At 40.8% G+C, this 258,462-nt stretch overlaps 1 protein-coding gene across 1 annotated transcript; it reads left to right on the top strand.

Annotated features, from left to right (window-relative positions):
* Positions 1-22,149: 22,149 nt before the first annotated feature.
* PHEX (phosphate regulating endopeptidase X-linked) lies at positions 22,150-194,371 on the top strand. The gene is made up of 22 exons (XM_087829324.1): positions 22,150-22,273; positions 27,573-27,641; positions 35,764-35,925; positions 59,478-59,564; positions 60,873-61,099; positions 68,318-68,386; positions 71,232-71,348; positions 74,332-74,415; positions 75,890-76,035; positions 83,824-83,917; positions 86,264-86,392; positions 104,979-105,080; positions 143,826-143,903; positions 152,365-152,468; positions 159,308-159,366; positions 175,012-175,066; positions 181,346-181,413; positions 183,615-183,745; positions 186,663-186,728; positions 187,410-187,514; positions 190,670-190,746; positions 193,032-194,371. The coding sequence occupies exons 1-22, from the start codon at positions 22,150-22,152 to the stop codon at positions 193,132-193,134; spliced, it is 2,256 nt and encodes a 751-aa protein (XP_087685450.1). The 3' UTR covers positions 193,135-194,371.
* The last annotated feature ends 64,091 nt before the right edge of the window (positions 194,372-258,462 follow it).

Raw genomic sequence — 258,462 nt, 5'->3', positions numbered from 1 at the left:
CACCCTGATGTCAGAACCTCAAATCAGTACTGGCAGATCAGTTCTCTTTGGCCAGGACCATTTAAAATCTCAATTACTTGGTGTAGTCATTCCACCGATTTCTGCTTTACTCATTATTTCAAAAATGAGAAATAGATCATGGGCAAAAAATAGTCCAGTGCTTTTGAAAAGCAATTTGAGTACTCTTGGATGTGATTTCCCTGGAAAATCAGATGATAAATGTGACTGGACAGGTGGGCTCATCTCCTGAACTGGGGTCCTGGAGACACCCTGGCCAGCTCATTAATGCAGATGGTGTCCCCGGACAGACCCAACGACGGAGTCATTTCAGTGAGTGAGTCCTTTATGGTGAAGCATTAGGGACCAGGCCCCTCTGCAGCTTTGCACAGGAATGTAACCGAATAAGTGAGTCAAGGGCTCTCCCAGGTACAGGAAGCTGAACAAGCCTGGTCTGTTTTGACAGAAACCCTCCAATATCTGCAGAGAGGTAGCCTAGAGATGAAAGCCCAGGATTGTTTGTCTAAGGCTTTGCGTGTGTAGTAGGCACTTAGGAGTTAAAGTGCACTGTAAAAGGCAATTCTGAGAATTATATTTTCCAAGTGGAACGTGGAGGAAACAGGCTGCTGTGAAAAAATTACACACTGTTGGGCATGTTCAAGAAAAGAAATAGTCTCTGACGATAAAGGGGAGACATGCCTGCATCTTTATGCATCAAGGAGCAAGAATGTCCCCCCTGTGCTGGTGAAGGGGTCCTCTTCACCAGGGTTTACGTCTTTTAGGTTCCTTCTTGATGCCCCTAAGGGCTCAAGAGTAGCAGAAACTCGGGTGTACAATGTGCAGACCAGAAAACCAAAAGCATAGGATCTCTAGGCATTTTGGTGTCGGCCATTTCTTTCCTGTTTGCGCCCCACTGTCAACTACATCACTCTTGGGTGTGTCCACCCTTGGTGATGCCCCACCCATTGGACAGATGCCTGCACACGACCTCCAGTTTGGTCCCCGCCAGCCTACAGAGGCCTGTGGCTTGGGTTCCCGTACCAGCCCACGCAGGTCAGACAGCAAGGCCGCTGATCCTGGCTGCTTGTGCTCAGTTTGAGCCTGACCCTTGGATCTAACTGGGTATATCCAGGATGGTTTGTGCAATAAAATATTTAAGCATAGTAATGAATTGTAAACCTTTGAAAAAAATTGTGAGTCATGAGGGTATATGAAAAACAAATATACAAATAAATGGGGGACACAAAATTGATAAGATGCTTACCATAGAATGCTGGTTACCAACTAGCCAAGGGGAAGGGAGTGCTGGATTTGAAGAAATAGCATTTTGTTGTCACAGTGAAGACTGAACCAGGCAAGAATCACCCACTGGTGAAAAATCTTGAGAATTTTGACAAGGAGAATATTGATGTGGTTTTAAGTCTCCCACAGATTGCTTATGAGTTGTGTATCTGTTACTTATTGCTGCTCAAACAAGTTTACTGCAAACAGTTCCTTAAAATCACGCATTCTCTTACAGTTCAGGAGGTCAGAAGTCTGAAATGAGTCTGACAGGGCTCAAATCACGGTGTCTCTGGGGCTGGTTCCTTCTAGAGGCTCTAGGGAGAATTCGTTTCCTGCCTCTTCTAGCTTCTAGAGCCTGCGGCGTTCTTTGCTCTTGCCTTCAGCCTCAGAGCCAGCAGCATGGCATCTTCAGATCTCTGCCTCCGCTGTCACGTTGCCCTCTCTCTGAGCCCTCCGCGTCCCTACTGTAAGGCCCCCTGGAGATTCCGCTGGGCCCACCTGGTGACCCACGCTACAGCTGCAAAGTCCCTTTTGTGATATAAGGTAACAGGGCTCTGGGATTACAGTGCCGTGTGGCCATCCTCTGCGGGCCGTTACCCAGCCCGGGCCCCACTGGAAGAAGCAAACTTAGCGCGGAGACATGGTGCAGCCGTGCCTCCAGGGCTCCCTCCAGGGCTCCCTCCAGGGCTCCCTCCAGGGCTCCCTCCAGGGCTCCCTCCAGGGCTCCCTCCAGGGCTCGGGGCGTCCGCGCCGCCTGTGCAGTCGGGTGAGAATGCGACACCCGGACGTGATGGGGAGGGGACATTAGGCACCAAGTGGAAGACGCTCTAGTAAGAAAAGGCCTGTAAGGGTGCTGGGGAGTCCCGGCAACGAAATGCAATACCTGACCCTACCCTGGACCCTGCATTGGAGGGACAGTGCTGTAAAAGGCATCGTCATATAGACTGACAAATTGGGACAGGAACAGGAGTTTAGATACAAGTATTAATATTAAATATACTGAGATTTTTATTGCAACTTTTTTTAGTTTGAAATTATTTCCAAGGAAAACATTAAGAAAAATAAGGGAAGTTAGCTAGTGTCACTCCAATAAATTCAGTAAGAAAGAAAAAAAGAAAAAGGGAGGGACGCTCTTGGCATAGTTGTTCTGTCTGTCCAAGGCACATGGCAGCAAGGTTTTGTTCTGTTTTATAATCCTCACCTGAGGATATTTTTTCCATTGCTTTTTAGAGAGAGGAAGGGGGGGGAGAGAGAGAGAGAGAGACACATTGATTGGTTGCCTCCCGCTCACGTGCGGACCAGGGCTGGGGATGGAGCCTGCAACTGAGGTCCGTGCCCTTGGCTGGAATCAAACCCGGGACCCTTCAGTCCTCAGGCTGGTGCTCTAACCACTGAGCAAACCGGCCAGGACGACAGCAAGTTTTTGGACACAGAATCAAAAAACCTAACAGGCGCCCTGGCCTGTTTGGCTCGGTGGTTAGAGCGTCGGCCTGAGGACTGAAGGGTCCCGGGTTTGATTCTGGGCCTGGTCAGGGTGCGTGCAGGAGGAACCACCCGATGCCTCTCTCACATCGATGTTTCTCTCTCTCCCCCCCTTCCTCCCTCTTTGAAAAACAATGGAAAAAATACCCTCAAGTGAGGATTAAAAAAAATTAAAAAACAACCAACTTAATAGTATGAAGGTTCAAGGGACACATGTAGCACCCAAATAAGCACACACTGCTCTTAAGACCTGGCACGGGAGACAGTAAAATGTGATGTTCGCGAGGCAGCGGGAGTTCTGGTGGCGAAGTCATGTCTTGGAGGCTGACAGTCTGCTCCACAAAGAAAAAACCGCTCCCGCCGGGGCTCCCGCAGATCATGGAGGCTGGGGGCCTGCCCGAGATGTCTGCTGCGGTACAAATAAAGGGAGATGCCACCAAGGGTAAGAGGGTGGCTCTCTGTCCACACTCGGGGCCTTCTTTGGGCCCTGCTGGCTTAGAGACAGAAGGCCTCGGGCAAAGATCTTGCTTTCAAGACCCCACTGGCTCTTTGCTGGTGGGCATTCGTTCCTGAGCTGCTGAGACACCGCAGGGCATGAGGGCCTTATCTTTGTCATGTTGTATGTGGCGGAGGAGGGACAGAGTGAGACAGGGTCGGAAGCCCCCCCCTTTTTAAGGCAAAGAGCCCTGTATTGTAATATTTTTAATTTGAAAATGGGATTATATTAAAAAGCTGTTCAATTAGTTTTATGAGAAAACTGGCTGAGGACTTTAAAAGGTTCAGCTGGCCCGGCCGGCGTGGCTCAGCAGTTGAGCATCGACCTAGGATCCAGGAGATCGGGGTTCGATTCCCGGTCAGGGCACATGCCCAGGTTGCGGGCTCCATCCCCAATGTGCAGGAGGCAGCTGATCAGTGATGACTTTCTCATCATTGATGTTTCTATCTCTCTCCCTCTCCCTTCCTCTCTCTGAAATCAATAAAGATATATTTTAAAAATAAATAAATAAAATAAAAGGTTCAGCTGGAGCAGTAGTTGCCCAGCTATTTAGAAATAGAAATAATAAAAATAGGGCAGTTCTTCTCAGTGTGTATAGGGATGGATCACCTGAGGACCTTCTTAAACTAGTCTGATTCAGTTGGTCTGGGGCAGGGCCCAGGAGTCTGCATTTCTGACTGTCAAATAGCTGGCCTTGATGCTGCCAGTCTGTGGACCAGGCCTTGGGTAGTACCGAGCTAGAGAGCTGGTGAGGGGGAGATCAGATGGGTTGCATTGCAAAAAATGCACAAAGCTCTTGCATGAACCACTGCTGAATTGAAATGTTTGAAATATCAACTTATTGTTACAAGTGGCCTCCAAAGCAATAGATATTGCCCTAGTAATTGCTCAATTGAGTTCATGCCTGATTTCCAAGGGTTTAACATGTTCTCATAGATTTTGTTTAAAAGGCAATTGGATAAACCGTTAATCTGGGGCTCGATTTTTAGCCTTCCCCAAAGGCATTTATACCCCCCGCGTATGAATAATGACAAAACTGGTGATGGATGGAAGCCAATTAGTGGAGACATAAAGCAACGAGCAGTGCAGACATTTTCAAGTCCTCCCTGAATTCTGAAAGGTTATGCAGACCCTGTTCAGTGTGCAGATGTCGCCCTGACAGTAAGGCTCTAAACACAAGGACAAGGGATTATGCTTTCCATTCAGCTACACATGCAGCTCACTGAAGCCTGGATTGTGCTTTGATTTCACGGGTTTAGGTAAGTTTGTTTATTTCTGTGGAGAGTAAAACCAGAACGAATTTGCAATTTGTGCTTGGGTCTTTTTCAGATTTGTTCAAAATACAAAAAATAGTCCGGGGAAGGATTAGAGGTTACATGATTCAGTTTTGACATTGTGCTAGAACAGCTTTTAGTAGCACTTATTGGCCACTTTTGCCACAGCCTCTGTAGAGGGCCATAGAAGACAATGAGATACATTTAGGGCAATTGATAGAGGAAAGAACATGTGGGCAGCCTCTTCAGTAAACAAACAGACAAACAAAAGCAGCATGAAACACCAGCCCAAAGCAACGGGGTACTATTAAGGCTGCTGGAAACAGAAGCATGAAAGGAGTAAATGTAGACCTACTAAGGCAAAGGCTATAAGTAAGCACATATTTTAGTTCAGGGATGGCAGGGATGGAGGTGATTTACTACAAGTACTTTGTAAAATAGCAAACATTTAGAAGACCGCAAGACCTAGTATTTATCCCTGCTACAGCTATGAAGAAAGGTAAACTTAGATTTTCTGTTAGCCAAAAGGCCATCAGGTCCTTCCAGTCTTATTTCTCCCTTACCAGAAAGACATCTGGGATAGTGTTATGGTTAAATTGTGTGTGTCCCTGCCCAGAATGTGTCCCTAACCCCCAGTACCCATGAATGTGACTTTATTTGGAAATAGGGTCTTTGCAGATGAGCAAATTCAGGAGAGGTCATTAGGAAGGGCCTTTATCCAATATGACTGGTGTCCTTATAAAAGGGGAAATTTGGACCAAGAAAAACATGAGTACAGAGGGGGAGCGCCACCCTACAAGCCAAGGAATACCTGAGGAAAGGGGCCTGGAACAGATTTCTCAGCCCTCAGAAGGAGCCAACCCTGCTGACACCTTGATTTCAGACCTCTGTCCTCCAGAACTGGGAGACCATTCATTTCTGTTGTTTAAAGCCATCCAGTTTGTGGTACTTTGTTATAGCAGCCCCAGGAAACTAATACACATGGTCTTTGAAATAGGCAGCAGATAGAGGAGGGTGTATCTGTTAGCCGTTACTGCAATAATGCTGCATAACAGGCAAACCTGAAATTTCAATAGCTTAGATCAGCAAGTGCTCATTTCTCTCTCACCCATGTATGGGTTGGCTGGGCTCTGCTGGACTCTGCCCTGAGCTGTGTGTGGGGTCTAAGTCTGCTTCACATGTCCCAGCCTCCTTGGATCAGTGGCTTCCTGAGACATGTTATGGTGACAGACCAGAGTGCAGGAGGGCAAGCACAGTGATGCACGCACATTTTCAGCCTCTGTGCCACGCCTGTCACGGTCCCATCAGCCAAAGCACAGTGCATAGCCAAGCCTGAGGCCGAGAGGCAAGGAAGTGTGCTCTGTCACTGAGGCCACAGCCAGGATGTGAATGACAGGCCAGTGAAGAATTGGGAACAGTAATTCAATCTAACACATTTAACTTGAGACCTTAATGTAAGATTCAAGGGGTGCTTAATACGCTCTGTTCAGAATTCATGGTGTTTAAGGAAAGAGGAAGATGTCTTACTGAGAGATAGCAGCACAATTTGTCTACCTTGACTGTGACAAATGTGGGAAGACAGAATCTTAGAGCCCTGTGGCACACTTTTAAGTGAAGCAGTCAACAGATGGCCTCTTATTAGCAGAGAGATGGTGAAATCCTTGAAGGAAGTAACCAAAAGCATTAACAGGTACTTGTAAGTACAATGGTGCAGTGAATTTCCTGGACATCCTACGCTGGTATGAGATGCCAAAGCTTGTGGCTTCATGGAAGGAACACTGTTCTGGAAACTTGGGAAAGGTGCCTTTTGGTGAACATATTCTCTTGGTGATGAGGGACCCTGAAGCATGAGACTGAATCAGAAGTCAAGAGTCACAAGATGACATCGTTTCTTCTTTCTCTGCTTCTAGTAGTAGGATCAAGGTTGGCTTGAGAAGCCATCCTCAATCTCCAGGCATGAGAGTCCGCAGTGCTTCGCACGTACTTAGCTACTCATGCAGGGCAAACAGTGCCAACTCCTGCATGTCACTTAGTCAGTGGATGCAGGATGTAAAAGCGGCTTTGAACATAGACTCTGAGCTCAGACCACTGGCTGGCTCTGGGACCTTAGCCCTCTCATGTGCTTCTGTAGAACAGGAGTCGTAATGGCACCTCTGTCTTGGTCCTGTGGGGCTGCTATAAGGGAACACCAGAGGGAAGTGGCTTGCAAACGACAGACATTTATTTCTCAAAGATCTGGAGGCCGGAAGTCCCAGATCAATGTGCTGTGTGTCTGGTGAGAGCCATCTTCCTGCTTCATAAATGGTTTCTCTCTGTCCACATGGCGGAAAGGTCAAGGGGCCCTCTGTGGTCCCTTCCATAAGGGCCCTCATTCTGTTCATGAGGGCCGCAGTACACCCTCTTAGCCACCTCCCAAGGGCCCCACCTCCTGATACCATCACATTCGGGGGTAGAATTTCATAATGTGAACGTGCAAGGACACAAGCATTCAATCTGTAGCACCCCCGCCACTGGATCGTGAGCATGAAAGAAAAGAAGCCAGGCCTAGATTTGTGTCTGGCACAGAGTAGGTGCTCTAGCTTTAGCTTTTATTATTTACCAGCAAGTATCCGGTTTCAAAATTGAGTTATGCAAAATCAGAATTTATACCAGTGCAGCCAAACTGTCTAGTATTTTGAGCCACTGCTGCCTTTAAAAGAAATCAAGTGGTGAGATCTTAAAGAATACAGTGGTGCCTCGGTTTTCGAGCGTGATCCATTCCTGAGCCCATTCGAGCTCTGAAACGTTCGGAAACCGAGGGATCCGCAGCCCACAGCTGGGCCTCAGGGCCTCGCCCTCAGCGGGAGCCCGGGGCATGTTCGACTCCCGAGGCGGGTTCGAAAACCGGAGCATTGCCCTCCGGGTTACAGCACTTGTGACCCGAAATGTTCATCCACAGAGACGTTCGAGAACCGAGGCGCCACTACTTAGTGCCATGCCCTCTTCAGTCCTTACACTCAAAAAGAGCAGTGATACAGAATTGGTTTTATGTAAGTTTTAAAATCCTACTATAATTCTCACAAATGCTCATTTTTCAGGTTCTCCACATGTCTTCAAAGTAACTGGCTGTATTAAATGATAACACATTTGTGTGTTAAAATTGGTTCAAGTTAGATGTTTGTGTTACATAAGCTCTTAGAGAGTAGGGACCGTTCCCTATTGAGCTTTGCATCCTCGGAATTTACCAGGCACAGAGTTATTAATAATGAGAGAATGGAAATATAAATGGTCAGAGGCATACTGTGCAATAGAAAACATCAAAGAGATAACATCTGGCAGTTTGGGTATGGAAGACCCAGGAATGTACAGAGGACTTGGGTCGGTCAACATGACAGACAGTGAGAATAATGACTACTTTATGTTTTAACTCAGCACTGAGAAAGAAAGCAACCTCCAAAAAATGATGGCCAGCTTCTCTTTCATGGAACGAATGCATTTAACCGGCCGAAACCCACAGGCCTTCAGAATTTAGAAGACTAATGTCAACATCTTCACGGAAGAATTAGAATGCGCCAGTGCTGCTAGAGAAAAGCCATGGAGAGGCTGGAAAATGTTCACGTCACTGTGGGTTTTTGTCATGCACCAAGGAGCTCCTTCAAAAATACCTCCTTGAAAACATCACTGCATGTGAAGGGCTCGTAAACCAAAGCGATCAGAAGTTAGAAGGGCACTTGGCAAAGCTGATCAGAGGGGACCCTAACTGTCCTTTTTCTTATCTGCTGCCCTCCACTACTTGGCTCCTGGCCTTACATTTTCAATTTCTTCACCAATGGCACCTCCTTGTAGACTCATTAAAAACGAAAATCCCCAGCTCTTCCAGTACCTTCCCACATGTTTACTTCTCTAGGCTTCAGCTTTAATAGGTGTTGCCAAATTGCTTCGCAGAGTGGTGTACCAGTTTATACACTGAGGATCAGGGCATGAGAACTGAAGTTGCCCCATTGCCAATACTTTTATAACAAATTGGCATTGTTAGACTTTAAAATTTTTGCCTCTCTGGAGGTTTAAATTTTCATTCACTTGATTACTAATGATGTTGGGCACATTTTTGTAAGTTACTTGGCCAGCCAGTGTTCCTGTTTGGAAAAATGCCTGTCTTCTGTCCAATGGCTATTGAGCTTTTATTTTCTAATTGATCTATTGTGTTTATATCTTCAGGATAATAATCCTGTGTCGCTTATTTGTTACAAGTATCTACTCCCAGTCTGCCTTTGTAAAATCTTTTTCAGAAGCATTTTGTTTTCATTACACTTTATAACCATCAGGAGACTAGCTTTGGCTGTGCTTTGTCTTTTCATTTATTAATGGTATTTTTGGAAACACATGAGTTTTTAATTTTAATATAGTCAGATTTGTCAGTCCCTTTCCTGTATGGTTTGTATTTATTGTGTCTCACTTTAGAAACCTTTTCCTAACCTAATTTTCTCTTAAATTAATATTTTTCAGTATTTTAACCTTTTGCTTTTCATAGTTAGGTCTTTCATTTATCTGGCATTCTCTTTCACCCTCCCCCCCCCTTTTTTTAGTAGGATGTGAGGAAGGATTTTTTTTTAATTTTGTTTTTCATTTTTGTTTTTGGTATGCTGAGTTGTAAGGGATTTTTTTTTTTCCATTGTGATCACCACTTGTCCCAATACCCTTGATTAAATTGTCCATACATTCCCCGATGATTAGAAATGCATTTGTTGTCCTACATTAAGTTATTCATTTATTCATGGGCCTGTTTCTGGGTCCAACAGCTTTTTTGCACTTGGAGAAGGTGATAGTTCATGGGGCTGTGCCAAAAATGTACTTTCAAAAAGCTATACAGATGGCTACAGCATGCCAATGGAGTATATTTCATCTTATAATATTACAAAAAGGAAAAAAGATGTTGATCACAGTCTAGATGAAAATTTTCCCTGATAGCTCACTACATAATTTATTTTTAAACATTATATTTAAACATTTGAATTAACAGCGATGTTATGTGGGATCAGTTATCAAAGGCTAAATAACTGCATTATAGCAAATTGTTGAAGATGCTGTGAATCAAACATTTTATCATAGGTGGTCGTTACACCTAAGATTGCTAAACTTGTGGACAGAGCATGTCAGCATGTGAAATTCCACCCCCAAAAAGTTGTTTCTTGGAAACTATTCAAATGTTAGTATACATGTTAAGCCTGGGCCCCATGTACTACCTTAAAAAAGAAACATTACTGGTTTTAAAATTTTTTTAATTGAGGTAACACTGGTTAATAACATCATAGAGTTTTCAGTTACATAACATTGATATTTGATATCTGTAAACCCTATAGCATGCTTGCTACCAAAAATCTAGTTTCCATCTGTCTCTATACATTTGATCTCCTTCACCCATTTTGCCTTCCCTCCCTCATACCCTTTTCCCTCTGGTAACCACCAATCTATTGTATGTACCTATGAGTTTGTTTTTGTTTTGTTTGCTCATTTGTTTCTTTTTTATGTATTCCACATATGAGTGAAATCATTCAGTTTTTGTTCTTTTCTGACTTATTTCACTTAGCATGATATCCTCAAGGCCCATCCATGTTGTCACAAATGGCAGCATTTCATCTTTCTTATGGCTGAGTAGTGTCCATTGTGTCCATGTCCCACATCTTCTTTACCCAGTCATCTGTTGAGGGACACTCAAGCTGTTTCTCCATCTTGACTATTGTAAATAATGCTGCAATGAACATGGGGGCACATATCTTTTTTGGAATTCGTGTTTTCATATTCTTCAGCTAAGTAGCCAGAATCGGAATTTCTGGATCATATGGTAGTTCTATTATTAATTTTTTGAAGAACTTCCACACTGTTTTCCATAGTGGCTGCACCAATTTACAATTCCACCAGCAGTGTACAAGGGTTTCCTTTTCTCCAAATTCTCTCCAGCACTTGTTATTTCTTGTCTTTTTAATAATAGCCATTCTAACAAGTGTGAGGTGATGTCTCACTGCGGTTTTGTTTTGCATCTCCCTAATAATTAGTGATGTTCAACATCTTTTCATGTGCCTGTTGGCCATCCATGTATCTTCCTCAGGAAAATCTCTATGCAGATCCTCTGCCCATTTTTAATAAGGTTTGTTTTTGGTTTTTGTTGTTGTCGGGTTTTAAGAATTCTTTAAATATTTTGGGTGTTAATCCTTTATTAGGCATATCATTTGCAAATACCTTCTCCCATTTGGTTGGTTGCCTTTATGCTTTGTTGATGATTTCTTTTGCAGTAGGTACAAAAGCTTTTTAGTTTGGTGTAGTCACGTTTGCTTATTTGATTCTGATATTCTTTATGCCAGAGTAACTCCATACCATGTAGTTCATGAAGGCATCAAGGTTATCATTTGCTTATTCGATAACATTATGGACATTACCTATGTGTCAGGCCCTAGCAAGGGGACCGAGTGTACCCAGATGTCTGAAGGCCCTCAAAAAGATGCCCCAATCTACTAGTGGAGACTAATTCATAGACATAGAATAGTGGGCTGGTTGCTCATGATCCTGCATGGTGTGCCCCCTGGACACTTGAAACAGTGCAAGTAAAAATCTGGCCAGAAAAAGGAGGGAGGGAGTGCTCGGAAGCACTCGAACAGAAGCTCTGATGGTTGGGTAGACGATGCAGTGAAGGAATAACTGTATATTTCCCAGGTTTCTTCTTTTTCTTCTTTTATTCATCATTTCAGATAGAAATGTTTAAGGGAAACAGCAGGGAAGGGCTGCCAGGAACATAGCAATTTGGTTTACCAAGATCATTATATTTAGTACTTTAATGTCTAGCTTTTGAGGTGGGGGTGAGGGGTGTTGAATTCAAGAAAAAGTAAACAGTTGTTCTTAATTACACCATACGATGGGACTTGTGTACTAGCTTCGAACAAAAATAATCCAGCTTTTTCGCCATTACAGGAATGTCAGTGATTAAACAGAATTGATCATCTGAATGGATGTGATTGGGAGTTATTACAGTTAAATAAGGCCTAGCCTTTGAAATGAGCAGCAAACTCCAAGTGGAATTCATGGCTAATAACATCATGAGGCAGTCTATTGTGTAATGTAGTATGTATCACCTACCTTTCTGTTTATATTATGTATTACATTTTTTAAATTCATATATCACCTGATGATTAAACAAATGAGCTTGCATAGATTACTTCAAGAACACTTTCTTGAGGTATTTTTCCTTTTGCTTTAGCTGTTAAGGCTCTCAGTTGCAGTAAGTAGCTCATCCCCAACATCCAAGATCTATATTTCTCTGCTTAAAAAATATTCTTGTAGTTTAAATCTATTTGGGCAGGTTTGATGCAAAAGGATTGAAATTGTAAGCTGTGTGATAAGAGCTCCAGTTTGGCCCTTGGCCCTGGGCAGAAGGGGCCCTGCCTTGAGCCCTGGTTTCAGAGGGTTTCACCCTGACCCTCCTCTGGCTCTGCCCCTCCCCGCGGGGTGAGGGGTCTGCAGTGCCAAGTGGATGTGCCTGCTTCCCTTTCTAGAATAGTTTGTGCATTCCCGAGACCTGAAATTTCCTGCCCCCTTCCGGGGCCGTGGGGGTCTCTTTCTCAGTTTGTTATGCGGTCATCCTGATGGAAGACTGCTCAAGCTCCAGGGGCTGGGAAATGGTAAAGGCGCTGCTGCTGGGGGGGGGGGGGTGAGCAGAGAGAAGGGAGCGGGCTGAGGGTCCTGTGCTGGCATGTTTTTGCATGGGACGTCACAGAGCCCGGGATTCTGAACTGGAACCTGGCCCTCCAGGTGGGAATGAGGCATATTTCCAAGGTAGGAGGGTAGAATGCATCTGATTCCTTTGTAGCCTGATTTACATCTTTAAATGCTATGTGGATGGACGTCCATATGTACTCCAGTCTCAGACCTCATCACGCAGGAGTAGGCCTGAGGAACTATATTATATTTTTAAAAAAATATATGGACTGTGAGTACTTATTAAGCTATGTTTGGAGGAATAATGGCAAATATTATAGTGTGTCAAACAAGCTCTTTTTAGAGTAAAAAAAACTGTCAAAAGCATTATGAAACTGAAAGTATCCAGTTGAAATTTGAAAATCTTACAGTAAACAAGAATCGTTGCCTATTCCTTAAGGAGGTTTCAGTGTATGAGAGAAGGTGGCCACCTGGCTGCTTGCTTAGTGTCCAGAGCCGAGGCTCCCGGAGCTCCCTGAGCAACCTTCTCAGCCAGTAAGATGGCCTGTGGGTACGGGGTGGGTGGCGTGTCCGGTGGACCCTCGCGTTCATCCTGAGGTGAAGGCTGGTGTCTGAGGCCTTGCCATTTCATCAGGGCAGCCAGTCCTGATTTTTCTCTCTCATTTGGGGATGGCTGGGACGATGGAAGAAGCCAAAAAAAAAATCTTAATTCCCTTCCTCCATTTGTAGAAGATGCCTGACTTAATGTCCATCCAATCCTTTTATTTTTCTTTTCCACTGAGTACTGTATTGGCAGAAAGTTCTGGAGAATGGAGATGTGTCTTCAGTTGATAAAAACCAGGCTCGGTGTACCCAGAGAGCACTTGACATTAAGGAATCCACTGGTGAGTTGCTATGGCAGGCGAGGTGCAAACAAGACTCCTCGGCCACTGTCCTGAAAGAAATTATTTCCCTCTTGTCCTTGATCATGTCCAGTAACGTCAGAGAAAGGTCTTATCAATCCTCTGTCTCTACTCCTTTCTCTTCATTCTGGCTGCAAAATCATATCCGGAGCCTACCCTTTTCAGGCCCACTTCTGTCACCCCACTGGGACCCCGGTTGCAGCCATCCTACAACGTTAAGTGCCTTCTCTGTCGTGTCCCACGGGTGTAAAGTCCACATCATGATGCCAGCCCTCAAGTGGCTCAAGACAGGAGGACACACACAGGTGTATGTTCATACCTGAGTGTTTTCACTCCCAATAGGAGCCCAACCAACTAGGACTGGGGGAGGACCACGGTCTGCAGTAAAGAGCAAGAGAAGGGACCAAAGAGGAGGGGATATTGTTGTGGTTTTAATTTGCATTTTCTTAATGAAGTTGAGCCCCTTTTCATAGGATTATTGGTCACTTGGATAACCTTGTTTTTAGAAAATGTTTTTATTGATTTCAGAGAGGAAGGGAGAGGGAGAGAGAGAGAGAAACATTAATGATGAGAGTCATTGATCGGCTGCCTCCCGCACACCCCCTGCTGGGGATCGAGCCCACAACCAGACCTGTGCCCTGACCGGGAATCGAACTGAGATCTCCAGGTTCATGGGTCAACACTCAACCACTGAGCCACACCAGCCAGGCAGTTTGTGCATCTTTGTTGGAGAAGAGTTGGAGTTGGTGTGACTTTAAGAGAATGGATGAGTGAAGTACCGGGGGACCACTCTGGAAAGTACATGATCTTCTAAGCACTTTGCTGTACATCTGAAACTAATACAGAGTAATAGTGAATGTAAATTGTAATTGAAGAGTAAGAAAGCCCATTTGGGTACAGGAAGAGCTAAAAGACAGAAGGAAAAGATAATGTATGAGGAAGGGAGCTGGGCTGATGTTCTGCAGGTAAACAAATGTAGGTTACTGCTAATTCTTAAAATATTAAAAGAATTCTTTGCCTCTTGGATAGTATCTGCTGCCCTGAGCCCTCAATGCCTTCCACTGCATTGGCCCTCCCCTCCCCTGCGCCCCTCCCTCCTTTCTCCTTCTCCTCCCCTTCTCTCCCCCCTCCCCTCCCCTCCCCTCCTTTCTCCTTCCCATCCCTTACCTTTCCGCTCCTTCCTTTTTCCTTCCTTCCTCCCTTCCTCCCTTCCTTCCTTCCTTCCTTCCTTCCTTCCTTCCTTCCTTCCTTCCTTCCTTCCTTCCTTCCTTCCTTCCTTCCTTCCTTCCTTCCTTCCTTCCTTCCTCCCTCCCTCCCTCCCTCCCTCCCTCCCTCCCTCCCTCCCTCCTCCAGCAAATGTGCACCGAATACTTCCCATAGGCAAAGAGCCCTGAGTAAGAATTAAAACCAACCACAGGCCTCCCCCGTGGGCCTGTCCGTGCGTGATGAGAGGAAATATTAAGCAGCCAGCCATCACCGTGCCTGCCATTTCTTCAGGCACCGTTTTAAGCACTTCATCTTATGATAACTGTAAAGTAGACACCATGGTTATCTTTGTCAGATGACAAAATCGAGGCAGCGAGAGATCAGGCAGGTTCTCCCCGTCGCATAGAAGTAAGCAGGAGCGAGCGCTAGGGATCCAGCCCAGGGACTTCGGTCCGGAGCCCGGGCGCTTACCCGCTGTCGCCACCGCGCCGCAGTGCCTGGCACCGTGGGAACACGCATCCACGGGGAACGTTGCCACCTGGAGGGACAGAGGGGGCGGGAGCTGTGAGTGTTCAGGCAGGAAAGCAGAGGCCACTCTAGATAGTCGGAGGAGAGGGTGCTTAATGCAGGGAACCGGTTGCAAAGGTACTGGAAGGGCAGGAGGAGGAAAGGGGGTGGCCACCCAGAGGTCAGCCCTTCAGGCTGGAGCCACAAAAAGGGGCAAGGCTGAGCCTGAGTCCTGGGCACACTCATCCCGGCTGCTGGGCAGGGGCCTGAGGTCACTGGCAGCCGTAGGCCTCTGCTGCTGTCGCCTCTGGCTCTGCTCCTGGAGGAGCCCGCGCTTGCCGGCCAGAGCTCCGGATAAAACCGGGAGCGGCAAAGGAAAACCGAAGGGGCGGACGCCGCCCGCGGACGGGACTGACGAGCCCCGCTGGCCAGGGAGCCGTTTGCCGATGCGACGTTGATGTGCTAGAAGGTCCGAGGGGGGCCGAGAGCAAAAGCGTATCCTATACGCTCAGCATTGCAAAAGGAGATGCGCATACAAGGAAGAAAAACGTATTTTGTTGAATCTGTGATGGAACTGATCGTAAGATGTACCACAATACTATGTACCATTGAGAGAGAAACATGCCGTCAAATTACATCACGCCACCGGTTGTTAACTTTTAGAGATGCTAAAGCTTGAAAAAATGTCCTTAAAATTGACGCAATATCGCCCTAGCCAGTTTGGCTCAGTGGTTGGAGCACCGGCTAGCAGACTGAAGGGTCCTGGGTTCGATTCAGGTCAAGGGCATGTACTTTGGTTGCGGGCTCAATCTCCAGCCCCGATCTGGGTGTGCAGGAGGCAACCAATCGATGTGTCTCTCTCACATCGATATTTCTCTCTCTCTCCCCCTTCTACTCTCTGAAAAGCAATGGAAAAAATAACCTTGGGTGAGGGGAAAAAAAATTGATGTGATATGGTAAATGCCTGCCCTCAACGTACCTGTAATTTAATGAGACAAATTTCTATAGAGGTTATCAGAATAGAATCTAAGTGGCACCAAAACTACTCCTAGTCCCTTGGTCAGTACCGTTCCATACTGGTTATCAAATATTTAGAATGTCATCCCCACTTTCATTCCATAAGTTTAATGTTTAGTTTTGTTAGTTCTTCAGTTCACCTTGCTACATCATAAAAAGATTCAATGGTTTCTTGAATCCATTGGTGCTCAAAATGTGGGCCTTAGACCAGCAGCATTGGCATCATGTGGGAGCTTGTTTGAAATGCAAACTTCAGGCCATCCTAGGTCTACTGAATCAGACCCCAGAGGAAGAGCCCAGCAATCTGTGTTTTACCCAGCTGCCCAGGAGATTCTGGTGCCTGACCACTCGAAGTTGAGAATCACTTCTCTATATGCCTCTTGCTTTCAGAAACATCTGAGTAAGCTACCCTTGAACAAATGGCTGTAATTAATCAAAGGCATAAACTTCTATAGGTTAGTAGTCTAACGGAGGGGTTAGGGCGGGTCTGATCAGTTTGAGGATATAGCAGGTAAGCACTAGTTGGGCAAATAGATATAACATTTTAAAAAGTCTATGCGGTGGAATGCTTTGGAAAAAGTCTTATAGGTTTTGAAACTGTATTAATCATGTTTTATATTTTCTCTATTTTGTGATTTATTATTATTTTTTGACATTTTGGGGCCTTGTGGACCCAGGGAGGGACTGCCCTTCCCAAGGTTGGCTAATTCCAAGAGATAGTGAATGACTTGAAATGCTTTTGAAATGCAAACCAAGCAATCCCAAATCGATACTCCCACCCACCTGCTTTTATCAAGCTCCTGCAGGCCAGGCCACTGTCCTTCTGCCCTAAACCACCCCAGGGCCAGGTACTAGACACAACTAGATTCCACTTCTATAGACCAGAGCCTGTTGAAATCATTCAAGCTATCCAATCCCGAACCTGCTCAGCTGCTTACTCTGCCTCACCCATTTCTCCCCTTGGAAAACTCAATACAGGCTGGCCTGCCCCTTCCTCTTGAAAACTGTGAGTAATAAACTCTTCCGTCAAAGACTGTCTCTGTAGTTGATTAAAACAAATCCCAGGTACATTTCAAAACAGGAGTCAGATAGATTTGAGTTCCAACTGGGCTCTGTCATTTACCCATCATGTGACCTTGGGAATATTTCTTATCCTCTGCCTGCTTCAGTGCCCTTGTCTGTGAAACATGGCAAAAGATTCCTATGTCATTGGACTGCTTGCTATAAGGATTGATAATACACATAAAGTAAGTGCATGCTGAAGAAATAGCTGTGTGGCCAAGGAGATGAGAATATCAAGGAATACAATCCCCCTTTAGGCTCAGAAATGAACAAGTACAATACATGGAACAATAGCCTTTCAAATTTATACATTCTTCCTAATGTTCAAATCAGGAGATATTTTGTGTATTGCTATTTTTGTTCCACAACTGAAAACCTGTTTTTGCCATATTAAATGATGGCTGCTGTTCCTGTTAAGGAAATGAAACCTGGTAATTAGTCTTTTCAACAAGAAAATTAGAGGAAGCATAGTTTATCGCTTTTCCCTGGCTCAAGTGTCATTTTGACACGCTACACCTACCTTCACTAATTACCTGAGGTAGATAGGCAAATTTATCAAGTAACATGGCAGAGAGAAAAAAGGTTGGAATTGGAAACCCCTCAGGCCTTAAGACAAATACCTGCTATGTGACCTTGGGCAAATCACTTAACAGCTCCGAACTTTAGTTTCCTCATCTGTAAAGGGAGATAGAACACTTAGCTAAGAAAGATGTTTAAAAAGATCAGATATAAAGTGAGTAATGAGTCTCATTAGTGGAAGGCTGGGGACTTCAAGCCTCCCTAGTCTGAAGGACCTGCCAACAAATAACAGAGCCCCGCGATAGCCCCCAGCTCTGAGTTTTCAGCATTTAGCTTTCCTCTCCCTCTTCTCTCTTCCCTCCCCCCTTCCTCCTTCCAGAGGATGGATGAATACATTTTTCAGGATTTGAATCATTTCCTTCTTTCTCACTGAAATTGTGGCCCACATGGGATTTTACTGCCTGAAAGAGAAGATCCCGCACATGCAAATGATGACCAGATGCACTCTTCTCTAGCATAAAGACTCAGCTTCAGTTGTCATCTCTGCCACTGAAGTTGCACTGAGGGTGCAGGATTCAGTTAGCTCTGAATAAATCATCTTACCTGTGAGTCTTACAGGAAGAGACACAAATGGCCAGGCAACTCCCATCTCAGGGTGGGGCTTGACCTATATGCAAGCTGCCCATTCTGGCAGATCCTCCTTCTGGAAGTCTTCCCAACAAATCAGCCGCCCAGGGATTTCTATTTCTCTGGGTATTTACTGGCTTTTGGTGTTCTGTAACTAAGTTGCTAAGGGTTTTGCATGTTCTCATGACTGAGCCCGGTTTACCAGTCCAGAATCTCCGGCATGGCTTCTTCAGCTTCTTCGGCAGGGCCTTGCACAGGGCCAGGAAACAGAAATATTAAAAAACTTCTATTGATTCATTGATTGACTCCAGTTAAGGCTCCAGATAGTACTGGAGGTTCTTAATTGAAATAGTTGGGAGGGTGCAGGCCAGACTGTTAGCAGACTTACATGCATAGTGACTTCAGTTAACTAATTTTCATAGCTCTTGAGGAATTATAAAATTTTTTGACAATCCTCCCATTTTTTATCCCAGGATAATGACTTTTCACCCCAAAACACACTAAATAATATGTAGTTTCAATATTGTAGTTTCAGACAAAGACACATCGACCAACTTCCCAGACACAACAGCTCGTTTTATTATTTTTAAAAAATTTATCTTTATTGTTGAAAGTATTACAGATGTGCCCTGTTTTCCCCCCACTGACCCACTCCTCCCCACTCCTGCCCCCTCCCCAGGCCTTCCCCACACTATTGTCTGCATCCATGAGTTATGCACATATGAATGGAAGTTCTTTGGTTAACCTCTTCCTTCACCTCCCTCCTTCCCCGGCCTCCTTCTGAGATACCCCAGTCTGTTGCAGCAGACTGTTGCTTTCATGTCTCTGGATCTACTTTGTTTATTTTGTTCATTAGATTCCACATATAAGTGAGATCAGTCTTTCTCTGACTGGCTTATTTCACTCAGCACAATACTCTCCGGTCCCTTCAGGCTGGCTCAGAGGGCTTGTTTTTAGAAAACATTGAATGGAATGATTTCCAGAAGCAGGTCAAGTGTGAATGAGTTTTTTGTTTTAATTATGTGCGCCATGTAGGTGAGATGAAGAGGCAGCATCTTCTACTACTTTTTAGTCCAGGGGGTCAGTAAACCTTTCTGTAAATGGCCAGAGAGTAACTGTTCTAAGCTTCGCAGGCCATAACGTATGTGTTGCAAAACGACTCAACTCTGACCTTGTAACATCAAAGCAATAATAAACAATATGCAAACAAATGGCTGTGACTTTGTTTCAATATAACTTTATTTACAGGAACAAGCAGTGGGCCAGCTTTGGCCCAGGTGCCCTAATACGCCAACCTTTGCTTTCATCTTTTGTGAGCCCTCATTATTTCTCTGTGTTTTGGACTTCTTTATTTTGCTCTAAGGGGACATTTTCCCCTGTGCTACAACTTTATTTTTAAGTGCAGTCTGAGTGCAAGATAATCATTATCTCCCAAAAGGTTGAAAATTAATGTGGAAAATGGCATAGAATGAAAAATGCACTTTATAATCAATGACTCACCAATACCCTTTCCTCTACCAATTCCCACCATCCTGAGTCTTCCTTTACTCCTTTGGTGAGAAACATAAACCATTATATTACATTATACAAACAAACTACTTATTTTCAATATCTTGAAAGCTATTATTTACTCTTAAGAGGTGTTTTCATCATTCAATTAATACATTTTTCTGTCAGCATTGGCATATCTTAGTTTGGGATGGAATGCATCATAATTTTTCTATTATGATTATTGAAAGTAATTTTTGGTTCTATGGTTTTTCACTTAGCAGTTGAATATTTGGGAATGAATTCATGCTGCTAAGTGATGGGTAGGTGTACTTCAGGGTAAGCCCCAGTTGCCCTCACCTGTGGAGAAATTTCCAGTCTAAGGAGGGTAAAGGCTACTGCAGCTAGCATCCCATGGCCACCATTGCATGTCAGTTTGGACCCAAAATGCGTGAGGAGGTTTGGCGAGTGTGTATGGCAGTGATCTTCCTCACTGTCTTGCCATTTTCTGGTTTTCCTATGCCACCTGAGGCTGGTCCTTGGGTCTCAGTGTTCTCATTTGCAAACCATAGATAGCTATACCTTTGTTATCAAGTATATGAGTTTGCCCTGAGGTTACAAGGATATGAAAGTGCTATGCCCATGTGAAGTATCATTATCATTTGAGCATTTAGAAGGAATTAGAAGGCTGAAAACCCCCCACCCACGAGCATCTGAGGTTTCTGAAGCTATATTTTAAGAGCAAGTAGCTAAGGCTAACTTGGATGATTTTCATTGCTCTTACTTCTCCCTTCATTGTTCCGGGCAAGGAACTGTAGATGTTGGAGCTGCAGCACTGAACTTGATGGATATGATTCTTGACCTCATGGAGCTCACAATCTAAGAAGTACTATGAAGTCAAGTCCAAAAACTCTTGGGAGAATCCCAACCTAGGAGCCAAAGGCTGGCTAGGATGTGTTAGAAAATAACTAAAACAAAACATCAATAGCCAATGAGCACACATAGCTACAGCATACTATGATGTCATAATTTGGACAAGGCTTATGCTCTTCTGACTTTGTGGCAACATGAAGTGAACAGAAAGTAAGGTAGGATGTGTCATGAAATAAGTCTAAAACCTTGGGAGAATCCCATGAAAGGCCTGACCAGGATCGGCCAGATAAGACCATGAACGCGGGGCCATGCTACACTGGGCTCACCAGTGTCTGCTGAGCTCTGGTGTGACCTCCAGGCCCACAGGCACAAGTTTTGTATGAGAAAGAAAAGTGCTCCACTGGCTTCTAAATGTCGCTGAACGTTCCACCCCTAATGCCACTGTCCTATGACCTCCAATAAAACAAGAGCAGGTAAATAATAGTTGTGTTGTGAATTAATGATATCTATATACAGGGGTGGGGAAAAAGAGGTTAATAATAAATAATATGCTAATTAATAAAAAAGAAATAATAATACAAGAACAAATTCTGTGTTTCTTATACTCACAACTGTAAACATACTTTTGGTGGCCCCTGTAATCAGATCATAAAATGCAGATCATTTCAATAGCATTGGAATACTGGTTGCCCTTTCCCATGAAGAAAGCAGATTTTCATAACTTAAAACGTTAGCATAATCAAAGAAATCAAAGACTCAGTCGTTAATCAGTCTTTTCAGTGAAACCAAATGCCTTTGAATTCATCCTGGGGAATCTGCCGAAATGGGTGCTTCATGTAAACAAAAAACATAGTAACCACCCGGCCAACAGAGGCACTCCGATTGTGGGGCTAGAGGAAAAATACACGGGGACACTTTTCATCAAAGCACGCAGGGAAGGAAACACACCCTTTTACCACAATATGCTTAATTTGAAAACTTACCTGTCGTTTGTACAATTCTTAGCACTACAGAGAGGATGTGCTTTTTCTTCCCCCTTAAAGAAAATGTTCCGGTCCAAACCGTCAGCCCCTGTAGGTTGTCTTAATTACTACTTTGCACTGCACTGGACTATGACTCTGATTTTTGGCACATGCTGTCATACACAAAGTTCCCAAAATAAAATGCTCCAGGATATCCCAGGAACCTTAGAAGGCTTTAAAAAGGGACTTGCTCACTGAAAGAAGAGCTTTGATGAAGGCGATTCAGGCGGGCAGAATGCTTGTCGTCAGAAGAGGTCCGTGACCCGTCCGGCCCTGAAGCGGGGCCGGCGGCGCCCGGCCACCTCGCCGGCACGGGCAGGGGCCGTTGGACGGGAACCCAGTTTTGATAAAGACAATTGTTTTCTTCCTCCCCAAGTGACTATACATTTAAATAGCTAAAACATCTGTTCAGCAACACAGTAAAGCATGTCCACCCGGAGCGCCTGAGCGGAGAGCCTGCCAAGCAGCCGGCCGAGAGGGCCCTCGCTGGGGAGCCGGCGAGCGAGGCGCCCACGGCCGAGGCAGCCGAGGTCCGGGTGTCCTGCCTTTCGCCCGGGGGCGGCCGGGGCCACTCCTCATCGCGCTGTCGGAAGCTGCCGTCGGTGGGCGAGCAGGGGGACTTTGGATGCCAACACCTAACAGCCTCCTGGGAGCAGCCACCGAGCCTCAGCAGCGACCGTGCCCGCGCGGCCCGCGCGGCCCTCGCCATGGAAGCAGAGGCGGCGCGCGGCGCGGGGCCCGGGCCCGGGAGGCTGGCCCGCAGGGGCACCCGCCTCGCCCTGGCCGTGTTCGTCGGTGGCACCCTGGCGCTGGGCACCACCCTCTTTCTAGGTGAGCGGGGGTTTCCCGGGGCGGGGGGCGCGGCCTTGGTGCCGCTGGCCTCGCGGGCCGAGGAAGCCTTTTCTCCAGGCGGCGACACGCGCCGCGGCCTGTGCTCGGCGCAGCCGGGACCGGAAGTGGGTGTGACGTGGCTGCGGGCGGCCGCGGGGCCGGTGGCGGCGGGCGAGCGAGCGAAAGGAGTGTTTCTGCACCCACAGGCGGACGCTTGCGTTCATTTTGTGAGGAAAGAAACCATGCGGGAATTGCTTCCATTGATTCCTGTCAGTGTTTGCCCGAATGAATCGTCAGGTTTAACTCACAAAATACAAATGAGTTTTTATACATGCGCCTTCAGTGGCATTCAGTTCCTTTCCATGCCAGTGACTCTGGTGGGATACAATTTTAAGTCCGCCTCTCCATTCGATTTAAAAATTAATATGAAGGAAAACAGAAGTTTTCTTTAAAGATTTGAATGGGACTCGATTATTTTAATAACTCTTGGTGAGAATAAAGTACCCAGGGAGAATATGTGGAGATAATAACATATTCTAATAAAAAAAGAATGAAAAACCTTGGAAAGATTGTAGGCATTTTATTTTAATTTTTTATGTTCTATTTTTCTAGGCATTTTAAACCCTTGGCTTTTCGCATACCTTTTTCTCAGGCAGCCCAGGCTACTTCGTTAGCTTGGAAGCTGTGTAGCACCAGGCCTGTGCTCAGGAGATTCTAGGTGCAGTTTGAAATGCAGCACGCCTGGAAACATTCCTTGGCACACACAGGATGCAGGAGGCCATGTTTATCTTGGCAGGGGAAAACCAGTAATTAAACTTTAAAAGAGTTAGGGTTGTGTGGTTGAAAACTCTGCTAAAATGAGCAAACCATCTTTCCATGTTTTCTGTGGCTGGAAATTTAGGGAATTAGGTGGGTTTATTGCTTTCTGGTACAGTTAAACCTCCTACTCCTGCAACCAAATTTGTGGCTCTCAAAAACTGCTATGAGATTTCTTGGCACTTGGGTTTTCAGGCAAGTGTCCTATCCTGAAATTCAAAACCGGAGGAAAAATGATATGAGCATGCCAAGGGACTACATACCGTGTGGGGGGTGACCACAAAGCTAGACTATTTGTGTTTTGAAAACACTCCCAACTTAAAAATCCAAATGATGATTGTTTATGTAAAAATATGTATTCTTTCGAATGATGTTACTGCCCCTTGAAACTTTTCTGAAATTCCATTGTTATGATTACATTCTGGGGCTGTAGCATATTATTTAGAATATTCGTGATGGCAGCAAATCTTTGTTCATTGAGAGAACATGACTTTTTAAGATCAGCTCTAAAGTTTTCAGAGCACGGTAAAGTTCACCAAGCCAGGCAATGCTATTATGGGTAAGGAGGTCTGTATATAATATATGAAAAAAATTATGTTCCAGTGTGCCCAATAACCTGGTTCTCACCGGGAGTCTTTAAGGGGAACTTTAAAGATGTTTGAGAGTAAGGCTGTGGCCATTCTACGCCTTCGCTACTCAAAGTGTGGTCCCAGGACCCGCAGCATCAGCATCACTTGCAGGTCTGGCCTCCCCCACCCTGGAACTACTGATTCAGAATCTGCATTTTCACAAATTAAAGTTTGAGAAGCATTGCTTCAGGTGACCACATCCATTTGGATGTATACCTATGAAGGCATTTGCTTTAAAATATATTTACATTTTCAAATTAAAACTTAAATGGTATTTTTGTCAAATGTTTCTGCACTATTTCAGACACTTTCTGTTCCCCCCACCCTTTCACTACCTAGTTCCCCAGGCTCTGTCCTGTCCCCTCCCCACTTCCACCCTGTACGAAGCAAAGTCCTTGTCTAAAAATGTCCTGGGACTTGCCAGGCAATGCTCTTTGTGACAATATTCTGGTTAAGGTCGTCTCTTCTTCAAGGTGCTTCCAGGTTGAATTTGTGGTATATTCTTCTGCATGTTCAAGTTCAGTTGCATGTCTGCAATTTCTAGCATGTCTTCTTACCTCTTTGTATTTTAGACTCTGGAGTAATCTCTTTTCTAAACCTTAGTTCTTCTACAGTAAGAGGGATTGCCACTGACTTTGGGGTGGTCCCAGAGAACTTAGAGCACTGGGATTTAAGATGTCAGGTATAATGTATGCCTATAACCAGTTTATTTTAAAGTGTCCTTTCTGCTCCTGCCCCTTCCCCTACCCCTCCTCCCCACAATCTATTTCTCAAATGCAATGATTGGCAAACTTTTCTTTGTAAAAGGCCAGGTAGTAAATTTTTTCAGCTTTCTGGGCCATACTGTCTCTGCTGCAGATGCTTGCTTCTGTTGTAGCACAAAACCAGACCTCTACAATAGGTATACAAACGGGCATGGCTGTGTTCTAGTACAATTTGATTTCTGGACATTGAAATTGGAAGTTAGATCATTTTTGTATGTTACAAAATATTCTATTTTTAAATGATTTTTCCAATCATTAAAAAAATGTAAAAACCATTCTTGGCTCATGGGCTGTACAGAAGCAGGCAGTGGAATGGACTGCGCTGGGTCCGCGGGCCTTAGTTTGCTGACCCTCACTATGGTCATTCTCATGTTCTCCATCTGCGGATGACTCCATTGCACTCAGGTCATTTCTGCTGGTTATAGAGAAATCTAAAATGAGAAACCAAACTGCTCTTTACATTTTTAATAAGCTCCTAATCAGTAAAAACTAACATTTTTAATTTTTACATGAAAAATACTTCTTTGTGGTCTCGATTTCATTCACATACACCTTCACATTATCTGATTTAAACCTTTTTTTTTTTTTTTTTTTTTAACTCATCATCAGATAAATATATTTGACTATAGTTTTGCTTCCTTAGAGGTTTTGGGTCAAGAATTATTTTCCATGAAAGGAATAAATCTTTAATTAAAAAAAATTAATTATTTTTAACAGATGTCCCCCTTTCCCCCCATTGATCCCTTCCACCCTGCATCCACACCACCCCCAGGCCTTCCCCATACCAATGTCTGTGTCCATAGGTTATGCATATAAGCATATAAATTCTTCCATTAACCCCCCCCCCCGCCTTCCCTCTGAGATCCCTCAGTCTGTTCCCTCAGTCTGTACACTGACATATGCTATTAGTTTCAGGTGTACAACATAATGATTTGTTATTTGTATATACTCTAAAATGTTCACAATAAGTCTATTGTGATCCATCATCACACATAATTACGTAGTTTTTTCTTATGATGGGAACTCTTAAGATCTGTTCTCTTATCAACTTTCACATATGTAATACAGTATTATTAAATATAGTCACCATGCTGTACATTATATTCCCATGAGCCATTTATTTTATAACTGGGTGTTTATACCTTGAAAGTAATATCTTTAAATCAAATATTTCATTATTTTTTTTCTAAAATGAAACAAGGCTAGTATCAAGAAAGTATTGTCCAGAAGCATAAAATTATTATTTACAATAAATTTTATTTTTCCATTATAAAATATAACATACGCTCATTAAAGAACATTTGGAAAACATATGGAAGTAGACTGAAGGGAAAATTTCCCCTGTGGTTCCACCACCCAGGCACTGCACAGATATATTTTTACTTAACTTTTTTTTTTTCTTTTTTTTCTTTTTAAAGAAATCAAAACATGCCTTTATGCTACAATACTTCATTTCTTAAAAACAGGCCTGAGCCCGGCTGGCTTGCCTCAGCGGTTGAGCATCGACCTATGAACCAGGAGGTCATGGTTCGATTCCCGGTCAGGGCACAGGCCCAGGTTGCGGGCTTGCTCAGTGACTCTCATCATTGATGTTTCTCTCTCTCTCCCTCTTCCTTCCTCTCTCTGAAATCAATAAAGACATATTTAAAACAACAAACAGGCCTGAGATGTCCCAGAGGCAGTTTCCTGAATCTGTAAGGTAACAGGTGAAAAGGCCATTTGGAAGATGGCAGCAGAGTTCAGAACAAAGGAAAAGCCGGCTGCTCTCAGGCCTTGCCACCCCCACCTCCCACAGCCGCGTCCCCAAATGATGCCTTATTTCTGCCCACAGAGGACGGCGGTAGTGAGTTCCCCGCAATGTCATCGGCTACCAAAAATGTGTTTGCAATCCAAACTCACACCTGCTGGCCTCAGGTGCTCCCTGGGGCTTCCAAGCCGGGCGGCCTTGGGTCCTGCAGAGACTCACTCAGGCAACACCGGCGGGGGTGGGGTTCAGCTGTTGGTGAAGAGCCGCTTCATCCTGCCGGGTTCGCTCTGCTTTGTTCTGGTGGAAGAATTTGGAGGCTTGGCCCGCGGAGCTGCAGCTGCCGGGTAGCTAGGCTGGGGCTGGAGGGAGGAGGGGGTGTGGGGTACGCAGCAGGCAAATAATGGCTCTTGCTAGATGATCGAGTTATATACAATGTATATTCCCCTTCCCCCTTTTGGGGGCCTTATCTGTCTGGGTGGCGCAGGTAAGATCCATAACTTTAAATGCCACACGTGCTCGCTGTCTCCTTCTACTCAGGACTTGGTCCAAATGACATGTTTCAATTTTGCCACCACTAAAACCAGAATGTAGAGTGGTGCCTCGGTTTTCGAACATCTCCATGGACGAACATTTCGGGTCACAAACTCTGTAAACCCTGAGGGCAATGCTACGGTTTTCGAACCCGCCTGGGGAGTCGAACATGCCCCGTGGCTCCGGCTGAGGGCGAGGTCCTGAGGCCCAGCTGTGGGCTGTGGATCCCTCGGTTTCCGAACGTTTCAGAGCTCGAACGGGCTCCGGAACGGATCACATTAGAAAACCAAGGCACCACTGTATTTGTAAATAAAAGAGTAAAATTATGAGACTTAAATCACAGATAATAGGAGATGGAAGAGACTTTAGGTATCTTCTAGCCCAGTGGTTCTCAAACATGAGCCTGCGTCACGGTCCCCTGGAGGACTTGTTAAAACGCAGATGGCTGGGCCCCACCCTGGAGTTTCTGATTCAGAAGGTCTGCAGGGCTTGGTAATTTGCATTGCTAACAAATTCCCAGGTGATGGTGTGGCCACTGCCCAGGTGACTCCACTCTGAGAAGCACTGGTCTAATTGTGCCCACTCATCTTAGAGAGAATCGAGTTTCAGAGCAACCAAGAGTCACCAAGGCTACTTAGCTAATGCGCAGAGTCTGGTTCTGTGATACCGAGCCAACTGGATCTTTGAATTCTGTGTCAGTACTGGGAAGGATGAACTGGTATCAACTGTCTTGCATGTGTGCCTGATGGCGGGTTACCTGATGGTGGTCTGCTACAGGCCAGTCATTTCTTTATTTTGGTCTGTTTTTTCAGTGAGTCAAGGTTTCTTAAGTCTCCAAGCTAAACAGGAGTACTGCCTGAAGCCAGAATGCATCGAAGCTGGTAAGTCAGTTTTCCATCCTGTGTCAAATTATAATTATGGTACCTTGGGGAGTGGAAGAGAAAACAGGCGGTATTTTTAGTATTCTGTTTGCCTGAGGTTTACCAAGTACGAAATGCAATGCTGATGAAATTTTAAGTTTACTTTCAAGTCCTGGTGTGAAGTCTTGGAGCGCAGGTTTCCTGTTTTCTTTTTCCATGCAAAAAACAGCTGTGCAGTATTCCAGGTCATTACAGGCAGACCTTAGAGATATTGCAGTTCAGTTCCAGACCACCACAATAAAGCGAGGATTGCAATAAAGTGAGTTGTAATGTTTTCGCTGGTGGAGGGTCTTGCCTTCAGTTTGTAAAAGGAAAAAAGTAAAAGCAACACCTGTGAAGAGTAATAAAGCAAAGCGCAATAAAACATTTGAAACTTATATAATCTTATTAACCAAGGTCACCCCAATAAATTTAATAAAACGAAAGAAAAACAACACCCCAAGCTCCCAAGGTGTTCCTGTATAAGGAAATCAGGAAGGGGCTTGGAAGGCTGAATGGCCTCTCTTTAAGGCCCAAAGACAGAGACCATTGACTTTCCTATGGCTTCAGCTGGCTATAGATTCCTATTTATCTTAAACGGCCTTTCTGAATCCTCTGGTAAGTGGGTGCAGCCTGTTTGCATCGAAACGGGGACCCTCTGTAAATCCATGTTCCACTGTTACCTGGAATCTTTTCGAGTCCTTCTATTCCAAGTCACCAGTCGTTTTACTTGAGGGGATCAGGCCATATACCAGTGGGTTCCTTAAAGTGAAGATGAGTGCTTAACATTGCCTTAGTTTTGCCACAGCTATTAAATTCCCTCCCTAAACCAGCATTAGGGCCGAGATTTGCAGGACCCAGAACCCAGTCCCCCCCATTCCTCAGGTGGTCAGGGACACAGGTGTGTTTTCCAAGGAGCAAGCCATAGGATAAGTTAAGCACATGGCCCTTTATCTTTACTCTTGACCTTAAGAGATTAATGAATTCATTCACCAAATATTTCTCACACTCCAGGCACCGAGCTAGGTTTTGGGAATGCAGGCAGACCTTGCTTTATTGAGCTTCAATTTATTGCCCTTCACAGATGTTGGGGTTTTTACAAATTGAAGGCAAGACCCTCCACCAGCAAAAAGATTACAACTCGCTTTATTGTGATACTCACTTTATTGTGGCAGTCTGGAACCAAACCAAACGCTTAATATCTCCAAGGTCTGCCTGCACAGCAGTGAAGCTGGATGACCAGGTAAGGGAAAAGAGACAACAAGCACACAGGCAATCAGTACACAGGAAAAATATCGGCTGGCGATGCATGTTCTGCAGAAAATGAAAATATTAACATAGAACGTGTTAGCAAGTGATGAGATGGCTAGATTGAAAAGTCTAAGGAAATGTGGTGAAGTCACCCTGAATGATGACTCGACTCCATAACACTTCTTAGATTGCTGTGTGCAGATCTAGGAAAGGACTTTCCAGGTGGAGGAAACAGCTGGGGAAAAAGTCCCATAGAGAAAAGAGCTTGGTGGACTTGAGGAATGGGAAGAGCTTGCTGCGTAAGGGACAGAATGCAGGTGATGAGGGTCAGTGGGGAAGCCAGGTGCCAGCGAGTTTGGGTTTTTCTTAAGTTTGCTCAAAAGCCTCTCGCCCGGCTGGGCGTGGCTCAGCAGTTTAGCGTTGACCTAGGATCCAGGAGATCGGGGTTCGATTCCCGGTCAGGGCACATGCCTGGGTTGCGGGCTCCATCCCCAGTGGGGGCCGTGCAGGAGGCAGCCGATCAATGACTGTCATCATTGATGTTTCTATCTCTCTCTCCCTCTCCCTTCCTCCCTCTGAAATCAATAAAGATATATTTAAAAGAAAAAAGCCTCTGGAAGTTTTTAAAAAAGAGGAAGAGATGATGGCATTAGCATGTAACAAGCTCTTTCTTTGGAGAGCTAGACTCAGGGGAGTCTTTCTACTGAGTAAATGGAGAAGAGACCATAGGGAGTAAAAATGGAAGAAGGTGCTCAGGCGGGAGGTTATTTTGGTAAGCCAGTTGAGGCGTGATGCTGTCTTGAATTCAAGAGATGGAAAGGGAGACTAGAGGGTTTAGGAGATGAGGGCTTGCTGAAGATTGGATTTGGGCTGTGAGAAAATGCAGAGTCAAGGTGATGCTTAAATTTTTGGCGGTGGTGGCATTTATTGAGATGGGAGGGACCAAGGTGAAAGAGCTTTTAAACTGAGGCCTAATACAAAGGTAATGGGTTAGATAATTATGGTATTAGAATTCTTTTTTGTCCCATTCTGAAATATATACATATATATTTAACCAGGCAATGTGTTAAGTGACTTACATGTGCCATCTTATAAAATCTTCCTAAGAACCCTACGAAGTCAGTGCTATCACCAGGCTCAACTGCAAATGAGAAGATGTAGGCTTGTAGAAGCTAAATAACTTGCCCAGGGTCACATCCTGCGTTAGCAGCAGGGCTGGACGTCAAGCTCATGCCTGGCTCCTCTCCATCTGTGCCTTGGTGCCACAAGGCCATGCCATGTACCTCTCTTTGACCCTGGCCCTGTCTTGCTCTTTTTCCTTAATACTAGACCTATGAGTCTAGTGATTAGGCAAGCATTTAAGCTGCTTGATCTTGTCCCTGGAAGGGAGAAAGACTTGGGAATTCCCAGGCCCTTTCCTGTTCCCAGCTTGAGCTGACCTAGGGTTTTTTTCCATTGTAGAGAGTATGACCTAGACACAGGTGGGACTATCAGAGGCCGGGTTTTAGACTTTATGTCACCTTGTGCTTTTCTGGTAGGGTTCTCGCAGATATGTGAAAGTAAAATATTTGAACTCATAGATTTTCAATTTGAGTTTAGTCAACCTTTTGTACAGAGGGCCACTTGTTTCATGAGTTTTGTCTTATAATAAATCATCATAACGTAAGAGTGAAACTTGCATAATGATATTTTATAACATCACACAGTGCCAGCTAGTGTTTTGCTTTGCTGTCTTGTTTTTAATTTTCATGTTGGCAAATGACTTTCTAACAATGAAAAAAATATTTTTGCTGTTTGTGTAGTGAAAGGCTCACCAAAGATACAGTCCTCTTTAGTGTAACATGAGCCCCACTATGCACAGGCGTCTGCAGAACAGCTGCAGAGTACACATAGCAAAATTGTTCCAGGGGAAGGACCCAAACAGTGCTGTGTGTGCACGCAGGCACCTTGGGTGTGCGTGGGTGCATGTGCGCACACCTGCGTGCCTTGTGCGTGCGTGTGTGTGTGCTGGGCACCTTGTGCATGCCTGAGTGGGTGCCTTGTTTTTATGTGTGTGCGCGTGGGCACCATGCTGCATGACTGCGTGAGTGCCACGTGAGTGCGCCTGTGGGGGCCGCATGCATGTGTGCGTGCCGTTTGCGTATGTACCGTGTGTGTGTGGGGGGGTGCAGCGTGCGTGCGTCTGTGGGTGCAGCATGGGTGCGTGTGTGCCGTGTGCGTATGTGCTGCGTGCGTGCCTGCGTGGCCGCCGTATGCGTGCATGCGTAGGTACGTGCCCCGTGCATGCGTCCATGGGTGCCCCATGCGTTCATGCGTGCCGCGTGCGTGCGTGGCCGCCGTATGCGTGCGCCCGTGAGTGCCGCGTGCGTGCGTGCCGTGTGCGTATGTGCCGTGTGCGTGCGTGCATGGGTGCCGCGTGCGTGCGTTCTACGTGCATGCGTGGCCACCGTATGCGTGCGTGCGTGTGTGCGTCAGTGCGTGCCGCGTGCGTGCGTCCGTGGGTGCCGCGTGCGTGCGTGCTGCGTGCGTGCGTGGCCGCCGTATGCGTCCGTGCGTGCGTCGGTGTGTGCGTGCTGCGTGCGTCCGTGGGTGCCGCGTGCGTGCCTGCGTCGGTGCGTGCGTGCTGCGTGCGTGCGTCCGTGGGTGCCGCGTGCGTGCGTGCCGTGTGCGTATGTGCCGTGTGCGTGCGTCCGTGGGTGCCGCGTGCGTGCGTGCTGCGTGCGTGGCCGCCGTATGCGTCCGTGCGTGCGTCGGTGCGTGCGTGCTGCGTGCGTGCGTGGCCGCCGTATGCGTCCGTGCGTGCGTCGGTGCGTGCGTGCTGCGTGCGTCCGTGGGTGCCGCATGCGTGCGTGCGTGCTGTGTGCGTGCGTGCGTCTGTGGGTGCCGCATGCGTGCGTGCATGCGTGCCGTGTTCATACGTGCTGCGTGTGTGGCCACCGTATGCGTGCGTGGGTACGTGCCACGTGCGTCCGTCCGTGGGTGCCGCATGCGTGCGTGCGTGCGTGCGTGCGTGGCTGCCGTATGTGTGCGTGTGTACGTGGGTGCGGCGTGCGTGCGTGCGTGCGTGCGTGCCGTGTGCGTATGTGCTGCGTGCGTGCGTGGGCTCTGTGTGCGTACGTGGACCCAGCGAGGTGGAAAGTGCTCAGCCTCCGAACATTTTCCAAGATGTCTCCTCCGTAAGTTTCTTTTACTCACCTTTTCTCCTTCCTCCTATTTTAACCGTTCTTTAAAGTAAGACGTGGAGAAAGAATAGAAGGAAAGGAGGAATGAGGGAGCAGGTATGCTAATGATACTGGATAAGGGCAGTGTGGCCTGAGTTTGAAACATGATTTGGCCACTTATAAGGCACATGATCTTGGGCTAAGTACGTAGCCATCCGAAGTCTCAGTTTCACCATCTGTAAAGTGGGAGTAACAGTTCTTACTTATCATGCTAGTTGTGAGAATAGAAGGAAATAATAATTGTGGTAGTAGTAATAATCCAGGTCTACAATTCCAAACCGAAAACCAGAGAGCATGGTACCTCTCAGTTGACAAGGCTGGACTTGTCAACTGAGTGGCAAAACTGTGGTGGCAAAACTGTATCCTAACTTATGTGAGGTTGCTTTAGACTTTGTTTTTCTCATTTATGAGAATATATATATATATATATTCCCAATAGAATTATTAATGTGCTTGTTTTGGGAGTGCCACTCCAGGTGTTGCTGGAGGCATTATATAATCTGTGGTATATGCATTGTATTACTTTTCTAAAATCTGAAAATCTATGAGCTCTGAAACATCTGGCCTCAAGTTTCAGATAAGTGTTTGTGGAATTGTAATACTAAAAATTTATATGTATGGTTGACAGATTTAGCTACACACATAACATTTAGGATGCTCTGTTAAATTTGAATTGCAGATATACAATGACTATTTTTTTTGCATAAGTATGTCCCCATGCAATATTTGGTATGAATTTATACTATAAATATAGTTGTTTATTTGAAATTCAAATTTCACTAGGCATCTTGTATTTTACCTGGCAACTGTATTATTTGGCAGTGTTCCTGGCACTGTTCTAAGCACTTCACATGTATTTAAACATGAAAATCCTGTGGGCTGTTATGATCCCCATTTTACAGGTAAGGAAACTAAGACATAGAGAGGTTAAGTAACCTGCCTGAGATTACATACCTACTGCATGATATTGCTGGCATTCACACCCAGGTGGTCTGGCTCCAGAGTCTGTGATGATGCCATACTGCCTTAAAAGGGCTAGCATAGTTCCTGACACAGCAGAAATACCCAGTATTTATTAGTATTATTTCCATCCTCCTTCTCTTTCTTGAGCTCTGATTAAACTTACAAACTCAGCCTGGTATATGGGGCGGTACCTCCACCTCTACTACATAAACACTAGCTGGAAACCACATAACAATTTACTTTATATACAATGACTTGAGAGAGTACATAGCACATATTTCATTCATTGTCAATTTTTTTAATTTTTATTAAAACAAGACTCTGAGTTTTTTTCCATGAAGCTGAGTAGGGGAAAAGGAGTTTTGGTGTTTTGACAACTATGGTCCCTTGCAATTCGAAGTCACAGTTCCCCTTCTCAAAGTGCAGTTCTGTTCCTAGCTGTGAATTGTGAACGATGAATTGGGAGGCTGAAGCTCTTAGAGTTTTCCCATTTAGTGGGCTCAGCTCCAAATTCAGTGTGAGTGATGTATTCCTCCACTTTATATCAGGGCTGAGGTCAGAGCTGATCTTGCAGTTTTTCTAGGTACCTGCAAGAACACTGGGGAGATGGGAAGGGATACATTTGAGGGTTGGGAGCCATCCAGAAAACAATGTGCTTATGTGAATAAAAATGTGTGGGAGTGTTCCTTTGTGTGAGTGTAAATATTGTGGAGGACTGAAATTTTTATGGTCAGTGACCCTGAGGTGTCACATAGAAGATTCATTCTGTGGCTGCACAGCCAGTATAACTATAAATAGAGACTGAAATGAAGATTTTGTGTGTCCTAGCATATTTGTATATTAAATAATAATAATAAAATAGTAGCAGTAAGCAAAAATGTAATGAGAGACAACCAAATTCTGAAAGATGAAAATATTAGGCCAATTTTAAATTTATCACTCTTCTAAACCAATTTTTCGCTTTGTTCATTTTTGGGGGGGGGGGGTTGAAAGTGGTAGGGATTTTGAAGTCCTATAGAAATTAGGATGTTTGTATATTATTTACTTCATTGAAGAAAAAAGCTGTTTGAAATTTTCACAGAAAGTATAGGTAAGAGAAATATCTAGCCTTACTTTGAAACCTGGAGGAACCACACATGTAACCAAACTAATATGTGTATCTGAATTTATGCAGATTATACTTTTCGGGGACAATTTATTCACATTTAGCTGAAAACTCATTGGGTTTTCATTACTTTGAACACAAATGTATTCTGGCATTAATTAGAGTATGAAAACTACCCAGGATGTCATCTTTCCAATGTCATTAAAATATTGGCTGTCTTAAAAAAATTAGTTGGTGCATATCTCTGTGCTAGGGTGGTAGCCAGCAATTACATGATAGTTGGAAGAGAGTCTGAGTTCAATGTTGGGAATTTTGGAACCTTCTCATTTTGTAATGAAAGATTGTTTTTAAAGCTCATGGAAACATTTAAATTTGCACAAACTTCCTACCCATTGGCTATATTTCATATGTAATTGTGTGGGGGCTTATGAAAGAGGAAAAAATCATACATCAGTCTATTTTGTCTTCTTGTTAACTTATTCACATACTCAGCTCTGCCCCTAGACCTGTGCAAGAGAGGCCCTTGCCTTGGGTTTCTCATTTAGAATGCCTCACTTTGCCCCCTCCCTAGTCAGGGAGTCTTTGGGGCCAAGTCAGCAGCCTTCTGCAACCCAGAGTTCCCTGCTAGATAGCCCAAGCCTCCTTCCAGGGACTGTGTTGGTCTCATAGAGGGGTTCTTTACTCTGAGAGCTGCCCTGAATGTCAAGGGGCTCGAATTTATACCTGGCCTTCCAGGTCTTGATAGTGTATTGTAAATATATCTTTTAAATATTTAGATATGACATGTGGGCCTCTGTTTCATTTAGCCTTTGTTGTGGAAAACCCTACTTCAAAGGCCCGAAATGAGGGTGATTTAATATTTCTTATGATTCTGTGGGTTCAGTGAGGGTTCCTCTGCTGATCCTGCCTAGGCTCATTCATACAGCTGCATTCACCTGGACGGTTGCCAGGCCTGGAAGGTCCATTATGGCCTCAATTACATATCTGGCAGTGGGTGCAGGCTTGGTTATTTTCCATGTGGTCTCACCTCCTCCGAGAGGCTTCTTCAGAGCGCAGTCTCAGGGCTCCATTTAAAGGGAGTTAACATGGAATATGCAAAGTCTCTTAAGACCTGGCTTTTAAATTTATGAAAAGTTACTCTGCCTCATCCTTTTGGTCAGAGCAAGTCACAAGGCCAGCCCAGATTCAAGGCAGGAGAAATCAATCCTACGCCTTGATGAGAGTGGCAAAGTCACCTTGCAGAAGGATGAGAGGCTGGAAGGAAATGTCGCACGCAGCTTTGCAAACAATTTAGCACATACTCCACCTGTATGCCTGTCCCATGCCCCACAGATTATTAGGAGTGGTCCTGCAAAACCCAATAACAGTAATACCAAACTTTTAACCCCCTCCCTCAGAATGCAGTAATTTAGTATGGTGCAGTTGGTTCAGGGAGTCATTTACGGGGAAATATAAAAGTCAAGACTTGGGAACTGGTTGATAGGAAATCGTTGTTTAATTTGGAAGAGGCCAGTGCACAACATTCAGTGATTGTCATTAATCCTATGATTTTCTTTTTAAATAGCTGCTGCCATCTTGAGTAAAGTAAATCCATCCGTGGACCCTTGTGATAATTTCTTCCGGTTTGCTTGTGATGGCTGGATAAACAGTAATCCAATTCCTGAAGATATGCCAAGCTATGGGGTTTATCCTTGGCTTAGACATAATGTCGACCTCAAGTTGAAGGGTAAGTTTCTACTGGGGTTTACTGATGCAGTTTACAGGGAGCAATATGCAACAAGAAAAACATAATTTCAGATTTGAAGCATGAGTCTTTACTTTTTAGATATACTGAGTTTATGTTCAAGATTTTTAAAAATGGAAGATTGAAAAGTTGTGGAATTCCAGTCTCCCCGGTCTCAACACAAGCTTAGTGTAGGTCATTATGTTCATGTTCACAGTAGTGATTTCTGCTGGTAAAGGATAAATAACATCTAATTGAGATTGGGAGCAAAGGAATAGTTAATGAAAACCATGCTACATCGGTGTACTTATTTGTTTGTCTGTTGTGTTCAGAGCAGACTTTATCACTTGCTCATTGCGTCCTAGATTTTTATGGCTTACAAAATATACTTAACACCTCATCGTTTTTTGACATCACTTTTGAGAACTCTGGATGACCTTGTGTTTGTCATATTGTTCCTGTTAACTTCTAACTTCGCTCTGGGGAGACCGCCTTTTCTCCCATGGCCTCTCTAGCAACGACAAACTCACACACACATACTCACATGTGTGTGTACACTCACACACTTTAAAAGTTGAAAATGTCTTTTACTAGAGAATCTTCTGTTTGCAGTGGATCTAATTTTTATGCTGAGTTATTGGAGGAAGCCACTTCAGGAGGGAAATTGGTAGATTTCAAAGCTATGTAAAATCATTATTTTGAGAAGGCAAAAATAATGGGTTTTTTTGGTCATTTTGGTAACTGTGAGTTATGCCATATAGCTTACATTCAGTAATACCTACAAAGAATTTCTGAGAAATTATAAAGATCATCAATTATCTTTCTTTTCCAACTTTTTTTCCAAGATATTAAGTACATGAAAATCAAATATATGTTAACTTATACATATATTGTAACAACTGAAACTTGGCAAAATGGGTAGCTTTTGTCAATTGTAAGGAAAAAATGCTTAAATTTTACAACTAGATATAAATTCACATGGACTTACATTTTCTACTGAGAGGCCCAAATTTCGTCATTATAAATTATAAATGAGAATTTTCAAGAATGCCAGTTTTACCCCAACCCAACAGGTGAAATTCCCATACTATGGAACCATAAATAAGACTTTGAGGAATGAATTTACTAATACATATTTCCCAGTAAGATATTAACTCGTGTTGATTCTTCACCTACCACTCTTGCCTATTCCCTGTTTTCCTTCTCTGGCTTATTTTTTCCTAGACAGAGAGATTCATGTGTATGCAGAAGTATCACTGAAGGATAAGAAAAAGACAGGATTTCCAGATAGATACTCCTTTTCCATTACTTATAATCAAAAGATATCTATCTTCAGGGCATGAAGCGGCTACAGTAATTTAAAGAACTTTTTGGAGATGTATTAATGTAAAAATTAAAATCAGTATTGATGCGCTTTGTTTGAGGAGGATATTATATATGGGCTTCTTTAAAATTCATAGAAATAAGAATAAATTGTTTGGAGCAGCACTGGGGTTTTTTGTTTGCTTACTTCTTTTAAAAATGAAAAATTTTATTTCCAAGCTCAGTTGGGGAATGGAAAAGAGCAAAAATAACATGCAAAAAGTAAGATGATAGTCATCCAGAAATCCATCCCTAAAAATAACTACTAATGAAGCAATTTGGTATATATCTTTCCAAGATTTTTTTCCATATGTGAGTACGTATGCATAAAATTATCACACATTTGTATACTTAAAAAATTAGCTGATATGCATAATGTTGTCACCTTTAAAAAATGATGTATTTCTTATAGACATGGATTATGCCAGTAGATATTTTTTCTTATTATAAATAATACTATAATAAATACCCATGTGTACACATCTTTATGTCCTTACCTAAATGTATCCATAGTATAAATTCCCAGAAATGGACCTATCATGTTGAAAGAGTATTCACAGTTTAAGTTTTGATGCATGTAGCTGAATCATACTTTAGAAACTTATTTCTAGGTCTTTTCATATTTTCTTGTGGTTTGACATGGTAACTTTTCTCCTTCAACTGTTGTGTGTGTGTGTGTATGTGATATAAAGTAGGAGTCAGCAAACTATGGCCTGTGGGCCAGATCCAGCCCACTCCCTGTTTTTGTAAATAAAGTTTTATTGAAAGACAGATGCATCCATTCATTTATGTATTATCAGTGGCTGCTTTTGCATGGCAGAATTGAATAGTTGCTACAGAGACCATATGGTCTTCAAACACTAAAATATTTACTCTCTGACCCTTATGGTAAAAGTTTGCCAACTCCCCATGTGTGATGTAAAGCTTTGATATATTTATATTGAATCTGATTAAAACTGTCTTATTAATTAATAGCTTTTTGGTGGATTCTTTGGGATTTTTTTAGATAGGTTATCATAAAATTAAGAAGTAATTATAATTTCCTTTTACTGTATTGGCGAGAGCCTCCAGAACAGTATTGAATAATAGTAATGATGATGGGTGTATTTCTCTTATTCCTATCTTGGGTGGTAATGTTTCTAGTATCTCCCCCCAGATATATTTTTTTCTTCGTTTATAATCGGTAGTCTTTATTGTGTTCTGTTATCCCTAGTTTGCAAAAAGGAGTTGCTAAAGAAAAACCTCTCTTCATTGTTTATAAAGAGACTCAGATGCAGTACCTCTTAATTTCTCTATATTTTCTCATGTTGAACTTACCTTATAATCTTGAAATAAACCCTTCCTATGAATGATTTATTATTTTATTTTTAGGCATTGCTAAACTTCAGTAAACTAGTATTTGTTTTATACATTTGGATCTATATTTATGATTCACGTTGGTCCGTGGATTTTTATGTGCTAGGTTTGTCACATTCTGTTATCAAGATGGTGCTGGCCTTGTGAAACAAATGGGAGGCTTCCTACATTTCTATGCCCTGGAAAAGACACAACCAAATAAATTGCAGGTTATTCTGTGACAAGTACTGTAAAGGGTGAATTGAAAAATTGATCACAGGCTCTTGCTTCAAATGCCCATAAGGAGACCAAATGGCAGAGTAGTGTCTCCTTTTAAATTGGTATAATCTTGCACCAGATTACATGTTGGAAATATAAAGTGTGTGCTAGTTCTTTAAACTTTGAGGTAATTCACATTTACAAAAAAGTTGAGAGAATAGCACAAGGAACTCCAATATACTCTTTACCCAGGTTCCCTGATCATTACCATTTTGCTATATTTGCTTTATCATAATATTCTGTCATTCTCTCTATAAATATGTAGATATTCATTCTCTGTCTAGATCTGTACATTTACGTACAGATAGTAAGAAAATAATATGTCTATAAGTATACAGATATTGGTATACAGATAGACATACGTATATTTTTCTGAACTCTTGCAAGTATGTTGCAGATGATGATTCTTAAGGTATATAAAGAGAGCTGTTCAAAGATCAGATATGCTTACAATCTTATTTTTTTAAACACTAGTTCTTTAAATTCTATCTATATCTCTTTATATATTCTCTATCTGTGTACTGACGTGCCTCTCTTTCTGTCTACCCATGCATCCAACCAGCCCGGTAATACAAGCTCATTGCACACCAACTATAAATGAGTTGGAGCATACTTCAGATCCCATCACCCAGCGATAACTCGAAATGCAAACATACATATAAAATCATACGTGATCTTAAAGAAATCATATAATATGTTCTGTTTTTATAATCCACTTTTTACTTGATGTTTACATGTTAACATCTTTTCATGTCAGTAAAAATAGATCTATAGCATCATTTGTCATGACTGCTTTGTATGGGTACTCTACAGTTTAAGCAATTCCTATGTTGCCATTTAGGTTGTTTTTACAGATTTTTTTCCTTATTATAAGCCACTTAGAGCATGAGTTTTAGAGCCACAGAGCAGGATTCGAATCCTGGTTCCCTTTCGTTTCTCTTCTGTGTCACTTTTGGCCAATTACTTATCTCAGCTAGCTCAAGTTTTCTTATCTTTCAAATGGAGATAACAATACCCAATTCATGGGGTTTGTGAGGACCAAAGGAGATGACCCATATAAATTACCCAGTCCAGTTCCTTTCATGTAGCAGGCCGTCAATAAATACTTGGCCTTTGCTCCTCCATTTTATCTCAAAGATAGTTCTAAGGCTCACAAAGTAATGTCTATGAAATCCTTAAGTATTATCCTGGTCTTATCCTTTGTAAATATCACGTGCTTTTAAAAATATTGAATACTGTCTAGATATTTTTCCTCACCCTCGGTAAAGAGAACATCCAAAAATAAAATGCAGTACTACCAATCAAAAGAAAACCATTTTCTCATGGCTGATAGAGAACACACAGATATGGCTATCCAATTTGTGAAATAAAATGGATTTGACAGACCTGGCTGATGAAAAATTGCCCTCTATTGAAGTCAGCAACCAGGCTTTGTGAATTTTTTCTTTAAATGGCATATAAGACTCAGATTTCTACTTGGAAAATAAAATAATTTCTTGTTCTCTTCAAGAAGCAGGATTTTATTTTAAAAAGACTGAATGTAGTCATGTGTTTAAATGTCTTAAAATGTCCTTCCTACTAAACCTCCCAAATTTGTCTTTATGTGACCATGGAGATGACACAGCATGCGTTGCTTCTGAACGAGCAGATGAAAATTTTGCAAATGAGTACTTATGAAACATGAGGCAATGAGTGAGATAGAACACTTGTGTCAAACAGAAGACAGATGACTCAAGGTAGGGCCAGCTCATCTCTATTATGGAATAACAGTCTTTGCCAATATTTTGTAAAGAAATGCAGTGTATTATTATGTTCAAGCACAGACAGCACCAGCGGAACAATAAGACAAAGTAGGGTCTACGCATTAATGAGCCGAGAAAGATGATTGTGATTCATAGATCAGTTATTTATTTGTAAATACTTGCTGGTTGAGATTCAAATGATTCTCATAATTAAATAACCCCCTATAATCTTGGCTGTTTTTCCCCCCTGAAAATATTCCTAGCCAAATCAACTTTTACAGATAAGAGAAAGCAGAAAACTTCAGTTCAGCTCCAGTAAAGTCATTTGATAATTAGGAAGATCAGATTATTGAAGATACAGTTAATTGTCTTATTTTCCAGATACCATGAACATAATGTAGTGATGTACCAATATGAGCCTTGATATCATTAAGGTTTTTGAAACAAATGATATCACACTGGAGAAAACAAGATGGAGATGCGGTGGGGCAGTGCTAGAGAACACCCAGCCATTGTGGTGGGCTTTGATTCCTGGTGAAAACTCAGGCCCTGTAAGTCTCAGTGAATCTGCTGTATGAACTGGGTGCACCCACTCAGAGAAGACTTCTCTTTTTCTGATCATGTTGACTCCTTTTCATGTGACCACACAAGAAGCAACAGATTGCTAGATTTTACATATGTCACCATCAGTCCTGTTCCAACAGACGGATGCTGCATGAAGATTTGGGCCTGTATAGAGGCCTCTCAGAATGCTGAATGCAATGATTTTACTTGAAAAGTTTTTAGTTGCTGTTATTTACATTTTTCCTAATCTCGATATACCATTTGAGCTTGGGTGGGAATGAGGGTGCATGGAGTGTGAGGAAGGGGAAAGAAGTCAAATTTTAAAAGTTTAGAAAAATCCTGTTAGGAGACATTCATTTCAAATATAGAAATGAATTTCTTCCTGAAGGCTGTGAAGAATGTTCATGTAGCTCTAAGATATGTTCTCTTTCTAATGGCTGAAGGAAGTAAAGAGGCCATGAGAATGGTCACTATGTGTAAAAGCTTGTGTTCTGGTAGTTTTCACAGTTGGCATTTTATGTTTTCTACTTGTGTTGTGTGTTTTTTCCATTCCCAGTGCATCTCCTTGTCTTTTTAACTCTTATGTGCTCCAAGCATATGATTTTAAGATCTGATCTTATCCCCTATGGCTTTTATGTAGCTCTTCTGTCATAGTGGTTAGTATTACAGATAAGTTGGGTATGCTTGATAAGAACCAGATCTATTCATTGCATTCATTCCAAGTATGCTCTTTGATTTGGGGAGGGGGGTGCATTCACTTTAAATAGATTGAAATGCACAGCATTGTGACTGTATTAATTAATCTGTGAACTGAAGATTATTTACTGAGCATTTACTTTTTTCCTGGCACCAATTGCTCTCAGTGACAAGTGACAAAATCCCCAATTCAATCTGGCTTAAACAATAAGGAAAATTTGCTGGCTCATGCAACCAAAATGTCTAGTGTACTTTAGGTAAGGGTTGATCCAGTAGCTGAACTGTGTCATTAAGGATCACATTTCTTTCTTTCTTTCTACTCTGACATCCGCTGTCTCATGCTTCTAAGTCTGTTTGGTTATAAGGTTGTTGCCAATAACAACCAGAATTTACACTTTCTCATTCACATCTAGCAAGGGGCATCGTGTTAGACACAGGAGGATACTGAAGTGCAGAGATTAACAAAGCTCCCAAGATTATCCTTGTGGAAATAAAAAATCTGCACAGCACAAAATGTTTCAATAGGTATTGTAATCAAGACTCAAGAGCTGCACAGTTCAATTATGGTAGCCACTAGCCAGCCACCTGTGGCTTTGAGCACTTGAAATATGGCTGGTTGGAATTGAGATGTGCTGTAAGTGTACAATACACACCAAATTTCAAAGACTTTGTTTAAAAATATATAAAATATCTGATTAATTTATTTTATAATTACACATTGAAATTACACTATTTTAAGATACATTGGGTTAAATAAAATATGTTATTAAATGTAATCTCACCTTTTTTACTTATTTAAATGCAGCTACAAGGAAATTAAGTTGCATATGTGGCTCAGGTAATATTTCTATGAGACAGTGCTGTCTAGATCCCTGAAGAGGCCATTAGAAAGGTGAGCTCTCTGGGAATGAATTCAGATTTGTTTTATTGATAGAGAAGAGTCAGCGAACACCTTTATTAAAAATAATCCCTACTCTAGTCCCCAGTGCCTCTGTACCCTATTACCCGTAAGCATCCCTTGCGGCATTTATAGCCATCTGAGATTGTCTTGTTTCTGTACTTGCTTCCTTGTTCCACGTTCTTCTCCCTCCTGCGTGTCATCCTCACCCCCGCCCCCACCCGTGGGTGGTAAATTCCCAGAGAGCCAGAAGCTTGTCCATTTTGGCCTCACTGTGATCCAGCACACAGCCTAGTGCCTGGCACATAGTTGGTGCTCAGTAAATACTTGTTGAAGAAAGGAGAGAAAGATCATGCACTCTGTGTGTGGCTGAGTGAAGAGGTGGGGTGGCAGTTTGCTGGATGGGGAGAGGCGGCTTTCTCATCTCTTCTGTCTCCCTGTCCTCCTGTGCCTGGGTTTCTGCTTGTGCTCCCAGAAAAGCCCTGAGATACAACCAGAGCTTGCCCCTGCGGGGAAGGGAAGGGTAATTGTTAGTTCTCCATTTGTGCTCCAGGCCCCAGGAAGGCAGGACCATGAAACAGGGCAGAGCCCTTTCTGGGGCTCCAAGACTCACTGGTGCTGTGATCTCGTGTAAGTTACAACAAGGGAAATCAGAACTCACAGGATAGTATTTGAGTTAAGGCTCTGAAAAAAAAAATAGGACTCTGCCCCTTGTTGGCTATGTCACGGTGGGCAAACCACTTCCCTCTGAGCCTCAGTTTCTTTTCTGGTTATGCTGTTGGACGAATTCACTGAGATGTGCTGAAAATCTTCTGCACAGGGCTCAATACATAGCATCTGTTACTACTGTTAACTTCATGAGGATTAAATTAATATTTTAAAAGCACTTAGCACATAGTAGATGCTTAAGACATGTTAGTTTCTTAGCCAAATAAAAATTACAACTTTAATTTATAAGAAAACTTTAACAGCATTACTAAAGTAAAATACTGTGATCTGGTATTTTGCAAAAGTCTCAACATGCTTGTAAATAAAGCCCAAAATGGCAAACCTGGGAGTGAAAACAATAGGTTAGGGTATTTGTGTGTATTCTTAACTTTTATTGACAGACCATGGTCATCACCTTGAACCCTGCAAGGTCTTGAAAATCTAATTGGTCAGACAACACACTCATTGGGGAATGTAAGTTTTAAATCACTTCTACAGAAAAAGAAGAAGGAAGGGGAATTGGGGAAAATAAGAAAGAGTGTCATTGTAGGCTGCTTAGATCCTCTCTAGATGCCATTTAAAAAATTACACCTATATCCCTTTCTTCTCTCTCTTCTTACCCTCATCCCTAGGGGATCCTTAACCCAGGCCTGTAGCCCCTCAAGAGGGCTGTTGATAGATTTCAGGAACTTGCATGGGAAAAAATGCACCATTATTTTTACTAACCTCTGACAGAACTTTAGCATTTTCTTTAATTATGAACTGAGGCAACAAACTTTGATATTTCTCTGACTTTGTTATCAATGCAAGTCATCGTTATTTTTGTCTCAATATAGATGGTTCAGGTATCTTGAAATATTATTTATATACATCACTACTTTGAAATCATAGTGGTAGCTAGACCCAATGCTGGATCTTATTTAAGGAGCTAATGAAATATCGCAAATATGTCAAACAATAAAACAACTGTTTTGTTAACTGTGTTTCCAAGTAGCTGGTTTCCTTTGTAAACCTGTGTTTCTTCCCTTATGCACTTATAAACATTATTCTGAGAATGGTCTGTAGGTTTTAAGAGTCTACCCAGGGGATGTATAGCACAAAGAAGATTAAGAACCCTTGTCTATGTAAGGATTGCCGGGGCAAGCCTCAAGGAAGTATAGTTTTATTTAATTCCAGCCTTTTGCTGCATCCTATTTCAGGTACTTTGAGTGGAGTTGGCTATTACATGTCCCCATGGGTTTACTCATACCCAAATCTTTGAACAGTCCACTGCCTAGAATCCCTGGATAATTAGCCCAGAACTGACAGTTAATCTGTGTTTGTAAGGATATTAAATAGAACCAGAGATTTGTGTTTGTAGATTTATGCTAATGCGAAGGCTTGAACTGATTAAGTGAAAACTTTATGGAATTACCTATACCAAGGAATAAATATATTTATAGGTGAGATTACTGAATGTTGCCACATGCCTATTATGAAAACAGAGAGTTAAAGGTCAATGCCCAACTGGAGATGATACAGCTTTTGCTGTGGTGTAATGACAGATATTTGCGAACAGTGCAAATGGTTGAAAATAGTAATATGCCAAGTAGAGTCTTTATTCATAAGTACGTGTTATGTGGCATATGAAGGGGCTTGCTCATCATCTTGTCTTGAGGACAGGGACTCTTGTTTGAACTTGGAAGGGCAGGGGCAGGAGAGGGATTACAGAACTGGAAGTTCTGTGAGTGAAGCTCCAAGGAGAAGACTGAATCAATGTAACGGCTTTGTTGGAAGGAAGGATTGAGCGAGGCTGTTGGTGAGAGATGACAGGAGTGAGAGGGGTGGATGAAAAATGTCGACATCCATTTGTGAGATTTTGACTTGCAACAGGGAATGCTGAGCTTGCTGAAAGTGGAGTGACAGCCTAGATATGCTACGCATGGGAATATTGACTGAAAAAATGGAGTGGAAAAGTAGATGAGGGGGCATTTTTGTAGTGTAAATATTGGAACACATTATGAAAAGTTTCCTGCTAGTGAGCCTGAATGTTGTAGGAAGAAAGTCACATTTTACTTTAGAAGATTGTCAGCTAAATTTAGGTTCTTTTGACTATAAGTTCTTTGGTATTACTAATGACACAGGATATGTGTGCATCCTGAGAAAGACATATATACTCTTACAGTTATACTTCTCAACCTGCCTACACCCAGGTCCCATTTTGCATGGTTGGTGCGTATAAGTATATTTTACTTTGCAGATGTTAGAGGGGTTGCATATTTTTAAAATTTTATTTTTCAATTACAGTTGGCATACAATTATGTTAGTTTCAGGTATACAATATAACGATTAGACATTTATATACCTTATGAAGTGATCATCCCAAAAGTGTAGTAGAAGGGTTGCCTGTTTTTGAAAAGCCACTTCCTGAAAGAGGAGGACTGTTTGGAAAAGGAAGAAAAATCCCAGCTGGCTTTGATGGTAATAATTCGGAGGCAAACCCACATGAGCTTTGGTGGTAACAATTCCTGAAGCTCCTCTAAGTCCCCATGTATTACTACTGTCAGTTGCTGGAAGCTAGAATAATAATGGCGCTGAGGATATGGGATTTTTGCAGGAACTTCCAAGGGTCATCCAGATTTCATACCAAAAACAGAGGACTCAGATTTCCTGGGCCTTGAAACCTGTGTCTTAGAAAAATGAACCAATTATTTTCCTTGACTATACTCCTGATTGGTCAATGGCAAAACTCAGGCACTAGAAAAATTAAAAAGTTGGTTGCACACAAAAATGCATTGCCCATGTAAATTGAAAATTTTATCCTTGCACTGGCAAACTCCCTGAGGAGATGCCTTCAGCTGTGCTCTCACCCTCAATTCTGAGAACTTTTCAACTGCAACTTGAAGTTGTGGATGGTTTGAGCATCTTTACAATGTGGCAGGGTCCCCATTTCTTCCCTAATTTACTACTAATGGGGGTGTTTCTACTCTCTGTGAAGTGAGCTTTTAGCAAATTCCAAAGAAAATTTGTAAATGAGTGTATCACACAGAGAAGGACCTAACAGAACAGGCACTTTATAGAGAGAGATGACCTTGTTTAATAATACCCTTAGTTACCATTTGTTGAACTCTCTAAACTGAACTCCCAATAAGCCTAAAGTATGTAAGATTTACCCACATTTTGCAAATGAGGAAATCAAGGCATGGAGCAGTACAATAACCAGCCCAAGATTACATAACTAATAGGTAATGGAGCTATGATTAAAATTCGCACAGGTTGACCCCTAGGGCCTGGTAAAAACCCCATTTTGCAGTTGTGGAAGCTAAGGCTTAAAGAAGTTATGTAATTCATTTAGATCCACACAGCTTTGTAATATGAGTCACAAATGCAAGTTACATGTCATTTTACATATTTTCTAATAGCCACATTAAAAAAGTAAAAGGAAACAGGTCAAATTATTTATTTTATCTAACCTGACATATCCAAAATATTGTCATTTCATGTAATCAATATAAAAAACTTATTCACAAGGCATTTTACATTATTTCTTTCCTACTAAGTCTTTGAAATCTGATACTTATCTTATACTTGCATCACATCTCCATGTGGACCAACCACTTGGTGGACCAACCGCATTTCAAGCTCTCAGTAGCCCCGTGTGACTACTAGCTTCTGTGTCAGACAGGGCAGTTCTAGAGCAGTGCTTCTTAACCTCGACTGCATATTGGAATCACTGGGGAGCTTTAAAAACACAGATGCCCGAGTCTCATCCTCAGAGGTTCTGATGTAATTGGTCTGGCTGTGGCCTGGGCGTCTGGATTTTTAAAAACCACCTCCCCCATGCAATTCTAATAGGTAGCCAAGTTTGAGAACCTATTCAAGGGCAATGCCAAAACTAATCTGGTAGAGAACTGAAGCCACCACCCACTGGAGAAGATTCTATGAGTTTTCTGAAAAGAGAATCATTCAAAGAAACAACTGTGACAATATGCTTTCCTAGTTGACATTAAAGAATGCCAGGCAATGCCCTAGCTAATTTATTACTTTCTCTCAATTTACATTTGCTGACGTTTTGGCCAAGTCCTAGGATAATATAAGAAAAGAAAAGATTTCTTTTTTCTCCTTAATCTACACACTGGTCTGGATATGCACCAGTACAACTAAATTAAGGCAGAAAATTCTATTATTTTGCCCTAGCCGGTTTGGATCAGTGGTTAGAGTGTCAGTCCATGGACTGAAGGGTCCCAGGTTTGATTCTAGCCAGGGGCACATGCCTCAGTTGCAGGCTTGATCCCCAGCCCCAGTTGGGCCTGTCACTCTCACACAGATGTTTTCTTTTCTCTCTCAATCTCTCTCTCTCTCTCAATCTCTCGGTCTCCCCTAACCCCCTCTTCCACTCTCTCTAAAAAAGCAATGGAAAAAATATCCTTGGGTGAAGATTTTTAAAAATTCTATTATTTTAATTGAAGGCACAGGTATTGATGTCAGTCTGGAACCTCTGAGCTGTGGAGAAGAGGAAGTTGGGGTTTGAAAGCTGCAGGTTGTTGCCAAAATGAAACATGTTTAGTGGGGAATGCGTGGGAAGTGCTGGGTGAGGAAAGGAGGCAATTGTGGCTCCAGCTGAGGTCTAAAGGCTGCACAGCCCACGGTGTGGCAGGACGCCCACAAAGCTGCTCTTGCCAAAGGCCTCACACCACCTTCCTACTTGGCCAAACCTGTGTTTCTGTCTTGAGACCCGATATTCAGGAATTCAAAGGTCTCATCTCACCCAGAGGTTCCATTGTCCTTAAAATGCTTTTGGAGTCATTTGGAATAATTTTAATAATGCCTTCTTTGATTTAAATCCAAATACAGCTTTAATATTCTGGACACATTATTTCCCAGAATGAAAAAGATTTGGTCTTCTGTAGTGGTAGCACTATAGTTACATGCAGTTTTCTTGGTTTACTTTATTTGACTTAAAATTAAGCCAGAGAACACACAAACACTGATGAGTCGTCTATAGCCTGAAGTAAATTAATACCATATTTCATCAAATAAAAAATACTGTCCAATTTAATATGTAGCATTATTTCATGTGTGCTAAGAAAGACTAAACTATTACACAATGCTTTCTTATCACTTGAGATTTTTTGAGATTTTTGTTTTATTTTCATCGAAAGGATTCTTTTGTAATTCCAGTTTTGTCCCGGGAGTATAGCTTCCACTCCATCGACCACCATCTTTAATCTCTATCTGAAAGGATTCTTTTAGACTTAGACATTAATTTTATCATATATAATAATAGAATTTAAATGGAATATGCAAGCAAAAGATACTGGTTAAGGTATTCCTAAAACCTGTTCACAGTCTTTTTTGATTTCACATCATCAGTGCTCTTTTCTCAAAAAATATTGTCCTCTTTCCATCGACAATAGCAGTGATTCAGCACTTCTTTTAAAAGTGTTCCCAATTGTTTCAGGGATTTTCCTTCGTGACTGACTTTTTGGATGTGCAGTAAGTTTTCATTTCATTGCCAAACTGTGGTGAAATCCTTCTGCAGATATTTTAAGGGACAATTTACTAGCCATGCAACCAACTCATTTCAAGTGCTAACTGGAAGAACTGCTAGATTGGTTCACGCATGGGCAGCCAGTGGGCTACTACATCATGACTGTGCCTGGCTGACAGTTTTAAGATGGGTTCCAATTTCAGAGATGTTCAGATGTGAAACAAATGTGCTTCTTAGAATTGAGAAAATGTGGTATGTAAATTGTATTTCTGATGATCCAGGCTCCCCAACTGCTTGCCTCATCCACCTTGTGTATGTGCTTTAAACAGTTTCATTGAGATTTGTGTTATGTTTCTTCCTCAGCATACCCAGGCTTTAATATTCAGTGGTGTATAAGCAACACTCCCTACTTCCTTCTGCTCCAACTTGCAGCTACAAAAGCTGTACTATATACAGTTCTTCCTGACTTTAAATGTGTATACAAATCCCCTGGTAATGTTATTAAAATGCAGATTCTGATTCAGTAGGTCTGAGAAGGGACCTGAGACTCTGCATTCCTAGCAAATTCTTAGGTGATGCCCACCGTACTGTTATGGGCACCACACACTGAGTAGCCGGGCCTTACTACATCTAGGGAAGGACACTGTATATCACTGAAACAATTCAGCACCTTCCCATAGTACATGTAGCTTAGTTTTTCCTGTTTATATTACTATTTTGATGAAGACCTATATATTGTAAATGTCATTGTATTGCTTAAATACAAAGATTACTTAGGGTAAAATGGAAAGAATTTTCTATGTCCTGTCTTATGGTATAGGAAGAGACATTTCTTCCATTGACTTGCTTTGGGAAAGATTTGTTTATTTCATTTTCCCTTGCTTTCCTCCTCAAAAAACTTGGGCAACTTGAATTTATTAGGAAATCTGCATGTAATTGCAGATTAATAACCTACCCATTAATACCACATTAGTTCATTGTGATTAATAGCATCTGTGTGAATGCTTAATGAATTAATAATGAAGGACTATTTGCTTTAAAGTGTCAAGAGAACATTTCATGTTAAAAAAGGCACTACCCATAACAGGAAAATTAATTATATGCTAGTTAGATAATAGCTTGTCACAAGCAAGATATGTTTGTTTGGAAAGCCTTATTGGTGTTGATATTTGCACTGTGAAAGATACTTTCTAAAACATGCATGGACCTTTTAATTTATGAAATGGGAAGGGAATTTTATTTTCATCAATAATTAAGATAAATATGGGAGCTCATATTTATGAGAGAGAGAAGCATGCACATGCACACACACACACATGTGCTAGTGTTCTCACAAGTTTACCTGTGTCACTAACCAGAGACTTCCTGTAGTGGCCATTTAGATTAAGTTTCAGATGGAACTGCTTCTACTACCTGATGTCTATTCTGAATTCATAAATTCACTTCCTCAAGACCCAAATGGTTTTTGTTACTAATTTTATTCTGTTAGCATATCATTTGTTTTCTTTATGATTCCTCACTTTAATTCTGTAATGTCGGCCATCAGTGTTTATTTTTGTCTTTGCCCTACATCCGAGGAAGCGAAGGTCAAGGAAATTATGTGACTTGCCCAAACCAGTCCAGCCATATAATTTGTTCCCCACAGATTATGGGTCTAACATTTCAAATGTCTCCCATTTTAACGCAGGCGGAAAGAGCTGCATGAGCAGAGCTTCTGTCCAGCTGGTGCCTTTGAGGAAACCCAAGAAGCCCAGTGTGTTGGAGCTCAGAGTTGGAAGGGAAAAGGGACAAAAGATAAAACTGAAGAGAAAGGAGGGGCCAGAGTAGGCAGGCCTTGCAGGTCATGTAAAGATTTTAGCCTCTGTCCTTGGGCAATGGGAAGCCATTTGTAAATGTCATGTCGAGGGGCTTGGTGAGTGATGCGTTTTTCCAGAGCATACCGACTGCCTGTGGGGAATGGCTTGGAGGAGGGAGTTGATGTATGGAGACCAGTTCAGAAGGCCCCATCATGCTGTTCTGTTCTCTAGCTTGGGATCCAGACAAAGGTAGAGTTTGTCTTCCTTGCTACAGAAATCCCCAAGCATTATTGGGTATCCTTTTCTCCCTAGTTCAGCAACGAGGGTCATTGTATCACCTCTGTAGCTCCTGGTTTTCTTGAACTTAGAAAGGTGCTTTGCCACGTACCCCTGGACACACAGAAGAAGGCTTTAGGGGAGCCACAGCGGCAGCCAGTGGGTGCAGAAATTAGCTCTGGCCCCTGGCCCTTTCCCCCTTGAATCCTTCACTTGCACCAGAGGTGCTACTGCTTCCCCTCTTCTGGAGGGAGAGGGTCATGGACAGAGAAGGAAAGAGAGCCCAGCTCTTAATCCCTCATTGTCAGAAGCCCAGTTTTAGAGGGACAGCATCCTTTCACCACACACTGTGGTTTGAACAGCCAAGAATAGAACCTCTGCTGCTCTCACCTCCTCATGGAAGGTGGGAGTGAAAACAGGGGTTAGTTGGGAAGTGGCTTTTTAAACCTGTGTTTACAGTATTTTGATGCCACAGTCATAGATGAGGGGAGGAATTGTGAAGTCTGCAGCTCAGATTTTTTAGGATTTCAGGGATGCAGTATTTATCCCACTCTTCCTCCTCATAGGGTGTGGTATAAGCTGGAGTTGAAAATAGCTGCCCTGTGTTGTTGTTTTCTTCACTTTAGGAGTCTTCCTGGCATAATGCTGATTTTCCCTCCCTCTTGAACCAGTGAATCGACCATCATCTCAAATCCCTATTGCATTTTATCTTTGAGGAAGGTAATGAACTTTTTATATCCCACATATGAGTGAGATCATATGGTTCTTGTCCTTTTCTATCTGACTTATTTTACTTAGCACAATACTCTCAAGATCTGTCCATGTTGTTACAAATGGCAGTATTTCATCATTTTTGAAAGCAATAATCGAACTAACCAAACTCACAGACACAGACAACAGTATGGTGATTGCCAGAAGGAAGAGGAGGTGGGGGGAGTTAGAAGAGGGTAAAGGGGGGATAAAAGGTTATGGAAGGAGACTTGACCTGGGGTGTTGAACACACAGTACAATACAGATGATGTGTTATAGAATTGCACACCTGAAACATACAATGTTATTAACCAGTGTCACCCCAATAATTTTAATAAAAAAGAAGGGAACTTTTTAAAGCTATGTTTTTCAGAACTGAGGAACTAACTTAGACCTAAATGGGCCAATGTAAGGAGAGTGTTCCAGAATAAAACAAAATAGTGATCTCCTTGAAGAATGTTGGCATTGAACAAAAATGGAGCTGCAGAGTGAAAGTAGCAAAGAAAGGACAAAAGCTCCTTATTTGACCGTGGTTTGGGTGGAGAATGGGGGAGGAGGGAATCTGATCTGGGGATCACAGACATGAGAAAGGACTGGTGATAATTGTCAACTATACCTCGATAAAGTTGGAGGGGAAAAGAGGGCTGGTGAGTACTGTTGGTTTAAAGAAGGGGTTCTCAAAGTGTGTTCCCTCAACCTGCAGCATTGGCATTACCTAGGAATTTGTTAGAAATGCAAATTCCTGGGCCTTACCCAGATCTACTGAATCAGACACTGATGGAAAACTAATACTGTGTTTTAACAAGCTCTTTCAATGATACTGATGCCGCATGCTCAAGTTTGGAATCCACTGGTTTGGACTAGGGCAAAATGTGAAGTCCAGCCTTAGGGACCAGCTAACTTTGTTCTGTTCTAATTTTACTAGGCCTTCCACCTGTAGCTAGGTGCCTCAGGAATGTGTGTCTCTGGTCACAAATAGGGTGACAGGGCAAAGGGATTAGATGGCTCAGCACAGAGTCACTCCATCACTGCAGAAACAAGTCTCTATGTAACCAGGGAAGACCTTTTTTCCAGATATGATTGTGATATCTGTCAAGAAAGTCCATGAGGGCAGTGCTGCCTCTGGTTTAGCCACTGGGTGCTCAGTTTTCACACAGGAAAGCAGCTTGTAGAATTTTACTGGCTACCTGCTAGTGGAATGAACAGAAGTTAGAGACCTGGGTCCAAATCCAAGCTCTAACCTTTGCTAGCTGTTTCCTTGGATAAGCTCTTACAGGTTTCTCACCTATAGAATGGGGTTAAATACATGCCTCTTAGGGTTGGTCGGGGATTAATTGAGGTCATACACCTGGCTCAGAGTAGGTACTTAATAAATGAATGCTGTCACCATTGGGCCCTTGGATATCTGAGGACTGCTCAGGAAGGACCACTACAGGGGGTATTTACCATACATGGTCTTTTCCTTGTAATGTTAAGATGTTAGAAACAGGCAGGAAAAAATATATAATTAGGGTTTTTACTATAGGAAAAAAACCTGAAGGTAGATTTTAATGACTTTAAGTTCAGGATAGGCCTTACAGTGAATTATCTGCTAAAATACAAATTATCTAAGTAAAAAGGCTAATTTTATGAGTTAAAATATATTGGCAGATTCATTGTAATAATATGCTATCAGACAGTCATGTTAAAATTTAATTTAAATTATTTTGAAGTGTAACCCTGATAAGTATAATCCTTATAACTTCTCTTATAATAAAAGAGTTACTTTCTATTAGCCTTTTGTAGTATCTGACAGTTTTATAAAATTGATTTCATTATGGACAAAGTGGTCTTTTGTGTTAAAAGGGGGTATTTTTATATTATTTGGTAACCCATGATTTAGATTGATGAGTTAGAGGTTTTTGATTCCCCTAAAATAATCTCTGTTCCCTTTTCTTAAACTGATGCCATCCAACAATTATCATTTATAAGATGATCATAAAAAATGATCAGAGAAAAGAATTCTGACAGTTTCTCTCCTTATACTTATGTGGGAGATTTCCAGAAGAATGAGAAATATCAGCTTTTATTGTCCTTTCAGTGTGTCAAACAGACTCAGTTAATCCCATGCTTGACTGGCTATGGGGCCTAGGAACTGCAGAGTTGAGTGTCACACAATTCAGGTGAAAACATGAGGGTTATGGGATCCACAGACCATGACTTAGTTAACTTGAATTTTATTTTTTAATGAGAATAACAATGGGCTTTGCAAACTGATCTAGAGTCTCCGGGTTTAACTGCATACGAGTTTAATACCCTGCATGTGTAAGTTAGAAAAATGAAATTTTTCACTACAGTAAATAAACTGAGGAGCCTGGAAACCAAATTGAAGTCTGTAGCCTGGAAAATCAACAAGGACTAAACATAGTAAGATTAGAGGAGACATTCAACCAGGGACCATCCGAAGGTGGTTTTTAAGTACCACCAAAGAAGAAACCAGGCCATGATATGATAGGTTTAAAAAAATATATATGTCTAGAGAACATTCTGTTCATTATGTAGGTGTAGAAGGGCGTACCCTTCCTTAAAATATAGATTTGGTTTTCCAAACTTGTTATTTTTTGTGTTCTTTCTCTCACTAGAATTAAGAGGACACTCCCCCTGATTTCTAAGGGAGAGATGTTGGCATAATGTACCTTAAGTTGAGGATTCACCTTGATGACGTTTGACATGAATGTTTTAGATTGCAATTACTGTTTCTGTTAAGCAAGTCAGACAGGCAGCCCCAACATTTGTCTCTCAGCAAGTAGGCACAAGATTCCCTTTAGAACAGGTACATAGGAGTGCAGGGTCAGGGAAAAAACACAAACGAGCGTGTGTTGAAAGAATTCCTGTTATCTTGAACCATCTCCTTAAAATGGCTTCAGCTCAACCTTGAGGTTCTTGGTAGGTGTTTGCTCAAAGGCCTAAAACACTATACATGCAGAGTTTTTGAAAATAGTATTAGTTGATAAGGTGCTAATTATTGCAGAAACTTCAAATGGCTGTCTCGAGCTCTTGACTTACCATGGGAGTGCCAAGTCCTCAGGAGTCTCATTTTCCTTGGGAATTCCCTCTTCCTGTTGCAGTGCTCTAAATAAAGGGACTGTCTGAGCAAGAGAATTGAATTGAGTGAATAGAACTGATAGTCCTATCTGGCTCCTCAGCTTGAGGAAGTCAAACATTATCTAAGAAATCCCCCTACCCCCTCCAGCAGAGAAGTAGAAGTGGATGATTAAGCTGAGACCATTGGTAAAACAAAACGGGGCTGGGTGAAAAAGGTGAAGGGATTAGCAGAAAACACACAAGCACACAAAAAAACTAAACACCCCCCCCAAATCTTAAAGATAGACAACAAACAGTATGGTGATTGCCAGAGGGAAAGTGGGGTGGGGGAGGTAGAAGAGGGTAAAGGGGGGATAAATGGTGATGGAAGGAAAATTGACTTGGGGTGGTGAACACAGTACAATACAGATGATGTACTATAGAATTGTACACCTGAAACCTATATAATTTTATTAACCATTGTCACCCCAATAAATTAAATAAACAAGTTAAAAAACCTGGTGTTCGTGAAAACAGATGGCCTCTTGAATTTCATTGAATGATACAGGGAATAGAATGTGAGAATAGGAGATTATAGATGTTAGCATAATCAAGACATTTCTGATTATAAAAAGAAATAAGCCAGCCAGAGAAAGACAAGTATCACATGATCTCACTCATGGGGAATCTAATGAACAAAATGAACTGATGAACAAGATAGGTACAGAGACATAAAACCATGGAGCAGACTGAGGGATCTCAGAGGGAAGGTGGGGGTGGGGCGTGGGGGGGCAGAGATTAATCAAAGAACTTAGTTTCATATATACATGACCTGTGGACACAGACGATAGTGTGGAGAAGGCCTGGGGGGGATGGGGAGGAGATGCCGGGTGGAGGGGATCAGTGCAGGGAAAAAGGGGGACATCTGTAATACTTTCAACAGTAAAGAAATAAAATAAAAAAGAAAAAGTCAGTCTCACTTCTCCCAGTTCCTTTTCAGTGTGCTAAAAAGCTCTCTCAGACTTGCCTTGTAAGGATTTCAGCTCGGCAAACGTGCATTGAACATCAGCAGTGCCAAGCATTAGGCCTGGGTGTTCAAAGATGAATGTGACCCAGCCCCTGCCCCAAAGAGTACTTGATCTAGTAGGAAATAGTCATTGTTAATGCCAAATTTATGCACCAAAATTATTTTTTGATGATGATATTTGAGGCCCAGTGATGAAAAGTACCTTCTTTATTAAAATTCTCACATGATTCATCATCTGTGAGGTCAGGCTTGTGTTGCAAAGGCATGGCTGTCCACTCCGTAGGCAAAAACAAATTTTACGTGGACTATAGATCTAAATGTGAAACAAGAAGGATTCTAGGAGAAAACATAAGAGAATATCTTAATGACCTCAGAGCAGGCAAAGAGTTCTTAAATAGGACACCCAATATGCTAACCATAGATGGGAAAAAATGAGCAAATTGGGCTACATTAAAATAAAGAATTACAGTTCATCACATGATACCATTAAGAAAATGAAGTCTATGGAATGGGAGAAGATTTTGCAATACAAATATTCAACCAAGGACTTGTGTATAGAATATACAAAGAACTTCTACAAATCGATAAAAGGTAGATTACCCAATAGAAATATAGGAAATAGACTTGACTAAGAACTTCACAAAAGAGGATGTTGGTTGTCTTGATTAGAGTTAGTGCCTGGAAGGTAGCACAAAGAGTTTCTGGGATTCTGGTTATAATGTTGGTCATGCGGGTGTGTTTACTTTGTGAAAACCCTGCAAATTATGATTGGTGTACTTTTCTGTAATTTCATTGAAAATGTTTACATCAAAAGAAAATGCCTTGTTTCCAGGAGGAACAAAATATTCTCAGAGGTTAACACTGACTAAAAATTATCCCTCCTCATGGAGCACTGACTCTACTGTGAAAGCAGAGGAAGTGAGTGAGAGCATGGGCTTTGCAAGGTGGTTAGAGCAGGTTCATTTTGTGGAACCATCCTACACGAAGTGGCAGTGCCTTGGGTTAGCATAGGGCCTTTGACTACAATACCCTAACAGAGGGGAAGGAAAAACTATTTATGGAAGGAAGCACTAGAAACAAGCTTGATTACTTTACAATTTTGGGTATAGCTGACTCAGCCTGTAATCCTGTTTAAGCCACCATTGATGGATCACTTATCATGTGTCCAGGGATTCAAATGGGCACTTTCTGTGCATTGAAATGTTTGATACTCACCACAACTCTGGGAGGTAGGCACTATTATTATCCAGATTTACAGATGAAGAAACTGAAGCTTAGATTAAATAACTTGTTGAAGTTCCCCCTGGAAAGTATCAGCAAGCTGCAACTGGAACCCATGTCTGTATGGTTTGAAAGCTCATCCCCTTGACATGTGTGTTGCATTGCCTTTAAAAAAAAAAGTATTTGATTGAGCATAATGAGAAGAAAAAATACATAATACATGTAATGTTCAAATTTCATGATCAGGAACACTTTGAATGAAATCAGTTTTAAAGCTTGAGATCTGTTTCACTATAGGCTTTTATGAACTGGAGTTTTCCTTTTCTATTGTAATGTGGATAGGAATATCTGCATGTGGGCTTGGGGGAGGGCTGAGAAATCTTCCAAGAAACAACACAGATTATGATAGGAATGGCCTTGTGTGGGTGACCCATGAGTCGTTCTCTATGCTTTAGGGACATTTTAATAACCTGAGCAATTGCCTTTGATAGGTATGCTTTGTTTTCTGCTCAATAATGACTCCCTAGGCTAGATTTTATTTCTCTTACCACTAATTCAAATATGGAGATAGAGAAAGTGGATGCTGCTGACTGATGGCCACATCATTGCCTGCATATCAGTACTCTCTTGCCTGCTTGGGTATGAAGAGAAAGAGGAGATGGGAAAGGCTAAGACAACCTGCGGTAGCTGCATTTGTTTTAAAAGACAAATTCTGGTACAGAATTTTGACATACACAAATTATTGGTATTTGTGCATGGTTAGGATTTTGAGATTACCCTACTTAGCATATGCATGTCTTCTTTTTTCCTTCTTGTGATACAGGGTGCCTCGGTGTACACTCAGGTAGATATTTAATACTTTGAGTTCTTTTGCTGCCCTGGCTTGTTTTGGTCCTCGGGACCTTCACGTTTGTAGCCTTTGGATTGTTTATAGCATTGGAATAATATCACATCTTTAAATGAAATTTGGATTATTTGCTTCCAAATGCGTCTCCCCAACAATCCAGTCAATAACTATGGAAGCAGTATGGCAGAAAGGCACATGATCTGATTTGAATAGAAATGTATGTGGGTATGGTTTTAGAACTTGCTGTTTATTTAAAAAAAATCTCCTTTCTTTATCATTGGGGCTAGTTATCCTGCTTTTATTGCTCTGTAATACACAAGAAAGAAGCACTATACAAGTTGAAGTCATTGAAAATGCCCATATTGAACTCAATTTATTTTATTTGAATCTATACGAACTTGTTTAATTTATAGGTATTTTAAAAAGTTGGACAGGAGCTCTGGATTGCTTTTTTTTTGAAATGTAGAACTTCTAGTTTAGAAGTAGATTCCCCTTTGAGAATATATAATCATTTATTAATTTGATTAGCACTGTACATTGCATTTTGAAGCTATTCAAAGTACTGTAGGAGCATGTGTTGTACTGTCATTTGGAGGCTGCTAGGTTGTTTCAAAAATAACCCCCAAATGCCCTGACAACAGAGCTTGACACAGCTCGATGGAGGCAGTGCCACGGCACTGTATTGGGATTCTTCATCTTGGCTTCATGTTGGTAAATTGACACTCTCAAGTATAACCAAGGTGGTCTTTGCGAGGGAGGGTGGTTTTTATTGAATTCTGGCTTTCCTTGAAATAGTAACAACTGTCATTTTCCACCTTCAAACAATAGCATCAGTGATTTTATAAATAGAAAATCATTTTCCAGGCAGACTTATGTCTATGCTGGCAACCATTTTATACACATGGCCTCATTTAAATGGCCAGGACTCCGAATGTGTAAATGGGCACATTTTCAGGCAATTTGGGTAGGCTTTCCAATCTCGCCTCTCCATTTCCTGTCTAAACAACTTCTTCCATGTCCACAGCATGTTTATACAACATTGAATAAAACTTCTAATGGGAAATTTCTTCCAGGTGACCTCCCTGAGAGGCTAGACTATGAAGAAATCTTAAGAAACACGACCCTGATGAAATTGCCTCCGTTGAGAATATTACTTGGTGCAGAAACAAGGAACAGAATTCAGTTATTTTTGGTTCTTGAATAAATGAATTCTGTTTTTTTGTGTGTAGGTGGCAGAAAACATTAACCCCTGCAGAAGGTCCCGTCTCAGTTGGAAATTGAACTTTTGGTTTCTTTGAGTTAGGAGAACTTTTGAGAAAAGAATGTTAAATTGTTTTTATTTGAACCTCAAGCAACTTGGAATTGGTTCTGCTGTCTGCATATCTTTTATAGTAGCGCCTTTTCTAGGGTTGTCTGTCTTTACATTTAATTTTCTGGAGGCTGAGACTGTGATTATCAGATGACCTCCCACTCAGCACCACATGTGGGCGGACACTAATGAATCCTTTCTTAACCTCCTAGCACTGTTGGAGAAATCAATCAGTAGAAGACGGGACACCGAAGCCGTACAGAAAGCCAAAATCCTTTATTCATCGTGCATGAATGAGAGTGAGTAACAAAGAGAAATAAATAAAATACTTACCACCCCCATTCTTCAGAGATCTTTTAATGTTTAAAGAGATTGTTTAGCCCGGCCGGGCGTGGCTTAGAGGTTGAGCATTGACCTAGGATCCAGGCAATCGGGGTTCGATTCCCGGTCAGGGCACGTGCAGGGTTTTGGGCTCGATCCCCAGCAGGGGGCGCGCAGGAGGCAGCCTTTCAATGACGACTCTCTCATCATTGATGTTTCTCTCTCTCTCTCTCTCCCTCCCTCCCTCCCCCCTCCTTTCCTCTCTGAAATCAATAAAGATATATTTAAAATAAATAAATAAATAAAGAGATTGTTTAAGGAAAACGAGAACTAAGAATTCTATTAACGTTTAAATGTTTTGTTTAAGGAAAGGAACAACTCTCAAAAACTGGGTTGTCACTAGCCCTGTCTTAATGTTCTCTTGCTGGCTTGATGGAGAAAATAATTCTATTTCTATGGCTTGGATTCTTTGGGTATCAATTACCCATGAGAAACCTGGGTAGGGTTGTAAGGGCAACCCCCCCTGTATGTGGTACAGAAACGAATCCAGAGGCCAGGTCTGGTCCAAGAAGGAGCCTGGGAGGGAAGGCACTTGGGAGTGTTGCTGTGTCCCCTAAGAAGCTACTGGGACCTAGAGAAATCTGGACTCCCAGGCAGGCCAGGCTCCTCCTGCTTGCCCATCAGCCCAAGAGTCATCTTATTGGGTGTCTTAGGCATGTCTCAGTATCTTGGGTCTGACTGGAGTTAAAAGAGACACTTGTCATTCTCTGGTCTGCTTTTTTAAGGCCACTGTAGGAAGAAGCCAGTGCCTCTGAGAAGTGTGTTAACTTGTTTAGGATTTGGGGTATTATTTGGTGAGCTAGAAGATGCTAATAAAAGATGATGGAAGAGTATGAAGCATTAACTCACTTTTACTGGGGAGTGATTGGTTTTATTGAACAGTTTCCTTTAGCTAGGTTTGTTCCTTAGCATTGCAGAGTATAATCAGCTTAACATCGCTCATTGCCTGGGGTTAGTGTAGTAAGCCCATCTTTTATTATAGGGAATATACAGCAGATTCCCTACTTAGCTCTCCTGGCAAGAACACCAGGTTTAGGCAGTGATATTGCAGTGTGAGTCATAGGTAGCTGTCTCTGGTTATGCTTAGTCTACTGCAGGTCTCTGTAGCGGCTGAAATGTTAAGTTGGGGCCTTATGAGAATTTTCTCGTGAGAAGTTACCCTCGCATTCTAGCTTGGTAATCCAGTTTGCAATTCTCACTCTCCCTTCATATTTGCACCCTTTCAGAAGCGATCGAAAAAGCAGATGCCAAGCCATTGCTACATATCCTGCGGCATTCACCTTTTCGCTGGCCTGTGCTCGAGTCCAATATCGGTCCTGAAGGGATTTGGTCAGAGAGAAAGTTCAGCCTTCTGCATACACTTGCAACGTTTCGTGGTCATTACAGCAATTCTGTATTCATCCGTTTATATGTGTCCCCTGATGACAAGGCATCTAATGAACACATCTTGAAGGTATAGTGAGAACTTTGTCATCCATTTGTTCAGTCCAAGGTTAGCTTTTTTGGGTTGCTTCCTAGGAAAAGAGACTCATACCACCTTAGTGAAATGATAAGGTAAAAATTCTGTTAAACATTAGGATCTAGAGTATTACCCCCTTCGCAAATTTGCAGAATGTAAATCATAAACAAACCAGTTTTATCAGCCTTTCAGGAAGCCAGTGAGTGAGTTTCAAGTGACCTGTGATCTGGCCCTCAAATACCTACTCTAAGCATATGTGGGGCCCTAAATTCCAGTGGGAAGAAAGCTGCAAAGACTTTCTTCTTTTCATTTAGCCTGTTCTTTTTTTTTTTTTAATTACTGACATTCAATATTATATTAGTTTCAGGTGAACAGCATACTGGTTAGACATTTATATAATTTGCAAAGTGATCCTTCAGTAAGTCTAGTACCCACCTGGCACCATACGTAGTTATTACAATATTATTGTGCAAAGACTTTCTGAACTCTGTTCTTTCCCCCCGCCTTCTCATTCCCCTGACAAAGGAAAGAACGCATGCCATGATTCCTTGTTCCTCCATTGCTAATGTCTTCTTGTGTACACGCCTAAAATTTCATTGTCAAGTTCAGTCTGAATCTCTCCCCCTTCCTTTCATAAGATAAAGTGAAACTTGTTCTAAGTGGTTGGCTTGCATTTTCTATCGGGAGAGTAAGTATCCCTTTTGTAAAGGAATGGACCATGCAGACATACTTTGATATAGACTATTACATTAGTAAACTCAGGAGGCTGTCAGAAAACTACCAACAATGAAAGATTCATCAATGAAAGAGTTTGGCAAGACTTCAAATAACATTTCTCAAAATGTTTGTGTTTTGATTCTACTATTTCTTTTTGTTTTCTGTTACTTTGACGAATAATGAAAATTTTATTGAACCACTGATTCCCCCCTTTAATTCTGTCCTTTGTTGAGCTAGAAAATATTAATGACATATTGATATTCAAATCATAGAAGTATAAGACTATGTTACCCTCTCCTGATATGTCAATTTAAAAAAAATCCATACTCTGGAGTTAATTTTTTTATTTATACCAAGGGGCTGTCAGATTTTTTCTGGAAAGGACCAGATGTAAATATTTTAAGCAGTGTGAGCCATATGATCTCTGTCTCAACTACTCAACTCTACTGTTGTACCTGGGAAAGAGCTGTAGACATGAGTGGGTGTGTGGCTGGCTGGCCTGCAGGCTGTAGTTTGCCCATCTGTAGTTTAGACAGTGGAAGTCTTAATAAAAAATATTCAGTCACTGAAAGAATCCTCATCTAAAGAGGAAATTTTTAGTTCCAGAGACAGCTGTTATTTCTATGTTGGGTGATAGAACAACATGGCACTGAGACATATTCTAATGCTATCAGGGCAAGACAGGCTGTGCAAGACATAATGATGCTAATGGTCCAACTGACTTCTGTTTAGTGTCAATAGATTACTCTCTTTAAAAAACAAACAGAGCAGGTTTTAAAACCATCGTTTTTATTTCAGAACTATTATGATATTTTTCCAAACACCTTAAGTGGTGTTTTCAAGTAAGCAGAAGACTATCTTTCTAACTTAAGTTTAAGTTCATACACTCTATTGAGTGATAGAAAATCTTGATTCACACACAGATAAGTAATTGCAAATGACAACCATTTCATTTTTCACCTATTTCTGGACCTGGTTAAAATACTGAATTTATTTCTTTAAACATTTTATTATGGAAAATAATACACACAAAAGTAAAAAGGATAGTACAACAAACTTTCATGTACTTATGAACCCAGCTTCAACAGCCAGCAACTTTTGGCTGTTCTTGTTTTATCTAAACCCCTCCTTTTTGGGAAGAGGCTGGAGCATTTTATAGCAAATCCAAAAATATAATATCATTGCATTGGTAAATACTTCAGTGTTTAATGGAAAGGACTCTTATCACAACCAAAAAGTAATCATAATTCCATTATTGACATTTAATACCCAGTTAATTTTAAGTTTTCCTGATTGTCTCAAACATGTCCTTTGAAAAATTTAAATACTTTGTCTTTGATTTTCTTTCTGGATAGGAATCACATGTGCGTTTGGTTGATATGTCTATTTTTAAAAATATATCTTTATTGATTTCAGAGAGAGGAAGGGAGAGAGAGAGATAGAAACATCAATGATGAGAGAGAGTCATTGATCGGCTGCTTCCTGCACGCCCCCTACTGGGGATCGAACCCGCAACCCGGGCATGTGCCCTGACCAGGAATCGAACCATGATCTCCTAGATCCTAGGTCAATGCTCAACCGCTGAGCCACGCTCGGCCGGGTGATATGTGTATTTTAATCTACAACATTCTGAGGGAAAATTCTTGTTATTGGAGAATCACAGCTTAAAAAATGTCAGAGAAATAATAGAATTAAAAAGTTATCATTTTAAAAAATTCTTAATGAAACAAACAATCAAGGCAGTTATCCTTAATAGCTGCTGAAATCTTTAGGTGAATGGTTGATAGGGAAATTCAAGAGAGATCAGGCTAACATCAAATGAACCCAAATATCAGTGGTAGCATTGCTAACTCTGGGCAACCAGATATTATGTGCCTCCTGATACTATGCAGTGGGAAGCATACACCTTCACCAATGACTTGCCAAAAGAAAAGAAAAAATGAACTTGATCTAATCAAGTCTCCAGTTTTAATACCAGCTTATAGGAAACATGGGGAATAGAGGAACATGGTAACTGATATTTAACAGCTTGCCTTGCATACTCACTATTCAGTTAAACTGATCCTAGAAACCCTGAATTTTTAGTGTTAGAATATTCTGCAAGTGTAAGTAGGCACTCGTATACTTACTCCTGCTCTCCTTTGCCAAGATGGCAGCACTTGTTGATTTATTGACAGTAGCCATTCTGGCAGGTGTGATATTAATTTGTGTCTCTCTGATGATTAGTGACACTGAGCATTTTTTCATGTGTCTATTGGCCATCTGTAAAAAATCAAATTGATATTTGGAGCCCCCGGAGCACCTTTTAGGTTTAAGGTATCATGGAAGAAAGTAGACTTTGGTGTTCAAGAGATTGAGGTCCATGGTTTGGCTTTATGATTTACTCGCTGAATATCTGTGTACAAGTTCTTTCACCCCTCTGAGTCTCATTTCCCCTTGTGTAATGAAGGGTGAGTTAGAATTTACTTTTCACTGTTGATGTGAGGTTTAAATAAGATTAATTTGGTGACAGTTTATAGGACGATACTGGTACACAGTAGCACACGACAGGCCCTCTTTTAGAGCATGACCAGGCAACTGGTCAGAACCATTTGGAGAATATTTCTCTCCAATTTTTGTACCCAACATACTACTAGATCTCAGATTCAGATGTGAGAAATAGGCATTTTCTTTAGTCAACCTCATCACTGACTGACCTCCTACCCCACCTTTTAGTGGGAAATTGAACCGGCCTAGACACTTCCCTACCTCCTGGTTGCCCCATTTCTCAGCCTTCTCCTTGGGTACTGGGAGACCCTCCAATCATCAGTTATCTGTTTCTCAGTATCTGTTTCTGAAAAAAGCCCCGCTACCACAGTCCATGTTGCCCTTCAAGTGTGTGTCTCTGCGGCTGGGGCCTTGGGCCTCTTCTCTCTCAGATCCTGCCACTCTCTAAGGACATTGACTAGTCCCTCTGTACAGGAGAAGCTTTGACTTCTTTGGCTGCCTAGGAGATCCTCTTTTTGCCCTAAGAGAAGTCTCTTTTACCTCAAGCTCTCCTCCCTCAATGTACTTAGACTTCCTTTTCCCCTGTGATGAAATGGTACAGGATTTGCCATAGGCTTAAGTGGCAGAAACACACTGGAAACAACAGAAGTTGGTGCCCCAAAACTTGTCTTGTTACACATGCTTGGGTTTCCGCATGTGCGGGGATAACAGGAATGAGGATGTAAGGGACAGTGAAAGGCTTCCATGTATGTGATCCTGAGTTCCGAAGGCCAGGGTGTCTCAGTGTGTGACTGAGACAGTAACTTAAAGTCATCTATCATTCAGTGGCCTGCAGTTGCCTGACTCCAGCAAACTCCAAAAGGACAGCAAGGACAGGCTCTCTCGGAAACGAAGTTTATGCAATTTCTTCATCCTTTCCTAGATCATAACTTGTCAGATGTTTCTTTTTGTCGGTTCGTTTCCTAACCTGAGGTTTATTGCAGTTGGAGAAAAACATTCATATTTCAGTTCCGTGTGTTAGGTTTCCTGCATACATATTTTATTTTCAACTTGCTATGTTCAGACAAAAGAATGAAAAATTCTAATAACACAGCGTCCTAATGCTGGCCTCTTGAGAAAGCCTTTTGCCTCAAGACTTTGTTTCTAATGAGGTTTAGTCGACAGACTTTATTCAATCTGTTTTGTGCATTTAAAGTGTTCCCTAGAAACCAAAACAATCTGAAGGTTTAAAAAAGGTCCGGTAACTTCACTTGAATCATTGAGACTTTTACAATAGGTGGATTAAACTTCATTTCATCAGAGGGAAGCTTTGGCTTTCTTAATATTGTCTACACAATTTCCTTTCCTGTGAGACTGAAGATCAAAAGATTCTCCAAGTGGTCCAAATCTAATTGAAAGCCAAAACATCTTAATCATAATATTGTGTTTTGTGGTCCTGGCTTACTTAATTTTTGGAAGAAACAGTGGTAGATTGGGAATTGCATTATGATGAAGCTAGGCTGGCTTGTGCCTTGGTTGTTTTAGGCCAATTAGAGAAGAAGATTGAACACAATAATTTGAGGATTTTAGTAATGCACGCAAAGTAGATTTTATGGAAACATCTTCCCCCCCCCAAACAAGAGCAATATTTTTCCTTGCATTTTTTATAACTTTGTTAACACTTAACTTGGCCTTTGTAGAATTTGTTGTGTATGAAGGGGATTTTCATGGAAAACTATGACTCTATTTAGATTTTATTATTAAAAAAGAAAATATTTGAGATTATAGTAAGTTGAAGAAGAAACTAGAAATAGATCCAAACAATCTAAAATGTATAAACTAATGATATGGGAATGTGGGATCCAGTTTTTATTAAGATACTACTAATCTTTGCATTTTTTTTAGGTTTTTATATACTGTTAATTTGACCTAATTTTTTAATGTGTGAATCACATTTAAATTAGAAAATCTGTGGTTAGGATCTACTTTATTTAGTCTTTAGGCATTTGTTGATATTCATGAAAAAATGACCATAGATTTAGAGAAAGTTCTTTTTAAAAACTTCATTTTTAAATTTACGTGCAGTTAAATTCGGTTTTTGTGATGCATGTGTCTATAAGTTTTGACAAATACAGAGTCATGTAATCACCACCATAATCAAGAAACAAAATAGTTCCATCACCCCCCAAAATTACCTTGTGTTACCCCTTTGTAGTCAACCAGTTTCCTCCCCCCCAAACTCTGTTCTCTGTCCCTATAGTTTTCTCTTTTTCAGAATGTGGTTCAGCTTCACCTGTGTTATAGTATGGATGAGTAGTTCATTTCTTTTTATGTAGTATTGCGTTGTGTACCAGAGTTTGTTTATCCATTCACCAGCTGAAGAATGTTTGGGTTGCATCCAGTTTTTGGCAATTATGAATGAAGTTTTGTAGGTTTTGCATAGGCATAAGTTTTCATTTCTTTTGAGTAAAAACCTAGGAGTGGGATTGCTGGGTCATCTGTAAGTGTATGTTTAACTTTATAAGAAACTGTCAAATTGGTTTCCAAAGTGGCTCTGCCATTTTGCATTTCCACTAACAATATATGAGTGATCCAGTTTTTCAGATCCTCGCTTGAACTTGGTGTTACCTTTTTTTTTTTTGCCATTCTATTAGATGTGTAGTTGTGTTTTATTGTCGATTTAAATTACCTCTTCCTAATGACGAGTGATGTTGAGCATCTTTTCATGTGCTTATTTTCTGTCTGCATATCTTTATGAGTGAAGTGTCTGGTTAGATCTTTTGCCCACTTTTAAATTGGGTTGCTGTTTTCTTGTTGAGTTTTGAGGGCTCTTTATATACTCTGGATATAAATCTTTTGTCATGTACAGGGTGGGGCAAAAGTAGGTTTACAGTTATATGTGGAACAAAGTTTATTCTTGTTATTATTAATTATTGTATTATTTTCTATTTGAACAACTGTAAGCCACTTTTCCCCACCCTGTATGTGATTTTCAGATATTTTCTCCCTGTCTGTATCTTGTATTTGCATTCTCTTTCATAGAGCAAAACTTTTTAATGTTGATGAAGTCCAATTTATTTTTTCTTTTATGGATTGTGATTTTGGTGTGTCTAAGAACTCTTTGTCTAACCCCAGGTCACAAGATTTTCCCTTCTAGAAGTTTATAGTTTTTAGGTTTTACATTTAAGTCTGTGATCCATTTTGAATTAATTTTCGTGCGAGGTGTGAGCTCTGGGTTGAGGTTCATTTGTGTGTGTGTGTGTGTGTGTGTGTGTGTATGGATGTCTAGTTGTTCTAGCACATTCTTTGAAAGAACTATCGTCTTCCCTTTGATTGCCTTTAAAGTGCTGAAAGTTTTAATCCAAGAAATTATGCTATTCTTTTCCATAATAATTCTAGTTATTTTGTTTTCTATTATTTGTATTTTTATCACCTATCCTAAACTTTCCAGAGAGGGTTCTAAATTTGCTAATATTTCTCAAAATTATCATTTGATTCCTTTCAAATAAAGTAAATCACTACAACACAGTATTTTAGGGGTGGGGAGGTGAACAATCTGATTAATCAATTCCATCCAGATTGGCATTTTGCAAAATACTGCAGTGAGAGGAGAACTGGATCTGGTGAAAGGAAACAATGATTCTCCTCTGAGCCTCTGCCCAACTGTGTTATCTTGGAAAAGTCACATCACTTCTCTGGCCTTTGGCTTCACCCATCAAATAAGGGGGAAAAACAGATAATCACTAAGAGCTATTCCCACTCAAATAGCTTTGATGCTATTTAGTATTGATAGAACCTTGAAGGGGGTAGAAACCATGAATTGGGGAGGCAGAGGCAGGTTTCCGATACTTTATAATATCTATCATTGCTGAAGTGTCTATATACCTATAGCTCTGAGTGTAGTGAATTGTTTTTGTAATGATAACACAAGCTCAAAATATGACTGGGCTGCATATCTCATGACTCTTGTTAACATGGGTACGTAACAATTTATGGTGCAAGCAAAATATTTTGTTTTTATTTCAACAGCTGGACCAAGCGACGCTCTCGCTAGCTGTGAGGGAAGACTACCTTGACAATAGCACAGAAGCTAAGTCTGTAAGTTTTACTCATGTTCAACTCTGTACCTTGTCAGGCTGTTGATGGGTTCATAAGTTGTTCTAGAATTCTTGACTCTTTACCGGAAACGAGCAGTGTGGTTATTTGATGATCATGCTCCCAATGCAGGAAGCAAAAGCCTTTTATTCAGATACATAAATGGCACTCTCTTTCTTCTGAAAGTCTGGGCATCAAGGCTGTGCAAGTCCCTGTGCTCAGTGCCCTCATGATGGAACTGGGGAGTCAGCACACCCAAATGATGAAGTAACCAAGAAATAAACTTGCAGCCATTCCTGCAGAGAGCTCGCTCCACACTACAGAAGTAGCGTGTGGGGAGGGATACCCTGTCAAACAATGATTCTCAAATTGCACTGCTTAAGAATCACCTAGGAAGCTTCTATGAAATGTCTGATTCTTGGGCCACAGCCCTGGAGAGTCAAATTTAGTTGACTTGAAGTGGGGCCTAGGAATCCCTTTTCTTAATAGGTACCCCAGATTAATGAGAACCAGATGGGATCAATCAGGTTAGACTTGTTGGGTTGACTTGGAAACCTAGATTTTTTTCTGATACTGGATTAAAGCTGATTCATTCTTAACACTTTCAATTCATTTTGGAAACTTGGTTGAACTTCCAAAGGAGCCTCAGACCCAGGGTCCCTTAGATCAGGGAGCTCTCTGGTTTCTGGCCCAGTGTGAGACTGTAGGAACTTAGACTGGGAAGTGCTGGCTCACAATTGTAAGTCCCCATTCCTTTGCTGATACTAAACCCTCTATCTAGAAGGCTCTGGAGGGCAGGAAGGTAGCCAAGATCCTAGGCAATCTTTTGGCTGAGGGCAGTCATCAAAGAAGGTTGGCAAGTTTTCCTTCTTGCAATGAATGGAATGAACTTAAAAAATTTTTAATCCTCACCCAAATATATGTTTTTATTTATATTTTATTGATTTTACAGAGAGAGAGGAAGGGAGAGAGAAAGAAACATCAATGTGAGAGAGAAATATTGATTGGTTGCCTGCTGTGTGAGCCCAGCTCAGGGACTGAATCCACAACCTAGGTATGTGCTCTAACCAGAAATCTCTAACACACAGCCTTTTTTTGTATGGGACAACGCTCCAGCCAACTGAGCCACCCAGCCAGGGTGAAAGTGGATGGAATAACTTTTGTCAGTCTGTAGGCACCTCTGTTTCTGCTGGAGTCACCACCCTACCAGCAAACATGCTTGAAATCTTCTCCCCCTATAACCAATCAGTCAAGTCCTGTGGATGCTGCCTTCAAAGTCTCTCTTTCACCTGGTCCCTCCTTTCTATTCTTATTGCTCTAGGTCAGGTCCTTGGTAACTTGGTTTGATTACAGTAGGTAGCCTTTCAGTCGTTACCTTCCTCCCTTCATTCCTTCCATCCTCTTTATTCCCTTTGTTGCCTCTGTAGTACCACTTGATCAGTTCTCTTCTCAAAGTTCAGCTCCCATTATGCTTTTGCTCACAAGCTAGGATCTAAATTCCTTCTAGGGAGTTCAAGGCCTCTTCATGACCTGATCCCAAACCACCTTTGCTGTCCCATCTATTTATCCCAGCAAAGGCAGCTCGTACACCTCTCAGGAGGTCTCCTCACTACTCCTGAACCTGTCTCCTTCAAACACTATGTCCTGATTTCTCCAGGCTGGAATTCTCCAGCTCTTGGGTTTCCAAGCACTTAGCATCTTTATTAAGGAACTTATTTTGGTCTCTCTAATGTTACAGTTAGTAATTACATGTTTATCTTCCTCACACACTGAGAACCAGATCACACACTGGGAAATCAGACTTAAACATTATTTAATTTTTCATCTGTACTCCACCCATATGCACAAGAATGCCTAGCAAGACATCTTGCACATTTATTGATTGATTAAATGGTTTTTTAATCGAACTGGGAATTGCAAAACACTGCTTCTAATTAAGTTTATTTGCAGAGCTTGCTTACTGATTCAACAAATATTTATGAAGGGCCTGCTATATGCCAAGCACTGTATATAGGTCCCAACATCATAAACACAGTAAGAATAGCTTACAGATTCAAGATGTATGTCAGGAAGTCTTATTCCAATAACATAACTGTAAGATTATTTAATACCTAGTATATTGACAACTTATAAGTATATCTGAAAGAAGTGACCCCAGTGAGATTCCTCAATTCCCACAAAATAAGGTTCTCCCCTCCAGTGATATATAAGTATCATGAAAATGGGTTTATGAACATGCAGGGAGGAAATTCTGTATTTGCTCTTTGCTCAGTTTTGCTTCATCATTTCTCTCATCTCTCCCTTCTTTTTTCCCTGAGGTGGTGAGGAGAACTCTGTAAAAACTATACAAAACTGAAAAGACATAGTTGCTGGTCTTTTATTTTTTAGTGTGAAGGTGGCTAAATGGAGCTGGAAGAGAATAAATCACTGTTCATACTAGTCTTTATGTATCATGCCTCCTGCTTTTAGCAACAGCTCTAGCCCATTATTTTATTAAAGCCTCTCTTGCCTGGAAAGAGAAGCCTGACCTTTAACTTTCTATTCTGGGCTCATTTGGAGATGTTTCATGTATCCATGATATTGTTGGTTGCTACAAAACTAATTCTCTTGATTCTTGGTGGCTGGACATCTCTGTCTCTCATGGAAACAGTATCCAAGTAGCTATCACTCTTCTTTCTCCCAAAGTGGTAGGTGGGTGGGTGGTATTGCATAATGCCTGTACCATACTTTGAGTACAAGTGAAAATGAAGGGCATTTATTTCCACCTGCTGCTTCTGCTCTGTATGTCTCTGAAACATATTTTCTGACAGACCGTTGTCATGGTCACTTGCTTCTTCATCTTTTACAGTATCGGGATGCCCTTTACAAGTTCATGGTGGATACTGCCGTACTTTTGGGAGCTAATAGCTCCCGAGCGGAGCATGACATGAAGTCGGTGCTTAGATTAGAAATTAAGATAGCTGAGGTAAGACTTAATCTAAAATCTATTTTTTTTAATTTTCTTTATTTTAAAGGCAGTATGTCCTGAATGAAAAAATGTATATAAAATAGCATTCTGCGACATTGCCCTTTGGGTCCAAGGTATAACTAATAGCATCCCCTCTGGAAAGTAACAGGAAGAAGAACTGTGACAGAAAGAAGAGCTCTTCATTCCTTCTCCCTCTCTGGTTGAAGCCCATTCAGTGTACATACGCTGCTCAGCTATGGCCAAAGACTCTCTGACTATATTTTCCAAGAGAAACTACTCTATGTCTCCAATAGAAAAATAGTTATTTAATGAATCCTTACTGATTTGGTTTGAGTGGAAGGTGATTTTTAATCTAATCTACTCTTCACGCCATTGCCACTCAGGGTCAGTCTGACATAAGATAGGGACTTAGAGAAGTCTGTTCTGCCATACTGGATACACAAATTTGTGTAGAAGTATATAGGGTGAGCATTTTTCGCTGCCTTTCTGGTACTACTTTGTACCCAGCCCTATTTTTTCATTCTTTTCTTGCTATGCTTTAATGAATATCATTGTGTCATATACTGTGTTCTATGTAAGTCACCTTAAATTCTTTCAGGCTAATGGTGGAGACAAAAAGATATAAGAACAAACTTAAGGGAGAGTGAGAAATCCTAAATGGTTAACTTTGTTCATAGAATAACTTTTCTTCTAGAAGAACCAAAATGTAAAATCCCTATACCCAGAGAGAACAAATATAGTGAGATCTGCTTGTTGGGATACCTTGTAGTGGAAAAAAAAGCTTTTGTCAAGAAACACTTGTATATGGGTTGGTAGTCTTTTATAACAAGTTGGTAAAATTCCTAAAGTTCATGGGACTTCAAGTGTTGCTTGGTTTTGTGTTTGGTGAAGTGATGGTGGGGTGTTGAGGTGTGGAGTTGGGATAATGGATAAGGGTGAGGAAGAATTAGTCTTTCTCTCAGCAGCAGTAATGTCTATGTGTACCTCTCTCCAAATTCCTGCTTGCAGCACAAAAAGTTCATTCCTGCACGTCACCTTTGAAGACTATGCGAGGGCCACTACAGATGTTCTGGAGTCAAAGACTGTACCTCTAGGCCTCATCTAAAGGCTGTCTGGATTCCCTTCCCAGGCAAATAGTAGACCCAGAGCTCTAATTTGGACTGAAGCTTTGATACATCGGGGAAGGCCTTGCCCTGAGCCAGGGATTTAGACCAAAAAGGGAACTAAAAACAGCTGGGCTGAGGCAAGACTGGGAATTGTCAAGAGGCTAAATGAAGTGACAAATCCACGGAGTGGAGGGAGGTAGCTGGCAGAGAGCTGAAAACAGCTTCGAGGCCAGAGGGCTCCAACCTGGGCCTGTGAGCCTGAGTAGAGGGAGGAGTGGACAGTCTCTGAGACAGTGATTCAGACAAAGCCAGGACAATGTTTGTAAGATACATGAAGCTTCTCCTGTGCAGGGTGAGGAGGGAGAAGCTAAGGGCACTGAAGCATTTAGAAAAAGGGGGCAGCTGTCTGCCATCCAGCCCTCTGTGTCTTTGCCTTGAAAAATCTGTGGTACATGAATTTTTGGCATGATAATAATGCTCACCTCCATTTCTTACAGCCCAGGTCACTGGGGACATTCAAAGTTAGTGGGACAAATAGTCCTAGGGAAACTTCTAAAGCTTCCCTGGGGAGGCAGGACAGCCTCGTCGAGCACAGATAACTCATTGTAAACACAGCCATGGAAGTGTGCATTTGAGCAATCCCAGCGAGAGAGATGTGTGCACCAGGGGAGATTTTTTTTTTAAATCTTTTTTTTTTTTTTTAATATATCTTTATTGATCTCAGAGAGAGGAAAGGAAAGGGAGAGAGAGATAGAAACATCAATGATGAGAGAGTCATTGATCGAGCCCGCAACCCGAGCATGTGTCCTGACCGGGAATCGAACCCCATCGCCTGGATCCCAGGAAGACGCTCAACCGCTGAGCCACACCCGGCCGGGCACCAGGGGAGATCTTATTGATGGACTGGCACTTGTGATCAGAGCCAAGTGGAATTTAATGGAAAGGCTTGAGAGAGGAAATGAATCTAAGCAAAGTCTTGAATCATAGTTCAAGCCCTGGGTGTGGTGATCATGGATGGGGGCGCAAGGGTAGGAAAGTCCTGTGGGAGGTGTTAGGTGGCAAGTTTAACGCAAGGGAATCAGATGATGTGATTCAGGGGTGAGTATAGGGAGCTACTGCCTGTCCATGAAAGTGATTAAGATGACTCATGAGGAAGATGATCATTGCTGCTCTTCTTAAATTAGATTAAACATGGCAGAGGCTAGAAGCTTCAGTTTGTTTTGGTATTGGCAAATAGCCAAGGGCATGCATATTGGGAATGGGAGGAGTGTGAAGAATCAGGGCTGGAGATGCAGGCTTGGAAATGTGTGTCTGGATGGTGACTGAACCCATACCCCCAGCAGTGGGGCCAGGGGAATCTCAAGGCCAGGGAAACCGAGGGAAAAAGGGAAGTGAGGGAATGAGCTGTTGACAGAATGATAGCAGGGGGCAGTGGTGACCAGATAGTCTAGTGTTCTTCAATGAAAATGTGGCCCTATGGATGAAGGATGGTTTGTGGTTCATGAAACACTGAGCTCATTATCTGGACTCCATAGGTGAAGGTGGGATATTTGTCTCAGTTGACTAACCTCAGTTTGGCTGTCAAAACTGGGCCAATAATAGATTTTTGTCCGTCCATATTATAAGCAAGGAAGGGATTCTGGGTAGTTATTTTTGTACTGAAGACAAGGTTTCACACTGAACAGGACAGGGAGTTTCTTTTTATTTTCTTAAGCTTGCCTAAAGTGATGTCTTTTTTCCTCTTTCAAGTTCAGCACCACACCAAAATCTTGAAAAATCTTACAATACTCTGCAGATGTTTGGGCACATGTAGAAGGTGTCATGAAGTAAGAAATGGTTTCTTTGGAAAAATAACCAAAGTCTCCTTCCAACAGATAATGATTCCACATGAAAACCGAACCAGTGAGGCCATGTACAACAAAATGAACATTTCCCAACTGAGTGCTATGATTCCCCAGGTTGGTGAAAACAAGCCAGGGAAATTTATTTTAACTGGTTATTTTGCAAGTGATGGTATTTCATCTGTGTGTAAATTTTTGCCTTGTAAAACCTACTATCTTTCTGGTTGTCATTATCTTTGACCATTATCACATATACTCTCCCTTGTCTGTGCATCAGGATGCTTTCTGCTCTAGAGGACAGAAAACCTTTCCAAGATGGCTTAAACACTTGCAGTCCATTTTGTTACATGACAGAAGTTCAGACATAGGTGGCTATTGGTGTTGGTTTAGCTGTTCAACAATGTTGTCAAAGGCTCAAGTTGGTTCTTTCTGCTCCACTCTCTTCATTGTATTGGCTTTTTGACTTCATGTTTGTTGACTCAAGCTTGTAAGGTGGCTACCCTAGGTCCAAATATCACATCTACCATCTGGGCAGGGAGAAGGCAGAAGGGACAGTGGTGGTCATGTCTAATGCTTTTACCAGGAAAAACCAAAGCCCTTCTTCTTCTTCTTTTTTTTTTAAAATCCTCGCTCGAGGCTTTTTCTCCCATTGCTTTTCAGAGAGAGTGGAAAGGGGAGAGAGAGAGAGAGAGAGAGAGAGAGAGAGAGAAAGAAACATTGATGTGGGAGAGAGACATCAATTGGTTGCCTTCCACATGCACCCTCGGGGATCAAGTCTGCAACCGAGCTACGTGCCCTGGGCTGGAATCGAACCTGGGACCCTTTAGTCCATGAGCCGACGCTCTAACCACTGAGCCAAACCAGCTAGGGCCCAAAGCCTTTCTAGAATATTCGCAGATGTCTTCCTTTTATTTCTTATTGAGTAGAATTGGGGCATGTGGCTATCCCTATCTGCAGGGAAGGCTGGGCCAGTGAGTAGCTGGTTTTCCATTTCAATAGTGGAGGCAGGCATGGGAGGGGCCAATTAAACACCAAGACAGTGATGCTCTGAAGAGGGGACGTGTTATTTTTTGTTGCTGCTTGTTTCCCCGGTGCAGGAAACGCTATGCCAGAGGGTAGACCAGTAATATTCTGGGGCATCTGTGTCTGTGTGGACATGACAGTGAATGAGTATTGAAGCCAGGGAGAGTACAGTGGGGAAAGGGAGGACAGTGCAGGAGAGAAGGAGGGGAGAGAAGGAGAGCATAGAATGGAGGGGAGAGTACGGGAGGGGGAGAGAGAGAATGAAGGAGGGGAGAGTTGAGGGAGGGACAGAGAGTGACGGAGGGACCAGCAGAGTGTGTGTGGGTATTACCAGGTTAGTGTACACGTTGTCCATGTGCAGACGGTGCAGAACATGTGTTCCATTTATGATGCAAGCAGTAGGTCTAGATGGCAGTGATCAGGCATTTATTTTCTAGATTTGAGCAATTGCATGCTTAATTATTTGGTTTGAAATCACAAGCAATAGATTATGTTCAACCGACTATATTTGCCTTGCTTGTTGCCTGGCAAGAGTTACTTTCACTCTGATTTTTCTCTTTCTCTTCAGTTTGACTGGCTGGGCTACATCAAGAAGGTCATTGACACCAGACTCTACCCCGACCTGAAGGACATCGGCCCCTCAGAGAACGTAGTGGTCCGTGTCCCGCAGTACTTTAAGGATCTGTTTAGGATATTAGGCTCTGAGAGGAGGAAGTAAGAGCTTTCTTGTGTATTTTACTGTGACTTTTCTCTTTCCTTTTAAATTATCATGCCTTCCCCCTCAAGTCCTTTGAAAATTATTTTTAATGAAAGCTACATCAAAAGGGTCTTGGGGGAAATCATAGTGCCCTTTGTGAAAAATTGGCCAAAACCATTATCTGGTGTAATTTACTTGCTGCAATGACAGCACATACAGTGTTTTTGCTCCTTATTTCTGGTCTTTCTCCATATTTTCTCTCTGAAAACCTGAATTGTTTGTTACTTTTGCGAATTAGTCAAATAATGATGTTTTCTGAGACTTTTATATGAACATCTTTTCCCCCCAGTTTATTCTTGGTCTATTGCTGCTTTTTTTTACCTGGTTTCTTTTTAACCAATAAGTCACTTTGTGGCAATAAACCCAAGTACCTGTGTTGAGAAGATGTAAGATCACTCTGAGAGCTATAGAAAAATTGCACTGATGAAACAACTTCAGGAACCTCCAGGTTTTTCTTATTATAAAGAATGTTTTAGGATTTGTTGCTGTGCTACTTTAGTATTACAAAACAAGGAAATCTGAAAAATGCCAAGGAAAGAGAATTTTACGTCTTCGTGAAACCATTCAGATTTGACTGCAGAAAATGAAGCACAGAAAGGTCAAGTAGTTTACAAAGACAAAGGTAAATTGCCAGGCCATGATTAAAAATCATATTTTCTTATTTGGACTTAGACAAGACTATGTTGCCAGGAGTTATGTTTTAAAAAAAGGCCCCTGCAAAAGTCCCAGGAAGCACTTAGACACCTTTGAAGAGCTGCTATTCTTTTTAAGATGATACCTTCTTATGGAAAAAGCAATATGTGTTCATTGAGGAAACCATGCAAGAACAGTAAAGGTACAGAGAAGGGAGAAAAAAACAATACATTCACTTAAAATTCTACCAGAGGTAAGCAGTGATTCTGTTAAGTGAAAATTGAATCTAGAGGTAGATTATGTTTGGGTGGGGTAGAGCCTTGCTATTCAAACTGTGCTCCATGGGCCAGTAATGCCAGCAGCCTGTGGTAAAAATACAGATTCCAAGGCCCCTCCTCCATAGAGGCCCATAAAGTAGATCTGGTGTGAGGCCTAGGAATCTGTATTTTAACAAGTAGCCCAAGAGAGCCTTCTGCTTACTTTTTTTGAAGGGGACTCAGTACATTAGAAGACTTATTCATATGTATTTCCTAGCTCTGAAATACTATCGGCTTTATTGATTTCAGAGAGAGGAAGGGAGAGGGAGAGAGATAGAAACATCAGTGATGAGAGAGTCATGGATTGGCTGCCTCCTGCACGCCCCTAACTGGGGATCGAGCCCGCAACCCGGGCATGTGCCCCGACCGGGAATTGAACCCTGATTGCCTGTATCCTAGGTCAACGCTCAACCACTGAGCCACGCCCGGCCGGGCTACTGGGCACATTTTAAATTTTGGTGGTAATTTCCATTGAAAGGTGGAGTTTGCCGTGCTATATATGTATTCTTCAGACCTAATGAGTTGGTTGTAAATTAGTAGGTACTTTAAGAAATTATGTTAATTTTATTTCCAAAAAAGCCTAACTTACAACAAAGTGATAGATTAGGCCTTGTTTTACTGTATTAGAATAATCATCTCTATGGTAATGATTATACTTTAGAACTGTAGGACCTGTCATAACAAAAAGGACCAAGAAAGACCATGAGTAGAGGGAGATTTTAACCTGGTTCTTGTCAAAATGATAACTTTATGGAAACGTAGTAAACAACAGTGGAAGAATATATAGATAGAAAACTTTCCTGCAGATAATATATAGATGACATAAAATGACCTGTAGACATTATGAAACTTCACTTTTAATGACAAAAAAAATCTCTTTCAAATAGTTTACTCCTCAACAGCCAAGTCATCAAAAACAACTTGTATTCTGTATATTCTTATGAGATTTCAAGACACTTTATTTCTTGAAAAAATTAATAATACTTTATTTGCATATTACAGTAAGTTTTCTGTGCTGCTAATCATGTTTGATCCTCACTTGTGTTGTATTACAAGAGCAGTCAAGGAAGTGTCCCCTTGGGTCCCCATAGTTACCATATTAGTAAGGTCATACCAGTCACTGTAATAAGCACCTCTAAACTCTTATTGGCTTGTACAATAAAAATTGTGCTCTTGGCTCATGGAACAGTCCAAGGTGGGTGTCCCTGTAAGGTGGCTTTCCTCCAAGTAGTGACTCAGGAACCCAGGCTCCTCCTCCTTGTGGCTCTGCCCTCCTCTGGATATTTGGAATCCTTTCCAGTCAGCTGATAGATGGGGAAAGAGAGGGAGTGGAGGATTGCACAGGAGGTTTTTGTGGTAAGGCATAGAAGTGGTGTGTATCACTTCTACCCCTATTCCATTGGCCAGAACACGGACACTTAACCCATTTAACTGCAGAAGAAGCTGGGAAGTATAGTTACGCTGTGTGCCAAGCAGCAAAATATCACATAAATTATCTAATTTTCTTGAAATGACCTTTTCTTTTTTGCTTCATCCCCCCCCCCCCCGCCACCATTGACATAGTGAGCACCTGATGGTGAGCATTCCTATATAGTAAGTCTTCACTTAATGTTGTTCATAGGTTCTGCGATTTTAAGTGAAATGATGTATAATGAAACCAGTTTTACCATAGGCTAATTGGTGTAAATAAGAGTTGAGTTGCTACAGCATCCCATCAAGGTTCTAACAAAACAGTGTTATTCATGGACCTGCTGTAATTGCTTTTGTAACTTCAAGGCCTAGCACAGTACTTCTCATAGTAGATACTTCATAAAAATTTCTAGACGTTAGCCAGATGCCCCAGTCACTACTATCCAGGAGGTGACATATAAGCAGAACCCCAAAGGATAAGGAGGAGTTTTCCAAGTAGAGGAACATGGAAAAGGGATGTTGCCTATGTTGGGTGATGGGACTAGCGTGTTGCCTTTGAAGCAGGAGTCCAGAGAGCTGGGGAGGCTTGAGGGGCTGGTTTGGGCTCAGGATGTGCAGAGGAAAGGCTCCATTCCACTTATTGTTTCTAGCATCCTCTCCCCTCTCACCTGGAGGCACCTTTGAAGAAACAGTCAGCCAATCCTTTTCAAGCTGGGTGTCTCTGCTGTGCCTCTTTCAGAGAATCTGTCAGTGAAAATTGCACATGGGTCATGATGATGTTTACCACCATTATGGCTAACAGTTACCTTTGATCCTTAAAATAACTACATGTTGTTCCATTTTACAAATGAAGAAGCTGAGGTTAAGTGACTTGCCCCAGGACATACCTCTGAGAGGAGGCAGAGCTGAGACTCTAAACTGGGTCACCCTCATTTCTGTGTCCCTGTATGGAAAAGACACTTTTCAGACACTTCCCTGTTAGTTTTGGAGATAGACAACTCTCCTGTAATTTTCAGGATTACAAAACCATCTTGGGTTGGTACTAGCTGCCCATTTCTTGACTGCTGCTTTCCCCCTTATATCATGCGGACGTCCTGCCAGCCTGGTGGGATTAGGCCTTTCTTTCTGACTGAGTGGCTTTGGGGACAGTGGCACTGACTGGCAGGTGGTGCATGGTACAAAACTAGAGTAGTGAGATCCCCCAGAGGTGGTGCCAGAGATTGTGTTGGCCCTTGAGGGTCAAGGGAGTAGGTGGGCACGACAGGGCCATTTGAGGGTTTGAGCTAGAGACTGCCTATGGGGAAGTGGAGTTCGCATTCAAGGTGGAAAGGGAGTGTGAGGATGCAGTGATGTGCTGGGTCCTTCAAGTTATGTGCATGTCTTTCTAATTCCATGTAGAGTAGCTCACATGAATAGTTTGAAATTAACTCGAATGGGAATATTTACAACATGGAAATTGGCAAATACTACAAATTGTTTTGGTTTTTTTTTTCTTGGTAAGCCAGTTGTCCAGGACATTACTGGGTGAGGGGTACTGCAGACTTCCATTCCTTTCTGCCCCCCTCAGCTCTTACACCCACTCCTGACTTGAGGCTGTCTTAGAAACCATATAATTTGGCCTGAGGAGCAAAAATGGGAGGGGGAGGCTGAGGAAAGATGGGGTCGGAGAGATTTGACCGGGGATCTTCTTTCTATCAGGGCCTGACCAGGCTGGCCTAAAGCAAACCCTTGGAGATTTTGCCAAGCCTCTGTGATCTTTTCTGTCTTCGGTTTTATTTTCATGTAAAGCAGGCACAGTGTACAGTAAAGTGATATGACTCTTGTTGGGCAGGTGTTGTAGAGGCTTACCTGGAAAATGTGCTGTTATGTGTGGACTTCTTACAGGGTTCAGCAATCCTGATGGTGATCTAGGGCCTCGCTGTTCAAAGTATGGCCCATAGAGAGCAGTATAGGCCTCGCCTGAGAGCTTGTTAGTAATGCAGAACCTCAGGCTCTGCCCTAGACCCACTGCATCAGAATGTGCAATTTAGGAAGCTCCCCAGGGGATTCTTACACACATTAAAGTGTAAGAAGCACTGATCTGGGATTTAGAAAGTCCCAGTTAAGCTGTGTGTGCAGAAAGATGAGGAGATGGAGTTTTCCTAGGCCAGTGGTTCACAAACCTGACAAGCATCAGAATCCCCTGGAGGGATTGTTAACACAGACTGCTGGGCCCCACCCCACAGTTTCTAATGCAGTAGGCCTGGGTTGAGGCCCAGGAATTTTGTAACAAGTTCTCGGGTAATGCTGAAGTTGCTGGTCTGGGGACACAATTTGGGAACCATAGCCTTAGGCATACCTCTGGGCAACCTCTAGGGTTTAGGAAGATTTTTTTGGTTTTGAGAACCTTTGAGAAGAAACTGTTTGGTTCACCTCAGGGAGTGTGACGGAGAGGAGCAAATGCAAGCTCTGGAATCTGAAGACCCAAATGTTAGTCTTGGATTTGACACATCCTTGGAAGTCCTTTGACCTCTGACCTTTGTTTTTTTATCTGAAAATGGAGATAATAATAATAACCATCCCACAGCATCGTGATGAGGATCAAAAAAGGTATTTTATGATCTTTGAAATGCAATACAAATGTTAGCTGCCACTAATTGAGAACAAAGGGCAGCAAAAGCTTCTTAAAAAAACATCTTTCTAGCCTGGCTGGTGTGGCCCAGTGATTGAGCATCGACCCACAAACCTGGAGGTCACCGTTCGATTCCCGGTCAGGGCACATGCCCAGGTTTCAGGCTCGATCCCCAGTGGGGGGCACAGGAGGCAGCTGATCAGTGACTCTCATCACTGATGTTTCTCTCTCTCTCTCTCTCTCTCCCTTCCTCTCTCTGAAATCAATAGAAACATCTTAAACAAACAAAAACCATCTTTCTAGTTAGAGGCTTTGAGAAATGATTTCATGTTGCTCTCTTTGTGCTGGGTTCTCTTCTGAGATGCTTTGCTTTCCTCTACTTTATTTCTTGTCATTTGGGGAAATTACCATACTGCCGAAATGCTTTTTTGGCAAAAACAAAGTTATTATTTGCTACTTTCAAGGACTGTTGCTGAGTCTGATTTTTGTTGTTTTTTGTGTTTTTTTTTTTTGGTGTTATCTGAGTATTAGGTAGCAGTAATTCAGTCATTATGATCAGATCTGCTCCTGGCGTGGTAATATTAGCACTCTAAAGCTGTGTGCCCCCCTACGTTCTGTCAGTGTATTTATCACACACTGGAGCAGCTCATCAGCGCCATTGGTCTCACTGTGTGAGTTTCCCCGCGTTCCATCTCCCGGCTTTCAGGGATCTTGTAATGCTAGCATCTTAGTAATGCCTTGTGCATGAAGGCACACTGTTCTTTCTTTGTACCTACAGATTTCTGCTAAGTGCCTTTGTCAGAGTATTTTGGGGTCTCCGTGATTGGTCAGGAAATTTTTGCTGAATTACTGGCATTCATGCATCAGTGTGTAGCATGGGGAAAGCACACAGACTAGAGTTAGACACACCTCAGTCTTGTCGAGCCTCCATCGCTTATTACACTGATTCTCCAACTTGGCTGCACATTGGGCTTAGCTGGGGGGAATAGAAAGCAGTATTTATGCTGAGTTCCACCCTAGAGATTTGGATGTAATTGGTGTGGAGGGGCCTAAACATCTGGACCTTTAAGACTCCCCAGGTGATTTTACTAAGTTGGAGACCCACTGACTCTATAATCATGAGAAGTTACTTAATGGTTCTAGGCTTCAAGTTTCCTTGTATGTGAAATGGGTACAATAACATATCCCGATAGTGGTGCTATGGGGGTTCTAGATAATGCCGACAGTATGATTTCAAGGGAGCTGGAAAGGCCCATGCTTCTAAATCCCCAGTATGCTCCTATCATCATGCCTTTTCTCCCACCATCCAGCCCCATCCACCAATGTCCCCAGTTAATCTGCACCCTTAAGGGAGTATCTTGAAATCATGTAGGATATCTGCTGGCCTAGGACCTTCTATCTGCACCTATGGACCCAGCATAGCTCTCACACCTAGCAAGTAGTATTTTAAGTTTGAAGACCATACAGACCTTGTGTTAGGGTCAGTCTCTGCCCCGTTGACATTCTCTACACTGGACCCTGATTGCTGCCTGTGTCCCCCCACTATAGCTGGCCTTTTTGCTCTGAGAGTGATGATCCTGCTCACCATCCCCTCTAGCTCATAAGCTATTTCTACATTATTAGCTTGTCTGCAGTTCATTGGCACTGAGCCACGCCGGACAGGGCCAATGCTGAAAAATATCTTATTGCTAGGAGTGCATATCCACTGGGTTAGAGTGCCATGCAAATGAGAGTGTTCTTTTTTAAAAAAAAAAAAATTAATATTTCAGTTGTAGTTGACATATAATATTGTATTAGTTTTAGATGTACAACACAGTGATTAGACATTTATATAACTTACAAAGTGATCACCCTGATAAGTCTAGTACAAGGGTGGGTTGTTCTTGATGGGCCAGTTACTATCATCATGTCACGCTGCTCTCACATGGCTGGCTGACTCAAGAGCTGTCTCAGGAATGTGTGTTATTAGTCACTGTGATAATGGCACAGCTGGGAGGAGATGGGTCATTAAAAATTCATCACCACTGTTGAGTTAGAAATTAACTCAGATCACACACACTTCTGAGGTCAAGGCATCTTTTGCTTATAGAAAAAGGCAACACTTGACAAAGTGTAATGGAATTTTAAAATATGTATTATGAGTATTACATGAGCATATGGGGTTGTTTATATGTTTGGAAGTGAACAACAACAAAAATCTGGAATTTACAATCGGTCAAATATTTTCTTATATTAACCTCACAATAACCTGTAAGGTAGGGGTTATCCCCATTGTATGACAAGGAATGATAAAATCAGCAAGGTTAAGTGACTTGCCCAACCTGACATATCTAGTAAGTATAGAACCGGGGTGTAAATCTAGATAATTGGTATTAGCCAATATGTTTCTGTTTGTTTCCAAAGATAAGAATTCATCTGCATTTTATCAAGTCGCCTAATAATTTGAAGGTGTGGGTGTGGACAATTTCTAGACACGAAAGGCTGGGCAACAGTGGACTCCATGCCCTGAGAGGGAAAGCAAAATGTTCATAATGAGGCCTGGAGATGGAATATTCATTTCATCTATCTGTAGTAGGTGGTGAAAAGCAATCCAATTTTGGTTGAGCTTATTGACATTGTATCATCTTATGTCATTTTTCAAGTAAAAGTTCTGCAGTTTTTTATAAGCAAGAGGTTCCTCCAAGGAGCTTTGCCAACAATTTTTCCCAAGGTGTTCTGCAGAGCATCAGATATCAACCTAAATATAATAAATGTGCATCTCTCTCTGTTAACAGGACCATTGCCAACTATTTGGTGTGGAGGATGGTTTATTCCAGAATTCCAAACCTTAGCAGGCGCTTTCAGTATAGGTGGCTGGAATTCTCAAGGGTAAGTTTTAAAAAGATTGTAGTGTTACATCACTGGATAACTTTACATGCAGGAGTAGTTCATATTAACTAATCCAACAAAAAGCATCTTTAGGGATTGGACAGAAGGAGTTTTACAGGACAAGCTCTACTTTTTTTTTTTTTGCTTTATTTATTTTTATTGAGGTAAACCTTACACATAGTAGTACAGTCACGCCCTACTTTGCTGAAGCTATGTAAACATATTTAGGACAAAACTTGGGGACCATCACATTGTTTTCACTCTCCACCTTTTATCAGCTTATTCCCATCCCCCCCCCCCAGTGTTTTAAAAAAATGTTTTTATTGATTTTTCAAGAAAAAGGAAGAGAGAGAGAGAGAAAAACATCAATGATGAGAGTCATTGATCAGCTGCTTCCTGCACGCCCCCCACCGGGGATCGAGCCCACAATCCAGGCATGTGCCCTGGCAGGGAATCGAACCAACAACCTTTCATTGCATGGAATGGAGCCCAACCAACTGAGCCACATCAGCCAGGACCCCCGCTGTTTTTAACTGGGTCACTGTAATTATAGTTTTAATATTTCTTAGTGATGTAATTGCAACTATTTCATTTCAGTATTCTGGATATTCAAAATGTACATGCTATATGTATTAGATAATAAAATTTCATCTTTAATTTAGGGATGGACATTTGTCTTTAACTTTCCCTTGATCTTCAGTCTTCGAATCTACCCTCACTCTGCTAGGCCCAAGAGGCCTAAATCTAGACTCCTCCGAGACCTTATTCAACTGTCTGAAACACTCTTACTGCCCCCTCCCTCATCTGGCTCTTTAATCTTTGCTTGTCCCCCCCTCTTATTCTCATTTTACATAGGTCTTAACTCTTGTCTTTCTTTCAGAGGCTTTTGTCTGAATAATTCTCCCACCACTAGAGCACTTAAGGATTTTGTGGCTTTTTACAAAATTAACATTTTAAGAATTTAGTGATTAAAAAAAAAAAAATTTATTTTTCTCTAAATTTGAAGTTAAGCCATGATTTCATTTAACAAATGTTTTCATTACTACAGAAACTGGTAAGTACAGAAATTCTTAATGGGTCATTACTCTTGAGGAGTAACAGTTATTTTGAATACATTTTGGCCTTTTCAAGTCACTAGAATATTGAGCTTTATATAGAACAGCATAAAACAACTATACATATTGAGGTCATATCAAAGGATTAAGCTACAAAACAAGTAGATTTCATATAGATACGAAATATATATATATTTAACTCCTATGGATCATATAAAAGATGGTACCCAGCTGCTTTCCACCTCCACTGTGAAGAGAATCAGAGAGAGAGAGGTGTAAGAAATAGTGTGAAAATTCTGAGGTTAGGTATGAAGGGATGTTTCTTGAGTGTAAAGTGCTAAATATAATATTGAACTGTCAAAGAAGGTTGTAGACTCTCTTTCTCTAGAGGTTTTAAAAATAGACTCATTCCTTACCTCTGAGAGGGGTTGTGTCACCAGAGAGTGGAGGAAGAATAGATGAACTTAACTGTTAATCCCACTCGCCCTCTGCCAGCAACCTGGGTCTAACATTGTTAGGGAATGCCTCCAGCCACCAGTCTCAGGGCCTCCCTTCCTCACTGCCTGCCTTCCCTTTGCATTTTCAGTGCTCCGAACTCCCAGCCTCTGAGTGCAACTAAATAATATTTATTTACTTGCTTTCATTCCCAAGAGTAAACCTTTGAGCCTTGCAAGTCCTGTTTTGGAACTTCCTTACTTTGTAAATGTATTCTTACAGAGATTTAATTGGGACAGGTGGGAAAAACATTTGCATCTGCTTTTTGCTTGGTTACCAGTGTGGTCTTTGCTATCACACAATGTAAATATGCTTCCTGGGTTGTTCATGGTGGGCCATGTTCTCCTGGTCTGCCTTGTGAGTGTACTACCTATAGCAAGGAAACCCTCGGTGGGCAGGAACTTTGATCACCTATTGATTCTAGACCTTTCTTGGTGGAACTTTAGTTCTCATATATTAAATATTATCTGGACATTTGGACAGCATCCCCCCACATCCCTGTAAACTGCAGAAAAGCCATACGGTTGTCTAAATCCTTTGTTTAATGGGGAAAATTGGAAAGAAAGGAGAAAGACATTTTCCACTGTCAAAATATTTTCATTTAGTTTTAAATATAACTGGAGACAAGCAGAATTTTTTTCTTCATCTGATTTCACCTTTGGCTCTGCTGTTAGATACATGTATATGGGTTGGGGTGTGCATTGTTTCATAGACTGTTTTCTTCAGGTTGTTGAGTTTTTTTCAGCCATAGGTTTTATGCAAGTGAAACTAAATCTGGATCAATTATCTCTCACAGGTAATCCAGGGGACGACAACTTTGTTGCCTCAGTGGGACAAATGCGTAAACTTTATCGAAAGTGCTCTCCCTTATGTTGCTGGCAAAATGTTTGTGGATGTACACTTCCAGGAAGAGAAGAAGGCGATGGTAAGTGCTGCTCCCCAGCTTAGAGCCAGTGGCAGCTAACCGGGCCTGACAAGGACGTGGTGAGCAGGCTGCTGCCAGCGTCACAGTGACTACAAATTCAAACACAGAATGCAGTCACGAAAATGAAGACTATTTAGTAGTGAGAAAAGCATGAAGTCAAGCCACGTAGAGTCAGAATTTCTCCTGTAGAAATTAAATGTGTGAAGTCCATGCTTGGGGGAAAAAAGGGCTTAGATAATTTTATGATTGGATATTTGAACTGTTGTATTTGCAAAAGGTAGAGGTTTTCCAGTCAGGCCTCTCTGTTTTAAAGATGAGGAAGCTGGAGACCCAGAGATGGAGTGACTTGCAATATATTTCACAATTATTAAGTGGCTTAGAAATAGAAATAAGATGCAGGTTTCTTTCTTCTCTCCTTATGCTATTTTCTAAAAACAAAAGGAGTGTGACAATCTCACAAAAAACAATTTGTTTCTATTTTTTCACGAACTTAAAAAGGTTCTGAATATATTCAGAAATGTAGAATCAATTACTGATGGATTGGATGAGGGATCTGAGAGTTAAGAGCTTTGGATCTGATTAAGTGGAAGTATGGAGTTGTTGTTAACTGATAAGGGGAATACTGTGGGAAGGCCAGGTTTGGAAGAAGAGATCAGGAGTTTAGTTTTGGCCATGTCGAATTTGAGATCTTATCAGACTTTCAAGTGGAGATGTCAAGGAGGCAGTAGGGTATATTAATCTTAAGTTCAGGACAGAGGTCGGGTTTGAAGGTTGGAAGGGAGAGGATAAGGTATGAAATAATTGTCCAGGGGAGTGGGAGACTGAGGAAACTGAGGAAATATAGTATGGGTGCCTGGAGGCAGGAAAGGTGGAGGTGAGTTTAAAGGTCATGAATTTAAAGAGATTCTTCACCTTGGCAATGTGTTCTTGTTCGTCTGTTTCAGATGCGTTGGAAGAGGGTATGCATTTTGAATTAGAAATTTGGATTTAGCCAGGGTATTTTTTTGGTGTGTATTTTCCTTGTGAAGAATTATGTTTTACGAATGGCATGAAGCAAAATACCTAGGCATGATTAACTAGTGTAAGGGAGGAAAAATAATTTTCCCATTGTCCTTCTAGGTTCTTGGCTAAGATCCCCTGTAATCAAAGACAGATTCACAGGAGAAAAACAAACAGAAGTTTAGTAACATGGATACCTCCTGTATACATGGGAGAGAGACCCAGAAAGATTAAGTCCCCAAAATGGCCCAAACTACCACTTTAATACCATCTCCAGCTAAAGACAAAAGAAGATGCTGGGGTCAGAGGGGCAGTTATGGGAGGTGACTAGAAAAAGCACAGTAAACGAAGGTAAGGTTGTGCAAATCTAAGTCCTTGCCTCCTCCATTGATAAGAGTTTCTAGAGATTTAGTCATTCTTCTCTCCCTGGTACAGATGGGGAGACACCCTTACAATGGAGATTTTCATTGCAAATGTTAATTTCTCTCACAAAAGGGTAACTTCTCTCTTTTCAGAGCTTCTCCTGTGTGTGCAGCCTCTCAAAACTAATCAGCCCCAAATAATCACTATGCCAGAGAGGCATATTTTGAGGTGGTATATTTTGCTCCCCTTCACTAATAACAATCCATTATAGTCATTCGGATACAAATATATGAGCAGCTTGGATGCAGGTGGTAAATAAATACTGAATTTAAAGGGAAAAAGAAAAAAAGTCTGTTGTGATAATTCACATGGTTGGTATTGTGTGCTGCTACACAATAATACCAACTGGTTGGTATTATGTGTTATGTAATTCATAACTATGTATTATGTGCTGAGGTTGGTTTGGAATGCCATAAATCTAAATATATTTACCTGGGTTTTTGCTGTATTTTGATACTTTGGAGAATTAAGCCATGTTGGAGACTTTATATTTGAACCTGAAAGTCCTTTTTGCAAATAATTACACTGAAGAATTAATGTCTTATTTCAAAATACTCAATATTCCCATTGTGTGTTTTCTTTCACTCCGTGGTTGGAGTAATGGGTTGAGATTTATCAGATAATCACAGTGGTAACATAACCTCTTGGAAGGATATAAAAACAATTAAGGGATAATGTTTTTTTTAATATAGCAGAACTTTTTTGGCAGTAGAAGCATTTTAAGTAATATGAAAGGTATGTGGATTAATTTGTTTTTCTCAGTTTTGGTGTGAAAGTCCCTTTTTCATGTGTCAGGGTGTGACATTCCAAAACAAAGTTGATTTTGGCAGCCCCCCCCTCACCATTTTGATGTACATAGAACATGGAGGTAGTATGATAAATTACGTAGATGCTCACCTACTTTACATAAATTTATTCGTCTCCCTTAAGCTGAAGCTGTTTGCCTCAGGGAATACTTAAATTGGAAACATAAGAGAAATATCTGGCTTTTTATACCCTGCTACAGGGCTCCCATCCAAGAACTACCTGGAACCACCGATTTATTTACATGAAAAATATTTTGTATTATTACCTATAGCCTGATGGGACAAATTCCAGGGACTGACTTAGAAGGAAGGCTGCATTTGTTTTATTTACAAAAATCTGTTGTTAAGCAAATGAACACAGTCAGGAGGTTAAACTTCAGGTACTTCTCAAACTCTAATGTGTACAGGAATCACAAGAGGATCTCATTGCATTTTAACTGGGATCTTTTCAACTTGGTTCTGGGGTAGGACCCAAGAATTTGCATGACAAGCTCCCAAGTGTTGCTGATGTTGCTAGTTCAGGGATCACACTTGGAGTAGCAAGGCCTTTGCATAATTCCTTTGCAGACAGTTATCACTAAGAAACCCTGCCCTGGTGATTCACGTGCGCAGGGCAGGCTGCTGAGTTGGACAGCAGTATTTCATTTACTAAAGCCTGTTGCATTAGGCAAGTAACCCCTTCAGTTTTCAGATCAGTGAAACTTTCCCTGATTCAAATTGGTTTAAATGAACTGTCCCAAACCCTGTGTGAAGGCCTCCAGACTTCTTGCTCCTCCCTACCCCCGACCTATTTAGTTTTCCTTTAAAAACTGGTACCTAGGTTCCTCCAAGGGACTTCCTGCTTCTGTATCTGTTTCTATAGCCTCTTAATGGCAGGGTTGCCTGTGGTTGGCATCCTTTGTCATAGAGTTTGGGAGAGAGCATTTCACTTGGAGGATTCCTTTGTAGAGGAGAAAGCATCCCCAACCCCCAAGCTAGCAGAGTTCACCTCCTTTTCACTGGGGAAAACACAGTTTCACATTACAGTGGTACCTCGGTTTTCGAGTGTAATTCATTCCAGAAGCCCATTCAAGTTCTGAAATGTTCGAAAAGCGAGGGATTCATAGCCGACAGCTAGGCCTCAGGATCTTGCCCTCAGCGGAAGCCGCGTGGCGTGTTCGACTTCCGAAGCATGTTCAAATACCGAAGCACTTCGGGGGGGGGTTCACTGTGCTCATAAACTGAAATATTCATCAGCGGAGACGTTCGAAAACTGAGGTGCTACTGTATTTCCTCATTACCATGCAAGTGTGCATGTGCACACAGAGTATATACTCTTTTTTCATTCACACATAACTATGGGGGTTTTACAAGTTTAATTAGAAAGGGAAGAATAACATGTAGAAAAAGGAGAATCCTTCAACAGAAAGCCACCTAAAGATGCCACATGGAACAGTGATCTGCCTCTCAGATAGTGGGACAGGCCTTAACCCATGTGGGACTGACTGCACGCCTTACTTGTCCCTGAGGGATAGGCCAGTGGAGTGAGAACAGGGAGTTGCAGAACTCTGGACAGTGGTTATCTTTGTCACATCAAGTAACACTATCCAATTGAACTCAAATATGAGCCACATATGTAATTTTGCATTTTCTAGAAGCCTCATTAAAAAAGGAAACAGGTGAAATTAATTTTAGTAATATATTTTGTTTAACCAAATATATCCAAAATATCATTTCAACAAGTAATTAATATAAAAGTTATTAATGTTATAGTTTATAGGCTTTATTTCATACTAATTTTTTGAAACCCCATGCAGATTTTATACTCATAGCACATCTCAATTGGGATTAGCCACATTTCAGTTGCCATGTGTGGCTTTGTATTGGACATGTGGTTACCATATTGAACAGTGACCATCTAAAGAACTGAAGAGGGATCCCTTGAGTTCAGTAGCAGAGCTGAGTCCCTGGATGAGCAGGTGCTAGTAGCCAGGACTGGGAAGGTAGGGTCCTTGGTTCCTGACCAGCTGGGTTTCATGGAGGGCTCTAATATCAGCAGGGAAGGACTCACACAACACTGGGATTCGTGGCCTGAGAATGAGGTGGGAGTGGGGGTCAAGCTGCTACTTGGTGAGGATGTTTCAGGTTCCCCGGCATACCAGATTAGAGGAGGGGAGGGATTCCAGACCCGACTCTGATGTAAGCACCTCAGAGGCTTGATGTAAACAGCAAGTTAAAGATGTGTAGTGCCTGGGAGGTGCAGAGGACTCAGTCAAATGCCAGGGGTTCCAAGCTCAAATACCCTCACAGTCAGTTAGGAACATTGAATAACATACAGGAGTAAAGCTGGCTGGGTATCAGCAAAAGCCAGGGAAGTACAGTGAGGAGTGGGAATTGCCCTAGGGCTTGGTGTCTGGGACACAACAGTGGTGGATAGGCATGAATGTGCTCGCCATGATTCCACTCAGGCACTCTTCATGCAGGATGCCCCTGGAGGGTTGCTAGGTTTCCGGAGTGTTTTGCCTTTTTGAGAAAAGTCAGAAATATGGATGTTTTTTATGTGAAATCTCCCACATTTTAAATCTTGGTCAATACCTTGGAAGCCAAACTAAATATGTCCTGGGGAATACCATTTTTTGCCTTTAAACACTAACATCCTCCCTCCAGTCTTCAGAACCAAAAATCAGGACCTCGTATGTCAAAGAACTTCTTTAATTTTTGTTATTTAGAAGAAGATTGTGCATAATTTTAAAGTACAGCATATTAGCTAAATATTTAACAAGTTGCTTTTGTGGAAAGTTATACACAGGGTATGAAAGTGAGACTCCCTTAGAGAATCCATGATGTATTGTCACATAAATAGAGATGATGCTCCAGTCCCACTGTGACACACCCTGTTCTGCATGTTCATGACCTGCATGACAGGTGAGAGGATTAGGAGTATGTGTGTGTATATATGGGGGGGTGTCTAAAGTTATTACTTGTTATTTTTCTCTTTCATTTACCTTTATTATTAATGATAATTTATATCTGTAATATATGAATAAATGTCCCCACATAGATAATCCACATCCATGGAGGGCAGGTGAGGATCTTCACCTGGTGATGGCTGGGAAGGAAAGGGAAGGGAAGGGAAGGGGGAAGGGGGAAGGGGGAAGGGAACGTCACCATGGGCCTAGTGTGACTGTGATGGTCAGGATATAATGTTTTAAAAATATAGCAATGATAATAAAGTAGTTAACTTTTACTGAAGTTTAACTGAATGTCTGGCACTCTTCTAAGTGCTTTCAATGTGTTAATTCATTTAATCCTCACAATCGACCTATAACTGCTATTACTGCTCCTATTTTCCAGATGAGGAAACTGAGGCTCAGAGAGGAAATTCCCCACAACCATACAGCTAAAAAATGGTTTAGGTAGGTTTCAAGCCCAGGCAATCTAGCTTTAAGTCAGTTAACTACTTTATTATCATTGCTATATTTTTAAAATATTATATCCTGACCATCACAGCCACACTAGGTCCATTCTCTTGCTTCTCTCTAAAAAACACTTGATTTTTCACCATTTTTATGACTGGAATGAGGAGACTTGTCATAATGAAGAGACATAGTGGCTCGTCTTATAATTAATTCACCCTTATCAGGAAATTATTTATTCATATATTAAGATATTACAAAAATAAAAGATACACATTTTCTATTTGTTAGCATTTTAGAAATAGGAAACAGTTGGAATAGATTTTGCTTCTAGTACAGTATTTCAATATTTTAAAGACAAATACAATTGAAATTTAATTCAAGTCCAACCATTGGACATTGCATTTTTGTGATCACATAATTTTCAGAAGAAAGAGGGAAACAATAAGAAGTAAGTTGACTATCAGAAAATTCACCTAACAGCAACTTTTGAGGTGTATCTTTCAGTCCACACACTGAGCTCAGTTTTTAGTATTTTCTACATATATCATTCTGAGGAGTGATCTTTGATGTTTGGCATGGTGACCCAAGGCTCTGTAAGATTTTTTCATCAAAAGGTCTTTTAAAAATGTTTACCACTCTTTAGTTACTAAGGCAAATGTGAACATATACATCCAAGAACAATTTTCTATTAAGTGTTGAAGCAAAAAAAAAAAAAAAAAGATTTTTCTGGTTTAACTGTCATTTCTAGAAAATTCAGTGAAATTGGAGTTCCCATTTAAACATTTTCGCTGAGCTAAATTATTAAACAATATCACTTTAGCCCGGCCTGGCGTGGCTCAGCGGTTGAGCATTGACCTAGGATCTAGTCGATCGGGGTTCGATTCCTGGTCAGGGCACATGCCCGGGTTGCAGCTTGATCCCCAGTCGGGGGTGTGCAGGAGGCAGCCGATCAATGACTCTCTCATCATTGATGTTTCTCTCTCTCTCCCTCTCCTTTCCTCTCTCTGAAATCAATAAAGGTATATTTTTAAAAAACACAACATCATTTTATTTCATTATAGACATTGTGTCCCAAACTACTTACCTTTATTCATATATCTCAATTCTGTGAATAGGCATTTTTTTGCTGCTCCCTCAAATTTTCTGTGTTTTTGTTATAGGGTGAACCGTGTTAAAGAAAACTATATTCTGATACTTGTTAAAATGGTAAGGAAGACTTTATTTAGGACTGTTGAAAAAGGTGTGAAGACTTTCACAGTAGGAGAGAGAGAGATTGGCTTCAACAGCTGGGGGTTTATGGCCAACAAGCATATTGAGGGGATCAGTAGGTGGAAATTTACTAAGAGGAAACATCTAGGTCAGGGGACTTTTGCTGAAGATAGGCCAGAGTACTCAGATATCAAGGGTGTGTGTGTGTGTATGGGAGGAATTTGACTAGATATGGAGGCTGCTCAGATGTTAATGGTAGAGGATTCTCTCTGAACTGACTTAATCAGGATTCTTGCTAAAACTGGGCTGTGCAGACCTGGCAAGGACAGGATGGGGACCGAGGTCCAGGCCTGGTAAAGAAGAGGTCTTAGAGGAACCTGACTAAAGTTTTGTCAAGTAGAGAATATTTGTCAGCCCTCAAATCAAAGCTAAAGTCACTGGTCTCTTACTATACATTAAAACATTCCATATACAGAAGGTTAATCTAGTTAACAAGGAACAAATCTTTTATTACACTTCAGATACAGACTTTATTGAGTGAAGAATTAAAACTTTACTTACTGTGTAAAACAATTCACTAATTTCTCTTGTACTCTGGTAGCTTATTCTTTTTTCTCTTTATGGTAAAGGCATTGTTCATGTCCCCAAGTAATGAAATAGATGACCTACAGTATCTTCCAATTTTCTGAGCTGCTCTGCGTGAGCAATTCTTGTAGTAATTCTTATCCTAAGAACAGGTTTCTCCTCCCACCCCATACTGCTGCAGCTGGTGCCGAAGACTTAAGTACCCACATGGGTCCAATCACAGTGGTGGAGTTTGAACTTGCAACCTCCCTACACTAGGAGTTCACCTCATTAGTGAGCCAAGATAATTGAATTGATGTACTGCCATTAATATTCAAGTTCTCCAATTCCCCCGCTTACCATTTCTCTCAGTGGTTGAGTAAATGAGATGTAACTCTAACGTTGGTGGCAGAAGTCACATGAAAGTCAGTGTCATGTATTATAGCAATGCCCTGATATGGAGGGGTTCTTCGTTCCTTGCAGCTACTGCTACTCAGGAGGATTGATTTTAATATAGCCATTCTACACAAGTCATGCAAAGAAAGGATATTCTCTCTGACTTCTAAGTATCCCTGTTACTGTTTTTCTAGTCAGTGGTATCAACTACAATGTCAAGATCAGGTTCTCTGGGTCTTTGCTGAAGACCTGTCTAAATTAAGGCCAGCCAAAATGATTTGCGTTTCAAAGGGCTTTTTAATATAGTTATAAGATATTGGCTTTATATAGAAATTACATCCAGTTTTCTGCAAAGTTGCATTAGCATCTCATATCCTAGCTCTACTCATATAAATTTGGGCCTGTTAATTAATTTCTGTGTTCCTGAATAAATGGTCCACAAATTTCTGCTGCAAAAATAATGCTGCATAATAATCAATCACAAAACCTCAGTGGGCTTCACCAATAAGCAATTATTGCTGATACACCTGGAGTCAGTTGGATTTGCAAGGGCAACTCTGGTTATTTGGAGGGCTTCTTGAATGTTTGGGGGGTTGGCTAATCTAGGTTGGCTTCAGCAGAGATGATCTGGATGACTCAGCTCTGCTCCAGGTGTTTTACTTCCTTCAGCCTGGCTAGCCTGGGCATGTCCTTAGAGCGATGGCAAAGGTGCAAGTGAGCAAGCAGAAAACTAAGGCCTCTTGAGACCCAGGCTCAGGATTGGCATAATATCATGTCTGTATTCTGTTGACTAAAGCAAGCCACAAGGCCAGTCCAGATTGATCAGAGTAGGGAAACAGACTCTGCATTTTTAGTGAAAGGAATTCCAAAGCTGCACAGCAAAGGTATAGATAAAGGAAAGGGTATAGAATTTAAACCTTCGCCCAGCCGGGCACGGCTCAGCGGTTGAGCATCAACCTAGAATCCAGGCGATCAGGGTTCGATTCCCGGTCAGGGCACATGCCCGTGTTGCGGGCTGCAGCCAATCGATGACTCTCATCATTGATGTTTCTATCTTTCTCTCTCCCTCTCCCTTCCTCTCTCTGAAATCAATAAAGATATATTAAAAAAAAAAAAAAAGAATTTAAACCTTCATTGCAGTGAATGACAGATAGCTATACAAAAGTACAGTAGTCTCCCCTTATTTGTGGGGGATAGGGCTCAAGACCCCCAGTGGGTGCTTGAAACCATGGATAGTACTGAACCCTATATATACTATGGTTTTTCCTATAAAGGCATACCTTGGAGATATTGTGGGTTCAGTTCCAGACCACCACAGTAAAGTGAGTCATAATCTTTTTGCTGGTGAAGGGTCTTGCCTTCAATTTATAAAAAGGGCAGGATCTGTGAAGTGCAATGAAACAAAAGTGTGATAAAATGAGGTAAGCCTGTACATACATACCTATGGTAAAATTTAATTTATAAATTAGTCATGGTAAGAGATTAACAGCAATAATAATAAAATAGAACAGTTATAACAATATACTGTAATGAAAGTTATGTGAATGTTCTCTCTCTCTCTCTCTCTCTCTCTCTTTCTCCCTCTCTGACCACTGATCTGATAACCAAAGACAACTACTAAGTGACTAACAGGTGGGAAGCATATATAGTGTGGATCCGCTGGACAAAGGGATGATTCACATCCTGGGTGGGATGGCATGTTTATTTATGGAATTTTTAATTTAATATTTTTGGACTGTGGTTGACCACAGGTAACTGAAACCACAGAAAGGAAAACCATAGATAAGGGGGGCTACTGTACCTACCTCATTGGTTTGTGGTGAGGACCGAGTGACATAATCTATGCAGAAGGCTTTGCACAATACCTGGTGCATAGTAAGTGCCCAGTGAGTGGTAGTGACACTCACAGTATTATTACTGTGTGTCATGCCTAAGATTAATCATAAGGAGAAAATTCATATCATCAAAGTCCTGGCATGAACTGTGGCAACTCTCCTAAACTGAGATCTTCTCTTTCTAATTTCTCTTAGAAAGAATGAGAGTGAGGAAGGTACCTGGGGGTTTTGCTGTTCCTAGTCCTCCATACATACCCAGTGTAGTACCTTTCAGTTGGGGTAAAGATCCTTTTAATGCTAGTGCCCTGGCCACATTCCAGAACCTGCCCTATCATTTAGTGCTCAATCTGGCTCATAGGAGAGTCTCATGAAACTGCCCAAGCAGCCAAATGTATTATCTATAACAGATCCAGGTTTCACAACTCTCTACAGACTAAATCTTGTTACAAGAATGTCATCAGACCCCCATTCTGACAGCTCTTTTTAAGCAACCTGTGATAAAATGACATCCAGCACAACAAATAGTTTAGAAATCTTATTGGAATTATCTCGAAATAAGTGTGGATACTACTCTTGACCTTGTCCCTGACTGTGCTGCCACAGTGACAACACATTTGGTCCACCTTTCTTGTTTGTTGTCTACATCTCTGGATAACATTGGACACTGTTGCCTTTGCCATATATTATTGGCTATAGTCTTGTCAAGCATATCTGGACAGATCTATGGACTGTGAAGACCCTGTGGTAGAAATTCATTTACTGAAAGAAAGTATTTAAGCCCTCCAACAGAGCTGAATTTTGGAAGTGACCAGGCAGAATTATTTTGCTGGGAGAGAGGGGAGTTTACCCACAATCAAAGGCTAGATCATTATGAGACTGGTTGACTTCTAAATATTATCCTGGTTTTTGTTCCATTACCTCTCAGATATGGAAAGTGGGAAACAGGAAAAGATGAGTTACAAAATTAGAACACAATCTATCTGTTCATATCCAGTAAATAGGATTTTATTCCTTATTTCCTCTACCCCAGTCTCAGGCTTTTTGATAAAAGGACATGTTAAACTTCTGTACCACCAAACTAACCTGCTACTTGATTATTTTTTTCTTTTGCCAACGTGATTTTTCTTTTGCAAACTACCTATGCAACTTTGTTAATCCTGACAAAATGGTATGATCTGTTTTATTAGCTCCCATGGCTGCCAGAAACCTCAGCATTTTCTAACTATCCTTAGTTTTCTGGCTTTACCTCGTCTCCCACCTCAGTATGGGTCTCTTCTTTACTTCTTATTTTAGTGCCATTATTATATCTTTATCAGGAACCAATTCAAACTCATTTAAATAAACAATATAAATAGTGAGTCAATGAATATTTAATATTTATTGGTTCATTGCTTTATTTAATGTCTGTATTTCTAGTAAATTTCCAGAAAGAAAACTTTTAGGGACTTCCCTTGGATTGCAGCCTATTTCTTCAGGGCCAACCGCATAAGTTAATGATAATGATTTTCATTTTTCACATTTACTAATCAAGTGGTTATAACTTAAGGAACATTGCCTTGATCTAGACAATGGGGATACTAGAGAATTTTTAATGTTAGGTTTTATTAAGATATTACTTATAATTTCTAAATTATTAAAGAGGAAAATCTATTCAACATTGTCTTTTATTTAAGAATTTCATTAAAATTACATTATTTTAAGATTAATGCACATACTCAACCTTGAAGATTTTTCTTTTTCGTCTTTTTTAAGAACTCAGTTTTTATCAGTGGAGTGACCTCCGTGTCCCCACTGGTTGTCAGTGGAAGTGGACTTCTTGGGGTGCCACGAGGAAAAGATTTTCTGGAGGCCCCCATGGGAGGATGAGGTATCATGGAAAGTTTATTTCAATGGAATTAAACCCCGGAGTTCCCAAGGTCCCATCTCCCTCTGTCCCACCAAGGAAAAAGTCCCGTTTTCTCTTCAGCAGGGCTAGGATTAAAGCCAGTGTCCAGAGTTTCCACTCCATATTTGCACAGTCCAGTCCAGCATCTGGCTAGTTTAGCTTGTGTTCCCAGCTGCAATCCATTGCATGTGGGGTCTGCATGGCTGTTGGCCATGTGGCTTCTAGGGCCACATGGCTCTGGAGGGAGCACAGGTGAGTGCAAAGAAGCAGGAACAAAGCCAGAGGAACAAGAGAGAAACAAGAGAGGGAGAATTCTTTTGTCAGGGACTGTGTGTTCCCAAATTTTAGTGGGCTTGCAGTGGCTCCACTCCCTCTGGCCAGTTATCTTTGTTCTCAGGTTAGACCGACAAGCAGGCACTTTCCCTGCATTACCCTGACTTTACTGCACACGAGCCCATCTCCCCCTTTGTTGGACTGCTTCCCCCAGTGATCTGCAGGGAACGGACCGGTGGTTCCCTGGGGAGTATGAAATTGCGGCTTCCTGGTGAAGCTGCCCAGATGGCCATGCTTGTAATGTCTGGCCTCCCCTTTGCTTCTTTCCTATTATTAATATTAATAACTAGCTAATTACAATGGTGACACTATCAACCTATAATCATTTCTACCAGATTCATTAATATGTATTTGAACGATTCTTAGCCATCTGTCCTGTACCTTGCTGGGATCATCAAGCTCAGAATGGCCTGTGCTCACTTACTGAGTCAGTTGATTTCCACTAAAGTTTATATTTGGAATAATTGCTGGGATAACTGTTGTACCTTAGCATATGTAAACAATATTTGATTCAATGTCACTTCTTTGCTAAACACCCACTGGAGGTTTTGAAAACCATAAGTCAACTTGTATTTATTGAGCATCTGCTATATGTATTATGTGAGAGATGAAATTGTATCATGTGAAAAATATGTGAGACATGACATTGTAAAACTAACAACTTTGAGTTTACAGACCATTGTAGGGAAGGAAGAATTAATTTTCCCTCTACCTTTTAAGATTCCTGGTTGAGACCCTTCTGTACTTAAAAGATAGATTAACAGAAGAAAAACAAGTAGAAATTTAATAAAATGGATGCCTCCTGTGTACATGGGAGAGACCCAGGAAAACTGAGCAATTCCTTTAAATGGCCCCAGCCACCACCTTAAATACCATCCCCAGCTAAAGACAAAAGATATTGAAAGGGGTAGGAAGCCAGTTATGGGAGGTGACTAGGGAAAGCATGGTACGGTTGTTATGTAGATTTACATCTTTGCCTTCTCCAGTGATAAGATCTTGTTTCTAGAGATTTAGAGTCACTTCCTCTTCCTGGTACAGATGGGGAGACACCCTGACAAATGGAGATTCCCTTATAAATGTCCATGTCTCTTACAAAGGGTAACTTCTACTTAGGTTTTCAGAGGTTCTCCCACGTCTGCTGGTTCTTAAAAACAACCAGCTCAAGATAATCTTTATGCCAAAGAGGCATAATTTGGGTTGCAAATTTTGATCCCCTTCAACACTTTATAGTTTGCTTATATATCTATGATCTCATTTGATCTAAATCATGATTCCTGTTCTCAAAGCTTACAGATCTTGTTGGGCACACCAAATAAATATAAATGGCAATTAAACACACATCTATATTCTGATTGTAAGCCTAACGGGAACTCAGAGAAGGCACTGAAAGTGTAGGTTTAAGTGTTTAGGATTCATGCCTATGAGGTAGGATCTGATTTGGCCATGTAGAATGTCTTTATTGCCAGAGACTGGACTGTAGTCTGTTAAGTATGAAGTAGTATCATGTCTAAAAAACGTTTTATACCTTAATTAAAAATACTTTATTGCTGAAAATGCTAATAGTCACCTGAGCCTTCAGTAAGTAGCAGTCTTTTTTGCTAGTGGCGTGTCCTGCGTGATGTTGATGAAAATGCCATGACTGTGAAGCACAATAAAATGAAACTCAATAAAACAAGATATGCCTGTATTGGCATATGTCCCTTCAAATGCATTAATCGAAACATCTTAACCCTTTATAAAAACACAAAGTTTCTATGTCCATGTGATGGGAGAAAGGGTAAGGAGAGGTCAAAAGAGAGACAACAGGTGTCACAGTTTGTAGTTTACTAAGATAGGAGAATCTCATTACAAAATAACCTGTCCTGGAAGCATCACAGGTGCATGCACATGCACGTGTGATTCACCAGTGCCTGGTGCCTGATGTAGATTACTATGGGCAAAGTCCTGGGGCGCAAACAGTGAGAAGGGGAACCAACTTTTAAATAACACTGACTGAGGTAAAGAGCTAACAGCTGCTCATAGACAAATCAAATGAACTGTATTTTCACAATGTAGATCCATAAAATCTAAACTAAATAGATGGTTAACAAATTTGCCTGGAGGGCCCTTATCATGAATGTGGTTGATTTTATCATAATACTTGAGTTAATTTTTGTATGTTATATTTTGACTTTTGACTCTAAATAAATATTTTCTATGGATAACTTCGCCCTGTGACTTCCACTTTACGTAATTTCTATTAATGTTATGTGTTATCTGGTTGGGGCATTAGGTCAAGGTTTGATGAAGAAATACAGTTTCTCTCTTTTTATGTAGTTTAAAATTATAGCAGGCTTTTGCTGCCTTGGGGAACATGACTTGACTGAAGGTGATATTATTATGTGATGCTGTAGAGTAGTCTAAAGATAAAAACCATAAGTGTTCAGTGACTTATTATCTTCATAGTTCCAGTATGCTAAAATCATTATTTTTCTTATTTGCATTGACATGCCAACTAATGACATTAATCACCTTGAAAGATTTTTCTTTCTCTTGAAGTCTGCTGGGGTAGTTCAGCACCATTTCACTGAAATGTTCTATAATAAGTCTGTAAAGTCTGCAAAAAGAAAAAATTGAGAACCTGTGGTGGGGCCTGGGATGAAGAGTGGTGGTGCCTGAGAGGACCAGGGCAGAGGCCAACTGAGGGTCATGGAAAAGCAGAGGGAAGTGATTACTACTTGGGTTTTGACGGCTGTAAAAGGGCCACGAAGATACTGAGTTAGCAAAGCATGGATTTAGGGAAGACACAGTTGGTGGGAGGAGGGCAGAGGGGCTGGAAGGGAGAGGAAGAAGGGAGCTGCATATGAGTCAGCTATTTGTCATTCTTCATCCTGGCCATAGGCTGAAATCTTTTTGCCTTTTTATTTCCGTTTGGCATGCCAGTCAGCAGTGTACAGACAGAGAGCTTTGAAAACCTGTACAAAAATGCTTAAAATAACAGTTAATTGATAGTCATTATAATGCCCAGGAATGGCATTTAAAAATCCACATATAAGTGGACCTCCTGCAGTTCAAACCTGTGTTGTTCAAGGGCCATCTGTATTCTTTGGATACCATCCCCTTTTGCCCTCTCATGGTTTATTCACGTCTTTTTTCACTCCTGTATTTTCAACATTTTCCTCCTCACTGGATCCTTTCCATCAGTGTCTTTTCCCCCCCTATTTTTAAGAAGACATTTTTTTAGAGCGTTTTAGATTTACAACAAAATTGAGAGGAATGTACAGACATTTCTCATATACCCACTCACCCCACACATGCGCAGTCTCCACCATTATCAATATCACTCAACAGAGGTGCATTTGTTTACCAAAGATGAGCCTACATTGACACATCATAATCATCCAAAGGCCATAGTTTACCTTAGGACTCACTCTTGGTGTTGTACATTATATGGGTTTGGACAAAAGTATAATGACATATATCCATCATTATAATATCAAACAAGAGTGTTTTTACTGCCTTAAAATGCTCTGTGCTGTGCCTATTTATCTTTTCCCCTCACCCCCAACCATGGGAACCACTGATTTTTCTATTGTCTCTATAGTTTTGTCTTTTCCATAATGTCACATGGTTGGGAACATACAATTTGTAGCCTCTTAAGATTGGCTTCTTTTACTTAGTAATAGGCATTTATGGTTCTTTCATGTTTTCTTATGATGTGATAGTTCATTTATTTTTATTTATTTAAAAAAAATTTTAATCCTCACTTGATGATATGTTTTTATTGATTTATAGAGAGAGGGAGGGAGGAAGGGGGGAGAGAGAGAGAGATAAACATTGATGTGAGATGAAACATTGATTAGTTGCCTCCTGTACTCGTCCCAACCGGGGATTGAACCTGCAACTTGGGTATGTGCCCTGACCGGGAATCAAAGCCACCAACCTTTTGTTGTAGGGAACAACACTCCAACCAACTGAGCCACTCAGCCAGGGCACTCATTTACTTTTAGTACTGAATAATATTCCAGTGTGTGGATGTACCATAGTTTATCATTCAGTACCTACTGAGGGACATCTTGGTTATTTCTAAATTTTGGTAATTATGAATAAAGTTGCTATAAGCATCCACATGCAGGTTTTTGTGTGGATAGAAGTTTTCAATTCCTTTGGGTAAATACCAAGGAACATAATTGCTGGATGATATAGTAAGAGTTTGCTTAGTTTTGTAAAAAATTGTCAAACGGTCTTCCAAAGTGGATGTACCATTTGCACCCATGACTGAGAGTTTTGTTGCTTGATTCTGACCAGCATTTGGTGTTGTCAGTGTTGTAGATTTTTGCCATTTTAATAGGTGTGTTGTGGCATCTCGTTGTTTTAGTTTGCATTTACCTGATGGCATATGATGTGGAGCATCTTTTCACAGGCTTATTTCCCCATCTGTATGTCTCCTTTGGTGAGGTGTCTTTGGCCCATTTTTAAATCAGGTTGGTTGTTTTCTTACTGTTGAGTTTCCATTGCCATTTAAACATCTCTCACATGGTCACAACCGCAACAGCAGCAGTAGCAGCAGCAAAAAACATATGCACACAACCCAAACCAGAAACCCTCAGACCCCCTCTCTTAACCCTACATCCACTTCTAGTCTGTATTGGCTTTCTCTCCAGGCATGCTGTCTTCACTTCCCATGCCCTCTTCATCCCACTGATGTCTGGCTTCTGTCCCCAGCCCTTTCTTTTTGAACATTCCCAGTTTCAGAAAATGGCAGGATGATCCACCTAGTTGCCTTATGTGAAGCTTGGGAATTAATCTGACTCTCCTACTTTCCTCACCTCTCCACATACGAATTAATCACCCAGTTTCATTGATTTGGTCACTGAATCCCTCTCAAATCAGCCCACCCAATTCTTTCCACCCTGATTGCCTCTCTCTAGTTTGGGAAGATATTGTTTCTCTTTTTATGTCAAGGTGATGGACTGAATGATGTGCGTTGCTGCATGATGACGTCATAAAGACTTAGGGGTGCTGGTGGCTGCACAGGCAAGATCTAGTCCCTGGAGATTTCCTTGTCATTTTAACACCCTCCTTGTATGGGTTTTCTCTTTGTAATGTTTATTTCTGCATCTCTCTGTTGGTTCCTTTCTACTTCCCTAGCATTTTCCTCTGATTTATTAGGGACACCTCTGTTGTTCCTATGAGTTCTGAGCTCATGACTGTCATTTAGCACTGTGTTGGGGCCCTGGCTCTGACCCTCCCTCGCTGTAAGAGCTGGAACAGATTATGGACTCTCTTGACTTTTATTTTCTTATCTGTAAAATAGGTGGCTTCCCCTAGAAAGTGGGTCTCCACCCTGTCTGCACAGTCACCTAGGAGCTTTTAAAACTCCTGGCACCCAGGGTGCACCCAGACCAGTGCCATCAGCATCCTGATGCATAGAGGCCTCAGGATTGTTTAAAGCTACCCCCGAAGATCCCAGTGTGCAGATAAGATTGAGAACCAGTGACTTAATAATTTTAAAGAATCTCCTGTCATTTCATGTTTTTATCGTGCCCCATTCCCAAGTTGAGATTTCTCTTCTTTTAATGTTTTTACTAAGTTGGGAAGAAATCTCTGTGAAGTTCCCCCCACCCTTTTCCATCTGCTGTTTGTTCTTATTTACATACGATGGAACCCAGCCTACTGATTTATAGCTCTGGTTCCCTTACAACTGTTATTGAACTGAAAACATAGCTGAAAACTTATTAAACAGAAAAAAAATTATTTTCAGCTTTGTACTAACAATTCATTATAGAACCAAGGGAACATCTAAACTTTTTCCTGTATAGAATTAATTCTAAAAATAGATTTACAATCCCATAATCTCAAATGAAAAACTTAATTCTGGTGCTAAACCCAGTATTTATTCTTTCTTGAGTCTCCCATTAAGAAAAGTGAAGCATCTGTGCAGGAGAATGGAATTTTGAGAGGGTTGCATCCATAAACAGGCAGGGCCTCACCAGACCGTTCCGTGTGGGCCTCTGAAGTTAAGTATTAGCATCTCCCTCCCCCAGTCCTCTCTGCTGATGCACAAACACACTCTGGAAGAAAAGCCAGGGCAAACACATTAGGAACATGGATGTGGTCTCACTGTTGAAACACTTTGGGACAGGTCTTTCAGAAGATAGCCTTTCAGTAGCGCACCCCCCCCTTAGACCTACCATTTGAGATTTGAAATAACATAAGACTTTTCTGAACTCCAAGGGAGTAGAGAGGAGAGTAGGAAGACGACAGAGAAGAGCCAAGCATTTGGTTTTACCACTGGCACTAGATTTGGAAAGAACTGGAGTCCTGACATAAGTGTGATTTATATCGGAGGTGTGTACTTTGGGATGCTAGTTCTCCCTGCCTGTTTCTTTGTTAACAATATTTCTTTCAACTGTTCACTCACTTTATTCTGCAATACCTGTCTGAAATATACAGCTGATGCCTTTGCTTCTCTCTCTCAAATCCTTATTAGACTATTGAAATCAGCTGCTACCTTAATAAGAATGGGCTTATAATTGTTCTCATGGAAAGAAATGGTTAATTGTCTTCTAGTGGTAGGAGGAAAAAAGCTTTTTCTTAGGAAAAGTAATGTTGCCAGAGCATGGAGTCAAGCTGAAAGGAGCCTGTTTCCCACCATATTTAGCATTGAACTATTTCTCATGGCCTAAAAAACCTTGTTTGAAGCTTCTTGATTTTTGACCTGCCTCTTTGGGTATTTATTTATTTGTTTTTTTGTAGATGGAGGAATTGATTGAGGGTGTTCGCTGGGCCTTTATTGACATGTTGGAGAAAGAAAATGAGTGGATGGATGCAGGAACCAAAAAGAAAGCCAAAGAAAAGGTAAGGATTCCTTTTTTATGAAGGAAAAAACACACACACATACAAAAACCCAACCCTGACTTTAGGTTTAATGGATTTTCATGCTCAACATCGTGTACTTGATTTTTATATTGACTGAGCTCTTGACTCTGAATGACCCCAAAGTTAGGTGTCTGTTTTGGGATGGATACATAGATTTCATCACTAGCAGGTAAGAGAAAATAAGATGACTTTTTCTTTTTTGAACTACATTTTAAACACCTTGTAATTCAGCCTTTCCTTCTCTCCTAATTGCTGTCTGTAAGAGACACATGGCTTGCTGCCCAGCGAATTTTTGCCATAAACCATCATTGGCTATGGCAGAATGCAGAGCAGTGGGGAGCCTTGGGGAGCAGCTGGCAGAAGAGCCCTCAAGGCACAAAGGAGAAAAATCCATATTGGCTGTGTGTCCTTCTGTTCTGTGCATGATGTGTGCAAATGTCCTTAGGCAAATCATTTCCTGTAACCTATCAGATTTACTTTCTAACCCATCATTTTGCACAAATGATCCAACTAGCATGCATGTAAACTGCAGACCAGTGGTAGACCATTGTGTAGGAATAGAAAAATATTTCCTAATGGAAGTGACACTTGCTATGCCTTGTAAAAATTTCTGGTACTGTGTAACAAGATAAGGGAAAAAGAGAAAAGTATTAGCAGCCATGCTGTTGAAAATAAAGAATGGGACCCATCTTGAATTCTAGGTATTCTGATGGAGTTGGATCTCAAGTGGGTAGGGAACACCTGCTACATTCTTAACAGATGCTGCTGTGCATCTGGAAGACTCTGAAATTAGCAGCATCTTTTCTTTAGAGATGTATTTTTGAGACTTTCCTGATGATAGCAATAACCTGGGGTGTCTGGACGCTCTGTAGCTTTCCGGACCCCTCCCCAACAAGGTCCGATTTGGTGAATTGGGGGTGTAGTTCGAACATTTGTGATAACCAGTCTCCCTGGTGAGTCTTATCACTAGGCAGGCCCAAGGAATACTACTTAGAGTCATACTGAGTCATGCTGTGCACAAATATTTTTGCCTTATGGTCAAGAAGCAGAGGGAGAGGACTTTTATGGCAGTGAAACTAGTCTGTATGATACTGTAATGGTGGATACATGTCATAATACATTTGTCCAAATTCATGGAATGTACAACATTCTGTGAATTCTAATGTAACCTATGGACTCTGGGTGATGATGATGTGTCAGTGTAGGTTCTTTGATTGTAAGAAATGTACCACTCTGGTGCAGATGTTGCTAATGGGGGAGGCTATGCAGGTGTGGGGGCAGAGGATGTATGGGAAATCTCTGAACTTTCTGTTCAATTTTGCTGTGAACCTAAGTCTGCTCTAAGAAAATAAAGCCCAGTAAAAAAAGGGCAGCATTCTGGGAATGCTTAGCCTTGTTGAAATGAGAACATACAGCAGTTTAGCAAGGATATTTTCTAGAGCTTAAATACTCCTGAGATGGATAAACATTGCCATAGATATTTTTGTCAAAAGACAGGAAAAAGGCTGTTCAGTGTTTACAGTGAAGAAAGAGTTGGATGGCGGGGGTTGGGGGTGATGGAGAAAGACAAAGGGCAAGTTTGATTTTTTCCACCTTTAGAATCTGTCAAAGCTGTCTTAAGTCATATAAGGCGCAAGCTGATGAAGGCAGGAGCATGCAGGCTGTGATGAGAAACTTTCCAGATGGTAGATGAAACTTTCAGCACCAACATATTGTTGTTTTTTCGAAGGCTTCATTTATTTGTCGGGCTAGCTTGTAATATCTGGAACAGGATGTGTCTACCACTGAGTAGTTGACAGCTCAGTGCATTGGGAGCTCTTGATCCTAGCCTGACCCCTCGTGAACTGAGGATCACCAGCGTGGAGGATGGGGTGGAGTGATGAGGGGTGTGTACCTGCTGTGAATGGATGGGTATCAGGGGAATGTTCTGGGGATTGCAGTCAGTTCTTTGGGAAATATGACTGGTGATTGCCTCAGGGAGATCTTCCGAGTTGCATAAGGGAGTGGATGCTTTACTTTTAGGCCTTCTAGGCAAGTGGCCAATGGGTTCTTGAAGGAGGATTATTCTGTCTTAATATTAGACATGTTCCTGTTTGCCCCCCTGAATTGCTCTCTAGTCTTCAGTTTTTCTTCTAAAAGTACAGTAGATTCCCAATTAATGTCATCAATAGATGCTACAGTTTTAAGTGAAATAATGTATAATGAAACCAGTTTTTACCATAGGCTAATTGATATAAACAAGAGTTAAGTTCCTACGGCATCTCACCAATGTTATAGCAAAATGATGTTGAATGAAATAACGTTACTTGAGGACCTGTTGTATTCTTTGAACATGCCAGGCTGTCTTTGAGCTGAGTTCAACCTGCTAGGAGTACAGATATCAAAGGCAATTGTTCTACTGGATCTCATCCGGTTCCCTGAGTATATCCTGTATTTCAGAGTTCATAGCAGTTCCTTTAATGAAAGGAAAGAAAGAGGGAATGTTGTCCAAGAATTTCCAGCAGTTCTCAAAGGCAGGTCAGGCCCTGGACCCCAGGAGATGCAGATTTTCTTTCTCTGAATTAAATCAACATGCAGTTCTAGAAATGACCTCTGGGTGGAGCTCGTAGTACTCACAAAAACAACATTCAGAGAGCTGAAGGCTTTTGTGCAGCATTCTGCTCTGGGGTTGTTTTTGAAAAATAATTTTTTTTCTTGCCCTTTTTCTCTGTTGTCCTCGATTTGATTGCCTTTTAATAGTCAACAGGAAAGGAGAGACTCTGCCTAATAATTCCTTGAATCTTAGAAGAAATTCCCTGACAATCTTAGGGCTTTGTCTCTCTGATACTAAGTAGCCCCTGCATTAAGACAGGATTTGCCTACACTCAAAGTGGAGGTGAATAATTCTCCTGCTCTTCCTGGTATGACTTGGCACTGTTCTTTGGGCATGTGTTGTATGCAGTATATCACCCAGGCGGAAGATTTCTCATCAATAATAGTGCCCACACGGGCCAATGCTGAGTCACTTGGCAACCTATTGGGAAAATGGAAAAAATGTTCTGATTTGCAAGGGGAGAAGCTTTTCTTTTCCTTACCATTCAGCTCTGGACTGCAGCTAATTACAGTGCCTCCTAAGGGGTATTGACCTCAGCATTCCCTACTGACTGGCCTCCTGAACTGGAAAGGTCCAGATACCTGCAGTGGGCTGAGGCCTAATACCTTGGCTTTTGTGGCAGTGACCCGGGTCTCAAAATGGAAGTGTGGGGATGTGGCTTTGTCATGCTCTTTGCTAGAGGTGATCACTATAAAAGGTAAACGAGGATGCCTCTGTTCCTGTAAAGGATAAATTTATCATCTCTTGTCTCCCTGCCTTCCCTCTCATCACTGAAGAGGTCACAAGTGGTTTTGTGTTGTGAAACCAACAGTGTAGGTTTCAACTGGAAATTTAGTATGGTGAAAAAAGTATCCATTTTTATTTAGGATTCTGTATTCCCTGCCAGCAGGTGCTCTTATTGTAAACAAGCAGCAAAGGACAGGAAGCCTGTTATTTTTCTGGTTATCATAGATATTGAGTGAGTATGAGGTGATACAGATTATTTTGGGGGTGTCCTCTGAAAGATTTTCCTTTTCCTTGAACAGAGCAGGAGGATCTCAAGGTTACTATGTAATGATTCAGAGGTGTGGCAGGAAGGGATATAGCACTGCCCTCTGCTGTCCTGGCAGTGGGAGCAGGGTTTCTGCTGGTTAGTTTTGTGTCAGATCAGGAGGAGTAGCTTCCTGAACTCAGTTGGTCACCAGTTGGACTTGATTCTGTAGCCAGAAGCTGGATCCTTTTAGGAAATGTTTTTGTACTCTTTGCCCCTGGAACCTATGCTTGCCAGGCCACCCCCAGAGGAAAAGACCCAGATGGAACTCCTAGGGTAGTTATATCCTCAGGATGCTATGAGTAGCCTTAACCTTGGCCACAGCCGGTTCGAGGGTTTCTGCTTCATTGTCCCATCTCCACAGTCCTGTGACTCCTGGGTATAGGCTTTTTGGTGAGGTAGGAAGAATTTTCCTATACAGGTGACAAACAAAAATTTCTCTCACCTCTTTGGCTTTGTCTCTGTTGGAGAAGAAAAATAATCTTTCCTTCTACCCTTCTAAGTTCTTGACTGGGGCCCATAACAAAAAATAGGTTAACAAGAGAAAAACAAACAGAAGTTTATTAACATGCATATCTCATACATGCATGAGAGAAATTCAGATAAATGAGTAACTCAAAGAGGTGGCTTAGAACTCGGGCTTATATAGCATCTTGCACAAAGAGTAATAAATTTATTGAGAAATGACAAGACAAAGGAAAGCAGTTTTAGACTTCCAAGTGCGGCAGTTGTGGGAAGGTAAATATATTGGAAACTAATGGTAGGTATAGGCTAGTTACTGAAATTTGTTATATAGATTCCTCTGGTGTATCTCCAGGCTGTTAGGGTCTATGACTGTCTCCAGTGATTCACTTTTATCTTTCTGGTAGAGAGGGGAGGAGGGACAACTTTGAAAATTTATGTTTTGGACCACTTACCTCAGAAGCTTTAGTGAGGCCTAAACAGTAGCATAGAAATGGAAAAGTGTCATTAAAAATATAAAATAACTTGTTGATATTATGGCTTAGAGACATTTTTCTTGTGAGGAAGGGTGAGTTAAAAAGTGAAGTCTTGAGGATTTCAAGATGGCGGCAGATAGAGTGGAAGCTACACTGACACTCTCCCAGGACCAAACTGGAATTACAACTAAAATACAGAAAAACCATTCTGAATAATCAACTGCAATTGAAGACAAGCTGGAGAGCACCCTCATAACCAAGGAGGAAAAGTGGAGACCGCACAGAGACTGGTAGGATGTGCAGAGGCGCAAGAGCGCCGGCTGGGCTCCCACAGGCAGCAGCTGAAGGTCCAGAGGGATATCTCAGCTGTGTGGGGTTCCCACTGAGGACCTGGGCTTCCTAGCCCAGAGCACCAGAACTGAGAAAGGTGCCCACAAAACACCTGGCTGTGAAAAGCAGCAGGGTTTCTATCTGCCAGGGAGAGACAAAATGCAGGCACCCTCTTAAAGTGCCAACATACAAAGTTTTGTGTGCAGCCACTCCCCTTGGGCTCTGGCAGAGGGAGGGTAGAGTGGACTGGCGCGGTGTGAGAAGAACCCAGGGTTTTGGGCTCTGGAGATGGAGCTCAGATGGCAGACATCTGGATTATTGTGCTGAGTCATTCCCCCATACTGCAGAGGACATCTTTCTCAGGCAGACCTTTGCCAGCCAGGCGGCTTTTGCCTGGGGGAGAAGCAATTGCCCCACCCACTGGAAACCCTCTCGCCTCACCCTGTGGAGTTTATACCTTGCTGTGATCTATAGCCTAAGGCTCATTAAGAGACTAAGATCAACCAGCCTGCAGGCAGAGGTGGACATCTGGGAGCTTTGAGTCTGTGCTTAGAATCTGTTTCTGGACCCAGGCCTTGGAAAAGCAGACTTTGGTGTGCATCTTGGTCTTACCCAAATGTACCCAGCCCCAGCAGAGGGAATGAGAAGCCAGCCCAGCAAAGGGAACCACAAGCTGTGGGTTGTTGATAGCTCCAAACAGGGTACTTCAAGGCCAGTCACAAAGAGCATCTGACATTGGCCTGCACCAGAGATCCTCCAAAAGACTGAGAGTCCTAGCAGATCCACCTAATACATAGAAACAAACCCAAAGAGGCAGCCAAAATGGGGAGACAAAAAAACAAGCCCCAAATGAAAAAATAAGAGGAGTCTCCAGAAAAAGAGCTGAATGAAATGTAGATAAGCAATCTATCAGATATAGAGTTCAGAATACTGATTGTAAGAATGCTCAACAGCATGAGAAAATATATAGAAACTATGAAAAATAACCAGTCAGAAATGAAGAATGACATAGCAGAAATAAAGAATACATTGGAAGGAATAAACAGCAGATTAGAGGAAGCTGAGGATCGGATCAGCAAGTTATAATACAGGGTAGAAAAAATCACTCAAAAAGAGATCCAAAAAGAAAAAAAACAATTAAAAACCAGGACAGCCTAAGGGAGCTGTGGGACAGCATGAAATGTAACAATATTTGTGTTATAGGAGTGTCAGAAGGGGAAAAGAATAAGCAAGGGATAGAGAATTTATTTGAAGAAATAATGGCAGAAAACTTCCCTACCCTGGTCAAGGAAAAAGCCACACAAGTTCAGGAGGCACAGAGAGGCCCACACCCAGACACATCATAATTAAAATGCCAAAAATTCAAGGCAAAGAGAGAATCTTAAAGACAGCAAGAGAAAAGCAATCCGTTACCTACAAAGGAGCTCCCATAAGGCTGTCAGCTGATTTGTCACCAGAAACTATAGGCCAGAAGGGAATGGCATGAAGTATTCAAGGTAATGCAAAACAAGGATCTGAAACCAAGACTACTCTATCCAGCAAGGCTATCATTCAGAATAGATGGTGAAATAAAAAGCTTCCCAGACAAAAAAAGGCTAAAGGAGTTTATCACTATCAAACTAGCATTGCAGAAAATGTTAAAGGGACTGCTATAATTAGAAGAAAAAATATAGAGAGAAACATAGGCATAAAGAATTAAAATGGCAATAAATAAGGACCTATCAATAATAACCTTAAGGACTTTAAGGGAGAGATTGACAGCAATACAATCATAGTTGGGGACTTTAACACCCTACCGACTTCACTGGATAGATCTTCCAGACAAAAAACAACACAGAAACAGTGACTCTAAATGGCACCTAGATCAGATAGATTTAATTGACATTCACAGCCCAGCTGGGCGTGGCTCAGCGGTTGAGCATCGACCTATGATCCAGGAGATTGAGGTTCGATTCCCGGTCAGGGCACATGCCCGGGTTGCGGGCTCCATCCCCAATGATTCTCTCATCATTGGTGTTTCTATCTCTCTCTCCCTCTGCTGCGCTCTCTCTGAAATCAATAAAGATATATATTTAAAAAAAATAATAATAATAATTGACATTCACAGAACATTTCACCCCAAAGCTGCAGAATATACATTCCTCTCAAGGGCACATGGGTCATGCTCAAAGGGAGACCACATGTTAGGACACAAAATAAGTCTCTACAAGTTCAAGAAGATTGAAATCATATCAAGCATCTCGGATCACAATGGCATGAAATTAGAAATCAACTACAGTAAAAACACTCAAAAACATTCAAATACCTGGAAGCTAAATAACATGTTATTAAACAATGAATGGGTTTCCAACAAGATCAAGAAAAAAAGAAAAAACTTCCTGGAAACAAATGAAAATGAACACACAACAACCCAAAATCTATGGGACACAGCAAAAGCAGTCCTAAGGGAAGTTCATAGCACTACAGGCCTACCTCAAAAAGCAAGAAAAAATTTTAATAAACTATCTAAGCCTACAACTTAAAGAATTAGAAAGCTCCCCTGTAAAGCCGTCCAGACCAGGGCTTTTGTTTGCTGGGAGTTTTTTTTATTGCTGCTTCAGTTTCATCAGTTGTTATTGGTCTATTCAGGTTTTCTGATTTTTCCTGATTCAGTTTTACATGATCTCACTCATATGTGTAATCTAATAAACAAAAGAGACTGAGGAACAAAATAGATCCAGAGACATAGGAGCATGGAACAGACTGATGAATCTCAGTGGGAAGGTGGGGGTGGGGGAGTGGGTGGGGAGATTAATCCCAGAACTTATATGCATATATGCATAACCCATGGACACAGACAACAGTGTGGTGAAGGCCTGGCGGGGAGGGGATCAGTGAGGGGGAAGAGGGATATCTGTAATACTTTCAACAATAAAGATAAATTAAAAAAAAAAGAAAATTTATGTCCTGCCTTTAGGCAAGTTGGAGGAGAGCAGGGAGCTTTTCTTGCATCTGTTGCTTCTCAGTTGTCTTCAGCTTGAAATATTTTTTATGTCTAAGAGACATATTTCGTGGTGACATTCTGCTTTTCTTCTTCTTTAAGCCCTGCCCAACCCAAGATTTTAGATTTTCCTTAAGTACCCAGTCTATACCAATCAAGTTGGTGCTCTGCCCTCATCCCAAGCCCAGTGGTTTTCAAGGTGTGCTTCTAGACCAGCAGCAGCAGCCTCACCTGGGAATTTGTTGAAGATGCAAATTCTTGGGCCTCTCCCCAGAGCTGCTGAGCTATGGGAGGAGGATCCTGCGATCTGTGTTTTAACAAGCTTTCTGGGTGATTCTGGTGCATGCTCAGGTTTGAGGCCCACTGCCCTTGCCATTGCCATTTTACTGCACACTTGTCTGACTTCTAGCTGCCAGCACCTGCATTTTGCCCAAGAGCTTTTCTCTTCCTGCTGGAGTCTGCTATGCCACTCACACAAAAGGCCCAATGGTCTGGAGAATGAGCACATCCAATGATTGATGGAGTTTGTCATGTATGTGCCCCAGCCCCCTCCTCCCTTGAGTGCATGTTCTACACAGGCTCCTGGAGTTTCCCCAGTGGGGTAAGCTCCAGCTGCTCACACTAACAGATAGCTCAAAAAGATACCCTGTCTTTCTCCACTCATTTCCCCAGACCCCTAGTGGTGTTTGGTGTTTCTTCCACTTCCCACCTTCCAAATGAACTGCTTGCATGTGAATCCTTGTCTTGGGGTCTAGTTCTGGGGGCCCCCCACTAGGACATAGCCCCTGGGGTTTGTGATCTTCCCGTCCTTCCTTGCTTTAAGGTAACAACACATTGGATGCTAGTATCTGGATGCTAGCACCACTTCAGCAAATTCAGTCCCACAAACATTTCTGGAACTGACGTATCAGGAGTTGCAGCTTCAGAGGTGACCAACTGCAGTCCCTTTCTGCAGGGTTTTTCACATTCCCAGGAGAGCACAGCAGGGGTGTGGATGCCAGGCAGATGGGGAGAGCTGTTAGTTAATGTGACGGAGATGCAACGTGGTCCTGTGAATCTAGGGCAGAAAGCTTCTGAGGAGCCCAGACATGCTGTATGGGGGCACCTGACTCAGGGAGTGCTTTGCTGCCCATGCTCCTGCAGCCTGTAGGCAAGGCTTTCTCTGGCTCTTCCTCCTAATCCCAGTACCTCTGCGTCCAGCTGTTACTTTCCCATGGAGTCCTGCTCCATCTCACCTATTCCTTCTAAACTGTTTTGTAGAAGAACAGCAAAGGAAAGGCTTGGTCAGACTTTCTCCTGCCCTTCCCTGGTACAGACTCAAATCTGCTTGTATAGTTGCTCAAGAATGCAGTCCCCTTGGCTCCTGCCTCCATTCCAGTGCTCACCCAGGGACTGACAAAGCAGCATGTAAACCATCTGTCGGGATCTCTTCCTATTCCCCTCCGGCTCCCTGGCTCTCATGGGTCACCATCTTGAGCTTGCTGGTACTCTCTGGCTCCATCTCTCTGGCTCTGTGTGTCTCTGTCTCTCTCACATGCACATACAGGCCAAGTTAGTGTTCTTGTATCTCCTCTCCCTCACTATTTTCAACAGGGGAAGTACAGTATAGAGGTTAAGTGTACAGACTCTGGAGAAAGACTGCCTAGGCCAGGAGCCAGTGTCTACCCCATATTAGCTGTATGACCCTTTGGAAATTACTTAACCTTTCTGATCCTCAGTTTTCATGTTCGTAAAATGAGGAGATTAGTACCTACCTAGAGATTTGTTATAAAGAGTTAATGTAACTTCAGTACTTAGAAGAGTGCCTGGAGCATGAGAAAGGCTCTCCAAGTGTGTTCAGCTATTTCTTCCACATTGCTGTCCTGTGGGAGAAGAGAAGCTTTGCCCACACTGGTTGGTGAGAGGAGGGAGATGGGAAGTGAGGTTCTATGTGTGTATCTGGGTCACTGTGTTTTCCTCTGGGTTAGGAAGGAGGTGACATAAGCCCATAGTTTCTGAGGTCCCTTTCACCCCTCAGGTGCTCTGATGTTCCACGTCAGAACGCTTCCCTTCCCCTCATGGCATCCCCTCACCCAACCCCTGCAGGGCGGTTCATAGTGAGCCACTCCTGTCAAGAGGGTAATGGGAGGGCATTGCTTTTATCTGTGGATTTCAGATTTTCTTTCTGTTTTTGAACAAATTCAACATTATCTTTGTGATATATACAGAGTGGGGGCAAAAGTAGGCTTATAGCGGTTAGTATGCAAAACAGAGTTTATTCTTGTATTATTGTTTATTAATTATTGCAGTTTCCATATAAACAACTGTGAACCGACTTTTGCCCCACTCTGTATTTTAAACATGTAAGCAAATATTTGGTGTAAGTAGGAGTTTGATGCATGTATTTCTCAAAGGCACATTATACCTGATACCTTATTGTAGTGAGTTTACTTTAATCATGTTTCAGTGTTCTAGAGCCTCATGGAAATATTGCTTTTGGCTGATGCTATAGGTCATTGGTTCCCACACTTGAGGTACATCAGCACCATCTGGAGGGCTTGGGTTTTTTTTGTTTTGTTTTTTTTAAGAATATATCTTTACTGATTTCAGAGAGAGGAAAGGAGAGGGAGAGAGAGAGATAGAAACATCAATGATGAGAGTCATTGATCGGCTGCCTCCTGCATCCCCCCGACTGGGGGTTGAGCCGCAACCCGGGCATGTGCCCTGACTGGGAATTGAATGGTGACTTCCCGGTTCATGGGGCAATACTTAACCATTGAGCCACACCAGCTGGGCTGCTTTCTTTTTTTATTGACTCATTATGCTTATATATTTCTTACATGTCTATGAAATACTTAGAATAGCTTGAAGAGAGGCCCAGCCATTCTAATTGCAATTTATGTAGTTAATAGTGTAAAACTCAAAAGAAACATCCAGATACATAGATAGCATGTTGCTTTCTTGAAGTAAATCGTTATTACTGCAAATGATTCCATTTTAGTCTGTGTTAGTTAGGTAGGGAGGTGAACATTGTTGAGGCTGGTTAAATTTGGATTACTAAGATCCTGGACAGTGATACTTCATTAAGGTGGCATTCCTAAAAATGTGTTCCTCAGATCCTGAATTCCTCGCATTATTAAGAGTTGTTACACCACCAAAGATTCATGGTCAAAGAAATTTGGGAAACATTGTTTGAAATAAAGGTACATTGTTTTTCTTCTCGGCTGCTCACAGCCCTTAATATTCTAATGTGCAGTAAGCTCAAGAAGAGTATATACTACTTTTTTTCTTTTATGTTAGTTTCAGGTGTACAGCATAGTGGTTAGACAATGATATGATTTACAAAATGATACCTCTGATAAGTCCAGTACCCATCTGGCATCATACATAGTTACGACAATATTATTGACTGTATTTTCTATACAAAAAGCCTTCTTGATATAGCTCCAAAGGCTTCTTCTTGGTCACTTTCACTCTGATTCCACATCTGTCCCCAGGAACCATGCAAAATATGTCTTCCACATAAAAGCCTTTCCAATATTTGAAGATGTTTAAATGTCTTTCTATTTCAGTTGAACTATCTCTAAGTGTTTCTCATTAAATTAACCAACATTATATGCCAGGCTGGATGTTCTAAATGAGTTATAAATATCAACTACCTCAAAGCCATAATATACATATGAGGTAGATCAAATCATTCTTTTTTACAGATGGGGAAACTGAAGCCCAGAGATGGCAAGCAACCTTGCCCAAGGTCATGCAGCTAGATGGAAGAGCTGGGACTCCATCTCTGGCGATCTGGTTTTTGTTTTTTATCTATAGTGCCAGTGGGTTTCAAAGTGTGAGTGTGGTCCCCAGACAAACAGCATTGGCATCACCTAGGAACTAGCTAGAAATGCAGATTCTTGGCCCCACCCCAGATCTATAGAATCAGAAACTCTGAGAGAGGATCCAGGAATTGCATTTTAATAAGCCCTCCAGGTGATTCTGATGTAGCCAATGTGTGGGAATCACTGTTCTGTGCTGTGGTTCTGATGCCTCATCCTGCTGGCTGCTCTCTGGGTTTCAACATCTTTTTTTAAAGCTCAAGTTCAAAGGTAAATACAACATTCTCGATATAGTCCAACTCACACAGCTCAGTGGGAATATTATTACTGCCTTTGTTTTGCATACAAATTACATTAAGAAATCCAAAGTACATATTATGACTATCTTTTCCCCTCAGCCATGTCACTGTTGGCTTATAACAAATTTACAGTCAGTTAATTTCTAGGTCTTTTTTTTTTTTTTTAATCCCACAGGAACCATTGTTAAGCACTGTTGCTTCAAGTCCTATACTTGGAATTTTTCTTAAAACCCTCCTTCCAGAACTTTATATATATTTTTATTAAAATCCACTTAATTTTCATTCATGGCTCTGGCTTTTAAAAATATATATGGAATCTTCTTTATGTTTATTATTTTTGTTATAAAGGCCTGTGCTCCTTAAAGAAGATCTGGAAAGTGAAATACAAAAGGAGAAAGAAAACAAATGTTTCCAGCTGTAATCCAAAACAAACACTGCTAACATTTTTTTCAAAATATGTCTAGCAAATATGCATTCTTTTTAAAAAATATATCTTTATTGATTTTAGAGAGAGGAAGGGAGAGGGAGGGAGAGAGACAGAAACATAAGTGATGAGTCGTTGATAGGCTGCCTCCTGCACGTCCCCGACTGGGGATCGAACCTGTAACCCAGGCATGTGCCCTGACTGGGAATCGAACCACAATCTCCTGGATCCTAGGTCAATGCTCAACCACTGAGCCAGACCTGGCCGGGCAGCACTGCTAACATTTTGATGCATGATTTTGTTTTTTCCTCTGTACATAGGTTTGAATAATGCTGTATATATGAATTTGTTTCTTTTTTCTTTTTTCTCTTAACATTTATAAGCATTTCTCCTATTATTACATAGTCTTTATAAAAGAATTTTCATTGTTACTGTATATTCTTTCAGTAGTTATATAGGAGATTACTTAAACAGTTCTCCACAGTTGAGTATTTAGGATGTGCTATTATTCATAATACTGTGATAAATATTTTGTGTATAAAGGTTTCCCCCAAATTCAGGAGTAATTCCTTAGAATGGCTTCTCAAAAGACTCATTTGACATTCAGTACATCAACTACTATCTCCATCTCTATCTCATTCATAATTTGATAAATCTGCTTTTTGATATGATTGTGTTTCTTGGTTATTAATGAGCAAGCTCACAAAATGAAATGGAATCAGCTTATTTGCTCATCCTTTGTAGACTCCTTCCAGGTTCACCTATTGAACACATTCATGGAGACCCTGCTCTGTGGCAGGTCTTTCATTAGGTGGTAATTAATTCACTAACCAATGGATTTTTAGTCCAGTTATTCTACTTCCAACAACTCCATGGAACTGTCATCTGATTTCTCCATTTTGTCTGTGAGGAGATCATGAGATATTTAGCAATGCCTTGATATAACCCAGTTACAATATATTTTAGGGTATTACATGATTCATCAATCTGTTAGTCTATTTAAAAAGTGGCAACCTGAAGAAACTGAACAAACATTCAGTGAGCTCCCATTCTTTCTAAGGTCCAGCGTTGTCCTCAGTGCAGATCACATCGTTCCATGGGGTTCCAGTTTTTCAGACTCCCAAACCAGAAATCTCAATCTTCCCTCCCAGCCAACTGGAAGCACTTGAATCTCTTTGAGTCTTTCTTCCAAACAGCTTGCAAATCTTTACCATTTTTATTTCATAGTTTTTTCCTCCCTTAGCTTCTTATCCTTTTAAATTTTTTTATTGAGGTGAAATTCAGGTAACATAAAATTAACCATTTTAAAGTATACAATTTAGTACATTCACAGTATTGTGCAACCACCACCTCTATCTAGTTCCCCAACATTTTCATCATCCCAAAAGTTTCCAATAGGAAACTTCATACTCATTAAGCCGTCATTCCTCATTCTTTCCATCCCCCAGCCTTAGGTGACCACCAGTCTGCTTTCTATCTCTATGAATTCACCTATTCTGGACATGACATTTCATATAAATGGAATCGTTCAATATGTGGTCTCCTGTACCTGGCTTCTTTCACTTAGCGTCATCTTTTCTGGGTTCATCCATGTTGTAATATATCCTCTCACCCTTTTTTATCCATGTCCCCATTTATAGTCTTGGAAAGAGAATAGCAAATCCTTTTCAGCATTTCTGATAGTGGCATACTTCCTGTCTTTTTTGAGCTTTTGAAATATCCTCATAGTGTTCATTCATAATTGAAAAACTACCCCCAAAATATAGGTTACTGAATTGAAGTGAATTCTGTAAGGGGAAGATCTATGGCCAGCTGCTTTTTTCTTATATGCTTAGAACCTGACATGGCTTGTCACTCTCTTCTTTGGCCACTGGTTAGACCTTATTAAGAATCATGGTTCCACCAAGCATATAGGCAAGGCGCACATTTGGGGGACCTCAGTTTCCTCACCCATGAAATGAGAAGTCGACTACTGTTTTCACAGAGTGTTTGGGAAGATTAAACAACTAATATATATACAATGATTAGCAAAGAGCAAATGCTTAGTATTATTAAGATGACATATTCAATTTTTCCCAAGTTTTCTCTTATTTCCTCCTCACCAAATAATGTAGTACTCCATTATAGTCTCCTACAATTGGGAAAGAAAAGGCAGTTACATTGTTTTCTTTGGGGTAGAGGTACAAAGTGGACTTATATTTATCTTGAGTTTGTTTGATATTTTTGAACATTTTATTGTGGAAATTTTAAAATGTGCACAAAATTGTACATAACAAACCCCTAGGTCCTTATCACCCAGCCTCACCAGTGAGCAATATTTGCCATTCTGATTTCATCTACTCCCCACCCCACCTGTTTTTGTGTTTGAGAATTCTAAAGCCAATCCCAGACATTTTACTGTAAACATTTCATTATCTATCTCCAACAGATAAGGATTTTAAAAAAACTAACCACAATACTGTTAACAAACCCAACATATTAACAATACCTCAATAATTGTTATCCTGTCTGTGTGCTGTTTTCTGTAATTATCTCAAAAATGTTAGTTTCCTTTTATGAAAGGTTGGTTGATTCAAGTTGGTATCCAAGCAGGGTACACACATTGCAGTTAATAGGCACATCTTTTAAGACTTAAGAAAATTTAAGAGCCTTCCTCTCCCCTTTTATTAATGAAATTTATTTGTTGAAGAAATTGTGCCATTTGTGTGGTAGAATTTTCAACAATCTTGATTTGGCTAATTATATCCTAATGTCATCTTGTAGAATGTCCTTCTGTTCTGTACATTTCCTGTAAATTGATAGTTGACTCTAGAGTTTGAATTGGTTCAGGTCCAGTTTTCTTTTGCCAAGAAGACTTCATGGGCAGTGCTGTGGGCTTCCTATTGCTGCCCACCAAGAGGCGCGCGGTGCCAGGCTGTCCCACTTCCACTGAAAGTGTCGGGCAGTGGATTTCAGGCTTTGCCAGCCTGGCCCTTCAGTTCTAACCTCTGCATCAACCTTTCGCCTTAGGAGGCATTCTTCTTTCTTGACTGTGCCTTAGAATCATGTGGGGAGCTTAAAAATCCAAATGCTCAGACCAAACCCCAGACCAATGACATCAGATTCTCGGGGGAGGGACCAGGCGCCGGTTTTTTTAAAGTTTCCCAGGAGATACAAGTGTACAATCAGGGTTGAAAACCATTGTCTTAATTGTTTTTGAAGTCATTGCTAATGTTGCATAGATACACGAGTTCATTAGGAGTTGCAACTGGTGATTTTCAGAATTCTGTCATTCTGTCCCCATTTATTAGCTGGATTTTTTTTAATATAAAGAGGATTTTCACCCTGGCCAGTGTGGTTCAATTAGTTGGGCGCCATTCCATGCACCAAAAGGTTGCTGGTTTGATTCCCAGTTAGGGCACATGCCCGGGTTTCGGGGGTGTGCAGGACGCAGCTGATCGATGTTTCTCGCTCTCTCTCCCTCTCCCTTCCTCTCTCTCTAAAAATCAATAAAAATATTTTTAAGAAAAATACTTTCTCTCACGAATCACTTGATTATGCTGACATACAGTTTATACTGATATAAATTGCTGAAAAGACAGCATATAAATGTCTGTCTGTATTTATTAATTTTCTCAATGAATTGGTACCCTAGTACCTCTAAAGATGGCAAGGCAATTTTTAAAAAATACCATGATAAACTCAGGGGATTTTATCTATTTGAGTCATTTAAATCCATTATAATCATTATTGTTTTATAGCTCAAATTGTTCCATATTGGCCAACTCGAGGCTTTTCCTTTAGGGTATTTTGACATGACTGCAGTTGTTTCTGACAGTGTCTTTGCTTCCTGGCATGACAAGATATTCTCTTTAGTGTTTGACTTCTATTTAATCACAAACTATTTTGAACAATCTATAATCAGTGCCTTAATTAGTTCTTTCACCAATGAGCAGTATATTGATTTTTTTTTTGTCATGGCGGGGGGAGAGGCTCCTTACTAACTGGAAATACAGAGTTTCAGTAAGAAGCAAATTTGCAGAAATATGGATGAGAAGTTGATGTCAATTATCATTTGTAAGGGGCATTTCAGTGGACATACATGTAATATATACTCTGATTTTTGAAAAATTTTGCAGTGTTCATTCTCAATGCTGATCATCAAGAATGTAAACAATTGCCATACATTAAAAAAAAAAAATGCTAGTGCCAAGGAATAGAACTAATTTGAACAATATGGAATAATGGAACTCTATTAAAAGATGAAACTTGGAATAGTAAATATTTAAATATTTTACAATGTCAACAAGCAGTAATAGTTTAAATGTGGTACTGTAAAAATGTTTAGTTTTTTAAAAAATTTATCTTTATTGTTGAAAGAATTATAGATGTCCCCTTTTCTCCCCATTGTCCCCTTCTACCCCACTCCCATCCCGGACCCCAGGCCTTCACCACACTATTGTCTTTGTCCATGGGTTATGTATATATGCATATAAATTCTTTGGTTAATCTCTCCCCACCCATCCCCGCCTTCCCTCCGAGATTCGTCAGTCTGATCCATGCTTCTGTGTCACTGGATCTATTTTGTTCATTAGTTTATTTTGTTCTTTAGATTCCACATATAAGTGAGATCATGTGATATTTAGATGAGTGGATAAAAAAGCTGTGGACATTTACACCATATAATACTATGCAGCTATAAAAAAGAAGGATCTCTTACCCTTTGGGACAGTATGGAGGGAACTGGAGAGTATTATGCTAAGCAAAATAAGCCAGGCAGAGACAAAAATGTTTAGTTTTTAAGTGTATATATTAGGGATTATTTTGGGTCAAGGGATGGGTTGGTTGTAGGACTTTGAAAGTAATTGAGAAATGCCATGATTGTCTCAGAGTGAGATTCCAGAGGCCCAAAGCTGAGAACTGCTTTTTTAAAATTACAGAGAATAATTATTACTTTTATTCTTGAGATGGGTGGGGGAAGTTTAATGCATGTCTTTATTATTTGTCTTTGATCCAAATCCAAATTGAGTGTGTTAGGAATTCACTTAAAAGTACATGTTTAGTTTGGTTTAATAAAAAGAATCAGTTTTGATATATTGATTTTTTAATTTCATGGGAAAGAGCACATTAGGAATGTTCATGTTCTCGGTGTATATTTTGTGATGCTCCTCCCTTTCAGCCCAAGATGAAACTAATAGCCATGATGTGTTTGCTTATCTGCTATCTCTGGGGTGCGTCTGCTGCTGTCAGTGGGTCCCTTCTTATCTGGCTGCTGGACCTGCTCAGTCAGTTGTACGGGAATGTCAGTTCCTTTAATAACCCTAGGGCCAGACAGGCAGATAGTGGAAAATAGGTGAAGAGAGAGAAATTGTATTTAACCCGGTCTTCTGAGTTGTCATTTTCTAGACCCTCGCATAGCTGGGTAAAGGCAGGCTGAGGGTGTGACAGCAAATCCACTTCTGACAGAATCTCATTTATGAACTGGAGAAACAACCTGATACCAACAGTAGAAAGAGTAAAAGAAGTTGGGAAAGAAGGAAAAGATTTGGGGTTGGAAGCAGTGCTAGGAAGAAACAGCATGACCTAAGTATTCCAATAGAGGGAGGCACTGCCAATTTTACAAAATCAATTTCAGTTTGATTTTAAATATAACTTGGTGTTTCAAATGAACAAAATTTCTCTTTTTTTAAGGAATTTATGGAAGGATTAATTCCTTATAGAGGATTTTGGAGTTTTGTGCTATCTGTTTTCATTCTGGATCAGTTGCCAGAGGGAAGAGAGCAAGTTTTAATTTTCTTCATGTAGGTAGAATGACTCACTTACTGCAGTGGTTCTGTGCTTGAGTTACCTATTGCTGTGTCACAAACCACCCTAAAACTTGCTGACTTAAATAAGTATTTTATTATTTTATTATTTCTCAGGATTCTGTGAGTTGCCTTGGGCTCAACTAGATGGCTCTTCTACTGGTCTCACCTGGAGCCTCTCATGCAGTTGCATTCAGATGGCGGCCATGGCTGGATGTCTTAGTAGCTTTTTGGGTCATGTGTCTGGTACCTCAGTGTTCTTCATGTGGCTTCTTTCTCCAGCAGGGTAGCATGATACTCTTATGGGGAGCTACAGGTTCCAAGAAGGAGGAAGCAGAAGTTGCCAGTCTTCCTAAGATCTGGGTTCAGAAGTCCCAGAATGTTTTGTATGCTGTATCCTCTTGGTCAAACCCAAGGACAAGGCCAGTCTATATTGAAGGGCAGAAGAATGACTCCCCCTCTTGATGTGAAAAGCAACATGAACACATAGGGCGGGTAGGCATTGCTGGCAGCCATCTTTGGAAAGTATTTACCCACAATCTGTATTCTTTGCCTCTCTCCTCTGTGTTCAGTTTTTTTATTGTTTACATTAGAGAATTTCAAACTATTTTTACTCCCTCTCTTAAAACTTGACCACGGAGTGTCTTTAATTTTTTTTTCCTCTTTTCCTATCCCACTGGTTAGGTTGTTTCTTATTGACTGAATTTTTTTTTTCTTAGCTCAAGACCAGTATATACACTGACTCACAGAATTATTTGAGTAAACCTAATTAGTTGAACTATGATGGGGAAAAGACTCGACCTCAGGCTGCAAGACCTTCCTGCATAGGTATAAGAAATTCCTATTAGGCTTTAGAAACCAGAACTGGTTAAGGTACAAGGAACCCAACCCCATACTCGCAGACAAATAATTTTTTTCAGTTTTACATTTGAGTTCCTTAGTAAATAAACTTAATCTTCAGTATAGACACTGACTTCCTATATGTACTTCATAACCAAAGACTCCTGGTGTTGGAAAGGAACATTCTTCACTATGTGTCCTTGCTGACCTAAGGTAAAGGGGGAAGATGGGCCACTTTTGGTGTATTCTGGTGTTCCCAGCACTGACACTCACCATGCAGGCTAATGAGAGCTTCCTGGGGGTGTAGGTTTGTAAGGATTAAACTAATGAGCCAAATGAGACTATCCCAGAGCAGCATAGAGTTGAGGACAATGCTGAGGTTGTATCCTTTAGGGCTGCAGAACAGAGCTCTTGCTTAATTCTGATGTTAAGTTATGAAACGAATCTGCTAGTTTGTGGAATAAATTTGGCTGGTGGTTCTAGGCTTTTGGAAATGAAAGTTAAGGTTTGGCAAAGTGGTTTGTATAAATCTGTAATAACTTGTGTTCTAACAAGGTCCTATGAGTTGTTCTAAGTAATTTCTGATTTCCATTAAAATTATTCACAAAAGGAGCTTGTCAGAGAGAGCACTTTTGAAATGAGAAAATGACAGAGTAGAAGAGATGATCTCTTCCTCTTCCTCCTCTTCTCTCTCCTGTCTTTCCAAGCCCTCCCTAACCATTGCCTACTTATTTGAGTGTTCCTTCTCAGCATCTCATGAGAGCAAGAGCTATGTGGGCTGCCACATGACCTTGTTAGAGGAGCTGGAAGCTCTGCAGACTTTCAGCCTGGAGTCCCCTCAGACCTAGACCATCAGTAGTTAAAAAACAACTCTGCAAAGGTGATTCCAAAAAGCAGCCAAGTTTTCCCCCCAGTTTTGTTGAGAAATAATTGACATATAGCACTGTATAAGTTCCTGGTATACAGCATAATGGTTTGACATATATATTGTGAAATGATTACCACAATCAGTTTAGTTAGTATCCATCATCTCATAGAGATACAACAAAAAAAAGCAAAACTATGTTCTCTTTGTGATGAGAAATCTTAGGATTTACTCCTTTAACAACTTTCATATACATCATACAGCAATGTTAACTGTAGTCACCATGTTGTACATTATATCCCTTATTTATCTTATAACTCAAAGTTTGTACCTTTGATCACCTTTCTTCGTTTCCCCCTCTCCCCACCCCCTGCCTCTGTTAAACACGAATATGATATCTTTTTCTATGAGTTTGGGTTTTTAAATCAATTTAGATTCCACATATTAGCGAGATCATAGAGTATTTGTCTTTGTCTGACAGATTTCACTTAGTGAAATGCCCTCAAGGTCCATCCCTCTGTTGCAAATGGTAGGATTTCCTCCTTTTTATGACTGAATACTATTCATATGTATATGTTAATCATAATTTCTTTATCCATTCCTCCAATGATGGACACTTAGGTTGTTTCCATGTCTTGGCTATTGTAAATACTGAAGCAGTCAAGTTTGAGAAGCAAAGCCCTACTAGAGCAGTGCTGCTCAACTTGAATGTATAGACCAGTCTCCCAGGAACCTTGTTAGAATGCAGATTTTTAGTAAGTTTAGAGTGGAGCCTGGGATTCTGCATTTCTAACAAGCTCCCAGGTAAGGCTGGTGCCCCTGGACCATACTTTGAGAAGTGATAGTGTACAGCAGGAGTTGGCAAAGTGTTCATGTAAAGGACCAGATGGTAAATATTTGGGGCTTTATAGGCCATGTGGTCTCTGTTGCAGCTATTTATATCTACTGTGATAGCATGAATGCAGCCATAGGTGATATGTGAACAAACAAGTTTGGTGTGTGTCAATAAAACTTTATTTACAAAAATAGGCAGTAGCCGGAATTTAGCCTGCAAGCCATGGCTTGCTGACCTTGTCTAGAACTTTCTTAGTCTCAAGTTTTTGACTAACATCTTGCTGCTTTCTTCTCTTGTTGGGCTGAATCTTGAATAAGAATTAAGTGGTTTTATAAGAGTTTATTCAGTGGCTTTGTTGAATGATGAATAATTGATGATGACATTTAGGCTGCTGTTTACAAACAGCCCACGTTTTCCCTTGGCTGTGGCTCATTGCTTTGCCTTGAGTATAGGTGGCCTTTCCGATTTCCTTCCTTAGACTGCCTTTTCAAAGGTAGATCAAAACAAAGCTAGAATTTGTTCCAAAATATGGTCCATGGGCATCCCGGAATAAATAACCAGGTCTGAACTGTGGAGGCAGAGGGTGGCTTTGGATTGCAATTTCTTTATCTGTCTCCTGCCATTCACTTCTGGAGTTTAGTCGGTAGGGATAGAGGCTGGTGATTTATGTCATACCCACAGGTATGGCTATTACAGCAGCAGAAAGGCACATGTTGCTGGTAATGTATTCTTACAAGCAGATAATGCAGGACCAAATTGTCAGTTTTGGGGACCCAAATTTGGAACCAAGGGCCCTTCACTCAGAATGTCCATGTTTCATCTTATGGGCTTCTGGGGTAAGGTTCAAATGTTCCTAGTCTGCTGCTTATGGTACGTTACTGCATTTCTAATCCCAAAGCCAATCATGGTTAAACTTCAGGAAAGTTTTGAGTTGTATTGGTTCAAAATTAAAACTGGATCTCATTTGTCTCTTAAAAAAATCTTTATTGTTGAAAGTATTACAGATGTCCCCCCTTTCCCCTCCATTGACCTCCTCCATCCCGCACCCAACCCCAGGCCTTCACCAACTCTTGTCTGTGTCCATGGGTTATGCATATGTGCATATACGTCCTGGTTAATCTCTCCCACGCCCGCCCCAGGATCCCTAAAGGAGAGATGTTATCCCTCTTTTGAAATGGGAGGGTGAGTCAGAAATCGATGGCCAGGATGCTCATGCTAGACCCCTTTCCCAGGGTGTTTTCCCAATGGATCGCTTCTATGAGGTTGACAACCTTCTCTCTCTGGGCCCCATTCCCTGGCACCTTTCTCCTACTGGCGAAATCTCATTTACCTCATTACTTTGGTCTGAAAAATAGATGTTCTGCTATTTCCTGACTGGAAATACTTTTTTCCCTTTCCTTTTCTGTTTTGATCTCCTCTCTTGGCCAAGCCTTGGTCTGCCAGTGGTTCTCAGTCAGAGTTTAGTACCTACCACTGGTATCCAGAACCAAAAACTCAATGGTAGGATTTTTAGGGCAGGATGGAGAATTTCTTAAAAGTATACCTACACTCGATCTGCAGGCCTCTTGCCATTCTTACAGCTGACAATGTTATGTGTTTTGGCATGTTGAATATGGCTACTGATGCAGAGGTGGCCTGTACAGTATACATTTTTAGTTCATTTGGATTTATAAAAATGAATAATATTTATATAATAAAATATTACTTTTCATTCCTCAAAATATGGGGTATTTTGGGAAAATATGCCTTTTAAAGTCAGGTTAAAGCTAAATTAATCTGGGTTCAGGAGCTGGTTTTTGCCCTTATTGCCTGTAGGATTTGGGGAGAGCTGTTTCTCCTTTCTGAGTCTAAGCTCCCTCCACTGTGAAATGGAGATGCTCTGTACCCACCTGGGGGAGGTGAAGTGAAATTTGGATGTGATGAGGAAGTACTTAGCCCAGTACCTGGTCTCTAGTAGGGGTTCAATGCAGAGCATTGTTTTTGTTATTGAAAGTGCCGTTTGTATTGTTAATAATTCCATTTAGCTCTGAAATCTCCTCTTTGAAGATGACCTTTTCACAAGGCACATCCCTTTCCTTCCCATTCCAGCCCACCCTGTCCTATCCTGTCCTCTACATTCTTCTAGCAGGTTTATTTATTTATTTTATTTTATTTATTTTATTTATCTTATTTTGCATCTTGTTCTCCATATGTGACCAACTGTGAACTTCTTGAGGACAGGAATGCAGTTTATTAAACTGTGTATCTCAGCTCCTGCTGCACATAACATGGATGAATCTCGCAGATGTCTTGTTGAGTGAAAGAAACCAGACACCAAAGAATACACACTTTTTTTTAAAGCTCAAGAATAGGCAGACCTAATCTGTGGAGATAGAAGTCAGAATAGTGGTTACCTTGTGGGCACAAGGGTTACTGACTGGCAAGGCACCCAAGGGAGACCTCTGGGTGCTAGAAATGTTTTAAATCTTGCCTCAGAGCCACAAATACAGGCATGCGTGTGCATTTTACAAATCTTTGATCTGTACACTTAATATGTGTGTCCTTTGTATATGTCATAATTCAATAAAAATTTCAAAAGATGTTTTCCAGCCTGTAGTGCTTATTTGGTAATTAGCAGTCATTCAATAAAAGGTCACATATTGAACTGATGTTATGATGAAGAAAGTGTGGTCAGTCTTAATCACCAGGTGATTAAGAAAGATTCAAGGCCAAGTTTTATGGAAGTTGTAAATAGAATTTGGCAAAACACAGTGGGTGTAATTCATAATTAGAGTTCACAGTGTTATTCACAACACTTTGAAACTTCACCTGGCTGTTTCGGAAAATATGCTAAGTCGGGGTCGCAGGACTTGTTACTTGGGACCATTTGTGCAGGTGGAGTGGCAGGGAATAAAGGAGAACGAGGGAAACAGGCCCATCAAATTGGTGGGAAATCTCATTTTTTGAGTCTCTACTTCCTTCACCTCCATCTTTTCTGCCAGTCTCCTTGTCCTTTTTATCAATTCTGCTTTGAAATGAAATCCGCAACTCTGATAGATGTTCTGACGCTTCTGCAGCAATTCTGCCAGATGGCATTTGAATTTTGGTACTCTGTGAAAAACGAAAAGACCAAACACATGCACAAATAAATGAAGGTTGAATTAATCTTTATAATTAAATGGAATATTACCCTGCTATGACTGATTTTAGCTTTCAGATTGGATTGCATGCTAATTTTTCAGTGAACTGTAATTGTATTAACATGGCTTTTCAGATGATTCAGAGTACTTAAAAATGGATTTTGCCAAATTACTGAGAGAAAAGTTATTAGAACTTTTAATCTAAACAGCTTTGAGATTTTGGGCTATATATGTATTGTGACCTATAGTTGCAAAGTGTTTTCCAATTGTTGATTAATTCTTTGCTCCTATCATCCTGGGATATAGGTGCAATTGGCCAGAAAATAAGTTGAACTGCAAATGCCCGAGGCACATTAAAAAATTTTGGGGAGAGAATATCATGGTGTTTTCTCCATACAGTGCTCCTAGTGGCATACTAGTGGTGACTATTAGTGAAATCCCTAAGGAATATTGAAGGAGTGGAGGAGCCCTCTTCTTATGGTGGATATTACAATGTCAGGGCTTCCCAGAAGTGGGTCCAGAAACCTTGGCAAGTTCCACGGTCTAGAGACAGGAGTGTATCAAACATGAGCATGCATGAGGATCTCCTACAGTAGTTGCTCCTAACCCAGGGTGATATTGTACCCCACAGGGGACATTTGGCAAGGTATGAAGATGTTTTTGGTCACAACTGGAAAGTGGGGAGGAGAAATACTGGCATTTAGTGGATAGAGGCCAGGGATGCTGCTAAACATCCCACAGTGCACAGGATAAACCCCCCCAAATAAGAATAAGTTGGTCCAAATGTCAGTAGTGCTGAGTTGAGAAACCCTGCTTTATGGTAAAGTTGTTACAGTGCTGATTCCTGGGTTGTAACACAGAGGCGTTCTGACTTAGTAGGTCTGAGGTAGGTCCATGAATTTGCATTTTTAACAAGCTCCCAAGTGGTGCTGATGCTGCCAGTTCAAGGACAAAGCTTTAAGAAGCCCTGAACTAGAAGACTTCAGTGTCAAAAAAACAGGCCATATGTATGGGCATTGGCCCTATATCATCCACCTCCGTTAGAAAAACTATAAGACAATTCAGAAAAGTTATCTCTTTTGATCTCTCTCCCCGTGTTATGAGGAAGGTAGTTCAAAAGTTTTTTAGGCTAATAAAGAATTGTTCAAATCAGAGGTAAATGTTTTATTTTTAAAATTTTTATTGAATTGGGGCGACATTGGTTAATAAACACATAGATTTCAGTTGCACAATTTTATAATTCATCATCTGTATACTGTATTGTGTGTTCACCACCCAAAGTCAAACCTCCTTCCATCCCCATTTATTCCCCCACTTTACTTTCCTCTACCTCCCCCTACCCCCCTTTCACCCTGGTAATCACCATACTGCTGTCTTTTTTCTTTGCTTAATCCCTTCACCTATTTCACCTAGCCCCCCAGCCCTCCTCTCCTCTGACAGCTGTCAGTCCGTTCAATGTATCTATGAGTCTGTTTCTATTTTGTTTGTTAGCTTATTTTGTTCATTAGATTCCACATATAAGTGAAATCATATGGCACTTGTCTTTCTCAGAGGTAAATTTTAATGGAAAGAATGATCACAATTCCCACTCATTTGAGCTGTTGATGAGAGAAGGGGGGTATTCTTATTTAAGTTAATCTCCAGCTTGCTTCTTGTTTAAATAAGTAATTTAACAATTGGAGGAGGGTTAAGTAGTTGATTAAATCTGAGAAATGTTAAGTGTTAGGGACCAGATGCTGCACGTACATTTCTAAGCCCTTTGAATCTTGACTTTTACACATTACTTCTAATAATTTGTATACATCTTTACTCCCCAAAATGCATTGTTTTTTTCCATGGTATTGATTCCCATATCTGGTTAATATTTTTATGCTGGTTCTGTTTTAAAATTCATGTATTTACCTCAACAAAACTTGAAGCGTTATTACAAGTTTAATCACATTTTTATATCTTGATGGGACTGTCCAAAAATATTAACCTTTTAGGGGTTAATATTTTAAAAATACGCTGAACTCATGTAACTCAGTAGCAAAAAAAACAAACAATCCGATTAAAAAATGGGCAGAGGTTCTGAGTAAATATTTTTTCAAAGAGGACATACAGATGACCAACAGGCACATGAAAAGATGCTGAACATCACTAATCATCAGGGAAATGCAAATCAAAACCACAATGAGCTATCACCTCACCCCTGTCAGAGTGGACAAGTGATAACAAACGTTGACGAGGATGTGGAGCGAAGGGAAATCTCGTTCGCTGTTGGGGGGGATGTAAACTGGTGCAGCCACTGTGGAAAACAGTATGGGAGTTCCTCAGAAAGATTAAAATGAGAATTATCATATGGTCCAGCAATCCCACTTCTGGGTATTTATCTGAAAAAAAAAAGAAAACACTAATTTAAAAAGATACGTGCACTCCTATGTTTATTGCACCATTTTTTATAATGGACAAGCTATGGAAGCAACCTAAGTGTCCATTTATGGATGAATGAATAAATAAGATGTGGTATATATACACAATGGAATACTACTCAGCCATAAAAAGTATGAAATCTTGCTATTTATGACAACATGGATGGAACTTGAGGTTATTATTCTAAGTGAAATAAATCAGACAAAGACAAATACTGTATGATTTCACTCATATGTGGAATCTGAAAAACAAAATAAAATTCATAGATACAGAGAACAGATTTGTAGTTGCCAGAGGGGAGCTGGGTTGGGAGGTGGAAAAAAATGGGTGAAGGGAGTCAAGACGTACAAACTCCAGTTATAAAATAAATATGTCATGGGGTTGTTATGTAACGTACAGCATAGTCACTACAGTCAATGTTATATTGTGTATTTGAATGTTTCTAAGAGAGTAAATCTTAAAAGTTCTCATCACAAGAAAAAAATTGTAATTTTGTATGGTGATGGGTGGTAATTAGACTTACTATAGTAATCATTTAGCAGTGCATACAAATTTGAATCATGTTGTACATCTGAAATTAATACAGTTATATGTCAATTATACCTTGATAAAAATTAATCTTTGTCCCTTAGTTTTCCCTTGCTTTCTTTATTACTAGTTTTGAGAATTTTGGGAACCTGTTATGTAGAAGAGGTGTTCGCAAACTTTTTTCTGCAGAGTCAAATAATAAATATTTTAGGCTTTACAGGCCATATTGTCTCTGTTGCAGCTACTCAACTTTGTGTCTGTAGTATGAACGTGGCCATAGACAGTACGTAAACAAATGAGCATGGCTGTTGTTGGAGAGGAAAAACTTTCCCTCTACCCTTTTAGGTTCAGTGTTTGGGGGCCTGTGAATTAGATTAGCAAGAGAAAAGACAAAGTTTATTCCCTTGAGTAAGTGGAAAAACACTGAAAATGTAGTTCAGAGAAGCAGTGAGAATTTGGGTCTTATATACTATCTTAACAAATGGAGGGAGGTAGGATTTCAGGGGACAATAAATGTTGGGAAATAGCTGAGAAATATATGGAGGAAACGAACAGAAGGTAAGGTTTGTTTCAGTAAGATCTGTTCATGCAATTTCTCATCTCTGGTGATAGGAGTCATTCTTTCCTCCTAGAGTGGGAAGTCTCCATTAAGGGGGACTTATGACAGTGGAATTCTTTTGGAAGGCTCTGCTTTTAGGCAGATATGGGTAGTACAGAAAAAGACTCTTTCCTGCATTTGTTGATTCTCAAATGCCTTCAGATCAAAAGAATTCTTATGCCACAGTCGTATATGCTAAACCCCTTCACTGTGTTTCAGAAAGCTTTATTTTAAAAAACAGGTTGTGGGTTGGTTTTGGCCTGCAGGTTGCAGTTTACTGACCCCTGATGGTAGAGCCCTGTGTGTTGGATAGAGACATATTATTCACTTTTGCCCATATAAAAGCCTAACTATAATAAAGGAATTTTCCAGCTCTTGGGCTTATATCTATCTTGGCTATGTCCGGAAAAATAGATTTAGCTAATTGAGACTTTGGATACTCATTTGAGCAAGTCTAGTAGCAGCTGTTCTATTTGCAAAAACTTTGTGAGCAACTTACTGGATGTAATTGAAAATAATAAAAAGACGTTGATTTTAAAAATTATATGATCTGTGCACTCTCCTATTCAGTTTTAAAGGGAATACATGAGAGTTGCCTATATTTTTAAGGTAATACTGCCCCTACCTTCAGGGAGACGTGTTGTTTTATGGATTAATCATAGGATGGTTTTGGGTTCTTAACTCTATCACTACTCCCTGCTCCATTTATTTACCCAGAAAACACAAATATGATTTCATTCTTTAACTGTTGGATACAGTGTTCACCCAGGTGTGAGGACCATCGTAAAGACACCAGGGAAATGTTTACTGCCATTATGGCTCAATTATGATTTACCTGGGCCTGATTAGTTTCCTTTTTTGGACTGGAAAAACTGTCTACCTCTAAGATACATGGAGTTGGTGTTTTTAAGAGAGAGGATGGATGGGTGGAGAGCTAGCTTACAATTTGGAAATGCCTTCCTAGAATGTTGTCCATTATTGGAGAGGGATGGGGATTGTCTGCTGTACTGACTGGGACAGTCTTCAGCAGGGTTATGGATGGGAGACCTGAAATCAGAGTGTTCCTGTGCTTGTACTTACAAAGCTCCCCGATTCATGGGCATGCTTATCTATCCACCCAAGCATGATGCATGAGCCCGTGAACCGCACCCAAAAGCAATTTGCAGAATTAAAGTTTTTGAAGACTCATAATACATCATTGCCATTCTTATCAAGACAGTAAAATTAGATTTGTTAGATAACTGCATTGTTATTATTTGTGGAATCCATATAGCCCTAAAGGATATTAAAGCCTGTTCCCCAGGCTAATTTTCATCAATACCATTAGCTCTGCTTAGGATAATATCTTCAGCCAATCATTTGTTTGGCGTTATGGTAATTGCCATTGTTTTGAAGGATAGCATAATTTATGTACAGTCTCCTGAACTTCTGGGTGCTTAAAGCTCAGAATTTTGATATATGTTGACTAGTTATTACAGAACTCATTGGAGAAAAAGAGGCCTTGGTGTGGTTAAGCCTGACTGAAGCTTTCAAAGCCATTGCAAACTTAAGAATGTTGTGCTATAAAGTGTTTATGAAAGGGCAGTCTATCATCAGTTCCATGTTTTCTTATGTTGGTTAATTTAATAAAAAGAAGAAAATATGCTGAGACTTAACTATGTAGAGAAAAAACACAAAGCTGTTTAATAAGTGATTAAAGGGATGCCTTTGATGTAATATATGCAAGACATTTGAGAATTTACCTGACTCTCCTAAATAGACAAGTCAGTGGGGATTAAAACAAATGAGCTTTCTGTATTGCTTTTTGACAATCAGCTTAATACTAAGTGGCTTTGAAAATTCAGGAGTAAAGCAGTCAACTTAACCAGTTCTTAAATCAGCTTGGTCATCCGTGTAAAAATTATATGCTGTTTCAGAGCTCACGGCCAAATAAAGCGGAATTATGTTTGGTTCTATTCTTTCCCCCAGGACTATCAAACTGTATACCTTGTGGAAAATCCTAGGGGGAAGGAGTGACTTGAGAGTTTAAATCACATTGTGTTTTAAATTTTCAGTGTTCCTTGTTTTTCTGAGTTCAATTGAAGTATTTTCTCTCTCAAAGTAATAATCTTCACTTTATGAATTCTATGTTATCTCCACAGAAATTGTGATTTTTTAAAAGCTATAACCCTAAGATTTTAGGACAAGTAATAAACTCCCAAGCAATTAAGATTTGTTGCATGTACGTGTTAGTAATAGCAAAGAGCAAAACAAAACAAAACAAAACAAAACAAAAAAGTAGCCCGGCCGGGTGTGGCTTAGCGGTTGAGCGTCGACCTAGGATCCAGGTGATCAGGGTTAGATTCCTGGTCAGGGCACGTGCCCGGGATGAGGCCTCGATCAATGACTCTCTCATCATTGATGTTTCTCTCTCTCTCTCCCTCTCCCTTCCTCTCTCTGAAATCAATAAAGATATATCTTTAAAAAATAACTAAATAAAAATAAAAAGTTGCCTCCCACATGCAGGCTGATGCTCTAACCACGGAGCCACACCAGCCATGGCTATAGTTCATATTTTTCATTTAAAATTTTTTTCTTCTTAAAGAAGACCCTTTAACATTTCTTGTAATACTGTTTTGGTGGTGATGAACTCTTTTAGCTTTTCTTGCCTGGGAAGCTCTTTATCTGTGCGTTGATTTTAAATGATAGCTTTGCTGGGTAGATAATCTTGGTTGTAGGTCCTTGCTCTTCATCACTTTGAATAGTTTGTGCCGATCCCTTCTGGCCTGCAAAGTTTCTGTTGAGAAATCAGCTGACAGTCTTATGGAAGCTCCCTTGTAGGTAACTAACTGCTCTTCTCTTGATGCTTTTAAGGTTCTCTCTTTGTCTTTAACCTTTGGCATTTTAATTATGATGTGTCTTAGTGTGGGCCCCTTGGGTTCATCTTGTTTGGGACTCTCTGTGCTTCCTGGACTTGTGCATCTTTTTCCTTCACCAGGTAGGGGAAGTCTTCTATCATTATTATTTTTCAAATAGGTTTTCAGTTTCTTGCTCTTTCCCCTTTCCTTCTGGCACCCCATGATGCAAATGTTGGTATGTTTGAAGTTGTCCTGGAGACTCCTTAAAGTAACCTCATTTTTTTGGATTCTTTTTTTTCTTTTTGCTGTTCTGATTGGCTGTTTTCTGCTTCCTTATCTTCCAAATTGCTGATTTGATCCTCTGCTTTATCTATTCTACTGTTGACTCTCTCTAAAGTACTCATCATTTCAGTTATTGTATACTTCATTTCCGACTGATTCTTTTTTATGGCTTCTATCTTTGTTTTTATGTTGCCTCTCTCTTTGTTGAAGTTCTCACTAAGTTCATCTACTCTTCCTCTAAGTTTATTGAGCACCCCTATAACCAGTGTTTTGAACTCTGCATCTGGTAGATTGCTTGTCTCCATTTTGTTTAGTTATTTTTCTGGAGTTTTGTTTTATTCTTTCATTTGGGACATGTTGTTGTTATTGTTTTGTCTTCTCATTTTGGCAGCCTTCCTATGTTTATTTCTGTTTATTAGGTAGAGCTGCTATGCCTCCTGGTCTTTTGTAGTAGGTGTCCTATAAGGTCCAGTGGCACAGCTTCTCCTGTCACAGGATCTGGGCACTCCAGTTGTGCCCCCTATGGGTGCTGTGTGCGCCCTCCTATTGTAGTTTTTCCTTGTTTACTGTTGGCATGTCAGTGGGAGGGGTTTACTCCAAGGCATATTGAGTGTGAGGACTGGACACAGTCACAGTGAAGGATCTGCTATGCAGAGGCCCACCCCATGGAGCAGGACTTGCTTCAGCAGGGCTCTGGTGCCCGATGAGTCTGCCCCTTGAATGTGTCATTTGTAGAGGTGGTTGGGTGGTGCTCTGGTGTGGTCTGAAGCCGTCCAGAAGCTGGCCACCAGGTGAACTGGCTCTGGTGCCTCCTGGGAAACGCAGGCCAAGGTCAGCTGCCAGCTGTGCCCTACCCGGGGCAACCTGGCTTGAGCTATAAAGCCATGTTCAGGTAGCTGCTACTTGTGCTGGGCTTGTAGGTGCCTGGAAGGGTCCAAGTTGTGAACCAAGGCCAGCTGCTGCTAGAGCCGGGCCTGGGGCCACTTAAAGAGAGGTTCAGGGTATGCCAAGGCCAGATGCTGCTTGCTTGGGTTTTGTGAACCTTTGAGAGATTTTAGGAAAGTCCACAGCATGAGCCAAGACAGGCCATTTGTATGAAAAATCCCACTGGAAATGGCTTGAGTGGGCCGGCAAGTTGGGTGGGACGAGGTCTCAAGGAATCATCAGGGTAGGGTGAACAGTGTTAGCCAGGTTGGTGGAGATTCAGATATGGCACCTGCCTGCCTGCCTGCTTGCTCTGTGGGGCAGGGCTCAGCAAACGCACAGTGGCCTCTTCCAGCATTTCTGTCTGGGAGAAATTTGCCCCTCCAGCTCTTGCTCTGATGCCATACAATTCAGTTCTTCCCCCTATGTTCCTGGCATCTTTCGAGCTGCTGTCCCGGTGGAGGAGCTCATAGGGAGTGAATCCAAGTAAGTCCATGCACAGGCCCTTTAAGAGGATTGCCTGGGACCCCTGCAGCCTCTATCTCACTCAGCTACAATCCCCACTGGTTTTCACAGCCAGAAATTATGGGGACTTCTCTTCCTGGCACTGGAACACTGGGCTGGAGGGCCTGGTGTGGGGCTGGGACCCCTTCCTCCCCAAGAGGGACCTCAACAGTTAAGATATCCCTCCTAATTCTTAACTACCACACATGGGGATGGGGCCAGCACATTATGCATCTCTGTTCCTCCTACTAGTCTTGATGTGACTTCTTTTTTAATTCCTTTGTTGTAGGACTTTCATTCAGCCAGATTTCAGGTGGTTCTGAATGATGGTTGTTCTGTCATTTAGTTGTAATTTTGATGTGCTTGTGGGAAGATGTAAGTACTGCATTTACCTACTTCACCATCTTGACTGGAAGCCTATAAATAAAGTTTTATTGGAACACAGTCACAGCCATTTATTTCCGCGTCATCTACAGCTGCTTTCCCAGGTACAACAGCAGAGTTAAGAAGTTGTGATAGAGGTCATATAGCCTGCAAAACTGAGATTATTTACTATCTGGCCCTTTACAGAAAAAGTTTGTCTACCCCTGATCTAGGTAATCCAGCTTCTTCTTTCCCAGTTCCTTTATTATCCAAATACCTCTTTCAACTGTCTATTTCACTATATAGGTATTAGAAGTAAACTTACCCACATTTTATAATGAGGAAACTGAAGACCAGAGAGGTTCAGAAAATTAAGGCACTGCTGATATTTTGTAGTCATGATAATGGCAAGTTGTCATAGAATGTTTTTCTTCAGTTTCTTTATACAAATACAGCAAGGCCATGGAACATTTATATATTTTTATGTTCCTTTAGCATTGAGGAGAGTCCTGAGCCTAGAATGCACCACCAGTAAATAGTTGTCAATTGATCAAAAAGTTATATTAAAAATATAGTTTTATATCTAAGCCCATTTCCTATTTTATTGGCACTCTTAAGTATATTTTTAAAAAATTTTGAATTTTGCCCAGCCGGGCATGGCTCAGCGGTTGCGTCGACCTAGGGTCCAGGTGATTGGGGTTCGATTCCCGGTCAGGGCACATGCCCGGGTTGTGGGCTCGATCAATGACTTTCTCATCATTGATGTTTCTCTCTCTCTCTCCCTCTCCCTTCCTCTCTCTGAAATCAATAAAGATATATTTAAAAAAATAAAAATAAATAAATAAATAAATTTGAATTTTAACTTAAACTTTTAAAAGAAATAAGGCATCATCCTTGTGAAAACTGTTCTCTCCTTTGATATAAGCAATCTTTTTAAGAGGATCTTCTTTATCAGGGAGACTGAACATGGAAAAAAGTCTTTTTTAATTAAACATTTTTCATACACTTTGGTTCTTGATGATTTACTAGTCATGGAGAAAGCTGAAATGCTGAAATAAAGGAAGAGATTTTTGGTATTCCAAATCTACTACCTGCCGTTAATGTTAAGGAACTGTGTCCTTTGTAGCCTTATGACATTAAAGTTTTTTTAAAAAAAAAACCACTGAGAAAAAATTAAAATATAGTTTTAGTTTTCATCAAGATTTGATTCCAATGAATTTGAAACATTGCTCCATTTTAAAGAAAGTCCCCTAGGTTCTTAAAAAGTCTCTCTCTCTTCCCCCATTTTTTCCTCCTATGGTAAGGCCAGTTAACATAGGAATGTTGTGATGTGGCAGCATTGCATGATGTTCTTTGTCATATGTTAGACTACAACCTTTCATATTTTCTGATACGATTGTTGATGATCTGAGTGGGTTTATCAACTAAATTAATCATTATATGAGTCAATATTTATTGAGCATTGATCACTTGCTATATGCCTGCCACTATGTCCCATGTGGATAACACAGTCGTGATTATGTGGAATAGGCCATTGGCTTAATTTGAGTAATGTGAGAAGGAAGGTTCTCTCAGTTATAAAACCCTCCCTTATAATTGGACTTATCCCTTTGGTTAATGAACCACTCTTAAATATAGATATTTCTTCAGGGTTAACGATTCCTATTAGTCACTCACATTTTACTTTAAATTAGTTTGAGGCCCCAATGACAGCTAATGGATAAGCTGCTTTGCGGGAATAACATTTTTGATGGGTGAGGAGGGAGGGGGAGATGAATTTGGAGCAGAGTGTATTGCCAAGAAAAGGCCAGTTTGGGTGTGATCGGAGAGCAAGTGGTATGACACCAGGGCCTGCTAGATGTTGGGAGGAATGGATGCAGGAAAGAGAAAGGAGGGGTCGGCAGAAATCAAGGTGGCAAATAATAAAGGCAATCTTTGATCTTTTCTAGAATTAGCTTTCATAGTGTTTCTTGTGTCCATTTTCTGAGGTGTGCAAATAATGTCTCTCAAAAAAGTGTGAACTTTTTTGGGGGTGTGAATAGCCTGGGTTATCCTGGCTCAAGCTTAGAGTCTGGCATTGCTCTGGAAATCTTCCACCGTGCTTCAAGAATCTCGTGGGCACATGTCTCCCCATTGATCTCAGGGTTGCTTCAACAGCCTTTCTTTCTCACCATTTTGTGTGGCCCCCTGAAACTGGGCCTATGACCAAAGAGATCAACATGTCCACAGGGGAGTTCGGGTATTGATTAAGGGTGTGATCTTGTCTGAGCTCCCCTGGAAGACCGTCCAAACAGGCACCCAGCAATTACTCTAAGTCCTTGGAAGAAGTCATGCTTCTACTTCCCTGTGTAGTATATAGTTAATATTTATTCATCATGTACTCTGGACCAAGGCATAAAAAGTACTTTACATGTCATGTCATCCTGAATCATTGCAGACAACCTTATGAAGTGGGTACTCTTTTCCCCCCTCAAACTATATCTGATGAAAAGGAGAGTGTGTTAGGATTACATTCAACTACAGCTAATGGAAAACATGACATATAGTGCCTCAAATAAGGGGTTTATTTTCCTTCTGTCATGGAGGGGGGAAAGGGCACTTTAGGCCTGATAAGGTGGGCTTCAGATACCATTAACTCTTCTTTCCAACATCTTTAGCCTATAGATTTCCTTGTCATGTTTGTTGCCTTGTGGTTACAACTGCTCTACCCTTGGCATTGCATCAGCGTTACAGGGAGGAAGAAGAGGAAAGGCTAAAACAGTGGTTCTCACCTGGGTGCGATTTTGTCCCTAAGAAATATTTGGCAATATCTGGAGACATTTTTGGTTGTCACAACATTGGCGGTGTGTATATTGCTACTAGCATCTAGTGTGTAGAAGCCAAAGATGCTGCTAAACCTACAGGGCACAGGACAGTGCTCACAAGAATTGTCTGGCCCAAAATGTCAAGAGTGCTAAGGCAGAGAAACTGGCCTAAAGGCAGAAAGCATATGCCAGGTGAGTTTGTCCTCTTGTAAAATGGATTCTTGGAAGTGGGTAAAGGTGTTTGTTTTATGTCATTCGCCAGAATCTCATCCCACGGCCAAATATAGCTGCAAAGAAAGCTGTGCGATGCATCTATTTTTTGGGTCCATTGTCATCCCGAGCAGAATTTGGATCTGATAGTAAGGGAAGGAAAGGAGAATGGATATTGGGTAGACAATTGGCAGTTGTCATGAGCACCCCTTTCCAGAGGTTTGTGTGAATAAAGGATGGAGATGCATGCACTGGTTAAGGAAAACTCTAGAGTTTTTGATCAGCCACAAGCAGGCTAGGAAATATTTTTTGCAGGACATAATATGCAGTCTACTATTTCTTAATACCACTTTCTCTCAGTATTTGCAGTGGGACTTGTCTTTGCTTCTTGTCCATGTAGCCTGTGAGACAGCTGATTTCAGGCCTCCCTCACTAATACTTTACCCTTCAAGAAGTCATTAAATTGTTGGTGCTTCATTTCTTTTATTCTAAAAAAATTCAATAAGTGTGATCACTATTTGCCTTAAAGAGTATATCAGTTAGAGTTTATTCAGGAAAAGGGATGCCCGTCTAAGTATATGAAGCAGGAAGATATGCAATATGGAGAACTGGAGGCTTGTGCAACCATTGGGAAGGCTGGGGGGTAAAGGGCAGAGTGTGCCAATGATCTCTGCTGCCCTAACACAAAAGGGGTCTTCTCAGGAGAATGCCTGGAAGCTTCTGGCAAAGTGTGATATCTGCTGTCTGCAGATGCCCTTATACCTACCCATGGCTGCCAACAGTGACTGAATAAATGGCATCTCCTTCTCTTCAACCTTTTGAATCTCCTGCTAGTGCTTCTCATTGGCAGAGTTTAGCATGGAACCATGCCCATGGGATTTTGGGAGATGTTGTTCTGAAGCTTCTCAGGGAAGAATGGAGAATGGGGTGGGATGGGAGGATGTGGAATTGACAACAGACTGGTAGAAGGGACATTTGAGTTTGAATAAAGGCATTTATTCAGCACATTTTGGGGAAAAGCACTCTATGCAGATGTTGGCAATGTTGCTATTAGTATTATTGCCTTACTCCATCTATGTGTCCTTGGGAGATGACTAGGGATTCTTTCTATTTCTCTTCTGACTCTCTTCAAGTCATGGTGCTGCTAAATAAGTAAGTAAATACATAAATACATAAATAAAGGATTCAGTGACCTGCATAGCTAGAGCAGAAGATGATATAGTCTGTGTAGCTTCATAATGCACTGTGGGGTCCTGTAGTGTGAGGATTGTAAAACAACACATAATTCACCAGCATGCTTTGGAAAGACCAGTATTCAGAAAACAATTGGGGATGGCTCAGCTTGTATATGTCTTTATTTTGGAGCTCTTTATTTGCTGTAGTTATGCATGTGACTTGTGGTGAGCTGATAAAATACAATGAGGTACTAAATACAATGAGGAAAATAATAAAACAATCTTGGAACAAGGTAACGTATAGACATAAGACATATTGTTTGGTGTTGAGGGGAGAGTTGTAACCTCTGGTTGTCTGGTATCTGGGTCACATGAGGCTTTCAGTGTAACTCACGGGCTTTGAAGGCAGAATTTGATCTATGCTATATTTGAATCTCTGGAACAGCAAAACCCATTATCCCTGTGTCCTATGGCACTTGTAAAAATCTTTGATTCTTGAGTTTCAGGTTTCTGCTGATATTTAATATTTGAATTATCTCAAGGATGGTAAGGAAAACGAACTATCTTACTCTGTTTCTTGAGTGAAGGAAATTGAAAGGAAGTAAAGGAAAAAACTCGTTACCAAGAGTAGTGTGCAAAGGTCACTGGTTTTGCTTTGCTGGAATAAAACTAGTGTGTTTGGGGTTGCCTGCATTCTTATCCTGGATCTTCTAGAGGCAAAGCTGGAGATGAGGATTCATGTGCAAGTGGTTTATGATTTATTCAGCAAGTGCTCCCAAGAGTAACCAGCAAGGGAATGGGTGAAGCCAGACAGGGAAGGGTGAGAGACAGGCAAGAATGCAATTTCAGGGGAAGTTTCAGACAGCCTGATCCTGCGGGGAGTTCTGGAGTGCCAGTTATACCTTGCAGTTTGTCTTGAATTGTGGCAAAGAAGTTGCTGCATAGTCAGTCATTGGCTGAGGGCTGCTGCTGTGCGAGTGGGTTTGGAGACAGATAAACTCCTAGGGACCTTCAAAGAATCTCAGGTGCTGGCCATTAGAAAGGAAAAAGAACAGGTGCTGGGGAGGGATGTACAGAAGTGATTAAAGGGATCCCAGCAGGTTTGGGGAAAGCCCCAACAATGTACTTACTCTTTGAGTGAGCTACTCTTTTGTTTTTATGAAACCCAGAATCTGAGGAGAGGAGAGAGAAAAATTTTCATTTGGAACTGAAAGGGTTGGAAAACCTTTTTTATGAAGGGCCAGGTAGTAATGTTTGAGGCTTTGTGGACCACAGGGTTTCTTTTCCAACTAGTCAACAGGATCATTATAGTGCAAAAACAGCCATAGATTTCATGTAAATGAGTGGGCATGGCAGTGTTGCAATAAAACTTTATTTACAAAAACAGATGCGGAGGAGGGAGGACTAGATTTGGCCTAGAGGCCATAGTTTGCCTATCCCTGCTCTGGAGGCTCCTTGTATGTGCCCAAGGTGATTTTTTAATTCATTCCCTATGTGCTGCAAAACACAGGGAATAATTAGTATGGCTATCAAAAGGATGGTTATAATGCATCCTAAATTAGCCTGGACCCCCTACCTCCAATCTTTCATCATTACAATTTTGCATGAATAATCTTGTTGAAGTGTGACTCCTCTCATTTTACTCCTGCTAAAAATATTTAGTTCTCTGTTATCAGTAAAAAAAAAATCTAGACTCTTTAGCATTGGCATTCATGAATCCCTGTGATCTGGCCCAAGCCAGTTTTTCTGTACTGTTTTCTACTCCCCACCCCTGTGTTTTCTGGTCCAACTATAGCAGCTACTCACCATCTCTCCCCCATGCCCTTTATTTCCATCTCCCTGACTTTCCCCCTGCTGCTTCCTCTCCTGGTGGGTCCTTCTGCTCAACTCTGCATTTTGAAATCCCAACCATTCTCTTAAGACTCAGTTTGTACCCTTTCTCCATTGAGTATTCTCCCCATGTGGAAATAGGCTCTGCTCTGGACTTTGATAACAATATTGTCTATTTCTATTAACACCTTTATTGTATGTATCTTATACATATAGTTATTTTCTACATTCACTATATTTTTTAGAATTTTAGAGCAGTGAGTAACTTAATTTTTTTGCTCTTCACAGTGGGTTGCATATAGTAGATATTCAGAAAATGGAGTTTTCAGATGAAGGTTGCATTCCTACATCCTGCGATTATTAATGATTTAAGTGCTGAAACTCTGACATCATTTTTCTTTTTCCTTTTTTATAGGCAAGAGCTGTTCTGGCAAAAGTTGGCTATCCTGAGTTTATAATGAATGATACTTATGTTAATGAAGACCTCAAAGCAGTAAGTGCTAAATTTACTGTAGTTTTTGTTCTGGCAAGTGTCACTGGCCTCATGCCTTTCAATTCACCCAAGTCCAAGCAGTTAAAGCCGGTGGTGCCAGAAAGCACCAACTTTTGATTCATTTCTTGGCTAGACACGGGTCTCCGTGCGCCAGGAGTATCACAAGATTTAGAGCAGATTCAACATAAAGGAGGTGTCAGAAGGAACGTATAACTGAGTGGGCACCATAAAGCAAATGGACTTGGATTTGGCCTAATTTGATCATAAAGGAAAGAATTAAGCAAATTGAGTATTTTACAATTAGTAGGCACATTCTAATGGTGAACATAAGATATTTGTTGTTAAACAATCTTTATGTGCTTCATTCGTATTGAATGACTAGTAATAAATCTGCAAGCTAGGAGTTAACTTCATTAAACTTAATAAGTATTTTTGCAAATTAAGTACATATACATACGACTCTATAATTTATTGTGATTTGAACTGTATATTTGCAGTAAGTTAATGATGGAAGAATAGTAATAATTCTTTTTTATTCCAGTATTTTGGGACATGTATTTTTCCAGTAGGTATATTCATTACAGGTATTTCTAATCACAACCACTGTTATTTCCTTTCCTATAAATAGTTCTGATAAAGAATTTTGATTGCTCACGAAATCCCTGTTTTTACCATTCACTGAATTTTCTTGAAAAAGTAGTGTTTTTTGGAATTCTTTAAATATCAGTGGTTCTGAGGTGTAGCTCTTTCCTGAAATTGAGGTTTGACAAGTCGCATATCTGAAAGCAATTCCAGCTTTGTAGATGAATGTCAGAATTTTGCAAGATTATTCAAAAGTGAGAGAAGGCTTTAATTAGATTCTCCCTTGGGCTCTAAGATATGGCCTTCCAAGTATTGATCTGGTTGCTATGGAGGAAGATAATTATGCTTCGCAGTATCCCACAGCTCAGACAGCCCATCTTCTTATACATTGTTTTGATGCTGAAAAATCTCACTGTTGTTATGATAATTAAAAATACTGATGCATTTGACACATTTATGTACATTATCTTTTAAGCCCCATAGTGATACTCTGAAGTAGATGGTGCTTAGCCCCATTTTGCAGAAAAGGAAGTAGAGACTCAAAAAAGTTCAGTGATTTCCTGAATCCACATAGAATGTCAGAGCCAGGACTGAAATCTAGGCCCAGGAAGCTCTGCTTGTAATCTGGGAAGGGGTTCTGCAGGGTCCTTGTGAGGCAGCCATGCTACAGGGACAGAGGAGTGGGTTTGAAGAATTGGTAGGAGCTGCTTACCTAGAGCTGGTTGGAAGGGAGAAGAGAAGAGGGGAGGTCGTATTGTCCAGTGGTTAAGAGCACAGCCTTTAGAGTGATTCTGCCTCTTCCACTTACTAGTTGTTTGATTTTTCTGCAGGTTACATAATTTCATTTAGCCTCCCTTTGGCTATCTGGGTACTGGAGATAATAATAACCAAGTCTTAGTGTTGTTGGGGTGATTAAGTGAGATTATATAAATGTAAAAGCACCTAGCATAATGACTGGCATATACGTAGGTTCCTTATAAACGGTAGTTGTTACTTTGTGGATTAGTATGAGAACTGGTGCTGCTAAGAAGAGCATTACCAGGCACAAAGCACCTTTGCAGGAGAACCTGTACAATTACATGTGATTGGTAAATATTTCAAGTCAAGGATACAGATAAGAAGGTTTGAGAGGCAGTTTGGTGTAATGGCCTACCATTTGCTAGCTGTGTGACCTAGGATCTCTGTGCCTGAGTTTCCTCATGTCAAAATGGAGATAATAATGATCCCTCCCTTATAAGGCTGCTATGGGGATCAGATAAGTTAACATATTTAAAGTATTTAGAATTGATCCTGGTACACAATAAGCACAATATAAGACTTAGTTATGACATCTTCAATTTGTACTTATGATAGTAAATTATTTTTGTTTGGAAAAGTCATCATGAATTAACTCATGTAGTATCCAGGTGCTTCAAATTGATTTAAAAGGCTGTACAAATGGAACAGTGTCAAGCTCTAATAAAATAAGTTAGCATTCAGGGCTCATTCACAATATTTAGTTGATCAAGTTTTGTGGCAGTGTGCTGCTGTTTAAAGTCAGTGCCCCACATTTATGGACTCACTGAATGTGGTACCTCTTGTGAAAAGAAACCAGATGCTAAACAGGATGCAGTGTTGGGCATGTTCTCTCATTTCTCCAGAAGCCATTAGACACATTTTTAAGCACTTCAGTGAAGAAATGGCTTTCATGTGACTCATTGCTAAAGCAGACACAATTACACCCCAGAGTTTCTAACACCTTAAAAAACAGACCATGAAAAAAATCCAAATACATGAAATAAAAATACATTCGTGTTCAGAAACTGATAGAGAAAATGAATAAACTCCAACCTGAAAATAAGTAAAGGATGCTTGATGTGATAGTAATAGTGTCACTGAGGTTAATAGCAAAAGGACTAAAGTATTGCAGGTACACAATGGGACCGTGTTTTCAGTTTGGAGAAACATGTAGATAAGGACTACTCTAGGGCCTATAAGAAATTTCTGGTTATACAAACTCCGAGCATGAGAGGCTTTTACAAATGAAAAACAGCTTAGTTATTTGACACAAATGAAGATATGATTCATCAGGTACAAATGCAACAGTAAAGAGGATAGAGATTAGGTAATGGATCAGACGAGGTCAAGGAGAAAGGTTAAAAACCGAAGTTGGGCCTATGTGGAGATAAAGAGCAGATGGAAAAGAACTCAGAGGCAAATGTAAAGAAGTAGAGCAAATTTGTTTTTACCCCCTTTGAGGAGGACAAGGTAAATTGAGATATCCAAAGAAGTATTTCTGTATAATAATCTTTCTGTAGTTTTTGAAAAGAGCAAGAAGAAAGAAAATGCCCTTTATGTGAACCCCCAGTAGCATGCAGGAAAGCCCACTAGTTAGCCTAAAAAGGTGGGCATCAGTACATTTTCAAATAAGCCTTATTTAGTGTTCCTTTATTGATCCTTAGTGGAAATAGACTCAAGAGTGGTATGATATCAACCTTGGAGAGATTGATGTGTCAGCAAGGAAAGCCAGAACCACACTAAGTATTTCAGAGAGAGGAGATTTAATACAGGAGGTAGTTTGGAAGGCAAAAATCAGGAAGGTGAGGTAAACCAGAGATTAATAACTTTAGGAAGCTATTGCCACCCCTGTGTCTAGGGACACAAAAGGGAGGAAGTAATGGTACCATCATTTAGGGGAACAGCAGAAGAACTGCCACTCCAGCCGGGGCTGTGAGGAGGAGATGAAAATTCTAGTCACCATCAGAAGAAGAAAGAGGAGAGGGAGTGAAAGGGATCAAGCCCCAAATCCTTCCCCTCCTGCCACCTGCTGATTTCCCCCAGCCCTTCCTGTTGGCAGGGAGCCAACTGGCAATGGAGCCTGGGAAACAGTTTTTGGATGCCTAGTGCCAGCCTTATAGAACAGGTAAAAGGGTGGGCATGTACCCGAGAGACTCTAGGTACATAATTCGGCCCCATTAAGCAGTTCACTCATTCTTGTGAAAGCCAGTGGAGAATTGCAGTAGGGAGGAAAGTCAGAATCACAGTTCACCTCCATTTACTTGACAGAACTGGATATGGGTAATTTTTTTTAAAAAAATTTTTATTGATTTATAGAGAGAAAGGGAGAGGGAGAGAGAGAAACACTGATCTGAGAGTGAAACATCAATCAGCTGTCTCCTGTGCACCCCCTGCGAACTGGCAACCTTTTGGTGCACAGGACAATGCCCAACCGAGCCACACCAGCCAGGGCTGGATATGGGTAATTTTTCAGAAAAGATCAATGTTTCTGGAGAATGATACAAACATGCATATACAAACATATAAATATGCATATAGAGATACAGAGATATTATGTGAACCCACATAATATTCTCTGGAATGAGTCTCGGTCTGCTCTGGCTAGTGGAACACTCATATATGTGAGTTGTGTGTGTTTTTTGTGTGTGTGTGTGTGTGTATGTGAATGTAAATATGTAAATATTTATATGTGTTGTATGTTTTATGTGTGTATAAAGGACAGAGTGCTACTGCCACTATGCAAGAGTGAGGTAATATTTAGGTAGAATGCTCCAGAAAGACAGGTTGTTAAAACATTGAAATACTTCTGTACTATTTAGGAGCAAATCAAAATAAAACATTGCCCTCGGCCCTCCCAAGTAACCTCTGGCCACCATGGCCCTGGAGAACCAAGAGTGGGCACTGGAAGGGGATGCCCACCAACCTTCCAGCCAGCCCTCCATAACTCACACACACTGGCCTTCATCTAGAGTGCTCTATTGGCCAGAGCAGACCAAGACTTCCCTTTATCCCTGGTGATGGTGACAGGGCATCTGGTTCCGCCTAGTTCCTGGCTGGTGTGTTAGCTATTGCTACCTCACCCTTATGTGGCTGACTGTGGGAACTACATCTTCCGCAGTGTACCATATATGTAGGTTAAGCATTTTGAATGCACACACACGCACACACACACACAACTTATGGGCAAAGTCATATAAACAAAACAATCTTTTATATTACTTTGCTATTTAAATAAGGGAAAATGTAAATATAAAATCTGGATCCATTAAGTATTCAGAAGGTTCTTTATGTGCCTAATATAAAATCTTTCTTACACATATTTGCATATATCTCTACGTCTCTTTAAGTAGATTTAACATAAACAAAACATATTCTAGAATCTATACTTCCTGTTGGCTTATGTAGTGTTTAATCAACACGTACTTAGCGATTCTGCAGAGAAGCTGAGCATGCTTCCTTGCTCTACCCTTACTATGTGTTTTTCACCTTTGGTGGGGGGAATAGCTTTATTCTTCTATTTAGTCTGTGGCATTTGGTGAGAAATTCAGATTCCCTTAGATTTTATGATCTGGAGAGCTATTCCTAGGAAATGACAGAAGATCCCCAATTAGTTTTGTAAAGGTCACTCAGTTGAAAAGTCAGGCAATGGAATTGATTGAAAGTCATTACCAGCTTGACCTAGAATTTAACCAGTAACTGAAAGGACAAGAGGCTTTTAAGCCAACTATTGCCCCTTGCAGTTTAAACGTTTTTTGAAGACTACAAATGGTTTTAAAAAATTAATGTGCATTCATTCTTGTTGCTATCTCTACAACAAGTGGAACTTTCCCAGTGGTTGCTGAGTTTCATAGTTTTTTTCTCACTCAAGGGCTTATTGAAATATTTGAAATTATCAAAGTATTATCACATAGTGGAAGTTTGGGAACTAGAGGAAAGAAATGAGACAGCATCCATAATATTGCTAATTGGATATAATAATACATGCTTCTGTTTTAGTGTATTTTTTCTGTTTTTATAGCTGGAATTGATGTTTATATATAATTTCGTATACTGGTCTTTATAGGTAACATAATATTTTGTCCTCTGTAACCTTTATTACCATTATTTTACCACCTGTATGTGTTATATAAATTGTACCATGATTTAGTCACTGCTTCTCCTCTCACTGTAATTCTTACCCTCGCCTTCCCCTTCCGTGTACTCTTTCTATTAAATCACTGGCTTTATTATGTTATTAGGACCAATATAATATTGAAGAAGAAACCTAATGATTTGGACCATATAGCTTTGCCAAGTTGCATCATTTCTCTAACGCTGTGTCCCATCTATCACAAGGTAGTAACTGCGGCTGGCCCCTTTCTCCCCCCACGCTTAACCTGTCTCATAGGAAAAGGTTAGATTTGTCCCCATCACCTGTGAATTCTATTAAATAGAATAGATCAACTAAACCGGGCTAAGACATAGCAAATACCCTCAGTTTAATATGACAGTTTTTAGATTGTAACTGTTCTTCTAAACACAGATGATAAGCTGTTGGCCGCTGTAATTGCTTACCTCTGAGTTTTGCTCATCATGGTTATTTTCATGGCTGTGGTAGGATGTTATTTCTTAGAGCATTTTTAGACTCGGGAATCTTCTTTAGGACATTTTTGGATTTTTTTCACATGATATCTGTAGAACAACCTGAATATCAAATTTTTCCCTCAGATGAGCAGGGTAATCTCACGACTAGCAAATTCTTCTAAAAGTAACAACTGACCCCACTGATACTACCAAGAAAGTTAATATTTTTTCATTGATTTTTTTTTTTTTTTTTTTTTTTTAGAGAGAGGAGAAGGGGAAGGTGGTAGAGAGAGAGAGAGAGAGAAACATTGATGTGAGGGAGAAACTGATCAGCTGCCTCCTGCACGTGCCCTGACCAGGGACCGAACCTGCAACCTGGGCATGTGCCCTGATCTAGAACCAAATTGGCGACCCCTTGGTGTACGGGATGATATTCATCCAACTGATCCACCTGGCTAGCGAAAAACATCAATATTTTTGAAGGAAGTTCCTTTGGGAGAATTTCCTGGAAATTGTTCTGAACCCAAGAACATATCTGAATTTTTTATCAGTTACAGTCATATTCTGAGAGTTCTGGCAGAGCTGTCTCAGGAACAAAACTGAAAAAAGCTAAGGGTTGAACAGTAACACATTTTTTGAACTATGCAGTCTGGAAACACATTAGGATTGCTAGATGAGGTTGCTTCCTAAAACAAGGAGCTTACTCTGTTTCTTCTGCGGCTGAGTATAAACATCTATCTTAAAATACAATCGATTGTAAGATTTCTTTTTATTATGAAGAATCTCAAGCATTGGGAAAGTATGTAAAATCATATTTTGAACAAATAGCTTTAACAAGTATTAAACATAGTGCTATATTAGCTTCATACACGCACACACACGTTTTAAATTAATAAAGCAGATACATGTGTAATCCTCACTGACCTAATATCCTTCCTCCCTGCCTGCGTCCGTCCCTAGGTGTAAACACTATTTTGAATTCAGTGTTTATCATTCCCATGCATTTCTTTATGCTTTTGCTACATAGGTACATATCTGTAAGCAGCATACAGTATTGTTCTACAGGATTATTTCATGGTCATGTGTATAGACCATTTGTTTAAATCCTGTATTGTTTTCCATTATGTGATCATACCGCAGTTTATTTATCAGCTACTTCATAAGAGGATTGATGGAGGGACAATTTAAAGTCATAGCTTTATAACTTGTTGTCCAAGTAGAACTCCAAGGATGCCAGGACTTGATGCTTTCAATTCCTGCCTTTTCTCCCTGTGCTTTTAGTTACTTTACTCCTTTCTTTTTCTTTCCCTGCCCCCCTGGAAAGACTAAGATGAATCACTAACAGAAGTTACTCTACAGATGTAATGGGTACCCATATATGTTAGGGAAGAGATAAACCTAAGCCAGGCATTGACCGACAAGCCGCTGTCAAGGCTATAATCAATAAGTTGTATATAATCATTCATATCTGTACTGTAATCCCTGTGGGTTTCCTATACACTCACTATATTTTAATTTTTACTTTTAAAAGAGCCTCATGGTTTAAATTTACAAAATATTACAACTGATAAGAACTTGATTACTCTTGGTTATGTGCTTATTCAAATGTATATTTTTCTTATTTTATTTGTTACAGTAGTATATTTTAAGACCAAAGCATTAGAGATCATTAAAAATCATTGCTTTTCCTTTTACACAGATATTATTTACAATATTTTGGTTAAATACTGCTAGTTTTGTAGATGCAGTGCCTGTAGAATTGGAACTGTCTGCCATTTTCCTTTTGAAAAGGAACTCAGGAACCAATGATGTCTGTTTCCCTATTTTAATAGACAGTGTTGTTGTGAGCCAATAGCTTCCTTTTTTTCCATGAAAGCTGTAATCTATGATTTGCCTCTGTAATTTCATTATTTTTGGTGACCAGTGCATTTTTGAGTGTTAATAGATAAAGTCTATGATAATTAAATTATCCTTGGGACTCCATTGTGCTTGGGGTGGAAAATAAGTCTCTGAATAGCTTTCATTTGTTTCCCTTCATGAGCAAATGTCGATTACAGTAAATTGGATTTAACGTTTAACTAAAACCATCATCTGTAAGCTAAATGAGGTTTCACCTGATGAAACCAAATGTTATTAGTAGAACCTATGTGACAAATAAATAAAATACACATTTTACAAAAGATCAAAGAATCATATGGGCCAAAAAATTTCAAACCTAAGTAATATGTAAGAGTTAAAGTAGATTTTTCAATTATAAAGCAAAGGAAACACATTGTAAATTACCGCAGCTTATTTTTTATTTTTTTATTTTTTACTGTGATCCATAAATGACCATATTGATTTTTGAGCTTTTTATTTTAAAAGAAAATCACTGAGATGAAGTCTCATGGCTTTGTGAATACTGGATTAACCAATGATGGCTGAGAGATTGGTGAGGGGCTTCTCTGTTGATCACTCATTTGTGCGCTAATTTTTTTTTTTTCTGAGCCATCTCCTATCTGAACTTAGAATAATGACCCTTTTGGTTTATTTTATTCAGATCAAGTTTTCAGAATCTGACTACTTTGGCAACGTCCTGCAAACCCGCAAGTATTTAGCCCAGTCCGATTTCTTCTGGCTGAGAAAAGCTGTTCCAAAAACAGAGTAAGTAAAAAAAATAAAAATAAAAAAAGTGAAATAGATAAACATGTTGGTGGGAAATGGAGTCTCTTTAGATCAAACTTTGTAATTCCCCTCAAGTCAGAGTAACTAGCTTGCCAGTTATCTTGCTTTGGCAAAATCTTGTTATGTTTTGGCAACTATTATTTCTGCTATTATATGAATCAATTGTTCAGTTTAATTATGGCTGCCTCACTCCTAGCATCAACACATATCAAAAGAAGGCTTATTAGGGCTTATTAGGATGCCGGCATTCAAATTATTTCTAGATCTTGTTTCGTATATATCATATATATGATAAATTTCTCTAGAATGTCACGCTCAGGTAAAAACTTTTGAAGATCTTAAAAAAGAACAAATATTTTAAAAATAAAGTATGATTGCAAATGTAGAAGCAATTGTATAATTATTAAGTAATTAGAGAATAATTGTTGAGGTGATGAGTGTCAAAGAACTGACAGCTCTTTTGTAATAGTAGTTATGATGTACTCCCCTTCTTTCCAGCTGCCTGTGGGTACTTGCCCTGCAGATAAGAAAGTTTCCTTAGGAAATTTTGGGGCCAGGGCCAGTCATGACTTTTTTTCACTAGCAGAATGTGTGTGATGATGATGATGACAGCAGCTGGAAGTTATTATGTGCTTATACTGTGTCAGGAAGTGCTGTACATGTTTTAATTCATTTCACCCTCTTGTGAGTTCTGTGAGGTCTAGGTATACTTATCATCCCCATTTTACAAATGAATAAGAGGCTTACAATGGAGAAATTCTTCAGCTCTGGTTTAGATTACTTTTTGTTCTTGCTTGCTGGCACTTTTGACTCTGTTCTGCAATGGCCCACTTCTCCAACGTGTTTATTTCTCTCTTCTCCAGATTGGATCATTTCTATTGATCTATCTTTAGATTCACTGATTCTTTCTTATACATTCTGAGATTTGCTGTTGACTCACCTAACAAATTTTTCATATTCATTATTGGACTTTTTAACTTCAGAATTTCAATTTGGTTGTCTTTTATAGTTTCTGTTTCTCTGTTGTGATTCTTTGTTGAATAATTATCATCACATTTTCTGTTAATTCTTTGAATATAGCTTATTTTATTTCTTTCAACTAATTTATAATGGCTATTTTCAAGTTTTTGTCTGCTAAATCCAACAACTGGACTCATTTAGAGTCAGTTTTTATTGATTGCTTTTTTTGTTTTATACTTCTCTCTTCCTTTGCATAGCATAATTTTTTTGTTGTGTTGAAAATGACATTCTTTTGATAATATATTGTAGTAACTGTGGATTCTGATTTATTTTTCTGAGGCTTTTTAAAAAGTCACGTTCCTGGACTCTCACTGCAGAATCTGTGTCCCCTATAGTATGCAGCCATGGATGTCTCTGCTCATTTTTTAAATTCTTATTTTTATTTATTAGCCTTACTTCCTAGAGTTTGTCCCTGCATCTGCATAGTTTAGTGCTCAGGACAGAGCTTGCACTCAAACACTTCTAGCCTATAGGGCTTCTATCTACCCTCTGCCAGTTGGTCTGTGAGGGGGTTGGGAGTACATTCAAAGTCACAACCAGTTCTCAGTCAGCCTTGGATTTTACCTCCCACTGGGCTTTCTCTGCTGTCCCCTGTACATGTGCCTGGTTTCCCAGTCAGCCAGGCATCTGTGGTGAGCTTATCTCACCCTTCTATGACTCTTTTAATTCCAGGATCTCCTTTTAAAATTTCTGGCTAGTCCATTGCTCTCCCCAATGGGAACTGTGATTTTAGGCTAGCAAAGCTATGGGTTTTCCTCATTTGTTTTTTAGCAAGTTCAACAGTTTTAGCTGATAAAGATGCAGGCTTTCACCTCTCCCCTAATTGAGTCCATCCCCTATGGCCAAAAAGCTGCTGATTTTCCAGCCAGCCCTATCCTAATAAAAGTAAGTTCTCACTGACTGAGCTGGGAGGCATGGGAGCAGTCCCAGGCTAGAAGGCTATAGACTCCTATTCTACTTCCTTCCAGCTCTAGCAGTTTTTCAAAATTAAACCTTTTTTCAGTTTGTTGTTTGCCTTTGATCAATTCCCAGAGCCCTAAAGTGGTTGTTTGTTGACAACTTTGTCCAGGATTTGTTGACCTTTTCATACATCATAGCTGGAAGCCTGGCTTCCATGCCCACCCTTTTTCATGGCCCTTTTTAAAAACTTGACTGATATTTTGGCCTCCAGATCTCAGCTGGCTCTTTTTATGCTCTCTGGTCTCTTGTTACTCTTCCTTCCAACTCTCTGCTCTGCCCTGGCCTCTAGACACTTTAGGTTCCATACCCTCCCTTGGCTTAAACTGTGATTACCACTTCTCCCTTTTAACCAGGATTATCATCTAGCCATTCCGGCCTTCTACCCTTCAAACCTTCCTACAACATGCACCCACACAATTAGTTAAAAGTGTTTGACTTAAGGAGTAGACCTAAAGCTGAATCACTCCCCTACCCATCCCTGACTCCAGTCAAAAGCACAATGGAAGAAAGCAGAATGCTTTAGAGCTTCTTTGGAAATGACAGATAACTGGTTTAAAGGCGTCTCCTCCACTGTCCTTGGCTCTCTCCTCTCATCACAATCTCTCAGTCCATCTCTCCTACTTCATTCCCAACCTAAATTATTCAATAGTAATTTTACACTTAGCGTCCTAAAACCAGCTTCTCAAATCCAATGACTTCAGCAAATGGTTTCTAATATTCCAGTGAGTATTTACATGTAGTATGGTAGTCACAGATTTATGAATATTGTCCTGTCCTTTCAGATCTACTTCAGATCAATGCAAACTTTTTTTTTTCAACTTGTGGAAAATTGAAGACTCTTACCAGTATTTCTGTGAAATTTCTGGGTCTTCTCAGGAAATCCTTCATATTGGAGATGCTGCCAAGTTAATCCTTCAGTTTCAAAATGACGGCATTTATTTGGGTGTGTAGCAAAGCCTGAGGTGCTAATTGAAAAACTCCTAAATGTGTCATCTTGAACATCGTCCTGAAATACTGGTGGGCTGTCAGGTTCTGACATCCTTGACTATTTCCAATTTCTGTGCTGTCTGCCGGTGTGGGCTTAGGGAAACTGCGATTTGCAGTTTTATTCTGTCAGTGAAAACAAATACCTCTTGCAGAAGGACGTTAAATTGGTTAATGTTTCTGGAAAGTTCTGCAGGAATGAAAATCAGTACAATGCTAGTAATTCTCATTTCCTCTGACTGTGTGTCTGTTTCAGGGAAAGCAACATTAAGAAATTTAAGGTCCTTTTTATACGGTAAAGTGATGTAATAGTTAATTTTCTAAAAGAAATTTTGGACTGGTCCTTTTCTGGCATGGTAGGTAATTTTAGCTTCATGATACCCATTGGCTTTAATGGACATCTTTTAGGTCTGAAAATTCATAAGTTAATCGAGTAGGGACAATTCTGGAGTATCTCTGCTAGACTAGTTTACTTAGTTTGGCACATCATGATTATATTTCTACAAAGCCCTGAGATAGCATTTTGCTTATTCGTGAATATAGGAGATAAATACCCTTTATCTTTTATTCTCATGGAATCAATTTTTGCTGCACTAATGTGCATTAAGAAGTTTCTAACATGATGGTAAATGTCAGCAAGAATGAAATTAATTGAGTGGTCATCCCTGAAGGTACATAGTTAGGATTGGTTCTCAGAACTGTCACTTCATCAGCTTGCTTAAAAATAGAGGATTTACTTCATTTCTCAGGTTGAGTCCAAAGCAATTTCTTTCCCTCAGGATCCCCTTTCTTTGACGGCAGGGATTTTAAGCTAGCTTCCTTATTAACTCATTCTCTACTGTGGCTAACCATGACTGGGTTTTCTTTCTCTGTCTTCTGAAAAATATGTAAAAAATCCATCAGATGTCTACACAAATTATGGCCCTGCATAGAATTTTTATTTGCCAAAACATTATCTATAACATGACATGAGAAGGGTATAATCTACAGGATATTAGAAACAAAATGAGAAATACTCTGGTTTTTCCATTCCATACTCCTTATACTATCTTTGAGAGCTGATAGGGAAAATGTAAAACTCTGGCTTGATGTATATCTATTTTATAGGGTCCAAAGAAATCAGGGTGCCAATGTCTTTTACTTTAGATCATTGTATTTCAGTATGACAGTCCTTTTATGTATCCCATTGTCCAGTATAATTTTATTTTTATGTATTTTTGGATTTGAAATTTATATGAGACCACTTCCCTCCTTATCCACTAAATTATTCCCTAAACATAGAGTGTAGGAACACCCTAAAGACATAGTAAGAAAAATTTAAAGCACATGAATGACATTCCTCATTTATTCAAATAGATGTATACATAGCAATAAATTCATTTAAATAGATTTAGTGATCATCTGCTCAGCACATACCATTTGGACAATAGTTTAGCCCATAAGGAACTTAAAATCCATTTGGGAGGTAAGTTTTGCAAACTCATATGCCTTCAGGGCCCAATCAGTTAACAAACAGTGACCTGGACAGGAGCAAATGAGAGGGAGTAGAGAGGACTGTGGAGCACTATTGATTATACACCTAATTTGTAGGCATTCCAATTTAGTACCTTTAAAAATTGTGTTGGGCCCTGGCTGGCATGGCTTGATGGTTAGATCGTCAGCCTGCACACCAGAGGGTCACGGGTTTGATTCCTGGTCAAGGGCACATACCTGTGTTGCAGGTCTGATCCCCTCCCCCAGGGCGCATGTGGGTGGGGGACAACCAATCCATGTGACATACCTCTACCTACTATAGCTAACAACATTAGGTCAATAAAGGTGCTTTCATATCCAGTTATTTCCTCAGGGAAATAGTCCAGTCAGTAAGTTTGTGTTAAACATCAAGACTTATTGAAATACTAATCCTAAAGTTGAATGAAAATAATACATACTTACGGAAATGAGTATAGGTTTCAGTTTTGACAGGAGAAGGGACACTCTCTTGCTTTCTAAAAAAAATATCTGTATTGATATTTTTAGAGAGAGGAAGGGAGAGGGGGAAAAAGAGAGAGAAACATTGATATGAGAGAGAAACATCAATCAGTTGCCTCCTGCATGCACCCTGACTGGGGATTAAACCCGCAACCTGGGTATGTGCCCTGACCAGGAATCGAACCAGCAATCTTTTGGTGCACAAGATGATGCTCAACCAACTGAGCCACACTGGTGAGCGCAACACTCTCTTTCTTGATATCCAATAATGTCTCCAGTATAATACAATACTTTATAGAGCTAGTTTGAGGTCAGACCAGACTTTGTGCAAGTATATAATGCTTATAAATCTTGCCCTCATCTGTATAATGGGCTAGTAATTGTTATAGTTGCTATGGGGAAAAACCTGTGAATAGGAAGTGCTTAGGACATAGAAAGTGCTCAATGAATGTTAGCTAATAATAATAATCACAGAATGACATATTCATGGACTTCTTTATAGGTGGGGAGAAGGTATGGGTGGACTAACTAGAATCAATATTTGGGTTTCCTACTAGTTTCATATTACTGACTTAAATTATTAATTTATTAAACATAAATTAGTCAAATGATTGTTCTGAAAAGGAATTTATACAAGTTTATGTTAAATAATTTGGTTTCAAACAAATTGCTTTGTTTTAATCATAAAGGGCAGTGGCTGAAACTCACAGCCATCTAAGTCAGTGGTCAGCAAACCGTGGCTTGTGGCTAAATCTTGCCTGCTTCCTGTTTTTTGTATGGTTCATGAGCTAAGAATGATTTTTAGAGATAAATGTTTGCAGTTGATTTGATAATGCGAAGCACTAACTTTGAACTCCAATTAAGCAAAATGTTATCCTACCACGAAAGAATTCCACTCTTCTTATTAACACATTGTATGCGGGAAACATATTTATATGTTTTATGTTGACTGGTGGTAGAGCACGCGATAAAAACTACCTGCAAACAATGTTTAATAAGCTGGTATTACAAAACATGTACTTGATTATTATATTTTGAATTTCATTAAAATCTTGTGAAAAAAAATTCTCTCACTATAGAAGTACCTACAATAACATCCTTGATTTTGCCTCTTTGCAAAATACCTACATGTTTGCAATCTGACTCTTCACAGAAAAAAAATTTGCAGAGCCCTGATCTAAGTAACCTACTATGCATTTAAAATGGAGTGTAGACTCTTCATAGCTGGAAGGTACTCCCAAGATCTCCTAATGCAACCTTAATTTCAGAGCTAAAGCCGAACCCCAACAAGGTAGGCAACTGTTCTACCACAACCCAGCTAGTTGGTGATAGCGGCAGGACAAGTCATTACATCTTTTGGTGCTTAAATCAGTAAACTTTCCATCAGAGTAGGCAGATCCTCTGGATAGCATGGTTGTACTTTATTAATGTCTCTTTACTTGGACCTCTGTGTTAACACTAGTCCCATTTTTTTTTTAAGGTGGACAGGTCAGAGGCTATGCCGCATAGTAACTCAGCTGTCCCACAGACCCATGAAACTCAGCTTGTTGCTGTGTTTCCATCTGCGGGGAGAGCCCTTTAGAGTCTAGGATTTCTCATAAAAGCTGTTTCAGAAGCACTGGCGCTGACTTTCTCTGTTAAGTTAGTAACAGTGTATAACCAGGCATGTTAATATGTTCTCATTGAACCATGTTCAGTTTAGGATGAGATTGTTTATTGAGCAGAGCGATAGCCCTAAACTGAAAGGATAATTTCCCCACTTGTCCCATATCCCCATTGTTCTCTGGTTACTTGCTAATAAATCACGCCACATTGTTTGTTCTTGCTGCCCTCCTGCCTAGAAAATGACGATCACTTGGTGATATTTGCTTCTCTTGCTACAGGTGGTTTACAAATCCAACAACTGTCAATGCCTTCTATAGTGCATCCACCAACCAGATCCGTGAGTACTCGGTTTCTCGTCTCCTTGTTAATCTGGTACAAAATGAAGGGAACTTTTCCATGACTGTGATTAAGGGTAGGGCATTTTTAATTTTGCCCCCGAAAGTGATCAGGTGTGTTGGTGAAGGAAGTTTGTCTCCATACCCATATGCTCAATTTTCCTCACTCTCTTCACCTTAGAAGTTTTTTAAAGCTTTATATCACCAATGAGTAAAAAAACCAAAACACCACACAAACAACTACAATAAATAAAACTACAGTGAAGTTAGTGAAGTTGGCCATGAAAAGAAGCAAGCTTCCACTTTTCTCTCAGAATGGTCTTACCATTTTGTTTATTTTTAGGATTGATGGGAAAAGCAAGAAGATAACTGGACAGATTGTAGAACCCGGAGGGGACTCTCTGTATATAAGAAACGTTTGAAAATGTTCTGATTAACCTTAGAATCTAAAGTCTTGAGTTCCTTTTATTTACATGCTTTGGGTACATGTAATTATAAATGCCAGCATAAGTTTAAAAATTATTAAAGATCAGATTGGCACAAATTAAAAAGTCTGACAGCACCAAGTGTTGGCACCAGGGACGGATGCTCACTACTGGTGGAAGTGGAAGTTGGTTCACTCAGTTTGCAGAGTGATTTGGCAACACCTAGAAAAGCCAAAAGATGTGCATGTATATCTTCGACCATCGTTTTCACTCTTGGTGTGTGCCCTAGTGCTGTGATTCTCAAAGTGTGGTCCTGAGACCAACAGCAACAGCATCACAGAGGAACTTGTTAGAAATGCACCGTAGACCCTGGACATAGGGCCCAGAAAGATGTTTTATTGAGCCCTCTAGGTGACTCTAATGTAGTTTGAGAACCACTGCCCTAGAGAAGTCTCATACAAGTGAGGCCATGTGAGAATGCTCATAACAATATTGTTCATAATAGCAGGAGAAGGAGAGTAAGCTGTGTGTTCCTCCACAGGAAAATGAATCAAATGTGGCATGTTCACACAAAGGAATGCCACGTGGCAGCGAACAGTGAGTGACCTAGAGTGACATATATTAACATGGATGAGTCGCACAAATATTAGATTGGGTGGGGGAAAGAACAACATGGGAAAATATATTGAGTATGTTACTATATAAATAAGGTTCAGAAGCATGCAGGATAATTCCCCACATGTAGTAAAAGTATGAAGACATTCACAAGAATGACAAATGGCAAGTTCAGGTTGGTGGTGACCTGTTACGGAGATGGTGGGCCGCTCCATTCCTGCTTGAGCCCTTGCTAGTTTCTCATCCCTCCCATCCCCTGCACCTCTTCTGGTCTCCATCTTCACTCCCTCGCTTGGTAATAACATCAAGTCTCATGGATTTAAGCACATCTCCATGCTGTTTGTTGAATGTGGGAGATAGAGTTCTAGAGACTCGCCACTCTTGACCATGACCCCCCATACCTGTAATCACCTCCTCGCTGGCCTCCCTGCTCTGTCCTATCCCCCTTCAGCCAGTCCTAAATATAATAGTGCAGCCATTTTAAGGTGCCTTACAGTCATCTCACTTCCCTCCTTTGCTCAGAAACTGTTATGAGCTTCCTGTCTTATTCAGAGTAATAGCCAGGTTACTTGTAATGGCCAGAGGACTCTTACCAGGCTGCCTTTATCTCCCCTCTGTTCCAGCCACATTGGCCTCCTTCCCGATCCTAGAGTATGGGACACTTCCCTCCTGGCATTTATACTCCGGGCTCTCTTTGAATCAGAAAACTTTCCCGAGTGATCTCCATGGTTCACACTCCCACTTCTTTCAAATAGTTGCTCGAATGCCACCTTCTCAGTAAGGCATCCTGCTTGCTCACGGCAGATCCTTCATGCTGGCCCTCATTCTGATAGGACTCCCTGGCCACAGAGGACAGCCCTGAGACTGTGGTCGCCTGTTCCCAGCAGGCACATCTCCTTAAAGTTGCCCTCATGTGGCCACATTTGGGAATGGCAGTCTCTGCAGGAATGGTCTGAAAGGGTAGTGAACAGAAGGAAAACCAGCAGATGGTAATTTTTGATTTTTACATTAATTTATGTAATAAGTTGTTAACTATTTTGAATATTTCGAATGTCACTCCTTACTATAGAAATATTCATTATTATTATGAAAATACCATTGCTTTCTTCCCCCCACCTTTATTGAGGTATAATTGACAAATAAAAATTGTCTGGCCCAGCCGGGCGTGGCTCAGCGGTTGAGCGTCGACCTAGGATCCAGGCGATCAGGGTTCGATTCCCGGTCAGGGCACATGCCCGGTTGTGGGCTTGATTAATGACCCTCTCATCATTGGTGTTTCTCTCTCTCTCTCCCTCTCCTTTCCTCTCTCTGAAATCAATAAAGATACATTAAAAAAAAAAAAAATTGTCTGAATTTAAAGCATATAACATGATATTTTGATACAGCTCCAAGTTGAGAACTACAGTGCATATGGAAACTTATGATATTTGGAATATAAATTATAAACATTATAATATGAATTATATTTATATAATATCAATTATAATATGACTTGGAAGAACCTATTGGGCAATAGAAAATGCTTTAGATTATCCATTTTAAAAGAAAATGTTTTACATAATATTTGGTACATGCAAAAGAATATATGTAACATGCTAGAACATATAAAGTTATAAAGTATATAAGAAAACATGATAAATATATGACTATGAGTCCTCCACCCAACCAAGAATTGGAACATTCCCAATATCATTGCACCTGTCCGTGCCCCTCCCCATCCCATTCATCTCTCCCACACCATAGAGGTAACTACGCTTCTGATTTCTGTGTTTATCATTTTCTTGTTTTTTAAAATAAATTTTGAATCATTTAAGTATCCCTAAACAGTATATTTTTATTTTTGTTTATGTTGTAGCACAATAAGAATGATATGCATATTGCATGCAATCTTAAGCAACTGTGTTTTTTCAATTAATGTGTTTTTAAGATTCATCCCCATAGCATGTGGCAGTAGTTTATTCCATTTTCACTGCCATGTAATATTCCATTGTGTGACTGAATCCCAGATTACTTATTTGTTCCACAGACCTTTTCTGTTGAGAGAGCTCTGTGTTTCCCCCCAGATTTTTGCTATTATGAACAACACTGCTTGGTATATTCTCTTACATGTCCTCTGAAACAAGTGTTTGGAGTATATGCTACAAATGGAATTACTGGCTCGTAGGGTATGCAAATACTCAACTTTACCAGATAACACCGAATGTTTTCCAAAGTGAGTGTTCCAAAGTATAGAAGTGTTTTCATCAACTCTCCTTTTCATCACTTCTTGGCATTAGTAGACTTAATTTTCACCAATCTAGTGAATGTAATAGATCAGCTCTTATGCAAGAAAAGGCTTCACCATGTTTCCATACTCACTCTCCAATGTCAGTGAATGCTTACTGCTCCTTTGGGGATTTAAGTATGTCTCATAATAATTCTGTCTCTAGGATTCACCCCTGCTCAACCTTTTTCTTGTCTGAGAAGAGCTGATCCTATCAGAGGTTTACTGAAGAAGCAGCCATTTTAGGGTAATCCAGTGGTTTCTCAAAAACTCATGAGCAGAGGGGGTTTGGAATGAACAATTTGAAGCAGTATTTTAATTAAGAGATTCAGCTGTTTCTATTTTCCTAATGACCAGTGCTTGCTCTCATTGTAAATTATATTCCCAGGCAAGATGACAAGGAATCCTTTGGGTGATTTTTTTCTCTCTCTGATTTTTCTGGACTACAAATTAAGACAGGTGGAGTTCCTTCTTATACATTTCCCCACTGGGTTTCCTGGGACTCCCCCCAGCCCCAACTGCCTTCTTTTTGCTTCACTGAAGAAATGAAAAATTGAGGTGATTTTCTGAAATGAACATCTTTATTGATTAGGGGTTGATTCTGACAGCATGTGGCCATCTGTTTAATTGGGTTTCACATCTAAGATGTAACTATACTTAGTAACGTGATTTATGAGAATTTCATTCAGTTCCCATTATCGTTTTCTGATTTATGCCACTTAAGTCTGCTTTTGCATGCAATACAGACTTGAGTAGAAAAACGAAAATCCTGTAGTTTTTTGCTTTTTTTTTTTTTTTGCAAGTCCACGCCTTTGTGTGAAACTCTTATGATTTGTGACCATATTTCAATGTTAGATTTTTTGCAGGGTGGATATAGTTCCTTATTTTTCTACCCTTGTCAAGCTGGGTAGCAATGTCCTCAGATACAAAGTACAGTAAAATAATAATGGTTTAAGTCTGTTGTATAAGGAATTTTATACTCAGGAACAATTGCAGAATTTAATTATATTTTAACTGATAAGGTGGTTAAAGAAAAAAACAAGGAGCTGAGATGATTGGTGCCCAAGCTTGTGCTTCCCTAACTCTGTGATAACTGCAAAACTCGTCTACCTAGTTTTAGTAGGGAAATAGTGAGAACCTTGATGGGAGATCATGAGTGCTACTGATTTGGTTGTATGACCTTGGTCAAGATATCTCTCTCCTTCCTGACCCCTGTTTTCCTCATTTGCTACATGTTGAGGTTACCTAGCCTACAGATTTTTTGGGTGAATTTGAAAAGTGCCAGCACATTGCCAAGGTTAAAGGTAGTGCATCTAAAGCTGGCATGCCAGTAATCCCCAGGATAGCCAGTCCTTCACAGAACAAACAGCAAGATATGAAAAATTTGGAGGGACATATTTTGGACTTTTCATCTCAAAATATTTTATAAGTTAAAACAATATTTTTGTTTACTGAAAAAATGCAACCAATTTGGAAAAGTGTTTGGCAGTTTGTTGATATTTCGTATAACCCAGAAATTCCATTTTTGATGATGGATCCTTATGTTCACCAAAAGACATATAGCGCAAATTTTCATAGCAGCTTTTTTTCATAATGGCAAAAACCTGGAAAGAACCTAATGTCTGTCAACAGAAGAATAGGTAAATAAATTGGTATATTCATACACTGAATGTTATATAGCAATGAAAATGAGCAAATGGCTCTGTGCTTCAGTGTGTAAGAACGCCACTGACTTAATGCTCAATGAAACAGTGCATGGCTCCATTCATAAAGTCCAGTAAGAAGCAAATGAATCTGTGATCTGAGTGGGAGAAGTAAAAATAATGGCTATCTTTGTTGGGGTATTGGCTGGAAGGGGGCACGGGAAACATCATCTTGATCTGGGAGGTGGTTGCACAGGAGATACATGTGTAAAAACTCACTGTGTTCTACCATTGAATTGGTGCCTTTACTGTAGGTATGTAATACCTCAACATAAACAGCGACACCCTCATTCCCCCCATAAGAATATTTGGAACTGCACATAGAATGCACAGACATTTTGGATTAATAACAGGTTCCCTCAGGCCAAGCCTCCAGAGGCATAGACCAGGGATCAGCAAACATTTCTGTAAAAGGCCAGGTAGTACATATTTTTGTCTTTGTGAGCCATGTGGTCTCTGTTGCAAAATCTCAACTTTGCCATTGCAGTTGCAGACAGTTCATAAAAAGTGAGCATGACCGTGTTCCAGTAAAACTATTTACATGCACTGTAGTTTGCCAACCCTTGTTATAGAGCACTGTTAGAGGGTGGGATCCAGGGAACCTTGACGAGTGTGCTGACCCAGCTTTTAAACTACTTTGGATCTGATCGGGTGGTGGTGCTGAAACTGGGAGGGTGGTAGAGTGAACAGGTCACATTTGGTTTTCATTTCTACTGTCATGGCTTGGTCTTTAGGATAAAATTCATTTCATATATTCAGTATCAAAGTATATCTGCAAAATGCCTCATTTCAGTTTATTTTCATATGCATCAAATCATATTATAGAATTATTTTAAGCAAATAAAACCTTGGCTTGTAAACAGGCAAGGCCTAAGGGCTAAAACCAATGATGTTATTATCTTTGCTGTTATACACAAGGGATTTGGTTGCCTGAGTTTAATCACAGATATTCTGCTAAAGAAGATAAGCCTATGTCCAGAGGCTAGGCTTATGCTAGCATCAAACTATAGAATTAATCCTGAAATCAAACATAGATTTATTTTGCTGTTAAGAAAAGAACTGTGTTTCAAGCTGAGAGAATTTCTCATACTTTGTTGACTCTGCCTAAAACCATAAAGTGGAAGCTAAGTTAACAAATACTCACCTGCGGCTTCTACTGGAATGCAATGAAATTATATTCCTGAATCCACTTGCTGCTGTTTTGGGGGACATTTTGGGAATAGTCTTCCAAAGTTTTGGAGCTAGAAGGAAGGAAACTAGAAATGGTCACCTAATCCAAACTTCTCATTATCTAGAAGAGATCTTGACACTCAGAGCAACTCAGTAATTTTTTCCAGTTGTTCACTTAATATTTATAGAGGCCCCAGTGATTCGTACCTCCTGGTATTCACACCCCTGTGCAGTCCCCTCCCACACTGAATAAGGCTGACCTTTGTAACCAGCAGGATACTGTAGAAATGATGGAGTATGACTTCTGAGACTAGGTCATAAAAGACATTGTGGCTTCTGCCTTGCTTGCTTGGATTGATCACTCTGGGGGAAGCCAGCAACCGTGTCATGAAGGCATTCAAGAAGCTGGTGGAAAGGTCCCTGAAGCTTCCTGCTCATAACCAGCACCCTGTGAGTGTGCCATCTGGGAAGAAGATCTTCAGTCCATTCAAGCTTTCACATGCCTGTAGCCCTGGCTGACATCTTGACAGCAACCCCATGAGGGGCTCTGAGACAGATCACCCACATAAGCTGTTTCTGAATTCCTGGCACAAAGAAACTGTGAGATAGTAAATGTTCATTGTTTTTAGCCACTATGTTTGGGATATATTGTTACATGGTAAAAGATAAGTTATACAGAAGTTACAACTTGACAGGTACTGAGTTTGGTACTAGGGTATATAAGATGTTATGCTGTAGTGCTTAAGAGTGTGGGCTTTGATTTTAATTCCTGGCTTGGCCACTAATAACTTGCAACCTTGGGCAAGTTACATAAACATCTTTAAGCCTCAGTTTCATTATCTGTAAAATGGAGATCAGAATAGTGATTATCCTATTAAGTTGTCATGAAGATTAAAGGAGATGATGTATATGAAGTACTTGGAAGAGAGACTGGTTTATAGTAGGTACTCAATAAATCTTAGCTACTAAGAGTTCTTGCTTTTGAGGAGTTAGAAGAGACAGACTTGCTGCTAGTCATTTAGGAAACATCATGACAAGTGTGCAACAGCAGGGTGTGCAGTGCATCCTGGGAACCACAGAGCACGGTTAATTAATCTGGGAGTCAAGATTGGCTTCTCCCTGAAGCTGACATTTTAGCAGGCTTTGAAAGGAAAAAGAAATTCTCTTGACAAAGAATGTAGGTTGGGACATGACGGACACACTAGAAGAAGGACTGGCTGTTACAGAGGCAACAGACTCAGCAGAGAATGGCCCCGAAGCAGAGGGTGAGATGGTCACAAGGCCGGGCGGGGGGAAGAATAATGGGAGATGCTATGTGGAAGAAGTAGGTGAGGGCCCTGCAAGCCAGGCTGAAGAGCAGGCCATGGGCTGTTGTATGTTTTCTTTGGGAGGCAGGAACTTAAGCTTCTCTTCCTTAGTCTTATTCTTAAGGATAATGGCTTGGAGAGGGGGTAGATTGAGGTACTTGGACAAGTTAGAAGTTTGGCAGATGCTTCAAGAGAAGGATGGGGAGAGTAAATGTAGGTAGTGACATTGGTAATGGGGAGAAGGGAGTGAACACATTAAATCCTAAAACGTTGTTCTCAAATAATTGTGTTGTGATGATACAGTTAGCAGTTTTCCAACCTTTCTACTGATGCTATGAAAGACTCCCTTAAAATGGAGATTATAATTGTTCTGTGCAGCCCCTCTTTACTGAGAACCATTAATGCAACAAGCATTGCGCCAGATGTTGTAACATATACAGAATGGGGCAAAAGTTGATTTACAATTGTGAGTACATGAAACACTGAGTTTATTCTTGTATTATTATTTATTAATTATTATATTATTTTCCATACAAACAACTATAAACCCACTTTTGCCCCACCCTGTATTACCTTTAATCTGCACAGTAGTTCCGTAAGCTTGGAATTGTGGGTCCATTTTACAGAAGAGGAAACTGAAGCTCAGAGAGGCTAAGTAACTTGCCAAAGACCATACTAGTAAATTGCAGAGCTGGGAGTATAACCCGGCTTCTCTGATTGTGTACTGTTAATCTTCACCCTATACTGTTGAATACTGGATAGGAAGTTTGAGAATTACATGAAATTATACATGTGAACACACTCTGAGAAAGGTTAAAAGCACGATATAAATATATTTTATATTATGCCCTCTCCATGCAGTGGGGGATTGTTTCTGTTTGGTATGGAAACAAGATTTATGGGACATGGGGATAGCCAGGTAAGGGTCCGAAGGTTGGATGGTCCCCAGGTCTTGGTGATTCTATGTCCCAAAGGGCTGTAGCACTGAGCAGTAGTTCATTATTGCCTCCTAGAGTGCTGCTCTCTGCAAGCCCTTTGGATCTGCCAATGTCTCCTTGCATCCCTGGAGTGGGGTAGAATCGAGGGGGTTTATTTGAGAGATGTCATAAGCTAGTTAAAAGGGAATAATTGGATGTACTCTCCAAAAAGGTTTTACTTTACAAAACTTACTATGAGATTTTAAAAGTTTTAAGTGAGCTGAAATTAAGTCATGAACAAACTTTGAGTAGTTTGCAAAATTGCCAGATGATGTACTTAGCAAGGTTGTTGGACACCTGCTATAGCTATTTTAAGACATTCTTGTCCTGATCCAGTCGAGGACCTGGAGGTCCTAATACAGCCCCTGTCTCTGAGGCCTGGCCAAGGAGGCAGCCAAGAATGACATTCTGGGTAGTGCCACTGGAGGATTAAGGGTCCACTCAGCTGGAAAGCCCTGTAATCCTGTGGCATTCCTGTTACTGCGCTTAGTCCCATGACCAATGCCTGGAGGAACCCACTTACCACCAGTAGGGCACTGGTGGTTTTTAGATAGTAGAGGACTGAGCAGATTCACTGCAAGGCTGGTATGATTATCAGGGGCGTTTAAAGCGGTAGGGTGTGAGTGGGACTTCACAGGAAGCCAGCATCCTGGATGTAAGCCAGAGCGAGGAGAGTATCAGGAAGCTGGAAAAGAGCCGTGGTGATGGGGACAGGAAGTCAGGCAGCAATCTCACTAATTTTTCTTGATGGTCACAATTTCACACATCCTCCCTTGAAAAACTCAATTGTCTTTTATCCTTATTACAAAAGTAGATCATATTTATTGTAGAAAATAAAGCTTTGTGGCTAAGTCTTTGTGCAAATCTGAGACTGTTTCTTTAAGGTTAAATTCCTAGATGTGGAGGAATTGCTGAGTCAAATGTTATGCCTAATTTAGGGATTTAAAAATACATTCTACCTGCCTTCTCTTGAGAAAAGTGGTACTGTTATTGGAGGGGAGAGGTCCTTGTCCCCACCTGGTGCTAGTGGGGTGGACTTCTTGCAATATCCTGAGAAAAAGAATTTTCTGAAACTTGCCTGGGAGTATATGACAGTCCCATTTCCCTTTGTCCTGCCATAGAAGAAGTGTAGTTGGGGCTTCAGTAGAGCTAAAATCAAAACCAGTGTTCAGAGTTTCCATTCCATGTCTGCACAGTCCAGTATAGCATCAGGCTAGCTTAAGTTGTGTTTCTCCACTGCAGTCCATCAGTCCATTGCATGTGGGGTCCACATGACTATGGAGGAAATTCGGGCAAATGCAAGGAAGGCAAGAGCAAGCCAAGAGCACAAGAAAGAGAATTCCTTTGTTTAGGAGATTATGTATTCCCCAGTTTTCACGCGCTTGCAGCGGCCATGCCCGTTCTGGCCAATGATCGCTTTTCCCAGGTGTGACCTACAGGCAAGTACCTTCCCTAGTCACCCCAGCTTTACTGGGCATGCGTATATCTTTCCTGGTTGGATTCCCTCCCCCAGTGTTCTGTAGGGAATTAGGCCTGTGGTTCCCTGGGGAGTGCAAAGCTGCAGATTACTGGTGAAGTTGCCCACATGACGTGCCTATAATGTCTGGTCTCCCTTTGTTCCTTTCCTATTATTAATAACTACCTAATTACAATGGCATCAGTACCAGTTTATATTTCTACTAACAATGGATGAGATGGATTTCTTTTACCAAGTATGCATCATAAAGATACTATTGGAGGAAATGACTAGAGAGACTCAGTTTTGTATCCAATTGATATGGGAGAAAATGTTAGTCATGTTTTTATTCTTGAGACCATTATCTTATACCCAGGAATGGAACCCACGGAAGTATTTGTTGAGCATCTGCTGTTTTCCCAAGCCTGACTAGACATCAGTGCCTCTGGTGTCAGTTTTGAGTACCTGGGACAGCAGTTGTGTGTATGACAGTAAATGTTGGAATGAGTAGAATATGACCATCTAAGGTTCGGGTGGGAGGAAATGTTTGGTTTCTCTGCCAGGTGTTGAACTATCGTAGTGGTTCTCAAAGCATGGTCCCTGGGCCAGCAGCATCAGTATTACTTGTGATAAATGAGCATGACCTGGTCCTACCCCTGACCTACTGAATGAGAAACTTCAGGGGTGGGCTCAGCAATTCATGTTTTAAGATTTTGACCAACAAACCTCTGCTAGCTAATGAAGTCTGAGATGCACTAAGCTATAAAAATGCAGCAAATTCAAAAGAGGCCCAGCTTGGTTGGGTCAAGGTAGGGGAACTAACTTGTTCTGGTTTTCCTGGCACTGTCCCAGTTTTGGCACTGAAATGCCACACCCCAGGAGCCCCTTCAGGCTTGGGCAAACAGGATGGTTAGTCATTCTGGGAAAGAAGGGGGGCTTCTCTTTGTTGCAGCCTGAAGGTAATTATGGCCAAAAAAGAATAGAGGGGACAGAAGAGAATGTTTCAAGGTGGAGGACAGATCTTAGAAGCTGCTTTCTGCTTGTCAGTTCTAGGCTGAGAGATGTGGTGGCAGGAGGTTACCGCAGGAAGCCAGCAGATGGCTAAGGCATCTTGCTGAATCCCTTGACATGAGTCACAGCTGTTAGAACTTGATACCTTCTGGAAAGGAGAAGGTTGGTATTCACCAAACTACTGCAAGGTGCCAAATTTTTTTAAAAAAAGCCACTATTAATCTTAGCAGTGATGACAATGAAATCCCTATACAGCAAAAAACATAACCCAAAGTGCTTTGTAATTGCAGCAATTTCCATGTCCCAACTGATGACCCCCTAAATTCTAGAAGAATGGTATCTGGTTTATCTACTTGCAGGAGCTGATCCGGAATAAGAAGTAACACTCATTCTTTCTTAGAGTGAGCGTTTGTCCTGGTTTTCTCAGGCCGGTGCAATTAAAACCATTCTCGTCTTTTTGTACAGTCATAATTTGTAAGTCATATAAAGTCTCAGTTTTGAAAGAGTCTGCAAAATTATAATAAAAATATCTAATCGTGTGTTACAAGCATGGTATTGAGGACTGGTAAAGAGAGGAGAATGAGACAGGAGTGCTGATTTATATACGCCAGCCAAGTGTCATTGTTTTTGCTAAACCAACAGTTTTTGAAAATTTTTTTGCATATTAGAATTGCCTAGGGAGCTTTTAAAACATACTGATGCTCAGGGCTCCATCCCAGAAATTGTGACTTAATCGGTCTGGGGCAGGGGTTGGACATGGGCATATTTTTAAAAAGCTCCTAGGGATTCTAATGTGTAGTTGGGGTTGAGAATTGTTATCCTGACTTAAACCAGTGGGTCTCAACTAGCATGCCCCAGGATAACCTGGAGGCCTGTTGAGAAATCCGGACCCCGCCCCCAGAGTGCCTGTTCCGGGAAGTCTGGAGTGGGCCCAATGATTTGCATCCCTAACAAATGCCCTGGTGCTGCTGCTGCTGCTCTGGGACCACACTCTGAGGATCAGTGTTCTAAATGATTCCTACCTCAAACTCCAGCTAATCTTACAAACCATATCTTTTCGCCTTAGTATAGACATGTGTATAGATAACCTCTCTGCCAAAATGCCACTACGGATCTAATCCCATGTATCCAGTATTTTGTTTCTTTCCTGAATTTAAAACATTTTAATTAAAAATATACTTTAGAGAGATTTGGTATCAGTTCCCTTCCTTTCTGAATCTTGCAAAATAGGATGTTTCTTCCGGTTATATCCTTTTTCTCTTACTAGGTTGTAAGTTCTTTGAGGACATTTGTACATTCAGAATTACCTGTTTTGCTTGGAACATCATAGGTCTTTTGTAAATGTTAGTGGTCAGTGATTATGTACAGAAATTGCAGCGTTATAACCAAACCCAATGATTCCCAGTTGTTTTTATAATATTATCTAAATATACTAGCATCTCTAAGATTAGGGTCATAAAATACGTTTATTTAGTGAACTATAGAACTAGAAGTAACTGTGCAGGACAAGTAAAGTCAAATAGGTCAGCAGAAGTAAGTACAAGCAACTCTTACCATGAAGTATAATAACGCTGATAAGATGACACATCAGCAATAAGCCCTGAAATGTGGATTGATGCATGGATTAGATCAGTTCAGTAATATACACTTAGGTTTTTGAAAATAACTGTCATAACATGTACTAGAATAAATTTGGTTTGGTTCTGCCAAGGCAACTGCAGGTGGGACTTGAAATTCATTAAATCTAGGAGCTTTTTTCATAGCTAATTTTTGAGTTGATAATTTTGTATGGCCCGCAAATGATGTTATAAATATCCAAATGACCCTTAGCAGAAAAAAGGTTCCCCACCTCTGCTCTATAGCAACATGTAGTGACTAATTTTTAAAATGATATTTAAAGCATTAAGAGATGACTAAATTGTTCTCCAGATGCCTGCAACAATTTACACTCACAACACGCTTCCTACACCCTGACCCATATTACCTATTATCAAATTTATTAATTTGTGCCGACCCAATAGTTAAATTTCTTTTTTGTCTCCCTCTCTCTTTCATATCTCTCCTATTCATATACATATACGTGTGTGGACACACACATTTACACTGTGAGGAATGGCTCCCATAAATATACTGATAGAAAAAGGGGTTGCTTTAAAAGTGTGAAAGAGGTGAGGCAGTGCTGAAATGGGGAAGAAAGGAAATACAATGGAGATGCAAGAAAACATAAGAAAAGCCTAATAAAAGGGGAGAGAAAAAGAATTCCTTTTCCCTTTATTTATTTTTTACTTTTACCTTTGGTAAATACAACTTACCCAGTTTATGAGCTAAGATATTGAGTTGGCCGTGTTGGGATTCAACTTATCATTCTTGCCAGTTGACATCTCCAGAAGTACAGCTTAAACTGTTAATGCATTCACTTCAGCAAAACAGTCCTGAGGGCATCCGATTCTTCTGTTGATCGGTAGTGGGTTCCGTGGCCCGATGAGCTAGAAAGAAAGATACAGCTGATCAGGGGAGCATGGTGGCTGTCGCCTGTTAGTCTGGGGCCACTAACAGCAATGGCGGCAGAAATGGAGTCTCGTGCAGGTGTCAGATGTTGTCCTGTAAAGACATTGGCAGTGGACATAAATGCTTCCAGCTGGGCATATTTCCAAGCAGGAAAGCCAGAATGATTTAATAATTAAATCACATTGAGTGTTCTTATTAGGAAATATCATTACTTTTTGATGATATATTGTGTGAGATGGAATTTTCTTATATACACTGTGGTTTGCATATATATGTGATATACATGCATATGTGTAATATATATGCATATATATATCGAAATCAGAATGAGTTACTAAAAGTAATCGCCAACAAAGAGGATGGAATATTGATTTAAAGATGCAAAAGATATTAAAGGAAATGTAGAGGCTATGAAGATTAATATGATGTTGCCCTTTAAAGTCAGATGCATTTTCCTTTATGTGAAAGCAACAGAAAGAGAGAAAACTATTAGCTGGAACTATCTCTGTTTTGCGATTAGGTTTTTGCACCTTGAAATCTCAAACTATGATATTATTAAGAAAATATAAAGAATATATATACATAAAAATTACAGAGAATTAACATTTTATTTCTAAATTAAGAACTTGCTTTCCTACCCTCTTTTTTCATAGTGTCCTGGCATGGAGGGGAGGTAGAAAGAATGTTTAAAGGGACAGAGGGCAGAGAAAGCATTTTATCTCATAAAACCACTTTCAGTCTCAAGGGGCTTTGAACAGTGGCCCTGGAGCAGGCAAGGACATTGAAGAAGGTGTCTCTTTCTCTTTTCCTTACTATTCTGTGTATTCCCAGTTGTGATGACTTGTAAATGCAGCTCCTAAGAGCAACTCAGGGTGCTAAATTTAGCAGTGAGCTGCAATGAAAGCAAAGCATTTCTCCCACTCATTTGTATCCTGGCCAGCTACATAATTTGCAGGGCCCAGTGCAAAATAAAAATATGGGGGCCTCCTATTCAGAAAACAGGAAAATGTACTGTCAAAGGTGCTAAAATATAAAGTTTTATCCTGCCTTCTGTGGCCTCTCGTTCTCTAGACTTGTCATTTCTTTAACTTGCTATTTAGTGCTGTTGTGAGGAAAATTAAAATTTTAAATCTCTAGCATAATTTTACTGTTCATCTTTATATTGTGTGATGCCAGTTTTATATGCACATATAAGAGCTTTTAACTTGTATGTGGAATCACCAAAATTATACAGTTTGTATTTTGTAGCTTGCACATGCATATGTATTTTGTTCTTACCAGAGCAGTGGAATTGCTGCACAAAACTAAGTCAGCTGTTTTTATTTCACTTCTTAATACACGCACATTCTACCAACACTCTCTACTTTTGGCTTACTGATGAGTAAGAAAGGAATGAAAGGAAAGGAAACCATGGGTCGCCCTATCTTTCCCTTCCCTTCTATGTTACCATTTTCAGTTTATGTGATTGGCTAATATAGGGAAGTAATAGGAGTCAGAAAGAGTATGGCAGAGTTCCTTGATCATTCATGTTTCTTAGAGTGCCATTGCTGCCTTTGGTGATCAGAGCAATTTCTGGTTCCAATGGAAAGAGCCCTCTTGGGGCTCTCAGAGCCTCCACCTACTCAGCCTAGATGTAACATGCTTACCTTGTACTCGCTTTGAGTCTTGCTGAACTCCTGGGGAACATCATAAATGCTTTATGCAAATGAGGCTTGCTCACACAAATACTTCCTTGTCTCCTTGGACACCCCTTACGAAATCACATTCAAAGATAAAATTATTCAGAGTTTCAAGACAGTGACAGCAGAGCATTAAACCAAGTTCAGGGTCCTTCTGCTTGAGAGGCTCTGTATGACTGCATAGGTTGTGTGTTCATGAAGGTGGCCCTTTCTATATTAGGGGAAGCTGCTGGATAGCCAGAAGCCTCCAGCACACTCTGTATATGAAGGAATAGAGTTCATAGCAGGCTGGACACTGCCAATAGTGTATATGCAAAATGGTTTCCTTGAAATTGATGTAATGTACTTATTTCAAATTCAGTTGAATTAATATCTTAGAGACAGTTGGATCGCTTAGAGGGCTCCCAGCTCCATGAAGAGTACCTTTCATATGGGCCTTTGAAATTTTAAGGCTAAAGCTGGAACCAGGTACTTAACATCAAATCAATCTCTTTATCCCTTAAAATTTTGTTTGTTTGTCTTTGTTCTCCCAGGATTTCCAGCAGGAGAGCTCCAGAAGCCTTTCTTTTGGGGAACAGAATATCCTCGGTAAGTAAGTGAGTAAGGAAACCAGTTACTGACAAATAAGGAAGAACATGCTGCTTTGGCAGAGCATAGAAATAAAACAAAACAAAACAAGCCAGTGGTTGTTCAGCAAAAAGAGAGCATGGAGCCTGGCCTGGGCTGGCCCCACTCTCACCATTCTAGGTATTTGTTTTCTGATTCTTGTTACCAGGGTGTATGACTAGACAGAAAAGCCAACTAGGACACAGGTAGCTTTCATTTTTATGCATTTATTCACTTATGCATTGACTCATACTACAAACATTTGGACCTTGAAGGATTGTTGGCATTTGATTTGAAGGTGATGGGTCTGAAGCCATTCCATATAGAAGAAACTATGTGAGAAAAGACAAGAAATGTGCTGATAGAATGGCAAAGCGTTTAGTTTGGCTAGTCACACTGGTGTATGAAGAGAAGCAGTGGAAAAGAAGTCTAGAAAAGAAAGTTGATGTTTGATATGGAGGGATCTGAATGCCAGGTAAGGAGCCTGGACATTAATAGGCAATAGAAAATACTGAAGTTTTTGAGCAAGTAAAGGTAATCAAATTTGTCTTGGGTAGCTATACAGTGGTTCAAAAACTGACAGCATCTGGAGTTAGGGATATCAGTTTAAAGGCCATTAATACCGAAAGATTGTAGACTTACGTAATTCAGAATTTCTATATATAGTAGGAATTCTGATAATATTCATTGTCAATAATATCACCACTTTTATTATGTGCCTTTGCTTGCTCTGGTGCTTTAATTCACAGAAAATTTAGTCTTGCTTTTTAGAAGTTTAGTCTTTTGTATTTTGGTTTGGATAAATGACAACATAAATATGATTAAATATGGTGGCAATGTTTTGATTTGGACTCCCCCAGAAGCATACCCTATGACAAAGATTCAAGTGCAAATAGTTCTTTTGGGAGGTGACACCAGGAAACACTGGCAGGGTAGTGGGGGAGTGAGACAAGGAGGGAAGGAAGCCAATAAATTGTTATAGGAGTTTTCTATGGCTTCTATAATAGAATTATCACAAACTTAGTGGCTTAAAGCAATGTAAATTTATTAGTTTATAGTTCTGTAGGTCAGAAGTCCAACCTGAGTCTCACTGGGCTAAACACAAGGTGTGGGCAGGGCTGCATTCCCTTTTGGAAGCTCTGGGGAAGAATCTATTCCTTGGCTTTCCTCGCTTCTGGAGGTGGTCCATATTCCTGGCTCATGGCCCTCTTCTTCCATCTTCCATATCCACAAAGTTGCGTTTCTTTGACCAGTCATACGTAGATACTCACGTCTTCTTCTGACTCTCCTCTTTTGCCTTTTCCTCCACTTTTGATTATATTGGGTATACCCAGATAATCCAGGACAGTCTCCCTATTTCAAGTTCAGCTGATTAACAACCTTAACTCCCCTTTGCCATATAATAACATATTTACAGGTTCTGGGGGTTAGCATGTGGGTATCTTTTGAGGGCCATTATTCTGCCTATGACATGTCTGTTCCAAAGCCAGTTATCACTCTGGGCAGCTGAGGCTCAGTCCTGCTGCAGAGCTGTAGAATATGCTTCAGTGTGATCCCATCTTGGGGGCAAGGGAGCTAGGCGCTTTATCCTACAACTCACCTTCCATCATTGCTTGAGGGCTTCCACCAGGTGTATGAACTCCCTGGCATTACCCAGCCTAGGCCAAGAGGGATCTGGTGGCCGGAGAAAGCAACTATAGACGGTCCCTAACTACGGTCGTTCAGCTTAAGATTTTTCAACTTTACAATAGTGTGAAAACGATGTACATTCAGTAGAAAATGTACTTGAAATTTTGACCTTTTCCTGGGCTAGTGATTTGCAGTATGATACTCTCTCATGATGCTGGGCAGCAGCAGTGAGCTGCAGCTCCCAGTCAGTCATGTGATCACGAGGGTGAACAACCGATATTCTACAGTGTAGTCATTGTGTTAGATGATTTTTCCCAACCATAGGCTAAATGTAAGTGTCCTGAGCACGGTTAAGAGAGGCTAGGCCAAGCTATGATGTTCTTTAAGTTAGGTATATTAAATGCATTTTCAACTTAAGATATTTTCAGCTTACAGTGGGTTTATCGCGATAGAACCCCACTGTAAAGGGAGAAGCAGCTGTGGTTTGAGGTGCTGGTAGTTGGAAGCTGTTGGAGTGATGTGCTTGGAAATGGTGGGTGCTGAGTGGACAGGAGCAGGCAGCAGTAAGCTTACTGAAGGAAAGCACCGTTGTTAGCATAAGTGAAAATGAAAATGGTTTGTATGGCCCAAATCCATTAATATCATCCCAGGCCTCAGCTACATAGTTTTCGTTAGTGTTCACATATTTGGAATCAATTTTCCCTATTGTTAAGATGAGAAATTAATATATATTTATATAAAATTAGAGGTTTAGGTAAATATTCTCTTAGCTCCCTTCAAAGTAAAGAAGTTCTAGAATTCTTTAAATGTGCTCATTACTAGCAGTTTAACTGAGCTTCTATTATTGTGGTTGTATACCTGGAGACTTGGAAATAGTCTGGTTTATTTATTTTTTTTAAATATATCTTTATTGATTCCAGAGAGAGGAAGGGAGAGGGAGAGAGAGAGAAACATCAGTGATGAGAGAGTTATTGATGGGCCACCTCTTGCAGGCCCCACACTAGGGATCGAGCCCACAACCAGGGCACATGCCCTGACCGGGAATTGAACCGCGATCTCCTGGATCAGGTTGATGCTCAACTGCTGAGCCATGTCTGGCCGGGCAGTCTGGTTTAATTTTGAAGTTATTGATTTAATGAATTTTTGGGGGATCTATGAGATGATTTTCTAATGTAAAAGTCAAAATCATAGGAACTTAGGAAACAATATTAGTGCCTATTAGTTCAACATTATACAGAACCATATTTGAGACTTAAGTGGGAGAGAGCTTTGCATTTTTTCCCTAAAGAGTTCTGTGTCTGCACTGAAACCATCCATCCTCTATTAATATCGGCATTTGAAATATGGAGATGCTGGACACATGGGAATCACAGTCCAGTGAGGTGGATTCCCATGCATGCATCTGTTCTGGATGGATAGCTTTTAGAACCAACTAGTGCTTATCCTTTCTGCCCACACTGGTCAGTTAGCCCTCCCCTGAGTGTTGGGTCTAATTATGGGGAGATTGGTAGGCTGCATTGTTTCCAGAAGAGAGGATCAGGATTGTAAATGGCCTAAGACAACATATCCCAAAGTGTGTGTTCCATGAAGTAGTAATAGAGTTAATTCATCCTCCCCTTCCCTTTGTTTTGGAGAATCACAATACTTAACAGCATAAAAATTACTAAGACGCTCAGTAAGAAAGACACTTATTTAAAAGTGTTTAAACCAGAGGTTCCTAAAATCCCCCTTTCCCTATGTTTTGAGAAAATGCTGGTCTAGAATTCATGACTGAAGAAAAATAGTTGAAAGAACTTGAGAAGAGAGCATTTGAGGAAGAACCTCATAACTTCGTATTTTTTGAAAGTTAAGGTGGCAGAATGATTTACTATATTCAGGGGGGTCAGAGGTTGTTCCGCTAGAGACTACACTAGACCAGTGGATAGAAGGCATAGGAAAGAGATTCTAGGTTAAGAGGCCTGTTTTTAAAACCACTGAAGAGAGAATGGGCCACCTCAGAAGAGGGTGAGCTCCTGGTTATTGACAGTGCCCAAGGAGAAGTCTTAGGACCATTTGAACAGATTTTTGTAGCGGGGGGCCATGAGTCAGCTAAAGAATGGAACTAGATGACCTTAAAGACGCTACCAACTCTGAGATTTTTATGAATTTACATTTCAAGCATAGAGTAGCTCTTACTTGATGACCACTTGACATAATTGTTACTCCAGGAAGCATACCCTGTGCATTTGTTAAGCCCATTGGGCAGTAAGTACAGAAGAGAAACTTAGTAGGTGGAAAAATGGTTATCTCCCCCATTTTATTTTTGGAAGGCTAGATTTTCTCTGCCGGAGTCGTCTTGTTCTGGCCAGCCAGTCCTATTTTAAAAAGGCGTAAAGTTTATTTATTTTTATGACATGCTAATTTAAATAATGTCCATTGATAACATGGAAGATGTGAATTTAGTATTATGAAACATTATCATTGTAAGGCTTAGTCATATAAAATTCTGTCTTCTTTGTCTCTTGTCCAAAGGATTGCAATTATGTGACTGAGAATTGGAACTTAAAATGATTCAACCATTTTCTGAATTCTCCATTACCCTTTGCAAATAGGAAGCTCATTGGAGCAATCCCTCTGAAGGGGCATTTATTGCAGAACAGTTCCTATAAGCTTCCATTGTTCATCCCTTAAATTCAGCAGCATTGACCAAGGCTTGTAGAGGATCAAATGTGATTGTCAGGACTAAGAGGTCTGGAAAAGTGAAATGTTACAAGCTGTACAGTGATAGCTACTGCTGCAAAAATTAGCACTATTACAAGTTTGTCCCACACTGCTATGATAGCTCTATGATTGAAATGCATAATTTTACTCTTACTTCCTTAATGAAGGTTTGCAATGATGGAAAAACAGTAGGAAGCATTTTTTCAAATGCAAATTACCTTGCAGGAAAGAAATAACAAAGGAAAGAATTGCCACCAAGGGGAAAAATTAAATCTTGCAGCACTTCCTTGGGTATAGTTGAGACAAACAATTAGCATGTTAAGGATCATTATGTCCTGTAATAACATGTTGTTTTAAAAACTCTCCTTCCTTCCACTTATGGGTCCTATCTATTTGCTAGGTTACTTTGATGTTGCATGTCAGGAAGCAACTGTAAAGTATTTTTTAGCATAATTTCAAATCTCAGAAAATATCCTCATAACAAGGATTTTAAATTGTTGATAATCCTCATCCACACATTAAATAACTACAATAAGTCACATATCAATCTGTCACTTGCATGAAATGGTAAAGTTAATCAATTAGTTAAATCGTTGTTAGTTTCTTACCGTGTACTAGGTACAATTCAGCAGCAGTCGAATAGGTAAGAGTTTGACCTTCATGGAACTTAAAGCTGAGAGAGAAGATCCCAGACACATAAGTATGGAAGCCCCCTTATTTATTTCTTCATATATCATTAAAATGCTTCTGTTTCAGTTATCTATTGCTTTGTCACAAAGCACCGCCAAACAACCACTATTGGCACATGATTCTGCAATTTGGGCAAGACTTGGCCGAGACAGCTTGTCTCTGTTCCCTGTGGTGTTTGTTGGCTGGGGAAACATAACTGGGACCAGAGGATCTAAGATGACTTTGCTCACATGTCTGGTGTCCCAGTTGGACTGGTTTGAATGGCTGGGGCCTGGCTGGGTCTCTCTTCCTTTAAAAGTCTCTCAACTTTTGGTGTCTCTTGCTTGCTTCACTTGGCCTCTCTGTCTCCAGCTGATCATCAGTCAAACTTCTTTACATGCAGTTGACTTCCAAGGGCAGAAAATATGAAACTACAAGGCCTGTCAAGGCCTAGGTCCAGAAGCCACATCTGGCCCTTTCTGTTGCATTCTGTTGATCATAGCAAGTCCCGAGGTCCATCCAGATTTAAGGGAAAGGAAATAGTTGCCTCTTGATGGGAGAAGGGGGCCCATGCATTCAGGGTGTGTGGAATTGTCATTGGTCACCCTTATAGATAATCTACCACATGCATCTTCAGAGGTGAAGAGAAATGATAAAATACCTTTTCCAAATCTGATGAAGGCTTCACAATCTTTGCCATTCAGCTGTGAGCTTGTCTGTCACAGAAGCAGAGAAACGTGACTACCTTGACAGCAGAGTGATCCCTTTTAATCTCTGCTCTATTCCTTTTTTATGACTACATTTGGAAAACAATTTAACTTCTAAGTCTGCAGAGATTTTTCAACAGGTTCTCAGATAAAAAATAAATGGTATGCTGACTGACAGGATCTGTTCAAACCCTGCTACTGCTTTGGGTGTTTATAAATATAAACTACAGCTAGAGCTGATATAGAACCATACAAACCTTAGGGCTGGAAGGGACTTTAGAAACCATCTCTTTCACACCCCTAATTTTACAGGGTAGGAAAAATAAGGCCCACATATGGTCATAATAACAATGTTAGAATTTATATTTTCTTTGTCCACGTCAATGAAAAGGGTGTGTTTAGATTTTTTTAAAACAATTTTGTGATTATTAGATTGTTATCAAACAACATGGTTACTAGAAAACAGATTATCTTGGCTTTTCATTGAAAAAATGAAAGGATTATGCTCTGAGATTCATGCTTGTAATTTTCTCCAAATTATATATTTATGCTATAGATCTCTGAGTTATGGTGCTATAGGAGTAATTGTTGGACACGAATTTACACATGGATTTGATAATAATGGTAAGTATTGGTTCATTGTCTAAGCTGCTGCTTTTATGATAATGTTGACTGTATGGGTGTTAATTGTTGCTATTATTTTTGCATAGTGGCATCATCATAGATTGAAGATTATCCAATGCAGTATTATTGCTGATTGAAAACTTTCCCCCATGTCTTGCAGTGATAGCTTGCAATAAATAAATAATTGTTCCCATTGATAGAATGATGAAAAAATGACCTTGTAATTTCACTGATGTTAGCTGTGCATTTAGATTAGAATTGCTGTAGCTGCCACAATAATTATAGGAATTACTTTATAGCTTCTTCCCTTTGTCATTTCTTTGTTCACCATCTTGAGATGCTCTCCCTGGAGGTGGGAGCTCTGCTCTGAGGATGATTATACATGCTGCCAAATTAGGACTCAGTGAGTTAGGAATCTGGAGTTTGGCTGACTGGTTCCTTTATACTATTTCAAGGATTATGCAGTGCTTAATCTCTGTTTTTCTCTATGCTGGCATAGATTCAGAATTTTAAAGAAGGCTACGCTTTCCTAATAATGCGTAATATAGAATATCCTGTGTACTCTGAAGACATTTAAGTGAAAGGAAAGAGCAGGGTATGGCATAAACTAAAGAAATGATCACTCTTTGAGAGTTACCATCATTTTTAGTCAACACTTCTTTCTCCTTTAACTTTGGAGTATTATTGGGAAGCCATATGAAACCTCCAAAACTTATGAATTAGTAGCAAATTATGATCACATCTCCATCCACACAAAGATTTATAGGTAAGCTCAAAAACCCAGCTGGCCCAAGGCAACATTAATAGAGGGTCCTCTTTCTTCCATGTCTGTGGTGTCTCCAACACCCTTTGCTGGGTGCCTACCCAGGGCCAGAGACACTTTTGGTTCTTACCTTCTGCACAGTTCTTCCTTGGTTCCTACTAGCCCTTCCTTAATCACACAGGTTTTGTGTTCACCTGGTCTCTCTCCCTGTTAACATACAGCTGCCTTGTAGTCTTCTGAATACTCAGAGCTACACTTTCTATTTCTGCATGCTTGGTTTATCTGAGAGGGTAGTCTTAGCTAAGAAACGAAAGCCAGTGTTGGTCTCTTGCTTCCTGGCCTTTCTTCCTGGGACATTTAAGTACAGTTATCCCTCAGAATCTTCTAGAGGCCTTCAGGGTTGTCTCTCAAAGGGCAAAATCTGATGATGGTAATTTCATTCTGTAATCAGTACTTGGAACAGTACATTGCACAGATAAGGACATGCCCAGTATCTATTTAATAATTGGTTGGTTAGTGGTTGGAGGACAGTGATTCCGTGCTCTCCCACGGGGATGGTAATGGCATCCAGCCTGATTGAAGAGCTTTGGATTGTTCCAGTTGACATCTTTGCTTGGGGAACTTTCTTGTATGTCTAGCAAAGAGTTCTCTGCATAATTAAATTCAAACCAGTAGTAACCTTGAATGAGTATAAAAGATAATTCAGATACATGCAAACATTTTTGAAGGGTATAGAGAAAGTGAAGAGTGAGCCTGTAGCAAAAAAACAAAAACAAAACATGTATAACTAATCTCTTTTTTTCTGTTATGTTTTGGAGATTTCCATTCTTGTTCCAAGTTCTCTTTTTAAAGCAACCTTCCCTGTCAAAGCAGGACAGATGGGCCTTCCATCCACACTGATGGCCGTGGAATGATTCATAACACAGGTTTTATGTGTCTCTCAGTTCCTGGCAACTTGGAGGAAACACGTTCCTGTAGGGCTGAGTCAGGGGCTATGGTTGCACGGTGTGAATGACTCATTGGGGCTGTTCCTATGGATCATTTGGAATTTCACTGGTGGTGGTGCTCCGACTCCCTTCATGGGCTTCCTGAATGAAGCCATTTCATTTCATAATCCAGAGAACACTTTGGGTCGTATTAGGTGAAAAAAAAAAAAAGAATCCAAGACTGGTTAAGAATGGTGCATGCTGTAAGTTGATGACCCTTACTATTAAAATGCTCTTCGTTGCTTAGAAGGAAAACTTCCTCACACCTCTGTCTCCTTTGTCCTCATTTTACAATGAGTCTGTGACACTGGAAAGAAGGTGGGAGCTGCTCCCAGGAGTAGTCTCTGTTGCTGGGACTGCTTCTTAAAGGCTTGTTGAAGTGAGGGGTAGGGAGGTGAAGAAATCAGTCTCCATAAATAATACAAATACCTTTTAACTTTCCTTTTTGCTAGGTAGAAAATATGATAAAAATGGAAACCTGGATCCTTGGTGGTCTCTTGACTCCGAAGAAAAGTTTAAGGAAAAAACAAAGTGCATGGTTAACCAGTATAGCAACTATTACTGGAAGAAAGCTGGCTTAAATGTGAGTATAACTGTGGTGAAGGCGGCCTATTGTGGGTTTTTTCCCATTTGGACATTAGCTTTAGGTTGTTGGTTCTCAAAGCGTGGGTCCCAGGCCAACAGCTTCAGTCTCCCCTGGAAATTGTTAGGAATACAAATTCTTTTATTTTTCCAATTCACTCACATTTGGGGAGGAAGATTGTGTCAAGATGTGCTTGGGAATAGCTGAAGTCCAAGTCTATAGTAGTCCAAGGGATTTTAGATACTAACTGAAAAAAGCATGGATTTAATTTATAGTCATCTGGTAGCCACAGGGTGGCAAGGGACAAATTCTATCTTTTGGTCCTAAACAAGACATCTAGTCACCCATAACTTTTTTAAAAATTGAACTTACTGAGTTGACAATGGTTAATAAAATTTTACAGGTTCCAAGTATACAAGTCTACAGTACATCATCAGTATATTGTATCCTGTGCTCACCACCCCAAGTCAAGTCTCCTCGCATTACCATTTATCCCCTTGACCCTCTTCTACCTCCCTCTCCCCGGCAGTCACCATACTGTTGTGTGTGTCCATGAGTCTTTTTTTTTCTTTGCCTAATCTCTTCATCCTTCTCACCCAGCCCCCAACGCCTTCTCCTCTGATGATTAGTGACCCATAGCTTTTTTTGATAGCGAAACAAAGAACAATATCCTTATAAATGCTCTATCCACCTTCTGTAATGACTAGATGAAATTATGCAGTCTTTCACCATTTACTGCTCAAATATTTCCACGAAAAATGTCCAAGGTGTGCTCCCATCCTAGTCCGTAGTCAACAGTTATCAAGAGCCCAGCTACACTGTTTCTTCAGCTGTTAGCATAGCAGTATTGTCAAGGAAGCTACTGCTAAGAAAATCAGTAGCCTTATTTTTTTCTCTTAAAATTTTTAAATTCAATTTATTTAAACTAAAAACAAAACAAACAAAAACAAGTTCACTCATTTCCCCTACCCCCCATCCTCCACCTCTAGCAACCACAATCTGTTCTCTTTATCTATGAATTCAGTTTCATTTTTATTTTTTTTACATTCTACATATAAATGAGGTCATAGGGTATTTATCTTTGTATGACTTATTTCACTTAGCATAATACTCTCTATGTCCATCCATGTTGTCTTAAATGTCAAGATTTCATTCTTTTTTGTGGCTGAGTAGTATTCCAGTGTGTGTGTGTGTGTGTGTGTGTGTGTGAGACATCTTATCTGCCCATTTATCCATCGTCAGTGGACACTTAGATTGTTTCCATATCTTGGCTATTGTAAATAGTGCTGCAGTGAGCATGGGGGTGCATATATCTTCTTGAATTAGTGTTTTCGTTTTCTTCAGATACATTCTCAGAAGTGAAATTGTTGGAGCATATGATAATTCTATTAATTTTTCAGGGGAACCTTCATACTATTTTCTATAGTAGTTGCAGTAATTTACATTCCCACAAAAGTGTTCTATACATCCTCGCCAACACTTGTTAATTCTTGTATTTTTAATAATAGCTGTTCTAACAGGTATGACATGATATCTCACCACGAATTTAGTGACTTGAAATGACACAAATTTATTATTGTACAGTTCTGTACGTCTCACTCAGGTCTCGGTGGGCTAAAACCCTAAGGCGTCACCGGGACTGCTTTCTTTTTTAGCTGCTCTAGGGAAGAATCTGTTTCCTTGGCTGTTCTAGCTTTTAGAGGCTGCCCACATTCCTTGGCTCATGGCCCCTTCCTTCTTCAACACCAGCAATGCCGGGTTGAGACTTTTCACATTGCATCACTCTGAGACACTCTATTTGAAAAGGACCCTTGTGATTACATTGGACCCACTTGGACAGTGCAGGCTAATGTCACCATCTCAAGATCCTTACCTTAATCATATTTTAAAAATCTCTTTTGCCACATCAGGTAACATTTTCACAGATTCCCAGGATTAAGACATAGACATCTTTTGGCAGGAGCATTATTCTGCCTCCTGTGCAAGGATGGGCAAACTTTTTTTGTAACAGACCAGGTGGTAAATGATTTAGACTTTGTGGGCTGTAAGGCCTCTGTCATAACAAGTCAACCTTGCCATAGTAGTGATAGAACAGCCACAGGTGATATGTACGTGAATAGGCGTGGCTCTGTGCCAGTAAAACTTGAATTATGGACACGGAAATTTGAACCTCACATAATTTTCACAAAGCCACAAAATATTATGCTTCTTTCAACACCCCCCTCCCCCAATGACTGAAAAATGTAAAATCCAGTCTTACCTTGCAGCATGTGCAAATACAGCAGCAGGTTGAATTTTGGCTTGTGGATTTGGGATTGTTTTATGTCATAGCCTATTTAATAGTTTAAGGAACAATCATCAGATGTTTGCAAGAATTTCTTCACCATACTTGGCTGGTTATCATACATATTGCAAACTTCAACCTTTGTTCCCCATGAGAACTAACCTCCTTATAATTTTTCTTGGAAATTGGTGAAGGTGAAATGGTGGTGGCTGGTCTTGAACTCTTAGTCCTATGTGATGGTAAAGTTTTGGAAACACAAGCACACTGAAAAGAATACTCACGTTATGTGAGTTAATCAGAGAAAGTAATCTGTATATTGACATTTCTGTTTTTTCCCATTTAAACTAGAGTCACTGAGAGTATTTTTTAACATTTCATTGGAGCTGGTTAAATGGGTGAGAATAAAGAGGTGGGTGAGAAGGAAATGTGTTGCATAATAAAATAGAAATTATTTTATTCAGGAGTACCTTGCTGGGGTTCGTTTTCTATCTCACAATATATTATGACTACCTCTGATTTATTGAATGTAATTTTCTCTTTAAAATATGGCACTTTTTATTGCTATCATATTTATGCCTCCTGCTGAATGATAGTTTACTGTGAAACACTCTTTTTTCTTTTTCTTCTTGTTAGGTGAAAGGGAAGAGGACCCTGGGAGAAAATATTGCCGATAATGGAGGTCTGCGGGAAGCTTTCAGGGTATGCACTGCAACATTTGCTGTGATTTTAAAACTTAAGCTCTAAAACACCATATGGGTATACCTCAATTCACAGCAGAAACATGTTCATGAGGAGTTAGATTTCTGTAAATTGTGTGAATTTCTGTAAGTAGAATTATATTTCCCCATTGACTGTATTATACTCTATTATATGAATAGAGCTACATTTGTTTTTTTTTTTCTCTTCTTTTTGGGGTGTAAAGTCACTTTCTAAACAATATTTGTTATTAAGAATCATGCATTTAATGGATAGTTTTCAGGAGATATATTCATAATAATATCAGAGCATGCTACAGAAATCTCAGGGCTAGGTTCAGATGAGTTTTCCTTCGTTATAATTTTCTCTGAAAATACCAAACTTCTGTATTATGACCAGAGGCTAGTGGTTCTCGTATAGTGGGCCAGCTAAAAGTCCATAATACTGTTTTCGTCATCCACTGGTCCATGTTAAAGAAGAAATGGAAGGATGGTACGGAAAGGTTTTCATGAAGCTAAATGCATTCGATGTAAAGACCAGGCTGTGATTCTGAGATTATATCCTTCCTCTATTCTAGTTAAAATATATTGTACTGTAAAAGATGACAGTGATTGAGCATGATCGTTTTCCCTCTTTCTTGGCAAAATCCTTGCCGAGGGTCATCTATTCTGCTTCTCTCACCAGGCTTACAGGAAGTGGATAAATGACAAGAGGCAGGGAGTTGAGGAGCCTCTTCTGCCAGGCATCACATTCACCAACAACCAGCTCTTCTTCCTGAGCTACGCTCACGTGAGTAGACCAAAGAAGGGGCGTCAAAGATGAAAGTAGGACTTTGGCTTGCTTCCCTGATAAACAATTTGGAACAAAAGTTTAATGGCATAACTTTGATTTTAGCTGAAATTTTATCTTGCTGCTTATTTTCAGGATAAATTTCATTTTTTAATGTTCTATGAGAAATTTTTAGCCTATTATACTTTAATTGGAAGCATTATTTTACATTCGTTTCAGGTGTACAGCATAGTGGTTAGATAATCATATACTTTACAGAGCGTTCCCCCTGATATTTTGTCATCTGTAGGCTAGGCCTGGATTATTCCACCAGCCTTATGGCACGTTTTCCTGACTTTGACATCTTTCCACCACTGTGTTACATGCCACTGAAATACCACTTTTATTTCATTACTGACCTGCTAAAGAACCTCAGTGGCTCACAAGTCCTACCACATCAAAGCTAAACACTTCCAGCTAGCTTTTTAAAAAGTTCTCCTCAGTCATATCCAACTCTACCCACCAGCTCTAAATTCCCACAGCTCCACCAGTCTCACCTTTCGCTGGGAAGGTGGCCTCACGTCCAACCCATGATGCCATGCCCATTACTGTCTCTGTAGCGTTGCTTTGATTTTCCTTCTATAATGTGACCCCCTGTCCACTCCTCCCTCTCCAATTATTGAATCCCATATTTATCCTTCAGAACCCATGTCAAGTTTCACCTCATCCACGTAAGCCACAAACTTCCCCAAGGACCCCAATTCTCATTTTTGTAAATCTTCAGTTCCTCTATACTTACCTTCATTACCATGCAGTTGAATACTTAATTGTTCTCAAAATGTTGAAGACTTCTAGTTTTATCGTCATAGTTAATCTTCTGGATCCTTTCATTTCTTATGTATCTCCATAGCACCCAGCAAAGATGCTGGATATATTGAAGACACTTGATAGTTTTAGATGAATTACTTGAAAAGTGTAAGACTAACACAGTTCAATTGAGGAGACTTTGTTTGGGGTTAGTACTAGGTCTTATATCTAAAATAAGCACACACACACACACACACACACACACACACAGTCAGAACTTTGTAGAGCAGGGCTTGGCAAACTAGGACCCATGGGCCGAATATGGCCTGCTGTCTATTTTTGTAAATGTTATTTTATTGGAAAACAGCCATGCACTTTCTTTTAGATATTGTCTGTGGTTGGTTTTGTGCTACAATAGCAGAGTTGACTAGTTGGTCTGCAAAGCCTGAAATATTTACTATCTCTCACTTTACAGAAAGAGTTTGCTGACCCCTACTCTAGAGGACAGAGTACAGTGTCCATCAGTTCTTTCTTACTTACTTAAGGTCCATCTTAGTTCCTACGTTCTAGTTCACAACATCATTGTAGATGAATAAAGTAAACTAACCAATAGCAACATTACAGTCATACTTTTGAAATGCTTCCAAATAAAATTCCAAGCCATATATAATTTATTTTAAACTAAAGAGATTTAGGAAAAATTGAAAGCCATTTTATATCACTAATGAGAAATTTATCTTGGAACTTTTCCTACTGACAGATTGAGATTTTTAGTCTTTTGCATGTTGAAATAAGTCTACTTACAGGGAGCAAAGTTATTTTCCCTCCTGAGAAGGTACTAGGAAAACAGCAACAACCATGTGTTTTCAGCAATCTCTTAAATGATATAGGAAGCAGACAATACTATACAATAATGTACGAATATAAGATGAAATAACATAAGAAATGAGGTAAAATTGAATGCCAGAAACAACTTCACTGTAGCTAGCTTATGAGGAAGTTAAGAAATCATATTAGAAAAGCATCTTCAAAGTTAAATTCGGAACCACAGAGACTGATGGTGTATCTTTATGAAAAGTAATAGTATCACATGACCTTTCCTGCTTCCTGTATCCCTGTAGTTTCTGTGACCTGCCAATTTTTCCTTCAGATTTTCGCATCTTTCTACTTCTCTCAGTTCCCATTCCTACTCATTTAGCGGACACTCATTGGGAACCTTCCTGGAGCCTTCCGTAACTAATCTTCTAACTAGTTTCTCCTTTCCTTCTACTACTATATGTCCCTGACAGATAAATCTTTCTAAAATATGATTTTATCATTTTCCTGCTCATAACAATGTGTAAGTATAGTTTAAGCACTTTAGGCTGCTGGTCAAGATTTCAGAAATCCGGCACCGTCCCCCCTGGTCTCCCACTGCTGCCCATTGTGCACCACAGGCCGGCCAAGCTGAATGTCTTGCTCTTATTTTTCTCTCAGACTCGTCTTTGCTTCCCTTTTCTCCTCCACTTTGAATTGCCCCCCTCCTTCATACCCACGTGTCCTAGCTCTTTTCATACTTCAAGACTGCATCATGTTTCAAGACATACTTCAAGTCAGGATTAAGTAGGTTATGGTCTGGGGTCAAATAAACAAAGGAAGTTTATTTCTCGTTCATGCTCTGTGTCCAACATGGGTCAGTAGTGGGTCTCTGCTCATAGTTATTACTCAAGGACCTGGGTTTTAGAGTCTTTATTTTGACATGTGTTTCCATGGTCACCACTGGAGTAGGAAAGAAATATGAGGAAATGTGCACTGGCCCTTAATGTAGCATCTTAAATTGTTCTGAAGGCTCTTAAAACTTCTGCCAGTTTTTAAAGCTTCTCCAGGAAGTGACATATATCACTTCTCATTATTTCATTGGTCAGAGTGATGGATAAGTGCCTCCTATCCAAGGGCCTGGACTAGGGTAAGACCAGCAAGGCACCCAGGGTGCAAAAAACTAACTTCTCATGACTACACTCAAATGATGTTTGATTCATTTTATTGATTCAAATGACTGTGGTTCCATTGGATAAGGACTGTTGCAAGCATTATATTAGATGAATACTTTGGTTGATTCCTGGGCACATATACTGCTCTCTTGATCTATAGCATTTGTCTGGAAACCTTCCTAACTTACTCAAATTGTGTAATTATTTACAATGATAAAACCTTCTACTCTGGGGATTAGAATAATAGATGTTACTACTGATGAAGGTTTTATCTGATCTACTAAAACTGTCATCCATCGAGTCTAAAATTACTCTTCAGTATAATTTGGAGCAATTAAAGCAATAGAAAATGTGTAATTGGAATGGAATCGTAATTATCAGGATGCTTTTCTCTTCTAGGTAAGGTGCAACTCCTACAGACCAGAAGCTGCCCGAGAACAGGTCCAAATTGGTGCTCACAGCCCTCCTGAGTTTAGGTAAAAAGGCAAATGGATGATGCTAGTTTTTAACTGTGCCTCTCCCCTCCTCCTCCCCTATGCAGTCATCCCAGCTCTTTACCAAATAGGTGATCTGAACCAAAGCCTATATCGTGAATAGTGGTATCTCCATTTTGCAGACAAAAAATTCTGGCCAAATAGAAACTAAGCATGGACCAAAAAAGCCTCTTCTAAGACAAGGATGCGAACTTATGTACTGTGCCTTAAAACACTTAGAGCTCTGGTTTATCTTGTGTTACAGAATATGCCATTGAATGCGTCTTGTTCTGTATGCAGCCCGCTGACAAACCCAAATGAGTGCCCACTTTCCCAATGGCTCTGACCACAAAGGAGGGCATATGGTCACGTGAAGCTGTTATCATTCATGTCTAGAGTCAGAAGCTCTACATTTTGTCTTTTAGTTTGAATCTTATTTTGAAACATTTGCTTATATGTGAAGGGAAAAGAATTATGAATAACAATCTTATTTAATTGTCAGAATGTATAAAATATTAAGTAAAAATAAAATTAAGGTTGCTATTACTTATCCTGTGCTAGATTTCTAGCATAGTTTGAGGGAAATTTCTATAGTAGGGGACTGAGAATTATAATGGGAAATACAGGAAACCATAAGTATTTATATTTCTTCATTCTTTGCTTAGAACATGCTATATCTCAATTTCTTTATATTTAATGTTTAAATGAATACATTAGCATAGTGCAGGAAAGGCATCTAAAATTTCTCCTATATTTTAAAATCTGATTCCTAAAACCTTGCCTTGAACATGCTTCAGAAATTGACTATAAATTACCCAATAGCATAAAATCTAATCACTGTGTTAGAAATTCTCCCCCACTGGGCTAAACTGTCAAGAATGCTGACAGTCTCTAATGGACTAAAATGTGCGCCCACTGACAAATGGTGCAGATGAAACCATGCAGTAGATTAATTACTCAGAAGATAAGTTCTTAGAAACTCATTTCCTTTTACTAACTAGTTGCCTGTAATGTTGGATTTTAGCTGATAATTTGCAGAGCATACTTACTAATTATCAGCTAAATTCTATCTTTAACACTTGGTCAGGATGAATCACACCATGAAATATGCATCCCTACCTAAACATCCCAGCTAAGACACAGGAGATTATGGGGATTTTTTCAGATATTGGCCATTATATTCATTCAAATGCCCATAGGTAAAGAAGTCATTAGGGAAGAAATAGTCAGTGATTGAGAATGCTGAATCTCCAGTCAGCCCTTTGAACATGCAGTTCAGTAAGAAATAATGAAGAGGGAGTTTCTTTTGCTGGCTTATTAGTGATGTTTGCAGTAACTGTATATTTTGAGTACAGCAGAAATCATGGCAGTTACAATCAGAGTGCTGAGTAGGAATCTGCAATCTTTACTGCAGTTGGGGGAACTTGCAAGAACCCCAGATTTTGAAGTTAACGCCAGTAAAGGATTCCTTATCAATAACAACTAGACACCATTCATTGGTTTATTGTTGCATGAACCAGATTATAGATACAGATGATCCTTCAAACATAATAAGGATTTAGAGAAAGTGTTTGTGTGGAATGAATGAGTTTTTTAAAGATAGTGATAGCAACAGCATGGATGAATCTTATGGACATAAATATTGACTAAAAGAAGTCAGTGACAATAGAGTGACTACTGTGTGATTCCATTCATATGAGATTCAAAAACAGGCAAAACTAATCTATGGCAACAGAAATCAGACTAGTAGTTATCCTTGGAGGTACTACCAATATGGCCCCCAGGGAGCCTTCTAGGTGCTGGAAATATCTCATGTTTTGATCTGGGTGGTAGTAACGTGGATGTATTATACACATGAAAAAAATCTATGAGCTTTACATTTAAGACATCTGCACTTTGTATCAGTTATACCTTCCATAAAAAGATAAAAAGTAGAAAAGCTAAGTATTGATAAATTCTACAGTTTATAGGAATTTGTAGAGTTATAGGAATATACAATCCTATACTCAATATGTTGGAATTGTAAATCCTGCAGTTTATAGGAATTTGAAAATATTTGGAAGATTAATAGGACTGTTTGCCTGGCATTCCGGAGGTGCTGGTTCTAGTCTCAGCTGTGTTAAACTTTTTTTTGAAGTTTACTTAACCATTTTGGGTTTCAGTTGTCTGCTTTGTAAAGAGATTAAATGAATGCAATATCCCTTCAAACAATATGCTGCTACAGTTTTATCCAGAACCTGTTGATATGTAAGAATTAAATGACATGGGCTTTGACATATCTTTTTCAGGGTCAATGGTGCCATTAGCAACTTTGAAGAATTCCAGAAAGCTTTTAACTGTCCATCCAATTCCACAATGAACAGAGGCACGGACTCCTGCCGACTCTGGTAGCTGGACTGCTGGTTTATGCCATCCTGAGAGAGCTGTACAGTGCTAGTAGAGGCTGTACTGAGCACAGATCACCTACTGCTTTAGGCCTATATTCCCCTGAAAACTTTTATTTTTAATTCATCTTCATTATTTGGGTATTGCTTGAATCTAAATGCTATCTTTTGAAAGTCATAGGGCTTAGAAATGGAATACAAGAAGTGAACCAAGGTATGTTTCTTTGGAAAACCAAACCAACAAAAATAAATTCTTAAGATACTTTTATTAAAATGCTATCTGCTGAATTGTTGCAATTGTCCATTTTAGTGTGTAGCCACAAGTAAGTGGTATGTAGCATTTTAATCTATAGCTTTTCTATAGCTTTGCGGGGTGGGGGGGGTGGGGGGGGGCTAAGGAGAATGTATCCAGAAAAAATGTTAGTCTTTTAAACTTTCACCCCTCAATGCTGAGGATATGTACGTGGCTACCTGGGAGGTTTTCTTGCTTTGTGAAATGTGTTACTTGGTTTTATGTATTGTCATTACACAGCATTTATTAAATCTTAGGTAGTTAAATTAGAAATATGTTGTATCTTCATTTTACAATTTTTGATGACGTTTTTGCCTTTAGCTTTGGAATCTATTGGGATGAAAATGGCCTCGCAACTTGTATCTAATGTAGCCGACCACCCTGTTCAAGTCATCAGGAACAAAGCTCGGAGAAAGGCTACTTGATCAGGGACTTGAGTTTAATCAGACAGAAAACAGGATGCATCCTCAAGCCCCAGAAGTCAAAACTCTCAGTCATGTAACAGCAGGGACACTAGGAGAGGAGATCTCCAGAATTCAACGTAGTCTGTTCCAACCTCAGTGATTCTGTCTGTCTGCCAGAAACTTTTCTTTAGCCTGACTTCTGTTTGTCTTGTTACCCTCCTATGTGTGCATTCTCCTGTTTCTAAAACTAGTAGGCATCGAACGGATGCTTTTCTAACATCCCATTAGGAGCATATAGCTTTCATTCTATTTCAGTGCAAAGGGCCAAGCACTACACTGAGGCAGGTGCAAAGTGCCCTTCTGTTTCAGCTCAGTTAATGTTACCTCTCTCTTAAAAGTTCTTTTTGAAAAATTTCTTTATTGAAGACATTTAAAATATATATATTTTTTGATTTTAGAGAGAGGAAGAGAGAGAGAGATAGAAACATCCATGGTGAGAGAAAGTCATTGATCAGCTGCCTCCTGCACGCCCCCCACTGGGGATCGAGCCTGCAACCCAGGCATGTGCCCTGACCGGGAATCGAACCAGTGATCTCTTGGTTCACCAGACGACACTCAGTCCACTGAGCCACACCAGCCAGGCCGAAGACATTTTTGAATCTATTGATTAAATGTAAAATGCTCTGTATGATTGAAAGAAATGTAATTTTTAGTCTAAAGAGTCTAAAGAGTCTGTAAGGAAGAGCAGTACCGTTTCTGATCCTCAGAACTTTATCCTTTCAAGTGAATGCCTCCATCTCCTGTGTGTGTGTGTGTGTGTGTACTCACGTGCACATGGTCAGGATAAAATCATAATGGCCTTTGAGTGGTTACCTGGCTTTCCTGGGTTCTTAAAACAGCCATGCCCTGCTTCCATTATTCATTTGCACATGTGGTTGTGGATTAACTGGGCCAACAGGAGAATCTCAAAAGCGAAGTGACACATTCATACTAACCATAGGAGGCCATTTTGCATCCGTGATTTGTTATCCTTTAAAGTGTGTGTGTGCGCGCGCGCATGCGTGCCATGTCCTTGTGTCATCATGGGAACTTCCGGTGGGAGAAAAATGCAGGGACACCATCAGGAGGAAAACAATTACAGTGCGTTAGTCAGAGGAGAGTGATTTCCCCTTTGACTTCCTCCGCTCCGAATGGATAAACTTTGGAAGGGCAGCTACCTTTCCCCCTCTTAACCATGGCTTAAGGCGACCTTCGTTTGTAATTTTAAAAACAAGCATTATTAGGTTAGGGGTGCTGGAAACGTATGTGCCTTTTCTCTGGAGGAATCATTCTGATGTATTTTAGACATACAAGATGCTCCTCATTTTATTCCTGTACTTGGACATTAAAATCACCTGAGGTTTGCTATATTTATAGGAAAAGCATTTTCCTTCTATATTTGTTTTTTTAAACTCCAAATAAATACTTTCTTCCAAATCAGAGAGTGTTTGATAAAAGCATAGAATTATGACTTTGAGAATGGGAATTGTTCTGTCATTTGTTGGTTTAGGAAAACTGGTTGGTGGTCACTTGGGCCCTCACAAAGTTTCTAAACGGTGAAGCTGCCTTGTCTTGATGAACTTGACTTGACATAACTCAGTTACGCTGAAGGTGGTAGGAAGGATGGCCATTACTAAAACAAAACCAAACCAAAGCATTACTAACTACCAAATCATCACTACTAGCTAGAACGATGTGCTACTAGGATTGTATTTCCAAATACATGCTCATGTTTAAGTTACCAGGCTCTCCTCTTGTCCCTTCTCTTCAACGCAGGTTGCTGAAAGAAGTGGACTCTGATTAAGTGGTAGAGGAAAGGGGGTAAAATGCAATTGGAAGGGAAGGAAAAAAGGAGGGAGAAGCTGGCCTAAGAATGTGATTCTGAAGAGAAGACAGGATTTTGGCAATCCTCGCTAAGCACATCCGCTGGAGGGGAGCCATAAAGTTTTACAAAAATAATTATGGTAAATTAAAAGGAAATTAGATACTGGATCTCAGACTAGGACTGCCATAACACACTTCTCTGATTCATAGATCAGATGTTCTGCCAGTGAACTATTATCTGGGCATTGGAAGGAGGTAGGTTTTTTTGAGATTCTGTATTAGTCAAGGGCTTTGTGTGTATAAAATGGTGTTCTTTGGGCTTGCCACCATTGCCCAAAGTGTGCTGAGCTTTTCACCAACCAAACAGTACTGGCCTCCTATTTCCATTTTTCCCTTTTATGAGATGGACTTGGACATGATTAATGCAAACTCAGGATTCATAAATTATCCTGAAGTTTATTCAGTGCCTTTCCTCAATGGAGCTTAAAGCATAGCACATAAATTTCATCTTATTTAGCCCTGGAGCATTGCTGAGAAGCAAGTAGGAACTACGGCTTGCCACGCAGGTTATGCTCGTGCCTGAGAAGTGCAGAGGTTTGAAATCGCTTGTCAAGTATTCCAGAGGCAGGGAAGGCAGAGCCTTTGTTTTTTGGGCTGCTGACCTTGGCATTAACCTTCATTCCTTAGATTACCTATGTCTAAATACATTTACCCTGTCAGGATTTCTATAATCTCAGCATCTGATAGGCTTTGTCCTTGATACTGTTAGCATTATGTCTCAGTTGCATGTTAAATTATAGAAGAATATATTATTATTTCATGCAACAAAATTCTCATTGCCAGTGGCAGCGTCCTACTGGTTTAAAGAAAGATGTTCTTGGACTATGCATTTTATATCTAAATGGTCATTGTATTTTCTTCCCCTGCTTGTGAAATAATGTGAACAACCATATTAACAATAAAAAGTTGAAAATTTTCTGTTTCCTTTTATTTTAAAGAATAATAAAATATATTAGATCTATTAACATATTTAGCTCTGTTTTAGACAACAATATTTTCCCATAAAGTACACAAAGCACTGTACTAGGCTAGATTTCTTGGCTTAGGAAAGTGAGACTTGAATGCAGTAACTTATCCATAGACAATGGGAAATTTGTGAGGTCATTTTATTTTCTTCCAGGACATAGTCAACACATTGGTTTATTGCTTATGCAATAATATTTCTATTGAGAAAAAAAAAGGCTTCTGAGCAAATTATCAACCAACATAGGGCTGGTCTTGCAAGTGCCAATGAACATTACAGTTACCATCAAACTAAAGAATCTGTGTGTTATCATTTTTAGCAGTGTAGTCAATTTATAGTCACTCATTCAGCACACAATACCTGAGCACCCATTATAGGTGTTTAAGTCATTGAACTAGCTGTATGTAGGCAGATCAGATGCGATTTTAGGGCCTCAGTGAGCGGTCAGGTGTAACATGGGAGGCAGATACAATCTGCCCTGTTATAATTACCTTGCTTTGTGACAAGTGTGATGATATACAAGGACATGAGGTTGTGGTTTGGTACACAGAGAAGTAATTATTTGTCTCTCCTCCACTGGATACTATCGGTGCTCTCTGCCTAGATCCTAGCAAGTCCCTTTTACTTGGCACCCAAACCTTAACCTTCTGTGTGTTTTCTAATTAGCTGTGGCTCTCTGGGGTGGCTGCCATCACATCATGCTGCTGGAGCCTCTTTGCCCCATATAACTTTCAGAGAACTGTAAGTGCTAGGGAGTTTATATCCCCTGGTGACCTCTGGACAATGACGTAGTGGTGCAGGACAATGAAATCTTGACTGCCTTACCTGAGTCAAGACAGATCCAGAGGCATACCATAGAATTTATACTAACTTCTCTATGGCACATTTTGGCATTAGGCTGTTAGTGCAAGTAGAGCTCCCTGTTGATTCTTTTAAATACCTTTCTGGCATGAGTATGTTCTAAGATCTGGGAAAGTATGCAATGGTTTGTAGTAGCTGTGCCATAGCATCCATGTACAGGAGATAGACATCAGATGGGATACAGAGTTGGTGGGTAGTGAGTAGCTGAGTGTGGCCTATTAATGCCCTTCTTAAGAGAGTTTAGTTTCTGAACTGATCCTTGAAATAAGGATTTTTGTGTGTAGGGTAGCGACAGAAGGAAAGATGCATAAAAATGACAGAGATTATGAGTGATCTCTGAGGCATGGACAGGAAGAAGAGGCTTTGGGGGGAATGAAGGCAAGAAGTCTAGAATCTCTCACTACGGTTTCTATGATAGATTTTATAGATCATAAAGACCAAGAGGTATTGAGTCTGCTTCGATTTATATATATGATCAAACTTTGAAGGAACCTAATATTTCCAATTAGGTTTTAGGTATTTGCATGTCCCTCAAGTTCCGCTGCTTTCTTTATTAAGATCACACTAGCTGTCAAAACAGATCATCTCAATGTCTTAATCCAATTGAGGTTTTGTTCTTGTGTTCGGTACATACAAAATAGATACTAATGATCAGTGTGCTTCTCTCTTCCAGTTGGTGATTTAGGGCCCCAGGTTCCTTTCATAGTATGATTTCACCATTCTCAACATGAAGCTGGTGGAGAAGAGGCCTTGGAAAATATTGAGCGGAAGGATTGGTTGAGGCTTAGAAGTTATCTACGTCACTTCTGCTCATATTCCATTGATTAGAACTCAGTCATATATCCCAGGGGAGGCTGGGATATATAGTCTAGTGTGTGCCCGAAAAGAAGAGGAAATGAGTTTGGCTATCAGCTAGCAATCCCAGCCACACCTTCTAAAGTGAAATATGAAGCAGTAACTTTGAGCTCTTAAGGATTTAGGAAATTGCTTTTGAGCACAGCACAATGAAAATGCAAAATGCAATTGATAGCCTGCAGTTTATTCTGTAGGAGTCTTTTTAATTAACAGCTTAATTGGATAATTTAATCCCCTTCAGAATTGGAGATATGAAAATGAATATAAGATACTCCCTGTGATCTGACGATACCGTGTTTTAATAAACACACCAAAGTGAGCCCGGAAATGAGCATCACAAAAGCATTACCATAATTTGTGATCAGTGGAAGAAAACCTGATCTATAATTTTAATTATTTCTGAATGGTTTAGATACATGTCTCATTTGAATGTGTACTTTGTTCTGTTAATTGTCTCAATTAGGAAGATAACTGAATATAAGATTCTGTGGCTATGCCATGGGTTTACAATATGTTCTAAGCTTTTAAAATATATCCCATTGAGACAGTAAATAAAATATCCTATGAAATAAAATTATGAGATGAGAAATTCTACTCATCATGTTCTTGTTTTATGTTTTTTCCACTTGAAAGAGAAGTTGAGGCTCAGAATCCAAGAAATGAAGTTAAGTGTCCATGAGCAAGACACAGAAATACTGTTTGAATTAATTCTGGCCGGGGACTGCACTTTACAGGGAAAGAAGACTAGGTAAGCAAGTTAAAACCCCCAGTGTAAAAGATACCTGAACCATTGATTATCACTTATGCTGCCAGTTGGGCTGAAATGCCTGCAGATGATGTAGGCAAAAAGAGAAGTGTTGTTTACCAGTTAGAAGTAAATTCTGTCAACTTCCAAACTGATTTAGAAGTCAGTGGAATCAGTATCCTGGTAACAGTCACAAGTCTCCCACTCCAGTGACATTTGATGAAGAAAAAATAATAGCCCAGAGCAAATTTTTCCAAAATTGACCAGATTTTTAGTTGGCATTTGTAAATGATTCCCCCTCCCCCAATGATGATCATGATAAGAATGGCTTCCATTACTTGACACCCACTATGTCGTTGGCACTCTGCTAGGGTCTAGCATGCATTATAGCTAATCTCCACAACAGCCTTGCAAATACGTGTTGCATTTTCACTTCGCAGGTGAGGAATACTTGCGTGACTTGCCAAGACCATGTTAGTTATTAGAGGAACCAGGAATAGAGTCAATTTTGTCTGATTTCAAAGACCATTCTCTAGTGCTCCATTGGGCACATGGAACAATATTCACAAACCTGATTTTGACCTGTAACTAATTGAAGGTTTCAGGTTATGTTCCATAGAAAAGAATCAGATTACAGGTATTTGTACTTGATGGTAGTTCCATCTCGAGTCCTTCAGAGAGTTCCCCAGAACCTGTTCTTCACTGATGATGCTGGTGTCCATTTAGTGAGCATGAACCATGTGCCTGCCAGACATGCACGAAATGCTTTATTTTTTTATTTCATCGAATTTAATCATTACGACAACTCAATAGTCTCCTAAAATTATCATCCCCATTTTATAGGTAAGGCAATTGAGGCTTGGAGAGGTCATTGGCTTGCCCATGATTATTTAGTTAAGAAGCAGCAGGGCCAGATTTGAATCCAGTTTTATCCAAGCACTCCCTTAGATGAATGTATAGTTGTGGTGACGCCAAGCCCTGGATTTCTGGGCTGGAATAAGCCCTCAGTTCAGTCGACTTACTTGTGTTCAGCCCTGTGATTGCCTGTGCGCTCTCTGTTTGGTCTTCTGAAACCAGAATGTCTCCAGGTCACCTTCTGCAGAGAACAAAGCTTTGCTACTCTGCCTGTCAGGTAGCTGAAGGCCTGTAACTTTAGTTACAGACTAAAGCAAGTGCTGTTTTTAACCCTGTCATGCTTACTGAGATTCACTGTTACCTAGAGCTTCCAAGGCCTGAGGCCTTCTGGTATTCTACAGGGTACTTCAGCTTGCTTCTAGCAGGAGTCTTTTATTTTTGCCCATGTGGGCTTACGTCTTTAAAAATATATATTTGAGTATCTTTTTTGTTGGAGAATAGATCAGTATCTGAGTAACTGGAAGCCTACACTTTGTTTTCTAATGGGAAAATGTAACAAAATTTGTTTTGAAAGAAATGCTGCTATAGATACGGTTCTATACTGAATTATTGCCTGTACCCAGCAACATCTGTAAGTAAAGTGCCTAAAGCTTATTTTAAACTGCTGAATATTGGGAGGTTTTATTTTACACAGAAGCCAATCCTTTCTTTTCTAGTTATTTTAATAAAACAAGCATACGTAAACATTTGATATCACCCATTTCTCCTAAAGCCGTGTAACTTAGTCTTAGGAGAATGCATTCGAGATGAAAGGAATGAGTCTCCGCCCACCTTCCGAAGTTGCCCAGGAATATATCTCAGGAATGCCACAGCGGATTTGTCACAAATGCTCGGAGGAAATTTTTACTTGTCGACAAGGTCCAAGTTCCATCCTTGGAGGCTCACATTTCCACCCGCATTCGCGCCCATACGCAGGCTCCTGCGCAGATCGAGTTCGAGTTAATGCCCGTAGCTTGTTGGGCAGAAATCAATCGAAAGCTTTTTTCAGCGTGAATGGTTCTTTAGGAACTGAAAGCTCAGTGCCTCAATTTTATTGTGAACATTGAATAAAAACCATTTTAAAACGTTCAGCATATTAAAACTACCCTACGAATGCCAGTAATAATGGAGGCACCCCGCCCAGGTCCGGCGTGGCCTAGAGTAAGCCTTGGCGCCGGGTAAGAGGAACCAGCCGCCCTCCCCCGCTGCCCAGAGCGCCTGCGCGGGCTGCTAGTAGTCGCGGCGCATTTTCATCAGCCCGGGAGTTCGGCGACTTCATAAGCAATTTATACGAACAGCCGCATCATTCCTGTGTTAAAACACTTCAGTGAGCTATCCATGATATCTACAATAAAATTACAACTTGCCCATTGCTTTTTGCTAGTTGCAGTGGTGTTTTCATTGCTGCTGTTTCTCGGATGTATTAAGCTTTTCCCTGTCCCCTCAGGCTCAGGACCTGCACTGCTTTGCCTGAAGCGGCCTTTGCGTATAACCCTGTTGACATCGGCACCTTGCGCTTCCTGGTCTGTCACCTCACCTCGCTTACGTCTTCCTGGTCTAACCAGCGGCCAGTTCTCTTTCCTCTTGTCTTCTCTTGTCTCTTTCCTGGCCCTTGCGGACAAGTAAAAATGTCCTCTGAGCATTTGTGACAAATCGCTGTGGCATTCCCGAGATGTATTCCTGGGCAACTTCGGAAGGTGGACGGAGGTACATCCCTTTCATCTCCAATGCGTGCTCGGAAGACTAAGTTACACGGCTTTAGGAGAAACGGGTGTCACCAAACGTTTACGTATGCTTGTTTCATTCAGATAACTAGAAAAAACAGGACTGGCTTCTGTGGGAGAAAGCCTCCCAACACTCGGGCGGGAGCGCGCCAGGGACTTCGAGGGACAGGCAGGCCCGCGCGGCGGGAGCGGAGTGAGCGGGAACGGCGCAGGGCCCGGACGGCGGACGGGAAACTGCCCTCGGCCGCCGGCGGCCAGGACACCGCCGCGGGCCTGCCGTGTTCACTCTGTGTGACGTGGGAAGCCGCTGGCCACTTCTGAGCAGAGCAGTGGAAGATCTGGCTCAGGACTTCCAGGCTGACTCTGGCTGTGCTGAGAAAGGAGCGGGCGAATCCGGGGTGGAGCAGGAAGACGGGAGGCTGCTGCGGCCACCGCGTGCGCGACGGCTGTGTCCGCGGGGACCGCAGGGGGTGGTAAGCGAACAGTAACAGAATTTATGGGGAAAGCCAACTCCTCCATAATCCCATTACTCTCAATTTCCAATTATTTCTATTGTACTTGTCTTTTTCCATGTTGCTCTCGGGATCCAGGCGTAATTATATGGTATCATTTTAGTCAGAGCCTAATACAATTCTGCATGATATTTTCCATTCAGTATTGGCATGTGTCCATGGTGCTTTATAATAGTCCATTGAAATGGCAGCATAATCTTCTTTAGAGTTTCTCTGACATTTTATTCAATCATTTTTTATTGTTAGAAATTGATTACTGAATTCAATTTTTAACTGTTGTAAATAATACAGAGATAAATATCTTAATGTGTAGGTTTTTTGCCTTTCCTCTTGGTTGCTTTCTTACAATAAATATTGAAGAGTGAATTTACTTGATCAAAGAGGCACGATGTATATGCTTTTGTGGCTTTTGAAATATACTAACAAATTGCTTTTGGAATAGAGTAACAAATATACAAACCTAACAAGGCTGTATGTATGAGGATACATATATTGTTTTATAACACAACTAGATCAGCAAAGGGTCTTGCCCATAAGAAAGTTACAGTATATTTTGGGAATAGATGTGTAAGCCAACAACTTTAGTAAAGGACACACTATTAGAAGGTACCACATTTAGCAAAACCCGATCAGTTCTCGGTCTTATTAATTTTATTTTAACTAATATTTTGCATCTATTGAATATATAAAAGTGTGATTGGTTGTTAATTTTACTAATTAACTTTTTGGTTTTACTTCATTTCCTGTAAGTTACCCATATAGTAATGCCCTTTGTTCACTTTTTGAAAAACATATCTTTATTGATTTCAGAGAGAGGAAGGGAGAGGGAGAGAGAGAGAAACATCAATGATGAGAGTCATTGATCGGCTGCCTCCCGCATGCCCCCTGCTGGGGATCGAGCCTGCAAACTGGGCATGTGCCCTGACCAGGAATCAAACCCTGATCTCCTGGATCCTAGGTCAATGTTCAACCGCTGAGCCACGCCCGACCGGGCCCTTTATTCATTAAGCTGTTAATATCTTGATTTTTTTTCTTTTCAATGATGCGAGATTTTTATTGCTTATTATTTGTAGTTATTTTTTAATGAAAAAAAATTCTTCTGCTCTGCTCTGATCTTCATCTTTGTACTTCTGCAACTTAGTGTTTTCGTTTTGTAAGGTAGTGGAGACAGGCAGAATGCTTTACTTCATACAGTTTGCCTTGCTGGAATATGCTTCATACAAAGGAGTATAAAAAATTAACACAAATTTAGGAAAAATACAATGTTAAATGCATATCAGGTAAATGAACAGATATTTACTGAATCACTTGCTAGATATTATCTAGGACTGGGAACCCAATGAGTGAGTTGTAGCTCCCAGTTCTTTAACAATTTAAAAATTATTTCCAATTCATAAAGAAAAGTAGATATGTAAATAATTTCAGCAGTATGCTATATCATAGAATAGAGGTGAACACAGGGTTCTTTGGGAACAGGACTGGATAAAAATATTTATAAAGGTAAGAATGAAAGAATTATAATTCCCTCAGCTGTGAAATAAAAATAATAAAAAACGAACAAGGAAGACAACTCAGTAGAAAAGTGGGCAGATTATGTGAACTTGTTTGCACAGAAGGATATCCAACTTTCCAACAAATCTATGAAAAGATCCTTAACTTCACTAGTCATTAAGGAAGTGCAAATTAAAACTACAATGTGATTCATTTAAACACCCCTCTCTGTAGAATGGCTAAAACCAAGAAAGAATTTAGATAAGCAGAACTCTCATACACTGCTCTTGTGATTATAAACTGATACAGACACTTTGGAAGACTATGAGGCAATATCTTCTAAAGCTAAAATACACATATATCCTATGACACAGTAATTCTATTTCTAGGTATTAAGTCACTATCTTAATAGGTCAAATGGTTGAATATTGGCAACTTCATATTGTTCAATATAATGTATTTCCAACAGAAATGCAAACATGTTCACCAAAAGACATGTAGAAGAATGTTCATAGAAGCACTATTTGTAATAGTTCAAAACTGGAAACGTTGTTCTTGACTTGCTAATCCTCACCTGAGGATATTTTTTCCATTGCTTTTCAGAAAGAGTGGAAGGGAGGGAGGGAGGGGGGGAGAGAGAGAGAGAGAGAGAGCGGTTGCCTCCCGCATGCGCCCCAACTAGGGACAAGGATGGAGCCTGCAACTGAGATGCGTGCCCTTGGCGAGAATCGAACCCAGGACCCTTCAGTCCACAGGCCAATGCTCTAACCACTGAGCCAAACCAGCTAGGGGTCACTATAAAGCTTTTTTAAAAAAACAGTAAAATAAATATAAGAAAATCCACATAAGTTCTGATATCCCCCCTTCCCCAAAATAACTACTTTGGTGCTTTTTGAGGGAAATAATGAATATGAAATTCTTCCAAAATTATTTTTTCCACCCACTTTTTGAACTCTTGCTTTGCTGGTACTCTCGGATACTCCTGCGTCTGTTGTAGAAATGTAGCTAAGAGATTAGACTTGGTATGGGGTCTGTTTGGGAAGCCGCCGTGGGAGAGGTAAAGATCCACCTGAGTTTTGTTTCACCCACTGGAGGCAGCCAGGGGACAAGCAGAGAGCAGAGTTCCAGGCAGAAAGGCCAGGCTGCTGGAAAGCATGCAGATGGGGGGGAAGAAGAAACTGCAATATACAGATGATGCAGCATAGAACCGTGTACTTGAAATCCATATAATTTTATTAACCAATGTCACCCCAATAAATTTAATTAAAAACACATTATGCATCACTAAGCATGATACCTGGCAGAAAGAAAATGGTCAACAAATAGGGAACTTTCTGGAGTGATGGAAACGATTGAGGTGATGGTTACATGGGTGTATACATTTATCAAAACTCTTTGAACTGTATGCTTAGTTGCACTTAATTTTATGTAAATTACCTCAATAAATTTGATTTAGAAAGAAATATCTTACAAAAAATAAAGAAAAGAAAGGAAGAAAACCATTGGGAGGGACTGGGAATGGCTTGCTAGAGCTGGAGCTTGAAGAGTGGCTGAGGAGCAGTTAGTGATACGCAAGAGCTTGACAGAGGCCAGATCGTGAAGGGTTATGCTGCTGAGTTTGGACTTGATCCTGTAGGCATCTGGGAGTCACTGAACAATTAAAATTGAACTAGTGACATAATTAGATTTCTATTTAATGAGGAGTAAGCTGGTGACGGTGTGGAGAACACTTGGAGAGGGGTAAGACTGAAGCCTGGGGGACTAGTTAAGAAGCCATCTCAGTAATCCATTGGCACTGACATGCTGGTGCCATGGGATAGAGAGGTGGGGATGGATATAAGAGCTATTGAGGAGGCAGAGTTGTGCTGGTGGGACTTGGTAATTGATGAGTTTGGAATTGATATGTCAACATGGTGCTTTTTTTCTAAGTAAATAAAATGGTAGAGCCTTCAGTTTGATAAATGATGGAACTCATCTAGCCTTCTTCCTGTCTCTCATTTCCCCGTTACTACCTTTCTACAGTGACACAGGTCAAAGGGTGTTGCTGTGACAAACAAGAGAAAGCTTACCAACCACTCCGATTGCTTCTTAGAATGAAAACTCAATGACACATTTCGTATTTTTTCAGTGGAACTTCATGTAGATCATCTTATGCACTAGCATGCGAACTTTTAAATTTTCCGAATGAGTCAGTTGAGAGGGGAAAAGGTAGTTTATCTGAGAAGCCCTGTGTTAATGCCATTCTGAAAACATAAAAAAGGGGTACCTATATAAACTGTCATATACTATTATACACAAAAATCAATTTGTGCATGTGCATATATGATTATATAGGTATAAAATATGTACATACACATGAATAAACATACACATGTATCTACACATGCACACACGCCCATATATACGCACTAGAAACTTACACAACTATGTTATATCCTTGAGATTTTAGATACAGAGATTCTCTGGGTATATGAAGAATAACATATTTTTATTTAATTTTTCCTTTCTTTTTAAGGTTATATTTCGGTGGGAGAGGACCTGGAGGATATTTTCCTTTCTTTAATTACCTCGCTGCATTTCCTTCCTTTCAATTTTGGTTTTTATAAATGGGAACACTGTATTAATCCATTCTAATTAAAAACCAGCCATGCAACCCTTCAGTTAAAGAAACAATTTTTAGTCTGCCTAGGATATCATTTAGTCAGAAATTGCCTCTATGGCTTTTGGAATTATCACCACTGCAGTGCTCTGGTGACCACTGGGGCAACAGCTTTACTAGGTGATTTTATTCTAAAAATATCGGGCATTGGCCCAGAGCCTTTGCTCTGGAGAAAGATGCACAGCTCTTCCGTGGGGGCCTAACAGAGGGCGGACATTTCTATTCCTACCATAAAAGAAGAGCGGGAGTTATGGAAGGGCAACAAGAAAAGGCCAAGTTCACCTTCTGCTTTCCACAGAACACCTCTTCGCCTTCCAGCTGCCAGAGGAGCTATCCTCTTCTTAGTCATCTCCTGCAAAGGTAATTACACAGAAGCCCTCTGAAACCCATTTCCACATTTGTCTAAGACATTCTTTTATCTTCTATCCATCCCGCATGCTCTAGGTCCTTGGTTCTGCCCTTAGCTGGCCCTTGGCCAGATGGGAGACCAGCTACGCTGACTCGCTTACTCTCCCTAGCAGAGCCTTTTCTGTGCGGGAGATGATTGTCCTTCATCACGCCGCCTTCCTTCCCCTCCTCTGGGCTGAAAGTGTCCATCTTTAGCTTTCTCTGTGGCCTTCTCCTCGTCATTTTTCTGATCCCTTTACTTTTAACTGTTGCCAAACACTTTTCAGGACTGGACCTAGTACTATGCAGAAAGCCCGGTTGATCTTGCTCTCCATCTCATGGGAAAAGGTAAGAGTTAAACTGGGTCTAGGAAAACAACAGAGTCAAAACCGGTGCCCCTATGCACAGTTGTGGAGTAAAGTCCAGTATAATTGAGCCATGGGTCAGAAACCCCAGAAGTCAGTAGAAAAGCAAGGGCCCCAATGCAAGGTAACATCTTCAAAAACCAAAGCCAAGTACAAAGCCCTTGTTGGTCCAAAAGCCCGGGGAGAATCCAGCAGACTTGCTCAGTGAGGGGAGCAGCCTGGACATGGGCCAGGGTAGTGAGTGGGCAGCTTCAGCTTAAAGTTCAAGTTTCACTGTCGTGGGGTGGAGAGGAGCAGGCATCTTCCAAACAGCTGAAGAATTGATCAGTAGTGAGTTGGGAATACTCTACTGATTTCCTTTTCAGGACAAGACAAAGTTCCTCCGTGGCACGAAACATAGGCCTCAGACCCTTTGGTGGACCAAGACCAAACTCATGAGGATGTTAAATAGATGTGCCCCAGGCCAAATGGTTGCGCCCTAATTGGACCATGTGCTAGTCTTTTGAGCTTCAAAAACTTGGGCGTCCTTTCTCTTTCCCTCCTCTCCTTTGCCTGCTCCATTCAGACTGTGACCTTTCAGTGTCTCCCTCATACTCACTCTTCTTGGCTTCTAGTTCCACAATCAGACCTGAACAGTTTCAGCCCTGAACTGCTTTCTCATAGGACTTTCTGATTTCTGCCTCAGTTTGCCAATCTATACTACACTCTGCTCCATTTCTTTTGTATCTTTACTCAGTGATTTTTGAATTGTCTATAGGATAACTTATACCCCTCATTAGTCCGTTCAGAGACCCCCAACATTTAGCCCTAAACTACTTTTCCCAGATGTATCTCCTGTTTCCTTATATGACCCCTTTATTGAACCAAGTATATTGCTTTTGGAACACACTTGCTTTCCACGTGTGTTTTGTCCATGTCATTCCCTTGGAAGGCCAATCACTCTCCTCTCTGCCCATTTAAGTTCTATCTTTAAAGATGCAGATCTGGTCTTAGTTCATTGAAGGTCTCGGACAGAAGTTCTGTATGGCCCCACAACTCTCAGAGCACTTTCTGTCCATTTCCGTCATCCAGCCCTGTACTGTACCAGGCTGTTGTTGGCTTTCATATGTGTTTATTGACTTCCCTGTCTAGAGTTTTAAATGCTTTGATGGCAAAAGTGGGCTTCTGGAGGTGAAGATGTCACTCTAAACAGCTTAGCATTGTCCTGAAGGTACTAAATTTGCTGTGGAGTCAGTGTGGTTACAGTGCCACAGTGCAGTGATTCTCAGTATTTTTCAAAGATGAGGATTCCTTTGTTCCCTTTTCATTGTCAACATTTTTTTTTTTATCTTCCACATGTGTTGTGATTCATTGATTGAAATAAGAAAACAAAAAACACTGCAATGACCAGAAGCTTTTGTGAATTCGATAATGCTTTACAACGAAGTTTTAATTCAGTATAGCAGTACCCACCTATATTTGAAAATTAATAGTGTGGTATTTGTAAGATGCTTTTATTTATTTGGTCTACAGATAATTCTTAGTGAGCATGTGTTTTTGCTGACACTTGCAGTAATGTTGGCTCCCCATGTGTCCTGATACCCCGTTATTTGGGCATATTATTTTTTTTTTCCATAGGGCTGTTGTGAGGATTAACTGAGATACCATATATTAGGTTTGTGGCTCAGTATTTGGCGTTTAAGTGACCTTGATCTTTTTTTCTCTCCCCATGCCACCATCTGCTCATTTTGAAGATGGGGACCTTCTGGGCAATTTGATTTGGATGGGTCAGAGTTTGGGGCAGTAAATGTGAAGAAGTATGGCAGTGTCTCTGAGAGGGAAAGTAAAAAGGTATTAAAGATCACCAGGAGTAACAGTTCTTAAATGTTTTCCTCTCAGGACTCCTGTACTCTCTTAAATATTGATGACCACAAAGAACTTTTGTTTATGTGGAGCATATCTATCGAGAAACTCTAAAAATATTTCTTTATTATTTCATTTAAACATAACAATAATAAACCAACACATTTTTATGAAAAATATATATCCCCAAAGGAAAAAAATTACTGAGAAGAGTAGCATTGTTTTAAATTTTGCAAATCTTTGTAATGTCTAGTTTGATAGAAGACAGCTGGATTCTCATATTTGCTTCTGCATTCAATCTTTTGTGATGTTTGGTTTTGGTGAGATAAAGGAAGAAAATTCTGGTTCCTACAGATTTGTTGGAGAAGGGAGAAGTAGCTTTTCAGATAATTGTGGATAGTCTTCTTTGAAACTAAACCAAAACTCAACAAGTGGTAATTTCTTAAAGGTTAGTTGCAATATGGGTCTGAAATATATTAAAGAAGTTTTCTTACTCTTTTATATTAAAATTCATTGTTGTCTTGATTTTAAATGGGTCTTTTAATCATGCATGATTTTGTAACATCAACCATTGGAAAATATTGGTTCACTGAGTTATGCAAAACTTCTAAATGTTGACACATTTCATCATACAATTTCAAAAACTTGGATTCATTATTAATCACTACTGGTCTCATCAGATAAGTACTGGGAAGCTGTCAGGATCATGGTGGCAGATGTGAGATTTTCAAAATCTTAATTTTTATTCAAAAGCTTGAATTTTACAATTGGCAACAAATACTGTCACTTTTTTTCCTTGAAGTGACGGGCTGACTGTGTTCATTTTTGAGGAAATATCTGCCAAATACCCAAGATTGAATAGCCATCGTTTGTCACTTGCTCTTTCAAGTGAAAGTAGTGTTCTGCAAAACAAGCAGGTTTTAAATGGGTCTTCACCTTCCAACTCAAATGGAAACATAAATGCTTTTCCTTGGGACAGCCACTGGCCTTTGACATGCAGTGAAAGTGCTTTATGAGTGCCTTCTATGTTGTTGCACAAAATACAAAAAAGATGTGCACTCAAGGGTTTAGATTTAATAAAATTAAAAAATTTTAGAGTTTCACCAAGGACATTCTTGAGCGAAACAGGCATTTCCTTTTTATTGTGTGGCAGTAAAAAATACAGTGATGACTAGTATGGTTTGGTACCGTTGCCTTGCTTAGTGCTAAGATGTCAACAGTATTACCCACCATTGCTTATGCAACATCATTGCAAATGTCAGACTGCAAATAACATCTTAGTATTACTATGGAAATAGTTATGACCTCAAGAACCCTCACCAAAACCCTTGGGATTCCCTAGGGGTCTGTGGACCACATTTTGAGAACCACTGCTCTAAACTTTTGCAAAGGGCCAGCCCTCCTTGGACATAAAATATAGCTACTAGCACATTTGGGAGGACAGCCAAGGTCTTTTTCACACAGGGCAATTTGCCTTACTTTTTGGACCAGAGACGGACTTTTTATTTCTTTGCAAGACTGAAGGCATCTGGCTTGGGAGCACAATTATTCTCCACTCACCTTTAAACTGCCTCAGCTATTACTAAGTCTCTGGCAGTGATATGTTGATTATGTGAATGTAAAGCCCACAGGAGCCAGAAGAATGACAGATCAGATTCCCTTAAATGAGAAATAAAATCCAGGAGCCTGGCAGAGGGACATACGGCTCTCGCTCCCACCGACCTTTGGTGTCACTCTGGTAGAATGACTGCTTCTGGGCCAGATGGCAACGTGGCTTAACCGGAGATGTCTCATCCTGTTTCCCAGCATTAATTGTGCATGTTGATCTCCGTTGTGCGGTCCATAATTTTTCATCACCAACCTCATTTAGATTTTTTTGAAGCAGTGGAATTCTAACAGGCCTCCATGAATCCCAAGCAATTTCAGAAGGTCCAATTTCTTTTAAATCTCCAAACCCAAATCTTTTGATATCCAATCACTGCTACAGGCTGAATGACACTGAATCTTTTGTCAATGGAATGTAAGTCTAGCGACTTTTAAGAGAATGAGATTGAAGGGCAAAGTCTCTATGCCCTAAAGGAGGTGGCTGAATGGAAGCCCAGTGAACTTTTTGTTTAAAAGCACTAAATAGGGATCTAAATAGGTAAAGGCAGCTTTTCAAGTGTAGCAAGATAGCTTCTTAAATCTGATGGGGATAAATGGAAGGTCAGTACCCTTTATTTTATCAACAGTTTCACCAAATAATATTTATTAAGGGCTTTCAGGTCAGGCTTCTCAGCTACAAACAAGCAAATACTTTAAGCAGAGCTATTGGCGGTGTTGCACCGGAGCAGCTCCTGGATGCAGGTGTCTAGACTAGAAGTTAACATCACTTGTCTAAAGTAAAGCATGCTTTCATGACTCAAGAGCTGAACTTAGAATTTATTCTAAAATAAATTGAAGTAGACCCAATGAGCAACAAAAGGAAATTTAGCCAAGTAGGAAAGAAAGCTGGCTATTTTCACTCAGGGTCAGGTGTGAGGACAGCATTTTGTCATATGGGAAATGTTTCAGTCTAGGCAGAAAAACACTGGTTCCAGGAAAAAAAAAATGAGTTATGAACATTATATTCGACAGACTTTTTTCCCTTTGTGGTCATGGTCTTTGAATTATATGCACATCAATTAAAAAATATACTGAACCCTCATAAACAGCCCGGCCAAAAGTAATTGTAATTGTAAAACAGGAACATTTGCATGTCTTAATGGTCTATTTAGTTTTTGCTCAGAATTCTGATTTGCTGGTTGTAATAGGGGCAGAACATTCATACTTTTGTAAGAACTACTTTGCCTTGTTAAAAAATACAGCTTTTTAAAAAAAGCCAACAATATTTCACATGATCTAAAATTTCAACAAACATGTAATGGGAGGCCTAGATTGAGAGAATAGTGTGTTGACCATGTGTGTGTTTAAGCAGGTTAGGTGTATTTGGAGACTCCATGAGATGGGCCCGTGAGTGTATCTGCCTGAGGGATGAAGTTGCCTTCTGAGGGTAAATGGGTCCTAAGAGAAGACAGCATTGCTGGGCTACTGGAAAGAACCAAGAACTGGAGGACACTGTCAGAGGTGAATGACACTGTATATTCACATTAAAGCAGCTACCATCACCTTGCACTGCTTGAGTCCTAGTCACAGGGCAGTAGTTAAGAGCAAGTAAAAATTAAAAGAGCAATTTCAGAAAAATCTCTTTAACACAAGGGGAAGTGTTGAGTCTGAAGTGCTCTGTAGTCCATGTAATAGAGTGAAAGAAAAGGGGGAAAGGAAGCCCATTGTTCTTGGACTTAGCAGCACCTCCGGTGAGTATTGTTTCTTTGCTGGGGCAGCAGTGACTTTGGGCATCGATGGGTACTGGCGCCTTTGGTGACTATCTGGCATTATTGTGTTTTCACCATTGGTGCAGCCAAGAATCAACAACCAGGAGGAAGCAAGATGGCGGCGTAGGGGAACAGGAAACCAACATAATTTCCTTTCACCATGTAAAACAGTAATGGGACTGTGGATAGTTTTCGGTTCCGATGCTAAATAATTCTGAGAATAAGCAAACTTAGCCATTTGTCCCAGGAAATACTTTTTCATGAAAGATAAAATCGTAAGCCAAATAAAAGAGTTTACTTAACAAGAATAACCTATTCCCAGTTAATACTCACTTCAGTATTCTCACTTCCCTGTGCCTACCAATCTATAGCTGTCGTGTTATAAAATCTCCCTATTAACCTTTCGAGACCTGCCCTAAAACCGCCCAGCCCAGTCCCTGATGCTCTGCCCTGCTGTCATCCTTCTGAGACCCTATTTAGGTAGTTAAGGTAGTCTTCCCTGTTAAGGTAGTCTTCTCCTCTACTGCGGTAAGTCTTAGAAATTGTCTTTGATTGATCAATGGGGTTTTTTTCTGGTGTTTTCTGGGGAGAGTTGACAGTCGACATAGCCAAAAGGGCGAATGTCTGCACATTCAGGAGAGACCCCCTGAGGTGTTGAGGAGCCGCAATTATGGGTAGGGGTGAAGCCAAGTGATTATGGTTTGTTGCTATTTTTGTGGCCTAGCTTCTACTTACAGGAAGGTGAAACCTGAGGAAATTTGACCTAAATTACCATAATCATTCTTTAAGCAAGGACACCAAGTGTCTAGTCCTGTGAAATTACTATGTTCACTACTTTTTACATGACTCTTCCTTGATAAGATAAATACAGTGCTCCCTTCCTCCAGACAAAGATGATTTTAAATTCACCGAATCATGACAAAATCTTAAAGGTGTGTGTGTGCGTATATATACACGTACCTGTACCTGCAAACATATATATACACACACACGTACATGTATGTGAACACACACATTCTCACACATACACATATATACCATTGAGGGATTTCAGGCAGTTTACGAAAATGCGATCGGATAAAACTCAGGAAATCCGGGAAGGCAATGCTCGAGGAGCCCGCTGGGGGCTGTTCCTTCGGCTGCGCACCCTTCCCTCCCATCCGGCTCTTTTCCAGCTGAAGGCCCCTTGCTCTCCAGCTCGTCAAGAGAGGCCTTCGCGACCTCAACGCCGAGCTCTTTCCCCCTTGTCCAAGCTATGCGTGGCTCCCTCGCCGGAGTGGTCCTGTAGGGCGGGGGGAGAAGGAAGCCCTCAGAGGTGAACGCCACGCAGGCTGGGGTGGGATCCCACCTCCCCTCTGCCTCCTGGGCCCCAAAGGTTGTGGCAGCGTGGCTCCCGCTGATGGTGACACTGGGTTCAGGCTCTGCGAGTTCTGGATCCTCGGGTGGCCTGGATGTTCGAAGAAGAATTCCTTGAAAGCTCATTTTCTTTTTCTTTCTTTCTTTCTTTCTTTCTTTCTTTCTTTCTTTCTTTCTTTCTTTCTTTCTTTCTTTCTTTCTTTCTTTCTTTCTTTCTTTCTTCTTTCTTTCTTCTTTCTTTCTTTCTTCTTTCTTTCTTTCTCTTTCTTTCTTTCTATTTATTTATTTATTTTTCTTTATTTTTAAATACATCTTTTTTTTTTTTTTAATATATCTTTATTGATTTCAGAGAGAGGAAGGGAGAGAGAGAGAGAAACATCAATGATGAGAGTCATTGATGGGCTGCCTCTTGTGAGCCCCCTGCTGGGGATGGAGCCCGCAACCCGGGCAGGTGCCCTGACCGGGAATCGAACCCCGATCGCCTGGATCCTAGGTTGACGCTCAACCGCTGAGCCCACCCGGCCGGGCGAAAGCTCATTTTCAAGCAGATGAGCAAGGGCGGATCTGTGTCTGAAACTCCAAGGACTGTGAATAGGGTGCCTGCTGGTGAATTTGAATGTGGCCAAGGGTATGACGACAGTGGGGGCGAGCTGTTGAGGAACAGAGAGGCTTTCCCCAATGCCTTTGGGACGGCTTCACCGTAAACATCAAAGGTGAAAGGGATGATTCACCAGTTCATTTCTGTGACAAATGAGATTTTCCTATTAAAATCTATGGGTGAATGATTCCATGCAAGCGTGCTTTTTGCTAAGACTGTGCTAATTTATATAAAAAACAAAAATACCCCCCCCCCCAATGGAGATGTGTCCAGGCTGCGGTGTTCCCGAACTGAGGAGCATGGGCGGTTCTATGTTCACGTGTAGCACTGTCCAAGGATGCAGTAGAGCATCTTTGTCTTGAGGGGACTTACAGATGCCTGTCAACCGCCCTAAGGGAGATGGAAAACTTCTCACCTGTGCTCTACTGGAAAAAGTTCATCCTCCTATTGCCTTGACAATAGGATGTCAGGGATGACAGCTGACATCCCTGAAATGCTGCTGGCCAGGAGGCATGTGAGCCCCGTCCCAGGGGAGCAGCACGCCCGCCAGGCTGTCTGCACCCCGCAGCGCGTGCCACGCCAGCCCGATGCTCAGCCACGGGGCGATCCCTGTGCTGCTCCAGCAGAACGGTGTCCGCCTCCTTCAGGCCATCAGGAGGCAACAGTATTTCAACAAGAAAACACAGCAATTTAAGAATCGTCCTTTTTCCGTGTGACTCAAATTGCGGTGCTAAACAGCCATCGCCTCCTGCCCCCGCACCTGCTCGCCAGCACCCCAATACCAAAGTCCAACGGGGGTACCGGCCGCTTAGCATGTGATACCCCCAGAGCGTCACGCAGGAACCGCACCACCTCCAGCGCCGGTGAACCGACCACCCAGCGGCACAGCCGGCCCAGGACCCAGGGCCCAGGTACTCCTCACTTGGCTTGTAGTCAAGTGCCACCTGCACCCATCACTTCAGATCCGCTACCAGTGACTTTTCCCGCATATATTACTGTCCAGGTGCCACCTTACATCAACCCTCCTCCTCCAGGATTTCCTCTTTCTCAAAATGGGGGTCCGCGTGCAAGTGTCCCTTTAACCGTCACAGCCCTAGCTCTTTACCTTGGTTCACTGAACAAGACATTCGGAGCCCACCCTTTACACAACCAGATGAAACAAATCCTGCGTCCTGGCCCGCATCAAAGGGATTTTCACCCCCCCACCAACGCAAGGTCCCTTTCCCACACCCCACTTCTCAGATCGTAGCGTTCAGATCAGACAAGATACAAACCATATATATTTTTTTTCCTTTTTTTCTCCTTTCTTTTCTTATTTATTTATTTATTTAGTTAGTTCAAAATATTACAGATGTCCCTTTTTCTCCCCAGTGACTCATTCCAAGATACAAACCATGTTAACAAGGACGATATCTTGAACTGAAGAGCTGATGAGGGCAAGATCCTTAAGTATAGTCAACCTTGTGATTAAACTTTGACTATATCGGGAAGGAGAAGCCCTTGTCACAGACATGGCTGTAAAACACCAACGACTAGGAATGATTTCAAGCTCTACACTGTAGTGTCCATAAATGGCTCAGGTGAACGCAGCTGCGTTTTAAGAACCTTCTTCCCTTAGTGTGGTAAGATGACCCAGAGGACCTTTGGTAATATGAGTTCTTGAAATAAATTTGCATTATTTCACTTTCAAAAGTATTGTTTTTGTTTAGGTTGTTTTTTTTTTGTTGTTTGTTTTTTTTGTGTGTGTCTGTGTGTGTGATATATTCTGTTACCTTGTGTAAGATTAAATTTCAATATGGTTGTAAAAATGCTATTTTTATGTAAACAATCACAGCCACACACTATTTTTAAAAAGAAAAGAAAAAACCTGTTTTACCACTGATTTTCCATAGTACAAAAAAAAAGCCTAGAAGTAAAAATCTACAATATACTGTAAGGCAGACAGCTAAATGGTAGAGAATTATTCCACATTTTAGGCACTGAAATTTTGAGGTATAATAAGTATATAATGCATTTCACTTGGATGCCTTTTCATTTTTAGGCAGCTCTAGAAGCACAAAAATACATCAGAATTCCAACACTGTGAGAGATTTATGTTTGTAATGTTAAAAGGCATTCCTAAATCATTTGGAAAGAAATGGCCAAAGTAATGGACTTTGTAAGCTCCAAGCTGGTGGGGATGCTGCTACAGTACTTGTTAGTACATTTTTCACAATGGTTGGAATCACATCATGTAGCGACTTATTAGTCTTAAGTAACATTATATCATAGCACTGCTGCAACGGTGCCATTTAGATGAAGCGTGTGCTTCTCCAGTCATTGTCTTAAACTAAATATTTAGGGCTGAATGGACTTTATTATAATCCCTTTTTTCACGGTAGAGTTTGGCTCTTTTCTTATGGTTTCTTGCTTACTGGGTTTTAAATTACAATTTAAGTGCCATGGAGGAATTTGAATAATTTATTAATGATAGGCATTCTTATAGTCACAGACCCGCATTTGCTTGGTTTCATTCGAGTGTGATAAGAGTTTCTCCTCTTACTTGAAGTAAAAGAAGCTATTAATTTCTCTCCTATTTCTTTTATTGGTAAAGGATTCTAAACTTGGAACATATTAGTATGAAGTTAACAGTGAAGAATGCCGGATAACTTTCTATTGGAGAAAAGTAATGACTAAATCCTATAAATTTCACTGCTTTATAAGATGCCTTTACAATCAGCTTTTGCATTATAGGGACTTCTTATATTCCTGCTAAGATGACCACTTACACTTTATACGTAGAATTCATATGTTTTGTATTGATATTCTTAGGATATTAATATATATCATTTGAGTAAATCCTCATGAAGTTTTTCCTCCCCTAAATGGTGCATAATATAAACATGAAATGTGTAGTATCGGGTAAACTTATTAGATAGTTTATAGTATGTGAATTTAGAACGTATTGCTTTTTGGCAAAGGATGAACTCATTGCTAATTCATCATTTTATCCTGTTGGATACAGGCAAAACAAATTCTTATTTTGGCTGATCAAATGGCAACACCTCTCTGAGCTTACAGTTGAAGTTAGAAATAATATAAACGGCCATTTTAACCTTGACCACTCTGAAATAACTAGTACACTTTTTTTAGGTAAGTGATTTTTTCACACCTAGCAATTTGAGAGTCCAGTGTTAATGCAATATTTGTGGTGAGAAAGCCTTGTTATTAGAAGCACAGAGTGCAATAGTGTGAAATGGTGGTGGTAAATGCTTCTGTTATATTATTGTAGGTACTTGGACTGGTATAAACTTGACTCCCTTTTTTTTGCCTGAGTTTAGGAGCTATTAAAATATTACTATTAAGATACAATATCATTCCATGTTTCCTGGAATAAGAAGATAGCCAAAATCATTTTAAGTCTTCTCAATGATCTATGAAGAGCCCTCCTGCTTTTATTGAAATTCACTAGGGTTGAATGTGGTATGAAACCACTTAGATGTATTGAACAAAAAAATCAGTATCATGATAAAATTTCACATGTTAAGAAGGCAGACTTTAGAAAATGATTTATTTTCATTTAGGTTTGGGAAATAAAGATGAATATTCCTCTTAGCAAAGGAGTCTATTTCTTTTGCCCCCTTGAATATGGGCTGGCCTTGTGATTTGCTTTGGTTCCTAGAATGTGGTAGCAGTGTCACTGTGCCAGTTCTGAGCCTAGAGGCTTTGTGTCCTGCCGCTCTCTCCAAGAATTCTGCCACCAACTTGGCCTGTCTTGCTGGAAGATGAGAGAACACATTGAGGAGAGCTCATTTTTCCTGTTCAAAGCCATCCTAGACCAGCCCAAAGTCAGCCATCCTCAAAACATGTGAGAGTGGTGAGCCAAGATCAGCAGAGCTACCAGCTTAAGCCACACTTGACTGCAGACCCATGCAGGCAGGCGCTCATCTGAGACCAGAAGAACCACCCAGGGTACCTGTAGTTTTGTGAGCAATAATATAAATGCTTATTGCCTTAAGTCACTGAGTTTTGGATGCTTTGTTATACAGTGATAGTTAATTCACAGAATCCATTTTTTGTCTTCACTTTCCCCCTGTGGTCAAAGAATCATGCACTGTTCAGTTTTACAATTAAAATTTGCTCTAAAGTGATATTTTTAAAACATGAATTACAAATATCTGATGTTCAGATATGGGGAGAGTTCACCTTTGAAAAGGCTTAATACACTATTTTCTTCAGGTTTTGTCATTTGCACACATTCATTTCCCAGTTTCCACATTAATGTCTAAGTTATAAGGATAATTAACCTTCAGTAAACTGCATAGTAACCTTGAACAAATTGTGGAGAATTTAGCTTAAGTAGACATTACATATGCAGCTGGTGTTTCCTAGAGTCTTGGTGATCAAATTACTAAAGACTATATGCAAAGTCCTGTGCTTATCAGCATAAAACCTTATTCCAGATTTTCTCTTCTGAATTGCTGTCCTGGGATCTCCTTAGTTTGTGGCAGCCATTTGTGCAATAGCCGAGCTATTACCTTACTCTTACCTTGAGGGTTAAGCTCTATTTTTTTATGACTGACAGATGTGTATTCAGGGAGCATATAGAGCCAAAGTCACTATGCCGTGTAGTCTTCATCTTTGAATCCAAGGAGGCTCAGGTTAGCATGGGCTGCTTCGGGGGGAAACCATCCTTTCATGGTTCCCAACAGTCCAAACTGGCTTTCTGAGTTGGTGTCCTAAAGCTTTCTTCCTCTATGCAGTCCAGCCCTCCCATCTCTCTGTTATATTCCAATCACATACGAGCAAGCTGTTAGCCCCCCAGCTCTGCATAAGCCCAGATGTCTGTTCCCAAGACTGACATCACTTTGGGTACCACTTGGCTGCCTTTTAGGCAGTGAGGAAGCAGTTGGGCAAACATCTGTTTTAGGGACAGATATCTGCTTAATCTTAGGTTTTCAGTTTAGAACATTCTTAAGAATGTAATTCAAAATACTTTTATTTTTTATTAGGGGAAATAGCTCTAAAATTGTGTTTTATTTTTAAAAAGCAACATTGCTCATTATTGAATATACAATGTAGGAAAAGATAAAAAGGTAAAATTATCTGTAATTCTATAGGCGACTTTTTGGTGTATATTTTTATATGCATTTATATGGTAGTTGGTAAAAAAAAGATTTCAAGTTTCAGCCTTTTGTATAGTCTTTCCCTTTTATTAATAATTAATTATTTAAATAAAATTTGTTAGAAGGTCAACTTTTTGTTGTTGTTAATCCTCACCTGAGCACCGAAGATATTTTTTCCCATTGCTTTTGAGAGAGAGAGAGAGAGAGAGAGGGACATCCATGTGACAGAGACACATTGATTGGTTGCCTCCCGCACTCACCCCGACCGGGGTGGGGAGCAAACTGTAACCCAGGCCCGTGCCCTTGACCAGGAATCGAGCCAGCGAACCTTCGGTGCTCTAACCACTGGCAACACTGGCCAGGGCAAGGGTCAACTTTTAATTTTTATCTCTTAAAACCACATGGCTTATTTGCATTTCAATATGTGATGGCGTGGTCACTTAAAACTGAAAACGTTAACTCTAATTTACTGCACACCTTGCTTATGTTTCACTGCAGTCAACGTGCCGGGGCCTTTCTTTAGGGCACAGAGAGAACATCTACAAGTCCTTGTCTGTTATAAGGTCTCCTGACGAGAGAGCTTCATTCCATGTCGCTGTGCAACAGCATAGTCAGAGATCCCCAGGGATTAGGACGCGGGCACCTTGGGGTGGAGGCACTATTCCGCCCACTACAACGCTTATTCTTAACTTTTGGAGATTTAAATAAAATTGATATTGCCTTTTGCCTTAATTCATTGGCTCTTTGGAGAGATCAAGGTTTCCCTCTTTTCGTTGTCATTTCTTCAGAAGAAAGTGGTTTGAAAATTTTGTGGTTATTTAGAACATTTTATTGAAAAGAGAACCCCTACCCCCAGGATTTTATAGTTCTGAATGTAAAAGCTGATCTTCACTCAAGGCTACCCAATAAAACATGTCCCAGGTGGCAACTAGAGACCATGAGGTCTATGAAAATAATTGCGTCCATATGTTAAAAATGAATCAGCTTAAATATTTTAAAAAGAGAATGTGTTATTAAATAATCTATCTTTGGAGAAAGGGGAAGAATACTTAAAAAATTTTTTTTTCTTAAGAGCCTGGTTTTATTTATTTATTTTTTCAGGTTTTCGTGCGGATCCTGTCCGTGTTTTATTGCGGTATATCATACTTACAGAAAAGGGTACAAATCATGCATCACGTAGGGAACATATCCATTTAACCTGAACACAGATCAAGAAACAGGACATAACCAGCAACCCCAGAAGGTCCCTTGTGCCACATTCTAACAGTAACCTTTACACTGACTTCTTAATGTGGCAGGATAGTAAAAAGCTAGAAAAATCCCTGGGCAAGTGGAATGGGGAAACTGAGACAAGAAAATTAAACAAGGCCAAGCAGTTTGAACAGCTTGCAGCCAGTTTGTGAACTGCAAGACCTTATCTTCCCCAACCGAGGACACTTGAGAGCAAATGGTTTATACCTCTCCTCCCTAGCCAGAGAATACAGAGCTTAAATCACCCTGGCCGGGGAAATCGAGGACAGACACCCAATTAATGTCATTTGTGCCAGCTAAATCAAAGGACAAAGGAAGTCAGGGAAACAAACAACAAAAACCCAACTAGAGCCAGACAGGCCCAAGATAAAGTAAAACAGTAAAGCAGAGCAAAGAATTATCCTAAACTCCCCTATACACTCATTTTGATGCATCAACAAATTAAAAATGCACCTGGAGAGCAAATAAATATTCTGTTGAAACCCTTCCCTAAGATTCTTGCCTGCAGAAGGAAGCTAAAAACTCTCAGGACAAAGACCCACGGCAGGCTATCTCTAGAGCATGCCCATGTCCCTCCCAGGGCATGAACTTTTTATTTCTTCCTCAACTCTAAGGATCCCCACAACACTTGCAACCAGGGGAACAGTGGGCAGGGGCTGCTGGTCCTGTGCTTACCCCCTGAACCTGTCTCCAAGATCCCCTTTTTCTCTGATTTTCTCTCTCCCGTTCCTTCTTCTACCTTAAGCCCTCCCTTTGTTTCACTGCCCCCACCTTTAATAAACATACTCTCAGAATCACCTGGACCAGTGTTGTGAAATCTTTCCTGCATGAAGTGAAGAACCTACACACTACCAGCAGGCTCTAGGCAGATCCGCTCCGGCCCATACCCTGTCCAGTAACATTCACACCATAACTATGCATGGTGTTACATGGGTACCAGATTTATTGGGATGATCACTTAGTAAGTTATATAATGTCTAATCACTGGCTTGTACACCTGAAACGAATATAATATTGTATGTCAACTGTAACTGAAAAATAAAAAATTATTTAAGGAAAACACACACACAAAGAAACAAACAAAACAAAACAAAAAAACCAAGAGCCTGTTTTATTTATTTATTTATTTTAAATTTATCTTTATTGTTGAGAGTATTACAGGTATCCCATTTTTTCCCCTAATTGACCCGCTCCACCTCGCTGACTGTGTCCATGGGTTATGCAGATATGCATATAACTTCTTTGGTTAATCTCTTCCTACCCTCCACCCCCCTTCCCTCTTTCCTCTGAAATATGATCGTCTGTTGCATGAGTCAGTGTCTCTGGATCTATTTAGTTCGTCATATTCTTCTGTTCATTAGCTTCTTAAAGAAGACCCTTCAACATTTCCTGTAGTGCTGGTCTGGTGGTGATGAACTCCTTTAGCTTTTCCTTGTCTGAGAAGCTCTTTATCTGACCTTCAATTCTAAATGATAGCTTTGCTGGGTAGAGCAATCTTGGTTGTAGTTCCATGTTTTTCATCACTTTGAATATTTCTTACCCCTCCCTTCTGGCCTGCAAGGTTTCTGTTGAGAAATCAGCTGACAGTCGCATGGGGGCTCCCTTGTAGGGAACTAACTGCTTTTCTCTTGCTGCTTTTAAGATTCTCTCTTTGTCTTTAACCTTTGGCATTTTAATTATGATGTGTCTTGCTGTGGGCCTCTTTGGGTTCCTCTTGTTTGGGACCCTCTGTGCTTCCTGGACTTGTAAGTCTATTTCTTTCCCCAGGTAGGGGAAGTTTTCTATAATTACTTTTTCGAATAGGTCTCTTTCTTCCCCTTCTGGCACCCCAATAATACGAATTTGGGCCTCTTGAAATTGTCGCATAGGCTCCAAATACTATCTTCATATTTCTGGATTCTTTTTTTTTTTTTTTGTTCTTCTGGTTGGGTGCTTTTCGTTTCCTCATGTTCCAAATTGCTGATTTGATTCTCAGCATCCTCTACTAAACTGTTGATTCTCTGTAAATTATTCTTCATTTTAGTTCGTGTAGCCTTCATTTCAAATTGGTACTTTATTATGTCATCGATTTTCTCAGTTATTTCCCTAATAGTCTGCTTAAACATCCTTATAAACAAAATTCTGAACTCTGTAGCTGTTAGCTTGCTTGGATCTATTTCATTTAGTTCCTCTTCTAGAGATTTTTTCTGTTCTTTCCTTTGTGACATGTTTCTTTGCCTCCCCATTTTGGCTGCTTCCAGGTGTTTGTTTCTATGTATTAGGTAGAGCTGCTGTGTCTCCTGGAATTTGCAGAGTGGCTTTGTGTAGTAGGTGTCCTGTAGGGTCCAGCGGCTCAGCCTCCCCAGTCCCCTGAGCTGGGCCTGCTAGGTGCTCCCCTGTGTGGGCTGTGTGCACTGTCCTGTTGTAGTTGAGCCTTGGTTGCTGTTGGCATCACTGGGAGGAATTGACCCCCAGGCCAACTGGCTGTGAGGACCAGCGTCAACTACAGCCAAAGAGCTGCTGTGCTGGAGACACCCTCATGGAGCAGGATTTACTTCAGTGGGGCTTTGGTGTTCACCAAGTGCACCCCTTGAGTGTGTCACTCGTGGATGTGGTGGGGTTGTAATCCAGCGTGGTCGAGTGTGACCACCAGGTGCACTGTCTCTGGGGCCTCCCAGGAGGTGCAGAGTCAGCCTGTGCCAGTGCCCTGCCCAGGGCCACCCAGCATGAGCTACACAGCAAACCGTAGTTGGCTGCTACTTGTGCTGGGCTTGGAGGTGCCCAGGAGAGGCCCAGCTATGAGCCAGTGCAGCTGCCGCTAGTGCCAGGCCTGGGGCCGCCATCCAGCCGTATGGGGCACGCTGCTGCTTGTTGGAGAGATTTTAGGAAAGTCCTAAGCATGGGGCTCCAGAGGCCACTTGCACAGAAAAGCCCCTGGAAAGGGCCTGGATGAGCTGCAGGTGGGAGGGGCGGGGCCTCCGGGAATCGGGGCGGGGCCAAAGGTGTGAGTCAGGTGCTGGCGACTCAAACATGGCGCCTGCCTGCCGACTGTGTGCGGGGAGGACTCGCCACAGGAGCCATGGCCTCCGCCAGCCCCTCTGCCCGGGAGGAAGCCGCCCTCCGCCTCTCGCCCGACTTCAGGCAGGTTAGTTCCTCCCCGAGTGTCCCAGGTCCTTTCAGGCCGCTGCCCGGCGCTGGGCTCAGAGGGAGCGTCCGAGTGGGTCCGTGCCGGCCCTTTAGAGGAGCTGCTGGGGCTCCCGCAGCCTCCTCGACCCTCAGGGACAGTCCCCGCTGGGTTCACAGCCCGAAGGTGTGGGGACGTCTCTTCCCGGCCTGGAGCCCTGGGCTGGGGCCTGCTGTGGGCTGGGACCCCTGCTCCTCCAGGAAACCGCTGCCGAAATGTCCTCTGGGGTTTATCCGCAGCACCGGGTGTGGGCCCGTGGCCGCGTCTCCGGGATCCAGCCCCGCCCCGCCCGCGTCTCCCCCTCCTCCCGGTCTCGGTGCTGCCTCAGCTCCCTGGTTGTGGGGCTTCTGTTCAGCCGGATCTCAGGAGGCTCTGAGCGATGGTGGTTCTGTATTTTAGTTGTGATTTTGATGGGGTTGTGGGAGGCGGCGGTGCAGCTGTTACCTACACCGCTTCTTGTTTGTCCAAGAGCCTGTTTTTAGATCAAACTTGGTATCCCTTTTCATTTATAGTTAAGGCCAGGGGTGTCCTTTAAAAAGTCCCCTATATTTAAGAATCCCAGGTGGTTGCTCAGATCTGCCTGTCACCTGCCTCCTGAACCTGGTCGTCCAGAGCACTGTGGTCACCAGCTGCCTCGTTACTGCATTGGTTTTCCCCTCTCCACCTGCCTTGGGATTAGCGGTTCTGCTGAATTGTCCATGTGATCTTCAGTCTACCTTTACCCATGGATATGTTTTGTCAGCCCAAGTTCCACGCTTCCCAGTTGGAAGCGAACTCTATTGCATTTCTGTGCCTATCCCTGGCTTCCAGAATCTAGTGCATATTAGGAGCTTTGGGTGCCCAGTTTCCAAAGAGGGGTGTTCATCTCTTCAGTTACTTAAATAAAGTAAGTGTAAGAGACAAAAACATTTAATTGGCTATATCTTAACAGCTCTTACCTTCAGCTGCTGCCTCCAAGGAGCTGAGAGTGGAAAACAGGAAGCAATCTTATAGATAAGGGTGGTCTGAGTAATGGGGGCTCTCTTGCAAGCAACTTTCCATCCATAACTTTTCCTATTCTTATTTGAAGATAGAGAGGTGAAGAACCCCTGGAGACACATTGTCAAAGGCTTCGCCTTGCAGGGATTTGGCAGAAGGTATTAAAAAACTCATTTATACAGCAGAATAGTTACAACCTTCATGTCTTTCATTTGTACTAGCAAATAGAGATGGAAACAGCCGTAAAAATGCATTTGATGAAGGCCGTGAATTTTAAACACTGAACTCTAATAAGTTACCATATGGAAACTCAGATTACTTCTCAATTGCACTATATATCACCTCTGATATAAGGGCAGGATGAGTCTGATATGAACCAACTTGGACCCACCTGGGGCAGTACAGAAATGTATTTGTGTACAATGCACCAGTAATGTGATGAGAGAAAGTGAGTTACAACCATAAAAGGCTGGGATTGCTGGGTCGTATGGCAGATCTATTTTTAGTTTTTCGAGGAACCTCCACAGCATTTTGCACAATGACTGCACCAATTTATATTCCCACAAACAGTCTATGAGGCTGCCCTTTCCGTCACATCCTCGCCAACGCTTGTTATCCAAAGAACTAAATCTTGAACCAACTGGTCAGTTCTGTCCTTATGATGTTTTCAAATTTGTTTTCTATATGTTTGTCTTAGTTTTACCTTTTCCTTCCCTTAGTTTTCCTTGGAGTGATTTTTTCCCTTTTTTGGAGATGAAACTCATCCCGCATATTTGATTTAGTTGCCTCACTGTGATCTCCTGTATTACAACGTCTTTTATTGCTACTAAATGGTAACAACCCACAGCCATAGTTACAATAGCTAATACTCACAAATGACCTCCTGTGAACTGTTCTAAGTACTTTACATACGTCAACTCAGTTACTCACCACAACACAACTTATAAGGCAGGTACGATTGTTATCCCTATAATGAATATTAAATATTAAATAACTTGCCCAAAGTTACACAGCTAAAAAGTAGAAGGGTTGGGGTTCCAACTCCAACAGCCTAGATTCAAAGACTGAGCAAATAATTTCTCTAATATTGCTGCCTCTTCCAGTGATGTATATTCTAAAATTCTCTCTGGCTACAGTAACCTAACTTAACCCCCTACACCGAGACTTAGTTTTCAGGCCCTTCCTCAAGTACAATTCTAGTCACTCCCCCTAAGGTCCTCTCACCTCCTAACCCAGCCTGAATCTTAGGTTATTGTATGTTATGAGTCAACCTTATGGGTTCCTCCATCTTTCGGCCCTTAAGTCTCAGCCCTTTGCCCAAACTGCTTCATGTGTATTTTCTAGTTCTAGTCCTCTGGGTCCCACGGGAGATCACTGTGAGCCTACCTAGGTGAGTCCCATTCCAAATTATACTTACCAACCTCGGGGTGTTCTTATTCTGAATGGTTATTCGTTATGTTTTCCACACATTTCCATTTCTCCCCTGATGGGAAGGCTTTCTAAACATTTCTCTCTCTCATTGACTTTTCTGCCCAACTGTGCCTCCCACAGTTTTAGCAGATGACCTCAACTCCTATGGCCTGAGGGAAAAAGTCAGAATTGAACTTTCTAAGCTCCCTTTCCACCTCTAGAAAACTTATCTGTCATGTTATCCATCCTTATCATCTTTTTTAAATTAAATTTTTTTCCATCACCATTTATCCCCTCTATGCCCTCTCCCACCTCCCCCCACCCTCCCCTTCGCAAGCACCACACTGTTGTCCATGAGTTCTCTCTCTGTGTTTTTGCATTCTTACGTTCCACGTATCCCCATTGTGCCCCTCCCTTCCTTTCTCCCTCTCTCCCCCCTTCCTTCTTTCCTTCCTTCTGTGAACATCTGTTGAGTATCTACAATATGCCAGACACTGTTCTCGGGTCTGCGGATACCACAGTGAATATAACAGAATTCCTGCTCTCTTGTAGCATACTCTAGTGGGCTAGACAAGTGAGAAACAAATCAGTGTACATCACGTCAGATAATAATCAGAGCTTTGAAAATAAATGAAGTGGGATAAAAAAAAAGTTAGAGGATCTTTGGGGGACAGTGCTTCATTTTTATATTTAATAGTCAGGGAAAGCTTTCTCTGAGTAACTCCTGAAGGTAGAATTGCCAGATTTAGCAAATAAAAATACAGGGCATCCAGGTAAATTTCACTATCAGATAAACAGTGAATATTTTTTAGTATAAGCATGTCTCATGCTATGCTGAAAATTATTCATTTTTATCTGCAATTCAAATTTAACTGGATGTCCTAAATTTTTTCTGGCATCCCTATGAAGGAACTATGGTGATAAACCATGCACATGTCTGGAGGAAGAGGTTTCAGGCAGAGGGACTGTCTTTGGGATATTAATTTTATGTCTGCAATTGTCCTAGGCATTGGGGATACAGAAAATCAATAAGATAGTGTTTGCCTCCTAACTGCTCTAGCTGTGTCACTCTTCTCTCCCCCCTAGCTTATTCTGCTTACAGCAGCCAGAGCAAGCCTTTTACAATAGAAACCGTGTTTCTTCTCTACTTAAAACCCTCCAATAGCTTCCCTTCTCAGAGTTAAAGCCAGAATTCTTAAAAAGGCCTGCAAAGACCTAAGCCAGTCATTCTGGTATTTTGCTACACATCGATCTGCTGGGGATCTGCTGCCTGGGTCCCGACCCCAGATTCTAATTAAACCTGTTTGTGTTACAGCCTGTAATTTGGGATTTTTCAAAGCTTCCCATGTGATTGTACTGCACACTGGAGTTTGCGAGCCCCCTGCCTTACCTGACCTCAACCTCCTGCTTTAGGCAACAGATCGATATTTCTCTCTCACATCGATGTTTCTCTCTCTCCCTCCTCCCCCCCCCTCTAAATATCAGTTAAAAAAAGAAACATATTTTCAGGTGAGGATTGAAAAAATAATTCCCCAAGGAACCAGCAGCACCTTCTCAGTTGCTACTTGAGTTGGGGAGGCTAAGTATTAGTAAGTATGACTCTACTGGCCTGTCGAGACCTTGTCTTTGTTTTGAAAACCACATAAACACCTCCCTGCACACATTGACCTTCCTTTTGACCTCTGAGGTTTTAGCTATTTTACAAATTTCCTTTTATAACTTTTTGAAAGTCAATTTTGGTATATTTGATCATATTAGTAACCCATTTGATTCACAAAAATGAATGAAAATTTTGGCTTGACCAATCTGTGATCTGGGATGTTGTTGCCTAGGTAACAGCCTATGTGGGCGTGGAATTAAGGATAATAGGCCTAATGGCACATATGAAAAGAGAACAGATTGCCTGGTAGAAGGTGGTGCATTAGATTTCTCAAGCAACTTGAGATGCCATTTAGTTCACTGGAAGAGGCCATTTTCTAGGCAGTTAGAGGAGTAAATGACTCAGGAAGAGATGTTGTTTGACAGTAGGGATTTCTGTGAGGGGATTTTCCATCATCTTATTTCAACTTCTTTCACTTCAGTAGTCATGGGGGAAGCTATGCTGTACACACACACATATAGGGAAGATACACATATCTGAGGAAGAACGATACACATACCAGTCCCTGCTTGTGTAGGTCATCCTCCATGCCCCATTGGGTGGAAAGTATTTTCTGTACAAAGGCAAATAGATGAAATCTTAATTCTGTCTCTTTTCCCAGCGATGGTAGTCGAATCAATATGTTGCACCTCTAGTAGGAAATAAAGAGCATTTATACTGTGGAATCAGCTAAATGTGTGTGTGTGTGTGTGTGTGTGTGTGTGTGTGTGTGTGTGTATTAGGATTTGTTGAGCTTCCTGGTTCTGGTGGCACAAAACAAGCCCCATATTGCTTAGTGCTTCATGGCCAGCTCAAAGTGTGAAGTAAGAAGATTCCTTCAGCCCAATTCCACACCCCAAAACTCTTCTGGCTGTTTCATTCACTCACCTACCTTTAAAGGTGCTGGTGTGACAGCAGGCTCCCCATGTGAGATTTCTTTGCATTACAACAGTGTGGAACTGGATTTTCTGGAAGATTCCTGTCTTCCAGAGAATTTTAAGCATCCCTTGAAAACCTACGTGATAATGCCACAATCTCAAGAAACCATAAGCAAATAGGTCCAGGGATTCAAATGTCAGAGATAGCATCTCTTCACATATGATAAGGATTTTGATTAGGATTTCAGAGCTTTGATAATGTTATCAGCGCTCCAGGGTTTTTGTATCTAAAATGATAAAGTCTTTCCAACTGCAAATGCTTTTTCCTCTCTGGTTTCATGATGTTCGTTCTTCATCACGTTCAGCCTCTTCATTAACCTCGCCTAGAGAGTAAACCCTAGACCCTATTCCTGTCTTTCCTCCAACTGTCTAATTTGCACACCATTGCTTCAAGTTCTTAGTATGGTGCATTGCAATGACTCTGCAGGATAATCATCAGCAAATGTGTTGACATTATAAGGAAACAATGTGGTCCATTGAAAGAAACTCCATTTAGAGAAAAACTGTATGCATGTTATTAAAATAATATTATTTTAATTATTTGATGGAAATGTTTAATAATGTTTCTTTACCTCTTTGGCTTCTTCACTGGGGAATTCTGAACGTGGTCTAGATGTATTGGATGACTGAGGATCACTGTGAAGAGCCATGGTTGTGCTGAATCTTCAGGCCCTACTGATGCCATCAAGGGGCTTCGATTCCTTATGTGGCCCGGCACTATTGCGCCTTTTGAGTACAACCTTGGGTTTCCCCTTTTTAAGTGTCTCTTCTCTCCTTATTACCACAGTCAGCATGTCTGTTTCTACAAATCTCCCCTTCAAACTTACAGCTATTCTTCTTAAAAAATATGGCAACCAGGTAACTCAGTTCATTGGAACATAAAGTTAGAACACGTAAATACTCAGTGAGCAACAGGTTCTTTTTTTAATGAGTAAAGTCATTCCCCTGTAGACTCTACTTAGGGAAAAAGCTGCAATTTGAATAAATAAATAAGTTTTGCACATGAACCTGGCATCATCTATTTTGATTGCTCAGGTTTTTCCCCTTGTAATTTCCTATTTTATGTGTAGTTGAATTGACTAGATAGGTAATTAATTACAGACAAGAGAATTATGACCATAGTCTCCCTCCCTCCCTCCCTCCCTCTCTCTCTCTCTCTCTCTGTGTGTGTGTGTGTGTGAGACTACTTCCCTCATAAATTATTTGCTCTGAATTTAGAGATCACTGCACCATTTCTTTCTGGTGCTTCAGTAGTTGGGTATCAATTGCTTTTCCTTATCTCTCAAGCATTAATGCTCACTAAACCCTCAAAGTCTGGCTTACTAAATGGGTGGCTTCTATGGTTCTGATTAGAATTTTAGAGCATGTAGCTGATAGAGTATTGTATGCTAGGGGTGGCTAACACTTTGCATATGTTCTTTGTTGAGTTGGCAGATCCACCTGAAAATAGGAGATGATTCTAATGGATTTTCTGGGTGGGTTGTGGGACCCTGTTAGTCTCCAGGGTTCAAACACTTTTTGGGGTTTCTTTTGGACAAGAAACTCTCCAAAAGGCTTTGGCCCTGGAGGCAACAGGGCCCTTAAAACCTAACCAGAAAGTCTGTTATGATCACCCCTACTTGTTTTTATGCGTATATTTTTACTTTTAATTTTCTTTGTTTGCTTAAGTCAAGTCAGTGTATTTAGAGCACTGGAATTTCATATAAAAAGCTTCAGAGTTCTTCTCCAATGAGCACACTTTAGAGATGGTGACACAGGTGCTCTGGATCTGTAATGAAACTCAGGGTCAGCAGACTGTGTCCTCACTGTAGGGAAAAAGAGATCTCAGGTCCGGGCTGGGCTCAGAGTTTGGGACTCTTAGCTGTCACTCAGATGCTGAGAGACCTCAGGAAAGTTATTTTTAACCTTTCAGCACCTCAGTTTCCCTATCTATAAAATGAAGACAATAATAGTAACTACTTGGAGGGCAGTTAGGAAGATTAAATGCATTGATACAGTATTTGCAAAGTACTTAGAACAGTGTAGAGCAGGCACTTGGCATAACCTGAGGGCAATACATGTGTTAGCTGTTACTATCATGTTTCCTTCTTTTCCAGCATCTCATTTTTCTACAGACTCTACTTAAGGAAGCCTCTCCTATTTGAATAAATAATTAGTTTTGGGAATGGATGTGTAAATCAAAGTGTAAGTTATGAATTTGATGAATGTTTTCATTGTGGATATATTTTATTACTCTACAAATGCACAAGTAAAGTACAATAAATTTATATTTATCTAGAATGGTTATTGAAAGATCTATGCTGTTAAATTTTGTTCTACCTAGCCATTACAGCATAAAATATAAAACCAATTTTGTAGTTTATAATTTCCAAATACTTTTGCTAAGAAATTATTATCCGCCCCATTTTACAGGTAAGGATTTTTGAGACTCAGAAAGTTTAAATGAATTATTCTGAAGTGAATTGCTAGCAGTTTGGACTTGAACCCAGATTTTCCATCCTGAAACCCATGGAAAATTCCTCTCATCCATCTACATTTAAACGACTTCCTTCAAACCAGAAAGCTGTCTTTCTATCATAATTCAAAACATTCTTCAGGTTATTGCAACACTTCAACCACCATTGCAAGCGTTTGTTATTATGGAGCATTACTGCAAACGGCTCTGGCTGTTGGAATTTTCTGGTGGTGTGCATGCTGGATAAATGGAAGTTTCACCGGGGTAAATGATCATTTGTGAGTAGAGGCTAGAAGCAAAGCTGGTTGTTTTATTACTTAACCATTCTATTATATTATGATGGAGCTATGCATTTGTAATGTGTGTGTGTAGTTCTCTTTGTAAACTCGCTGCTAGAACAGATACAGGAGATGAACAGCGGGGCGGGTCAGAGAAGGAAATCGTGTGTCTGTTTAATGGAAAACTTCAAAGTCAGTAAATCTTGTTTTTGCTTCGGAAATTGTCACCACAAACCCCCTTGCTGACCCACACATATAAACAGTCTGCAGCAGCGGCTTCAAGTTGATGCTTTCAGAATTCCTCCTTGCAAGATTACCAGATAAACATAATACGATTTTTGTTTCTATTACAAGGGAATTCGAGTCGTCCTCTCCCTTCCTGATTGCAGTAATGGAGCTTTATCTTATTTGGGGCTCTTAAAAACGCTGCCCGTACTTGTATGCTTTCATATATTATTCCAGAGAGAGAGAGAAATTTAATTTTGATTAGCTGAGCTCTATGAGTCATTCTGCTAACTGGCACCACCAACCACCTCCCCACCAGACTGGCCTTTGCTGAGGGCTCTAAATTTAGAAACGGAATGAGACTGCCTGGGGGTTACATAAGGACTATTTTTAGAACGCCGTTCTACCTAGAGAGCCCTGTGCTGCTGATTTGTTAACCACAGGCTGAAGGAAGCCGTGATTACTGACTCTCCACGCTGTTCGGGTGCTGCACCCTTCAGGGCCCAATGACATTTGCAGTTTTGTTTACCTGCAGTTGCTCATGTTTTTGTCGTCTGTGCCGTAAACACACTGGAAATCAACTGTGTTCAAACACAATGGCAGTATTTTTTTATTACCACCTCTCGTTCAGGAAGCCTCCCAATATGCATTATAATTTTATCTTTCCCTTCTTGCGCTTTGTTGCTGTTTTTTTTTTGTTGTTTTTTTTTTTTAAAGAAGGGAAGGAAGTCATTTGGGCTGCTCCTTTTCTAAGGCTCTTATCCGAGCTGATGATGGCACATGTCTATCCAGAACAGTGAAGCTTGGTTTGTGTTTTCCTTACCAGGCACTTGTTTTTACTCTCTTCTGCGAGGGCATTGCTGGAGCTGATTGAGAAAAAGAAAAGAGACAAGGCAAACATTAGGAGGCATGCTGTCATCCGAGCAGAAAATGAATGGATGCAGCAGTGGCTAGAGAGAGAATGGGAATGGAGGCAGTGTTTTGCTTATCAGTGTATCCGCGTTGTTTCCCAGCCCAGTGCTGAAAGTCGGCATCAGCCCCTCCTGATTTTTCTCGGTTGTAGTTACCAATCAAGTACATGTACTTCTTTGGAATTTTAATGCAACGATGGCAAATCTCTCTTATTTATTTGGACTTTTTGGTTATTTTTGAAGGAATTGGATGGTCATATAGCTAGTTGCCTAGGAAATCTGTTTAGTTAGAGTCACATCCCTTTCAGTAATCAATATAGGGAGCTGAGGTTTTTAGTTGGTATATTATGTGCAGAGCAAGGAAAATGTTGTAAGAAGAAGTGAATGGTGCACACGAATGTGAGGGCATTCCTAGCAATAAAATTAGAACTGCTAGCTGAAGTAGTTCACCAAGACATGGCAAAGACATTAGTATTTTGCAGCGGTTCTGGGATGCAAGAAACTGGATTGTATAACAGCGACCCAGGTAGCTGACTCTGGGTGGCCTGGTCAATGAACTGGCTGGTCGGGGGCCCCTCTTTCTTTCAGTGCAAGTGTCTGGGTACCCAATGTTTACTTGCTAATCCTTTGTCTCTTAGCTCATAACATTATTTTCTAAAAAATAAGTCTGATTATGTCATCTCTTTCTTAAAAAGCAAATGGGCTATAACACAGTCCCTAAATAATGAAGCTATCTAAGCGCCAACCAAATAAAAAGCAACTTGTCTGTTTATTAATAATATGATTTATATAAATATGGAAACAGGCTGTATGATATATGAAATAAATAATTATCTTTCTCAAAAATGGGGGTGGGGGAAAGAGAGAGAGAGATAGAGATAGAGATAGATATACAGTGGCACCTCAGTTTTCTAATGTAACCCATTCCAGAGACCGTTCAAATTCTGAAATGTTCAAAAACCAAGGGGTCCACAGCCCACAGCTGGGCCTCAGGATCTTGCCCTCAGCGGGAGCCCCAGGGCATGTTTGACTCCTGAGGCGGGTTCGAAAACCGAAGCATTGCCTTCGGGTGTACGGGGTTCATAACCCGAAATGCTCGTCCACAGAGACATTTGAAAACTGAGGCACCACTGTAGATGTGAGAGAGAGAGAGAGAGAGAGAGAGAGAGAGGGAGACTGACTGCTTACAGAATATCACATTACTAAATATAATGCTTGATTTGGCCTAGTCAGTGCGATTTCTCCCTGGGGAGTGGCTGCACTGAAGCTCAGCTTTCCATGGGACTTGTGGTTCCCATACCCGGACAAAAGTGGCTGTAGCTTCCCATAGACCCCATAGACCCCAGATACCTGTTAGCTGGTGTTCTTAGGCAACTCCTGCAAACAGCTGGGACCCAAATCCAGACAGTATGGTGCCCAGGAGTGTGTTTGTGAATTCTCTGACAAGGCCAGTGTCTCTCATATTTGCTCTAAGATTGAGAGTGAAAGGGCCAGTGTCATATCCTGGAATGCAAACCAATGACCTAACCCTGGGATGCCTCTCCATGTACCTAATGGAAGGGGGGAACATTTGTGTCCTTTCTTATCTTACGACCTTAACCTTGTAAGTTTTCACATTATATGGCGTGACACTGTAGATTTTATTTTGTCTTTTTTTTCTCTAATCCTCACCTCAAGATATTTTTTCCATTGCTTTTCAGAGCGAGTGGTGGTGGGGGGAAAGAGAGAGAAACATGGATGTGAGCGAGACACATCAATTGGTTGCCTCCACTCGCATGCTGACCTGGGCCAGGGACTGAGGCTGCAACCGATCTATGTGCCCTTGGCCAGAACTGAACTCGGGACCCTTCAGTCCGAGGGTTGACGCTCTAACCACTGAGAAAACTGGCTAGGGCTATTTTAAGTCTTTTAACACTAGAGGTCATAACCGCAGTGGACCCACCTGACACATCAGTTGAACAAAATTTATCTTGTCCAGCAGGAAAGGGTCCAGTGGGCCACCTTGGAATTAGGAGATACCCCTCCTGGGGATGCAGAGAAGGTACCTGGAGGGCTGGTGAGCAGGGTCATTTGGGATGAGGGAAGGCCACTGGAGGACCATGGTGATCTTGAATTACCACAGCCCCTGGGAGGGCAGCCCAGGCAACTCAGCCCAGGAATGGCCAGTAGTCCAGTGGCTTTATTGTTCACCTGAGAACACAAGGACATGGAGAAGCTTGACATTTGGAAATCTTGGAGTGGTGGACTCATTGTGAGAGCAGAATCCTGGGTGCTGAATGGTGGCATCAGGTGCTGAAGCAGCCCACTTTCTTCCCTCGAGTCTGAAACCCTGAGCCCTAAGAGCAGGGAATGGAGAGAAAACCCTCACCCCAGGATGCTGTCCGTGCAGCTGGGGGCATCCTAAGCATATCACCTAGGAGCTGTTTAGAAAAAAATCCAATACAGCTAGAAATGGAACATTACCAGGAAAGAGAATCAGGCTCCCTCTAGGCTAGTGCTTCACTCTTGGCTAGAAAAATTGCTAGATGTTTGATTGCTTGTTTCTATCTGTAAAGTTAAATGAGATGCATTAGGACAGGTTTAACACAGGACCCCCTACTGCAAAATAAATAGCTAAACAGTGTACTGGACATATCTTGTGCTTAACCTCATATCCTCTTGCTCCCCATATATTTCTGTGGTGGCAACCAGCTCTATGCAGATGGACATATGCACCTTACCTTAACTACTTAAGTGATGAGCTGAATGTACAAACCTGAAGGGAGTTAACCCCCATGGGAAAATACTTGGCCTCTGGGGAATGGCAGTCATTAGATAAATATTACTCCCTAGGGCAGACAGTTCTGAGGTGCATTCTACATGGCTCCTCAAGGGATCCCCAGAAGGATTGAGCTCCAATAGCTCACAGTAGTGACAGCTTAATAACGTGCCCTTAAATTGGCTTTCCATCCTATTTCACTCTTCCCCATACCCCCATTTTTGTTCCTTGGGATTACATTCCAAAGCAAACTACCTTTATGCAAGTCATGCCATGGAATCCTTGTCTCAGACTCTGCTTTTTGGGAAAAATAAAATCAGAAGGTGACAATATGCCCGTCCTACTGTAGGATGCAAGGTTAGCAGAGCAGATGTTTTGAAATTCAGAACCTAGTTGGAGAGAGACCGCCATATTGGGAAAATCCCTCTGGCATAGGGTTTCTCAACCCCAGCACTATTGACATTATGTACCTGATAATTCTTCCTTGTGGGGGGATGGCCTGTGCATTGTAGGATGGTCAGCAGCATCTTTGGCATCTACCCATTAAAGGCTAATAATACCTCCCCCTAACCCCAGTTGTAACAATCAAAACTGTCTTCAGGCACTGCCAAGTGACCCCAATGGGCAGTTCATCTCCAGTCGAGAACCACTGCCTTAGGGGAACAAAACACATGCTTCATGACCAGCAGATTGTCTGAGTCTTAGCATGTTTCTCTATGGGATAATAGAGGATGGGGGACATGTAGCTTCCATATTAACCTCATCCTGACTTTGTAAATTTCCCTTTTCCTAGGGAAGCCCATTCTTTAACTCATACCAGGCAACAATGTGGAATTCGTGCTAAACTCTCTCATACAACTGATGGTGGTTCAGACAGTGGTTTCAACAACCTGTATTTGAAAAGCAAGGATTTAATTTTATAAAAAGTGAGAGTTTTGAATAGACACTAAATCCAAACCCAGATGGTGCCCTGGGAGAAGACAGAAACAAGAAAAACATAGCCCTGAAAGACCTATGGAAACAGTAGTCAAATCCCCAGAATTCTACAGAAAACAAAAGGATGACTTTGTTTTGCCCAATTTACTTGGCTCCGCAGGAAAAGATTTAAAACATGAACACCTAAGGACAAGATCTCAGCTCACATCCGTGGGCGTTTCATTAATATGAGTCCACTCTTCTTCTGTTTTGTAATGATGGCTCCCCCAGAGGAACTTCTTACACTTAAATTCACATTTTCTGCCAAGAAGTCTTTGGAATTCTGGAATTTTTATTATTAAGGTTCCTGACATCTCAGAGATTGTTTCAGACACCATAAAACTCATCCTGTAATCACTACATTTTCAGTTTGAATCATTATTGTCCCATTTATAATAAATGTAGTGATAACCCATTTATCTGTAAGAAATATAAAACTTGGAATCATTCAAGCAAGAGCATAGTCTTATTGGAAGTTTAAAAGGCCACAATAACAATCAAGGAATGGAATATTATGTGGCTATTTAAAAATGAGGAATATCTCTATGTTCTGAAATGGAAAGCTCTCCAGGATATATTCTGAAGTAAAAAAAAAAAAAAGTATACAGCAGTGGGTATAATATGCTAACTTTTGTGTTAAAAATGAGAAAATTATAATGCCATATTTCTATTTGCCTAAAGAAATTCTGAAATATATTTGAGAAATTAATAAATAATTACTTGTGGGGTTTTAAGGGATGGGGAAGTAGACTAATGTGGGACAGGGTGAGAGGGAGAGTTTTCATATATATACACACATATATATATGTACACACATACAAATGTGTATGTAAACACACACACATATACATAACCATGTATGTAAACATAGACATATATGTAAGTGTTCAATCATTACCTTTTGGAAAAGTAAATATATATTTATATATGTATATGTAAATGTGTATGTACATAAAATTTAAAGGTACTATGGCATATTATTGGTCAGAGATGTTGAGATCTTCAATACTTTAGTTTTTTATCTTTACCTTCTCCTTTTCTTTCCCTCTTGTTGTCCCTATGAATTTTACCTTACGTCAAACCCCAAAATAGAGTAGGATCAGATGAGTCTGGTTTAAACCAGTGGATGCTTACCTTCCCTCCCTCCATGGGTTCATACAGACGAAAACACATGACACCAAAGGGTAGCATAAGGGCTTTTTCAGGCCTCCCCCTGAATTGTCATTGTCCACTTCCAGTCTTTTACATGGAGGAGAGTTGACAATTCTCATTTGTTACTCAAATAGAGATTTAAACTCAGCAGTTATCCCCCAGCTTATTATCTTTCCAAAGCCTCTTTTATGTAGAGGTTTCGGTGCTACTATTGAAGAAAATGTTTGCGGGAGCAGGGAGATATTTTCTCCCGTTTAGAACTTTTGTTTATAGCTGGCTCTAACTTAGAGGGCCATGAGTCATGTAAGCTATAAAACCAGGTGTGTGAGACTCAGATAATGAATTTATCTGGGTTATTACTTTTCAACAAATTCAACCCAGCGTTCCCCTTCAGACTATGTAAGGTGTATTAACCAGCTGCTGCCCCAATAATACTGCACAACAACCCCCAGACTCAGGGGCTTATAACAACAAGCATCTATTCTGTTCATAGTTCTGTAAGTTGATTGTGGTTTGGCTGGTTAAGGCTGGGTGGCTGTCTTTCAAGCTGCATGTTGGCTGAACTTGGCTCTGAGTTGTGGACTGGGTTCAGGTGTGCTTCATGTATCTGTTTATGGGGCCCAGGCTGACAGAGCAGTGGCTTTTGCAGCATGGTCTTTTCAGAGATGAATTTTGGAATGAAAGATCTAAGCCCAATCATATAAGCACATTTAAGGCCTTGCTTGTATCAAGTCTTCTAGCATGCCATTGTTCGAAGCAAGTCCCAAGGTGAAGTGCAACACCAAGGGGACAAGGAAGTAGAGTGCATTCATAGAGGCTGGGGAGGAGGAATATTTGCTGAACAATAATCCAAGCTGTTGCAGAAGGTACCTCAATGTTTCCTCTGGATTTCAAAGGGAAGAAAGCACTTCCTCTACTCTCCTTGAAAATATTCTGTGTGAATTTAGAACAAGGGATTTAAAGAGCCATCTTCTCTTCATGCTTACCCTAAGGAGGCCCACTTTTACTCTCTGGAGTAGAGGTTTTAATTATTTACATGCTTGTTTCCTCCTTGTTGTTACTAGGTCCTCCTCAATCTATTCTTTTTTATTAAATTTATGGGGGTGACATTGGTTAATATGATCATATAGGTTTTAGGTGTGGGTTTCTATGTTACAAGACCTGTATATTGCTCTGTGTTTCCACCACCCAAAGTCAAATCTCCCATCACCATACATTAGGACCCCCTTCACCCCTACTCCCTCCCTTCTGGCAACTATTCTTATAATATTTATCTGCTCATTAAGATTTATTTTATTTTTAAAATATATCTTTTATTTTAAATATATCTTTATTGATTACAGAGAGAAGAAGGAAGAGGGAGAGAGACAGAAACATCAATGATGAGAGAGTCATTGATCGGCTGCCTCCTGCACACCTCCTGCTGGGGATGGAGCCCACAGCCCAGGCATGTGCCCTGACCAGGAATCGAACCTCCATCTCCTGGATCCTAGGTCGATGCTCAACTGCTGAGCCACGCCAGCTGGGCTGCCCATTAAGTTTTTAATTCCTAGCTTATACATACTATTTTTTCCTTTATTAACTTTAAGAAGTAATAGACCCAAACTAAACCAAACCAGAGTTGTTTATCAAAAATCTGGTATGTGCTCAGCTATATTCTAGTGTTCATCATATACTGAAAACTGTTCTCACAATTCCCTACCCTGAGGAGTTCATAGTTGAGTTTATAAATTGGATTAAATACTGAACTATGTGATATTGACTTGGCATGATAGTTCATAGGCAAGATGATTTTTTTAAGGTAGAGCTAGTTAAGAACGTAGACATTGATGAACAGGTAGAATTTGCATAGAGAGAAAGGAGGAGGAGAAGGGAGGGCACTACTGGAGGGTGGAACAGCATAATCAAAGGCCCGGAGGCAGGACTAGGCCTAGGCTGGAGTAAGGCTTGCTGCATAACCGAATTTACGTCGTTTAAGGTTTTAGATTTCATACTTAGACCTCTATGATCCAAAATGAAGAAAAACAGAAGCAGGCAAAGTCATGGCCTGGGTATTGAACAGGCTCTAGTGGACATGACTTTCTTGTCCATTTCTTGACTGCCATTGTGTTGAGCACCAGACAGGGAAGCCTACATCAGGATAGCCCTCCATCAACTGCACGTGCCTCTGGTGACAACGTCCAAACAACTTGTGCTTCACTGGCCAGGACCCAGCAATCATCTTCATGTCCTAGACCCTTAAACTCTTAGGTTCCTTAAACCGAGGACTGTGCTTTCTCTTGGGGGCTACCTACCAGCCAAGGACTGGGCATCTTCCTTCTTTTTCTAAAACTTCATTGTAGGTAAAAAATACACTCTTTAGAAAATAAGTAATGTTTTGTCAGGTAGGGCTTCACTGAGGAGACACTTTAGGGTTTATAAGCAGGGGCCAGAAACACCAATATTGGGGTTGAGGCTTAGACATACTGGTAAAGAATCTGCTTGACCAAACTTTAGTCAGGCACCTGACTAGGCCCATCTGGGCACTTCCTTGTAAAATATAGTTTTAGCAAGAACCTTTCTAAGTCATTTTAGCAAGTGTCCTCTGTCCTTCATATCTAATTCCCTTCAATATCAAATCAATATCCATCCTCTGCCATTCCCCACATGATGTCTGAAAACCTTGGCCTGTCTTTAGCAAAGAACCCTGATAGGTCATTTTAGAAAGAATCCTCCTTACCCCCGACATTTTCTCTTAGTAATTTTTTTATTTACTGCCCCTATCCCTGCTTCTTGGCTATAAATTTCCACTCACCCATGCTGTATTTAGAATCGAGCCCAGTTCTTTGCCGAGGTCTCTTTCTTCTATTACAACAATCCTGAATAAAATTCCCTGTTATAACAATCCTGAGTAAAATCAATTTTCACTGCTTTAACTATTATCTAGCTCTGGTTTTTCTTTGACCATACCAAGAAGCCATGTGACCTGGAGGAGGTCAATTCAGCTTTTTGGGACTCAGTCTCATCATCTGTAACATGAGGGGGGTTGTAGTTTTCAACTCTGGCAGCACTTTGGGATCACTGGCAGAGTTTAAAAAATATCCCACTGCCCAGGCCCCGCCCACATCAATTCAATCACAATCTCTGGGGGTGGGACCTGGAGGATCAGTACTAAAGACAAAACAAAACAATAACAGCTGATTTTAATGGGGAGCCATGGTTTTTAATGCTCTTAAAATCTCTACTACCTTTAAGGTTCAATAATTGCATAGGATAGCTATAATTATAGTAATACATAGCTATTTATTATTATTGGTGAACATGCAGTGAATATGTATAATCCACTCTGCTAAACAGTTTGCATGCATTATCCCATGTCTCACATCAGCCCCAGGGAAGAGGTCTTATCACAATTTGCAGATGAAGAAACAGAGTCCTAGACTGGTTCACTTTGTTTCTTCCAGGATTACATTGCCAGAAAGTGAAGGTGTTAGGTTCAAATCTGTGTCACTTGACTCGAGATCTTTAATGCTTTGACCAAAATTAATAAAAATTACAAAATAATGCCAAAGGAGACCAAGATGAGACTGGATATTTTGTAGTTGTGGGGACACATGTGGTGAGGGAAGTGCTGTCAGGCTGGAAGGGTATGGTAACGCCAACCTTGCTTGTTTCCCAGACTCATATCCAATATTTTGAGTGCTTTTAAATGGAGCCATTAATTCATTCTTGAAGACGTGTCCTTTGGGCGGTAAGTTCCTGCTGTGCCATATTTTGCTACTTAAAAGAACCAGTAAAAGACTCAACATGGAGTATGAGACAGATGGCCTCTGCTAAGGGACATTTCTACTTATGAAGCGGGCTTGCCAATTTCCAGGGCTCTGATGTGCTTATAATTCACACTCTTTCCTCTTGGCTTGGTTTCCCAGCCCATCTCCTGGTGCCTGCATATTTAGAGCAGGGCCTATCAGGGGGAAATTGCAGGTAAAAGAACTCCACTGCCTGGTGATCTGATGGTCATTAAAACATGGTCATTGACCAAATCTCTTAATGCACACAGCTCTTCGGTTGGCTTACGAACACACTTTTGAGAGGATTAACTGCAAAGCATGTTTAATGGAGGGCAAATCAGTCTGTCTCAAGCACCACAAATGGGATTCAAGTTTTACATTCTGGAAAGCTTTCCTGGGAGGAAATGCCTATCATATTATGCCACTGAGGTTGTTCATTGTCATTCAGCATCAGAAATGCCACAGTGCATACATTTGGGTATTTAGTTCTTGTTTAGCAGATTTCTGAAGAAACAAAGTGGTGAAGAGAAAACACTGTAAATTAAGCTGTCAAGTCCATGTGTTATTTCACTGTAAATATGCATATAGTCTGTCATTAAAAGCTGAGTGGTGCTCTCCACTGCAGGAGGAGGCATTTTCTGTTACTTTGTAACTTTGGTTTTCTCTTATGGAAAGTTTGCTCCTTCAATCTTAACACATTTTCTTGACATTTTTGGGGTCCTGTGACAAGCTTGCTTGCATTCATGCATTCATGCATTCATGCATTCATTCATTCATTCATTCATTCATTTATTCATCCATGCATTCGCTTATTCTGTAAAAACAAGGCAATAGGCCCCAAATGGAGTCACTTATGCCAAGCCCCGTGTCACCAAACGAAGACTTAATTGCAGTTTTGGCTCTCCCAGAAATGGAGTCTCACACCAGTCAGTCAGGAATCACCTGATCAGCACTAATTAGGTCATCTGCCTGCTAGACCCCCGCCACCCCTAACGGAAGGTAACTTTGCAATAACAAATCCAGCTTCTTTGCCAGTGTAACTTACTTGTCGCTGCTCTCTTCTGCCTGTAGAAGTCTTTCATTTTGTACAGCTCTTCGGAGCCCGTTTCTATCTGTTAGATTGGATACTGCCCAATTCAAAGTGACTTTCTCTGAAACTGTTAAACTTTTTAACATGCCTCAGTTTACCTTTTAACAATTCACTTCTTGATCCTTTCAACAAACATTTATTGAGTGCTGATTGGGTGCCAATGCCGCCTTCATTTTCCAGTGCTGCTGTTTATGACAGCCCTTGAAGCTGCCCTACTCCCTTCCAAGGATGAACGTGCATCTTCTACACTATAATTATCAAACGTGCAACTGTTTATTAAACTTGTAGTATAAAAGATACAGCGTTTACAAAGGCTATTCAATTGCAGCTTGTAAAGTTAGCCAGCCTAAGTTAAGCATTTTCTTCGTTCCCCATTTGATAGGTATGATAATGCCTGGTCTTCCTCTCTCTTAACTTTTACGTCTTTAGGAAGGGAAACCTTTGGCTCCTTTTTCTCATCTTGCTGTGGTGCTGAGCTCCCTGAGCTCCTCCTGGCTTTACTGCTCGGTGACTTTGCTTTGATTTAAAGCCCTCGCAGCTGCCTCATTCACAACAGGACTGCAGCTTCTTTCCCAGCAGCCAGAGGAGGTGTCCTGTGGGGGGAGGGGGCAGGCAGGGAAGAGGCGCAATGACACAGCATCTCTCCCGCTTCCTCTTCTGGCTCTCCTTGCTCCCTCTCTTCTCCCCAATCTCCCCTCTCCTCTCCCCTTCCCTCCTCCTCCCCTCTTGCTCCCTCCCCTCCCCCCTCTCTTTCTTCTTTCTCGTTTATTTTTCCATTAGGCAGACAAATAAAAAGAAGAGGAAAAAAGTCTTTACCAAGGTGTTTTAGGTGATAGAGTAATTCTCTCGTTCCCTCCCACACCCTTTTCTTTTTCCCTCTAAAGGAATAAATGACTTCTTTCCTTTTAACTGGCCCGCCTCACTCCCTTTCCATCTTGATTTACTTGCTGGGAGGAAGCAGTGGAGCTGATGCAGCTTCACTTGCAGACAATACTTTTCTTGCTCGTCCTAGCAAGGGGTTACCTGCACCAAAATTTACCAACAACCTCAATAATAGAGTTACTCAGAAACAGGTTTTTGGGTGTTTTTTTTGTTTTGTTTTGTTTTTAGTTTTTTTTTTACCAAGTATAATTCACACAGAGCAAAACACCTTACTGATATTTAAACAGTATTTCAAAGTGAGTGTTTTCCTTACACTCGTTGTCAATGTTAGGATAGTTTCCCAGTAGTATTGCTGAATTTCTGTGGATCTATCCACACAGTGCAACTCAGGTCCCCTTGAGAGCGAGGATATGTCTTGACAAGGCAGTGAAGAGGGGAGCTGTAAGGACTGCTTTAAAAACCACCATTGGGAAGTTTTAGCTCAGTCGGTCAAACAGCTATATTGATACCATTTGGTCATTTGCTCATCATGAAAATATCTCTGAACAATCTGAATTGCTAATAAATTGTACCTGAAATAAAATTATCCAGGGCTGTGAAGAGTGTTTTGGCTGTTGACTAAAGTTTAATATACCTGATATGGAAATCTCATTCAATGAGTTAAATCATAGATCTATTTTTAATTTGAGCTGGCACATTTTAAAATATGAAATATCCTACATGGGCACATTTCAAAACCCTTGTAAAGTTGAAAACATTACAGTTGAATCTGAATGATCATCTTAAACTTTTGTGTCTTTTGATTTGCCCCAAGGGAATGAAAAATGTGTTTTAATGAAATAGCTAGGAATGCTGTCATTGAAGTACTGTATCCCTTTGGGTCACTATCCTTGGCACAGAATGGATACTTGTTAATGTTATTTTCAGTTTAAAAAATCTCAGTGAAATTATTCATCTGTTTTGGGAAAAAACATTTCTAAGGAATCTGTAGCTGAACTCTACTTAGTCTATTTCTTATCACTCTCCTCCTCCTCTAGTTTGCTCTAACCACTCTGTACTTCTTGCTGTTTATCAAACACACTAGGCTCATTTCAGCTCCTGGGCCTTTGAACTTGCTGATTCCTCTTAATCTGAGAGCTTTGCATCTTTAGCTCCCTCACTAGGCATGTAGGTATGTCACAGATGGAAGCAAGCATGGCATTCATTGCCATGCCTGTCAACGAAACGTGTGTATTTGCCGAACCTGCCTTACTGACATCCGCGTTAGATCATTAGGCAAAGTTGAAAAACACAACTTGGAAATCACTGGCACTGGCTTGGGGTTTTATTATTGAGGTGGCTGCTACATAACCCTGAACCTGAGAGATCCTCAATATAACACACTCTGGACCACTTTGAGAAATTTGCCTGTGCTTTTGTAACATAAATCAGGCAATGATCAATCCCCAGTGAGAGTTTATAATCTCCTAAATCAATCAAATAATGCCTTTCAGAATCCTACCTCATTTGACAAAAATTCCTCTTTGACCCTACCCAGTCCTTCTGCTTGGGGAGACTCACTGCTCACTGAACTCACTTTGGCACATCACGATTTCCCCTTCCCTGGGGAGCAATAAATTCAGCTTTGATCCGTCAGCTCTGCTGGCCTGGTCATTTCAGTACTACAGTGCCTAATGACTTCATTTTCTTCCCCCTCACTGTTTTAGGCTTTTGTCTCTAAAGTCTCTAGAAGCTCTGGCACTTAATGCTGGTGTTTTTGTTTTCGGAAACCCCCTGTGGCAACATGGTGTATTCCCTTCCTAGGGAGGAAGAATTCTGTTCTGGATCTGGGACCACCACCAGACTGTTTTAGGTGGTTTGTTCTGAAAAATTATCATACAAAAACCAATTCCTGAAACTCCATCAGATCTGACTCCTCTTCAGGCACTTGCGAGCTTTGTCCCCCAAACAAAACAAACCCCCTAAACTTTAATTACTCTAGCTATTTGTTTTAGTTCCTCTCCATGGGTAAGATTTACATTAATTAGAATATAATGAAGCCTGCCCTTTCAAACACATTTATTCCTTTGTTTGCGCTTATTTGAGCAAACCCACTGCACTGTAGGTGAGCACGAAAGAAGGGAGGCTTTGAAACCGGCTTCTGCAAAACCAGACCCCCAGACCTGACCTTCCCCCCAATTCCCGAGACACTTGCGGCTTTGTCCACTTGAGATTTGTGAACGGAGACCTGTGGGTTTTTTTTTCTTCCTCTTATTGTTTTCCTCCCTGCAGAAGAGACACATTTTCTCAGAAAACATTTCCTCCTCTGCGGCTTTCTGGTTAGTATTCAGGCCACCACCTCTGTTATCAGACGGTGGCAACAAAGCTTTTCCGCCTGAATCTTCTGCGAGGTGGCGGGGGAATGGATTGCACAGTAATGAGCTGTTTTTGCAGGCTTCCTTCGGGAGCCTTTTCTTATATCCCTTGGCAAGAGGAACTAATTCAAAACAGCAACTCAACCCTTGGGCATCTAAAATTTGCAGAAATTCAGCTGACTTGACAGTAAGAGGGTCTCCCTGAAAATCAGTGCTGTAAATCAGAGCTTCGTTCTTCAAGGGGAGGGGTGACTAGAGGGTTTCTGGAACCTTATATATGACCTTTTCCCCTATCGCTGTCTTCAAGCCAACTGAAGACGGTAGGGAGCTTGCTAGGAGCTGCTTTTCTTTCCTGATTATGCTGTTTCATCCTCTGAGCAACATGAACTGAGAGTTTCAGAGCATTTCCTCCCAGAGAGGCAATCATGGGCTGTTTTACTCTTCATGAACTTGACCAAACAGACAGTTTTCTCGAGAGCAGGGCCAGACAATTTTTTCTCTATACCTCCAGTAGCTAACGCAGTGCCTGGCACTTACTGGACCCTTAGTGTATACTCAGTGGATGTTAACTGAATGGTTGGGGGGCTAGAAGTGACTGTGCTGATTCTATTTTCCTAGCAATCATTGCTGCTGTCTTGCTGATGTCCTGTGCTGGGGTGTTACCCGGCGTGTGCTTCCATTTCTTCTGGCTCCAGCATCTGGTTCTCTTCTCTTCTGTGTTCAGCTGCTAGCTCTCCTTCTTTCCACCCATTCTCTTTCCCTCAGAATATGGTGACTCTCCACCACCCTGGACTTCTCTGCATCTACCCTGAGAAACCTGTTGACGATACACACACTCATACACATACACATACATACACACAATGCACGCAGTCACACAGACATACACAGACACATATGTGTGTACATTCACACAGATACACACACATATATATACACACATCCACAGACACACACAGAGACACACAGACATACACACACTCCCTTATGGCCAGTCTCCAGCTCTGCACATTTCCTCCTTTTGTAGGTTCTGATTTCTTTCTCTCTCACCCTCACGTCTCTCCCTTCACTCTCAAGGGTCTCTTCATTCTTTCAACCAAGACTGACCCTCCATAATCCCAGGTTCTGCCCTGTTTTATGCCTTTTCTAATCCTCCATTTCTATTCCTTTGGTGGGTTCCAGTTCTTCACCCCTTGGCACTTCCCTTTATTTACATATATCTTAACTTGCTGGAGGTTGGAATTGAGAAGGGGTGGTCTTTACCTTTCAGATTTACATTTCACAAGTGAAATACCCAAGCAATGATAGTGTTCTGTTTCATTTAAACTAGTGATTCTCAACCAGGGACAGTTTTGCTGCCAAGAGGACATTTGGCAATGCCTAGAGACATTTTTAGTTGACACAACTGGCAGGGGGTGGGGGGGAGGAGGGATGCTACTGGAATCTAGTGGGTAGAAGCCAGGAATGTGGCTAAATATCCTGCAGTGCACAAGATAATCCTACAACAGAGAACAAATGGAGCCAGAATATACAGCATGCCGGGGTTGAGAAAGCCTGGCTTCCACATTCTTCTACCCTCTTTCTCAGGCCCTCCTCCGCTCCGGCTCCTGATTCTCTGGGTCCTCACAACCTAATCTCCTTGTCACTTGTGTCCCATGGCCCAAGTTGTTGTTCCCCTGCTGCCTGGAGAGCACTGCATGCTTGTTTTTCATCTCCATGGTGAAAGCTAAGCAGGAACACTCCTCAGCTCATGGAATCATGACTAGTGGGAGCAAGGATGGCTTTCAGAAGTTTGTTTTCTTAAATCCACTTGATTCTTTAGAGAAAAAGAAGTAACTTTGCTGAGGTCGCACAGCCACTCAGGACTGTGGCAGCGGGGATGGGGGGGCGTTCTCCGCTCCCAGCTTCCTTCTCTTTCCACTCACTGCTGTTGGTCAGATAAAGGAGATACAGTGGTGCCTTGGTTCTCAAACATGACCCGTTTGGGAAAGCCATTCAAGCTCTGAAACGTTCGAAAACTGAGGGATCAACCGCCGACAGCTGGGCCTCAGGATGTTGCCCTCAGCGGGAGCCTCGGGGCATGTTTAACTTCTGAGGTGGGTTCAAAAACTGAAGCATTTCCTCCTGGGTTTACCGCATTTATAACCCGAAATGCTCATCCATGGAGACGTTTGAAAACCAAGACACCACTGTACAAGCTAACTGTCTGGGCATGGACAGGAACCGGATTGATTGGTCTCAGTGAAGTAGGGACACAAAAATGCACCCCTCGACTTCTTTTTCTGAATTGCACCCTCTAGCGCTCTCCGAAAGGTCTCTACCAGCTGGTGCACCTTCCTGTTTTCTTAAGGGGGATGCCATGACCTGGCCGCGTGAAACACAGTTCTAGGCAGGTCATCAGGAGCAACAACCTTGGGCAGGCACACCTGTCATCTCTCTTCACCTTTTGCCTTGTAGACAGCTACGCACTGGGTCAAGAATTGCTGGAATCAGGGCACAGAGAAGAGCATACACACAAACTTTCTGTAATCAGGGGCCAAAATTTGAGATAGTTACAAGACAATCTGGGCAACTTACATGTCTTACTGCCTTTCTTCACCTCTCCGCAAACAACCACATTCTATGAGTACAGAGCAGGGTATTTTGGTGGAAGGGAAAGAGGGTGGGCCAATGATTTCCCCCTTGGGTCCTTTGACCTACAAGCCTCAGAATGGCTTTGGATGTGTGTAAAAATGCATGTTCCTAGGCCCATCCTAGACCTCCACTTAGCACCTTTGATAGGTGGGGCCTAACACTGAAATTTTTAACAAGCTCCCAGGGCATTCTTCTACAGTCATAAGTTTAAAAAACACTGACCCAGACACTTGAATTATTAGGCTCCCCCCACCCCCCAAACAGTCCCACGAAGTCAGAAGCTTTTGGATGATGTGTGAATCTCAGAGAGAAAACAAACCCTGCTACTAACAAAAGGAAAAGGAGAAGAAACAAAAAAGCAGCTCTTTTTGGTGACATCTCATGGCCATAAGGTGAGTGAGTTTGCTGGGAGTTTTGAAGATGTAAAGGCCACATCTGGGAACACGCACAACTTGCAAAGGAGAGATCAGGCTTTGCTCTTGTTTTGGGTTTTTAAAGGTCTGGAGCTAGCCTCTTCTGCTCTTTTGCCATGGTTTGGGTGACCCCTTGGGAGACCTCTTAAACAGAGCCCTCTCCTTGAGGGCTGCTTTTACCCCACTCTCCAAGGGCCCTCAAGGTGCCTGCTCATTGATTCACTTTGAATAGGTATCGGTATGTTTTAATGGAGAGGGTTCAGGGGCCTTGAGCACATTCCTCATTTCAACAGTAATGCTGACAGGTTTTTGGCTCTTCCCCAGGCATGAATAATTTTTCAGGGATGATGACACTCCCTCTGTGCAACTAGCCACACGTCCTGGGTAAGTGTCTCTGTTTATCTCTGTCTACCCACTTGTATTTTGTAAGACCAAGCTTTGGATTCCCCTCTCCTTTTCCTCTTTCCAAGACTCTTAGTCATTTGCAAAGTGGAAACTGCTAGGCTGTCTTGCTACTCCACTGTACAAGAAGTGCAATGTTTCCCAAACCATGAACCATATCCTATTTTACTTTCAGGAAGCTATGCAGAGCACAGATTCCTCTGTGTTTTGTGTGTTTGTTTTGTTTTTTTGTTTTTTTGTAAGTAAACGGCATAATTATCTGACCTTAGTTGATTGTTACTTTATTTTTTACTTTCAAAAGAGGAGGAAAAGAAGGAATAGAGTTGTAGTGGCCAAGCCAGCTTTAGAAACTCCCCAGAAGCCCATAAAACAAATTTCAAAAATTTGGGACCAATCAGATCCACTAGATAATCACTTATTCTTTGCTTCTCATATACACCTTCATCCAAGGGCCTCTGCACTTGCTGTTCTATGGCCATGCATGCTCTTCACCCAGTAATTGCTTGGCCAGCCCCATTCCCTTGCTTCCTTCAGCTCTCTACCCAAACATCTCCTCTTCATGGATACCTCCCTGACCATCCGCTATAAACTAGCACTCTTACTTCTACTTGTGACCTTCCCTCTTCTCCTTTCCCTGCTTTAGTTCTCCCCACTTCTGCCCACATGATGGATTATATACCGAGTAGCTGTTTGGGTTTTGTGTGTGCATCTCCCCCAGCAAGGGTAAATTCCATGAGGGCAGGCTCTTGTCTGTTTGTCTACTGCTATAGGCTCAGCACCTACCCTGGTGTCTGGACTAGCAGACTCGCAAGCAATACTGGATGTGTGGATGAATGAATGGATAGATGGGTGGATGTACAAACAAGGGCCAAAGGACTGTCTTCTTTTTATATAAATTTTCCATGGACTGAGCATGCATGTAAGGAGAGAAGTCGTGAACTATAGGAGTCTAAAAAAAAGATGGCCCTCCAAACCTCGAAGCCTATGGGGATGGCTTCTCTTCACTAGCAACTCTTGTTCCCAGAAACCATGGGAAAGGCTGGAAACAAGTAATAACAATGATAGAAATACTTTCACTTTCACTGGTATAAACCTTTGTATGAAGTAGGTAGAGCAGAAGCTCTCTGTTTCTGCTTACTGGCTCCATATTTAAATCTTAGTATTCACCATAAAGCTCCCGACTTTTACCAAGAAGATTGAGCAAAGCATAAAACTAAATACAAGTGTTTCTCTCCTCCATGATTAACATTGCTTCCCCCAGATGTGCCTTGCTTTCAATAATGTCACTTTTTCACATATATAAAGAATAGGATTATGTATGTATATTTATAATATATATAAAATAAGTACTATATATTACACCCACTCCCCGGCCACACACACACTAATGTAAAAAAAGGAGGGGCAAAATTTGTGCTATGTTTTTTCTTGTTGTTGTTTCTCCCTCCCTCCCTCCCTCCCTCCCTCCCTCCCTCCCTCCCTCCCTCCCTCCCTCCCTCCCTCCCTCCCTCTCTCCTTTTGATAATTGAAATATAGGCTAGATTCAGTGATTAGTAACTATTCTTGCCAGCAAGCTGCAGTGACCCATTTATACTCTTTTCCAGTCTCACCCACCTTCGTGGAATGTCTAATTCTAGTGGTGTTTCTGAAGCCTGTGGGATCATCAGAACTGCCTGAAGAGTTACACATGATTTTAATAGTTACACCTCAGCACCACTAATATTTGAGGTAAGATCATTCTTTGTTGTGCGGCTGTCCTGTGCACTGTAGGAGGTTTAGCAGTTTCCCTGGCCTCTGCCTACTGGTTATTGGTAGCATCCTCCCACCTAGTTACGACAACCAAAACTGTCTCCAGATGTTGCCATATGTCCCCTGGGGACAAAATCATCCCCCAGTGGAAACCACCGAGTTAAACCGGGAAAACAGACTCCAGGATTCTGGTTCAGTAAGCCCAGGGTAGGGCCTGGGAATTCGTGCTCTAAAGTGCATTAATCAGCCAGAGTTGAGTTGAGAACCACTGCCCAATTTATTCTCCTGGTGATGACAACACATTCCTCATCCGGAGGTCCTGGCAAAGATCCAGTTTTCAACTACCGGAAGGTAGGGTGCCAAAAAAATATAAGTGTAGAGGAAAAACAGAAGAAAAGCAGTTATTGCTATTTCCTTCCCTTCTTTTGCTCTCCCTGAGGTGAGAGACACTGACTTGTGAAAAAAGCCAAATTGTCAAGTGACAGAATCGGAAGTGGTATACTCTTACCCAGGAAACAAAGAAATGAATAGAAATGGAAGTGTGTGCTTTTATCAGTCCATGGACACCTGGGCACTCTGACTGATACCACAGGGAAACCTGGGTCTTTTGCAGTAAAGGGAGCACTAAGAATATTTGCTCTGTGTCACGGTGAGCAATTTTAGCACAGTCTGCCAGAAAGTGGGCAATCAACAGTTTATTGAATTAAGACTTTAAAAAAAAAAAAATCTTTATTGATTTCAGAGAGAGGAAAGGAGAGGGAGAGAGAGAGCTAGAAACATCAATGATGAGAGAGTCATTGATCAGCTGCCTCCTGCACGCCCCCGACTGGGGATCGAGCTCGCAACTGGGGCATGTGCCCTGACCGGGAATCGATCCCCAATCTCCTGGATCCTAGGTTGATGCTCAACCACTGAGCCATGCCAGGCCGGGCTGAATTAAGACTTTTAAAGGGAGAATGGCAGCTCAGAAGACATGGATCTAGCATTTGACCTGTTAGCCACTCATTTTCATATGGCTCTTTTTAAGGCCTTCTTTCCATTTGTGTGGGTCTCTAAAATCATGGCACAGTATATAACGGGCACTTCTTTTGCATCTCCAAAAGTGGGTGATCAGAGTTAGCATTGTGTAGATGTAGAATCTATACACACCTGGATCATTCTTATGTATAATGCCTCTTCTCTCTCTTTTCTTATAAAAATGTGGGGTGATATTTATTTTGAGGTTGAACCATAAGAAATTACCCTTGCTGTTTTTATACATTAAAAATGATAGTATTGGCAATTTCATATAGCTAACTCTAATCTTTTATCTCCTCCTTCCCCAGGCTTTTTCCCTCTGTCTGTCTCTCTCAGTCTCTTTTCATGGCTCCGTTCTCTGTTTTCTTGCCTTTGCAAGCACATGTGTATTACTGAGAATACCAGCTCTGAAGCTCAATAGATATTCCTGGGGAAAAATTAAGAAAGAGAAGAGGTTTCAGATTTCAGTAAGTGTTGATCTGAAAACCCGCTGACACTTTGCATATCTGAAGTGCAGGTCCTGTGGTCCTGCCTAAGCAATGGCGCATGAAATTCTAGATCCTGCCAAACGGGCCAGTTCTGATGAGGAATGTTAATTTGTTTGTGCCACTGTTCCTGCATGTGCCATTTCTTTATTTGGGCTCTCAGATTCAAGGGGACTTTTCTGGGTGTGGGGAGGCAGTATAGAGGGATTGTTAAAGGAGTAGTGGCCTTAAGATCTTTGGGGGCAAAAATCTCTACATATGTACTGGCTAATAAAGCAAACCTGGACGAATGGGTTTTGTCGAAGTGCCCCACCGGTGGTCCAAGGGCCTGGAACCGGGTTTCCCATCAGAGCTTGCCTCTGGCTGAGAGCTCAGGCCCTTGTGAGCTTCTTAAAGCGGACCTCGTTAACTGTCCTCACCCTGCTTGCCAACTTTACTTTTGTTTCCTGGATACCAAATGGAATCTGTCACCTTGTCATGGATAGTACAACTCAAGTCACAACACCTTTGTTCCTCTGTGCATAACATTCTTTCTTTCTCTTCACCTCTTTATCCCTTCTACACATGCATGTGTGCATTCACACATGCTTCATGTACCAATATTTTTAGTAATTTATATTTCAAATATAATGTTTGCCTGTAGTCATAATTTTGACAACACGAGAAAGTATAGAGAAGAAAATTATAGTATCTACTACTCCAAAATAAACACTATTAAAATTTTAGTGCATGCTCTTATCACATATTAATGCATACATATTGCATTGGGGTCATACTCTATATAATACTAGAGCATGATCTGTTTACTTAAAATCATCTTTAGAGTATTTTCCCATTGAATATTCTTTGGGAAGATGCTTTTTTAATACATGCACAGTATTTTATGTCATATATATGTATGTATGTATGTGTGCATGTATACATATACGTGTCTATGTGTATGATTTATCTATTGTATTACTAATCACTTAGGTTACTTCCAATAGTTTGCAAATTATAAATAATGCAGCAGTGGACTTTTTTCTATATAAATCTCTTATTGTACCCTTCATTATTTTGTAAGAATAAATTTCTAGAAATTGTATTATTGAGTTAGAAGGTATGACCATTGTCAAAGCTCTTAATATATATTTCCAAGTTACTAACTAGAAAGTTTGTATCAATTTATTGTTTTGCCATCAGTATGAAGAGACACTTGCTTCTCTGTAAAGGGTGGGGCAAAAGTAGGTTTACAGTTATTTGTATGGAAAATAATATAATAATTAATAAACAATAATACAAGAATAAACTGTGTCTTGTGTACTCACAACTGTAAACCTACTTTTGTCCCACCCTGTATTTTCCCCAATTTGATTAGGAGAAATTATTTTATTTAAATTTTCACTTTGTTGTTTTTTAGAAGAACTGAACTCCATATATTTACTTGCTATTTTTATTTCTTTTGTGAATTGTCTACGTCTGGTCTTTATTCTAAAGACAATGGGAAGACACTGAGAGATTTTAACTAGGGGAGTGACAAGATTAGATTAATATTTTCAAAAGCTCATTCTGATCATAGTGAAGACACTGGATAAGACTGAAACACTTTTAGTAATCCTGGTAAGAGATAATGCTGACCAGCCCTAGAGTAATAGTACAGGGGAATACTGAATGGATTCAAGAGATACTTAGGTGACAGAACAATCACGGAAGGTACCGTACTTGGGGGGTCAGGGTGAGGGACCAGTTCAAGGTGTCTCAACCTTGGCACTATTGACATAGCACTATTGGCTGGATGATTCTTTATTGTGAGGGCAGTCCTGGACATCGTAAGATGTTTACTGACATTCCTGACCTCTGCCCGTGAGATGCCAGTAACACACATAGTCCCCTATTCCCTAAACTAAAGTTTAGTTTTCTAAGAAACTGACAAACTTTCTGGAGTCAATGTATGTACCATTTTATATTCCACCAGTGATGAATGAGTGATTCAGTTTCTCCACATCTTCACCAGCATTTTCTGTCACTATTTTTTATTGTAGCCATTCTGATAGGTGTGTAGTGATATCTCATTGTGATTTTACTTTTCATTCCCCTAAAAACTATTGATGTTGAACATATCTTTTAAATTTTTCAGTTATACTTGACGTATAGTATATTTTCATGTGATTAGTTGCCACCTGTATACCCTCTTTGGTGAAATGTTTACATCTTTTGCCTACTTTTAATTGAATTTTTCTGTTGAATTTTGAGAGTTTTGTATGTATCGTAGATACTAGCCCGTTATTGGATATGTGGTTTGCAAATATTTTACCTCAGTCTTAGCTTCTTTTTTCACCCTTTTCACAGGATCTTTCACAGGGCAGAGTTTTAAAGTTCAATGAGTTCTAGTTGATAAGTTTCTCCTTTTATGATCATGTTTTTGATGTCAGTTCTAAGAGCTCTTCACCTAGCCCTAAGTCCCAAAGAATTTATCATATATATTTTCTGAAAGTTTTATAGTTTTATGTTTTACAGTTAAGTCCTCAACCTATTTCAGTTAATTTTCATGTGAGGTATAAGGGCTAGGTCAAGGGTTTTGGGGTTTTTTTTGCCTATGGATGTCCAATTGCTCCAGCACCATCTATTGAAAAGGCTTTTTCATTTTTTAAGATTAAAAATATTTGAGAAATATAAAGGCTTATGGAAAGGAGCTATTAGAAAAGAGAGGTGAAATATAAATATGGGAGTAATGGGGCACAGGTCCTTAAGAAGGTGAGAGGAAAGAAGGCATAGTTTCAGTACCTTGGAGGGGATGTCCAATAAGGACAAAGAGTGGGAATGTCATGTCACATTTTCTTCTTATCAGAATATTAGTCTGTTCCTTAATTATATCAAGAAGAAAAATAAGCATTGAAAATTCTGTTTTATTTTCTCCATGTTAATATCTGGAAGATGGTACAATTTATTTTGCAATTTCTTTAAGACCAAGGTAGTAATTTAGCTTAATTGTGAAAGTTAAGTTAGTAGCTGTATAACGAAAAGATGTTCTCTAATAGTCCTAAGATGGAAGATGGTTAGTGACCTATTGACCTATTATTTGGTATTTTTGTTATAAGCATATTTTACTAAGGTGATGTATCTTTCTGTCCTACTTTCAGCATGATTCTTAGAGTGCAAGTTGACAAATTTAGAAAAAATCCAATTGAAGACCATTAAAACATCCCTTTGCAAGCAAGTGATGGTTATTTGTGTGGTCCCGGCTCTCCTTGGAAGGCAAGAATCCGTGTTGGTTTGAACTTAAAGGGTGAGCACAGAGCGCCGAGGAAAGGGCGAAACTGAGGACAGCGATCACTTGCCCCTCACGCACTGATAAACAGGACGATTTGGTTCTGAAAGCGAACAGGGAGACGTTAACATGGATGTGCTTAGAATGAGGCCTTGGGGTATGTCCCAGTAACTCCCTGCCGTATTGATATCCTTCGGAAAGGAATACTGTATTGGAAATAAGTCACTGTAGAAAGCAAAGGGCAAAAATGCTACCAAACTCACACTGCCTGTGCATTCTCGTTTTATTGTTGTGTGTCAAGCTTTGTTTTAAGGGGTAAAATGAATAGAATCCAGTATCTTCTAATTGTAGTTAATCATATCAGTTTAGGGCAGCTGTTCAGTTATCTTTCGCTGCATGACAAATCACCCCAAGCCTTAGCAGCTTAAAACAATAACAACAATAATTATTCTCTCAAATCTGCAATTTGCGCAAGGCTCTGTGGGGACAGCATATCTCTGCTCCATTCAGTGACCGATGGGATGACTTGAAGGCTGAGGGCTAGAATTATCTGAATGTGTATTCGCATGTCTGGCTGTTGGCTTACCTGTTAGCTGGGGCTTTAGGCTGAAACACTTACCTGTGGCTTCTTCATGTGGCCTGGACTTCCTCACAAAATGCTGGTGGCCGAATTCCACGGGTGAGTATCTAGAGAGAGAGCGCGCGAGAGAGCCCGGTAGAAGCTACATCACCTTTTATGACCTAGATTCAGAAGTCATGCAATTTCTGTTCTTTTCATCGAAGTTGTCATAAAGTCCTGCCCAAGTCTGAGGGGAGGGGAAATAGATGGCACCTCTTGAGAGGGTTGTGGCAAGGTTCTGGAAGAGCAAGTGAGGCCATTGTTGGAAAAGACAATCACAGGAGCTTAAGAATTATACTTCTGATTTTTTCTATTGTCGTTTTATAACTTTTAATTTGAAATAATTTTAGGCTTACAGATAAATTGCAAAAACAGTACAGACTTCCCATATATCCTTCACCCAGTTTCCCCTCATGTTATAGCCTTCATAACTATAGATCAATGATAAAAACTGAGAAATTAACCTTGTACAATACTATTAACTAAACTACAGAATTTACTTGGATTTCATTGATTTTTTTTTACCCTAATATCCTTTTTCTGTTCTAGGATATAACACATGATTTTATATTGCTTTTAAGTTTGTCTCCTTGGTCTCATTCAATCTGTGACATTTCCACGGTGTTTCCTTGTCTTTCACAACCTTGACACTTTTGAAGAGTACTGATCAGTCATTTTTATGGAATGTCCCTCAATATGTGTTTGCCTGATGTTTTCTCATGATAAGACTGAGGTTATGCATTCTTGGGAAGGATACCACAGAGAGGAAGTGCCCTTTTCAGTACATCATGTCAGAAGGTACATGATATTTATATGTATTACTGTGATGTTAATATTGATCACTTCGCTAATCTGCCAAGTTGTGTCTACCAGTATTCTTTGTTTTAATCCTTACTGAGGATATGTTTATGATTTTAGAGAGAGAGGAAGCGGAAAGAGAGAGAGAGAGTCATCAATGCGAGAGAGAAGCATCCATCAGTAGCCTCCCATACTTGTCCTGACCGGGGATTGAACCCGCAACCTAGGTATGTGGCCTGACCAAGAATGGAACCCACAGCCATTTGGCGTACGGGATGGCACTCCAACCAACTGAGCCACGCACCCGCCACCCAGTTAGGGCTCCACCAGTATTCTTACAAATTTTTCCTTTTGTAATTACTAAATATTTTAGAGAGGTACTTTGAGACTAAGCAAAATATCTTATTTCTTCTTAAACTTTAACAAACTAATGTTAGCATCCATTGGTGGATCTTGCCTGTAGCAATTACTACTGTGGTGTTCCAATGGTTATTTTCTATTTGCCTAATTCCTTCTGTATTACTTAATTAGAATTCTCTGTGGGAGAGCTGTCTCTTCTCCCCTGTTTACTCAGTTTTATTTATATCATCATGAACCCATAGATACTTATTTATTCTTAGGTTTATATTCCAATGTTATCGTTATTTATTTTATTGTTCAGGTTGTTGCAACTTTGGCCATTGAGAGCTTTCTCAGGTTACTCCTGCGCCCTTTTGATGTGCCTTCATTCTTTTTTTAATTTCTTTTTTTTTTTTTTTAGCTTTTCTTTACTCTCTGGCATCAAACCATGTTCTAGGTTCATCCTGCATTTTCCTTGCCAAAGCCCTAGAATCAGCCAGTTCTTCAAGGAGCCCCAGTTGCTTTCATTGGAGAATGGTATTTAGAAACCAAGATTTGGATACTTAGGTAAAAACACTGCTACTGGGGTGTCATACATAGACACATGCATCTATATATATACAGATCTATTTATCTGTATATATATCTGCATTATTTGTATATATATCACGAGTCCATATTGATATTTCCAACTCTAGCACCACAGGGTTTATTCTATCTTCCCCCCTTTCTTTATATGTAATTTCTTGCTCTGACAGTGAGAACCTAGCTCTCCATGTACAATATATTTGCTTATTTCACTTCTAGAATACAAATCATTTCAGAATTGCTAACCCATAACCCTGTGAGAAACAAATTTACCAACTAGAGTATAGTGTTTGTGTACCGGTCTTTTTGCCTTTCGTCTTACGGTATCCAGTCCAAACACTGTTTTCCAAAGTGATTTCGGTTGGCTCTTTGTCCCCCTCGCTACCTTCAGGGTGGTTACATAATACATTTATAATACAGTTTGATTTGTCATAGTCTGTATTCTATCTTCTCCCCCACATCCTAGTTGAGGATTGGAAATTTTT

Source organism: Miniopterus natalensis, chromosome X (genome assembly GCF_054644295.1).
Source record: "Miniopterus natalensis isolate mMinNat1 chromosome X, mMinNat1.hap1, whole genome shotgun sequence".
Classification (NCBI taxonomy): domain Eukaryota; kingdom Metazoa; phylum Chordata; class Mammalia; order Chiroptera; family Miniopteridae; genus Miniopterus; species Miniopterus natalensis.
The sequence above is the reverse complement of the archived record's forward strand: the minus strand, read 5'-3'. Positions and strand labels throughout refer to the sequence as shown.

Coding starts and splice junctions, on each gene's coding strand:
- PHEX (XM_087829324.1), top strand. CDS start 22,150: ATGGAAGCAGAGGCGGCGCGCGGCGCGGGGCCCGGGCCCGGGAGGCTG. Junction 59,565..60,872: donor TTCATCGTGCATGAATGAGA/GTGAGTAACAAA, acceptor GCACCCTTTCAG/AAGCGATCGAAAAAGCAGAT. Junction 83,918..86,263: donor GGTGGCTGGAATTCTCAAGG/GTAAGTTTTAAA, acceptor TATCTCTCACAG/GTAATCCAGGGGACGACAAC.